The following is a 288358-nucleotide window of genomic DNA, read 5'->3' on the forward strand; positions in this document are numbered from 1 at the left end:
CTCTGTAAGACAGGAGATAAAGTTCAAAAATGAACAGTTTAATATTAGCTTAAATTACATCCCTGTGACATTTATTATCTAATTGGAGGTTGGTACATCTTAATCACCATTATCATTTTATCCCCCTAACCCCTCCCTTCTGGCAATCACCCTTTTGTTCTCTGTATCTATGGGTCTGTTTTCATTGTTTTGTTTATTCCTTTGTTTTGTTTTTTAGATTCCATATAAAAGTGAAATCATGCAGCATTTGTCCTTTTCTGTTTGATTTATTTCACTTAGCATAATACCCTCTACATCCATCTATATGTTGTCACAAATAGGAAGATTTTATTTTTATATGGCTGAGTAATATTTCATTGTATATATATATACCACATTTTCTTTATTAATTTGTCTATAGATGGACACTTTGCTTCCATATTATGGCTTTTGTAAATAATGCTGCAGTGAGCTTTGGAGTGCATATTGAATTAGTGTGTTTTTTTTTCTTCTGGTAAATATCAATAAGTGCAATTGTTGGATCACATGGTAGCTCTATTTTTAATCTTTTGAGGAACCTCTATTCTGTTTTCCATAGTAGCTGTACCAATTTACATACCTCCACAACAGTGCACAGGGTTCCCTTTTCTCCACATACTTGCCAACACTTATTTCTTGTCTTTTTGATGGTAGCCATTCTGACAGGTATGAGGTAATATCTCATTGTGGTTTTGATTTGTATTTCCCTGATGAATAGTGATGTTGAGCATCTTTTCATGTGTCTGTTGGCCCTCTATATGTCTTTAGAAAAATGTCTATTAAGGTGCTCTGCCCATTTTTATTTATTTTTATTTTTTTAATAGATTTTATTTATTTATTTATTTATTTATTTATTTATTTATTTATTTATTTATTTATGGCCGTGTTGGGTCTTCGTTGCTGCGTGCGGGCTTTCTCTAGTTGCGGCGAGCAGGGGCTACTCTTCGTTGCGGTGTGCGGGCTTTTCATTGCAGTGGCTTCTCTTGTTGTGGAGCACGGGCTCTAGGCACACGGGCTCCAGTAGTTGCAGCACGCAGGCTCAGTAGTTGTGGCTCATGGGCTCTAGAGCACAGTCTCAGTAGTTGTGGCGCACGGGCTTAGTTGCTCCGCGGCATGTGGGATCTTCCCAGACCAGGGCTCGAACCCCTGTCCCCTGCATTGGCAGGCGGATGCTTAACCACTGCACCACCAGGGAAGTCCTGCCCATTTTTAAATTGAGTTATTTGGGTTTTTTTCTTTTTTTGATGTTGAGTTTATGGGGTTCTTTGTATATTCTGAATATTAACCCCTTTTCATAAGGTTTCTTAAGATGGAAACTTAGGTTATTGATTTTATATCTTCTTTTCTAGTACATGCATTTAATGTTACATTATTTGTTGTATAATGCTATATAAATTTTCCTCTAAGCACTGGTTTTATTGCAGCCCACAGATTTTGATGTTATATTTTCATTTTCATTCATTTCAAAATATTTTCAATTTCTCTTGAAACAGTAATTTGACCCAAGTTATTTCAAAGTGTGTTGTTTAATTTTCAAATATTTTAGGATTTTCCAGCTATCTTTCTATTTTTTATTTCAAGTTTAATTCCATTATGGTATGAGAACATATTTTGCATGACTCCCATTCTTTTAAATTCATTAAGGTGTATTTTATGACCACTTATATGGTCTACTTTAGCAAATGCCATTTGAGCTTGAGAAGAAGTCATTGGAGAAAATTAGATCAAGCTGATTGATAGTGTTGTTCAGGTCAATTATATCCTTAATGGTTTTATGCTTCCTTTGTCTATCGATTACTAAAAGAAGAGAGTTGAAGTCTCTAGCTACAATAGTTGTCTGTCTATTGTTCCTTTCAGGTCTATCATTTGTTTCTTCACGTATTTGGATGCTTTGTTGGTAAGTACACATATGTTTAGGATTGTTATATCTTCTTGGAGAATCAATCCCCTTATTATTATGTAATGCCCCTCATTATCCCTGATAATCTTCCTTGTCCTGAGGTCCATTGTCTCTGAAATTAATATAGCTACTCTGGTTTTCTTTTAATTAGTGTTAAAAATGTTATACTTTCTCCTTCCTTTAATTTTAACTTTTCTGAGTCTTTATATTTACAATGGGTTTCCTATAGACAAAATATGGTTTTATTCTCTCTGTCAATCTGTCTCTTAATCGGTGCATCTAGACCATTATCATTTAAATGATCATTGATATAGTTGGACTAATATCTCCCATATATGCAACTTTTTAATATTTCTTGTACTTATTCTTTGTTTCCATTTCCCCCCTTTTTTTCCTGCTTTCTATGGCTTTCATTGAGCATTTTATATAATTTGAATTTTGTCTCCTCTCTTAGCATATCAACTATACTAATATAAAATTGTTTAATGGTTCCTTTAGAGCTTGAAATAAACATTTTAAATTAATCCAAGTCACTGTCAAGTAACACTGTACCACTTCATGTGTAACACAGGTTTCTTAGAGAGTATTCCCCATCCCTCTGTCCTTTCCTTATAACATTTCTGTCACTCATTTCGCTTATCCATATGCCATAAGCACCCAATACATTGTTATTATTCTTAACAGTTATATTTTATATCTATTAAAATAAGAAAATTAAAATATTTTATTTTTATTCATTTGTTCCTTCTCCAACCTTCTTCCTTATTTATGTAGATCTGAGTTTTCTGACTTACATCATTTCCTTTCTCTCCAATTCACTTCTTTTAATATTTCCTTCGGGACGGGTCTGCTGGGGATGAATTCTCTAAGTTTGTGTGTGTGTGTCTATGCACAAGAGGGAGATAAACAGTCTTAATATCCTTTTGAAGGACATTCTTCTGAAGGGTAATTTCACTGGGCGTAGAATTCTAGGTGCTTTTTTTTCTTTCAATACTTTAAATATCTCACTCTGCTCTTCTTGTTTGCATAATTTCTGATGTGAAGTCCACTGTAATTCTTATTTTTTTTTCCTCTGTAGGTAAGGTGTTTCCCTTCCCTCCCTTTGACTTCTTCACAGATTTTTGTCTTTGTCTTTGGTCTTCTGTAGTGTGAATATGATATGTCCAGGTGTAGTTTTTATGAGTTTGTTTGATTTGCATTTATCCCGTGTTATTCTCTGAGCTCCCTGGATCTGTAGTTTGGTGTTTGCTACTAATTTTGGAAACATTTTGTCCATTATTACTTAATATTTCTCCTGCTCCATATTCTCTTTCTTTTTGTTCTGGCAATCCTAATACATATATGTTACTTTTTGAAATGTCCCAAGTTCATGGAGTTCCTATTCTTTTTTTTAAAAAAATCTTTTTACCCTTTGCATTCCATTTTGGGAAGTTTCTATTGGTCTACCTTCAAACTCACTGAATCCTGCCTCAGCTGTGTCTATATGGATGAGACGTTTAAAGGCATTCTCCATTTCTGTTGCAGTGTTTTTAATACTTAGCATTTCCTTTTCATACTTTCTTAGAGTTTCCACCTGCCTGCTTACATTAGCTATCTATCCTTGGATATTGTCTTCTTTTTTCAATTGAAGCACTTATATAATTCACAGTTATTTTAAATTCTTTTTTTAATAATTCCAAAATTTGTGTCATGTCCAAGTCTGGTACTGATGCTTGCTTTGTCTCTTCAGATATTTTTTTTCCTGCCTTTTGGTATGCTTTGTAGTTTTTTGTTGAATGCCAGTGATGCTGTATTGGTGAATAAGTATTGAGGGAAATAGGCTTTTATTGTGAGGATTTATGCGAATCTGAATAGGAGTTGGGCCTAATTAATGTTTGCCGTAGCTGTTGGTGCCAGTGGCTTCATATTCTTCTGGGGTCCTGATTTTTGTCCCTCTTCCTCATTGTGGGCTTCCCTCAGTACTCCCTCCTCAGGGTAGGTCTGCATCTTGCAGCTCTGTCAGCTGTATTACACTGTCATTTTCCTGGAATCCAGTGTGTGGGGCAGAAGACCAATACTGTCATCTTATGATTCAATCTCAGTCTTTTAGTGTGCCTGAAACTCTGGGCTAAAACACTGACTGGTATTTCCACAGTAACTGTTTAGCTTCCCTCCACCCTCTAGGATAGGCAGGAAGGCGAGAGTGATCTGGGTCAGGCAGCATTCCCTTCTGCTGCCTGGGATAAGGCTCTGGGTAAAATTTTTCCCCTTGAAAAGTAGGCCTTTGTTATGGAGAATCCTCTGGACATATTACACAATGATTACACATATCTCCTCCTCCAGCCAGAATCACAAGGTTAGAGAATTTGCATGTGCACTAGGAAAAACCAGGGGGGTGTTCCTGGAGCTAAAACCTGTGAAGGTATGGGGGTCGTCCAAGACCACAGCCCCCATAGGCTTTTCCCTCTCATGCTAGCCCACACTCAGCCTCCAGCAATTCATCAAAATGATTGTTTAAGTGTCGCTACCAGTTTATGGCTCCAACAGTTTCTGCTCCAGGTAAGCAGATCTCATCTGTGACTCTCTGAATTTGCTTGTCTCTACAGATTTCAGGGTAACAAGTTTCCTTATAATCTTAGGTCTCTGATGAGTCCAAGAAAAGTCACGGATTTTCTGCTTCTTCTTCCTTTTCTTGCAGGCACAGGAATGACAGTTTACAAGTTCTTTGCACATTGGAGTTTAAACATTGGAATTCTGTAACCTGAAGACTTTTATCGTGGTGTTCATCAAGTTTCTTTTTATGAGATAGCATCTTCTATATGAGTTCATCACATACAGACGGATTTTATGGAGGAAAACTAATTACATAGGGTCTTCTAATTTATGTTTATCAAACAAACACACAGTGTACACTCTAATACTGTTGAGCATTTTTCTTTCATAAAGCTAACTATCTTTTTATACAGTACTGCAGCCTTTGGTTTTAGGAGGCTTGCTGTTTCAACTCTCCATGGATACATAAATACTTAACAACTATGTTTATGGTTCCACCTGCATTTTGCAAATGCTCTCTGAATATCTAGTTGACCTAAGTTGGGATCAGCTAGTGGGTGAAAGATAGAAATATCCAACCCCCTATGGACAGTCACCATCTGGAGAATTATCAGTGATAATCACTATAGACTTAAATGTGTCATCTTGATAAAGTCTTTGCCATATGAATGCTACTCTGAACCACATTAATGAAGAGCTACAAGATGGCTACTCATAGACACCAAGTAACTTCTGCTTTACAACCAAGAAGAGAATACTTCAAGAAGAGAGTATTCCAGAGAGAAGGGTCTGTAAGAAACATGGGTGCCATTTGTTTACTGCTGGGGCAGGAGATACAGTCTTAGTTATGAGGGAAGCAATTTGAGATTAGAAGGCAGCTGTATTTTCGAGCTGTGCATGGTGTTCTGGTTTGTAGGTCCCGTGAAAATATTCTCTTGACCACCAGATCTTTTGCACACAGTGCTTGTAGACATGCTCCAGAAAATGGTTCATAACATGTATTTCAAACAAAGAAATGAAAAGATCTGTGTCACCAGTTTAATTCATGCTTGGCATACATTTTCTAGTTGACCTGTGGCACCCTTCATCTTGATGACTTCAATACAGTGCTCTCTGCACTTGACTCTCCCGGCCCAACAGCTTATCTGGCCACAGTGCAAGCCTGTCTCTGCCCACTCCCCTACCCACCATTCCATCCAATATGAATTATTTTTAACTAAGAAAGTTATTAAGAAGAATGGCCCAAATCAAGAGAGGCGCATATTGAATTCATCAACAGATACATGGCAGGATGCTGTAATTAAGGCTTCACTTGGAGCCTAAACTCTGTGTTGTAATCTTGAAATCAATATCAGTTCTACCGTCCATTTTCTAGTCTGAAATAATAATAGTTATAAATATCAATATACTGTGAACTCTAAAGTGCTATGCAAACCCAAGATATTATCTCCTTCCAGTGCTATAATACTTAAAAATTAAAAAAGAGTTCTTTTTCCTCAAATGTTTTAATTAGAAAAAAATATTTTTCCTAATGTAAGGGCAGCAAGAAGGATTTTAATGAATTTAAACCATGAAATATAGCCACTACTTTGTAATTTTTGTTCTCATGGAGTGCGGTCAGCAGACTCTAAGGTGGCCCCCCTCATCATGCTCCTGGTATTCATGCCTTGTCTGATACCCTCCCCTCCAGTGTAGGTGGGACTTATGAATTGCTTCTAACCAACAGAATATGCCAAAGGTGACATGATGTACTAGATTATGTGTATATATTACAAAAGATTGTAACTCATCTTGCTAAGAGACTCTTTCTTTTGCGGGATTTGAAGATGCAAGCTGCCATGTTGTGAGCTGCCATGTGGAGAACAGCATGTGGCAAGGAGCTGAGGGTAGGCTCCAGCTCAGAGCAAGCAGGAAACTGAGGTCCTCAGTCTGGCAAACTGAAAGGAACTGAATTCTGCCAATAACACTGTGAGTTAGGAAGCTGATTCCTCCCCAGTTGAGCCTCCGATGGCCATCACTTGGCCAACACCTTGATTGCAACTTTGAAAGACCCTGAAGCAGAGGACTCAGCTAAACTGTGCCCAGACTCCTGACCCAGAAAAACCGTGAGGAAATACATGTGTGCTGTTTTAAGCCACTAAGTTTATAGTATCACTGTTAAGCAGCAATAGATAACTAATACACTGAGTTTTACCATGTTCTTTTTAAAGACTGAACATAACTCCTGTAATTGATTTTATTCATTTGCTCTAAATGAGCACTCCTGTTGAATTTTGCCACATGAATAGGAAAAATAGCTAACATTTATTGAACTCTTCCTTGCACTTAGTACTTTACAGACATTATCTCATTGATTCTATTTTCAATATTTTCCAGCATGGAAGATACAGCTCTCTATCATCATTCATTAAATCAATCAGTCAATCTGAAAATCACAATGTACCTCCAGGACAGATAGAAAAGAAAGCACTTAATTCTAAGAGATATCTGGTGGGCTGTAAGGATTAGAATTCACTGAGAACAAAACTGAACTATTAATAATACAGAACGTTGCAAACAAGCAAAATTATCGCAACCTTTGCCAAAATTATTAAAGAAATAAACAATTGGCAATGAATTGGTATGGCATTTAGATCATCTTATTCAATCTTCTTAATAGTATCAATTTAATGTCTTGAGTTATGAAATTATATGATAAATGCAATCATCAAAAAGGGCTGAAAAAGAGAGACAAATTTACCATTTGCAAGCAGTAGTCTTCAATGAGGCAGTAATCATAATGCACCTTTCAACAGGCAAAGATGAAACACAAGTTATCAAAGCAAAGATGCTTATTTCAAATCATAGTATTTTTTTAAAAGAAAATTCTTTAAAAAAGAAAAAATAACATGTCACAGACCCACTGGGGATCAGAAAGAGTTTGGACTATCGCCTTAACATGATTGATGTAAACTTCTTACTACCAATCTCCTGACTCAAAAGCAACAAAACATTTTTTATAAAATATGGTTCAAATTCAATATATAGACTCCCCAAAAAACCTAGTGATAGGACTACAGAGTAGTATTTTGGCTGCAGTATAGTAATTCAGGACGTATGTGGTTTTACCAAAAGTATTAACATGACAGTGGAATTTCTTTAAATGTATTTTTTAAAATTTGGAGCCAACAAAACTTTTAGATTTTCTGAAATATTTGTCTTTGTGTTACTATGACTACTTATATAGGCTCTGTTTCAACTTTATATGGGTTATTGTTTTCTTTGAACTAAATTTTTGAACAAATTGTTCTGTCTGAGTCTACTCCATTGAACTTATTCAAATTCATTTAAAAATAAACACACTATTAGTATTGTCTTTCACACAACCATATTATAATATTTGACTTTACCCATAAATATTTCAATATATTTATTTTATATTATTTTTATTTTTTGTTCCAAGGTTTTTAGAAATTTATGATAATTCTTGAAATTCTATACATATAACAATGCAACTGTTTTGAAATGAATAAAACTGTTTCTTTTCCATGAAAATTAAAATTATATTTTCAATTTTCCCTCAGTATAGGTATGATTAACAGTATTTAACTTTTATCTAGAACTTTTTCTAATTAAATTGAGGTATGTCTCTTGCTCTGATAGATGATGATCAACTTACAGTTACCATGTGAGCTGATTTCTCTCATTTTACAAATGGAGAAGTCAATTGTGGAATGCTGAAATGACTTACAGTTGACCCTGTAGAGAGGAAGAAGCAGAGTCAGTAGGATTGGATCCAGTGATTGTCAGATTCTAAAACTGATCTTTCTTTAAGAGCAAAAATTAAGAGTCTTAACCACAATAATATCCTATCTATGATTGTCTGTTTTATTTTAGCTGAACATTGTTTTGTAAATATTAAACTGTCACTTTTGTTTGTTCTTTCAGAAACCTCTCCTTGGTATAACAATACAAAGTATTTGAACTGAAAAGTAGTTCATTTTTCTATGCTTTGCTTGCTTCTTTTGTGTTTACTATTACCTTGAGTCTTGTTATAAGTTCATGAGTAGGCTGGAAAGGAAGGGGTTAATATGTCTGCCACTCTGAAATTACTACCCACAACCGAAATCACAGCTTAGTTTCTCTCAAAACACATGTTTGCCATTTTTAATCACAGACTCAGTGATTAAGAATGGAATGAAAAAGAGACATGACCAAGGAGCAATTCAAATAAACAAAGATTAAGATGTTGTGATATGTTTATAAAGACTAGAGACATCTGGAATATTCCAACTAAATAGTACAGATAATGCACTCTTTCTTTTAATAAGGGCTTTGAGTACCATAAAATATCAAAATGCTTAAGTACTACTGAGATCCTCTGTTATTTTTCCTTTGTCTTCTAGTATATGCCAAGTCCTGAGATTTTTCTTTATTCCAATTATATAGTGCGCACTACTTCTGACTCATTTTAGATTTTAATCTTCTTTAATTAAGGAGACTCTATATTGTGTTCAAACAGTACCATGTTAATCAACTCTCCATCAATTATGCTTGTCATATGTGTCTATTCACTTAGAACACTCTCTATCCAAAAGGAAGATATGTGATGTTAAAGAGGAGGCAAACATTCTGATTCTAACCATAGAATTTCTCCTTTACTTGAAAGAGAAATGAAAGTGGAATAATTTTTATCACTTGTGATTGTACCAGTCAACATCCAGTTGCAGGAACTGTTAGGCAGTCCAGCTGTTTCAAGAAGAACATTTAGGGATTTAGGTGCTTTCAGAATTGTTGGGGGCATGGTGATAGAAACAGAAAAGCCCCACTGTGGGCACTGTGACTTCTGCCACAATCAGCAAGGTAGAAAAACAGGAGGTCACCATTGGAATAATTAACTTCACCAACACACCATAGTAGCTGCGATTCAGGGGTTAGGAATTTGTGGCAACAGCAAATGATACAATTGTTGGTTCTCTACACACATAGACTGGACACTTGCACACCACTGTGGAACTGCATCCACGACTGTGCTGGCTGGCAGAGAAAGGGCTAAAGTAAAATGAAGACGGCCTCTGCCCTTGTTTGCCTAACAAATTCCAAGTGCTTGCATTCAAATAGAGGATCATTGCATGAAGAACCATGGATGAGAGGGTGTCTGAAGAAAAGCCTCTAGAAATGCACACTAGAGGTAGGCTGGAAGGTTTGAATGGAAGGTGAATGTCAAGCCACAACATTCACCATAGTGTTTTGATTTTCTTTTTTTTTTAAATGTCTCATGTTTTTTACTCTTTTCAGTACCTTCTTCTGAGCCCCCTGGAAAAATCTGTGAGTACCATCATTTACCACATTTTAGAAAACAATGTTTTAGACTGTAGAGTTCAAAACACTTATTACTGCTTTTTAAAATTATATATATTTAAAAAATTTTAGGCATCCTATCTGGGATGAAATTGAGCAGACTTCTGTTGAATACTTTCTGAATTTCAGACATGATGCTAGATTCAGAGAAAAGAAAATTATTTATCTGTCCTGCTCTGGTGGCATTATGCCAATTGATACAACATAATTAGGACAAAGAAGTAGAAGGAAGAGCAGAAAGAGGAAACTAGAATTAAAGTTTTATAAATAGTCGCTGGATAAAGGAAAGAAATACAAATTTAAAACAAAGGTAGGTGTTTATAAAGGAGAACAAATTGATTAACATTAGCAGCAACAACCAAAAAAAATAGATCTGAGACCCCAATTGATTAAATCGACAACAAACATGAATAATTTCTTTTAAAAAAAGGAAAATAAATAGCTAATATGTGAAAAATATAATAGAAATACATGTTGAAAGAAGACACCTTTTTAATCCCCCGTAAATAGACCAGGATTTAAGACATGTTATATTCAAATGTATTTGTTTCTTTGTTTTGCTGGGAGGAGAACTCTGATATACTTTGGTTTCAATTATAAATTGATACATTATTTATGGAAGGTGACTTGGCAATAAGTAATAAAGGTCCTTAACAGTTTAAATTCTTTTAAAAATTTCTGCAATTTGACTAAACATGGCAGAAGCTGTGTCTGTTTTATTCACTATTGTCTTCCCTCTGTAGCTTTTAAAGCACCTGACACAGTTACTTTTTAATAAATTTTATTTGGAGGAGTGAGGGATAATTATCAAAGCATGCATTTAATAGCAAAATAAGCTGGAAAAACCCTAAAGGTCAACATTGAAGGAACAATTAATAATTTTTGGCCTATTCATATTACAAATAGTATCCATCCAATAAAACAATATTTACCAAAAATTATTACAATGGCAAGGAAATGCTCATTAGGCAATAACACAAAATAAAGGTATCTTATAGTAGTCTATATTTCATCATCTCAAATAAAGTTAAAATAGAAAAAAGATAAAATGTTAGCTGTGGGTCAAGATTATTTGTTTTCGACTCCCTTTTGCAAGAGCACCGGATCACAACTAACTGCTGAACAATCATCGACAGGAAGACACTGGAACTCACCAAAAAAGATACCTCACATCCAAAGACAAAGGAGAAGCCACAATGAGACGGTAGGAGGGGCACAATCAAAAGAAAATCAAATCCCATAACTGCTGGGTGGGTGACTCACAAACTGGAGAACACTTATACCACAGAAGTCCACCCACTGGAGTGAAGGTTCTGAGCCCCACATCAGGCTTCCCAACCTGGGAGTCTGGCAACGGGAGGAGAAATTCCTAGAGAATCAGACTTTGAAGACTAGTGGAATTTGATTGCAAGACTTCAACAGGACTGGGGGAAACAGAGACTCCACTCTTTGAGGGCACACACAAAGTGGTGTGTGCATCAGGACCCAGGGGAAGGAGCAGTGACCCCATAGGACACTGAACCAGACCTACCTGCCAGTGTTGGAGGGTCTCCTGCAGAGGCAGGGGGTGGCTGTGGCTCACTGTGAGGACAAAGACATTGGCAGCAGAAGTTCTGGGAAGTACTCCTAGGCATGAGCGCTCCCAGAGTCTGCCATTAGCCCTACCAAAGAGCCAGGGTAGGCTCCAGTGTTGGGTCGCCTCAGGCCAAACAACCAACAGGGAGGGAATCCAGCCACACCCATCAGCAGACAAGCAGATTAAAGTTTTACTGAGCTCTGCCCACCAGAGCAACAGTCAGCTTTACCCACCACCAGTCCCTCCCATCAGGAAACTTGCACAAGCCTCTTAGATAGCCTCATCCACCAGAGGGCAGACAGCAGAAGCAAGAAGAACTATAATCCTGTAGCCTGTGGAACAAAAGCCACATTCACAGAGAGACAATATGAAAAGGCAGAGGGCTATGTACCAGATGAAGGAACAAGATAAAACTCCAGAAAAACAACTAAATGAAGTGGAGACAGGAAACCTTCCAGAAAAAGAATTCACAATAATGATAGTGAAGATGATCCAGGACCTTGGAAAAAGAATGGAAGCAAAGATCGAGAAGAGGCAAGAAATGTTTAACAAAGACCTAGAAGAATTAAAGAGCAAACACCTAGAAGAATTAAAGAACAAACAAAGAGATGAACAATACAATAACTGAAATGAAAAATACACTAGAAGGAATCAATAGCAGAAAAACTGAGGCAGAAGAACGGATAAGTGACCTGTAAGACAGAGTGGTGGAATTCCCTGCCATAGAACAGAATAAAGAAAAAAGAATGAAAAGAAATGAAGACAGCTTAAGAGACCTATGGGACAACATTAAATGCAACAACATTCACATTATAGGGGTCCCAGAGGGAGAAAAGAGAGAGGAAGGACTCGAGAAAATATTTGAAGAGATTATAGTCGAAAAATTCCCTAACATGGGAAAGGAAATAGCCACCCAAGGCCAGGAAGCACAGAGTCCCAGGCAGGATAAACCCAAGGAGAAACACGCCGAGACACATAGTAATCAAATTAACAAAAATTAAAGACAATGAAAAATTATTGAAAGTACCAAGGGAAAAATGACAAATAATATACAAGGGAGCTCCCATAAGGTTAACAACTGATTTCTAAGCAGAAACTGTACAAGCCAGCAGGGAGTGGCATGATATACTTAAAGTGATGAAAGAGAAGAACCTACAACCAAGATTACTCTACCCGGCAAGGATCTCATTCAGATTCGAGGGAGAAATCAAAAGCTTTACAGACAAGCAAAAGCTAAGAGAATTCAGCACCACCAAAACAGCTCTACAACAAATGTTAAAAGAACTTCTCTAAGTGGGAAACATAAGAGAAGAAAATGACCTACAAAAACAAACATATAACAATTAAGAAAATGGTAAAAGGAAAATACATATCTATAATTACCTTAAACACAAGTGGATTAAATGTTCCAACCAAAAGACACAGGCTCACTGAATGGATACAATAACAAGACCCATATATATGCTGTCTACAAGAGACCCACTTCAGACCTAGGGTCACATACAGACTGAAAGTGAGGGTATGGAAAAAGATATCCCATGCAAATGGAAATCAAAAGAAAGCTGGAGTAGCAATTTTCATATCAGACAAAATAGACCTTAAAACAAAGAATGTTACAAAGACAAGGAAGGACACTACATAACAATCAAGGGATCAATCCAAGAAGAAGATATAACAATTATAAATATATATGCACCCAACATAGGAGCACCTCAATACATAAGGCAACTGTTAACAGCTATAAAAGAGGAAATCGACAGTAACACAATAATAGTGGGGGACTTTAACACCTCACTTGCACCAATGGACAGATCATCCAAACAGAAAATTAATAAGGAAACACAAGTTTTAAATGACACAATAGACTAGATAGATTTAATTGATATTCATAGGACATTCCATCCAAAAACAACAGATTACACTTTCTTCTCAAGTGCGCATGGAACATTCTCCAGGATAGATCACATCTTGGGTCACAATCAAGCCTCAGTAAATTTAAGAAAATTGAAATCATATCAAGCATCTTTTCCGACCACAATACTATGAGATCAGAAATAAATTACAGGGAAAAAACTGTAAAAAACACAAACGCATGGAGACTAAAGAATACATTACTAAATATCCAAGGGATCACTGAAGAAATCAAAGAGGAACTCAAAAAATACCTAGAGACAAATGACAATGAAATCACGATGATCCAAAACCTATGGGATGCAGCAAAAGCGGTTCTAAGAGGGAAGTTTATAGCAATACAAGCCTACTTCAAGAAACAAGAAAAATCTCAAATAAACAATCTAACCTTACATCTAAAGGAACTAGAGAAAGAAGAACAAACAATGCCCAAAGTTAGCAGAAGGAAATAAATCATAAAGATCAAAGCAGAAATAAATGAAATAGAAACTAAGAAAACAATAGCAAAGATCAATAAAACTAAAAGCTGGTTCTTTGAGAAGATAAACAAAATTGATAAACCATTAGCCAGACTCATCAAGAAAAAAAGGGAGAGAACTCAAATCAATAAAGTTAGAAATGAAAAAGGAGAAGTTACAACAGACACCACAGAAATACAAAGCATCATAAGAGACTACTACAAGCAACTCTATGCCAATAAAATGGAGAACCTGGAAGAAATTTTCAAGAAATTCTTTGAAAGTTATAACTTTCCAAGACTGAACCAGGAAGAAATAGAAAATATGAACAGACCAATCACAAGTAATGAAATTGAAACTGTGATTAAAAATCTTTCAACAAACAAAAGTCCAGGAACAGATAGCATCACAGGTGAATTCTATCAAACATTTAGAGAAGAGTTAACACCCATCCTTCTCAAACTCTTCCAAAAAATTGCAGAGGAAGGAACACTCCCAAATTCATTCTATGAGGCCACCATCACCCTGATACCAAAACCATACAAAGATATTACAAAAAAAGAAAATTACAGACCAATATCACTGATGAATATAGATGCAAAAATCCTCAGCAAAACAGTAGCGAACAGAATCCAACAACACATTAAAAGGATCATACACCATGACCAAGTGGGATTTATCCCAGGGATGCAAGGATTCTTCAATATATGCAAATGAATCAATGTGATACACCATATTAACAAATTGAAGAATAAAAACCATATGATCATCTCAATAGATGCAGAAAAAGCTTTTGACAAAATTCAACACTGATTTATGATAAAAACTCTCCAGAAAGTTGGCATAGAGGGAACTTACCTCAACAAAATAAAGGCCACATATGACAGACCCACAGCAAATATCATTCTCAATGGTGAAATACTGAAAGCCTTTCCTCTAAAATCAGGAACAAGACAAGGTTGTCCACTCTCGCCACTATTATTCAACATAGTTTTGGAAGTCCTAGCCATGGCAATCAGAGAAAAAGAAATAAAAGGAATAAAAATTGGAAAAGAAGAAGTAAAACTGTCACTGTTTGTGGATGACATGATACTGTACATAGAGAATCCTAAAGATGCCACCAGAAAATTACTAGAGCTAATCAATGAATTTGGTAAAGTTGCAGGATACAAAATTAATGCACAGAAATCTCTTGCATTCCTATACACTAATGGTGAAAAATCTGAAAGAGAAATTAAGGAAAAATTCCCATTTACCATTGCAACAAAAAGAATAAAATACCTAGGAATAAACCTACCTAGGGAGACAAAAGACCTGTATGCAGAAAACTATAAGACACTGATGAAAGAAATTAAAAATAATACCAACAGATGGAGAGATATACCATGTTCTTGGATGGGAAGAATCAACATTGTGAAAATGAGTATACTACCCAAAGCAATCTACAGATTCAATGCAATCCCTATCAAATTACCAATGGCATTTTTTACGGAGCTAGAACAAATCATCTTAAAATTTGTATGGAGACACAAAAGACCCCAAATAGCCAAAGCAGTCTTGAGGGAAAAAAATGGAGCTGGAGGAATCAGACTCCCTGACTTCAGACTATACTACAAAGCTACAGTAATCAAACAATATGGTACCGGCACAAAAACAGAAATATAGATCAATGGAACCGGATAGAAAGCCCAGAGATAAACCCATGAACCTATGGTCAACTAATCTATGATAAAGTAGGCAAGGACATACAATGGAGAAAAGACAGCCTCTTCAATAAGTGGTGCTGGGAAAACTGGACAGCTATCTGTAAAAGAATGAAATGAGAACACTCCCTAACACCATACACAAAAATAAACTCCAAATGGATTAGAGACCTAAATGTAAGCCTGGACACTATAAAATTATTGGAGGAAAACATAGGAAGAACACTCTTTGACATAAATCACAGCAAGATCTTTTTTGATCCACCTCCTAGAGTAATGGAAATAAAAACGAAAATAAACAAATGGGACCTAATGAAACTTAAAAGCTTTTGCAAAGCAAAGGAAACTACAAACAAGACGAAAAGACAACCCTCAGAATGGGAGAAAATGTTTGCAAATGAATCAACACACAAAGTATTAACCTCTAAAATATATAAACAGCTCATGCAGCTCAATATTAAAAAAACAAACAACCCAATCCAAAAATGGGCAGAAGACCTAAATAGACATTTCTCCAAAGAACACATACAGATGGCCAAGAAGCACATGAAAATCTGTTCAACATCACTAATTATTAGAGAAATGCAAATCAAAACTACAGTAAGGTATCACTTCACACCAGTTAGAATGGGCATCATCAGAAAATCTACAAACAAAAAATTCTGGATAGGGTGTGGAGAAAAGAGAACTCTCTTGCACTGTTGGTGGGAATGTAAATTGATACAGCCACTATGGAGAAGAGTATGGAGGTTCCTTAAAAAACTAAAAATAGAATTACCATATGACCCAACAATCCCACTACTGAGCATATACCCAGAGAAAACCACATTTCAAAAAGACACATGCACCCCAATGTTCATTGTAGCACTATTTACAATAGCCAGGTCATGGAAGCAACCTAAATGTCCATCATCGGATGAATGGATAAAGAAGATGTGGTACATATATACAATGGAATATTACTCAGCCATAAAAAGGAATGAAATTGGGTCATTTGTAGAGACGTGGATGGATCTAGAGACTGTCATACAGAGTGAAATAAGTCAGAAAGAGAAAAACAAATATCATATATTAACGCATATATGTGGAACCTAGAAAAATGGTACAGATGAACCAGTTTGCAGGGTAGAAATAGAGACACAGATGTAGAGAACAAACGTATGGACACCATGGGGGGAAAGTGGCAGTGGGGTGGTGGTGGTGTGATGAATTGGGAGATTGAGATTGACATATATACACCAATATGTATAAAGTGGATAACTAATAAGAACCTACTGTATAAAAATATAAATTAAATAAAATTCAAAAATGCAAAAAAAAAATTATTTGTTTTCTTAGAATCAACTCTTCTGGCAGGACTCTTCTAATTCTCCATACACCCATTGTTGATGGAAGTTACAGTTCAAATTGTTCTGTATTTTCAAATGTTTTCACATGTTAAAAGTCTAGTAAACCTAGAGTGAATATCATATCATTTCACTTATCTCTTCTCCATGACAAATATATATATATTAGAGGTACCTATTTTCTTAATTCTCTTTATATTCTAGCATGAAATTCAACATCAGAGTCATTTTAATATTAATGCAGCCATTAACTATTACCCATATTAATATATTTTTGTTTGAGATAAATTGTATACCTATACCTAATAAAGATTAAAATATAACCAACCTATGATATGCATATTTCAACAAAAGAGTAGCTTGTCACAAACAGTTGTTGGACCGAGCAGTTTCTCCAAATTATGGTAGGTAATTACTAGTTTGTGGCAAATGCCACAGTATTCAGAAACTTACTCTCACATTTAGTGTAAGCAATTTCCATTCCAGTGGGTTTGCTCACATATTCACATGTAGTATATTATGAAGGATTTTAAAGCTAACCCTTCATTTTGTTTCTCCCATAAGTGTGATGTTAAAAAATATGATTTTAGTTTCCATGATGTAGTTTCAGATTTATTTACATACACTGGTGGTTCCACAATCTTTGGAAATTGAACACTGGCCAGAAAAAGATGGGCAAACATATATATTGTATAATTATATATATATATATATATAAATTATAAAAAGGGGATATGGAAAATGGAAGGAGAAAGCTAAGCACCAAGTAATAAGGGCCAGAAAATTTTTATAGAGACTAGAAAAGATAAGTGTTTAGAAAAAAATACTTTTTGCCTCTACTGTATGTTGCCTTGAGGCTATTATTGCCTGCTTCACTGCAGAAACTGGCAGCAGTAGCCAAGACATCAGTGTTCACATGAAATAAGTGCATTCTGAAGAGTTGCCCTTAGGTATTGAATATTCCATCTTACTCTCTAAAAATCCCTAAGACCATGGATTACAATTTAGGGAGATTGTCACTTCCCAATCATACTATACCTCAAAGTTTAAAATTTAAGATTACAAAAGGTCAGATGGTAAAAAGAAAAGAAATGCACTGTTTGTAAAACAGACAGAAATTTTGAATCATATTCAAAATACTGACTCTATATACGTGTACATATATATGTAAAAAAAAAGATTACAAATGGGAATGATCAGCAATGGTCATCTGGTGGAGTTTTCAGCACAAGGCTTATCTCCTATGCTCTAAAACAGTGGTCAGCAAATGACAGCCTGCAGGCCAAATTGGGCCTGGTTCCTGTTTTTGTAAATAAATTTTTATTGGAACGCAGCCATACCCAACAATTTCTGTAATATCTATAGCTGCTGTCACATTATAAGGGGAAGTTTAAATGGTATGACAGAGACTGTCTGATTTTCAAAACCTAAAATATTTACTATCTTCTCTTTCACAGAAAAAATTTGTCAACCCCTACCTTAAACTCACATGCTGAGATCTGGCCTTTGATTCCTCCTCAGCACAGATAGACAATTAATGGATAGACAGTAATTGTCAATATAAAACAAGAATTAAATTTCATTTAAAAATGAGTGAAGTACAAATATTTGGTCAGTACGAAAAATTTTGAGTTGCTATAAAGAGAACAAAAGATTAAACAGTGGTAGATTGGATATACCTGAAGACCGAATTAGTGAGTTGGGACATCAGATTGAGGAATTTTCCCAGAAAACAGCAAGAAAAGCTAAAGAGACCTGACTTACGGATAAGTACCAAATAATAAGATTTCCCAAAGGAGAAAAAACAAATGAAAAAAGGAAACTATTTGAAGAAATAAGGAAGATAGACTTCCTATTCTGGTAATATGCCAGGCTATTATTTGCCACTAAAAATGACTAAAATTACTAAATTTTAAAATATTTTCTTAAAAGATCAAAAAGCTGACATGATATGAGAGTTAGGAATTACCATATCTAGTCTAGATGAGAACCCGTAGAGGTAAGCTCAACATTGAAATAGTTTTTGCCTTAAGGACATTTGCCAAACTTCACAAATATGAGCTTTGACTTTTAAGGTGTGGTAAAGTGTGAGAGCTAAGAGAAAAAGCCCAGGCTTCTCTTAAGGTGTGGAGTTTAATAGGAAATTTTTCTTATTAAAGCTGGAGCTCCTAAATCATAAGTCCTAAGTTAACTAGTCCTAAGATAACTAGTTATCTATGCAGATATACCTAGTCACCCTGCCTTCTCCAAAATATTGAAAATAATACTGCCTTGACAATCATTAGACTGAGGTGTGGAGAAGGGGGAAACCATCCCTAAGAAGTTGAAGCCCCAAGGCAGCACTCAAAATCACATTACTGAGGAGGTACAGAAAAAAACCCTCAAGTTGTAAATTCACCATATTTAATTATTCTAAGATTCAACTTTTTTTTGGTCCTATTTTAATATTTAGCAGTTAGGATGTGTATTATATCTGCTAAAGGCCTGGCAGCAATTGTGACTTAATTATCATTGACTATACAGCAAACATGCAGTGTTAGAAGGTTAGAAAAAAATCACAGACAAAATGGAACACTTTTTCAATAAATGCTATACCACTTTGAGCTGGATTTTCAATGTGAAAAAGATCTAAGATTGCCTTGTTCAATTTATTTTGCTTATAGTTTCCTTCTCATACATATAGAAGAATGACATGACAACAATCTAAATGAGGGTAAAACTGTCTTTAAATAAAACTCCAAAGTGATGAGAAAGCATTTTTTATGGTTTACTTGGCAGTGTTACCTTGTGATTCATAAAGTGTTATTGCTCTTTTGCTGTTGCCATCTTAGCTTCAATGAAAACAGTAGTTGTTGCAGACAAATAGTAACCCACAAGAACCTAATGGAAGCATACTCAGCTCTTATTTACAAGAGCACACCAACCCCAAGCCTCAAGGAATAGCATAAATAATTTACCAATTAAAATGACCAGTTCAGGGACTTCCCTGGTGGCAAAGTGGTTAAGAATCCACCTGCCAAAGCAGGGGACATGGGTTCAGTCTCTAGTCTGGGAAGATCCCACATGTTGCGGAGCAACTAAGCCTGTGCACCACAACAATTGAGCCTGCACTCTAGAGCCTGCGAGCCACAACTACTGACCCTGTATGCCACAACTACTGAAGCCCGCATGCCTAGATCCCGTGTTCCGCAACAGGAGAAGCCACCACAATGAGAAGCCCGCACACTGCAACGAAGAGTAGCCCCCACTCGCTGCAACTAGAGAAAGCCCACGCACAGCAATGAAGACCCAATGCAGCCAAAAATAAATAAATAAATAAATTTATTTTTTTTAAAAAGGCCAGTTCCTATTCAAACGTAAATACTCACACAAGGAAACAATTTACTATGACCTAAAACTAGCAATAAAAATGGAAAGCATAAACATGATTAAATATGTCTGATACTGGAATCTTCAGATACCTATCTAAATAACATCTAAAACTATGTTTAACATGCTCAAAGGAATGAAAAACAAGCTTGAAAATATCTGAAAGGGATAGCTAACTTCAAAACACATCAAGATGTTAAGGTATAAGAATTCAGTAATTAAACTTATAATTAAATAGATGAATTTAAAAGTAGGTTAGACACAGCTAAAGACAGAATTAGTGAACTGGAAGACAAGTCAGAAAAAAGTATTCAAAATTAAGCATAGAGAAAAGAAAAGAGAAGATATTAAACTGATAATTGAGATATACAAGATATCGTGAGAAGTCCTAATATGTGTCTAAGTAAAGTTCCAGAAGGAAGAGCAAGGAGAAGGAAACCAGGAGTAATATCTGCAAATACAAATATAAAGGCTGAACATTTTTCAGAAATAATGAAAGAATGATTTGCATCATGAAGACTTCAGTTTCCAGGCATGATTACAAAAACATTTCACACCTACACATATACCAAAGCAAAACTGCAAAACATCAAAAATACAGAGGCATTTCAGGAAGAATCAGTGAAAAGTGACAGATTACCTTGAGCAAGAGATTAAAAAGAAATAATTAGATTGACAGCAAAATGAAAGTCAAACTTCTATATAATTAAATTGTGCTGATAAATATAGTGCTGATTCTGAATCATGTGAATTAAACTATCAATGTATAGTATTAGAAATACCCTTATTTATTTCCTTTAAATACCTTTTTTCATATTTGCACTAGAATGGCATATGACAAAAAATTTATATCTAAACGACTCATTAATTTTGAATTTATAGTTTTATTCTTAAAGAAAAAATATTTCAAGAATGGGGCACTATAAAGTGTTTCTACCAACAGCTTCCATTCCAAAGGAAATTCAGAAAAACATATTTCGGGCAGAATGCAAGAGATCCAGGATAGAATGTTTGTGATAGAGGAAAGATCAAAACACAACAAACTGTGTTAAATACATTATTGCCTTTTTAAAAATAAAAATGTTATGCAAGATTAAAATTTAAATAAAGAATTAAAAAGCAACACCAAATTAAGAGGTAAATTGAGAAGTAAATGAATGTATTTAAAAATGTACATTTAATACATTTAAAATGTATTGTTCAAGAAGTGTCCTTTTTCCTTAAGGCACTGAACTATTTAAGACTTTGAGAAGAATATTTTTGCAATTTCTTGAAGTAAAATGAAAATAGCCAAAACAGAGCATATATCACCCAAAGTAGTAGCAGAAAGTGAAAGAAATATCTAATTAATTAAAAACAGGTAAGAAGCACAGAAATAAACAAAAAGATAAAACTGGAGAAAAATAGCAACACACAAAGTTAGATAGGAGATTTAAACAGGAATGTGAGTAGTTATACTAAATGTAAATAGACTAAACGCTCCAGTTAAGAAGCAATGATGATAAAAAAAAAAAAAATCAGTGAATGCATTTTCAAATATAATGTTGTGTCAAAAAGACTTTTAAAACATTAGGGTACAGAGAATACAAGGTGAAAGGATAGGGAAAAAATCTGTCATGATAGTACCAAAGAATGCTGGTTACCTGTACTTGTATCAGACAAAAATAGACTTTAAGGAAAATATATTATTTGGGATAAAGAGAGTCACATCTTAATTAGAAAAGGTTTAATTCATGATGAATATATAAAATTATATATATGTACTTATAAATATATAAACATAAAATGAGGAATAAATAAAATATAAAATATATATAGTAAAATGCCTTAATATGCAAAACAAGAATAGCTACATAACTATAAGGAGATTTAAATTTGCAATCATAATGCAGATTTAACATGCCTCCATGCTTCTTTTAGTATCAATACAGGAAGCCAACAGAAAATCAGTAATGATATATAAGATCTGAATAGCATAATTAACAAACAGCTTAATGGATGTGGACAGAACACTGAACCCATGAACTGCACAGTTCACATTCTTTTCTGAGTGTAATCAACTTATTTGAAGACTTGTTACAAGATGAGATCACCAAGAGGCAGAGTTTAGAGAATGGACGGTGGCAGTTTGTCCCATGAGCCCTGAGGTACTACATAGTAAAATATCTGAGACTGAAAAGATGAGGCAGGATGGCATCCTGGAAGGGAAATGAATAAAGTTAATCAAGGAGAAGGAAGTGATCAACTGAGACCTTGATACGAAAAATTTCGGAGGATCGCTTTGGGTAAAACTGATTGGAGTGGGTTAAGATAAGAAGAGAGGACAGAAACTGGAGACTTTTTTTTTTTTATCACAGATACTTTGTTTTGTTCTGTTTTTTGATATTTAACACTTTTTGTTGTTGTTGTTTTGAATTTGTGTTAAAAATGACTGTGGTACACCGGCATGCTGAATTCTTAGACATGCATAGTTACTGTTTCATCTGGGATGTGTTCAGCAACCTTGCAATTAAAAAATGTTTCCAGTTAACCTTTAAGAAGGAGGAGATGCAGAAGAATGAGAAGCAGAAGTAAGTGGAAACCACTTACAAATTAAAACTGAGCACTTTTCATTGCTATCATATATTCCTTCACATGAGTATTCTGTGCCGTTTGAATGATAGAATTCTTTGAAGAAATGCCACCAGATGGCAGGCACCTTCCCTTTGTATCACAGACACTTTGAATATAACAATGAAGAAAATAGTAACAAAGGGAAGGTGGTGAAAGGCAGCAGGATTGCTGAAGGAGAGGGCTCTTTATTACTCAACACATATTTAGAAATGTACTTATATATTAAATACAATCTTGTGCTACAGAGGAAACCATAAAATAAGTTACTAAATATTTAAAGTTAAATAAAAATGAGATGATTACACGTAGCATTTTGTAATTAATATTTTGTGGAGTAAGGCTCATACAATACTTTGAGGGAAATTTATAGCTTTAAATATATTTATCAGGAAATAAGAAAGTCTAAAATACTGAGTTAAACATTTAGCAAAAGAGGTTGAAAAGCAACAGAGCCAGATATAAGATTAAGAGAAATAACATAAATAAGGACAAAAATCCTATCCACCTGTGTCAATGATACCAAGAGCCAATGATAAGAACCAGTGTTAAACCCATCCCAAATCATGTTAAATTCACATTGGTAATCACAAATATGAAATTTAGCCAATCTGCAAAAACTACAGTCTACTAATTTCAATTCCACACTCAAAAGTTAACCAATATCTAACCCTTCCTACTTCTGAAAATTTGCCATTTCTGAACTCCATGCTTCCCGATCCTAGGATCAGTCTTCTTGCTCAGAAACACTGTATCCCACAAACACAACTCTCTCTTGTTTAGCAAACAATCAGCTCTTCATTTCAGATATGGAATGGAGGCCTCTTCTATTCCCCACTACATATCCTTAAACTATTCATTTCCTTTTGAGGACAATTACAAGGATGTTCATTGCAGACAAATCTTTGATGTCAGGGAGTTAGAGGCAACCTTGATGCCTATAACCATGTAAATAGACAGGTTAAGAGTTGTGAATACATGCCTTACAGTAAAAGGCAAAAGTCAGAAACAATAATTTAGAGGAACATATAACAACATGTGTAAACCTTAAAAATAGCGCTTGGTAGAAAGATAAAAAAGAGGATGAGACACATACACAATATAACCCAAACCATTTATCTCAATTAAAAATACAGGACAACTAAATAATACATATTTTGCAAAAGCATGGAACCAAAAAGTACATATTCCATTTATTAGAATGTTTGTCTCTGGGAGTCCTGTAAGAGGACTGAAGAATGATAAGGAGAAAAGAGTAAAGCAGAATAAGGTAAGGTGAGCAAAGTATAATAAAGAGTAAAGTGAGGGACGGGAGGGGAAGGATGGGAGAGGAAGGGAGAGGAGGGGAGTGGAGGGAAGGGAAGGCAGGAATTGGAAGGGAAGGGAAAAGAGAAGAAGGAGAGGAGAGGGGAAGAAGGAAGAGAGGGAAAGGAAGGGGAAGAGAAGAACAGGGAGAGAAGGGAGAAGAAAGGAAGAAGGGAGAAAGGAAGGAAGAGGAAGGGAGGGAAGGGGAGAAGAGAGGAATGGAAAGGAAGAAGCAGCGGGGAGAATCCTTTTCTGGGACAATGTTGCTGATGTGATATGAATTGTAGAGTATGATTAACCTAAGCTTCTTTACCTAGGGTCTAAAACATGAAAGTAATTTCAGACATTTAATGAAGTAATGATGGTAATTGTGTACAGACCAGGATAACAAATTATTACAAAAACTGTTTGTTTTAATGTATGCTCTAAACTTCAGATGAGTTGTGTTCTCTAGTTTCTTTCATGCTTGGACATAAAAAAATACAATTTTCCCCTACAGTTTACTAAAATTGATGAATATCTTCTCTCTTAGAAGCATATAATTTTATGTTTATTGGAAGTTTTCACTAAATAACCCTTTTCTTAAAAGAATTAAGCTTTTGGTGGAAGAGCAAAAATAAACTTTGCCTTTTCACACGTATAATTACAATGTGTCTTTGATTTGATTTGATTTTGTTGGGGGCATCCTTACTTTTTATCATACATTATATTACTAGAATTTCTGAAATCCAAGGGAGAAAAATTAAATATAATAAAAGCTTTATTCTTTGTCTTTTATTAAAACCATTCTCTATATTATACCTTAAATTATGTACCTATGTGTACATAGATTGTAATTTTATGTGTAGGTTTTATCTATAAACGAATGTGTTACTTTAATGCAGTTATCATGGAAAGTTTTCATTTATTTGAATAACCATGCCATTGTCTAAATCATTTTTGATAGTCTTCATTCAGAATGTTCAAAAAATTATTTTATGTACTGAATATATGTACATTTTTTATATTATTTAACTTTGTCATATCTTGTTTTTTTACTTAAGAATATATATTACACTTCCTATTCCACAAAATGAATGATTTTTACCCATTTCCCCAATATTAAATTCACTCATAAGTGATGCAAATTTAATACTATTGAGACTAAATATGAAGATGATCCCACAGGCTTTCCAAACAAACAAGAAAACAGAAAAAAGTACCTGATCCCCTACAAGTATCTAAATGTTTTCTTTCTACTCTTTCCTACCTGAATGACTGAACTGTGACACATTAGTAAACAATATCATACAAGTAAGAAAACCCTCTTAAAATCACACATCATAGCCATGGTTTGTAAAAATTTCTGCTTTCACTTTAGTTAATCAACAAATCTTTGTGTGTTAAATTACATCAAAATAAAGACTGTAATTTATTGGCAGAGATATGAGTGTTGAGAAAATGCTTTAAAATATCTCTCTTAAAAGAATAGCTTCCAATGCTTTCACAAGTTTTCAAGGCCTAAAAATACAAAAATGGTGAAATTTAACTTTCTTGTCTGTTTCCAATTCACCCATTATATGTACCGTATATATCAGTATCTACAGTAGAGGGAAATGCAGAAGTAAATATTCTAACCTAAACAAAGGAATTGGTGATAGAGATTTTACCATTCATGTTTCCATATATCAGTTTTGGGCTACAGGCTGTCTGGATCAGAGGACTTGAATTTGCTCTCTGCCTTATTGCTTAAAAAAAGTTTTTTTTTTTTTTTAACCGTAAGTAAAGAAAGGCACTAGGAGATTCCTAAAGATCTTTTTTCTTTGCTACTATCCCTAGGCAAGAAGGAGGAATTAGCCTTGTAACCAGATCCTTCTAGTCTCTGCATTTAATTTTAAGCAAGAAACCAGACTGCTAAAAATGTAAGACGGACAGAGAACAGCAGAGGGCAGTATTTACTCATGGCTGAATCATCTCCGAACTCAGAAGTTTTAAATTTGGAGGGGTCACTGTGGCTGAAACGTATGACACATGCCCTATATTTGCATTACTTGGTTTAAATTCTTATTTTCGAAACGGTTGTCCTTAAAGGGGAAATAATACTGACCTGATTCCTAGTCCTTTTTTTTTTTTTCCTTTGAAGAATACCACAAAAATTAGCTACAGTAATCTGAGTGACTTGCGTGGCACGTGGGTAATTTTAAAATTTAAATTTCATTCTATTTATTTCTATTTCCTCGTATCTGTCTTTTCTCCAGATAAAAACCAAACCAAAGCAAAAAGAAACAAACCTTCATCAGTATTCCTTTGGCTTTAAAATGTCTAGGGGGAAATACTCCAACGGAGATCAAAATTCCAAACTTTGCAATAGGAAGAGACCTCCATCTTTCCAAAGGGCTACCATTGTTATTGTTGAAACTCTAAGGTTTGGCTACTGGCACCTGGGATCCATTTGGGAAAGGAAAAAACAGAGTTCCCCTGGCTTTTCCTATAGGAAATCCAAAGTGCGGTCGGTACCGAGGCCTTGGTGCCCCTACTCACCTGGAAGTGGAGACAGGCTTAGGGTTAGATCTGGACTGCAATTAGCTCGCTCTGTAGACAGAGGAGGAATGGGGAAGATTTGGTTTGGATGCTGCCGGATCATACTGTAGAGCAACTCCCTCCTCTCCCATCGAAAGAGAAGGGGCAGGAAACAGTTAAAGCAAATCTGCGCTCTGCATTCCCAGACAGGCTTTGCTTAATCCTTCTTCCCGCTCTAATAGACCTTCACCCCCTGCCTTTCTTTTATTTCCCTCGACCCCCCCCCCGTTACCCCTGAGTTATTACTAGCATAACAACCTAACGGTCTTCCCCCAGAACCCATCACTAAAGTTATTTATCTGCAAACCTGACCCCACCCCCATCTATTCGGCGGCAGCTTTTTGCTGTTATTGCTCAGATGCCGGCCAAGATGTGACCAAAAAGAAAAAAAAAGGGGGGGGGACCTCACCCCACCCCCTTCTCAGCGCCTCCTACTCGCCGAGCTCCCACACCCGACAGCCTACAGTCCTCCGGGAGGCTGGAGTGATTAGCATCCCGAGAAGCCAGTCGGAGGCGGAAGAAGTCGGAGAGCGCTCGCGGTAGGAGTGCCAGGCGGGGCTGCTTTAGCTCCGGCCCAATGGGGCTGGGGCGAGGGAGGGGCAGTAGGTGACAGCACGGGGAGCTAGGGGGAGTCCGGGCAAACTAAAGTGCGGGGATCAATGAGTGGCGAGCAAAGTTTCTGAGTCCTGCTCCAGCTCGCGGTCTTCCCTCCCCCTCTGTTTGTGTTTCGACAACGCGGTGTGTGTGTGTGTGTGTGTGTGTGTGTGTGCGCGCGCGCGTGTGCGCGTGTGTGCGCGCGCGCGTGCGGCGGGGAAGGGGCGGGGAGAGTGTGAGGGAGCAGCCGGAGGTTGAGAGGGGCTCGCGGAGCTCCAGCTCCACAGCGGTACAACCTTCAGCCCGGGCAGGCGAGAGGGAGAGCGCTGACAGCCGCCGTCCCGAGCTGCCGCGGGCGCCGCCAGAGCCCAGCGCCGACTTCCCCGCCTCCACCGCCAACGGTGAAGGAGAAAGAGGGACCCACCACCCCCCCGCCCCAAACAAAAAGCCTTGTGGATTACAAAGTGAAACTGACACGGGACAATAAAAGCAAAGGGCACGAGGTCAGGGGCGAGGCGCACTAGAGTGGGCTTCTGACTGGGGCCGCCGGAGAAGGAGCCCCCTGGCATGGTGAGGGGAGGGGACTCGGGGACAGCGCGCTGCTCCTGCCCGACCCCGGCGAGGCCGAGAAGAAAGCGGGACCTGCGCTCGATTTGGATGTACAAATAATGGGTCGGCAGGCGTCCCGGCAGAGGTAAAAAAAAAAAAAAAAAAAAAAAAAATGCTGAGGAGCGCTGGATTTTGCCTGTGCCCGACTAAGGGCTCGAAGCCGCAGCAGGGGCGGCGGCGGCTCCTGCTGGAGGAGAAGGGACGGAGCTGAGCGCTCCCGGGTACCGGAACCCTAGCGCCAAAGCGAGCGCTTGGAACGCAGTTTGCTAGCTGCCCGCGCTCAGACGCCGCCGCCTGGGCCTCAGCGGCCACTTCTGCAGCCCTGTTGGAGGGGCTTTGCAACCTTGTTCTTGAGGAGAGGGGACTCGAGGAAATCCCTCGTCTCCAGCTTTTGGGAAAGCAATTTGATAATCTCCAGGTTCCCCATCGCCCCCTCCCCAGTGCGCAGTTGTTCTTTCCACACACCGCTACGGACGTTTGTCCTTCCCTCTTCAGTTTCTTCGCCTTGGGTAAGTTCTAAAGTTTCTGAAGACAATTGTTTGCAATGATTCCTCATATACCTTAAATACAGGCAACCTCTCCCAACTCACATCCACCCAGCCGAAAACGCTCAGGCTTTCTGGATTCGAAAGCAAAGTGAAGGGGGAAAATATAGGAGGTTTGAGAAACTTTTCTGGGGACTCGTCAACAAACAGGAGTGCCCCGAGGAATGCCCTGCCGCTTTTTCCTTTTTCCTCATCTCTCCCGCGCTACGCGTCCAAATGGCTACCTGGAGCCTTTTGCTGATGCGACTTGCTTCTGCTGGACTGGAGGTTCTTTGAAATAGCAGAGCTCTCAGACAGATACATCGGCTGCATGTTTGCTGGTGCCTACTTGATCCCTGTCATTATCACTCTTTTTTGCCTCACCTCTTCCTTCTCTTTATCACACCGTTCCAGGGAGCCAGGACCATGGACTTGGCAGCAGACAGGGCTTCTGGCCGCCCGTGGCTCCCGCTGCCCACTTTATCATTATTTCAGCTCCTTCGCGTCTTTTGGCTGCTGTCACTGCTACCGCGGCCGGCCCGGGTCAGCGGGGCCGAGCAGCGCCAGGTGTTTCAGGTGCTGGAGGAGCAACCTCCCGGCACGCTGGTGGGTACCATCCAGACGCGCCCAGGCTTCACCTACCGACTCAGCGAAAGCCACGCCCTGTTTGCCATAAACAGTAGCACCGGGGCCCTGTACACCACTGCCACCATCGACCGCGAGAGCCTACCCAGCGACGTGATCAACCTGGTGGTTCTTTCCAGCTCACCCACCTACCCCACCGAAGTGCGAGTGTTGGTGCGGGACCTCAATGACAACGCCCCGGTCTTCCCTGAACCCTCGATTGTGGTCACTTTCAAGGAGGACAGTAGCAGCGGGCGGCAAGTCATCTTGGATACGGCCACCGACTCAGACATCGGCTCCAATGGTGTGGACCACCGGTCCTATCGCATCATCCAGGGCAACGAGGCGGGTCGCTTCCGCCTGGACATCACCCTGAACCCGAGTGGCGAGGGCGCGTTCCTGCATCTGGTGTCCAAGGGCGGACTGGACCGCGAGGTCACGCCGCAGTACCAACTACTGGTGGAAGTGGAGGACAAGGGAGAGCCGAAGCGGCGGGGCTACCTTCAGGTAAACGTAACTGTGCAGGACATTAATGACAACCCCCCAGTTTTTGGTAGTTCCCACTACCAGGCGGGGGTGCCTGAGGACGCGGCGGTGGGCTCCAGCGTCCTCCAGGTGGCGGCAGCGGACGCGGACGAGGGCACCAACGCGGATATCCGCTACCGGCTGCAGGACGAGGGGACCCCCTTCCAAATGGACCCCGAAACTGGGCTTATCACGGTGCGGGAGCCCCTGGACTTCGAGGCCCGGCGCCAGTACTCGCTTACCGTGCAGGCTCTGGACCGAGGCGTGCCTTCCCTCACCGGGCGCGCCGAGGCGCTGATTCAGCTGCTGGACGTCAACGACAACGACCCGGTGGTGAAATTCCGCTACTTCCCTGCCACCTCACGCTACGCCTCGGTAGATGAGAACGCTCAGGTGGGCACTGTGGTGGCTCTGCTCACCGTGACGGACGCAGACTCCCCCGCGGCCAACGGGAACATCTCCGTGCAGATCCTTGGGGGCAACGAGCAGCGCCACTTCGAGGTGCAGAGCAGCAAAGTGCCGAACCTGAGCCTCATCAAAGTAGCCAGCGCCCTGGACCGGGAGCGCATCCCTTCTTACAACCTAACGGTTTCTGTCTCTGATAACTACGGGGCGCCCCCTGGCGCGGCGGTTCAGGCGCGCTCTTCTGTGGCGAGCTTGGTGATTTTCGTCAATGACATCAATGACCACCCTCCCGTCTTTGCCCAACAAGTGTACCGAGTGAACCTGAGCGAGGAGGCGCCCCCGGGAAGCTACGTGAGTGGAGTGTCTGCCACTGACGGCGACTCTGGTCTCAATGCTAATCTGCGTTACAGCATTGTCTCTGGGAATGGACTCGGTTGGTTCCACATCAGTGAACACAGCGGCCTGGTGACCACTGGGCTTGCTGGGGGCTTGGACCGTGAACTCGCTTCCCAGATTGTGCTGAATATCAGTGCTCGGGACCAGGGGGTTCACCCCAAGGTTTCCTATGCCCAGCTTGAAGTCACCCTCCTGGATGTGAATGATGAAAAGCCAGTATTTACCCAGCTGGAAGGATATGATGTGTCCGTGGTTGAGAATGCCCCAACAGGGACTGAACTACTGGTGCTTGGGGCAACTGATGGGGACCTGGGTGACAATGGGACAGTGCGTTTCTCCCTACAAGAGTCTGAGACTGACCAGAGGTCCTTCCGCCTGCATCCTGTGTCGGGGAAGTTGAGTACTATCTCCTCCTTGGACAGGGAGGTGCAAGCTTTCTACTCCCTGTTGGTTCTGGCCACAGATCTGGGCTCCCCTCCCCAGTCATCAGTGGCTCGAATAAATGTGAGCCTCCTGGATATTAATGACAACAGCCCTGTGTTCTACCCAGTCCAGTACTTTGCTCATATTCAGGAGAATGAGCCTGGAGGTAGCTACATCACCACAGTGTCTGCCACTGACCCAGACTTGGGTCTCAATGGAACTGTCAAATATAGTATATCAGCTGGGGACAGGTCTCGGTTTCAGGTCAATGCTCAGAGTGGGGTTATTTCTACAAGAATGGCCCTAGACAGAGAAGAAAAAACTGCTTACCAGTTGCAAATAGTGGCTACTGATGGTGGCAATTTACAATCTCCAAACCAGGCAATAGTAACCATCACTGTATTGGACACTCAAGACAACCCACCTGTATTCAGCCAGGCTGCCTACAGCTTCGTGGTCTTTGAGAATGTGGCTCTGGGATATCATGTGGGTAGTGTGTCTGCATCCACCATGGATCTCAATTCCAACATCAGTTATCTCATTACTACTGGGGATCAGAAAGGTATGTTTGCTATCAACCAGGTCACTGGGCAGCTTACCACAGCAAGTGTGATTGACAGAGAAGAGCAATCCTTTTATCAGCTGAAAGTAGTAGCCAGTGGGGGCACAGTGACTGGAGACACGATGGTTAACATCACAGTTAAGGATTTAAATGACAACTCTCCCCATTTCCTTCAGGCAGTAGAGAGTGTGAATGTGGTAGAGAATTGGCAGGCAGGTCACAGCATTTTCCAAGCCAAAGCTGTGGACCCTGATGAAGGTGTCAATGGCATGGTACTCTATAGCCTGAAGCAAAACCCCAAGAACCTCTTTACTATCAATGAAAGGAATGGTAATATTAGTCTGCTAGGACCCCTGGATGTTCACGCTGGTTCCTACCAGATAGAGATCTTGGCATCTGACGTGGGTGTTCCCCAGCTCTCCTCTAGTTTCATCTTAACAGTTTATGTCCATGATGTAAATGACAACGCACCAGTGTTTGACCAGCTTTCTTATGAGGTCACCCTTTCTGAGTCAGAACCTGTGAATTCTCGATTCTTTAAAGTGCAAGCTTTTGATAAGGATTCAGGAGCAAATGGTGAAATTGCATACAGCATTGCTGAAGGCAACACGGGGGATGCTTTTGGCATATTCCCAGATGGTCAATTGTATATAAAAAGTGAACTGGACCGTGAACTTCAAGACAGATATGTTTTACTGGTTGTTGCTTCTGACAGAGCAGTGGAACCCCTTAGTGCTACTGTGAATGTTACTGTAGTTTTAGAAGATGTAAATGATAACAGACCTCTTTTTAACAGTACCAATTACACATTTTACTTTGAAGAAGAACAGAGAGCTGGGTCGTTTGTGGGCAAAGTAAATGCTATAGATAAAGACTTTGGGCCAAATGGAGAAGTAAGGTATTCTTTTGAAATGGTGCAGCCAGATTTTGAGCTGCATGCAATTAGTGGGGAAATTACAAATACTCATCAGTTTGACAGGGAGTCTCTTATGAGGCGGAGAGGTACTGCAGTGTTTAGCTTTACAGTCACTGCAACAGATCAGGGGCTCCCTCAGCCTCTCAAGGATCAGGCCACAGTACATGTTTACATGAAGGACATAAACGATAATGCTCCCAAATTTTTAAAAGACTTTTACCAAGCGACAATATCAGAGTCAGCAGCCAACCTGACACAAGTTTTAAGAGTATCTGCCTCAGATGTTGATGAAGGTAATAATGGACTTATTCATTATTCTGTAATAAAAGGAAATGAAGAAAGGCAGTTTGCTATAGACAGTACCTCTGGTCAGGTGACACTTATTGGCAAATTAGACTACGAAGCAACACCTGCCTATTCCCTTGTCATTCAAGCAGTGGATTCAGGGGCAGTTTCCCTCAATTCGACTTGTACCTTAAATATTGATATTTTAGATGAAAATGACAATACCCCTTCTTTCCCTAAATCAACACTATTTGTTGATGTTTTGGAAAACATGAGAATTGGTGAACTCGTGTCCTCTGTTACTGCAACTGATTCAGATTCAGGTGACAATGCTGACTTACACTACAGTATTACTGGGACTAACAATCATGGAACTTTCAGCATTAGCCCAAACACTGGGAGTATTTTTCTTGCCAAAAAATTGGACTTTGAGACACAGTCTTTGTACAAATTAAATATAACAGCAAAAGACCAAGGAAGGCCTCCTCGTTCATCTACAATGTCAGTGGTTATACATGTGAGAGACTTTAATGACAATCCTCCTAGCTTCCCTCCTGGGGATATTTTCAAGTCTATTGTTGAGAACATTCCCATTGGAACGTCTGTCATTTCAGTGACTGCACATGACCCTGATGCAGACATTAATGGGCAACTCTGCTATACGATCATCCAACAGATGCCAAGGGGCAACCACTTTGGCATAGATGAAGTCAAAGGCACTATCTATACAAATGCTGAAATAGATCGGGAATTTGCTAATCTCTTTGAGTTAACTGTAAAAGCCAATGATCAAGCTGTGCCCATTGAAACTAGAAGGTATGCTTTGAAAAATGTGACCATTTTGGTTACAGACCTCAATGACAATGTTCCAATGTTTATATCACAAAATGCCCTGGCTGCCGACCCTTCAGCTGTGATTGGTTCTGTTCTGACAACAATTATGGCTGCCGACCCAGATGAAGGGTCGAATGGAGAGGTGGAGTATGAGATCATCAATGGGGACACAGACACCTTCATTGTGGATCGTTATAGTGGAGACTTGAGAGTGGCTTCAGCGCTGGTGCCTTCTCAGCTGATCTATAACCTCATAGTTTCAGCAACAGACCTTGGCCCTGAAAGGAGGAAATCAACCACTGAATTGACCGTCATTCTTCAGGGCCTTGATGGACCTGTTTTTACACAACCCAAATATATAACTATTTTGAAGGAAGGAGAACCCATTGGCACCAATGTGATATCAATAGAAGCAGCTAGCCCTAGAGGATCTGAAGCCCCAGTGGAGTATTATATTGTTTCAGTCCGTTGTGAAGAAAAAACTGTGGGACGTCTCTTTACTATTGGACGACAAACTGGCATAATTCAGACTGCAGCCATTCTGGACCGCGAACAAGGAGCCTGTCTTTACCTGGTGGATGTTTATGCCATAGAAAAATCAACTGCTTTTCCCAGAACACAGAGAGCAGAGGTAATGATTTTGTCATCCCTTATGATTATTTGTTGATGTGTTTTTTAGGAAGATCGTTCTCTTTATATTTACTTTCTAGAGTAATTTACTGTTGATTGTTCATTTTACTGACAGGAGCATATAAAAATGTTCTGTCACACAGACTAACAAGAATTACATGCAATTTAGCTTTAATCCTGATCAAAACCAAACAATGAACAGTTTTTACCTTATATTTCATCTCACACCATCATATGTTTAAGGCTAATGAGAACTCTTTAGCCATTTCAGAAGTGCAAAAAAAAAAAAAATTCGTTTATCTAAGTTACATCACCATGCTAAACTAAACACCTCACAGTAAGGAAGTCTACCAGAGAATGAGCAATTTCAGACTTAAGAAATCCTTATTCCAAAATGAATAACTTTGGTAGAAATCAGCATTATAGCATGGCTTTCAAGGGGGAGTGGCTGTGGACTGACAGTTTACATCAGGACGGTATTAACTTTCACATCCTCAGCAGTCTTGGCAGTTTCTTTATAGACAGTGACTAATTTCAATGTGCTGGGCCAAGTTTGGGGAGATTCCTGATTTCATCTGCCTTCACAGTTTAGGCACTATCTTCTGATTTAGAGTAATCCTCTCTCTTCCCTCTTGAACTAAAGCATGTAATGTGCTGTGAATGATCAGAGATTAGAAGCTGTTTCTTGAGACAAAACTGTGTTGTTCAATGCCATGGTATAGGTACAAGTTGTTCTGTCTGCTGATGGGCGAGAAGCTAGTGTTTCAAAGCATAAGCCAACAGATTTCAAGCTTGGCCTTTCCCGGGGTATATTTTTGGCTGTTACTACCTCAGTGTTTCATTGATTTGCTTTTTAGTTGAACTACTTCCAATGTTGTTTTGATAATCAACTAGAAATGACATAGCTATACTCTGGAAAGCTCGTTTGCCATTTCCTAAGTTCTCTCTCCTCACTCTCTTCAAAGAGATTCTGGTGTCACTCATCCAGAAACACAAAATATCAAATGTAGTTTGTGATACTCAGCAGTAACCCAGACACGACATGCTGGTGAAACTGAGGCTCATGTGTTTGTTTTCTTGCTTTCTTTTCTTTTTTTACAGAGGTGAGGGGTTTTCTTCATTTAAAATGTTCATTTATTATTATTATCTTTCTGAATCCCCTGTGATTTTTTTTTTCATGTTAGCTAGCTATGTCTATTCTATGGATGGAACAGTATATTCATGGCCTAGAGGATATTAGAGATATAATTCGAGATATAATTCTTAATAGAGAGATAATTCTTAGAGATAAAATTTTAAGTGGAATTCAGTTTTATCTTATACACATAGCCCTGAAGAAACTTCTAACCCATATGTCCTCTTTTACCTAATTAGTTTTTTAAAGATCTTAACATAGGTCTTACTTATTGAGCTATTTGGTTTAACTCAGGCTATGATTTACATGTAATTTTATTTTGATTTGGGGTTATTCCTCCCCTAAACCCACTCCCTGGCTCTACCTTCCTTCTCTGGAATTATTTCTTAGATGAAGAGATTTAAGTAGCTATTAAAGACAGGCAATTAAGTCATTCTAGACTTTAAATCTGTTAAACTGTAAAACAAATTATGTTATTGGTTGTTTGGTTCAATGCATTACATTTGCTCTGCAATGAGAATAAATGTCCATTGTTTTCATTAGAAGATTTATTTAGTCTTATTATTTATCCATGAGATATGCAAAGATTAGCCTAGCTTAAATTTATTAAATAGTGCTCTTTCTGCATTAGGCACGAGGACTAAAATATAATGATTATAAACCATTTTGTTAGTAATAGGGGATCATATGTCTGTTACCTTTTTTAACCTCCAATAGCACCAATATGAAAAGTTATTCATATTTACTGTAGCCTATTTAAAAAATCTGGAGAGAATTCATCATGATGATATTTTTATGAGAAAAAAATTGTTTGTCAGGGTACCTTCTGTGAACTGAAGTGCTGAAATTGTAAACCAAGTTTGAGTTCCCAAGCTCCAACCACTCCTAAAATTAAAAGCAAATGTGTTTCTCCAAAGAATATTGAAAGCAGTAGTTGGGAGCTAGAATTTCATATTATTATTGGTTGTATCTTTCAAGTGTATACAATAAAGTTTTTTCCTTCTACTCAAACAGTTAATTTACCGTGATTCTGCAAAAAGAAGCTGTAAATTACCTCTGGTTGTCAGAGGTGATTTTTCAGTTGTTTGTTTCTAAGTGTAAACTTTGCTCCAGTGCATTTTTTAACAATTTATTCATGTACACTGAGAGGAGTCTGGGTTGCTTACTCAGGTTTCTGGCTAGAGTCATGGCTGACCACGTTCCATGGGCAAGCAGAGGGTCAGTGGGTAAAAGAGAAATGATTTAATCTGCATTCTTTTTCAAGCTCTGACACTTGTGTGTGTGTGTTTGTGGGAAGGGGGCGGTGCTGGGGACTTGGCTCTGATACTTCTCATTCCAGAGCTGTGTCCAGTTGTATACCTTCACTGCCCCTACCTGTCATAGCTTAAACTTCGGCATGGATGAGAGTGTCTTTGAAGGATGGCTTTTGTGTTGCAGACACAAGGTTTATTATCCTTTTATTTTATATCTTTGTATTCTAAGAAGAGTCTTGATTATGTTAGAATAGCTCATATACATTTTGTACCACTTTTTTAGGTTCAACCAAAAAATTGGAGATGTAGCACATCCATAAGCGTTTCTCTTTTAATATGTGTTTTATGGGAACATGCAACTTTGGGACTGGGTTGGACTTCTTGAAGGTCGAAGGCTTTGTCTCATTGGTCTTTATTTCTTTTATTTTTATTTTTTACATCTTTATTGGAGTATAATTGCTTTACAATGTTGTGTTAGTTCCTGCTGTACAACAAAGTGAATCAGCTATGTGTATACATATATCCCCATATCCCCTCCCTCTTGAACCTCCCTCCCACCCTCCCTATCCCACCTCATTGGTCTTTATTATCTCCTAGTATAATATCTCCTTGATAATAATATCTCCTAGAGCCTGGTGTATAGTAGGTGCTCAGTACATGTTTGCTGAATGAGATGGTAGAAGAACTAAGACTGGTGTGTGCATTCTTGTGCTTCAGCAATAATCAGCAGAGAGAAGCCGGGAGAATAAAGGAGGTTAGTAAATTTGATCTCGGTCATTATTTGAACTAAGGACATAAAGACATAACCAATTATGTCTGTTCTACAAATGAACTGAGAATTGTCAGAAGACTCAAAGAGGAAAGAGGAATTTAGGTGGGTGGTCTCACATGGAACTTAGGGTTTAAATGGAGAGAAATACTGTATATGCTTCTAGGTTGCAGTTCTCCAATTTGTTGGTTGCAGGACCCCAAAGAGCTTTTGCTTAGGTGTGTCTTATCTATTAATATTTATATTTTGAACATTAAAACTGAGAAAATTTAAAAATGTTTATTAATTTCTTTAAAATCACATTAACCATATAACATATTTTTATTTTATTTTATTAAAAGAACTTAATTTTGCCAAACATAAAAAATAATGAAAAGAGACATTATTTTACATTTTAATAAATCCCTTTAATATCTGGCCTAAGAGAAGACAGCTAGATTCTCAAATCTTCTTATTCCATCTATTGCAATATGTTCTATTGGTTAAAGTATATGAAAATAATCCATTCTCACTCAGATAGACAAAGCTGGATAAGGGAAAGATATTTTGATATCCTTTTCAGATAATTGATGATTTTCTTTTGATACTACACCAGAATTCCACAACTGGCTGTTTCTTAAAACTTACTTGCAATTAGGAATCTGAAACCCTACCAGTGAACTTTTCATACTTTGTTGCATGAAAATACTGATCTATCTTGCATTCTGAATGGAAATTTTACCTATGTGTGACTTAGAAATATCAGGCATTGATCATTTGGAAAATATTGGTTATAACTGATAAGGATCTTATCAAAAGAGTCGTTAAATATATTGACTCACAACCTCATGGTGATGGTTCGAAGTTTTCCAAATTTGAATTTTCACTGGAAAGCTCAAATTTTATCATTTGTAACATATATTGTTAGCTGTTGTCCTGATGTATTAGGCTCCCTTTGTTCATTTTCAAACTAACAAACAAAAAATGTCTGTCACATACCAAATCTAAAAAAAGCGTAGTTTCTCTGTCAGTTGTTCTTTCAAGTAAAAATTGTATTCTGTAAATAGAGCACCTATTTCAGCCTTTAACTCAATCCATCACACACATGCTTTTCTTTGAGACTACTTACAGTGGTACAGATTAATGGTTTTTTATGCACGTTTCACTATTTGTCACCCAAATATTGAAAAGACATCAGGATTTAATGGTCTAGATTTAATAATATTAATCATTTTACTGTTTCTTCAAGGAGAGTTCTTCAGTTTTTAAGTGAAACTGGCATTTTATTTTTACTGTGACTAGTAAGTGAAGAATATAATTAGAGCTGAATACTTTGGAACTGCTGCTTTGCTTTGTGCTAAGGCACCAGCAGTTTTACCTGCCCTTTGCTTTTGCACCTCTAGTGTAAATGTCAACATAGTGAAAAGGCAAACAATGTTTTGTATAATTATGAACACAGTTCTTATTTTCCAGGCATCTTTAATGGGTCTCTGGTATGCCTAGGGCCCCATGTTCCACAGTGGGAGAACCATTGGCCTAGGCACTGAGATTTTTGCAATTCAGTAAAAAAAACAACAAAAAAAGCAACTAGAAATATTCTATTAAAAGTGTGTTTAGAATGTTAAGTGAACAAATTATGATTGCATTTAGATTAGAAATGAGTTTTAACAATTGATAATAAATTTATTTTTAGAGTGAAACCATCAAGAGTTCCAGGAGAAATGATGGAGACATTTGTAATATCAATACTGAATATCAAGTTTAGAAATGATTTTCTTCCAAAGGGTTTAGAAGAAGAGTTAGTGCACCTTATATTAAATGTCTGTATATCTTGTGTGTCATTCCTCACAGGCAAAATATAAGCAACAGAACTGAATATTTAATAATAATGATAATAATAATAATTATTATAAAATTTATTGCATATCACTATGTTCAGTCATTGACCTGAGTGCTAAGTGCTTCTTTAGGGATTTTTATCGTTTGAGCCTCACAACATTAGTCATATCACTCCCACTTCGTAGTTGTGGAAACAGTCTCAGAAAAGTTAAGTGATTTGCTTAAGTTCAGATTGATAGAAAGAAAAATCACAACCAGACTTGCAAAATCCATTATTTGTGTTCATAGCTACTGTCCTATAAAGACAGGGCAATCTGTGGCCTTCATTAAGAGAGGGGCTTTTTTACTCCATAGATAAAAGTATAGATGTATACTTTTGATAATCTTGTTTTCACACCCTTATTGGTGTTAAAAACTCTTTGAAAAGTGGTATTATGTATTGTCTGAACCAAGAGAAGCATGATTTTTGCCGCCTCAATCAAGGCCATCAGCAGATGCTGTACATTCCTATGGGTCAGTTACTGGTAGCAGCAAGGATTCCAAGTTGAGGACCTGTGGAGGTGTTTTTGGAGCAGGGAAGAAGGGTGAGAATATGAGAGAGGGGCACTGGAGACAAAGGAAGGGCACACGTATATGCAGTGACTTTCCTAATTTACAGTACTGTACAGGTTGGGAAGAGTTGCTGTACTTTATGAAGGTGGAGAATCCATTTTTGGATTTTTCAGATGATAAATCTTACTCTCCTAAGGAATAATGATGAAATTGTGTGGGTGGAGTGTGAAGATTATATTAAAAGGAGGAAAACATTTTCTTACTTCCTCGACTTTTGACTTCCACAGTGTTTTGTTTTTTTTTAAACAATCTATGATTACTTTCTGATTCTATTTTTTCCCTGTTGGTATGTGTTTAAATTTATTAAATTTATTAAACTGTGACTTAAAAGCCTCTATACGTTTTCAAGACATGTACAAATGTGTATCACAGACAGGAATATTGATGGGCAATTAAGCTCATGCTGCATATTTTCATATATGGCTTCAGGATGCTTGATTTGGTCTCTCTCTTTTGTTGATATATTTCCATAGATATAGTTTATTTTCTGACAGAGTTATTGTTTATTTCTTTTTTTGCCTTTATTAAAACCCAAATTATTTTAATTCTTTATTGTTCCATTAGATTTTGAGGCAGCTACTCTAGGAATAGTTTTGAAAAGATGTTGATGTACTTCATATTTTGTGGAATCAATTTTTCATTGCACTGTCTACAGCTTGCACTTTGGCATCATTACAATGAAAAACTGCCAAAGAACCTCATTAGCTGTGAGGGACTGTTGAGTTAGTGACTATAAAGGATTCCACAGGCCCTGAGGTATGTCCTCTCTTCCAAGAATTAATATAGCTAAGGTTCAGCTCTTGATGAATACCCATGAAATTAGTATTCAGAAGAAGGAGCTTGGGAGTGGAAATTGAAGAAGAGTAACTGGCAAGTGACATGGCCAAAATGAATTAAAGTGTTTCTTAAAGTCTCCTAGATATGGAATATGGTAAATATATTCTAATGCTTTCAGGCTTTAAGTAGTCTGTGACAACAGCAGCCAATTTTAGTAGTACAATAAATAAGGAGGAGAGAGTATGAAGAAGGCAGAGAAGTGAAAATTTTTAAAAATTCTGTTAGACAAATATCATTTATAAAATATATACATGTAATATATATATATATATATATATATATATATATATATATATATAATACCATGTACTAACATGTATGCAACCATTGTACAGAGATTACTGGATTTTCCCTGGTGTTAAAATCCTGAGACAAAATGGGACAATAAAGTCATGAAGATGACAGAATCTAACTGGAAGATAATTTACATGTGGCAGTCAAGAATTGACTATAGGGGTGCAGTTTCCAGACATGTATGCATATTTAGGAAACAATTAGGGAATGAAAACCAAGTTTTAAGGTATTGAGGAAATGTTGAGAGACATTTATAAACCCTGTTTGACAACTGGCAGCTGGGAGCCAATGGCATTGTTATGGATGATTTGTTTAGGATTATTGACATTTTTCTGAAATGTTTTATCATGTATAGATTCTAACATATATAAAGTGTTTACATTATGTCAGACACTGGTGAGCACTGGGCATTGTCTTGCCTTCACCATAATCCACGACATCTCACCTTTTGACAAATGAGGATACCGAGGCTAATGGAGGTCAAGTTTATGGAGCTGGTTTATGGTGGAATCGAATTTGAACCCAGCAGTCTGACTTGAGTATGTATGTTTAATCCCAACACAACATATTATAAGAATGGTTGATACTTTCTATACTCTCATAGGCATACAAGTTTTACTGTGTAAAAAGTTGTTTTCATATTTTTATATTTCTTCATACTGGTGACTGAAGAAATATAGGGTAAAGTGAAGTTTAGTTAATGACCCAATAGTAGGATTACTTTAGGTCCCTATTAATCTTTATTTAGGTTAGGCTTGAATAAATGGGCCTATAATGTCAGTTCTTCATTTTATTTTTCGATGTGCAGTGAGAATATATTTCCATTCTTCCAGTTACTGCCTCATTTACTTTCTTCCCTTTTCAGCAAAATTTTTGGAAGAGTTGCCTATACCTGTCTTCTTTCTTCTCATTATCTCTTAAATCCACCCCCATCAGGCTTGGCTTCTGCCACTCTAGTAAAATTGCTCTTACCAAAGCCACCATGATAGCCACATGTTTACGTCCATTGGGCAGGTCTCAGTGCCCATTGTATATATACTTCTAAGTAATCAAACTCTCAGGATTTTTATTCTGTTTCTTGGACCAGTTCCTTTTCAGCCTCCTTCACCAGCTTCTCTCCATGCCCTCAAATTTTAACTGTTGGAATATCCCTAGAATCAGTTCTTGAAAAACTCTTCCTTTTTAATCTACACTTATTCCCTTGAAGATCTCAATCAAGCACATGATTTTAAATAACGTATGAACAGATGAGTCCAAAATTTTGTCTCCACCCTGTATATCTCTCCTGAATTCCATATTCATATAACCAACAACTTACTCATTACATTTGATTAGTGTCTTAATAGATATTTAAAATTAACATTTCCAAATTTGAGCTCTTGATATCTTCCCCAATAAAAACCGACTCAACAACCCTCAGCCATCTCCTTTTCAATTGATGGCAACCCCAATCTTCTAACTGCTCGGGTCAAAAAACTTGGTGTTCTTTGACTTCTCACTTTCACACCCTATGTGCAATCTGTCAGTTAATCTTAGCTCTCTCTTAAAAATATATCTAGGACTTCCCTGGTGGCGCAGTGGTTGGGAATCTGTCTGCCAATGCAGGGGCACGGGTTCGAGCCCTGGTCCGGGAGGATCCCACGTGCCGCAGAGCAACTGAGCCCGTGCGCCACAACTACTGAGCCTGCGCTCTAGAGCCCGCGAGCAACAACTGCTGAGCCCGCGAGCCACAGCTACCGAGGCCCGTGCGCCTGCAGCCCATGCCCCACAGCAGGAGAGGCCACCGCAATGAGAGGCCCACCCACCGCAGCGAAGAGTGGCCCCTGCTCTCTGCAACTAGAGATGGCCCGCGCACAGCAACAAAGACCCAATGCAGCCAAACAAAAACAACAACAACAACAAATATATATATATATATATATATATATCCAGAAACTGATCTTTTCTCATCACTTATACTGTTACTCCCTTTGTCTAAGACGCCATCATCCTTCCCTTGGATTATTGAAGACAGACATCTTCTTACTGATCTCCATCGTTCTTTCCCACTCTTCTCTTTCCTTGCTCATCTTCTTTACTCATACTGGCTTCTTGCGAGTCCCAGAACTTGCTAGGAATACACCTGCCTCAAAGCTCTTGCTCCTGGCTCCTCATCCTGCATAGAATGCTCTTTCCTCCAGGGCATCTACTTGGATAATTTCCTCCCACGCTTCAAGGATTTGCTCATATCTCACATTCTAAGTGAGAACTAACCTTCCTTTACTGACTTATTACTGTAGCTCCCCACCCCCTCATCCTGCCTGATCTCCATTTCTCTATTATAGTGTTTCATATTCCTCCCCCGTAGAATTGATCAGCCTCCTTCACCAGCTTCTTCTCATCTCCCGAAATGCTAAATACTGGGATGCCCCTGGAATCAATTCTTGAAAATTTTCTCTTTCTAATCTACTCTATACCACTGAGGTGAGGAGCCCAACCAATCTCATTACTTTGAATAATATATATACACTGTACAGGTATAAGTGCATGTGTGATATAATTTGCTGATCTGTAATTTTGATTATGTTTTATCTGTCTTCCTCCTGCTAGAATGAAGTTCCACAAGGGCAGGTGTATTTATCTGCTATGTTCACTGATGTACCTCAAGAGCCTAGAACATTAGTTGGAACATAGTAGGCACAAAGTGAATTTTTGTTGGATGAATGAATGAATAAATGAATGAATAACTAATGAATGGATGAATTGATTTCCCTGCTTCTGTCCTTCATCTCTTTGATTTAGTCTAGCAGGTGGAGTGATCCTTTAAAATGTAGGTCAGATCATTTCACTCCTTTGCTCGAAACCCAAAGCTTTCCATTTCACTCGTAGTAAGAGCCAGATCCTTACAGAGAGCCCCAAGGCCCTATGTGGCCTGCTCTCATCAGTCAGTCATTTCCTGACTTCTCTTCTTCTTGGCTCTCCCTCCCTAAGCTCGCTCAGCAGCTTCACTGTGGGCTGTGGCCCAGCCTCGGGTGCTCCTGCCTCACAGCCTTGGGCTGCCTGGGCTCTCAGCCTGGACTGCTGGCTTTGTGCTTCTCTCACATCTTTTCTCAAAGTCACCCTGCAAAGTTCTCATTCCCTCAACCTTCCTTCTTCTCTTTTCTTCTTTTTGTTTCTTCTTAGTCCTTATCATCACCCAACATAACACATATGTTACTTCTTTATTTTGTTTATGGTATGTCTTCCCTCTAAAATATATGTTCCACCAGAGAAAGGTTTTCATCTGTTTATTATTGCTGTATTCCCATCACCTTCAATAGGGCTGGATCAATGCAGATGCTCAGTAAATCTTTGATAAAGTAAGGAATTACTGTTGAACATGCTGCAAATATGCTGCTTAAGGGCCAGAAGCTCAGTCAGTGATGCGTGCTGAAGGAAAGGAGTCATTTTTCATATCTCAAGCCAAGCCATGGAGCTTCTTCTGAAATTAGTGAAGCTAGCTAATTGGCCAGGACTGATTTTCCTGGGTAGAATGACCGTGGCTGCGTGACTTGACTGGCTAAGAGCCTGTAACTCAATATCCAGAAATCTGTATTGTCTAAAGTACAGTGAGATCACTAATGCTTATTTTATAGACATTTTGGTAAAGTAGAACATTTTAGAGTATATATAACAATGTATGCTACTCTATTACCATGTCTTCTCATTTCCTTAGAACTTATCAAATTTTGCTTTAGAGAGCAAATCTTAACTTACTGTAAACCATATTTTTCTTTCTGCAAAAAAGCAGGATAACAATATTCTACTTTGGATATTGATACGTTTGAGTACTGTCATTCCTTTTTCAAATTTACACCGTTGCTCAATATTTTACATCAATAGTATTAGTAAACTTGATTAATAAAACTCAGCAAATAAAATATTGTTTAACATTTCATTCTGACTGAAGTTTATGTGAAATAGTGCATGCTTTTGATTTGGAAGAAGCTTGTTTCAAACGTTTTCATGGTTACTCTCTGAATTTCATTTTTATCATCTGTAAAATGGAAATGATTACCTGTTTGATGGCTTCTTGTGAGGGTGGTAAAAAAAGGTGCTCACTAAAGTTTGTTAGTTTCCTTCCTTTTTTTCCAAAATGCAGATATGCACAGAACTATTAACATTTAAAAAAATGCTTTCTATTTCCAAAGTGTTTTAGAACTCTATCACTCCTTTTTATTATTATTTTTTTAAATTTCCCTAACAAGTCTGTACAGAGGCATATCAGGTGTTTTTTGCTTCATTTTAAGGAAAAGACACAGAGAATTTCATGATTTGCATGTGATCACAAATCTAGAGTAACATGTAGGTTTTTTCTGACTTTGGTCCACATGCTTGGCACTAAACCACACTGCCCGTCTGTGGTTAAATTGATGCTATTTACCCATCCATCATTTTATTATTGTTGACATAATTAAATAATAGTTATAGTCTCTTAAGGGAATTAATTTACTAATCCAGAAACTTCGTTGAGAGGCTTAGTTGCTTATGAAACAAGCAAATTAAAATAGATTATTCAGTGTCTGTTTCATTTTAAAGCCTTCTCTCTCATTTAGATGAGAAATGTGCATCTCTCAATTGTCAGATATTGACTACCATGAAATCATGTGTGTTTATCTGAGAACCTAATTTGAAAAAAAATTTTTTGTCAATTACTTAATGCAATTCTATTAATTGAAGTCAAATTGGCTGGTCCCATCAAATATAGGTAAAACTATCTTTTCTTCAAAACTACTTTGTTTTTTACAAAACATATAAATTCTGGTAACTTCTTAAGTGAGAATTTTCTAATTCATAATTAAAATATTTCCCTGAAAAGAAAAATGTTTTATTACTTTCTGAAATTGTTCAAAAAAAGCAAATACCCAAAGAAAATGTGCTTCCCTTCTGCTTGACATAGTGTTCTATAGATGTAACTTTGTTTTTTAGTCAAGATATTTACTCTCTCTTTCTCTCTCTCTCTCTCTCTCTCTCTCTCTATATATATATATATATATATGCGTGTGTACATATATATATGAAGCCACTCCATGCTACAGTGAGTTTGAAGCAGGTTACAAAAGTATATATACAATGAAAGGAAGATAAAATCGTTAACTTAACCTCTAGGAAGTAAAAATAAGTGTAGCTAAAAAGTAATCCTGGAATATGTAAGATTAGCATACAGAAATGTATGACTTAGGTAGTCCACTAAGTTTAATTTTCTAAATGCCAAATCAAACAGAGAAATAAGATCAGGTAGATAAGTCATGGTGTCCTAGACTAAACAAGCACATACATAAGACAGTTAACAAAAGAAATATAGATTTTCTAAACCTTAAGGACCTAAGAGGAATTTATCTTACAGATGCTCAAAAGAGATCTATTTTTAAGTGATGATTTTCTCAATGGTACTTTTACTAGTACAATGACAGATTTTCAATATCTCCTATTGTGATGTCTTTTATTTATTTATTTTTCCCCCCAGTTCTCTTTTTTTTTTTTAACATCTTTATTGGAGTATAATTGCTTTACAAGGGTGTGTTCGTTTCTGCTTTATAACAAAGTGAATCAGTTATACATATACATATGTCCCCACATCTCTTCCCTCTTGCATCTCCCTCCCTCCCACCCTCCCTATCCCACCCCTCTAGGTGGTCACAAAGCACCGAGCTGATCTCCCTGTGCTATGTGGCTGCTTCCTACTAACTATCTGTTTTACGTTTGGTAGTGTATATATGTCCATGCCACTCTCTCACTTTGTCCCAGCTTACCCTTCCCCCTCCCTGTGTCCTCAAGTCCATTCTCTAGTAGGTCTGCATCTTTATTCCCGTCTTGCCCCTAGGTTCTTCTGACCTTTTTTTTTTTCTTTTTTCTTTTTCTTTTTCTTTTTTTTAGATTCTATATATATGTGTTAGCATACGGTATATGTTTTTCTCTTTCTAAGTTACTTCACTCTGTATGACAGTCTCTAGGTCCATCCACCTCACTACAAATAACTCATTTTCATTCCTTTTTATGGCTGAGTAATATTCCATTGTATATATGTGCCACATCTTCTTTATCCATTCATCTGTCGATGGACACTTAGGTTGCTTCCATGTCCTGGCTATTGTAAATAGAGCTGCAGTGAACATTTTGGTACATGCCTCTTTTTGAATTATGGTTTTCTCAGGGTATATGCCCAGAAGTGGGATTGCTGGGTCATGTGGTAGTGCTATTTTTCATTTTTTAAGGAACCTCCATACTGTTCTCCATAGTGACTGTATCAATTTACATTCCCACCAACAGTGCAAGAGGGTTCCCTTTTCTCCACACCCTCTCCAGCATTTATTGTTTGTAGATTCTTTGATGATGGCCATTCTGACCCGTGTGAGATGATATCTCACTGTAGTTTTGATTTGCATTTCTCTAATGATTAATGATGTTGAGCATTCTTTCATGTGTTTGTTGGCAATCTGTATATCTTCTTTGGAGAAATGTCTGTTTAGGTCTTCTGCCCATTTTTGGATTGGGTTGTTTGTTTTTTTGATATTGAGCTGCATGAGTTGCTTGTATGTTTTGGAGATTAATTGTGATGTCTTTTAGAATGTACTTATGACAAATTGTAAACCTGTGATTCTAACAAATAATTTATTTATGGATCAAAAGAGATTCCCCCGTTGGTAAAGTGTTCTTGTTTGGCTTTATTTCACGTAGTGGATTAATATTTTATAATCACATGATGAACATTCCTACTGAGGTTTTCACATTAGCGTATCTCAGCACATCACAGGGGTAACCTAGGGGTTTCGGTAAGATTACAGCTTAATCCTTTGGTAAGATTTTAGCTTTACTTGTATTTTTTTAAAAGTTCATTTAAAGCAATTGGTTAAAATAGTTGGCCCACATCAAGCAAGCTGTGTCTTAGATTGTGGCCATTTCTTAGAAACATAATTGAGTTACTAAATTCTGCTTGAATTAATTATATTGCTTTATTGTAGCATTTTTTCCTCACCGGTAGCTGTATGGCAGTCCTTTAATTGCTACAAAAAGTTGACTCAGTCTCTTTTTTTAAGATGGTAACTTCAATTCTCCAATAAAAAGATTAAAATATTAATTCATGTATATGACTAAATGGGACAGAACTGCCTGTGTTGCAACTACAGCTTAGTATTTTATTACTTTGCATAATAAAATAGGTAAAGTTATTTATTTATCCATTGAGGTTGTCATTAATTACAAGTAAGTAATGAATCCTTAGTATTTCACGTCCACAGCCTGGCAGATTTAGAACATACTTGACCCCAGACTTGCTGGAAAATGAAGGAAGTGGGAGTGAAAATTTTCTTTATAGGACACGATGCTTTGGGATAGGAGGGACCACATAAGCTTGCCAAAACTTTGGGTCAAACTGAGCACAGATGGCCATAGTTGATAGAGGTGTCTATTATTGTATTTTCTTCTAGGCACTTTTCTGCCTGTGTGTCAGTGTGTTTATACTTAAATGAAGAATTTTTGTTGCTTGGCAACCAAGAGAATACATTTTTGCTAAGGAAAAAGAAATTGGTAGTTTTAGATACTGGATAGCGGAGTGTAGGGAGGTGTTGCTTTGAGCAGTATTAACATTAAGCAAAGGCAATTTTCCAGGAGAAAGGTGTTTGTTATATATGTCTAAAATTAAATAATTCACATTGTACATTTACTTCTTAGCTTGTCTCTACCTTCTACCTCAAATACTATTTGAAAAAATAATGGCCTAAGTAAATGCATTATGTTAGTTAATCTAACTTCTTATAGTGCACAGGGTAAACATTTGATGAAGTGAAACTAATTGAAATTTTACTCTCTGACTTTATTTTTTTCTAAAATTAATTATTTTAAATCCTCAATTAAAAGATTTAATATGTACTTCAATTTCTGAAGGAGTTCTATGTTATTCTTAATATTGAGTGTAGTTGTGCACTGCATGATTAAATACTGAGATAAACATAAATTTGAAAGTTAGACTAATTTTATTCAAATCCTGGCTTTACCCTTTCATGCTGTGTGACCTTGAAGCAGAAGTTAAACTTCTCTGAGCTACAGCGCCTTCATCTGTTAAAGGGAGAGAATTCTAACCATTTATCTTAACCACTGATCATAGCAGTGCATATTTTCCTAAAAGTCTGTTTGGTTTACTTTTATTGAGGCTGCATTCAGTTATTTACTCCTTGTGTGGTCAAGAAGGCAATGATTAAAAAGAAAAAAAATGTAAACAGCTACTGGGCATGTAAATAGCTACTGTTCATGTAGGAACTGTGATGACATTTCTAATGATACCATGTAGATGGGAAACAAAACCAAACTTACAAATTACATTTCCTAATTTTAGGGAAATTACTCAGGAAGCACATTGAAAAATACTTCTTTGGTTATTTTCTTATTCTACTATATCAGGTAGAAAAATAACTTTTAAATGATGGTGACTAGTAAGCTGAAAGACATAACTCAGAAAAGAAAGGTTATTACCTAAGATAAGGAAATGGGTGTAGTGTTTAAATTGTTTATTTGCATATAATTTAATTTAAGTAAATTTCAGGATTCTTCTTTTAATTTTAATATAATGTACAACCAGATAAGCATCATTCCAGTTTATGGACTGTGTTCTTTTAAAAGTATCAAATTTTGAAGTCATTTTAAAACACAGGCAGCCTACCTGGGGAAAACAATTAAAATAAAAACTTTGTTGAAAGACAGCCTGTTAGAAATTGGACTTCAGAGACAGCTCTAAAACACCTTTATTTCAATTTAATACCATATTTGAAACATCTAGAAGAGACAATTTTAAATATTCCAACAGTGCATTGTAAGCACTGCAACTTTACAAGTTCTATTTCTAAGAAAAATTATGTTGAAAACTGTTCATTTTACGTGTGCTTTTCTGAATAAGGAGTCTCTCTGTTTTAAAAGAGGAAGTGAAACATGGTACTGCTCTCTTAATGTGTTTGTTCTGATGTCAAGGCACTTTTATTGGAACAATTTTAAGCGTACTCTGATTACGAAGGCAAATAAATTTAAGCAGACCTGGAGTGATAGGAAGATTCCAGTTTTTGTTGATTTCCAACTTGTGTCATACACTGTATCATATGCTTTGCAAATATATCATTTACTCCTCTTGAAAATTCTTTGAGGCACATAACAGTATCTCCATTTCACAGATGGAGTATCAAGGACCACGACAATTTGAGTAAATTGTTTTGTGGTACAGCTGGATTTGAGTTCATTTGGTTTCAAAGCTTTTATTCTTTCCACCACACTCTACGGCTCTTTAATTATTACAAATCGTTGTCTGTTAATGTAATAGAAAGAATGGGATTAAAAGAAAAAAAACCCATAAATATAAAAGAAAGCATTGGTTTGAATCCTGACCTATATCATAACCAGATCTTACTTTTTTGTTTGGAATATTTATATACTGAATATTCACTTTTTAAAAACTGAACAATACAATCAAATAATATTTTTTAAAGAGTTAATAATCTTGCTTCAAAGATCATTACTTGCTTCAAAGATTAACCATGAATCTCATTAAAAGGCAAGACATGCTGAGGAATCACAGAAAATTTCTGTTTGCTAATGGTTGAACTTATGATTAACTGAATTAAATTAGATGTTGACTATCTTTGCTATACCTAAACCGATCTCTTAATTAAATACTTAAAAATGAATGAATCCATTTTTGCTTTTAATAATGGCTCTAGAAGAAAGAAAAAATAAGATAATTAATGTCAATTTAGTAACTGATAATTAATATGGATTTAGTCATGGAAGAAGGAGTAATATGGAACCTGCAGTTATAAATACATTTATATATTATAAAACACCTATGTACATATAACCAGGTATATTTATATGCGGGTTGCATTGAAGATTAGTGCTATTTCATGTGTAAAGTTTTCCTTATAAGAGCAGGTGAACAGGAAAAGACTGTTGAATTCAAATTTAGGAAACAGTGGGAAGAGCAAGGACTTTTGGTATAGACACAGTAGTACAATTCATGATCTTAGGGGAGCTGTTTAATACACTAGTGTGTCAGCTACCTCCTTGTGAAGTCTGTTTCACAGAGCTGTTTTGAGAAATAAAATAAGCGTACCCAGGATGTTCACCCCAAATAAGTATTAGTTCACTTCCTTCTCACCTTTTTTCATTTGCATAGATGCTAATTTTGTCTTTAATCAGGCAAGATAGCAAGGTTACAGCAATGAGAGATGCATAAACGACACCTCAGTTTTTCATACCTGCTTTTAAATGAGACCAAGTTTGAGAGCTTTCTTGCAGTGTTTCTCAGTGGAGAATTCAAGAAACTTAGGATTTCCAGTTTTCTTCTGAGGTGGTAGATGGACACAGAAACAGAAGAGTTGTTAATCTTTTTCCTGGCCATTTGCCCAGATGTATATGTTCACCTTGCTAAAGTCTTGTTTCTACACATTGTCACATAGGCAATAATCAAGGACTTCTAAATTAGAAGGGATAAGTACTAGGACTTTGTTCTTATGTTTTATTGTGAACAATTTATTTGCCTTTATATTGATTCCCATCCTTAACGTTCATCCCAGTATTCAATATGCCAGACAGGGTGTTTCGTACTGGAGATTCAAATTTGCGTTTTACAGATCTGTGGCTTCGAGGGACAAACAGTCCAACAGGAAAACAAACATCACATAAACCATTATCAGAAAATGTAGAAGATTGCTATGATGAAATTAAGTTTTACCAATTGATTATAGTAACTTGTTTCACACAATTGAGATGATTTATCTTACTTAAGAATTCAAAAAAAAAAAAGAATTCAGTTATTGTACTTCATAAGGGGTTGTCTGCATGTTTTAAATTATTTGAAGTGCAATCATTTTCTTGGTCTACAGTCGGAGAAGACAGTTGTAAAACAATACTTATTTTTCATATTTTCCTGTTTTTAAAATATTTGATATGAGATATCATTGTGTAACTAAATAGAGTTTGACTTACAATATATCCATCTTGGGCCTCATCCCAGAGATACTCTAGTATCTAAGATACTCTTAGATAGTTTGAGGCTGCCACTCAGTCCTACCGTGCCTTTCCTCCTTTCCTGCTAGGACAGTGGTCCATTCTGGGCTGTCTCTCTGCCCTTAGGAGCTACCTTTGCCCTTAGATGCCTCTATGCATGCTTACATTTGACGAACGTGTGTATCTTGGTCAGGAACTATATTTATTCATCTGTCTTCAACATTATTCCTTATCTCTGATAATGGTTATTAAACAATAACAGCATGGTTATTAAATAATAATTATTGAACAACAATGGCAACCACCCCTAAAACAATACAAACTATTTATTAAGAAAAGATGGCTATCTGTGCTTTTTAATTCAGATCTCAAAATAATGCTGTGAAATAAATGCTGTTACTGCCATTTTACAGATGAGAAAACTCAGGCCTAGGGAAAGATAAATTTACTTCCTTTGGGTCATACAGTTAGCAAGGCATAGAGCCAGGACTGAAGCCCAGGCACTAACTCCAAAACTCATCCCTACCAATAGCACATTCTGACAAAGTTTCTGACAAAGATATCAGTATGGGAAATTTAAATAAGTAATTCTTGTTTTCACTGTGCATGGTATATTATTTGTATAATTTTTTATGTGTATAGCATAGATGGCTTTTAAGATCACTTTAAGTCTCTTTTGGAATGAATCATAAATTAAAAAATAGATTGAATGTGGAAGCAGAATTTTAATCAAATGAATCTGTAAAAACATTCTTTAAAATATCACTAACTCATACAAAATATGAGAATGTATGAAAACATTTTCTTCAACATATTTTTTCAAAGGCTTTTATTGTTTCTGTTTTGTATATCCAATGAGCAAAATTCAAACTTTTGAAAATATTCCATTTTCATATGGTGATATGTTTTAGTTTGATTAGTTCTCAAAACAATGCATGTGAGGATTCCTTACATGGATGCTTATTTAAAATGCAGATTATTTTTCAGAAGATTCAAGGAACATCCTTGAATCATGTCATTTTAACAAGTTGCACAGGTGATTCTGATGCAAATGGCCCCCTGACCTTGTTGTAAGAAACCTTTCTTCTTTAATTGGTTAGGATTTTTATGAGATTAATTATACTTTTGCAAATTTGGAAACTTCTATGAAGTAATAGTGGTGGTGGTAATAGTAGTAAGCTCAACACAGGGAGCCCCAGTAGATAATTACCTTTTCCCCTTTGATAGCGACTCAAAAATACCAGAACACTTTGGCTTTAGTTGACGACAAATATCTGCGGCAACTAATGAAATACTAAAATGTAAATTGAATAAATAAAAATGTACACCGTCCTAGTTATTAATTAAGCTCGTGTAAATGTGTTATAAATAGCTATGTAGCATTCAGAATCCCCTCCCTGCCTTCTCAGAAATTACCTTACACAAGATAGCTTTTATTTATTTACTTTATTTAATTTATACATTTATTATACACTTTGAAAGAAGATGAGAGTAATAGATTTTTGTTGGTATAAGCCAAACTTTCAGAGATTAAATCTTCTTATGGAAAGCAATATTTCCCAGAGAGATACAGGAAAAAAGAACAATATGAAAGAACTAAGTAGTGTTCCAAGTACAAGGGGATGGCTCTATGAGTCAACCCTGGGAGAGTATATTTAAAAGGACCTGAAATAAGGACATTTTGCTTTGAACAGAATCTATGGGGTGTTTTTAAAAATAGATGAGGTGGCCTGAGACAGTAGGTATATGGCAATTTATGCTAATATTAAAGATTTACATTTAATAACAAATAATATATTATGTACTTTACTGACTTATTTAAGAAAGACCTCTTAGTTTTCATATTATGGTTCTATAACTGTGGAATTACTATTAGCATAGAGGCCCAAGTATTTATTTCTGAAGTCTTCTGAGACACTGAAACGCAAGGTATAGTAATATCCACTTATGAGAAAATTGATTAATAATTAATAAAACTTTAACAACATTTTAGGATCCCTCATTTGCTCAGTTATATTTTCTAACTTTTGACAGTATACTGCACAGTGTCTTTTAATTCATGCATATTTTCCCTTATCCAAAAAGCATTTACATTTACAAATAAGAGTATTTTTACCTGCCCACTCAAAATACAATCAATAACATTCTAGATGTAAAAGAGTAAGAGGACACTTGAAAAAAAACTGCAATTCAGCATAATTGAAACATGTGCCTAGCCATCTGGAGCACTTCTGCATAAAATAAAGACATTTGGCATTCTAAATAAAGGATTTTGAATTAAGCCAGAAATCTTTTGTGTCTTCCAAAGACATTGATTTATTGAGACTATGTGTGGCTTTCCCTCATATCCAAAAGATTAATGATTTCCTAAATGTTCTTTCATTCCTTCTTTCTATAAAATGAATACATACAGTTAAGCAAAATGACATCTTTGAGGTTGTATGCACAAAGGTGACAGAAATATTGCAAAGTGTTTTGTTTCAACAATTTATCAACGGATACAAAATATAAATTTTCCCAAAGTAAAAAAAAATGAGCTTGGCATTATTGAATGTTGATTGAATGAATGAATGAGTAAATATATGATTATCTTCATATTGCATAATATTGTAAGTGATTTTTATGAAACACATTAAAGATACTGTAAAATAAGTCAAATTTTGAGCTAAAAATTTCTAAAATATCAGCATGCGGTGATTGGTGTTGATAAACTTAAGGCATCAGACAGATCTGGTCTTACCAATATGAAGTAGTTTACTTCTATAAAGGAATTTTTAAGAGTAAAATATTTATTAAGTTCAAATAATTCTAAATCTTATAGTTCAAGTGATTAAAATACCTTTTATATTATGAAATTGAAGTTGCTATAGTTTTTATTATAATAGCTCTTGGTATTTTGATTTTTGAAAATTTAAAATTTTTATTGAGATTACATAACTGATGTTATTCATTTATTATTTACAGTCCAAATTAGAACTGAGCTGCTTCTTCAGTGACCTATATTAATGTAAAATGTTTATGTGGAGTGGTCACCAACGAGATAGATTTTTGTTATTTCTTGTCTAGGAAATATGCAAATCTCCATAGTTAAATTATATAGTTTTATGTAACTACATATACATAGGGTTGGGCAAAAGGATTAAGCCAAGAAAAACAGGAAAAAAAAAATTTAGGACCATAACAAAAACCTGAAAACCTACTTGAAAGTGAATGAATTTTATCAATTCTTTCTTGGCTGATCAGAGCTCCCTTTCACTGACTGATGTTTATATATTCTGAATAAAAAGTAGAACGACCATATTATTATATTAAATCAGGGTTTTTAAACAGAGAAATGTTTTATCTGTGTGCAGTTCTTTTAAATAAGTATTCTGAAGTAAATAAATCAATACTGTATGATTTTGAAACTGCACAATGGGTTGTAATTAATGATACAGGCCAATATTAGTTGTATGACTGTTTTATTTATTAGATGACAAAATTTCTGCCAGACTTTAACATAAGTTAAGTAGAACATACATAAGCTTTAGGTAATCCATCATTTTGCAGTTTTCAGTCCCATCTAGTGGATTCTTTGTAAAGAAATGCGTGGTTTTTATAATCGGACCTCCATATTTTCCTGTGTAAGCTGACACATGTCATTAAATTCTCTGTGTCTACTCTTCTGCATACTGAGAATATACTCTCCTTTGTCAGTGCAGACATTTTCAGAAACAAATCAGTGTTTTATCCCAGTTGTGTTGAACTATCTTTACTGGTTTAAAGACAATGATGAATGAAGCACCTTCAGTTCATGGGCCTGGTTACTTTCCAGCTGCCAGGGCTGGAGACCCCCCTGCTTCACCTCTAGAATGTGACCATCTACTTACTGTTCTATTTTGACCCCTAAATCAGTCAAGAATTTTCATCTCATTTACAATTCCAATTGTTTTTAAAAAATGGATGAAACTTTAATTTTATTTCTTGATATTGTTTTAATAGCAGTTCTTCATAGTTTTATCTCAGACTTTTGAACTGATTTTTAAAAGTCTGGGTTTGAGTATTGACTATCTAATATGTGAAGAACTTCACTGCTCAAGAAAGTAAATTGAAAATAAATATTGGCCTTGATCTGACAGAAAATTTGAGAAGCCACACTATAGGAAAAAAGAAGTGTAGCGAAAATTGTGTGAGTAGACAGAATAAATGAGTTAACCATATTATTAAGCAGGTTAATTTGAAAGGGCTTCCTGAAGAGAAGTTTGATCTTGGACTTAACATGGATTGCTAAACATAAATGTGCAGGGAGGAAACACCAGGAATTTTCCAAGGACGAATTGAACCCAGGGCTGTGTAAAATGAGGACCAAGAACAGTTAACTGAGCTGGTCACAGGACCATATGGTGTCATAATGGAGGAACTGATACAGGTTTGGTTTGTGATGTGAGTTAGGCAAAGTGAGCTGGAGGAGTGCATTAGGACCGAGAGATTTTCTTGCTAAGTTAAGCAATTTATACTTTTTAAAGTTGGAGGAATTTCTCATAACTTAGTTACTACAGTGCAGAAAGTTTCTGATGAACGTTGAACAGTTCTATAAATTTTGCCAGAGCATATCCAAGACATATCGTATGTGGACTTTTAAAAAGATTATTTGCTTTATAAATTTATTATTTTAATGTATTTTACCCTTCCTGTGATGAGTGAAATTCTCAATCACCTTGAAAAATTCAGAAGCAAATTTATTAGGTAAATTATTTCATTTTTGTTGTAACTGAACAAGTAGCATGTGCATAGCAAGAGTAGGAGGCCTGGTACCAATTTAATTTACTTTTCCTTGTGAACTTACTCAAGTGGAGATGCTCCATTAAAACCAGAGGTTTCATGCTGGAAACTTCAAGAGCATACCCCAAACACCAGTCTTCAGTTCAGGAATACCTAATTGTTGCTGTTGTTTCTTTGCGTGCTCTAGCTGATGGACATTACTTACCTTTCCTGTTTGGAAGATTCCTTCTCATCATTCACTGTTTAGGTCAAGAACACCTCTATGAAAAAAAAAAAATTCTTAGTTGCCCTCCAGGTAGAATTAATTATTCCCTTCTCCTAAATTCCTTAACATTTTAGTCACGCTACACCTGTAATGCTTACCATATTGATTTACAATGACTAGCATTCCCAACTGCCTCCCTTTCCAGATTATGACGTCTCTGTGCCTGGTCCATTCCTCACCCATCCCTGGATCTTCATGTCTATAGTGGTACCTAACACATGGCCATGATCCATAAATGCTGAGAGAATGAATTCATGGAAGTGAGTTGTATGAATAACTGGCTTTAGTTTTCTTGGTACTGTGGTAGCTATTATTTTCAGATTATTTCCCTTTTACTTTGACAGGTACATTTGTAATTTGGTCATATGTAAATTGTTAATAGAAAAAAAAAAGACTCTCCTTTATTTAAAGTCCTACAGTAGCTGACCCTTTCTTTTACACAGTATAAGTGATCAACAAGTGTTTGTGAAATTGGTGAACTAGGTGAATGTCCAGGTGCCCCAGGAAGAGAGAGTGAATGGAGTAAGTCATTGTCCTGCTTAATCACCTCAATGTATTTTTTCCACTGGAGTAGGACTCTGAAAAGAATCTCTGTAAAAGAAAAATATTGGGCAGTGAAGGTGCTGCTAAGTTTGACCCTTCTGCGTTTTTGATTTGAAGGCTGTATATTTGACATGACACAGTACACTTCCAGTTTCTTCCCTGTCAACCTTCTGCTTAAGGCCAAAGAGAAATATCTAAGAACCTCTTAGGAACCATTGGAAAAGAAAGGGAAAAGTGATGACAATGATACATATTGTTTCCCTTTTAGTAAATTCTTTTCCTTTAATTTTTTTCTGGTCCTTTTGATGTTGTTATTATAACCATTTAAATATAGCTAATATTAGAGATAAACTTTGATGCCACCAAAAGAAAAATTATATATCACTTCTTTTTTTCTTCACTTTCCTATTTGTAGGAGAAAGCCTAGCTTTTAAAAAATTTCTTTTCTCTCAAGCCAATAGCTAGGGTGTAGACTTTTGGTAGCATTCCTGAATATTATTCTAGCATGCATTGTTAATGGACTTTGATTTGCATTTGCATGTTGGAATTTCTTTGTGGCTTATAATTAAATTAGAATGCACTTAGAGTTTCAAAGTGTTGTAGTTTACATAACTTACATTATTAGCTACAAATGAAGTTCCAGATTTATTCTTGAAATGAAGTCTTACTGACAGCTATATTTTAACTAAATCTATACATAGAGTGCGTTAAAAGTTAACCAGGCAGATTTTCCCAGCTGCCCAGACAAGGGGCACAGTACTCAGTGTCACCGTTCAGCTGAGCTGTCGTTATCTGTATGAAATCAATCTTTTGGAGAAGGCGATGAAGGTTTTTTTCTTGTTTAATTTGCTTTCAACCAGACCTTCTTTTTTTTTAATTTTAAGAAATGCTCTTGGTAGGTCATTAGACTTTGAGAGTTATTCACTTTTAGGCCAAACACTAAAACCTTCCGTCTTTTAACTCTGATTAGTGGCACTTTAATAAAGTCATTTGAAGTTCAGTGAGCTGAATTTTCCAACTTTTCTGATGTTTCTATGGTCACAGAAAAGCAACCTGTATTGAAGCTTGTATACAATCTTTTAAATGCAAATCTTGGAAAACTGTGCATAATCTTGTATATCTGACTTCAACGGTGACTGCAAAATGTGAGGGATTAAAATAAAAGTGATTGCAGTGTTTTCCTCCTTTATTTTTCAAGCTGGGGTACAGTAAGTGGTGGGAAATAGAGAGGTTGTCACTTGACTAAACTTAGGTCTTTGTGGATATAAAGTTTGTAGGTAAAACTTTTATGGCTATACTTTTTTTCTTGACAAACCAGTAGGACAAAACCTTATTTCTTTCCCACATGATTAGATAATAAGGATAATGCAAAACTATTGAATGAAAAATCTCTTAGAGCTAGAGCCTTGAATTATTTTTTTAGAAAAAATAAAGGAAAAGTATGTCCAATTGGCTATAATTAAATCATGCACGGTGAACTCACTTTGGAGGAATTAATGCATTTTGTATTGGATTGTGGACTTGAGTGAACATTTACAACACGTGAGAATGGAAAGGATGAAAAATTATGGTTGTCTTTTGGTTCACAAGAAGCCAAGGAGGCAGGTCATTGACTTGATTTTCATGGGAAGACTGATTCTTGCCAGCTCGCATATTCAGGGCCTGAACAACCTGGTATTGACAGCCGCAGTTTGGGAGGGGAACATGCAGCAAGCATTGTGCCATGGTTTGTTGAGGAAAAACAAGGGAAGATTTAAAACAAAGCTGTGAATAGGAACAGTAGTCCTTGTGTCCTGAAGCTGACTGATTTTCCTCTGTAGTGCTTCATGAAAGTGTTACCCTTTTCTCTAAATAAGGTCTATACTGTGCTAAGAGAAATACTTAAGTTATAATTCAGTGACTCTCAGGAAGTGGAAGCACTTACACTCTTTGAAGGAAATAAGATGGGAGAAATTAATCGCAAATGCTATAAAAAAGCATGAGCCTGAGAGGTAGGCTCAGGGCTAGTCAAGGAATATATAAAAATACTAATACGCAGAGATTAATTTTTCCAAACCAAAAGAATTTGTAGCCTTGCATATTTTTGGGGGGATTTCTAAATCTTGACATTAACAAATGTGAATATTTGTATTATATATTCAACTGTACAGGAAATATGGCTCAGCATTTAGTTATTGCCTTAGTGAATTTTAACAGGCATTTTTTTCTTTTACACCAACTTAATCTATGGATATTTTCTATGAATTAATTTTATGGGAACTCAACAGAAATGTTATTATGTAGGTGGGATCTACTACCAACAATATCAATATATTCACTAGGGACTTAATCCATGTTTGTGTTTAATAAGTGAGAACATCAATAAATTATGACAAGGTAATGGAGAAAGTAGTGGCTAACAGTGAACATAGAAATTTGTTGCATTTTTAATGAGTAATAAAGTATGTTGTGCAATGATGAAAATGAATATTTATTTAGAATGAAGCAATCTTCCGAAAACTGATAGAAGAACAAAGGTGTTCTTTGAATTGATATCTTGTGAGAATAACTGATAAGAAATGCTTTACTTTTGGTTCCTATAACTTCAATTAATGAACATCAAGTATAGATATATATTACCAACTTTATATAATATATAGTTTATACCCTATACATACATAATATACAATGTATATTCTCTCTCTATATATATATTTCAATCATATGACTTATTTAATACAGAGAGATATAGACATATAGATGGGATGACCTACCAATTAATGGTACTAATTAAAAGTGATACAGCAAAAGGTAAAAGAAGAAAGATAAGAAATGCCAGTTTAGCAACGTTTGCACATTTGCAATATCTAGGGTACATGCTTCGGAAACGTGGGGGGATTCTTTCTGTCCTCATTTGTCCTCTCATCACTGTATCCCCTGCAGAGTCCAATGCCTGACAGCTAGAGGGCAATCAATAATGATATATTGAGGAAGTGCATAAAGAGCACAGGATTAGAGCGGGAGAAAATTCAATAATGTGAAAATTATATTCTTAGCCTAGATTGCACACTGGAAGGGCTGTATTTTTATCGTGTAATTATGTAAAGTACTAATTCTGGAGAATATGTGTATATGATCTAAGTAAATATTCAAACTTGGAACCATATAGAGCTGTCTACATGGATAATCTCAGCCAAAATGACATTGATAATACTATATTTTACTTGTGATTGAAGGCATTTTTTTCCCCTAAAAGAGTGTGCTGTTTATTTGAAAACTGAGGATAATTTACCTTAAAATTATCACATCCAAGAGAAAACTGCATTTGTATTTTATGAAGTTAAAGAATATGAGAGAATCTGGGAGTTCTATATAGATAATTCTCTGATCTGAAAATAGTTATTTTCCAAAATTCCAGCTAAATTCAGGAAGAAGATTAGAAACTAAATATATCATCATATAAGTAATAATGAATCTGTGCATTAGGAATACTGTATATAGTTTTGGTTGCTATAATTGAGAAAGATACAATGATACTGAAAAAGGGACATAAATTATCTAAGTGGGTTTAGAAAAGTATAATAAAAATATAAAAATTAGGGCTCTTAAGTCTAGGGAAGAAAATAAAAGGCATTTTTGTTGAAATTTATAAAATGATGTAAAGTATTGCTGAAACTGGCATTTGTTAAGAATTTCCCAATATATTAAAGATAATGGCTAACACTTGTAGCTTGAAAGAGTTGTATTGAGGAAAAGTAATATAATACACAGTATTCTATTATATATACTATATTAACATGTGTTATAGATTGAATTATACCAATATCATGAGATGAAATGGGTTGAAAGTATTGTATACGTTTAAAAGAGGTTTAAATTAGTTTGTGAACGGCTTTCACACTCTTTCACAAATGGCCCAGTGCTCCCATAACCAGAGGTAGAATATTGGGTCTAGTCCACTGAAGATCTGATATGCTAGGTTAACGTCATACTTAGAGAGGTTTATGGGGACTTAAGCAGGCAAATGACACAAATAGAATTATATATGTAATATATGCAATGGCTCGATTTAATATATATGCCCACTTTTAAACTTTTAAATATACCAGCAGTGCATTTTGGAATATAATAATAAATTCATTTAGAATATTGTCATTTAGTTTGACATTCATATGTCACATAAGCTGGGTTCAAATCATATGAAGATGTACGAAGGATCATTTCAGAAATAAAATAACAACGTTAATTTTTACAAAGGCGAAGGACAATGAAAACTGATTAAAATCCACCTTAATTCAATTCAGAGTGCTTTCACAGGACCCTAAGCTCAATGTGAAATTTCAGGCGTGTGTATTGAATTTACAATTACTGACTACATTGCATTTATTTTGCAAGTATGGTCAAGTTTTCATGTGTGAATCCATTAATTTCAATTAAATTTGGATTTAGTAAATTTCTGGTTGTTTGGCACTTCATAAAAATTCACATTTCACATAATAAGTGAATAATTTCCATTATGAGCTCTTTTGGATAGGACAGCTTTTTTGAAAGAACACAAAGGAATTGTAAATTTCGACTCCCACAGTTCACACACTTTAGAACCAGTTGAATGCCTAAGTAACGTGGTTGTGTTTATCTTTGGTCACACTCAGTGTTTTCTTTCTTCCTCCTCAACAAGATGGGATAATTGAAGCTTTTTCTGTATTTGGGCCATGTAAATTCAAAAAAACCTGAGAAAACTATAGATTTTGAGTTGGCCCTATAATCTCTTTAATTTTATCTTTATTTTCCAAGTACAAAAATCAAAACTTCATCCTACTTTATTTAGATGATCTTCCCAAGTTCTGTTCCTTAATGCTGCTTAAAAAAAAAATATATATATATATATATATACACATATATATATATGTATATATATATATATATATATGTATATATATATATATATATATATCAGTTCAATGACTTAGTTTCTTGTGTACAACGGAAAGAATCCAGTTTGGTCTTTGTAAGCAGTTCAAGAGTAGGAAGGAAGTATGTGTTGTATAGCCAGTGTTTTGAGTTGGTAGTTTTTGCTTTTGTTTACTGTGTTTCTCATTCAGTCTGAATGTCCCTATCTGTAACAGCTTTGGAGAAGCACCTTTGTCCCCAGAGCTGGCCTCCAGGAAGGCTTGGATCCTTACAAGTTTGGAGAAATGGGTACTGGCTGTCATCCATAGGAAAACAGAACAAGTTTACAGAGCTCCTGCTGACTTCCTTGAAAGTTCTCTCTCCTCATGCACTGCAGTAAGCCATTTAATGTTACTAGGGACAGACACTAAGCAGAGCTTTCTGAGGTATCTATTCATCCTTCCCAGCTAGGCAGTCCATTAAACTTGAAGAAGAATGCCTGTCCCTTAAGGCAGGGTGGTTCATCATGTTTCCCTCTCTGACCATTTGGAATGAAAAGACCCTTAAATGATTATTGGTATTAGCATTAGTGTTTTCGTATTAGGGCATAGGGATGGTGACTGAGGTTTCTCAGTGGAAGATTCCTTACTCCAGGCCTTGCATCACATGGTAGCCAACCACAGCCAATACTCAGTGGATTTGCATATGGTCATGTGATGTGGTTGATTGGTCAGATGGTACCAATTCCAGTTTTAAATTCTGTTTTACATCATTTTTATTTAATTAACTTAAACTCAAAGGCAATGAATCATAAATTTCTAATTTTAAGATTAAAATATTTATGAAATACGCTTGGTGCCATCAATTTGGAATTTCAATGTACAGATGAAACACAGGAACTGTTGCTGATACAGTGACTACTTTCGAAGGCTTCATAACTTTCATTTCCTGTTGATTTTGGTCCATGTGCTTTTTTTTTTTTTTTTTCACATTTAGTTTGGCAACTTTTAGTTCTAGCAGTATTGGTCGTAAATAAATGAGCAAAACAGTATTTTACATCTTTGAGAAACCATGAATAATGTGATTCATTTTCTTTTGTTATCTTCTACTGTCTTGACTATTTTTTCTAGTCGTGTTATTTGTATCAGCCAGTCTGCAATATGATGAATCTTCACACTTCACTTTTTTATCAGAAAAACTTCAATTTTATTGTGTGTACAAGAGCTCTTGTTCGTGCCACAGCTTTTTAGCCGTTTCAGGTGACAACTTGATTGTGCTAATATATAGACCTGAACTGCATGTAAAGTTAGCAAGTGCATAATGAGTGAAGGGGCAGAATTTTGTTATGATTTTTCAACACTGGTCAGTGAACATCAGAAATATTCATTCAAATTTCCTTTTGATCATGACTGATAACTAAATTTTTGTATTCACAATTCTCCCTACCATGAGATATTATTCTTCATTCTGAGAAAGATGGGCTCTTCAGAATTCTTTGGACTTCCTCCACTTCCTACAGAATTCTAGACTCTTCCCAACTCAGGATAAACTTGTTTTTGAAGGATACCTCACTTTGGACACTGGATTTTGTGCAACAATTCAAACCATTTCAGAAAGATAGATTCTACCTGTTCAAACATTTTATATTGAAATTTCAACAAACAGTAGCTATATTAAGCTTTTAACTTTATTATAGTGTAACTCTTATTTTCTCTAACAAAGCCTTTTAATAAAGGAATTTAGATTGTTGCAGAAAGTTGTTACTTTAATTTTCAGGATTTGTGTAACGTATAGAATAGTTATGATGATGATTCATACATTGAAGTGCTGCTCTTAAATATAGTATAATTCTAACTGATTATATGAAGGGAAATTAAAATATTCTGGAAGCATTTTTGATTGCCTAATGCAGTGATTTCCAAACTAGAGCTGAAGAAGCCTCATGGGCCGGGCAGAACTTTGTCACCAACATTTCTCTTGCTCTTCATTATTTCAACCAGAGTAGCTCCAAGTTTAACTGTTTCAAATGTTTTCTTCCACCTACCATTTATTTTTAATATTGCAATTCATTTTTCATGACCAAAAAAAGTCTGAACAGAATAGGTAATCACTAAGTGTTTGGTTTGAAAATGTAGCAACACAGAGATTGCCAGCAGATTTGGGAAATACATCTCCTCTGCTTGACTGTTCCTCTTAAATAAAGCATTCTCTTTCAGTTGTTGCGTTTTATGTCTATCTGTCAGTATTTTCAAGTATTCCATTTGTTACAGTAAGGACATTTTTAAAGTGGGATTTTGAGGTCCCTGATTTCAAAGAGTGGCTTTTCAGATCACTTCCCCGTATAGGTAACTAATGACAGGGGTGCTTTCTTCTGTGAGCACTGCCAGTCTTCTCCTTTGCATGTTCAACATGTATAAATCGCCCTCCTGTGAAACAAAACTGGGGCTCTCTTATGCTTCTCCAATACACTGCCACCTTGACACTAAAGGAAAAAAAGCTAGCATCAACTATATAGGCCATAAGCCTATAATAAGTTCTATAAGATGCAATGGTGGTATTAGAAAAATGATTTATTTCTGTATTTCCCTGTCCCCAGCAGAGTGCTTTGCACATAATGGGCCTTTGATGAATGTATTTTTAATTCATAATTAGCCCTCTTCTGTATGGTAATGTTAAAATATGATTCCACTCTAATTTGAAGATGTTTCAAATCCTTCTAAAATTTTAGAAGGGTGCAAAATTGAGAAGGATGCAAAAGGTGCATTCTTAATGACTAATAAATGTTTTAAATGATGCGAATCAGACCTCATTTTTCAAGAAATGTTCAGTTCTATAGAAAGGTTGGCATTCAGTTAGAATGACTTATTTATTCAAGCAGTTTTACAATAATTTGAAAATGAAAACCAACCAGTATTTAGTGATGATAGTCTACAGAAGTTTCACCAAAACATTATTTCATCACAAACAAAGAAACTATTCATTGCCTGTTAGGCATCATCTCAACATCTGCCCGCTATTGACTTGTCCATTTATATTGTTTGAGAATATGATGTCAATTAAAAATTTCATTGTTTTCTTTTTAGTTTAAAATTGTATTTTGCCCCATTGGAATTGGCCCAGAAATGAGATAAATATGTTTTAAAGTAATCCTTTTCATAATATGTTTACTGTCCTTTGTCAATCTGTTAGTTGATCAAGGACTTGATATTATCTTCAAAAACAGAAATTAATATGTCTTTAGAATACAGCAGTGCTGTAACACAGCTTATGGTTACATAGATTTGGGAGGACCATGAGTCAAATTATATATATCACTAAATAAGAAGTCTCAGGGATGGTAATGTGTTATAAAGGCCGCCTGTTGTTTCTGTTATATGAGTTACACACACACATCTTTACTTATAAATGAACACTTGATACATTTCATTCTTTAGAGCAAAATATTTAATGACTGAAAAACTCCAAATGAAGGCTAAGTAAAATATGCTTTGGTTGAACTGGTGTTTGAGAATTTGCAAAGCCATCATGTTCGAATTGATCCAAAGGTCTCAGAAATGTTATATAATCAGTCATCCTTTCTTCAGACTGAATTCAATTTTAATTATCATAGTCAGATAGATATCTATGCTGTTACTCAACAAATCTTTCCAAAGTGTAATTCATAAGGTGAAAAACTAAATACTGAAAATATGCTTTTTAAAAAAAAAAGGCATGTCTGTGTTTCAAAGACAAAGATAGGAAATTAGTTGCATCTTACAATACTTTAGAAAAATCCTATAAATCACTATAACTAAAGTGGTTTTCAAAGATTTTGCACCATATTTTCACAGAGTTTAAATGAGCAAATAAATCATCATTTTCTGTAATCAGCTGGTGTTAAAATTAACAGAAAATTTTAATTTATAAGGGATTTTTATTTAATGAACACTTCTGTTTGTAACCCTCAACATATATTTTATTTGCTTTTAGATATAGTTTTTGGTTTAAATGCAGAAAGGAATAACCAAGATACTTTGGGGTTATACGTAGACAGACTTAACTTTCAAAATCCTACACATAGACTCTTTTTATTGTGGTTATCTATAAATTAATTGTGATTATTTCTTTGCTGACGGAATACTGAGCAAATTCTCACTCTTTTTTCTTCTCCAATGTGCAGTAATAGCATATGCCAAATAAGAAAAGAGAGTCTCAGGCCAATTTAAAGAGTGATGGAATTTACCATTCTTAGTCCTAAGAAGCCAGTTCAGGGAGAGAAATGAAACCACAGTCTGGAGGGTCAAAGGCTGTAGCTGGGAAATTAGTGTCATCTCAAATCCAACAGGAAAATGCAAATCAAAGAACAAAAGAAAGATTGGTAGATGGGAGAATAGTGAACAAGCCATTCAGGGTTTAATGAAAATAACTTATTGGAACAATTGGGTAAGAGGGAAAATAAATTTAAAGTTTAGTTTTTAACTTGATCAGGGTCCTGGATCAAACTTGGTATCCTAAAGGAACTGGTCAAAGCAGTATTCTTACAGTGGTTTCTGAGACTTTCTGAATTCTTGGATTCAAGAACTGGGGAGAAAATCATAATAGTTTAGCTTCAATGTACATTGACATCATGGCAGCCTTTCCTATGATCCACATATTTTTCCATTCAGATATGCATGTAAAGAAATTTCGTATAACCTCTACTTATTAATAATGTGGATACTTCACTTTTTCCAAATGATTTCCTGCATATCATCAACAATTTATATTTTTTATCCCATTAAGTTATAGAGGACCTTCATATGATAAGAAAGTTAAAGACCTTTTTAAAGAAATATTGATTTCCAAGCAAATGATTTATAAATGCATTTATTAATTCCCTCTAATCCTAAAACATACTTCTTTACAGTAAAGTTAAATAGCTTCTGAAGTATCTATTAGAGTTGGCTAGCTATAACAGAATACTTGGAAGGTACTGTCAGCCTGCATATATTTTAATTGACAGCCTCCATATATTTTAATATAACAAAAATAAAAATTCCTTTGATCCATCTTTTTACAAGATACATTCCATATCTGACTCCAAATGCATTTGGGTAAATTAAAACAAAAATTTGATCCTGGTGTGGTGATGGTATGATGGGAAAATTATTATAGATATGTTTTGAATCTCAGCTTTTTACCAGCTCTACGCTCTTGGTCAAGTTACTTAATTTTGTGAACAATTTTCTTATCTGTGAAATGAGGAAGACACCTACATTTAGGGTTTTATAAGGATTAAAGGATTTAATTTATGTATTACACATATAACAATGCCCTTTACGTTATATGTTAAAATATTTTACAGCTTTATCTCACTTGTTTCTGGTGATGTGGAGATGGTGTGGTTCAATCTTTTTTTCCTCCACAATCAATGGACTCAAGTGCATTGGGATGCATGGTGCTTTCCTTTGTAAGAGAGAGAAAAATATGTGATAATGATGGTGATGATGATGAAAGCGATTTCCAGGATTTTTTAAATACAGATCATCTTGCTACAGGGCCATTGACAATTTGCCTAACACAGATATATAGAAGCACAAATAGTCTCTTCCTACCCCCAAATATATTTGCGTTAGAGGATTTTCTCTATCACAGCTGCATCCCTTGATTGACATAATAATATCCTGTGGGTAGCAGCCCTGCTGTTTGGATCATGTTTTGTTTTCTGTCAGCAGTGTATCACAAGTATTTTCCTCAGTGGGCTAAACAGACCCCGAGTGGGAGGCTGATAAAAGCAGCCTCGTCCTCATGCATCACTTTGAGTGATTTCAAAGAGAAAAGAAGCAGCTGTGACAGTGTTCACACGAGCCACTCAGGGTGGTCTTATCTTTGTAGTCTAACAATAATAGTACACCCTGGTTTGCATTCCTCAGCTTGAGAAGAGCAAAGTCGCCTAAGAGTCATACATTTTTATTCCTTGACATGTCTTAAAATTGGATCTGTGATAAAGGAACTGACATCTTTACCTCCCTGGGTAATTTGTCTTCAAAGTAAATGCAGAGAAGTGATGTTTATGAATTTATTGCACGTCTGAATCAATATTTATTTTAAACAGATACTTGAACTAATATGTAACAGATTGGTATGTACACACACAATCTGAAGGGTTTTGTTTCATTTGATTCATTAAAGGGATATGAAAAGAAGTCTTCTACCTATGTAGAAGATCATTATAGTAATAATATTCTGCTCTAAAATTGTAGATCTATATTTTTTTTGCCATTTTCTAGATCACGAGCCATGTTTACATATTTGGAAAGGTCCTATGTGAGAATTATTTTTAAAAGTGACTGTATAATACAAGTGATAAGACCAGATAGTAAAGTAAGATATAGTTGAGTTAGAGAATATTTAATAAATTTAGCCTAATAACACACATACAAATGAAAGCCATTCACCAAAGATAGATGGTGGGACATTGCATTCAATCTTTAATAGTTCCATTTTGAACATTCATGAATCTAGAAATATGAAAATTAGGTCTCCTGAGGGTGTGGCTATGTTTTTGCATTTCTTCTATTATGTCTTCTCACCCTAACCACTCACCCCCACAGCAACATCTCCCATTGGCCACTGTTATACAAAGCGCATGGCACTAATGATGAATGACTAAAATAAAAAGTAAATACACCATATGATGTGCTATATAAAACGCAGTTTAAGGCCATATTCAAATAAATGTAATAATTGATCATCAGTGTGCTCAAGTGTAAAAGTTGCTGTTTTTGAGCACCTGTAAACAAAAAGAGACATTAAAACGTCTCAGGTGTGACAGGTGATCGTAGAGCAAAACACTAAATTTGCTTCTAGTGAATAAGTATGTCTGAATAAGATGTTCTTGATTCCAGTTTTTATGAATTTAGGCAGATGTACAATCTTTTGCTCTATAATAAAAATAGTCAGTTGCTCACTGAAATTGATACAGATTCCTATAGAGCAAAAAAGACCTATAAAACAAGATCTGGGATAGATATATATTTTAACTCAGACAATTTTGGACCTTTAAGTAATAATAACCAAACCAAGGAATCAAATGGAATTTTAATAGAAATTATTTTACCAATATGCCCACTGGCATTTAACTAAGTGAAATATATCAAACATTCCAGCTGTATTTGATCACATTAGGTTTTCACACAAAGACATAGGAGGTGTTATTTTACTGCTCATTCTGGTGGATTTTACTCCTCTCACTGAAGAAAAGCAAAATATTTTATCTCCTTGTTGCAGCTCAGATCTGAAGTGTAACAGCTAAAGCATAAATTGTTGGACACGGCTGGCATGTGCTCTGTGGGTATGTTTGAATCAAGGGAGTTTACAAAGGGCTCAGACCTTCCTCCTAGGGGGCTGTCATTTACCACAGATGCTCTTGTTCATTGTGGGGCATAGCCTCAGAAAACCTCTCAACATTGTTTGTCAAATCCTACAGACTAATGAACTAGGCCATATATCCCTTCCCCTTCACTTATGAAGGGAATAGCTAACTGCTTCGTAGAGCTGTAAGATTATTTCCTTTTGCCCTTTGGTATTAGTTTCTTTTGTAGTTATTTAAGCTTTAAATACATAAATCCAACTAGAGTTCTTTTAAGTGAGCCAGCAAGGGGGAAAAAGCCCCACTATTATTATGAGTGTGTAGTTAGGAAAAAGTAAATGGAATTTCTGTTGACTGACATTAGCCATGTTGTTTTCTTTAGAATAATTGTGTTTAATTTTACATCTTTATTTTGAAATAATTTGGACTTGTTATTATAAAGAAATCACCTGTTATGTTGTGAGATATATGATTTTCTGTTACCATTTACATCCACATATTCTGTCTTTTGTGAGGATTTGGTGTGGGCTATGGATTTAGGAGCCAAAAATTACAAAAAGGAAGTCAACTCAAAGTGGAAAGTAAGGCCATGTACATCGCCCTTTGTTTAGAACCCACATTCTAGGTATTATAAATCATACAAACTTGTTCACTATACAAAACGTGATTATTTTACCATTGTTTTATTTAGAAGGTAGTTAATTGTGCATGAGTAATAATCACCATTGTTGATTGGTCTATATTACGTTTATGATCAAACAGAAGTTAAATGTTCAACAAATAATAGAAGGAGCGGCACAAACATCTATACATACAGCATTTACCAAGTTCTGCTCCCACATGTTGACACATACTAGCACATTTAATGCCCCCAACAGTCCTGTGAGGTAGGTACCACTATTCTCTCCATTTTCCTGATGAGAAAACCATCATAGACAGGTGGAGGTAACTCACCCAAGGTTGTTAAGGCCAAATGAAAATTCTTCTTACTGTAGTGACTTAGGTTATTTGTTAAATATCCTTGATTTTAGGGATATTATTGTTTTCCTAATAAGTTAGTTATCTGTATTAAAACGCTAAACTGGCAATACATGCTGAAGACCAATATATCCCCCAAATATACTGCATTCATACATCTTTGCTAAACGGGATATTTTAAGACAATACACTGTTTATTTTTCAATGCAAATAATTTATTTCACTGTGGCTTGTCATATTATTCCTCAGTGAATCAACTAATGAGTAGTGTAAGATTTATCAGTCCTGAAAATATAATTATTTATGAGATCATTATTTATAATTCTATTGTTGTCTAATTTTCCTTTTAAATCAAAAATATGTGCCTTTTTGTTGGTATAAGCATAGTAATGCAAAAGGAAATAGAGGCTTCAAAGGAAAAACTGAAATAGTGGAGAGTAATTGTCAGAAGAAAATAATAATTGCATATAAGTTAATATTGAAACATAACTGTGATATTAGCATACAGGGAATGAAAGCCATTATGTTTTACCTAGTTTTGTGTATTATTTTATTTTCTCATCTGTTTATGTTTTTTTTTTTACTCATAGGCCCTAGCCTGAATCTCTGCGGAGAAATAATCCAAAGTTTGTGCTTCTTAACCTTACTGTGGAAACACTATGTATTGACTCTCCCCTGGAATCCACTCACCTGTGTATTCCTAGATGGATTTTTCCCTTGGAACACAATAACCTAAATTTGAGTGTCTTAAAGCTCTCTCTTTCTCTCCCTCTTGCCATGGGCTTTCCCTCAGTTTCGCCACTCCAATTCAACTTATCTTTTATTCTTTTCTAGGAACCCTCTGACATTCACAAAGCTCTCCTATTCCTTTACAATGTTTCCCCTGTACGAATTAGCAGTATCAGCACTTCTTTCACCCTGGGAATTGGGTAATTCCCAGGGGGTAATTGGGTAATTCCCAGGTGGTAATTCAAACCACCTCCTTCCCTCTTTCCTAAGCAGTTAAGAGACATGGAGTCACCATGTCTGGTTTCATATCCCACTTTCAAAATGTATTGGCTTTGTGACCTTGGCAAGTTAACTAACTTCATTAAGCTTCCATCTTTTCATCCTGAAGACAGGGATCACAACATTTCCCTCCTAGGCTTGTAAGGAGGATAAAATTATGTAATGAATGCAAGGTGGTGCATAGATTCACATGTTAGCCGCTATCATTATTGCTCCCACAGTACAACCCCTCTGTTAAGTTGTTATTTCTAAAATAATTACCTAATTCAGGAACTATTTAATCAAGTCTATTATGTCCAAGGACCTGAGTAAACAGGTACTGCCCTCAAGGAGCTCACAGTCTGGTAGGAGAGGCTGACCAGCTCAGGGATAATTATAATGCACCTATACTTTTTCCACTGAACTGCAGTACATGCACACTCAATTGTAGTCATACCCCTGAATATACTTACAAAACTCAACATACCTTTAGAGGCGGAGGATGGATCACAGATATGATGTGGGAGGCATAGCCATCTTTATTTCATTAAAATTTGAACTTACTAAAGATGAGGAACAGGTAAAGTATGGTTTTGCTTAATTCTGGGGTAAATATTTGTGGATATAAATATAATAATGTGTATTACTTCAAATACTTTTCCTTACATTCAGTATCAAATTGCTAGTTACTGTGAGGCTAAATATTGCATTTTTTCCCTTTGGGGCCAAGTTCAAATCAATTAGCTGAAATGAATATGCATTAGATCTCAACTCTCTCACAGAGGTACTGGGTTAGATGTTGGAGGGAATTCAAAGATAATGAAGAAAAAAGTGTCTCTGTTCTTTGGGGTTTCAGTCAATTATTAGCTAAGCATATAAAGCAGTTATACATATGAAGCAGGTCAGTATAACATGTACAATGAATGAAGTATAACAAGGTGCAGTGGGAATAAAGGGAATGAGATCCATCAAATTGTGGTAATCTGGAAGGCTTTGTGAGGGAGATGGCATTTGACAGAGTAAACAAAGGATGATGCATTTTCAATAGTTAGTGATGGAGTAGGGACCTGCATGCCCAAGAGAGGTTTGGAAAATCTAGTCATTGTCTTTGTTTTAAACCTAGGATGGTGTGCAGGCACTGATGCTGAGAGGTGATCTAACAAATGCTCATTCAAAACCTGCCACCTCGAACAAGGGACCATGTTAGAGGATATAAAAAGACATTAATTTTGCCTTAAGAGGGAGGACAGACAAATAAACAATTGATTTTAAAGCTGTGATACTTACAACCTTTGGGAAATTGTAAGCCACAAAGCCACACAGAGAAGGGGTTATTCACTTCGTTGGTAGAACAGGATCTGACAAGGATGACTCTGTCTAACCTGGATTTTGTGATAAGAATAGGGAAATAAAGTAGGGGAGATGTTGTGGGAAGCAAGAACATCCACACAGACGAGTGATCATTTTCTTCCTTTTAATTGTTGCTGGTTGCCCGTCCTTCTCCGCCATACATCAGTCATGAGCTCAATTCATTTATCCTCATATGCACATCCCAGACTCACTGGGATGAACTTCAGTTACCCATGAATCACAGGGACTCCCACAAGAAATGGGAGAAAAGGACTGTTGGGTTCAAACCAGACTTCGATTGCGAGGGTAAAATGTTGCCCTGTTTATTTTGAGTTTTACATTCTATTTTATTCCTCACTAAGCATGGGTGAACTTTGCAGTTTTCTAACATTCAGTTGCTGGCAAAGTCCTGTCTTTCACTGGAAGCTCTTGGTTGTTGCCCCTCACTGGATTCATGACCTGCAGACAATACCATTTACATTACTTTCCAGTGTTATTCCATAATATTACCCCCTCTATTACCAAGGTTACTGATTAAGAGTGTGTATATGTGTGTGTTTGTGTGAGTATGCACACGTATGCATTTTCCCCCTTTCTCAACTCTGTAGGGAAATGCAGTCTCTATATTTCCTTTCAAGAAGACAAGAGTCAAACTCTTTGAAGGCAAGCATTGGATTCTTTCCAGCGTACTAGTCTGAGAACCTCAGGTATATATTGAAAGATATTAGTTGAAAGAGTAAGTAGAGATATCATTATGACAAAAGTAAGGAATATTTTATGAAGTTTGGTGAAGAGAAATGATTCCTCTCTTTTGATAAGAAGTAAAAAAGTGATAAAGTTTTCCAAAATATGAAAGTGAAGAATCTGTAAGCAGAACCCTTCAGTTTATGAGCATATGTGGACATGAATAGACTTACTATTTGATCTTTATTACATGGTTGAATACAATGTGAATTTATCAGTAAAATATCCAAAATTACTATTGATAGAAGATAATTTATTGAACTACATATTCTTTGAACAGAAAACTCTGTCAAGTGAAAGAAGAATAAATACAGCAAAACTTCTATTAAATATATAATATTCTAAGCCTGTGTGAATGGATCTAGCTATTACGACCAAGTCAAAAGAGAAGATAATTTTTTTCTAGCTTAACATTAATTGGATGGTTTATATAAAGGTTGTAAACCTCTTAGCACTCATTAGAAAAAATGCTTCAATTAAACAAAAATAAATTTCTCCTTCAGTTAAAAATAAATAAGACCAATTATCAAACTAAATTTCACAGTAATAGAAATGCTGGACAATGCAAACCGTATATATATATATATATATATATATATATATATATATATATACACACATACATACATACATTTAGATAGACAGGAATAAATGAATACTTTTAAAGAAATTTAATTTACATATATTAGTTATATCTTGGCTGCACTAAAGCAATATATTAATAAAATTGGATACTTATAATTATACATACCTTAGTTTGAAAGAATAAAATAGAAGCACCCATGTAAGTACTTTTGCAATATTCATATTCAAGTATAATTTCTTCTAATTTGTTCCTTGTTTTAGAGTGGTGTCCTGGGAACGGGGTCTGTCAGTTTTAGGGTTATCCTATTACTTTACCCAGTTAAATTGAGACTTGCTTTTTCTTTGGTTACTTCTCTGAATGTTTTCATTTATATTCTCTCTCTCTTTCCCTTTCTCCCCTAACCTCCCTCTTGCTACAAATGAAATGGAGGTTTTCTCAAAGACTTTTCCTTGGACTTCCCCTCCTCTCTCTCTACAGTGTCTCCTTAGCAGTCTCATAGTGTCAGCTGTCACATTTATGCTGGTCACTATTTACCTCTCTCTCTTTATTTCAAGAGCATCATATTCTGAATATTTGCTGGATTTCTACCTGGAAATTTAGCCACCAATCCACTTCAAATTCACTCTGCTCATTGAGAAAAATAGTTATTAATAAGGTAGTTTAATAAATTATGATGAGTGTGTGATAGAAAAACAGGGCACTTTAAGAAACTGTTGGAAGGGAACTGAAACGACTATGGATCACTGAAAGAGTCACCATGGAAGTGATACTTACACTGTAGCTTGAAGGATCACTTGAAATTAATTAGGCCAAGTTCAGTGGTTAGGAGGCAGTGTTCCAAGCAAAAGGAATACCATGCATAAATGATCTGAGAGAGTACCACTCTGAGTAACCGAAAAAAGAGAAGTTTATTGAACTGACAGAGCTGAAAGGAAAGACGTGAGAGATGACCCTGGGGAATTAGCCTGGGTATGAGTGTAAAGAACTCCAGAAGTCAGGTTAAATGTTTGATATTTTTCATGCCGAAAGGAGAAGCCATTGAAGAGTTTTCATCCAGTTATTGATTTGATCATATCTGTGTTTCATAAAAAGTCTTCTACCTGAATGGATGTAAAGACAGCAGTTAGAGGTCAGGGGCGCTGTGGTCTTAGTAGTTCAGCATAGAGAACATGGAGCCGTGGACTAGGAGGTGACAGAGATGTTGGAGATCGGGCATTGGTTTGAGATGCGTTGACGTGGTGGTACTGGTGTTTCTCGGTGATGAATTGGATGTGAATGTGGAGGATGGTGGCAGGATGTTGGGAGTGGCAAGATGCTGGCTAGGTTTCTGCCGTGAACAGCTAAGTGGTGAATTAGGGAACATGGGAGGAGGGGCAGTACCTGGAAGGTGATGAATGCAAAAGTGAGGTTACTCTGAGACACCCAGTGGAAATATCAGTTAGGTGGATATTTGCATCTGGAACGCAACAGAACAGTCTGGGTTAAAATTTAGATCTGGAGTTCAGTATTCATGAAAGTAGCCGATGACAGCAGATGTGTTATCCAAAGGAGAGTAGACTCTCTTTTGATATTAAACACCATCACTGCAAGTTCAAAACCTCAACTGTGTCCTGTAACTCCTCTTCCTCTTTCTTTCTTGCTTCCTATATGAAATCAATTGTCAAGTCATCAGTTTAGCTCTCCATTTTCTTTCTTGTTCATACCACCATTTCTATTTCTAATAGTCTAATTAGGTTATTTTTATTTCTCACCAGAACTATTACATATTTGAGGGTAGCAAGACTGGTTGCCAGATTAACAAACTAGTGCAGGAGAGTTAGGAGACTAGGCTAGGAGAGTTATGACCGTCCTTTGAACAAGGATATTAGCTGTGGGGAAGGAGGAAAAAGGATAGAGTTAATAAATATAGAATATGGCATGGAAGAATGGAAAATGAATGTTTGATTAAAACTAGTAGGGGAGACATTTGAAATGCCTCAACATGTATGTATACAAGAACTTTTTTCCCTTTCATTTTTAACATAGCAAATATGCATCAAGTGATATCAATTTATTTTACCACACTGCTCTACACAAGCCTTATCTAGCAATAACAATTCTTTCAGGTAAAATTGATTTGAAGCAATTTTTGACAGAGCTAGGAGTAAGTATTTACCAGACATTTTTTTCTAAACACTTTGCATATATTAAAGCATTTAATATTTATACAAATTCTATGAGATGCTTACTTATAGTACACATTTAACAGATGAGGAAATTGAGGAACAGCAAGATTATGGTGTTTCTATCCCAAGGTCATACAATTTGTAACTGTCAGAAATAGATTTAAACCCAGGTGTTCTGGTTCCAAAGTCTGTATTCTTATCCAACAGAATAAAAGATGTCATATGGTTAAAGAACCTGCTAATGTGCTAAGGAACAGTGGGGTATATAAAAAATGCGTAACTTAATATTTAATTATACATAGATATCTAATAGATATTTTAAATACCTATTGAAATACGCATAATATTTAAAAACTCAGAAACAGAGAGTAGAAAAGTGGTTTCCAGGGGCTGGAGTGTGGGGAGAATAAGGAGAGGTTGGTAAAATCATACAAACTCTCAGCTATAAGATGAATAAGCTCTGAGGATCTAATTTAAAACATGCTGACTATAGTTGATAACACTGTATTGTATAATTGAAATTTGCTAACAGAGTAAAACCTAAATGTTCTTATCAAAAACAAAAAGATAAACACGTGAGGTGATGGATGTATTAATTAACTACATGAGGGGAATCCTTTCACCATGTATACGTATCTCAAATCACCACAATTTATCCTTTAAATATCTTACAATTTTATGTCAATTATACCTCAGTAAAGCTGAAATTAAAAATATACTCAGCTTAAATATCAGGTTGGGAAAAAAAGAACATTCTGTAACTAGTTTTAAAACGTATATCATAGAAAATTAAGAAGTTATTTAGTTGTTCAAAGTGAGTAGAGTTCAATGGAAGATGGTTGAAATGAAAAAGGTTTCCTGTAGGGAAATTCAAGGGTGACCATTACCATTTATACCCAAACATTCACAGCATTCACCTTTCCTTAAGTAACACATAAGGAACACCTGCAAACAATATATACAGAAATGGGTTTGGAGACTTTTGCCAACAAATCTACCACAGTTTTAAACAGGAGAAAGGGTATCTGTGTGTGGAAATTCCACCCTGTCTCAGGTAGGTAGATATTATGAACAAAAGAGGAAAAGGCAATTTCCTATCTGATGGTGTAGAACTCTCTAAATCTTCCAGTGCAGTTTTTTCCCCCTTCTGTTTTAGGTTTCATAGGGCTTTCTGAATAGTCAATTTAGTATTTGTCACTAGTTTGGAAATTATTTTTCTGGAGCCAGTATGAAGTGTTAAGTATTTATAGACAGAAACTTTGGCAAAGACTATAAGAGAATCTTAAAATGGCCTTTCACTGTGGCAGAAGAGCTTGAACATATTCAAGTGCAAATCCTGATTTGTAGAAAGTGTAGGTTTGTGGAAATAAAGTATATGACTGAGAAAGTCGGCTTATCCAGTATGACTGACTGATCATTAAAAAACTTGTTTTTTATCTGAGTCGCTTGGAGGGAAGCTCCATAGCATTCGTAGTAAACAATTTATGCAGTTAAAATATGAAAAAGACAAAGAAAAGCAAACTAAAAAGACGTTTTAGAGTAGAATGGGAATTGAGCCAATGAGCCGACTGGTAGAGTCTTTGGAGGGAAGCCAGGAAGTCTGTGATATTTCTCTAGTTAGGATATATATATGTGGTATTGGCTAAAAAATGTTAACTCTTTCCATTGAATTTGAGACTCCTGATTCTGAAACTGAAAACTTGAGGCAAATTAAGATGTTTTTAAAAGTATGATTAAAAAAATACCACATGCACACATGACATTTGACAATGCCTTAGATCTCTCTAAAATGTCAAGATAGGAAAATATCCAAAAGCGCTTTTTTTTTTTTTTTTTTTTTTTTTGGAGAAAGAGAAACTTGGATTCTAGCCAAATGCCTGCTGAGGAATTCTTATGAGAATTTCTGGAAACTGTACTTTTTAAGGTAATCATATTCTCCATGCTTGCATAGCCCCAAATGTTCCTTGAGTGAATTTAAAGTCTCATCTATTTGTGCCTTTTTGTTGTACATCTTTTAGACTTCAGTGGTCAAGTTTCACTTTGGCGAAGGGATGAAAAAAAATATTGTGTTTGGCACTACACCATCTTAGAATACTTTAAGAATAAATATGCCAAGAGAGAATCATATTATGTAGCTTGAATTATATTTTTCACGTATGATATGTATGTCTTCTTATGTTAGATAAATCGATATCAGCCTTTTGCTTTTCCATTAAAATAAATGCACATCAAATATCTGATATACACATGCTATGGTTGGAGGACATAAGTGAGATATGATTTCAGGTAAATAACGTAAAATCAGCAGAACTCTTATCTAAACGTAATGTTTTAAATCTTATCAACATAGTTTTTTAAGGAATCGGGAACAACTATCTACAATGAAAAATGACCAAGAAGAAAAATGCCTAACTTTCCTGAAACAATTTGAGAGATTACTATCACCTGTATTAATTAATTCATTCTGTTGTATGATATAAATGGTGAAACTGTGGCCATACCATTGAGGGTCTTTTTTTAAAATTCTGATAAAATGTACATAACATAAAATTTATCTGTAACTGTTTTTAAGTGTACAGGTCTGTTACCATCATCCACCTCCAGAACTCGTTCATCTTCCCAAACTAAAACTCTGTATATGTTAAATCTTCACTCTCCATTTCTTCCAACTCCTAACTCCTGGCAACCACCTTTTTGTTTTCTGTCTCCGTGAATCTGACCACTTTAGGTAATTTATATAAGTAGAATCATACAATATATGTCTTTCTGTGGTTGACTTATTTCACTGAATGTAATGTCTTCAAGTTTCATCCATGTTGTGGAATGTGTCAGAACTTCCTTTTTAAAGCTGGATAATATTCTATTGTATGTATATATCACATTTTGTTTATCCATTCATCTATCGATGGACACTTGGATTGCTTTTATCTTTTGTTATTGTATGCATTGAGCTTTAATATTATGTGATCCTTAAAGAAGACAGGTATGGGGCAATAAAATCCATAGTAGTTTGGAAACAGAAAAGCTAGACTTAGTTATGCCTCAATTAGGTAAATTAGTTAATTTCTCTCTGACTTAGTTTTCTCATCTGTAAAATAGGGATACAATTGTATTTTATAGTATTATAGTCTTATTGTTATAGCTAATAATTGTTAAACTTTCATGTTTTTTTTAATGTATTCTGACAGAAACCGTATAAAGCAGGGACAGTTCCATTTCCCAGAGTTGTGAAATTGTGACATATGTGAGAAACTTCCTATTAAACTGTAAAGCACTAAACCATGCAATAGGCTATTCTACACAATGCCTGGCATACATAAAAATGCGAGATATACTATTGGAGAATAAAAACTGTTCTGTTTCATAGCCATAGGTGGCACACTTGGCAGGCATTGGAAAAAGGTGTGCCTTGATAAGAGATTATTGCATTTGGATTAATATAGATAATCACCATGACTAAAGAGTAAATTAAAGCAAAAACTACAAAGCATATATAGAGAAAATATTCAAAATGTTTATAATACTAAAATTGTGTAAGGTGAATCTTATTTCCCAATACAATCAAATTTTTAATGGTGACGGTGGGGCTAAGGGGGTTGGGGGGAGGGTGGGTATCATCTTTCTAATGTCACAATTTTATAGAAATCATTACAAGTCTCTTTATTAATCAGCAGTTGAAAAACCTACTGATATGTTTTTGAGTTGTTTTATAGGAACTTACATTTTTTTCTACATATCAAATATGTAACACAAATACTGGGTCATGTGATGCATATTCATTATATTAATAAATCTTTTTAAAAATACTGCACATGCCTTTTAAGAGACCTCCTTCCAAAAACCAACAGTGGAGAGTATGGAGAGCCATGAAATCTCCCAGGATAGCTGTTGTGAAGGATGGCAGGAGACTGAGGGCTAGAGCCTTGTGGGATGGGGTATACTTAGCAGAGTGCATCCAACTGAGAAACTGACTTGATTTCCTGCTGTCTGCTGTAAGTACCATAAGTAATAATACAGAAATAGTTGGCTCACAATTTCATTTATTCAGTGAATAATGAGAGAGCCTCTAGTATTTGCTAGACTTAGTCCCAGAGGCTGGGAACATAGAAGTGAATAAGATGAAAGATGTCTCTTCTGGGGGGAGGATCAATTGTGGGAGAGATGTAGGATGATTCTACAAATATATAAGTTGGATAATGATGGATAGTGACCTGTTTTATGAATAAAACTAAATATAGTGATGTACTGGAGAATGATGGAGGTATGTGGAGAATACCCTTTATATCAATATAAGGTCATTTAGAGAACTGCCTCCTGAGAACGGGGCATCATAAATGTCAATCATTCAACTAGTCTGCTCCATCAGGATGAGAATCATGTTCTCCTTGTTGGCTAGTACATCCAAAGTGCCTAGTACAGAGCCTGGTCCTTGGTAAACATACTATGATAATGCTCTATAAGTGTAAATTACTTTTTAAAAATATTTTAATAGATGTCATGTTACTTAATTTTTAGAATGACCTGAGGTAGTGTGCCAAGAATTATTAACTACATTTGGTGAGTTTGAGATACTTAGATCACACAACTAGTAAATGGCAGAACTGACCAAAAAAAATAAAAGGTACAGAAGGAGCTTTTCAAACAGTCCTCTTCGTAAATATATGTCACAATGATTCATGATTAATCGTGTTGTTAATATTGAGTATGGAATTTTTATGAGTGAAAATCACATTTATTTACATAATAATAGTGGACTGATTTCAAATCAGTTTTGATATGCTTGCACCCTTACAATAGTCCAATAAGAAAGACAGTATTATCATATTCATGATTATAGACATAGAAATAATAGTTGAGAAAAGTTGTCTTGATCAATATTACATACACTAGCAAGTGGAAAACCCATGCTTTTAATTTAAGGTCGAATAGGAGGAATCTTTGCTTTTATGGATTTCTTTATGTATTTAAAATATTTTTATTTTAAATTCTAAATCTAACACCTTTACTTTTTAAATAGTATATATTTTTCCCTTTTTTACCAAATGTTAGCTCTTCATTGTATTGAATTTAGAAAATACCGTAAAGAACAAAACAGAAATAACCACCATTAATAATCTGGTATGAGTAATTGAACTCCTTTAATCCTAAAAAAAATTACAAATGTGAAATGTGTTTTGAAATTTGTGTAAAAGCTAGAGTATTATTTGATTTAAATCTATTATTTAAGTTTAATTTAGTGAAGTAACAGTAATTTTATGAGTTATTCAAATCAGAATTATAGTGATGTGGTCTCACATATATGAAGTAAGTCAACATGAGGAATATTTTGCTTATAGTTTCCTTTATTTATCCTGATTTTATCTTAATTGTGCTAACTAACAAAGGCATGTTTTATCTAAAAAGAGATCTGGATAAGGGTCAGATCTCTAAAAAATGTTGACGTTTGTTACTGTGAACCTAAAATATGTTCCTTCTAATAAGTGAAGCTTTATTTCTTTAACTAGAATCTACATTTCTGTGTGTGTGTATTGAATGTTTGTGTTCTGTTGATTACAAACAACACTTCAGCAGTGCACTATTCAATACTAGTACTAACATCCCTTTTCTTAATGAGCACTAAATGTGTGCCAGACACTATTCTATGTGCTCTACACCCTTTATCTCATTTAATCATCACAACAACCCACTGAATGTGGTACTTTTATTATCTCAAAGTTACTGATGAAGAAACAGGGGCACATGCAGGTTAAATAATTTTCTAAGTTCATATAGATAAAAATGACAAATCCAGGATTTAAACCCACTAATAGCATGCTTGTCTACCTTTAGAAATAAGTTGTAGGCAAGGAACAACCCATGTTTAATATCTAATTTTAAATAGCCTCTAGATGAAGATAACAAATGTATTAGAAAATAATGGGAATTATATGCATTCTATTTCAGGCTATTTTTCCACTTTAAATAAATTAAGATAAATGGCATATTTGTTAAAGTGTGAAATGTTAGGAAAAAATCTCAGTTCTAGTCATAGATCTCTACTAACCCTGAAATTAGGGATACCACTTTAACTCTTTGACCTGGAATTCTTTATTCAAAAGAATCAAAGGAGATGATTTCTAAAGTGTTTTCCAATTCTAAAATTCTATTAAACCACCTTCTATGTTATCATTTGATTGTCTGTGAGTCAGTGAATGTAGTCATGGCTTCAACCTTCTCCACATGTTTCTCTTGCATCCTTACTTGTAAAGTGAAACTGAGTGTAATGAAAGAATGATAAACCTAGTCACACAAGCCCCTATTTTCAAAACTATGAAGCATCAGTGTAATTTAACAAGCTTGATAGTATTCCATGACACATAATTATAACTATTCTTTAGAAAAACTCAGAAAGGAAGATGCTGTCTATAAACAGCCGTCTTTGTTGGCTTCAGTACAAATAAATTATATAAAATAGGCATCACTTCCTTATTCTGTAGATTTACTGATTTCAAAGGCCTCTTACCTACTTTTTAAGAACTTTAGCAAGATAAAATTCACTTTTCATAAAGTTCATCCCTTTAAGGGGTAAATTCCCTGGTTTTTAGTACATTCACAGAACTGTCCAAATTGGCCCGTATTTTCTCTCTTTGCTTGTTGAAGAGCATCTATCCCCACAAAGTGTTCGGTAGTGGCATTCTACCAGTACTTGCTGAATAAACCACTTCATGGATATAAGGGTATACCAGAGGGAGCCAGATAATCCTAGCTAAATGCAGATGAAATAGCTTGTAAAAACACAAGGAGTAATTAAGTATTCAGATATAGATTCCCAGAGGCATGCAAATAGATGATTAAAATAACATGTTTATTTGTAATTTTAGCACCTAGAGAAACAGTGTGGGCTTGTAAGCATCAGATAAGTTGCCAAGTATGACATTTGTCTCATATATTTGGAATCACTTTATGTGGGGCTTAAATTCATAGACACATCTTAACATCTTCAGAGCAAAATGAATTAACACTCAAGAGTAGTTTTTTTTTTAAATAGATTGTCACTTGAGAAAGGGCAACATCATAACATTTAGTGGCAAAAGTTGAAATTTTTCTATGGGCCCTAGTGATTTAACAGCTCATAAAACCAACAAAAAGAAAGTTTGATCCTTATTTTAGGTTCCTTCTTGTTGATTCTAAGTTGAAAGCATAGCAAGAACGTTTTCACTGGCAGTCTCCTTTATCTTAAAATTTAATGGTACAACATATTTGTCAAAAGCAGCTAAATTATTTCTCATGTGTACACTTGGTTGAGGCAGTTATTACTATAGAAAAGACAAAAAAAAAAATGAGATTTTATTCCCTATCTTGTTTCACCCGCAGCTCCAATGAGCATTTGCCTGAGTGTTCCTCTTCATTTCACTGAATGATTATTCTTTATGTTTACTCAGTCCTTGGTCACCCGCTTGGGTGCCCTAATGTGTGGGTTCCCTGGAGTTTGGGCCTGGAACTGTGTATTATGAAAATTCTGTCTGGTGATTCTAATTTGTAAACCTCGTTAGAAACCACTGCATTGAAAGTAAGTAAGCTCTTTTTTATCTCTGCCCTGGGTTCAGTAGTTTTCATTATCCAGTAGATGTCTTTGTAACTTACCTCAAGAGATTTTCCTGACTTTTGATGCCGTCCACAAAAGCATTTTAAGGAACTACTTAATCACTATTTTTAACTGATTCTAAGATTTTATTAAAAAACATTTTAATGTGTGATAATTACTAGTAAGTTTTTCATTTTAATAAGAAATTACTAAGATTTATAGTCACTGGCACTATGTGATGACTATGTTGATAGTCACCATCATTATATGATGACTTTATGTTTGTCTGACATTCTGCAAAACTTCATTATTTTTGCATTTGGAAGCTTCATGTTATATGTGAAGAAGCTGAGCCTTAGAAAAGGTGACAGGTGCCTGGATAATAGCATCAAGATTAAAACCGAGGAATGTAGAGGTAACTTTGCTAAATCTCACCCTGCTGATTAACAGAGACCTTATTTTCAGCAAAACAACATATACAATTATTGCTATTAATTTGAATTTTATTGAGTATACATTTAATTTGAAAATTTTTATTGGTTTCTGATTTGTAAATACATTTACAAAGTTTTTACCAAGTTTATACTTTTACGTATTTAAGAATGTACTGTTTCCACTCCAGATTATGCTATTCTTCCTACGCTTATGTTTTCTTGCCTTACACTTCATGTTATTTCTGAAAGTAGACCCCAAATAAGCTAATTTTGGTTTCACTAAGATTTTCTTAAATATAAACCACTAGTAAGTCTTAAATATATTATTTTATGACTATTAACTAATACATACTTGAGTGGTTATTTATTCTTTTGTTACATATGTTCTGAGTAATCATGCACATTTTATTTTATTTTATTTTTTTGAGCTGGTTTCCTTTTTTTAAAATTTCTATTGGAGTATAGTTGCTTTACAGTGTTGTGTTAGTTTCTACTGTCCAGCAAAGTGAATCAGCTATATGTATATATATATCCCCTCTTTTTTGGATTTCCTTCCCATTTAGGTCACCACAGAGCACTGAGTAGAGTTCGCTGTGCTATACAGTAGGTTCTCATTAGTTATCTATTTTATACATAGTATCAATAAGTGTATATTTGTCAATCCCAATCCCCCAATTTATCCCACCTCCCCCCTTGGTATCCATGCATTAATTCTCTATTTCTTCTTTGTGAATAAGATTGTCTATACCAATTTTTTCAGATTCCACATGTATGCATTAATATACGATATTTGTTTTTCTCTTTCTGACTTACTGCACTCTGTATGACAGTCTCGAGGTCCATCCATGTCTCTACAAATGACCCAATTTTGTCCTCTTTATGGCTAAGTAATATTCCATTGTATATATGTACCACATCTTCTTTATCCATTCCTCTGTTGATGGGCATTTAGGTTGCCATTGTTACAAAAAGAATAAAATACCTAGTAATAAACCTACCTAAGGAGGCAAAAGACCAGTACACAGAAAACTATAAGACACTGATGAAAGAAATCAAAGATGACACAAACAGATGGAGAGATATACTATGTTCTTGGATTGAAAGAATCAATATTGTGAAAATGACTATACTACCGAAAGCAATCTACAGATTCAATGCAATCCCTATCAAATTACCAACGGCATTTTTCACAGAACTAGAACAAAAAATTTTACAATTTGTATGGAAACACAGAAGACATTGAATAGCAAAAGCAATCTTGAGGAAAAAAAACAAAAACAAAAACAAAACAGAGCTGGAGGAATCAGGCTCCCTGACTTCAGACTATACTACAGGGCTACAGTAATCAAGACAGTATGGTACTGGCACAAAAACAGAAATATAGATCCTGCACATTTTAAAAGACAAGTTATTAATCAAATTAAACTTTTAAATTTTAGATTTTTATAGGTAACATTTGCTTTTCCTGAGCACTGAACTTCTAAGAATTAAAATATACTCTAATTATGAATAAACAGATTAAAAAATGTTGGCAAAGCCTTGCAAACCAAGGCAAAATTAGAACATTTTAGTTGATTTTAATATTACCTTAGCAAATAGAAATAAGAAGTTAGATGTTTTAAAAATATTCATTAAAAGTAGAGAAAACCTTGTTCATTTATTCGCACAACTATTGTCTCTAGTAGGCAATCAAGTATGAATTATAATTTGTGGTTTCCTTTAATGAACAGTTTGCTCAAGCAGAAAACCTGAAAGAATATTACACACAGGGTTGTGACAGCTTATTGAGACCTAGAGCATAAGACATGAGCACTCCTCTCCTCAAACACTTACAATTTAAAAAAATTCATAGATGTGAGAATAGCCATTGCCAGACAAAAAGTATACCTACTCTGTTCCACACTTACAGATATATTTCTGGTTGCATATATTGTATTGAATTGGATATAAAGACCAATGAATTTAGGAATATAATCTTTAAAACCTAAGCTGTTTGCAGCAAAATGTCGTTGTAAGAGCCCAAGATAAAGGATAACTTTAAGAATGTCATTAGGTCGATGAGGTCAGGAAAGATGGTTTTGATCATTGTTACACATCTACCACTTAAAATAGCACATAGTAAGCCTTAAGTAAATATTTATTGGATAAATTAATGAAAAACAACTACAGAAGTATAGTTGTTGCTCAGAAAGGTAATACATGACACATCAGTCATTTTTAATATAAAAATAAGCTGTAATTTAATATTATTTCTTGAGATGGGTATTGGGTCAGAAACTTTTTTTCCTTATCACTGATGAGTCATAAAACTAATTTGAAAATCACAGAGAATCTCAAATTAGGTCCCTGAATAGACAATTATTAATTGTGAAGTATCTTCTTTTAAGGAGGTAATATTTGTGTTACAGATTCTTGGCTCCAGGAATTTTATACATATCTTCTAATCTTTGGTTTTGCAAATTTATTTTTTCATGTGACTAAAAAAATATTTATCATTATTCCTGCTCACCAAATATTGCAGTGCAATTTTTCAAATAGATATGAGCATATCCTTTAAATTTAACAACATTCAAAACACTATGCAATAAAATAAGAGAAAAAAGTTCATGCTCAGTGTTCACCATTGTAATATAACTTAGATTACTTTCTCAGTTGCTACTATGAAAACTTTAAACGTAGGAAGTAAACTGCACTGAGAAGATTAAGTTTTCCTAAAGGTGGTTTCATTGGCAATGTGGTAACTGGGAACTATGTTCTCTATTGTAGAATGTTTATGAAAACTGCTTGGTTAGCAATTTCATTGGTTTTACTGAAAGCTCATGATGTACAAAAAAAAAAAAAAAAGATGTGCTTTGTGAATAAGAACTGTATCCACACAAGGATCAACAGAAAAACCCTTGATTAAATGAAGTGTGGAAAATGGTTACAAGCTCATTCCAATATCTTTGAGTTTGCAGTTACTTGGAAGCATAAAGTTTGTCGTGCCTTAGTTTTGACACGGAATATACTTTTTTAAAAAAGTGAGAACAAATTTTATTTTATTGCCATGATTAAAAACATGTCAAAGAGAATGAAAAATGTTAACATATTAAATCAACTTTTAAAAAGTGAATTAATAGATTGTAGAGCTCTAAAACAAACACATCGATATTTTCTAGTAAATAAATTTTATGTATTTAATCTTTCTCTTCACTGAATTTTGAATTTAATTCATACTTGTTATATTTTAAAGAAGGAAATTTCCAACTTGTATTTCCTATGCTTTTATGGAGTTTATTCTTAGGGAAATTAGGTGGGTGAAGGTGGTTTTCTACTACAAAGACACAAATTGAAAGAGGTAAACTTAGCTGTTGTAAATACTATTACTACATTCAAATAACAATATTAACTTGCAAGGGTCTTTTTTTGTCACAATCAATAGTCTAATTTGAGGGTTTTGTTTTTTTTTTAGAAAATACTTTACAAAGAAAGACTATGCAGTGTAATGGACAAATGTTTTTGGTAAAGGGGAATTTTATATGAAAATTTGCACAATGATTTTTCATATATATACATAGAATATTAAAAATTGTCAATAAAAACATGACAATGCTTAATCACACTTTAGTATTAATAAAAAAGTTAATAAAGACTATTAAAACTGTAATTTATTCTCTTATTAAAAAGTATTCTCTGATTAACTGAAAAAACACTCATAGGCTCTAATATCTAAATACAATCACTAGAGGAAAGGGATAGATTTCCTGTAACATTTATTAACATAAGCAGACTGTGAGAATTCTATTAGTCTAGACAGGAGAACTGCAATGTTTCTTTTGTTTTTCTTATTAATTTTGACAGACTTGAAGTGCTTGCAATTCTGCACTACCAGGTTTCCATGAATCCCCTACTCTGATATAGTTTAATTTTTGCATACTTACCATGGGTTTAAAAAATGCTTTAAAATGGTTTTTAAAAAGTTACTTAAATATGAGTGCAGAAAAAACTAATTAGTAATGGAAGATTACATGAAACATTTTTCTTTTGTTTTGGTTTTAGTGAAAAGAATATGCCTTTGAAAAATAAAATCAAAGCATCTATTGATGTCATCCTACTCATGGTTATAGAGTCATAAATTGAGAAAGAGTGAGAGTATATTTGGACAAAATAATCAAACCATGTTATTTCATGGAGATGATTACTTGTAGTCAGTAAGTATTTATGATTGGCATATCTTTTTCATTACTCTTGAGTCTAATCTCTTAAAGTATAGAGATGTTTTATTATATTTTGCTCATTTTTTTCTCTTTTCGAGAGAGTACACTTCTGTAGCAGTTCAATGATTTCTTTAAAGTGAAATACTTTTTAAAAAAATGTATTAATCTTCTTATGATACTGTTATCACACTAACAAATTTGGTACTTTGGCTTTGACAATGAGAAATAGAAGACAACCTTCCACACTGAAATATCTTTTTAAAGAAAATGTATTTTACCATTTATTTCTTTATTTTTTACATTTAAAAATATTCTTTCCTATTAATTAGTTTTTACTTTGATAAACATCAGGGAATCATTCTTAGGACTTTCGCTACTCAATGTAATTGTTACAGTTGATGGTTCACCCCAGCTGGTGTCCTCTGCTCTTAATTTTGCATATAAAATACCATTCTCTTCATTTTTATGTATATAACTACAAGATGTTCTACTGCAATAAGCATACTGGCTTTTAAATCATAGAATAAATGTAAATTAAGTGCCTACTGTACGCTAAACACTATGCCAGAAACTAAATGTTCCATGTTCCACTGAAGCTTAGTAGAGAAACTGTCCTTCTTAATTCATTGAAATAGGCTTTCTAAATATAATTAAGCACAGTGCATTGCAAAAAATTTATGCTTTGACAGTGAATTCAAAGTTTTCAGAAGATATATTTTATATTTTAGATTAAAGTTATATTCACTCCCGATTATTGATGAGCTAATGCTGTTTCATATGAATAGAAATTGTTACATTTTTTTTTTGTTTTTTTTTTGAAATTGTTACATTTTTGAAGTTAAAAAACCACAAAACTATAAATGGGACTTCAATTTTACAGTGTGAAATAGTTGTTTAAAATATATAAAGAAATACAAGCAGTATAAACTAATAACCAACTAAAATAAGATAGAATAGCTATAAGTCAAAACATGATGTCTTTGGTATTGAGTAATAGAAATTTCTTTAAAGGTGAAAGCTAATGTGCAAAGGTGAAATGGGGCAGAGGGATCATTTTGGCATTGTAGCAATTCCATAAGAAAAGTCTAGCCAGGCCTCATGTGGGTACTAGAAAACCACTAAAGGCGGGACCGCTTATTCATAGGAGCTGCATTGTAGTTGTGCCATTATTATTTTCTTGTAGTGTTTCCTATTTTTTTCATAAATTTCACTCTTAAGAAAGACGATTTCATTGACTCAACCCAGTCATAATTTGTTCCTCTTGGGTCAAGTATTCCCACCCTCTTGCTCTAATTTTTGGATTGTGGGAGGGGCGGGGGAGCTTGATCAAAACTTGATCATATCTTGTTTTGCATTGTCCTTCTAAAGGGGCATGGTGTGTTAAGAATGGGAAGTTATACAGGGTAGGAAGATGTTAGTAAGTTCATAGCATTAAAAATTACCTCATAGTAAGGTATACTATGGTATCAGTAAGGTATACTACAGCTATCAGTATACATTAACTTTTTTTTTCTTCTTTTTGCCCCTCATTTTAAACAGAACAGTAACCCATTATTTAAAACATAATAATTAACATATTCAATAAATGAATCCATTTTTTTTGCCTTAACGTATCTGTCAGCTATTGCCACAATAATGTTGCATAATAAAGAGCCACACAATCTCAAAGCCCTACAGCAATACACATTTATTCTCATGCATCTTTGTGTAGGCAGTTGGGTTGATCTAGGCTGGGCTCAACTGGAAAGCTCTGCTTCAGGCTACAAGTCTCTCCGTGTCAATGTCTTCTCTATTCAATGTCTGTTGTCTGGTACTAGTGAACGAGCAGGGACATAGTATTCTAGTAACCATGGCAGATGTACAAGAAAGCAAATACATTTCAAATCTGCACTTGGGTCATATTTGTAAATATCCCATTGACTGAAACAGTATCATGGATGAGCCCAAAGTCAAGAGGCAGAGAAACTCCACCTAAAGGTGGGAGAGACTGTGAAGTTGCTTATAGGGATGGGTGAAGAATTGGGATCAATAATTCAATCTACCACAGCTTGTATCTTTAATATAAATCAAACTGCTTTTCTATTTTTCAGCAGTCTTAATAGAAGCCTTTTCTTTTAAAAAAATCCAGGATCTATTAAGTCAAAAAAAAAAGTGAAGAAAAATTTGGTGGAATATTTTAATTTGTTTTTCTTATACTACATTTTCCTTTTGATGTGTGTTTACCACATTCAGATGAACAACTGTTGAAAAGTGTACTCCAGGATGCTTTTGCAGGGTGTTTGTTTTGAAGACTAGTATAAAAATTTCCATAAAGTTTCATATGCAACCACAGATATTTTAACTTGATACTTTATTCTGCATTTACTTTTAGGCGTCCTTAAGAATCTGTTAAAATGCAGAAATTATGCGGTATTGATTTCAGGAAAAGTTGAAGTGGTTACACATGATTGCCTTTGCCTTAAAAGAAATCCTTATTTGGTTCTAATTTGAACAATATTGAAAGCACAACAAAACTAGCTTTTTATTATGTCACCACACATTTGGTGAGTTATGGAAAGCATTTTATGTCAGGAATGGAGTTAACTGTGTCTTGTCCGCACTTCTAGCCATTCTTGTCATTTCTGGCTACTGTCCAAGCCTGCCTGTGACTCATACATACTTCTTTCCTGGTAAGAAATGCATTGAAATCCCGGGAACATATGCTGCTGACTGCTAGAAGAGTTTTAGTGGTGAGAGATTAATGTAATTGCTTTTGTTTGAGAAATATAATTGGTCACAGTTACATACATGTAGCTTATATGTGAAATATGTTCTATTTTAAAACTCATGACAGTCATTTTTATTTTGCTTTTAAAAATGATGCTGAAAGGAATCTAAAATGTATATGCTTCCTTCTTTCCTCTTATTCCAGAATAGTTGGAAGGGAAAAAAGTACAAACTTATGTGAAATAAATGCACAGATATCTAAATATACACAAAACTTAATTTAAATTTCAGGTGTAAAGTTTGAAATGACAAAGTATTTGTTAGCCTAAAATTCCAAAAAGAGTATTCTAATTCCCAAATTAAATGTTGCTTCCTCAAATATTATCATTATTTCATGTTTCTCTTATTAAAGTGTTTTCTCTTCAAAAATATAGTAAAATAATGTTTAGTATATAAGGTAATATTTTAGTGCTAAATTTCTGTGAAATACATGATTTTTCTATTTTTTCTTGTCATTCTGAAGAAACACTGTACCTAAATGCAAAGATTTCCTTTCTGATGATCCCTGAAGCTTCAGTAAAGCTGGCGCCTGCAACAGACCTGTGTTCTCAAGAATTTCTAGTTCATGTATACATGCAGTAGTGGTGCTATTAATTTTCTCTAATAGGTCACATCTAACCCCTACTGGTCTTCCATTGTATGGGATCATAGGTCATTTTTCCATAGTTTGATTTCCCCCATTTTCTTCAAGATTTCAGTTTCAAAAGTTCAGAAATACCATCAAGATGAGACAGTACACTATGATTACAGCTACCACAGACTCTTGTGTATAAGGGTGGTTATACATCATAAATAAATAAATACCTCAAAGCATTGTTCACAGACTATGATTGGACCTTCCATACCTATGCAGTCCAAACAAGACATTCCTGACATTTAGGGACTTTTAGATGTAAACTGTTCTTTGCTAGGGCTCTCTCATAACTAAAGTATGAGTCACTTGCAAACCATAATAGATTTTGGCTCTGCAACATGATGAAGTGTTCTGGATGTAGTGAAACACTTCACCCAGACTTATGGCAGCAGAATTCCCAGTGGTCACCCAAAATAGGGAAAGAAATGAAGAACAAAATTAAAGGAAATATGCAAACCCTGGCACCATCCCTTCATGGAAATACAGCTCTTTATTCTTGTTGTTAAGAGATGGAAGTACTTGGAGTTTAAACCCATAAATGACAGTACAAGTAGGTGTTGAATTTTCTTGTTCCTAATGACTGAACTTAACCTCATACTTGAAATTTTAAAAAGGGGTAAGATATATGCCCTACCAAATGAAATTATTTGGTTAGTTCTTCTACCAAAAGGCTAATATAGAATGTCAAACTTTCTGCAGAAATGTAATTAGACCTTCTGCTATGTATTCTCAATATATATAGGCTTTGACATAAATTTACTAAATAAAGCCTTGTTATTGGAAGCCAACATAGCGTGCAAAATGTGTCAATCCCACTGAATTGGGTGAATCACATAGTATTTGGCTTCATTTGAAGAGAGGGAATGGGAAGTTATTGCCAAACATTTAAAATATAAATTTGATTATTTACTTGAGCCATGGTTTCGATATTTCTATCTTGATGTCTTTGTTTAATGAACGTTGCTCTTGATTCCCAAGTTTAATGTCAAGTCATAGAATGTTTCTTTGCACACACCACCCTGATGTCCCCCAGCACGAAGCCTCTCACTGAATTGCAGGCAGACTCATACTTCACACACAGCCTCATCTCAGACAGGAAAGGTGGAGTTTTCCTTTTCAGAGCCAAAGGAAGTGACAGCTCAGGCTTGATAGTTGTACTGATCCTGGTGTGGATTTCAGTTTGGTTACTTTGCTTTCAGCTTCAACTTCTCACTTGAACCTCCATACAGAAAATTAAATGCTAGATTTCAGCATTTTGTTTCACGCTGATGAAATAAAAATTGTTTTGAGTGTAAGATTAGACTTTATCCTCACTGAATTTCAGTAGCACCTACACAGTATAAACTAGGGCATCGTTTAGCAAAGTGTTATTGGAGTGACATCATAATGACCCATTAAGGGTAATGCACATTTGAATGACCTCAGTTATTTTTTCAGGTTTATTCATGACTTTTGTGGCATTTAGTGTAGTTGTTTCTGAAGCAGTGATGGGCATTTCATAGTATCTTATATTCCAATCTCCCAACTGGGAGATTTCCTGAATTGTTATTGTATATGTTTATACACAAGATGTTTTTCCTGAAGCTCTTTTAAATCATTCTTCTGAGTATAAAGTTATTGAATTATCATCAGATATAATGTTATATCATAAAAATTATACATGATGGCATCATGGACACACAAGAACTAGGAAATCAATGGAATTGGATTGGTTCTAAATATTATTGTAATATAGGGCAAATTTGATGAATACATTCCTTATATACCAGTAACATATCTAATTTATTAAATTTGCTGAACATGTGACTTAATAAAAATGTAAAAATAACCTGGGTTTTCTTTTAAAACAAATATCTCTGGAGAGAAAGTTACATGCTAGAGATGGATAAGTTGTGAAAATGCAAAAATGAGCAAGATAATTTTTGCCCTCAAAATTCTAGAAGTTACAAATTTGAGCAGTATAAATGATCTGTTAACCTTTGCAGCGACCAATTTCTATGATATATAAATGTGTTAAAGAAATCAGAGCAAAACATACTTCCCTTGAAATAAATATTTTTGGGCAGAATTATTAATTAAAAAGGTGTGTTTAAATACAATCTGGTGGCATTATCACAATATCTTTGGAGGTAATACATGTGAACCCTAAGCATTATTTTTGGTGCAATGATTTGTCACAATTTATGTGGCAATAGTAGTATTTGAGAAACTTGGAGTGTCAATTTCACAAAAATAAAAAGGCAGTAATGTAAATAATTACGTCTGGCACTAAAAAAAGCAACTAATCAAGCACTATTTGCTGTGATATGTCTTCTTTTACTGTTTTATAGTTTATATACTTTATGTCTTTCCCACCAACCATTTAGACTTTAGTCATTTCTGAAAATGAATATTACTGCATCTTTTGAGAAAAAGAAATAGCTTCTTTGTAGACATTTTAAAAGCAGTAACTTTTACTGATACCTACAGAGAATTTAGCTATTGTTTCTTTACTTGTAATGTATATCCACCACCTTTTTGCTGAAGGTTTAATAGTCTTCCAGTGACATCGATAAGGCAAACCTTCACAGATTATTTTCCCTTAATGTAAATATATATAAAGGAATTTAAAAATGAGCAAGAATGTGGATAAAATAGTATTTGTAGGGTAGATAATCAAACATTAATTTCTTCAAACATTATTTTCCCGTACACATCAAATGCATATTTCGTTTGAATGATCTCTGTCTTCGTGCAAAGATTAGAGACAGTGGTCTAAGGCGTATTATGCTGCTTGCTCCCTAGCGTGATTCTTTCCACAGATCTCTGCAAAAATCAGTGGACTAGAGTTAAGAGGCTGACAATAGTTTTTCTTAGATAAATCACTTGACATTTCAATGCCTTGCTTTTGATTAGGAGATGAACTTGATGAAATCTAAGATTCCTTCTAAGAATTTTAATATTTCTTCTTGCAAATGAATGGATTTCTAAACCTTTGTTGTATTATAAATTCTGCAATCTTACAAAAGAAAAAAGAAAGATTATTTTTCAGAACATGTTATGTAGGTTGCAGGAAGATTGTGAATTAAAAATATGTTTTGGGGCATTTTTCATCCTGATTCACTAAGAACCACTTTATTTAGCTTGCAGAGAGATTGTGTATTTAAGAATATGTTTTTAATTGTGGTTGAGATAGTGACCACAATGCAATTATCAGTTCATTAACTAGAGAATGAGCTCATAATGGACCTTGATATTTTAGTCAATTCCTTAGCCTTGAATATAGTGTATTACTTCTGTAATATCAACTTAATTTAGTGAAATACCATATTTTATATTTACACATATGTAATGATTTGATAATTGCTATTGCTAACTAGCAATTGCTCATTTATTATGTAGCTGTATTCTGATTTATTGACTTAAAAAATTAAAAGTAAATCCCCAAGATATAACATCATTCCTGATGCAGTGCAGAATAAAACTATAAATTGCATATAACAGGAAACAAATTTTAAAGAGAAAAGCATTGTACTCATTTCATAGCAACTATTTGCACAGTAAGAGTTTTAGTTTTTAAATATCCATTTGGCTATTCAGCAAGTGGCATATCAAGGATTCTATTCCTTCAGCATAAATAAGTTTGGTGACAATATTTAAAGCCATATTTTTAATTAACTTCTACCTTTACAAAACTACCAAAAGACAGACCAATTTTTAATGAATTGATCATTAGCTCCTTAATCTCGGTCATGTTTTTGTCTTTAAATATCATCATTTACCAAGGTTTCACTGCCTAGGGATCAGATGCCTCATCTTAGAAAGTCATTATTCTGAGGGTACCTAAATGGTAATGGAGTGATGGCCGTAGCCAATACCTATGGTTCAGCCGTTAGCTGTAGCTGATGTTTTTGCTATGAATAAGTCAACCAAAAAGCTACCAACTGCCTTTGTAATTGTAGCAGGTGAAACCACATATGTTCCTTAAGGGTCAAGTATCTAAGCACAAAGGTCAACATTTGATAGGCAGGCATAAAATATGCAAGTACCTTATCTTAATGGTGTAATGTTTCTTTCATCTTTGAGGGTCAATTTTCACCAACTTACAGAATTGACACCTTAAAATGTCCCCAGACTTAAGTTATGGAAGCTACTGGCAGTTTGTATTTGTTTTGTTTTCATTTAAAATACAGCCACTTGTGAAGGGAAGCTTCTGAGTTCAAAATGTGATATTTTTCGGACTTTCCTGGTGGTCTAGCGGTTAAGACTCTGCGCTTCCAATGCAGAGGTCATGGATTTGATCCCTGGTCGGGGAACTAAGATCCCACATGTGCACAGCTTGGCCTAAAAAATAAAAAAAATATTTTAAAATGTGATAGTTTTTACAAAATAATATTTAAATGCAATTATTTTGCTTATTTCAGGTCCAAACAAATATAAAAATAGATGTAAAACACTAAAGGGGCAATTCTGGCACTAAAAGCTTAGCTATGCTGTAGTTTTTGGTATGTCTTTTAAAAGAATGGAATGTATTTATCAACATATACATTTTTTAGTTTAGGAATTATATTTTAGACAGTTTTTAAATCGCAGAATTTTAAAATAAACCACTAATAGCCATTATCTGTATTATTTAAAGTTATCTAATTTGTACAGAAAGAAAGGACTCTTTAAAAATTATAATGTCTTAATACTTATTTCCAGATATCTTCTCTAAACTTTTAATGTTTGACTCCTGTGTTTTATATGATAATATTTCAAAACAAATCATACCAAATCTTAGTCCAAAGAGGGGGTAGTAATGGAATAAGACTCTCAGGTTGGTGGCAGATCCAAGAGAGTGAGCCAAGTGCATGTTAGGATCTGGAGTCATCAAGAGAGATGGTAACTGCCAAGGACAAGATGCAGGGCAGTTCAAAGAATTATCCATGGTGTGGGGGACTAACTTCTTGGAATCAAGATGTCATCAATGTGTTTTCCTGAAGGTAGTTGTAAATGTTTCTATTTGTACATATTTCCATGATCAAACTTCATTTCTTCCCCGCAAGGGATGGTGGCCTTATTTTCATCTGTATTTTTAATGACTAACATATACCCTTTATGTGATAGATCCTAAAATATTACATGAATAAATATTGGAATCAGTGACCACCTCACAGGCAAACAGGGTCCATGATCTTGGAATTCTTGGTAGTAGAAACATGGCAGACCGAATCAGAAGTGAAGGGATTGCAGGATGACACCTACTTACGCCAATGAGTTCAAATATCCTCTCCTAGGTAATTCGTACCCCAGGCAATTGAGGGAATCTAGAGGAGTCATGCTGAACGCTTTTCAGGAATACTTGAGGAAGTGTGAAGTGGAGAAGAGAGACTGGACAGTTAGAGAAAATATCCAGATTTTTCTTTAAAAAGGAATATAAAGTTTCAACTTTTTGATTGGCAAGCTGAACTGATTTGGAAAAAGCATAGTCTGGCTTATTAAATGGATGCCCTATTGTATCCTTAACCAAAAATATAACCTTTGCATATATCAGATCCAACGATGAGATGTTCTAGATCTGTGTCTATAACTGGTTGATTCTAGATACATTCAGAAATGTTTAGTTTTGAACTCATTAATATTTAACTAAATTTATTCTTGCTAATAAAAAAGGAGATACTTTTCTGTACCTGAAGTGATGGAGTTGGCCAAAATTTCATAGAGAACACATGATCACAGACTTTTAGAGCTGTATCTAGGGATCACCTAGTTCATTTTAATTTTTTAATTCTGACAAAGATTTATAGGCTGACCCAAGATTATATGGCTAGTTAGTTCATATGTAAGTGTTCCAAATTCCAGACAGGAATAATATGCACATTTGTAAAAATATATTTATATAGCTGTGACATACTTTTCAGATATGATTCATTATGTTTATTGAACACACACACAAGCGAGGGAGGTATGTGTGGAGACAGAGAAAGACAGGTTTGCGTTGTAGTGAAGAAAACTTACTGACTTACTAGCTCTTAAACTATGTACCTTTGGTTAACTCATTTCTCTAATGGAAGATAATAGTACCTGCCTCATAGGGCTCTTTTGAGGATTTTATATGTATATATGTGTGTGTGTGGATGCATGTGTATATGTGTGTACACATACATATAACTTAAAACAGTTTGGCATGTGCATGTTAGTTATAACTATTAAAATATAGAAGGGTCTTGTTCAATTCATGCACTCATAATGAAGACTCTTTCTATTATACCCAACATGCTTCTAGTGTGTGGTACAGGTCGTGATGTATCTTTGATGTCATGTTTAATTGGTGCCAATCTGGATTCTCTTTACCCTCAATTTAGTGTTCTTCCTCCCCCCCACAGACATGCACATATACTTACATAAACACACACTCATATATGCATATTCTGTCACATATGCAGTCTCTCTCTTGTTCTGAGGAACACCTAGTTCTGTCCTGGTAGTTTGAAAACCAAGATCTACTTTTTATTGAATGCTTCCTTCTGTGCTAGGCATTTTGCCGGCATCATCAAGGTTTAGTCTTCATAAAATGGTCCAAGATAAATGTTATTATCCTAATTTTAAGATAAGGAGACAGAGGCTCAGAGAAATTAAGTGCTCCAGTTTCCCCAGTTAATAAGTTGCAGAGACAGAATCTGAACTCTGGTCTTTCTAATTCGAAAACTCATATTGTTTACAACCTTGCAAGGAAGTTGGAAATGCTCCTTATAGACTGCAGTTTTAGCCATTGTGGATCTTTTCTAAAGGAAGTGGTGTAGAGAATGATGTCAGCCAAAAAAGAAGTGGCAGATTTCTAACTACTGAGGCTGTCTTAACCATTTCCTAGACTAATTTGAGCCACTAGCTATGATCAAAACTGTCCTGTTAAATGGTGGAACTATAATAATTATTTAGTACTGAATTTTGTATATTGTTTTCTGGGTTTTTCTTTTTTATCAATTGCTCATCTGTTTACTTGCCTAGCTTTCCTGTATTTCCCACTCATTCCTTGCCAGAGAATAATGACAGTCCTACCTATTACTTCTCCCTCCACCCAAGCCCACCCTCCTCTCTTCCTGGAAAAGAAGAAACCAGAATTCTTTTGTTCTCTCCTAGTATTCATACTCATCACTCTTGGATCTGATGGAATTTTTACAGTATAACTATAAAAGATGACATTTCATCCTAGGAGAAAAATGTCCTGGTTATATCTGAGCTAAATGGATGGATGGATTTTTCTCCATGACTTGATTTTGTGACCCAACTGGGGAAACTTTCAGTTTTATTAGCAGCTGTCTCCCCTTTTCTTATCAGATATTCAGCTTTTAGCACCTAGCTCGAAAGAGAAAACACATGGTTTAAAGTTATTATTTAAACTTCACAAATTGTTATTTCTAAACAATTTTTCTTAGGTAGGGAAACAAATAACTCTGACAAGGATCTTTCAAACAAAGCTGTTAATATTTGCAATTTATATGAATGCTACATCTGAATGGAATGATTGTTTAGCTTTAGTCACATTAAGAAGTGTTGAAAGGAGTGGAAATAGAAAGAAAAGATGTGTGTAGTTTTCTTCCCCCAAAGATTGAGAGTTGACTTTAAAGGGAAAAATGCTGAGTGTTTCTTAAAACAAAATGTGAACTTCTTTATTTCCTTTGGACATTAGTTGCCAATATGTAAACATTTCAGGAAGAAATTTTATACAACCTCATCTGTGTGTCAGGCAACATTTAATGGTTGAAAGACAGACAGTCCTAAGTCTGAACAATTCTTCACTGGTGCACAAATCTGGGGATTAAAATGACAGTTGATCGTGGACCTATTCTATTATAAACTCCAAGTTGATCATTTAAAATCAGTTACGATCAACAAGTCAAATGATCTTTATTTGCCTTTTATATTTTCCTATAAATATTTCACAACTTTCTCTAGGGTATTTTCTGTTTTTGATGTCATATATGAAGGTTCTGATTCCTTTTGGAAGGACTATTTGAATAGACTCTCGGTATACAATTTAATTGGTATCTTGCAGACATACTCAATATTCATACATTGTTTCTTTCTCTCCTTGTAGGTAGAAATAACACTTCAGGATATCAATGACAATCCACCAGTGTTCCCAACCGACATGCTGGATCTCACAGTGGAGGAGAACACTGGAGATGGCTCTAAGATTATGCAACTAACAGCCATGGATGCTGACGAGGTAGTTCAGACACTCTCTCTGAATTTTTGAAACCTAGTATTCCAGTGATCTAACAAATTTCTATTGTATGTTGACAACATTTGTTTCCTAATAACTAAGGTTAAGCGTTGTGTGCTCTTTTCCAAAGAAATTAAGTAATTCTTGAAATGTGATATAGGAATGTTAAAATAAAGACTGTCTAGTCGTAATTTTCCTTTGATCAGCAGTTAACAGCTCAGTTCATTGCTGGCTACATTTTGGATTTCTATCCTATAGCATATATAGCTAAGAATTTATTTTTTATTTGTAATTGAAAAAAGCAAATTATTTAAAATTAAAAAAAAATTAAGGCTACCTTGCAACTTTTCATTTAATTTGCATATATACATATATGCAAATATAAATATATATAATTTAATTATAGCCTTATATATTTTAAGGAAATTATCTAGGTAGCTAATGAGTTTTCAATTCCATTAATAAACAGAAATTTCTTTCCTAGTGGTAAATTGAAATTTGGGGGCACAATCTAGATTTCTATCTTCTGTATTTATATTTTAAGTTAGCTAATGCTCCAAATGGCATGACAGCTTATATAATTTGTAATTTACATTTTTCCCATTAAAAAAATAGTATCACTTGTTTTCTCCTTCTTGCTAGGTAAAGGGTTTAATTAATGTTCTAGAGTTTTGGAAAGAGGAATAATGTTCCCCTACACTAGTATACCCTTTCCCTTTAAGCTAAGCCCCAAACAGGTCAGATAATTTAATATCCTTACCCTCAATTAAAATCCAGAAGTATCTGAAAACTTGATTTTTGGCTTATTTCTTTGACTTTAAAAAGGTAAATAATTCAATAGCAGACTAATTTTTAACAGCCAGTACAGAAATGTAATGACTTAGTCATTTATACATTTTGCCAAATTTCCTTTTCCTAAGGAAAAGGAAACAAAATAAAGCAAGGGCATTTAGGTAATTGTAGTTTTCTACTGAAAAAGATTTGGTGTTTCAAGTTTAGTACCTCCTCCTCAATTTTATATAGAGAAAAGTTTATTCCCAACTCCAGCTACCATTAAGAGTTGTGTGCAGAATATTTCTATTATTATTGATAGATATGAAATATCATCAACTATAATTTCGTAAATACTGCATTTCCTTAAAGCTCATCATTGATAATATATATTGGGATAGCTCAATTCATAAAATTTCATTATCTCTTATTTAGCAAAATAGCTAAAAAACAACAACAAAAAGGAAGCTCATGCAATTGCTATAAGCCTACGCAATCACTACATCAAATAATTGTAATTGTAACAACTGCTCTGTTAGCTATACTCTCTGTAGAAACAGAACGAATAAACCTCATTTATTTCAAGTGATTTATCCAAGGCAGGAAGCAATAATATGTTAATTATAATATATATATATATTCTGATGGGATACACTAGTCTCTTAAGAACTGATTGTTTGAAAGAGATGCCAACATTCAACCCTTTTAATACTATTATGTTGATACTGTTAAAATTTTATTTTCCTCTCTACTTTTTCTTTTCAAGATATGACAAAGAAGGGTTAATGCAAATGCAATGCTGCCTGCATGTTTTTTTTTTTCTCTCTTTAACTTTTCTGTGTGTGTGTATGCCCGCACACACTTGCATTGCCTTCAAGTTCATCTTTTGAGATGTGTTTATATTTATGATGAAATTTGAAGAAGGCTGGGAAAGTCCTATGTCTCTAGGTATTTACACCAACACGGTTTTAGTGTACTTTGTTTTATTTCTATTGAGCTTTGTTTTTCAAGTTAAAAAAAATGTAAGTAACCATGCTGGTGTTATCCTTAGGTGTTCCAGGTTTTTTTTTTTTTTTTTAATTACTAAATGTAAGGTGATGATAGCTAGGATATGCAAGAAGTGCATTTGAGGTGAGAAAGAGTGGGGAGTTAAAGGGACAGAAAGGGGTAAAGTTATAAAGCAGGAATAGCTAGGGAAAAGAAAGGAGAATTGTTTGCAATTCAGGGGGCTGTAGGGATGTTGACAATTTGTGCAGGATGTGACTGCCCCTGAAGACATAAAAATCACCACTGAGTATTTTGTAATAGGACCTGTGTGCGGGGGCAAGGAGCAGGGAGGTGGAAGGAGGAAAAGGCAGCAGAGGATGGGAGGAAGTAGTTTCACCTGCAACTTTAAAGAAAAGAAGGGGAGGAGACCTTCAAGATGGCAGAGGAGGAAGAGGTGGAGATCACCTTCCTCCCCACAGATACATCAGAAATACATCTACACGTGGAACTGCTCCTACAGAACACCCACTGAACTCTGGCAGAAGATGTCAGACCTCCCAAAAGGCAAGAAACTCCCCACCTACCTGGGTAGGTCAAAAGAAAAAAAGAAAAAACAGAGACAAAGACTAGGGAAGGGACCTGCACCAGTGGGAGGGAGCCATGAAGGAGGAAAGGTTTCCACGCACTAGGAAGCCCCTTCGTGGGCGGAGACTGCGGGTGGCGGAGGGTGGAAGCTTCCGAGCCACGGAGGAGAGCGCAGCCACAGGGGTGCGGAGGGCAAAGCGGAGAGGTTCCCGCACAGAGGATCAGTGCCGACCAGCACTCACCAGCCCGAGAGGCTTATCTGCTCCCCCGCCGGGGCGGGCAGGGCTGGGAGCTGAGGCTCGGGCTTCGGTCGGACCGCAGGGAGGGGACTGGGGTTGCGGCGTGAACACAGCCTGAAGGGGGCTAGTGCGCCACGGCTAGCCGGGAGGGAGTCCGGGAAAAAGTCTGGAGCTGCCAAAGACGCAAGAGAGTTTTTCTTGCCTCTTTGTTTCCTGGTGCGCGAGGAGAGGTGATTAAGAGCGCCTCTTAAAGGAGCTCCAGAGACAGGCGCGATCCGGGGTTATCAGCGTGGACCCCAGAGACGGGCATGAGACACTAAGGCTGCTGCTGCCGCCACCAAGGAGCCTGTGTGCGAGCACAGGTCATTCTCCACACCGCCCCTCCCGGGAGCCTGTGCAGCCCGCCACTGCCAGGGTCCTGTGATCCAGGGACAACTTCCCCCGGAGAACACACAGCGCGCCTCAGGCTGGTGCAGCATCATGCCAGCTAGCCCCGCATCCGTACCCCTCCCTCCCCCCGGCCTGAATGAGCCAGAGCACCCGAATCAGCTGCTCCTTTAACCCCGTCCTATCTGAGTGAAGAACAGACGCCCTCAGGTGACCTACACGCAGAGGCGGGGCCAAATCCAAAGCTGAGCCCTAGGAGCTGTGGGAACAAAGAAGAGAAAGGGAAATCTCTCCCAGCAGCCTCAGGAGCAGCAAATTAAATCTTCACAATCAACTTGATGTACCCTGCATCTGTGGAATACCTGAATAGACAAGGAATCCTCCCAAAATTTAGGCGGTGGACTTTGGGAGCAACGATATATATATATATTTTTCCTTTTTCTCTTTTTGTGAGTGTGTATGTGTATGCTTCTTTGTGTAATTTTGACTGTATAGCTTTGCTTTTACCATTTGCCCTAGGGTTCTTCTGTCTGTCCATTTCTTTGTTGTTGTTGCTTTTTTTTTTTAGTATAGTTTTTAGCACTTGTTATCATTGGTGGATTTTTTTGCTTTGGTTGCTCTCCTCTTTCTTTCTTTGTTTTTTTATTATTATTATTTTTAATAATTATTTTTTATTTTTTATTTTAATAACTTTTTTATTTTATTTCATTTTTTCTTTCTTTCTTTCTTTTTTTCTCCCTTTTCTTCTGAGCCATGTGACTGACAGGGTCTTGTTGCTCTGGCTGGGTGTCAGGACTGTGCCTCTGAAGTGGGAGAGCCGAGTTCAGGACATTGGTCCACCAGAGACCTCCCAGCTCCATGTAATATCAAATGGTGAAAGCTCTCCCAGAGATTATAGGAAAATAATAAGACACTGATGAAAGAAATTAAACATGATACAAACAGGTAGAGAGATATACCGTGTTCTTGGACTGGAAGAATCAACATTGTGAAAATGACTATACTACCCAAAGCAATCTACAGATTCAATGCAATCCCTAACAAACTAGCACTGGTATTTTTAACAGAACTAGAACAAAAAATTTCACAGTTTGTATGGAAACACAAAAGACTCCAAATAGCCAAAGCAATCTTGAGAAAGAAAAATGGAGCTGGAGGAATCCGGCTCCCTGACTTCAGACTATATGACAAAGCTACAGTAATCAAGACAGTATGGTACTGGCACAAAAACAGAAATATAGATCAATGGAACAGGATAGAAAGCCCAGAGATAAACCCACGCACATATGGTCACCTTATCTTTGATAAAGGAGGCAAGAATATACAATGGAGAAGAGACAGCCTCTTCAATAAGTGGTGCTGGGAAAACTGGACAGCTACATGTAAAAGAATGAAATTAGAACACTTCCTAACACCATACACAAAAATAAACTCAAAATGGATTAAAGACCTAAATGTAATGCCAGACACTATAAAACTCTTAGAGGAAAACATAGGCAGAGCACTCTATGACATAAATCACAGCAAGATCCTTTTTGACCCACCTCCTAGAGAAATGGAAATAAAAACAAAAACAAACAAATGGGAACTAATGAAACTTAAAAGCTTTTGTACTGCAAAGGAAACCATAAACAAGACGAAAAGACAACCCTCAGAATGGGAGGAAATATTTGCAAATGAAGCAAGTGACAAACGATTAATCTCCAAAATTTACAAGCAGCTCATGCAGCTCAATATCCGAAAAACAAACAACCCAATCCAAAAATGGGCAGAAGACCTAAATAGACATTTCTCCATAGAAGATATACAGATTGCCAACAAACACATGAAAGGATGCTCGACATCACTAATCATTAGAGAAATGCAAATCAAAACTACAATGAGGTATCACCTCACACCAGTCAGAATGGCCATCATCAAAAAATCTACAAACAATAAATGCTGGAGAGGGTGTGGAGGAAAGGGAACCCTTTTGCACTGTTGGCGGGAATGTAAATTGATACAGCCACTATGGAGAAGTGTATGGAGCTTCCTTAAAAAACTAAAAATAGAACTACCATACAACCCAGCAATGCCACTACTGGGCATATTCCCTGAGAAAACCATAATTGAAAAAGAGTCATGTACCACAATGTTCACTGCAGTGCTATTTACAATAGCCAGGACATGGAAGCAACCTAAATGTCCATCGACAGATGAATGGATAAAGAAGATGTGGCACATATATACAATGGAATATTACTCAGCCATAAAAGGAAATGAAATTGAGTTATTTGTAGTGAGGTGGATGGACCTAGAGACTGTCATACAGAGTGAAGTAAGTCAGAAAGAGAAAAACATATACCGTATGCTAACACATATATATGGAATCTAAAAAAATAAAAAAATGGTTATGAAGAACCTAGGGGCAGGACAGGAATAAATACGCAGATGTAGAGAATGGACTTGAGGACACGGGGAGGGGAAGGGTAATCTGGGATGAAGTGAGAGAGTGGCACGGACTTATATATACTACCAAATGTAAAATAGCTAGTGGGAAGCAGCCGCATAGCACAGGGAGATCAGCTCAGTGCTTTGTGACCACCTAGAGGGGTGGGATAGGGAGGGTGGGAGGGAGACGCAAGAGGGAGGAGATATGGGGATATATGTATATGTATAGCTGATTCACTATTTTATAAAGCAGAACTAACACACTATTGTAAAGCAATTGTACTCCAATAAAGATGTTAAAAAAAAAAAGAAAAAGAAAAGGAGGACATTTTTGGAAAACTGCATTTGGACTCTTATGTTTAAAAGATTAAGCTCCTGAGGTTGTTTTCCTTCTTGGATATGTTTTCTCTTAAATTTTTTAGTAGCATTTTAATGACTACTGACTATTTCCAATACTGGCTTTAGAAACCAATTTCTTTGGCTGTATGCCATGCATAACAGATACCTAGGCTTCCTATGGCATTCAGAATTATTGGCTGTTTCCTTTTTTGAGTGGTTTATAATAAATTAATATTAATGCTTTTAGGTAAACCTTCTATCTTCTTCTCTATTGTCAGCTCCTTACCTCTTAGTTAAATTTGAAAATATGTGTGTATATATATATATATATATATATATATATATATATGTTTGAAATGTTTTCTCTCTTACCAAATCATGGCTCTGTTTTCTTTCTTCATCTAGTTTTGAGTGGGAATCAATATTGAAAGCAAGGAGTTGCTTTTACTTTGTGGCCAGCATTAAATTGTCACACAACTATCCAGTAGATTGATTTTGCAAGATTAATAGAATTCTTTAAAATGCTAAGATTATGTAGGTAATCAGCAAATTATGTCCATATATTCTTTAGTTTATACACTTGTCCTTAATTACTAAATTGAACATAAAAATATTAGTATGTTAGAGAAACGAGTTGGTCACTGAAGAGTAATGCCTGGGTAAAGGAATCAGTTTTAGAAAGCAATATATACACGTTGAACGTAATTTAAATATCTTTTGAAACATGTGTTGAATCAAGATACACATCTCTCAGAAGCATGTGACATTGTCAGTCTCTTGTTTCCTTCAATAAACAGAATTATTATGCTTGTAATTGGCCAGGATACTCAAGCATTGTTCCATGGTACCATACGTGTTTTTGAAAATACTACTTAAGTTCATAAAATGCATTTGCAATTTATAGCTATTTACTTTTAGAATTCCTTCCACTTACTTTTGTCTCTGTGATTCCTCAGGAGAGTGGAATATTTTTAAACAGCATTATTTCCACTGGGCTACAGCTGAAATACGATATTTGTTTCTTGTAGCATTGCTGATACTGCATATTTGGAATATTAAATAAATAGACTTTTCAAAAGACCTAATTAAATCATTACTCTTGGCTACGCATTTTCAGACATTCACTAGAACTACTAATGCACCACATCAGCTGATTTTGAAAGTGAAAAAGATGGTTTATCGACATAGTCTGATGCCTTTGCTTCTGTTCAGAAGAATTATCATAAGTTTAGGAGTATTAATTATTATAGTAATTTTACAGACAGGACATTTCTAAATTTCAAACCATTTGTACAATAGCTTGAAATATGTTTTTGTATCTTGGCTTTCCCCTAGTTTCCAAATTCCATTTTAATAGGTCAGAATTGAGTGTAGTTGTTTTTCCCTGGACTGTTTTACCAGAATAATCGAATTCCTTGTGAAATAGAACAAATGGTACAGAACGTGGTCAGATTAGAAGTCTAAAATTCTTATTGAGTGTTTTTGTTAAACCATACAGTTACAATAAATATGTTAGATACTCTATGTACACCTGAATATACAAGATAAATGTGCATAGTATGTTAAACCCAGCTGTTCCATTACTAAATTAAAGTGTTCTTTGAGGTATTCACGTTACTAAATTTTAAGGTTGGCTTAGGGAATGCAGTACAAATATAGCAAATGTCACTAAACGTAAATTTTGAAAGAGTATTTTTGCCTTCGACTGTTAGAAATCATCCCCTTATATGTTTGGTCATGAAGATAAAATATATTTAATCTGTGATGGAAAAGATGTATGGAAACTTCAGCTGCTGAAATTTCCCAGCATGTCAGCTTTATAGTCTAAACACCCTAAATTTATATTCTTCCTAATATCTTCTGGAGAATTCTTAGCCTGTATATTTTAATAAATACCTTGCTATAGCTTAATATGGTAAAAAAAAAAGTATATTTGCTTTTTGTGAGTATATTTAAATCAAAAAGCAATTTTTGAAGTTAACAATTACAACACTACTTATACCTCAGTGTCAAGACTCAATATTACATATTAACAGGAAATCAGAAAATATTTTCCTTGGGATATATAGCAACTCTAATCAAATTTTTACTTAAATTATTTATTTGCAAACAACTCAGTCATCAAATACATTTAACTGGTTGTATTTCTTTTATAAGAAAATAATTAAAATAGGACTAAAAGTAACAATTAGCATTGTCATACACTTAAAGCTTCTCAAGGATTGTTCTAGGTCCTTTACACGTATAAGCACCTTTAATCCTCAGAGCAGCCCTATGTGGCAGGTATTATTACCAACCCGATTGTCCAGGTAAGGAAACACAGGCTTAAAGAGGTTAGGTAGTGGCCCAATGACACATAATTAATAAGTAGTAGAGCAAATATTCAAGCCCAAAACTATGACCCCAGAGCATCAGATCTCAACCAGTACAGTGTATAATATTTAACTCAATATTTCAATTATAATATACATATAAGTAAACATATCTAAATCAAACTGCTCATAATTGAAACAATATATAGGTAAGTTTATAAGAGATTTTTAAATACTGTAACGTTAGCATACCCCATCATCAAATCCAGATGGGTGCTTAATTTCTTTTTATTAATTTTTATTTGAGTACAGTTGCTTTACAATGTTGTGTTAGTTTCTGCTGTACAGCAAAGTGAATCAGCTATACATATACATATACCCCCTCTTTTTTTGGATTTCCTTCCCAGTTATGTTACCACAGAGCACTGAGTTCCCTGAGCTATACAGTAGATTCTCATTAGAAAAATATGGAACACTTCACGAATTTGTGTGTCATCCTTGCGCAGAGGCCATGCTAATCTCCTCTGTATCGTTCCAATTTTAGTATATGTGCTGCCGAAGTGAGCACTGGGTGCTTTAATTTTAATTTGTTTTAATTTCTTTATTTTTGACTCTGCTAAAATCTGTTCTTTCTTGAAACCTTCCCTTTAACCTCTGTGGCAGGCTGTCCTCTGGGTCTCCTAGGTCCCTCCCCCTCTTCCTCCCTTAGTCCCTGCCCCTTTTTCCCACTCTCTAAATGTAGTATTCAATCTTTATGCTGCTGTTCCTTTCTTGATCTATTCTAATTTAAATCCTCAACAAATCTTGTGGCCTCAGCTCTGACCTACATATATCGACCTTCAGATAGTTTTATGAAACCCCTTTTCAAATCTCTGACCACACAACCATTTCTATGGTTATGACCATTGCCACATAACCATTTCTATGAAACTATCCTTCAATCGCTTAACATACTATACATAAAACTATAAAATTTCACTGCATACTTTCTCCTGTGTCAAAGCAGATCCTATCCTGAGATGTCTTCAGCAAGAGTATTCTCCTAATTCACAGCCAAAGTAATTTGAAATTAAAGTTTTTTCCTTCTGTTTCACTTTTACACCCATTGCCTAGAGTTGTTAAAAGAAAGAAATGAGACTGAGTGAAGTAAGTCAGACACAGAAAAACAAATATCATATGATATTTTTTATATTTGGAAACTAAAAAAAGGGTACAAATGAATTTACTTACAGTACAGAAGTAGAGTCACAGATGTAGAAAACAAACTTATGGTTACCAGGGGATAAGGGCAGGGGGGAGGGATAAACTGGGAGTTTGGGATTGACATATACACATTACTATACATAAAATAGATAACTAATAAGAACCTACTGTATAGCACAGGGAACTCTACTCAATATTCTGCAATGGCCTATATGAGAAAATAATCTAAAAAAAGAGTGGAGATATATATATATATATATAACTGATTCACTTTACTGTACACCTGAAACTAACACAACATTGTAAATCAACTGCAATTAAAAAATAAAGAAAGAAATGAGAATATAGGGGAATGTTGAACAAATGAGAGATATTGTTACTGTTACCTCTATATCCAGTAACCTATCAGATCTTACTAATTTGTCCTGTGTATTATGTTTGGTACATAATAATTGAGAGTCTCATTTCTAGAGCAAGATAGCCAGGGTTCATATTTCTTTTTCTCAGTTTCTTTATCTTCAAAATTGGGGTAATAATAGTACGTACCCAACTGGATTACCTTTAAGTACCTAAACAATTAGTGCCCATGAAGTGATGTGCTCAGAGCAGTGCTTAGCACTTAATAAACACTTAATAAATGTTCTATTTTTCTCAACTTTTCCATTCCTTCTGCCAAATTCCTAGTTCATACCTCAGATTTTGAGTGCTACAGCTCTAAGATCTGAGAGAAAACAAGAATGGATCCCTGCTTTCATTTTACAGAACAGGGACTTGGAACCAGAAAATAATACAGATTGTATAGAGTTTCATCTTGAGGAAATAAAGCCCCAGTCTCTTGGGGCCAAACCTTACTCACTGTCTCCCTTCTCTGGCCTCTCCTCATTCTAGTCCGTCCTACACTATCGAGAGCCTTAAAAGATTGTTTTCAATTAAAACAAGATTAGTGGTTTCTTGGCCATACAATTCAATGTGTGTTACAACTGAGATTCTCCAATGTATACCCATAATCTAATACTTTAGCTTGATTTTTCTTCTTTTATTTTAGATTTAAACTCTCCACACTACCTAATTGGTCAAAATAATCCCTGTCTTTGGTTCTTACACTGCTTATTGCACGCCTCCATTTAGTGCTCGATTTGTTTAATTACCTTTTCATGAGCTCAGGGTCAGGCAGACTAGGGTTTGAAATCCACGCTCACACTTACAGCGTGACTCTGCATAAGTTAAATAGCATCTCGGAACCCCGTGTCTTCATTTGAGAAATAGTATCTCACGGAGCTGTGAACTGAAGCGAGATAATGCATACTTAGTGCTGTCACCAGGCCTGACACAGAGCAAGCCTTTAGCAAACCTCTGGTTATGTGGTTAATAGTATTAGCATCATTTGTATTTTCCATCTGTATATTTTAAGAATTAAAAAACATATAAATACTGAAGGTTGAGAATTGTTGTGTTATTTAATGGAGTGAATGGTATATATAAATACTGAGGGTTGAGATTCATTGTGTTATATAAATACTGAAATATACATATAAATACTGAAGGTTGAGATTTGTTGTTATTTAATGGAGTGAATGGTGAAAGACTATGTAATATACTACTCTGGCTTGTTACCTTTTGAAATCTTACAGTATCATGTGAAATTAAGCCCCAAAGCTTCACTTTGTCAAATACATATTCAGCACAAGGAGTGGTACTCTTACTGTTCTATTTCTAGCAGTTCAGATACTCATCTTTTTTTCCTAGGGTGCAAATGCTCTTGTCACATACACAATCATTAGTGGAGCCGATGACAGTTTCCGAATTGACCCTGAATCTGGAGATCTGATAGCTACCAAGAGGTTGGACAGGGAACGCCGTTCCAAATATTCCTTGCTGGTTCGTGCAGATGATGGTCTTCAGTCCTCAGATATGAGAATAAATATCACTGTCAGCGATGTGAACGACCACACACCCAAGTTCTCCAGGCCTGTGTACTCTTTTGACATCCCAGAAGACACTACCCCAGGTAGGTGGCACGCCCGTAAGTGTATTGGCAAGGATCACCTTTGACTGCAATTATGGACTATGTTTTGGCTACTCTTAAATTGTGACTAGTTTTTACCATATGCTACTAGGTATAAATGCTGGATTTTGAAATATTTTAATTAACCATCTTCACTACAATTCCCAAACAAATTTCTAGACTTTTGAGAGCAAATGAAGTTAGCCAATCATCTGATTACTAATTACAGATATTTCTGTTTCTGAAAGTATTTGTGACATGCATTGTGGATTTTTCTGGCAACCATAGTTTTGATAGCATTTTTCCACTTTAAAAATGTCTGATGTTCACTTTGTTATAAAGCAGAAACTAACACACCATTGTAAAGCAAGCATAGTCCAATAAAGATTAAAAAAAAAAAGTCTGATGTGATTATGTTGCTGTGCATAGAAAGAGCAAAGAAAAGCACATGAAAACCTGTCAATACTGGTTCTAATACTTACTAGGTGTGTGAACCAGGGCAGTGTATTCATTTCTCTTAGCTTCAGTTCCTTCTTTTGTATATGGAAACAACAATTCCTGTTAGAATTAGGGTAAAACATATATGAGTTTGCTAACATGGGGTTTGAGGATTAGCAGATGCTCAATAAATGTTAGTAGAATAGGAATCCTGAATTCCCACCTGGTCTATTTGAACATATTATGCTGTGACTGTTGAGTTTGTGTACCCAAAATCCATGTAATTGGTGTGGGTATGCTTCCTTCCCACTGTTGGAAATTCTTATCTAAAAGTGAAATTGTGCTCTGAATTACATTTAGAATGAGTTTGGAATAAGGCATATGTTTTAGAAACTCATTTGACAGAGGACTGAAACATTTATAGAAGCCTGCTTCTCACTAGTCCCCAAGATGAGTTATGCATGTCCTTCATGTAATTCCCATTACATTTCTTTCTCGCCTTAATTCTAGCAATGGTCATGATACTGACCAGGGTTCATGGCCTTCCACAGTCAATAGAAATTGACTAGAGGCCAGATAAGAAATTCAGGCAAGGCTTTATTGGGGCCCCTGCCCCCGCAGGAAGGAGCAAAAACAAGTAACAGGTTCCCTTGCTCGCTCCCTGAGGGGGGGCAAGCTGGTTCCTTATGTGGGGTCAGGGTAGGGGTGTGCCCAGGGGTCGGGCCAGAGGGGTGGCTTAGGTGTTCTGCCCACCCGTTTGTGGTGCTGAGTGCAGGGGGCATGCGCAGTACCCTGCTTTTGCTCCGACACCCAGTTTTTGTTCCTGGCTCTTCAGAAGTAGCAGTTGGTTTTTTTGGTCTTCTTTTTATCTCTTGGTCCAGAATTTGTCCCAACTGGGCATGCACACAGTTATTTTTAGTCCCATATAGTTTCTCTGTATTTGTTTTGCTTGAGGAGAGGTGTGTGCAGGTGTAAGCACTGCAGCACTGCAGCAAAGGGCCCCAGGTCCCAGCCTGTCTCGGTCATATGAGCTGTCAAGTGGTATCCCCTCGGCATAAGTTTGTGTTATTGCTTGGCATCCCCAGTTCCTGACACTAGCAATGGGCCCCAGTATATGCTCATTGAATTCATCAATATGTTTATGAATTGGTAGTGCCAGGTAGAAAAATAATGTCCAAAGTAGTGTTCATTCCCCAGAACATTTACATTGCAACGTAAGATCTACTGGATATCTAATATGCTCTACATTTTGATACTATTTGGGAATGTTGGTATCGGTGTTAATGTAGAAATCTACAGAATGTTGTGTTCATTATATTTTCATAGTAATTCTCTAGTTAAAATACTTTACTGTAGAAATAAAGTTTTTGATATCATAAGTATTCTCTTAGCAATACCCTGTCCCATTAATTTTAGACTCTTATTTTTCTGATAGGTTCTTTGGTAGCAGCTATTTTAGCTACAGATGATGACTCTGGTGTGAATGGAGAAATTACGTATATTGTAAATGAAGACGATGAAGATGGCACATTTTTCCTGAATCCAGTTACTGGAGTCTTTAATTTGACTCGAATATTAGATTATGAAGCACAGCAATATTATATTCTCACTGTTCGAGCTGAAGATGGTGGGGGACAATTTACTACCATTAGGGTTTATTTCAATATACTAGATGTAAATGATAATCCACCCATTTTCAGCTTGGATTCATACAGCACATCTTTAATGGAGAATCTACCTCTAGGATCTACTGTTCTTGTGTTTAATGTTACTGACGCAGATGATGGTATGTACTTTATTTTATATACTTAAACTTTATTAAAAAATATCATCAGCTTTAGCTCGTATTTCTTTACTGTGTGCAGCTGTCACAAAATCGCATTTTGTAAGTAGAGGTCCAAAGTTGAGGAATAGATTATAATTTAACTATAGAGGATGAAAAGATTAAGTATTTTGTTAGTTAATTTCTTATTTATAACAGTTACACAGCATGCCTTGTTATCATCTTATAAGCTTTTTAAACTTTATCTTTCTTTTTTTCTCCCTAACTGTATGACACTTTTTCAGGTTAGCAATGTAGAAGTCATAAAACAGCTTTTTGGTAGGTTTATGTCAGATAAATAACTACTTGCTTACATATATTCTTTTAACATGAAAAGGATAAAATATGGATGCAAAAGGAAAACCAAAGTCTCAAAAAATACTTAAGAATGCATGATTAGTTTTATATTTCTGACTGAAAACTCCTCAGAGTATTTTAGCAAGCTTTCATGCTTTGTCTCAAAGGACAGGTTCAGATCTCTTTAATTTATGCTATATAATCCAGTTGAGATTTTACATTAAGTCTAGACTTTACGATGTTTGATTTTTGCTTGATTTTTATTTATTTATTTGAAAAACTTTATTTTAAAATAGGACTCCCTTGGTCTTTCTTCTAAGACTAACTTGTATATACAAATATCAGATAATATAGGCTCAGAGATAACATTGTATAGATTATCAGTCTTTAACTAAACTGTTTGGAAAGTTAATACCTTGTTTTCCTTTCCACTGGATGCAGCTAAACGTTCAATCAGTTGAGAAAACAAGGGACATTATTTTAAGAGGAAATGGGTCTCTAGCCCAAGGATATGCCTCGTGACATAGGCATATCAACCTTAATTTAGAATTTCCTGGTTCTTGCTGACTTAAATGATTTATGTAATCTCAGAGTACCATTCTATCTCAACATTCTGCTCTATACTTAGTTTCCTTTCAGGAGTGTCCAGAATTGCCACTTAGAAAGATATGAGAGGCAAAGAGCACGGTATTTTAATACATGAAAATGCTTTCTTTAGAATTCATTAAGTACATTTTGAAGTTTTCCCCTCTTATTTAAGCACAGTTAATATTGGACACATAAATATACTTAAAATAGAAGTGCCTATAATGTTAGTTCTAGAAATTGCTAATAATATTAATAACAATAACCGACAATTGTCAAATACAGGTCGTCCCTTGGTATCTGCAGGGGATTGGTTCCAGGACCCCTACTGGTACCAAGATCCAAGATGCTCAAATCCTTTATGTAAAATGGTGTAGTATTTGCATATAATCTATGCACATCCTCCCATATAGATTACTAGATTAGTTATAATACCTAATACAATATAAATGCTATGTAAATAGTTGCCAGTGCATGGAAAATTCAAGTTTTGCTTTTTGGAAATTTTTGGAATCTTTCTTTCCCAAAAGTTTTGATCCATGGTGGTTGAATCTGTGGATGGGGAACCAACCAGCAAATATGATGGGCCACCTGTCCTTAGTATGTACCCAGTCCTGGCCTAAGAACATTGCTCAGTCTATTTCATGTACATCAGCCCAGCTCTGTAATTGTCTACCATTAGGCTTTATACACAACTGAGGTTAATCTTTATTTTGGATGTTGATTTCTCTATTATTATTGATATAAACTTAATTAATTTACCTGGTCTCTGGATATGAACTTTTTTTATTGGTTCCAACTTTTCTGTAGTGAAGAATTATCTGCCAGGTTTCATTGTGACTTATTTATTATGTATTAGAGAGAGTCCATTGTATCATAGGATTATGTGCAGCTCTAAAGTAAATTTCATTTATCCTCACACCTTGATTGTAGGGAACTGGGAAAATAGCAAATAAGACACTTTTTTTGTGAAAGCTGCTGGAATAATCCATGCAAGTATATGCACAGAAATGTGTTAACCATTGACTTCAAGTTACTTTTTATGGATTTTTTTTTTGCCTTTAATTGTGTTAGGTAAAAGTTTCAAGCTACATTTTTCCATTGTTTTAGTTTAGAATACTTTTATCAGTGTAATTTCCTGTACTTTGACCTAAAATATAGGACACAGTTTCTAATCTCTCTGAATTACAAGGATCATGATAAGACTGTACAAGGGTAACCTTCTTTGTTTAAAACTGCCAACTCAGTTATACTAAATAGTTCTCAACATATTTTACAAACAATATTATTTAGACTTTTCTAATTAGCAAATTCATTTTAATCTCTGATCAAGAGTTTTCAGATGAGAGAATATTGTCATCTTAAATGAAGACATTTTATATGGAAATAAATTTAACATTTTCTGTTACTTATATCTAAATTCTCTAAAAATAAAGCAAATATTTTATATCTAAAAATAAAGCAAATATTTTACTGTGTTCACAAGATAAGTAGCACATGTATTAATCTCAAGGCTTTGATGCATACAGTTAAGAAAGTATTATATTGAGGCAAAGTATTATAAAATGGAAGTTTCATGGAAATATTCTGGCTTTGATAATTATTACATTATCCTAGAAATAAATTCATAAACTCTTCAAAATATTGGGGAGTTGTAGAGTCATAAAGCAATTGTAATTATTGCTGAATAAATTTACTGATATATGCTTGGTACACAATGCAGATCATTTGACCTGTAAATGGGTTTCATATTCCAGGGACCTGATGACCTTGTTGGAACTGCTTCATAAAAGTGAATGCTATTTGCAAGAGTTCCATGTGTTATAGCTGTATGAAAAGTTGACAAATACTAATTCATCATAGAAATAATTAGACAATATTTATGGATTGTGAATAAATATACACATTTCATAGCAGAGCGACATACCTATAGTTATATGCTATATTTCCTGGAACTAAATTATTCTTAAGATTGAAATAAAAATCAACCAAAAAAAAAACAAAAAACCCTAACACAACCACACACACACAATAAAGCTGCCAGAAAGAAAGAAATAGTCATGTAAATAAACTGCTTTCAGAACATTGAACACAAATGGTTAGAAATATGAACTTTTCTAAGCTTAAAAATCTGGTGCTATGAAAGCCCACTAAATTCAAGTCCCAACACATATGAATAAATTATAGAATGCTAAAATAATATATTTAGTGATTCATGATTGGGATATTTGATGCAAGGAGCAGAGAGAGAAGAATGGCCTGAGCTCTCTATTTTTCAGGATAGTACAAAAGTTCAGGGAGAATTTTGAGTTTCAGTATGTCTACATGTATTTTCTAGATGTAGAGCACATGCCCAGAGTCGCTTAGACTTGACAGGAATGAAAAGTCCTTTTCTTTACAGTAAAGTCCATATATATGGCTTCCATGGCCTGTAATTGCAACCATAAGGTCTCAGTTCCTGAGATGACAGCTGTTTCTTAGATGATGCTGCAATATTTTGTGCAAAACTAGTTGTATTTCTATGTTTATTTTTTCAAAGATAATGATTGTTATCGTCAGTTCATTTTTAATGTTATCACCTGATACATTTGTCATTATAAATTTGAATATAGAACCAAATTTTTCTTTTTTCATAATTCTAAAGTTTAATATTTAGTACTTCCACCATCCACCTACTCCACTAAATGTTTTCCCTAAAAAGGAGGCTGTCCTGCTGTTTACAAGGCTATAAAATCTTGATATCATGTTCTCTTTTTGCCTCTGCAAGTTAATTGTTTACTCCAGGAAGTAGCATACACAGTGGACCAAGGGTGTTCAGATCCTTGATTTAATTACTTGCATTCCAGTTGATTTATGTAGAAATGTTAGGCCATCACTTTGTAGCCATCTGTAATTTTGTAAGTATTTTAAATTTCTTTTGGTCTTGGGCATGAAAGGTTTTATATGCTTACAGGGAACTATATCTCTGCTTGTTGGTATTATTTTTATCCAGATGTCTTCATAACTTTTTTCTCAATAATAATTGTGTATGAATTTGTGCCTCAAAGAATAGGAATTAAATATTTACTGATGGAGTTAGCCATAGGAAATGCAAAAAATTTCCTTAGAGAGTAATTCTATTTAAAAATATATTAAATATATACATATATAATATATATGGGTGTATATATCTTTAAAATCAAATTACTTTCTAAGTAATATATACATATATTGCACCAGTTGATGAAACTTTTTTTCTTTACATCAGTTGATAGAACTTTTCTTCCCCCCAAACCTGTGGAATTTTAAGTCAAAGAGTTGAAGTAGGCTGTTGAACTTGTTCTATCCAGATCTTAAAATTCTCTTTATCTCCTGCTGGTGAATTGAGTTGTGGCCTCCATTAGCTTTATTTATTCATATTTTTCCTGATCCTCAGAGTCCTAAGTATTTTGAACTTTATAGCCTCTGCTTTGTTCTCTTGTGAATAGTCTTAAATAAACTACAAAGATTAAAAGCCACAACTCTTAATGAGGAGAAAAATCCTACCTTTTCAAAGATCTACTCAATCCTTGTTTATCCTAGAAATTTTTGTGAATAAGCCAGTTCCCGAAAGTTATCTCCATAAATATTTTTCTCTGCATCAACATATTGACAAAAGACAATAGATAAGAGACTATTAAATCACAGGAAAACAGTAAGTCTAGCATTTTTTAAAAAAAAGAACAAGCAGACTTTACCTGGTAGAAAAAAAATCCTGCTACTCAACTAAACTTACCTTTATAACGATTGTAATGAGTTTAAAGAAAAGGCGAAAGCAAACTCAAATATTCGCAGAATCTTGAGAAAGAGTATTTTTCAAGAAATAAAAGAGGAAAAAGGCGATCAAATTGTTCTAGAAGACTTTTGGCAAAGAGTGGACATCATTTCTGACACCTGAATAGTTAAAATTAACTTCAGAAATATAGGAGCTGTTTGTAAGCAGTTTATGTAACTCAACAGATTTTCCCTAGCAGAAGATCCCAGAGTACAGTATCTTTATTAAGGATGAATTATCTAGATATACAATATGTTTCTTAGAAATTCTTATCCTCTGGTTGCCCAACAGCTTTATGATAAAATATAAAAGTACACATGACATTGTGCACCAGTGAAGAAAATGCTATTCTGGGGCAGAAAATATGATTTTTCTTTCTGTTTGCACTGCTTATCTGTTGTTTACCTTTAAATTATTTACTAAACTAATAGGTTGATCCATTCTTCATTTCATCTTTGTTAGAAGAATCTCTGCAATCATTTTATGAAATGAGGATTTATATATAATTATTTTTTACTTTTTATTTTATATGGGACTATAGTTGATTAACAATGTTGTGTTAGTTTCAGGTGTACAGAAAAGTGATTCAGTTATACATATACATGTATCTATTCGTTTTCAAATTCTTTTCCCATTTAGGTTGTTACATAATATTGAGCAGAGTTCCCTGTGCTATACAGCAGGTCCTTGACACATGTTCCTGGGAAAAATAGATAAAATATTATCTAAAAATAGCCCAAAAATAGTGTGAACCTTTATATTTGGAGACTTTTACTGCTAATATTTCTTTCAAAAATTACTTTTAAAACACTGTACATATACATAATAAAATTTGAAAGAGAATTATTTTCTCAAAGGCCATTAGCCAGATGCTTAATAGGAATTAAAAAGTATTTACTGGTTCTGACAAGAAATGTAAAAGTAGACTTAAAGCATCCATGACTAATGCCATACATCAGAAAATTTTATTACCCTTCTCTGAAAATTGGTGTCGGCCTCAATAAATTACTAAAGTGATAAATGTTTGGCTAGTAGTATAGTGTGGCACTGTTAATGTTGAACTCTCAGGAATTATGTGACAGAAATAAGTAAATGCATAGAAAAATATCCGCCCTCTGGAATATTTTTTTCCTCTTTATTTTTGTAATTTAGCATTTCAACACCATGGTAAATAGCCCACAGTGTATAGATCATTTGCTCACCAGATTGTAAACATCTTTTCAGATCAGACGTTGACAAGAAAAGGATTATGGGTTATGTATTACTTATAAAGAAAATTAACTGTGGCTAAATCATCTGTAAGGTGTGTGTGGAGGCATCATATATCAAATGTGCAGTTTCATATCATAAAAATTTTGGTGCAGTTTAGTTTGCAATCAGCACATATTTCAGAAAATTTAATTTTTCCCTTCCATTTCAGGCATCAACTCCCAGTTGGCTTACAGCATTGCTTCTGGTGATAGCCTTGGGCAGTTTACAGTTGACAAGAATGGGATACTGAAAGTCCAGAAAGCTTTGGATCGGGAAAGTCAGTCCTTCTACAATCTGGTCGTTCAAGTGCACGACCTGCCACAGCTTCCAGCCTCCAGATTCACAAGCACTGCTCAAGTCTCCATTATTTTGTTGGATGTAAATGATAACCCACCAACATTTCTTTCCCCTAAATTGACATACATTCCAGAAAACACACCTATTGATACCATTGTTTTCAAAGCGCAAGCAACTGACCCAGACAGTGGCCCAAATAGCTATATTGAGTACACCCTACTGAACCCTTCGGGAAACAAGTTCAGTATTGGGACCATTGATGGAGAAGTGAGACTCACTGGAGAACTGGATCGAGAAGAGGTTTCTAATTATACTCTAACAGTGGTGGCTACAGACAAAGGTCAACCATCTCTCTCTTCATCTACAGAGGTTGTAGTTATGGTACTTGACATCAACGATAATAACCCTGTTTTTGCACAGGCCATGTATAAAGTGGAGATTGATGAAAATACACTTACTGGAACGGATATAATACAAGTATCTGCAGCAGATGGAGATGGAGGTACAAATGGACAGGTCCGCTACGGCATTATTGATGGTAATGCCAATCAGGAATTTCGGATCGACTCAGTCACAGGTGCAATCACTGTGGCTAAGCCCTTGGATAGAGAGAAGACCCCTACTTACTTTTTAACTGTTCAGGCAACAGATCGGGGCAGCACCCCCAGAACCGATACCTCCACTGTCAGCGTTGTTCTACTGGATATTAATGATTTTGTTCCCATATTTGAGCTATCTCCCTATTCTGTAAATGTCCCTGAGAATTTGGGGACACTACCCAGAACAATTCTTCAGGTCAGTATATTTAAATAAAACAAATATTGTGTTCATTATAAGACTCTCTTTTAATTATAATGTACATGCTTCCCCCACTCTCTTCCTCTTTCTCATCCAAAAATGCTTACTTGCAGGTATAGCAAATCTTGAAAAGGACAGTTTTATGAAAATTATACCTAAGGACTTGTTGATTTCCTTGTAGATTAAATATTGCATTTCAGTTATATTCTTTTGTGTTTACTCATGTTGCACATATTTATGCATTTGTGTATTTTTTAATTTTGTTTCACTATAACAGTAATATCTGCACATGGTAAGAAAATAAAATGATGTAAAAGTATGAAAACTGTTACAAATGTTGTTCTCCCTTCCCTCTTTACAAATCCAACTACTTGGATGAAACTGCTGTTAAAATTTTTTGTGAAGCCTTCCAAAAATGCAATGTATGGCTTTTATGCCTAGTTTTGCACAAATAATGCATAGTACTCTGTACCATTTTAATTTTTTGCTTGAAACTTACAAACATGTCTTTGAAACCTTTTAATATTGGAACATATGGCTCTACCTCATTATTTTTAATGATACACTTTATTTCATGATATACATTTTGTTAGTTTTACTCTCATTCATGGTGTGTATTATTCTCTCCTATAGGTCGTGGCAAGAGATGACGATCAAGGTTCTAACAGCAAACTCTCATATGTTCTATTTGGTGGTAATGAAGACAATGCTTTTACTCTCTCATCTAGTGGAGAACTTCGAGTGACACAGAGTTTGGACCGTGAAACAAAGGAGCATTTTGTCTTGTTGATCACAGCTACAGATTCAGGTAAGTCTGTAATAATCTTGTTCAACTGTGAAGAATTTCTTCATAATATAAATAAATGGAAGTATTTTTGTCTATCATTAATTTAAATCTTTGTTGAAATTTACTAATACTTGGAACTCCAGTTGTATTTACATCATTTATAGAACATATATCACTTTATGAAATTTATATGTAAGTGGTAAGAGCTTAAGCACATTACAAGCAAAGCTCTATTCCTGTAAAACAAAATGTGTCCTTGCCTGGAAGGATGCCCCAGTACCTCTGGGGGGTGACTTGATGCTTTACCACTTGAGCTGCGGGGCATTGCAAATATTGGGTTGGCCAAAAAATTCTTTTAGGTTTTTGCAGAACAAAACCCAAACGAACTTTTTGGCCAACCCAATACTTTAGCTTTGAAAACATCCAAATTGTTCTAACTGGTCATGCAGATAAGAGAGTGGGTCCAGAGTTTTACTTCATTAGTCCTTTAGGTTCTGCAAAATTGTAAGTAGCCATAATAAGCATTTGATGAAACCTCACAGAGCTCCAAAAAGAGCAGTGAGAGCCCCGGGTTCTCATTGAGATAGCAGCGTAATGGACTACCATGGAGAGAAAGAGAAGCAGTATACGTTAGCTTTCAGCGTTTGGAAATAGTCATTACATAAAATTGTATAGCAAGTAGCATAAAATACAATCTATTAAAAAAGGAACATTACTGTTTACTGCTACATTATTTTGCATATATTGACTCTATTCATTAGTGTTGATCACTTCTAATTAAAAACTGAAACAACTAAAAGTTTGTTAAAGAACCATTATGCCTTGAAGAAAATAGGTATTGCTTAAATATTTTTTGAATGAATGAATGAATGAATGAATCATTGATCTACAAAAGTATCAGGGAATTATGAAACATTGTCTTTATGTAACACTCATTTATAAAAATTGTCACAACTTAGTATTTTAAGTGTTGAGGAATTTAGTAATGTTGACATATTTTAAAATTTTGTTGGAATTGTTTGAAGCCAAGGCAGATTTTGTTTGAAGCTCAAAGGACTGATGTTTTTTGTATATGTATATTCATGTAAATATGTGGCTCCTGCTATAGAAGAACAATTCTGAATTTTCAGATGAGCTGTTTTTACTGTGGTTGAAACGTTTTTGATGAATATAATATATCAATTTTTTTTATATATAACCAGTTTCGAAGTATACAATTTCATGTTACCACTTCTCATTAAAAAAGGAGATTTTAAGATTGAGTAATAATAAATTTATGTTAAGTATTCAAACGATAGTGCCATTGCTTATTAATCAAGGTGGCTCTGTCTATATATTATTTGCCATTTGCTTTTGGAAGTGTAATCATCTGAGACTATTATTTTATGAAAGAAAGAACTATTCTCTATATTTTTTAATGGGTGTGAATGACCATGTTACATTTCATGCAAACTATAAAATCCCAGAGAATGATGAACAGAATGTAGTGTGGTAACCACATAAAACTTAAACAAGTTGATCTGAAACATGTTTCATTATATGTGTAGGCAGTGCTTCTTGGTCAGTAGGTAAGCATTTTCATGTGAAAAATGCAGTCACTGCCACATTGCTCAAATCAATCCAGTATTCAAGAGTCACCTGGAGGGAAGAGAGGATGAAATGGAGTAGAAACTGGTAGAGGGTCAGATATTTAGAACCAAGGTTTTATTACGAAAACACCCCAGTCTCAGCTCTCCTCTCCAGTTCCTGGATGTGTGCAGTCAATTCTAGGCACGCACAATAACAGCCTTTGTGGAGGTCAAGTGGGGGAGGAGAAACCAGAACCAGGAATCTGGTCGCTAAGGCATCAGTCACTATAAAACTTGTTGCACAAGATGGTGTGTCACAAGTAGGTCACCCCAGGGTGAGGAGCAGATTGTGATTGTGAGAATGCAGTGCGGGGCAGGGCACAACCCACAGAAGTTCCCCATCAGAGGATTTGTACTTTGGAACATTCTAAAGTCAAAAGCCATGGTAGAGAAAGAATGTAATCATCTAGACAAGAGTGCCTGTTTTCAATCAAATCATTCTGAGAATTTAAAAATCTTTTTGTGTGCCTACAAAGCCAAGGGGGGATATTGTGAAGGGGAAGGGAATGCTTGTTTTTTTTGACATTTGGCAATCTGAGTCTTGCAGTTTGTCAGGTTTTACAGATATTAGCCCATTTCTATACATTACTTTTCTTTATTGTCTCAAAGACTTTGGCGCTTTTATTTCCACCCTACTTACAGTAAACCCCAGCTCACAGTGGTTAAATAATTTGCCCAGGATTACACCTCCAAGAAGTAGAAGAGCAGGATTCAGACCATAACATATCTGACTTCCAAGTTTAGTGTATATGAAGGTTTTAGTGTGGAGGTAAAGTAAATTTTGAAAAATATATTCATTTTCAAAATTATTTTATTTGCAAATTAAACCCAATACTATTCTATATAATATAATATAATGATAAAAGCTTTGAATATGAATTGATCTTGATTTGAATTCTGGTTCTGTCATAATTTTCTCCATGATTCAGGCAAAAAGTATCATCTCTCTCAATCTCAGTATCTTTCTCAGTAACATGGGGATAATAGTAATTACAAAATATTTTATTACAAGGTTTAATTGATACAACATATGTTAAATTGCTAAATATGCCTACCACATCACATATATAATGATTCAAAAAAGAATTGTGATCCATGCACTTTAAACATTTTAAAATTCTTAGAAATATTTGCCCTGTTCTTTATTACATAAGTATTCTTATTAGAAAATATGTGAATTGGTGTTAAAAAGCATTTTTAAAAATTGCAGTTCATATTTTTACATTTTATACATTACTACATTAAAAACTTTTATTGTGGTATCAGAGTTTTTTGCAAACTTCCAAAGAATATATTGCTTAGTAAGTGAGTGCTTAACCATTTAAAAACTGTAGTTCAGCCAAATTATGGTTAAGGAAGCCTTTGTGGGCTAGCCAGCAAGCTTAACCACCACTTATAATGCCGTTTCTCCATCAATATGACAGAACAAAAGGGACATTTCATTAGGAAAAAAAGAAAGAATGAAAGAAAAAGAAGGAAGGGAGGGAGGGAGGAAGAAAGAGAAAGAAAACTTGAAATGACAGAGTTAAAATTATTCTCTTCTAATACTCATAGGTGAGTCAGCCTGTTGGGAGGAACTTTCGCAAGTAGGAGGTTCAATAGAGCCTTGGTCTAAGTGAGCAGACTGCGCAAGAACCAAGTCCTGGTTCCAGGGAGCTGAACTGTGTGCATTCCTGATGCCATCAGTCTTGATGCTGGGGAAAATTGGGGATCTAGAATTCTTAATATAAGGACAAATAATGCAAGTGCAACTCTAATTTCTATGAAGGACCGTTGCCATTAAATGAAACATGTGAAGACCAAGTGTGTGTATATTCTACCCAATATTGAGATAGGAGAGTTAGTTATAGAGAGTGAAAATTCATATCATCAGTAAAATGAAAGTATCTGGAAGTTTGTCATTTAGGCTAATTAGCATGGTGGGAGACATAAATGAGATTCAGGGACACTGGTGCCTTGGTCACAGTATTTTGGCAGTCTTGGAAATTAGAGAATTGCTTGAATTTTGCCCCAAAGCACAGATTTTTATGAATGCTTTTTTGGGGGTTGCCTTGAAATGGACTGGTGTCTATGAGGCCACGGGAGTGTAAGTATTCAATTAGGTGTCTGAAGGTCATTTCATACAGATCACATGTAAAGCAATCAGAAATTGTGAAGTAAGTTGACTAGATGCTTTTAAGATTATTAAAACTCATATGTGACCATAATTTTATAGTCAATTCCTTTGTATACTTTTGGTATCATCGATATCCACTAGTATGGAAGAATGTGAGAGTTTCAGATATCGGGCTTCAGAATCTGCAGTTTAATCCTATACTCCAGGAATGAAGTCTCTAACACAGGATTTAGAATACTTATTCACTGCTATGATTTAAAAGTCAAATTGGTAGATGACATGAGAAAATTCAGAAAAATATGGCAGCTTTTAGGTCCCAGATGCGAAGTTATTCTCAAATTTGCAGTGTTCTAAGAACCAGGGAAATATCAGTGTTCTAAAGAAGGAAAAAAAATTGACAGTTTTATTCCTTAGCTCACAAATCACTTTTGCTTTGCTCTTTTAAAATTCTTACCCGATGGCAGCCCAAAGATGGGTCAACTTTGGCAATATGGCAGCGATTGAAGCAGCAGCTTACTTTTATCAGCAGATCTCTAAATCTTTGAATATTTTTGGAGAAAATACTAGCATTCCACTATCATCATATTTTTATTTACTGACTGCATGGCTATAGAGTAGGACATCTGGAAACTCTCTGACTACTCCTGTCTACTGCTTAAAATGAGCTGCACCCACACTATCCTATGTGCGTCGGACAGACTGTTACAATGTTAAGTGACAATACCAGGACAGAGTATAATAATTCTACCTCATTTTTTTCCTATAGGATTTACTTACTAAAGATTAACTTAATGACTACAACTCAAAGATGATATTTTGTTTGGTGATATTTTGTTTAACTGGTGTAATGAAAAGTATGGATATTCTGCCTTCAGTCTGTATTACTCATTGCTACTTCTTCTAGAAATGTGTACCAAGTAGAAACTCCTAGGAGGTTGAGGCTTCACCTAGGTGTAGTCATGCAGGACCTGCAGAGAGCCCAGCTCTCCGTGGTTCCTTCTAAGAGGGGAGCTGGCCCTAAAGCAGTTAATGTCCTTAACATGGTTTGGCATTCTGTTCCCAAGGACCCTTCCTTACAAAAGTTTTCCTTACCATTTTCTCATAAGTGCGATAAAAAAAAGAATATGTTTTAAATATGGTAAGTAGCAGGGAATTATCAGGGAACCCAGAGCAGTATACTTTCAAAAATTAATCCTAAGAATTAATTACAAAATGGAAGTATATCCTAAAGGTAAATACATAACTTTATAGTTAAAAAGAGGCTCAAATCCCACCTCCGCCACTTTCTAGGTACATGACCTTGAAGAAGTTACCATTGTGTTCATGTCTATAGAATGGAGACAGTAATTCCTATGTGAAAAACATATCGGCAGGAATAAATACGGAAATGACTTATTTTAGCTATTAATATTAGTAAACATACTTGCTGGACATCTTAATCTTCGTAAGGCCAAGTAAAATTTGTTGACTTCTGTCCACCCTAATCTCCGTAAATTATTCTCTGTCCCTGATTTCACAGTTGCTAAAGGCAAACCTTGTTATCATTCTTCATTCCTCTTTCTCTGTACTCCACATTCAACAGGTCCATTGACAAGTAGACTCTGCCTCAAAAAATGTCCTGAATTTATCCACTTTTCTTCATTTCCACTACCACCACTTTAGTCTAAGCCAGGGCTAATGTGAGAGCTTCCTAACTGCCTTTCTCCCCACAGTACCTTCTCCAACAAGCAACTAATGAACCTTAAAACCATAACTTAAATCGTCACACCCTGTTGCTTACTTAAAAACCCTTCAGTGATTTCCAAGAAGAAAAACTATATTTCTTACCATTGACCACATGGCATTAAATGACCTGACCTCTGTCCACCTATCTGACCCCTTCTGTCACCAACCCCTGGCTGCCTTTATCATGTGCCACCATTGGCCATTGTCACCTCCCGACTCAGTGTTCAGTATCTTCATGTTGGTTTGGCTGAAATTGGCCAATGCAGGAGTATTTACACCACAGAAGTCAGCAAACTTACGAATCAGGTGACTTGCTTCTGGAGAGCAGTTGCTAAACACTTATTGCAAATTGCCAGTGCCAGGTAACCTGGCCCCTTTATAAATGCTAACCTTTTCCTGCCCTTGGCCCTTTGCATTTGCACTTGTTTTCCATTCATGTCTTGGTCATTTTGTCATTACCTCTAGGTAAAATGTCAACTTCTCAGAAAGGACTTATCTGACTACCAATCGATGGTCCCACTTCCCATCTCTCCAGTGTCTCTATCACTTTAGCTTGTTGTGATTTCTTCTTAACACTAGTTACTATCTGAAATTATATGCGCATATAAAATATAATGTATCTGAGTATGTATAGTTTGTTTACCCCATCAGTAGCTGCCATCCTTCCAGTAGCATGTAAGCTTCCTAAGTCTTGTTCAAAACTGAATTCCCAGAAACACTCCGAACAGAACCTGTAACATAGCACTTGCTTGATAACATTTATTGAATGAATGAATGATCTAATGAGTGAAAAGTGATGATAATTAGTTATCAATTAATCACCATCCTGTTATTTTAATATGTAACTATTAATTCATATTTATTTACCATACTTATATTTATTTTATTATTATGTATTTAATTGCTTGCAGATTTTTCAAAGGACCTACCAAAAGGAAAAGTGCCAATATTTTTTAACTCACGGCTGAAATTCCAGAAGTTTTTGCTACATTGGTTGTGGTCATTCAAATTGACCCCTGCTTTGAAAAGCAGTGCAAGTGTTTTAAGGCTGTGTGGTGTTTAGTGTGATGTGATAAATTGCAGTCATATGTAAGGACCCACTGAAGCATTTTATGGCTTTAATTCACTTTCAAATGCTTAAAATACTGCTTGAGCTATATTCTCATGACTCTCCCCTGAACCTTCTGGCTCTTATTCAATTCTGTTATCTTGTAGATGTTTCTAGGTAGGTCTTATCTCTACTTTGTGCTGTGCTGCCTACCTTTTCTTAATCTGGTTCACTAACTCAAAATCTGCATAAACAGACACTGTGCTGTTGAAAAGTTTCAGCATTTGGCGATTCTCTTATATCTGGGCTTCCCAAAGCAAAAAAGTGTGAGCCTTCCATATCTCCTAAATACCCAACACCTTTTTAGCTACAAAAAAATATATCCTATATGTGGTATTTGGCTTCACATAGCTTAATACTAAAGGCCTATGATTCTTCACATTAATGTAATAAGAAAACTTTTGCTTGTTTTGAGTTTTGTTATGAAGATTTTGGTATTTAGACAAGCTATTCTAACAGATATGTATCTATATATGTAATTTTCCAGGTCTCTTAGAATTTTTTTTAACCTTCGATGATCTTCTGCCCTCACCAGTAAATTCAGAGTCTGTGAGCCATTAAAATCTGCTAGTACTCTTGCAAGGAACTGAATTATATACAAGAAAACCGTAAAACAAAATGATGTGACAATAAGGGGTTATTGCAGTTGTAACACAGTGTGTAATATGGAAGGATTTTAAAATAGAGCTAGAAATGAAAAAATTCTAAGCTAGAAAAATCTGACTTAAAATGATAATTTCATAGCCAGTAGACTTCTTGGAGATGAGCCAGTCCATTTCCTTTATTTTTGAGAAACAGAACTGAGGCCTGCGATAATTCAGCAGTTTGCCAGAGCTTTGCACACCCAGAGAGTGGCAGAGTCGGGCGCAATATCCAGGACTTCTGCCTTTCCACCGAGTTCCTGCTCACTTATACTGTATCCAAAAAATCAGGATCTTATGACTGTCTGCAAAACGTAGATTTCCAAAAACGTGATTTTAAGAAAGCTTTTCTTCTTTGCATCTTCTATGCTATTCATTGTACTCTAATGCACAAAACGTTCTACTGTTATTTTTCTTTTTGCAAGTACATAAATAAATGTTTCAAAATATTTTAAGTGAAGTCAAATCAATTGGAATCAGTAATTTCAATAGTGATTGTTTGGAAATGAGCTTCAATTTAGGCACTGTTCAAATTAAATTGCTAAGTAGGAGAAGATATAAAAAATTCATTAGACTTTACGGGTAGAAGATGATAATATTGCCAAATAGCCCTGCCAATTGTCATTTTGTATGTATTAAAACCAAACTATGATGGTAATTTAATAGACCTTATGAGTGAATTATGATTAGAGTCAATGAGACACATATGCTTCTATGGGCTGTACTGATGTGTAAAAAGCATCTTGACAGTGTTTTGTCAGAAAATATTTATGGAGAAGTCTCTCCCAGGTATTCTTCTAGGAACTGCAGATACAGTGGTGGAAAAAATGACAGTCTCTGTCTTCACAGAAGTTACATTCTAGTCAGAAAGATAGACAAAATATAATATGTAGGCCTAGAGTTATATGAGGTGCTATGAAGTTAAATGAAGCAGGTTAAGTGGTAGCAAAATAGGAATTGGAGGTATTATTTTTGATAGCACAGTCAGGACAGTGAAAGGTGAAGAACTGGGTAAACTTGCAGATGAAACAGCCCGGAGGCAGAGATCAAGTTGGCTATATCTAAAGAGCAAGAGGGCGTAGATGGCTGCGTCAGAGTAAAAGAGAGGAAGAGTCTTGGAAGATGAGGTAGGCAGAGGCTGGATCATCTAAACTTTTTAGGCCAGGGTAAGGAGCTTTAATTTTATTCAGAGTGAGGCCAAGTCTCATTAAAGCTTTGGACAGGGGAGCAACAGAGGATTTTGGAGAGATCTGGCTTTGTGGAGAAGAGATCTGGTTTTGTGGCAGTGGTGAAGACAGCAGTGGGAATAGAGATGGTGATTTAAAGGCCATGACAGCAGTCCCTGAGAGTGTTTGAAATTAGAGACAGTGTGGAGGTGGTGTGAATGAGCTAAATATTTTATCCCTTTTGAAGGTTGAGCCAATAGGACTTGATGATGGAACTGGAGGTACAGGAAGTTAGGAAAAGAGACAAATCAAGCATGAGTCCTAGAATATTGGCCAGAGAAATTTGGGGATGCAAAAACAAAAGTTTTTTTTTTTTTATTCCTCCGCGCCACGCGGCGTGTGGGATCTTAGTTCCCTGACAACCAGGGATGGGACCCACGTCCTCTGCATTGGAAACACAGAGTCTTAACCACTGGGCCACCAGGGAAGTCCCACGAAAGATTTTTAGGGTGGATTATCCTTAATTATTTTTTGGATATATTGTATTTTAGACATTATGAGATCTCCAGTGGAGATGTCAGGTAGATAGATATAAAAGTTTAGTTCCCAGAAAAGACGTTTGAGTAGAGATACAACTTGGGCAGTCAAACTTTAGAGGATATTCATTCTGTGCATGCTGAGTGCTTGTATATACCAGAGTTTGTACTATAGTATCTCATTTAATCTGATAACTGCCTTGTAAATTGGATTCCAATATTAGGGATTAAAAGTAAAACAAAAACAAAACTGAGTATTAGAGAAGGTAAGCAACTTGATTTAGGTCTGCAGCTGTTAATCAGTGGAAATAGGATTTGAAGCCATTAAACCTGATCAAGGAGACCATTTTTGAACCATTACTCAGTTTCCCACAGATTAGCTCATCTACCATATTATGTTTTATGTAAAACATGTTTAAAGAGTTTATTCTCTTTGGGTTAAATATTATTTTTATATTAAAAAGAGCACTGGTTTTTGCAGCAAAGGAAAAAAAAAGGAAAGAAACAACTTTTGGCTCTCTGCCAATAAGACAGCAAGTAAAATAAGACTATTCATGAATTCAAAATCAAAGGATTGCTGTTCTCATCAGATTAGGAAATGCATATCCAAGGGTTTTATAGAGTGCAAAGCAAATGTTAAATATTATACTAAGAATATAGAGTATGTACAATATACACATACATGCACATACAATAAGTCAGTTGGGCTGTATGTGTATTTGCATTTAATTTGTGGGTGGGTGATTAATCTGTGTACCAATTAAATACATTACCTTTATTTATCTGTTCTCAGTCTAATATACTAAAGGAATATAGAGATATTCTGGTTATAGATGTGGCCAAAAAGTCTGGTAATGAACTGTCTATGTGTTAGCATAATTAATAGGTCTGAGGGGAAAAGTTCAGTTATTAACATTCCTAATTAAGGGCATTTATCATCGGACTGAAAGAGGGAATAAACTTCATTCTTATGCAGGGATTGGAAATTACTTTTTGATGGAGGGGATACATGATGCTTTTGCAAAAGTTAATCCTAAAATCTAAAAGGGCTAATCTATGCTTTATTTTCTTGGTTAGGATATGATGACATTTAAATTAATACTATCTGTCACATTGTTCAGCTGAGAGTGCTGCAGCATTGCAAATGTCTCTATAATCAAAAGAGAGGTCAGAAATGTGGCATATCATATTTTAGATATGAAGAGAGTTGTTTTATAACTGTTCCAGGAAGATTGCATTTTGTCAGTGTTATTTGTGGGAAGATGTTGAAGAAGAGCTTGCCTTGTCTGTTATGAAGAACATTTTTAATAATGAAAATTGCTTGAGAACTTTCCAAAAGGCACCAATGATTTCATAAATCAGATTGTGCTAGCGTAATCTTCAATTACCAGAAATCAGTTGCATTTCACTTAATTATACATTTGAGATGAAGGAAGTTTTGGTTATTTCCATTTTGTTTCCAAGGTTGATAACTGGTTATTGTTTTACTTCCTCTTATTTCTAGTAAGTTTTTGTATAAAATCTGTTAGCAACTAAGTATTATCATAAATCATTTATTTAAATAATTTTCTTTAAATCAGCTACTCTTTAGTAGGAACAGTTCTTCCTACATAGAATTTCACTTGTATATTCATAAGATAAAAATACAAAAAGAAAGATGATCTAACTTCCAAAACTCCACTAAACAAGATCTAGAATTGCCATCATGTTACATAGAATTAAAATTTGATAATTTCAGTCTACTTTTCATTTACTCAATTTAAGCTATAAATCTGAGTAGACAAAGGAAACCCAAGTTTGAAATGGAAACAAACAATTTGAAATATTAAAGAGAATGTTTATATTACCTAAAGGATAAATATTAAATATAATAGAAAATAATGTCAGCTTATTATTATTATAATAGAAAATAATGTCAGCTTATTATTATTATTATGAGGAAATTTTTTCTTTTCAAAAATCTTCTAAATTTCATCTTGTTAAAATGTGATCTTATTTTGTGGCCTATTTTGATAATTATTCCATAAATATATTAATTTGATATTTTCAGTAGGCAAGTAGGCAGGAAGCAGGTTGTATTTCAAATTTGGTGGTAGCCTCTTGTATTTCAGAGTTTCAACATGTGTTGAGAGGTTTTTTTAAAAAATGTTCTCCAAAAAGTAACTCCTCATGACATGCTTTCTGTGGGGGATAAAATATTTAGTTTCCATTACATTTTATTACTTTATAAACTCTTTGTATAAATAGATCTTTATTGGAGTATAATTGTTTCACAATACTGTGTTAGTTTCTGTTGTACTACAAAGTGAATCAGCCATATGCAGACACATGTCCCCATATCTCCTCCCTCTTGCATCTCCCTCCCACCCTCCCTATCCCTCCCCTCTAGGTCGTCACAAAGCACCGAGCTGATCTCCCTGTGCTATGCTGCTGCTTTCCACTAGCTATCGATTTTACATTTGGTAGTGTATATATGTCCATGCTACTATCATTTTGCCCCAGCTTACCCCTCCCACCCCGTGTCCTCAAGTCCATTCTCTATGTCTACATCTTTATTCCTGCCCTGCCACTAGGTTCCTCAGTACCATTTTTCGTTTTTTTTTTTCTTAGATTCCATATATATGTGTTAGCATACGGTATTTGTTTTTCTCTTTCTAACTTACTTCACTCTGTATGACAGACTCTAGGTCCATCCACCTCACTACAAATGACTCAATTTCGTTCCTTTTTATGGCTGAGTAATATTCCATTGTATATATGTGCCACATCTTCTTTATCCATTCATCTGTCGATGGACACTTAGGTTGCTTCCATGTCCTGGCTATTGTAAATAGAGCTGCAATGAACATTGTGGTATATGACTCTTTTTGAATTATGGTTTTCTCAGGGTATATGCCCAAATTTATATATTCATATAACATAAAATTTACCTTTTTTACTATTTTTAAATGTACAGTTCAGCGGCATTAAGTACATTCACATTGTGGGCCACTTTTCAGTCTCATTTTCATAACATTAATAAGTTCTTTCTTTAGTTTTACTTGTCACCTCTATTTAGTATAGGACTTTATATTAAGGAAATACAGTGTTTTTGATAAAGATTCCTGAGAAATGATTAAAAATAAAATGTTACGTTATGTGTATATACCTAATTTATATAAACATATCTACAAAACTAATTAGTGGTAATATATTATAAAATGAAATTTTTAAGATAAAAGCTGATGGTCATATTTAAAATGTTACATACTTACTTGCTTCATGTATTTTCTGGATTCAAATCTAACCATATAATTTAATGTTAATATTGAATGGCTGCTTTCAATACATTTTCAGGGGACGGCTTACTTAATGTGAGAAATATGCATTTACTGCCTGGGTAAAAAAAGAAGCTAATACTTTATTACAACAAAAAAACACCCACTCGGGACCCTTTCACCAAATGTTTGATGTCAAGAACAAATCGGCTTTGTTGCAAAGCAACATATTTCAGTTAAGCAAAAATACTGTTTCGGCTGAATAGTTGTTCAAGTTTCAAGAAAGTATGTTTAATTTATAGGGGCTAACAAAAAATGTAAAACGTCTGCAGTTTGAACTTTAATTAGATGGTTAGGCTCATTCATTACACGTATTAAAGATGTATTTTCTGATAGAGCATTTGCCTGAAACATTTTTCTTTTTAAAATCTTTTTTTTTTTAACATCTTTATTGGAGTATGATTGCTTTACAATGATGTGTTAGTTTCTTCTTTAAAACAAAGTGAATCAGCTATACATATACATATACATATATCCCCATATCTCCTCCCTCTTGCGTCTCCCTGCCACCCTCCCTATCCCACCGCTCTAGGTGGTCAAAAAGCACGGAGCTGATCTCCCTGTGCTATGCAGCAGCTTCCCGCTAGCTATCTATTTAACATTTGGTAGTATATATAAGTCCATGCCACTCTCTCACTTCGTCCCAGCTTACCCTTCCCACTCTCCATGTCCTCAAGTCCATTCTCTACATCTGTGGCTTTATTCCTGTCCTGCCCCTAAGTTCTTCAACCATCTTTCTTTCTATCTTTTTTTTTTTTAGATTCCATATATATGTGTTAGCATATGATATATGTTTTTCTCTTTCTGACTTACTTCACTCTGTATGACAGTCTCTAGGTCCATCCACCTCACTACAAATAAATCAATTTCATTTCTTTTTATGCCTGAGTAATATTCCATTGTATATATGTGCCACATCTTCTTTATCCATTCATCTGTCGATGGACACTTAGGTTGCTTCCATGTCCTGGGTATTGTAAATAGCGCTGCAGTGAACATTGTGGTACATGACTCTTTTTGAATTATGGTGTTCTCAGGGTATATGCCTAGTAGTGGCATTGCTGGGTTGTATGGTAGTTCTATTTTTAGTTTTTTAAGGAACCTCCATACACTTCTCCATAGTGGCTGTATCAATTTACATTCCCGCCAACAATGCAAGAGGGTTCCTTTTCCTCCACACCCTCTCCAGCATTTATTGTTTGTAGATTTTTTGATGATGGCCATTCTGACTGGTGTGAGGTGATACCTCATTGTAGTTTTGACTTGCATTTCTCTAATGATTAGTGATGTCGAGCATCCTTTCATGTGTTTGTTGGCAATCTGTATATCTTCTATGGAGAAATGTCTATTTAGGTCTTCGGCCCATTTTTGGATTGGGTTGTTTGTTTTTCAGATATTGAGCTGCATGAGCTGCTTGTAAATTTTGGAGATTAATCCTTTGTCACTTGCTTCATTTGCAAATATTTCCTCCCATTCTGAGGGTTGTCTTTTCATCTTGTTTATGGTTTCCTTTGCTGTACAAAAGCTTTTAAGTTTCATTAGTTCCCATTTGTTTGTTTTTGTTTTTATTTCCATTTCTCTAGGAGGTGGGTCAAAAAGGATCTTGCTGTGATTTATGTCATAGAGTGTTCTGCCTATGTTTTCCTCTAAGAGTTTTATAGTGTCTGGCATTATATTTAGGTCTTTAATCCATTTTGAGTTTATTTTTGTGTATGGTGTTAGGAAGTGTTCTAATTTCATTCTTTTACATACAGCTGTCCAGTTTTCCCAACACCACTTATTGAAGAGGCTGTCTCTTCTCCATTGTATATTCTTGCCTCCTTTATCAAAGATAAGGTGACCATATGTGCGTGGGTTTATCTCTGGGCTTTCTATCCTGTTCCATTGATCTATATTTCTGTTTTTGTGCCAGTACCATACTGTCTTGATTACTGTCGCTTTGTAGTATAGTCTGAAGTCTGGGAGCCAGATTCCTCCAGCTCTGTTTTTCTTTCTCAAGATTGCTTTGGCTATTCGGGGTCTTTTGTGTTTCCATACAAATTGTGAAATTTTTTGTTCTAGTTCTGTGAAAAATGCCATTGGTAGTTTGATAGGGATTGCACTGAATCTGTAGATTGCTTTGGGTAGTATAGTCATTTTCACAATGTTGATTCTTCCAATCCAAGAACATGGTATATCTCTCCATCTCTTTGTATGATCTTTAATTTCTTTCATCAGTGTCTTATAGTTTTCTGCGTACAGCTCTTTTATCTCCTTAGGTAGGTTTATTCCTAGATATTTTATTCTTTTTCTTTCAATGGTAAATGGGAGTGTTTCCTTAATTTCTCCTTCAGAGTTTTCATCATTAGTTTATAGGAAAGCAAGAGATTTCTGTGCATTAATTTTGTATCCTGCTACTTTACCAAATTCGTTGATTAGTTCTAGTAGTTTTCTGGTAGCATCTTTAGGATTCTCTATGTATGATATCATGTCTTCTGCAAACAGCGACAGCTTTACTACTTCTTCTCCGATTTGGATTCCTTTTTTTCCCTTTTTCTCTGATAACTATGGCTAGAACTTCCAAAGCTATGTTGAATAATACTGGTGAGAGTGGACAACCTTGTCTTGTTCCTGACCTTAGTGGAAATGGTTTCATTTTTTCACCGTTGAGAATGATGTTGGCCTGGGTTTGTCATATATGGCCTTTATTATGTTGAAGTAAGTTCCCTCCATGTCTACTTTCTGGAGAGTTTTTATCATAAATGGGTATTGAATTTTTTCAAAAGCTTTTCCTGCATCTATTGAGATGATCATATGCTTTTTATCCTTCAATTGGTTAATATGGTTTATCACACTGATTGATTTGCATATATTGAAGAATCGTTGCATTCCTGGGATAAACCCCACTTGATCATGCTGTATGATCCATTTAATGTGCTGTTGGATTCCGTTTGCTAGTATTTTGTTGAGGATTTTTGCATCTATGTTCATCAATGATATTGGCCTGTAGTTTTCTTTCTTTGTGACATCTTTGTCTGGTTTTGGTATGATGTTGATGGTGGCCTCGTAGATGAGTTTGGGAGTGTTCCTCCCTCTGCTATATTTTGGAAAAGTTTGAGAAGGAGAGGTATTAGCTCTTCTCTAAATGTTTGATAGAATTTGCCTGTGAAGCCAGCCGGTCCTGGGCTTTTGTTTGTCAAAATATTTTTAATCACAGTCTCAATTTCAGTGCTTGTGATTCATCTGTTTATATTTTCTATTTCTTCCTGGTTCAGTCTCAGAAGGTTGTGCTTTTCTAAGAATTTGTCCATTTCTTCCAGGTTGTCCATTTTATTGGCATGTAGTTGCTTGTAGTAATCTCTCATGATCCTTTATTTCTGCAGTGTCAGTTGTTACTTCTCCTTTTTTATTTCTAATTCTATTGATTTGAATCTTCTTCCTGTTTTTCTTGATGAGTCTGGCTAATGGTTTATCAATTTTGTTTATCTTCTCAAAGACCAGCTTTTAGTTTTATTGATCTTTGCTTTTGTTTCCTTCATTTCTTTTTCATTTATTTGTGATCTGATTTTTATGATTTCATTCCTTCTGCTAACTATGGGTTTTTTGTTCTTCTTTCTCTATTTGCTCTAAGTGTAAGGTTAGGTTGTTTATTTGAGATGTTTCTTGTTTCTTGAGGTAGGATTGTATTGCTATAAACTTCCCTCTTAGAACTGCTTTTGCTGCATTCCATAGGTCTTGGGTTGTCGTGTTTTCATTGTCATTTGTTTCTAGGTATTATTTGATTTCCTCTTTGATTTCTTCAGTGATCTCTGGGTTATTAAGTAGTGTATTGTTTAGCCTCCATGTGTTTGTATTTTTTAAAGATTTTTTCCTGTAATTATTATCTAGTCTCATAGCATTGTGGTTAGAAAAGATACTTGATATAATTTCAATTTTCTTAAATTTACCAAGGCTTGATTTGTGACCCAAGATATGATCTATCCTGGAGATTGTTCCATGAGCACTTGAGAAGAAAGTGTATTCTGTTGTTTTTGGATGGAATGCCCTATAAATATCAAGTCCATCTTGTTTAATGTATCATTTAAAGCTTGTGTTTCCTTATTTATTTTCATTTTGGATGATCTGTCCATTGCTTAAAGTGGGGTGTTAAAGTCCCCTATTATGATTGTGTTACTGTCAATTTCCCCTTTTATGGCTGTTAACATTTGCCTTATGTAGTGAGATGCTCCTATGTTAGGTGCATAAATGTTGACAAATGTTGTGTCTTCTTCTTGGATTGATCCCTTGATCATTATGTAGTGTCCTTCTTTGCCTCTTGTAATAGTCTTTATTTTAAAGTGTATTTTGTCTGATATGAGAATTGCTACTCCAGCTTTCTTTTGATTTCCATTCACATGGAATATCTTTTTCCATCCCCTCACTTTCAGTCTGTATGTGTCCCTAGGTCTGAAGTGGGTCTCTTGTAGACAGCATATATGTGGGTCTTGTTTTTGGATCCATTCAGCCAGTCTATGTCTCTTGGTTGGAACATTTAATCCATTTACATTGAAGGTAATTATCGATATGTATGTTCCTATTACAATTTTCTTAATTGTTTTGGGTTTGTTATTGTAGGTCATTTCCTTGTCTTTTGTTTCCTGCCTAGAGAAGTTCCTTTAGCATTTGTTGTAAAGCTGGTTTGGTGGTACTGAATTCTCTTAGCTTTTGCTTGTCTGTAAATGTTTTAATTTCTCCATCGAATCTGAATGAGATCCTTGCTGGGTAGAGTAATTTTGGTTGTAGGTTTTTCCCTTTCATCACTTTAAATATGTCCTGCCACTCCTTTCTGGCTTGTAGAGTTTCTGCTGAAAGATCAGCTGTTAACCTTATGGGGATTCCCTTGTGTATTATTTGTTGCTTTTCCCTCACTGCTTTTAATATTTTTCTTTGTATTTTATTTTTGATAGTTTGATTAATATGTGTCTTCGTGTGTTTCTCCTTGGATTTATCCTGTATGGGACTCTACATTTCCTGGACTTGATTGACTATTTCTTTTCCCATATTAGGGAAATTTTCAACTATAATCTCTTCAAATATTTTCTCAGTCCGTTTATTTTTCTCTTTTTCTTCCAGGACCTCTATAATTCGAATGTTGGTGCATTTAATGTTGGCCCAGATGTCTCTGAGACTGTCCTCAATTCTTTTCATTCTTTTTTCTTTATTCTTCTCTGCAGTAGTTATTTACACTATTTTATCTTCTGGGTCACTTATCCATTCTTCTGCCTCAGTTATTCTGGTATTGATTGCTTCTGGAAAATTTTTAATTTCATTTATTGTGTTGTTCATCATTGTTGGTTTGCTCTTTAGTTCTTCTAGGTCCTTGTTAAACATTTCTTGTATTTTCCCCATTCTGTTTCCAAGATTTTGGATCATCTTTACTATCATTATTCTGAATTCTTTTTTTTTTTTAAAGATTTATTGATTGATTGATTGATTGATTGCTATGTTGGGTCTTCGTTTCCGTGCTAGGGCTTTTTCCAGTTGCGGCAAGTGGTGGCCACTCCTCATCGCGGTGCGCGGGCCTCTCACTATCGTGGCCTCTCTTGTTGTGGAGCACAGGCTCAGTAGTTGTGGATCACGGGCCCAGTCGCCCCGTGGCATGTGGGATCCTCCCAGACCAGGGCTCGAACCCGTGTCCCCTGCATTAGCAGGCAGACTCTCAACCACTGCACCACCAGGGAAACCCTATTCTGAATTCTTTTTCAAGTAGACTGCCTATTTCCTCTTTATTTGTTTGGTCTGGTGGGTTTTTACCTTGATACTTCATCTGCTATGTGTTTCTCTGTCTTCTCATTTTGCTTAACTTGCCGTGTTTGGGGTCTCCTTTTCGCAGGCTGGAGGTTTGTAATTCCTGTTGTTTTTGGTGTCTGTCCCCAGTGGCTAAGGTTGGTTCAGTGGGTTGTGTAGGCTTCCTGGTGCCGGGGTCTAGTGCCTGTGTTCTGGTGGATGAGGCTGGATCTTGTCTTTCTGGTGGGCAGGACTGCGTCTGGTGGTGTGTTCTGGAGTGTCTGTGACCTTATTATAATTTTAGGCAGCCTCTCTGCTAATGGGTGGGGTTGTGTTCCTGTCCTGCTAGTTGTTTGGCATAGGGTGTCCAGCACTGTAGCTTGCTGGTCTTTGAGTGGAGCTGGGTCTCGTTAAGATTGAGAGCTCTGGGACAGCTTTCGCTGTTTGATATTATGTGGAGCCTGGAGGCCTCTGGTGAACCAATGCCCTGAAGTTGGCTCTCCCACCTCAGAGGCACAGGCCTAACACCTGGCTGGAGTACCATGACTCTGTCAGCCACATGGCTCACAAGAAAAGGGAGAGAGAGAGAGACAGAGAGAGAGAAAGAGAGAGAGAGAGGGAGAGAGGGAGGGAGAGAGAGAGAGAGAGAGAGAAAGGAAGGAAGGAAGGAAGGAAGGAAGTAAAATAAAATAAAATAAAGTTTTTGAAATAAAAAATAATTATTAAAAATTAAAAAATTAAAAAGTAATAAAGAAAAAGAAAAAGAAAGAAAGAAAGAAAGAAGAGAGTAACCAAGCCAAAACAGAAATCTACCAATGATAGCAAGCGCTAAAAACTATACACACAAACAAAAAAAGAACAAAAAACAAAAATGGACAGACAGAACCGTAGGAGAAATGTTAAAAACAAAGCTATATGACAAAATCACAGAAAGAGGCATACACATACACATTCACAAAAAGAGAAAAAGGAAAAAAATATATATATCTATATATATATAAAAAAAAAAGGAGGAAGAGAGCCACCAAATCAATAAACAAATTGACCAATGATAATAAGCTCTAAATACTAAACGAAGATAAACATAAAACCAGAAACCAGTCAGTTGCATACAGCAAACCCCAAGTCTACAGCTGCTCCCAAAATCCACTGCCTCTATTTTGGGATGATTTGTTGTCTCTTCAGGTATTCCAGAGATGCAGGGTACATCAAGTTGATTGTGAGATTTAATCCACTGCCCCTGAGGCTGATGGGAGAGATTTCCCTTTCTCTTCTTTGTTTGCACAGCTCCTGGGGTTCAACTTTGGATTTGGCCCCGCCTCTGCATGTAGGTCGCCAGAGGGCATCTCTTCGCCGCCCAGACAGGACAGAGTTAAAGTAGCAGCTGATTAGGGAGCTCTGGCTCACTCAGGCCGGGGAGAGGGAGGGGTACGGAATGCGGGGTGAGCCTGCGGCCGCAGAGGCTGGTGTGACATTGCAACAGCCTGAGCCACGCTGTTTGTTCTCCTGGGGAAGTTGTCCCTGGATCACGGGACCCTGGCAGTGGTGGGCTCCATAAGTTCCTGGGAGGGGAAGTGTAGATAGTGACCTGTGCTTGCACACAGGCTTCTCTGTGGCTGCAGCAGCAGCCTTAGCATCTCATGCCCATCTCTGGGGTCCACGCTGATAACTGCAGCTCATGCCCGTCTCTGGAGCTCGTTTAGGTGGTGCTCTGAATCCGGTCTCCTCGCCCACCCCAAAACAATGGTCTCTTGCCTCCTAGGCAGTTCCAGACTTTTTCCTGGACGCCCTCCCATCTAGCTATGTTGCACTAGCCCCCTTCAAGCTGTGTTCATGCAGCCAACCCCAGTCCTCTCCCTGGGATCTGACCTCTGAAGCCCAAGCCTCAGCTCCCAGCCCCCGCCCACCCCGGCGGGTGAGCAGACAAGCCTCTCAGGCTGGTGAGTGCTGGTGGGCACTGATCCTCTGTGCGGGAATCTCTCCGCTTTGCCCTCCGCACCCCTGTTGCTGCACTCTCCTCCGTGGCTCCGAAGCTTCCCCCCCACCACCCCCGTCTCTGCCAGTGAAGGGGCTTCCTAGTGTGTGGAGACTTTTCCTCCTTCACAGCTCCCTCCCACAGGTGCAGGTCCTGCCCCTATTCTTTTGTCTCTGTTTTTTCTTTTTTCTTTTGCCCTCCCCAGATACATGGGGAGTTTCTTGCCTTTTGGGAAGTCTGAGGTCTTCTGCCAGCGTTCAGTAGGTGTTCTGTAGGAGTTGTTCCACATGTCGATGTATTTCTGATGTATTTGTGGGGAGGAAGGTGATCTCCACATCTGACTCCTCCTCCATCTTGAAGGTCTCCTCTTTTGAAAATCTTATTTTAAGTTTCCTTGAAATTTATTTTGATATGTTTGACCTTTTTAGGCCACTAGTGTTAAAAGGCAATACCAGTTTAATCATTTCTCAAACAAGAGTATAAAATATGATTCAGACAAACCTTGGAACTTCCCAATTATAAGGGACTATCAGAAGATTAAGCTGTGAATAGTCTGTGTGTGTGTGTGTGTGTGTGTGTGTGTGTATGTGTTTGTGTGTGAGATATGTTTTTGCAAATTTTATAAAATGCTTTTCAGAATCATATGTATTTTTTTCTATTTGCTCTAAAAATTTCAGAAGGTTCCTATCAATTTACATATATTTATTTTATTTTTATATGTGTATATACATATATACATATTTATACAGATTATGATGTATACAATACATATAATTTTTACAAAATGAAATTTGAGGTTCATTTTATCATCTGACCTCTAATTGTATTTCAAATATCCACTGTACCCTCCTAATATCTACAATTATAAATTTCTGAGATCTTGTCCTTTTATTTCATTTGTATCTTCAACCCCTTTCACTGGCTCACTGTCTTCTACCAGCAGCCTGTGTCATTTCATCCTACCTCTTCTTTCTGTTTGCATCTGGTTCTCATAAATCAATTCCAGATGAAATCAAGTAATCTTGCCCTAGTACGCCACTACCTATATAAGTCATCCTTATCAGATCTATCCAAGCTAAACATTGGCCCCTGGTATTCTGATTCTTCTCATGGGATTCAGGATTAATTGGGACCCTCTGTTATAAGTAGTAGACTATCTCCAAAACTTTGACCTTTGTCGACAGTCTTGTTCTCTGACCCTGGCTGTAGGCTAAAACCTATATTCCCAGATGTATATTTCTAGAAGTGTTCAGCTTTTTGAACTTTCAGCCATGTAGTCACTAGATCAGATTTCCATATATCGAGTCAAAGGAGAAGTTAATAAACATTGAGGACAAGGTCTATTGGTATGCATTATGGTTTTATATAAAGATGAATTAAACAATTATTTCTGCTCTCAATTAATTTGTAACTTAATAGAGAATATGGCAGAAGTACATTGATAATAATAATAATATAGAGTAAAAATATGCAATAAGAGTGACATACTTTTATCTGAGCCTAATGAACTGAGAAAAGATATTTTTTTTAAAAGTTCAAAATTGATTGCCTTCTGCCACTATGGCTGAATGTAAATAAGTTGCTCAAATTCTTTGGGTCTAAAGTTCTTTATTTAAAAAATTAAATTGTAATACTTACTTCATGAATCTGTATATTAAATGAGTAATACATATATAAGATACTCATACATATTATCTGTTATCAAATAAGTGTTCAATAATAGGCATCTATAAATATATATGTGTATATGTATTTGCACATATGTTTTTCAATTTATATATAAATATGTGGGCTAAGTTTACACAGAATAATTAAGACTTGAGTTTTTGACATACTAATATTGAGGCTCTGGAACCAGCAGAAAGCTCTGGACCAAAGATAAAGTAATAGTGAACATCATGCAGCACTTCACACGGGCTATAACCACAAAGATGTTGGGAAACAAGAACATAAGTTCCAGGACCACTTTTTCACATAGTTAAGAGGAAGGGTTCAAAAACAAGCAAACAAACACAGAAAAGCAACAAGAACAACAACAAAAACAAGACTTCATCATTCCATTAGGAAATGAGGAAGCACTAAAATCTGTGTGGGCCAAGGACTAGGGAACTTGTGTCCTTCATCCGAGAAGAGTGTGTAGAGATGAGGCTTACTCACTTGAAATCCAGGGGCATTGCTGCTTTTTTGTCCCTTGATTTCATCTCCCTGCCTAAAGCTGAGAGGGAGGACCTTGTGGAGCTCCTGCTATAGTGGACAAGTCTGAGGCTGGAGTGAGGTGTGCGGTGGAAAGCCCCACCCCCAAGAATAAATGAAAAATATTGGAGGCAGAGTTCGGAGTAAGTTAAATCTCAGTAAAAGACTTAGAAATGTAGAACGTTGTCTTTGTGAAGTTTCCTTGTAAAACTTTGAAAAGTAAATAAGACCTTCGTGCACATCCCCTGGGGCAACAAGAAAGTGAGGCCGCTGTAGAGATTGTGCTTCACTCTATCAATTCTTGAAGAAAATAGGAAGAGAAGAACCCCAAGTGCTTTGAAAGTGGGCTGAAAGAGAAAAGGGGACTCTGGGCATGGTTCTTGGCTTAAGAAGATGTCCCATGTGGATATGGGATTACCTATGGGGCCATTTCTCAAGCCAGGGCCATCTGTTGTCGCTGGTGCGCTTTTAAGATCTTGTGAAAAAATTATTCTCTGGTATGGAGACCGTGAGATTGAACTTGCTGAATATTTTCCTGGGTAAACAATGTTTTGTTCTTTTTGCTTACTAATTCAGAAAACACATCAACAACAATATTTATGTAGTTTATAGACAAGGAAAGAAATCACATGTTCCTGACCAAATGAGTTAGTCATCATTTTATGAGGTTTTCCATATGTGTGTCATCAGACACTTTAGAATACCAAAGATGAAACCTTTGTTTGGCAGTACTGTGTTATTTCTTAACAAGTTTAAGCACTGTTGATTAGACAGCATATCAGACATATTCAGGTCTTCTTTAAACTCTCACTGTAAATTTTTAGATTTTGCATTTTTAAACTTTCAATTCAACGTCTGCCACAAAGCTGTGAAAGTTTTGAAAGCTAAGTATCTCATATACTTATAACTACAAAAAAATCATTAAAAGAAAAGAATGATTCAAAATCTTTTCCTGAATAATATTATCATAGGATTGACTTGAAAGTTTTGTGGAGGAACAAAAATCCTGAGAACTATGACACAGAAATCTGTAGGATTAAAAATGGACCTTTTAAAGGTCAATATTCCATTTTTTTTTTTTTTGTTTCTAAAACAAGTACAACAACAAAGAGTACTATAGAATATGTTTTAACTATGTACCAGGCACTATCTTAAGCATGTTACATTCCCCTCAACTCCTCTTTTGAGGTAGGTTCTATTTTCATTATTCCCATTTTGCATGTAAGGAGACAGATTTAGTGAGTGGAGTACAATGTCAATAAAAGAGATAAAAGAGCCCTTTACGTCCTCTGGGGCATTGATTTAGTTATCCCCTCTCTCAATTCATCAGATGTACAGCCTCCTTCCCATGATATACCCTTCTGTCCACACAAAAGCACAGATATCCTCTAGTTAATTTTTTTAATGCAACCAGTGGGAGAAATACTAACATCATTCACATCATTAACTTCCATTTCATCAAAATGTATGTAATTAAACACGTTCAAGAGCTTTAGGCCAAACATTGGCCAAAAATAATACCGCAGAAAAATTGATTTTGGTTTTAACACGTGCTATGAAAAATTCAGAATTCGTGACCAGACTGATGTCTCCAAATGCTCCACAAACAACCTCGACAATAGCTAGGGTCCCTCACAGATGGACCTTTTTCTCTAGCTTGTGCCTCGTGCTGGGGATCGGCTTGTCCAGAGTCCCAGAGCATCTCACTGAGCAGTACCTGTCCAGCTGCTAACACCTTATGGCTTTTTGCCAGTGGTCAGCAGCTCCGCATTCAAGTCAAATCCCAGCTCCATTCCTCACTAAGTCTGTGGCCCTAAAATAGTTGCTCAGCCTTTCTCTCAGTTTACTTATATATAAAATGGAGATAACAGTTTTACTAACTTATGAAGATTAGACAATGCAAGTAAACTTCTTCAACCAGTACTTGAATACATAAAGACTCAGTAAATATTTGCAATTATCATTATTAATATGTTGAGTGAGATTTTAAAAGTATTATTTTAATGTGCTTCTTCAGTGTTTATAATACTTCCAGATCTATTCTGGGTGTGAAATGTTTGTGACATCAGCCTACCATTGTTTAAGTGACTAGTAAAAAGGCAATTACAGTATTTTAATATTTGTAGTCGATTATACAAAAAAAGCAAAAAGTGAGAACTAGTTTTCTTTCCTTTAATGTAAAATCAAACACCTAAAAAGTAGGATTTCTGCAGTCATGAATTTAAAAATATGTTAATGTAAATGGAATGCTTAATATAAATTACATCACGGAGAAGGATATATATGGCAACAAAGATCAACTTGCAGCCTAAATTTAATTGCATAGGTTTCCGGGAGGTATCATGCCTCATTACACTGCCCAGTTCAAGTTGTCTTACACATTTTTTATCTAACGTAGAATTTGAGCTTCCTTACATAGAGCACAAAAATACCAGATCACCAAAACCACTGCATTCCGTAATTTTCTAGTCTGTTGATTTTGGTTCCTATACATTTGAGCATAAAAGCTGATTGGTATTATGCCATCAGTAATAATAATCTAATAGGAAAAAGTTTGAAAAGTAGTAAGAAAATACTAACAAATCACAAGAATATTATTACAAAAAAATAATATTGGAAGGCTGTGAATCTCAACACCATTCTGATACTAAAGAGTTACTCCATAAGCATTTTACAGAGAAACAAATGAGCGAGTGAATGAATGGCTTTATTAACAAAATGTTGAGTACTAGAAATAAGTAGAATTTAAACTTCGTTTAACAGGAGATAATTTTATGGGAGAAAGAATAGTATCTTAAACAGAAAGTGAGAGTATCCAGGGCTTTATTTTATTTTACATAAATACAGTTAAACAGACTTTCATTATTTCTATTTAGGGAAATTAAAGTTTGAAAACTGATTTTGAAAGCACAACTAAGGGTAGATGATTTGCCATTTACCTGTGGGACCACCCACAGAGTCTAACCAAATATGTCATCTGACCTTCACCACAAAGAGTCTGCTAACCTTGTGTAGTACAGACCGTGTACTCCAAGATTTTGTTAAATGCTGGCTTTTCACTATATGCTGATAACAGAACTGGAACAGGAAATAAAAATGAATTGTTTCACATTTACCTTAAATATTCAATACATGCAACAAAAATGATTTCAAGTCAGCTCATTGGCATAGTGTTATTTCCAGCAAGTGGAAGATTAGAGTTTTGATGTTAACTTGAAGCTTTCTTCTTTAAGTTTTCTGCAAACAAATATTGTTTAGTACAGAAAAGGGGATTTAAAGGCCTCAGAAGCCCAGTTGGATTTTGTTGACAATAGCATTGAGAGTCACATCTAGGAATACAGTTTTTAACTCCGCCTTGTCAGCTGGCCAGCTATTCCAGGCCCAGGGGTATTCTCCAAATCTGGCTTGAGGTATTTTACTGTAAGTGCCTGTTTTGTGGCATTTAAATGATATTGTTGTGTTCTGCATTGCTGAATCAGCACCCTTAAAATAGAATAAGAGGTTGACGTATTCCTTTTGTGCAGCATCACTAGGAAAGAGTTGGAATACTATTCCCTAAATAAAAATATTTTTTTCTTGTAACAACACTGAAAATCACTCAATCACTTGCCTATGTGTTCCCAAATTTCACTTTGGGATGTTTTCTAAGTTCTCTTCCATAGTTCTGTCTACAGCTAATTGTTAAGTTTGCTATTATTTTTGTTATTTATGAACATTAAGACTTGATTTTCTTTTCCTTCTAGGATCCCCTGCCCTGACCGGAACTGGAACTATCAATGTCATAGTGGATGACGTCAATGACAATGTCCCCACTTTTGCCAGTAAAATGTATTTCACAACAATTCCTGAAGATGCCCCAACTGGGACAGATGTTTTATTGGTAAATGCCTCAGATGCTGATGCTTCAACAAATGCAGTAATCAGGTCAGTACATTTTCCTTTGTAAATTTTAATTATTTTTCTCATTAAACATTCGTCTTTGGACTAAATGCATACAATGCTTCATTTTGCTGAAATTCTGTAGCATTAACTCATAGCCCAATTGTGGTTGCTGAATAACCAACTATGCCTAAAATGAGGATTAAAACAATAATGATTTTATGTATTGTTCTAAAATTTTGTCTTATTAACTTTATTTATATTTTTATTGTATCTCATTATTTTGTAGTTGAGGAATTAGGGCATGGGTCAGTAGGAGATTCTTCTGCTTCTTGTGGTTGACTAGTGTCACTTATGGTATTTACCTGGTGACTGTGTCCTAGAGGGTCCAAGATGGCTTCACGCGCATGCCTGGTGTCTTGGCAGGGATGGCTGGAACTTTAGTCTCAGTTGGGCCCCTTCTCTGATCTTGTGGTCTCAGAGCTTCTCAGTGTGGTTCTTCAGCAGGGTAGTTGGACTTCTTTATATGGTAGAAGAACCTCTGGGTTACAAGGACCTCAGGTGAAAGCTGCTAATGCTCTTACAGGCCAGGCCTTGAAACGGCGTAGAATCACTTCCATAATACTTTCTTTGTCAAAGCAGCCATGGCCAGCCAAGAGTCCCCGGGCTAAAACCCATCGGTGAAAAGTCTTCAAATGACTGTGCCTTCATATAGTCAGATATAATAAAAATCCATGCCATTTTTATCTTGCAAAAAACTATTATGTTCACTTTAAATTGACAGACAATTATTACAATTTAAATGAAAAATATTTTCAGAGAATAGTAAGTTGTTATGCCAACCTAAATCTTATTTACTCTGGCTTGATATGTTTTTAATGGAATATATATTTTGGATGTTAATCACTCCTTGCTATTCATGGAATCCTGGAGAAAATCCACTTTTTCCTCTGGTTAACAGAGCTTTTATGTATTAATTTTTATATTGACTATTTAAGTATTACATATTTAAGTCATTTACCTAACTACTGATGGACTCTCTAAAAGCACAACCTTTTATGTGTGATGTTAATTTTCCCATATGGTCTAACATGATCTTTTACACAGCAGCTACCCAAAAAATATTTATTTATATTCTTCTTTCTACCAGTTTGATCAAATTATGCATTTTAATGGATGGTATACTTATTTTGAGTTAAACACTTTACATAACTTTTAATATTTTCCCTTCTAGTAAACCAACCTGCATTAATTACTAGCTTATCTAGTTTATATCTTTGTTTCCCAGACACCCATTCCAGAATTTAGCTCTTATAGAAATATATTCCTTTTTTTCCCCCAACTGACCAAATCTCCATTCAAAACCTCACTTTTAATTCTTTTATGTCATAACATTGGAGAAAGTCACAAAACTGTATCAACAGGGTTGACATTCAAAGGCAAATCCCTTTCTCTGTGCTCTTAATCCCATCCCATTCGATTTCCCTCAAATCATTAATTCAGCAGTTACTACATTTTGCTCTGGATCTTCAAGTAATCCTTCTTTCCTTGATCATATCTTTATCCCTATAGAAATGCTCAGAATATCTGGTATTGACTTCTGGTTCCTTTATTTACTTACATGACTTAGGAAAGTCATTTTAGTGTCTCTAAGGCTCAGTGTATCCATCAGTAAAAGTGGAGATAAGAATTGCTACTTTCGAAATTTGTGAGAATTAAATATATATTGACCAATTACTAGGTGCCAAGTATCATATATGGAATCAGTTAATATGTGCAAATGTCTCTAACACATTATTGGGACATGAAAGTCGCTAAATTTATACTAGTTTTTTTTTTCTTTTCATCATTCTAATATCTATTTTATTCCTAATATATTCTTCCTTGAAAAATGTCTACAACATAATAGTGACTTGGCACCTAAATAAATGCATTAAATGAATGATTCTAGTATTCTTTACAACTGCTGCTTTTCCTCACATTTTTCACACCACATTTTTGAGAGGGTGGGTTACTGCCTCAGAGTTTTCTCTGGCCATTTATTCTTGAAAATCTCTCAGTCTTTCTCCTCCATTGCTTTACCAAAAAAGACTATTCGAAGATTCTACTGAAATTTATCAAGTCCAGTGATTTCTGAGTCTTTATTTTCCTTTGCCTTTTGCAATATTTGCACCACAGGTCAGCCTTTCTTATTGGCATTTTTTTTCTCCTCAGTGTCTGTGTAAATGTTATTTCTTATTTCTCATCCTGTGTCTCTGACCACACCTTCTAATTTGCCTTCTGTGTCCCCTCTTTCTCTCTCTCCAAAGAAATTTGGACATTCCCCACAGCATTTTTTCTCAGTCCTTTTCTTTCCTTTCTTTATTTTCCCACACGTGTGTGTATGTGTGTGTGTGTGTGAGAGAGAGAGAGAGAGAGAGAGAGAAAGAGCAAAAGAGAGAGAGAGTAGAGAATCATCCATTTCCATGGCTGCAGCCATGAGAAAACTTACCCAGAAAACTAGACAGAAAACCTCTAAACCTGTTGTACCAACTCTGACTCCATCCTGGAGATTCCCACCCGTCTTTAAAACTCTCTAGGAGGCACTTCTACGTAGAGGTTCTGTTGTCATAAGGACAACGTATCAGAAGCTCCTAACCTTTTCTGTTTCTCCTCTTGGTGTACTGCTCTCTTTTAATGATGTTGCTTTGCTTTCTTCATCCTCCCATCTTGATGGCTAACAATCATCCTCTCCCCCTACGCTCATTCAGTGGACAAGTTTTCATGTTTCTTCTTTCCTAATGCCTCTGGCACTCATTCTTTTCTGTGCATCCCTCCTGCCAAGATCCTAGTTCAGTCCATAATTACATCATGCCTGGACCTATTATAATAAAAATTAACTTACTTTCCTGACTCTGGTTTCTAATCCTTCCAATCTATATACTACACGATCCTGTATAATCTTGGAGCCCTTACGATGTCCCAGATACTTTGTTAAGTTCTGAGGAGTTAAGCACTTCAGTTCTAATAAGAACACTTTAATATAGAAGGTAATTTTGCAATATTACAATGATAGTACCTTGGAACAAGTATAGTTTAAACACAGAATGTGTGGAAAGAACAGCATACTCAGTGATACCTGAGGAAATAAGTATAAGCTTCAAGTAATTGATGAATTTTGGAAAGACAGAGGAGTTGCTTATGGACAAACAAGAGATGAAAGGCATTCTAGGCAAAGACAGTAACAGGTGCAAAGCCAAAGCTATGCAAAAACAGCATCAGAAAAACAAAGCTGTTCAGTATGGTTGGTGTGAGTTAGGAATGGACCTTGTATACCATAGGAGAAAATTCACATTTCTTTCTGTGTCTAGTGGGAGAAACAACTGAAATGTGTTAAGGTGGGCAATAACATGATTAGTTTACGTTTTATGATGATTCCTCTCTCACTGTTGTAGAAAGTGATTTGGATAAAGCAAAGCCTGTGTCGGTAAATGAAGGGAAAATGGCAGTAACATGAAACAGCTAGCTCAGTGGCTCAGCTTTAACAATGATACTCCCCCCTCCTCAAAATCTTTCAACTTCCAGTTTGCCTAGGGCATAACGCCCAGTCTGCATATTCCAGCCCCTCCGTAAACAGCCCCAGCATCTTTCCAAGCTTATCCTGTACAAATGTATAGCCAAACTTTCAGCCTCACTGGATCACTTTCTGCTCCTGGGAAAAGGACCTGTGCTTTTCCAAGCACTATGGCTCTGTTCAAATCCTTCTATATCCTAGACCAGGGTTCTGCAAACAGCAGCCTGCAAGCCAAATTCGGCCCAGTGCCTAGTTTTGTAAATAAAGTGTTCCTGGAAAATAGCCATGCCCATTCATGTACGTATTGTCTGCAGCTGCTTTTGCATTAAAACAGCAAGTTGAGTGTTGCAACAGAGATCTGATGGCCTAAAGAGCTGAAAATATTTACTAACTGGTCCTTTACAGAAAAAAAATTTGTTGACTCCTAGCCTAAAATACCTTCATTCTCCCTTTACAATACTATTGTAAGGTGGGTAATCTCTTTAAGACTTAGCCTAAATTTACATTTCTCTAAGAAAGGCTTTTCTATCAAAAGTGATCTCTTTGTCTTCTGAATTCCCAAAACAATGCTTCTGAGCAATTTTGTAGCACTTAAGCATAACGCCTGGTTTTGTATTTACTTTTCCATGTGTCTTTCTTCCATCTAGGGTATAAGCTTGAGCACAGAATTTTTTTACCTACTTATCCATGTCTCTATTAGTTCATCCATTTACCTAAAGATGGATTATAAGAGATTATATATAATAGATTATTATAATTATGTACGTATATATACTGTTATGTGTGTAAACCTAAACTTTGAATTCTTGTCACATACTAATTATGATGCCAAGTGCTTTTCAAAAGAAATTACATTTGATGCTCAAAACTACCAAATGAAGGGAATACATATATGTATAATACTTCATAGATAGAGAAGACTTAGAAAGGCTAAGAAACTTTATGAATTTAAGTCCTTGAATGAGATCAAAATTCATGTCCAAGGGAACTGTGTTCCAAAGTCCAGTTTCTAAACTATTACTAAATCACTGTATTCTAGCAGCCCACAGTGCAGTGGCTTATGACTGTAGCAAATCTCAGGAAGAGGTAAAAAAGTTTCAAAAAATCAAATGGGGATATTTCATCTTTACAAATGCAACAACAGTTGATTTAGATTTTAGATAATAATGATCAGTTTATGCCAATAATTTGAAACAGTAATTTCTTGAGTCAGAAAAATAATTAACACCTTGTTGATTTGCATTGAACTAAATCATTGTAAACTGATTCTACATCAAACCTGAGCAAGAGTCCCTTTTGGCCTTAGCAAGAGCTACAGTGTGCCTTGTCTCACCCACATCCCCTCAGGCTGTGTCTCACCTTCCATCTACTGTAGGATAATGGAAAAAGTGCATGCTGAAGTCATAAAGATAGAAGTTCAGTCTCCATGTACCATTTATAGATTGCATGTTCCTCTGTGCAACTAGATTAGCCTCCCTTAGATTCAGATTCCTCATCGATAAAAAATGTAGTACAAAACCAAACTGTTAAGATTGTTCTGAGGCTTAAATGAAAGCATATATAAAATGCCTTGTAGTCTGCTGGGTACACACTAAGAACACGGTAAGATGCTGCAAAGTTGTAAAGAACAGTGTAGGTGTTTAGCTGTTAAGAATGTAGCACAAGACTTGATCTAAGTTCATAACCTTAAAAGAAATTAATGTGGACCAGAGAAGCAGGAGAGAGATGTATGAAAGGATGAGAAGTGAAACAAGATTCAAGTAATACAAGTGGGGAAAACCTGGGCATGTGATCTCAGCAGTCCATCCATTTATATTGTCCCCTATGTTTCTTTTATTTCTTTCTTTTTGTAACTTACAAGAATAAATTTGATTGAAACTGGTATTATAGATATTGTGAGATATTAAAGAATATCTCATATTTAAAATACACTATTGATACACTTTTATTCTTTAATTTTAAAAAATAATAAATATATTACCTACTTTTAAACAGACAATCTTATGTGCAATAGCATAAAATAAAGAATAAGAATTTATAGTACAAAGTTCCTCTATGGATTATTTAGTTCAACCTGGGCCAGAACTCACATCATTTGCCTTTCAACACATTGTTCATTCTAATATACCATGGTCTTCTCACATACAAAGCATCCAAATCAAATTTACATGCATTTTGCATCCTTCTTATTTTTATTTGTGAATGCTTAAGGGAACAAATATTTGAGTGAACCTTGGCCTTTGCTGTCATAAAGCTGTAAGAAAGCTTGTGGCACTATGAAGCACTTGTTCCAACCCCTATTAACTTATTTGGTCATTTCTACACCTACCGATAGAAGCAAAGTTTCCCAAAGTAAAATCACATAATTCTCATAATCCAGGTGTCTACAGACTTTGTCCAAAAGGTAAGGCAATATGATTATTTCATGAGTCCTGAATTTCTAACTTTGAGAAATCATTTAGAAACCTTTGATATTTTTATTTTGATAAAGAGAATAGATATCTTCTACTCTGTAAGCGTAGTAATCACACTTTGTAAAGAGTCATTTCTGGTCTAGGAAATATAGTCAGTGCTTTTCTCACTCCTGATCGTGGCATGTGGGTGTGTCAAAGGGTGTTCAAATCTGAGTGATACCAAGTACTTTATCAATACTAAAATCGTTTCTCAACCAAATTCCTTCTCTATTCTTTTTCTATTTAGCTTTCATTTTATAGAACCTCTATTTTTTTAAAAAAATAGCTCCCAATTGTTCATTATGTCTCTAAAAAGGATGAAGATGCTGAAATGTTTGTTTTAACCAATGAACTTCATAGGAGAAATGTGCACTGGCTGCAATGCAAGGTTTTTTCCTGCTGTTTCTATTAGGCACTTGCTGTTGCTATGTTTTTATGGACACAAACCATAGAAACACCAGTTAGTTCCAACAAGGGCATTTCTTTGTTGGCATAAAGGAGAAAACTTTGAAAGATGTCTATTATCTCACTACCCTCCAACTTAAAAAATTATGGACCACAGCCAGCTTCTGAACCTTCAAGCTTAGCTACTTCTTTCCTAGCTGACCTCTCAGGAATATATACAGACAGCTTTTTTCTTCAGAAAGAAGAGAGAAGCTATTCTCAGTGGAAACTCCTCCCCACTAACCAATCTGGTTAGCGTCAAAATATCCATGAAGATGTCATACCTCTCCTTACAACAAGAAAGCAAAGCAGCATGGCCATATGAGGAATAGCAAATGAGAGAATTAGTAACTAGGAATGTCTCTGTATAAATAATCAGTTCTTGAGTTGTTCTGGATAGTCAATATGTGTCAGATACAGTGTTTGGTCTTTAAAGACAAAGATCTTCCACTGACCTTTCTGGTATATTATGGCGCACTGCAGAAAAAATAATTTTTAGATTCATTTAACAGATGTTCATTTGTGATCCTGGCCACTGACCACAATATTAGAGCAAGGCCCTGATTTATGCTCTCAGGCTGGTTTATTTAAAACACGATAGTCTTCTGGGTATATTCTGGGGACTTGCATGATTTAAGAAACCCACAAACCTTGTGAGGACCTGCTTGAGGTCATGGGATATCTCACAATAAAGACTGTTAATGTGATGTTCACATAAAATTTGAACTCGCCATATCCTTTCGTTGTTGTGTGATCTTACTTGTAATGCTTTTCTTGACATTTCTGCCTCGGTCATTAAATTATAGTAAATAGATGTTGCAGCATTAAAACTGGAAGAAATATGCCCATGTCTGCTCTCTGCTTTAGTTATAGGATCATTGGTGGAAATTCTCAGTTCACCATCAACCCATCCACAGGACAAATCATCACCAGTGCGTTGCTAGACAGGGAAACAAAAGAGAATTACACTTTAGTGGTCGTTGCCAGTGATGCTGGATCCCCGGAGCCTCTTTCCAGTTCCACCAGTGTGCTTGTCACGGTGACTGACGTCAATGACAACCCACCAAGGTTTCAGCATCACCCATATGTCACACACATCCCGTCGCCTACTCTTCCAGGTAACCAAACCAACTGCAAGGTCTCATAGATAAAAAAAAACTATACATTGGACACTTCCTATAATTACATTGCTGTTATTTTTACATGTATATTTCTGATATAGCCAAAGTTGGCAAATCCTCTAAAATTCAACTCTTGCCTAAATCCATGGAAGGAACATCGAATCTTGCAAATTAATTCTTTCTTCCCAGACCAATTGTATTTAAGGTTTTATAACTGCCACACCTTTCCTAGTGCTGTTTCTTAATTTTACTTGAATATTGTTAAAGATTAGAATAGATCTCACCTTGTAGTCAAGGAGGGTTCTGTCCTGAGATGTAATTTGTGTGTTCCTTGATTGCAGGGACATTATCTCTTTTTCCATGCCATATCCGAGCACCTGAAACATTATCTGGGAAGTAACAGGCCTTCAACTGTATTTCTTAGTAGAAAATAAATATTTTATTCAATGCTTCATAGATAAGTTTTCAAAAGGTTTAATGAAAGAATCCTTCTAGTTAATTATTACTGTAAATATTTTACTCTAGTTTTGATGAGTGAAGTTTTACTTCTGTTAGTATGAGTATGAAGCCATTAATGAACCACTTTCGTATTGACAATATATATTTATCTTTCTGCATCTCTTTTAACTTTAGTTTGGTTTTGTTTGTTTCTTTGCAAGGAATGGCCTACTCTCTTAGGCACTACACAAATCATCTGCCATTGGTAATTTTTGAAATGAATTTTGAAACAGGAAAATATACAAATAAAGGCCATAATTAATTTTCCTTGCTTTAAGATATTTTCAATTAGAAAAACAAAAAAACGGATGCAGGATTTCTCCTCTAGTGATCTTTGAGCTTTTATTCACTTGAGAAGGTCTAATTGATACCAATTGCAAGTATAAAATCCATAAATTATTGTGCCAAATTTCTATCAAAAGGAAATGTCAATAGTGAAGTCATAAATCCCTGATGATGGCCTTCAGCTGAAATGATGCTGGCAGGCATGATTCTAATCACACCCAATGTGTGGTGATGCAATATAACATCTCCTGTACAAAGTGAGTAAGGCTTAAGCATTTTTTTCCTCATTAGACATATTATAATTAATCAGAATCACTGGCCTTTTTTAAATTAGAGACTTTTCACTTGTGTCACAAACTCTTCTGTTACGGGTAGCAGTGCAGGTTTGGGAAAGGTTTCTGAATAAGTTTATCGAAAACATGTCCTTACAGCAGCTTTTCAGCGTATCTCCTCTACAATCTGTCCAACTGGCCCTCATCCCAAGCATTGACTTTTGGAATCCAAATTGAGTCCATTCTCCCTCAGTTCTTATTTCTTACTACTTTATAATTGTTTATGTATGTGTGTGTGTATGTGTGTGTGTGTACTTTATAATTGTTCATATATGTGTGTGTGTGTAACTTATAATTGTTCATATACATGTGTGTGTGTAATTTATAACTGTTATACATATAATGTATGCACACATACATATATACACTTCATCTCCGTATGAGAATGGTTCACAGATAAAAGAATTTTCCTATAAAACAGTGGGTATAAGGAATCAACAGTAATTTTTTAAACATATTATTTTTGTTGACATGATTACATAAAAGGTAATTCAACAATATTTTAAGACATAATAGAGCAATTATTTTTTTCCCCCATGGGGCATAAACATAGTTCTTAGCAGAGCTCCTGTATTATTGTGTTTGTTGGAAGTTCTGTTGTGTACAGATTTTTCTCCTAGGAACTATAATTTGGAAGGATTAGCTGTTGCTCTTCCCTGTGCTTCTAGCAGAGGCACACTGAAAATTATTAAATTCAATAGACTGTATGGGTTTTAGGTAGATAATGGCAGGTCAGTTCCTGAAGACTACTGTTAGATTTGACTGGGGAACTTCAGAGACAATATAAGAGGTACTGTTCTCCCCTAGTAATCATGGGGAAATAAAGTTATGTCAGGTAGCAATATAGTGCTTTATATGTAGTTTTTTGTTTTTGTTTTTTTTTTTTAATTTATGGCTGTGTTGGGTCTTCGTTTCTGTGCGAGGGCTTTCTCTAGTTGCGGCAAGCGGGGGCCACTCTTCATCGCGGTGCGCGGGCCTCTCATCATCGCGGCCTCTCTTGTTGTGGAGCACAGGCTCCAGACGCGCAGGCTCAGCAATTGTGGCTCACGGGCCCAGCTGCTCCGTGGCATGTGGGATCTTCCCAGACCAGGGCTCGAACCCGTGTCCCCTGCATTGGCAGGCAGATTCTCAACCACTGCGCCACTGGGGAAGCCCTATATGTAGTTTTAATATAGTGTTTTAACTTACTATCAAATGTTTTATTGGGGTTCCATGAGATTATAACTGCACACTCCCTCTTTTATAGGTTCCTTCGTCTTTGCGGTTACTGTCACAGATGCTGATTTTGGACCCAATTCTGAACTACATTATTCTCTTTCGGGTAGAAACTCTGAAAAATTTCACATTGACCCACTGAGAGGAGCTATTATGGCAGCCGGACCACTAAATGACACTTCAGAAGTGACGTTTTCTGTACATGTAAAAGACGGTGGCTCATTCCCAAAGACAGATTCTACAACAGTGACTGTTCGATTTGTGAACAAAGCAGATTTCCCTAAAGTCAGAGCCAAAGAACAAACTTTCGTGTTTCCTGAAAACCAACCAGTAGGCACTCTTGTCACTACCATAACGGGGTCCTCCTTGAGAGGAGAACCTTTGTCCTATTATATTGCAAGTGGGAATCTTGGCAACACATTTCAGACTGATCAGTTATCAGGGCAGGTGTCCATTAGTCAACCTCTGGATTTTGAAAAGATACAAAAATATGTTGTATGGATAGAAGCCAGAGATGGAGGTTTCCCTCCTTTCTCCTCTTATGAGAAACTTGACGTAACAGTATTAGATGTCAATGATAATTCCCCAGTTTTTAAGGAAGATCCATTTGTATCTGAAATATTGGAAAACCTTTCTCCTCGAAAAATACTTACTGTTTCTGCAGTGGACAAGGATAGTGGACCCAATGGACAGTTAGACTATGAAATTGTTAATGGCAACAGAGAACATAGTTTCAGTATCAATCATGCTACTGGTGAAATTAGAAGCATTCGACCTTTAGACCGGGAAAAAATATCTCAGTATGTGCTTACCATAAAGTCCTCAGACAAAGGCTCCCCTTCTCAGAGTACCTCAGTAAAAGTCATCATTAACATTTTAGATGAAAATGATAATGCCCCTAGGTTTTCGCAAATATTCAGTGCCCACGTTCCTGAAAATTCCCCATTAGGGTACACAGTTACACGTGTCACAACATCTGATGAAGATATTGGTGTAAATGCAATTAGTAGATACTCTATAATGGACACAAGTCTTCCATTTACGATTAATCCCAGCACTGGGGATATCGTAATTAGTAGACCTTTAAATAGAGAAGACACAGACCGTTACAGAATCCGAGTTTCTGCCCACGATTCTGGATGGACTGTAAGTACAGATGTCACGATATTTGTGACAGATGTCAATGACAATGCTCCAAGATTTAGCAGACCATCCTATTACTTAGATTTTCCTGAACTTACTGAAATTGGCTCCAGAGTGACTCAGGTATCTGCAACAGACCCTGATGAGGGATCAAACGGACAAGTGTTCTATTTTATAAAATCTCAGTCAGAGTACTTCAGGATTAATGCCACCACAGGAGAGATTTTCAATAAACAGGTCTTAATATACCAAAACGTCAGTGGCTTCAGTAACGTGAACATCAACAGACATAGTTTTATAGTGACATCTTCAGATCGAGGTAATCCTGCATTACTTAGTGAGACGACAGTTACCATCAACACGGTGGACAGTAATGACAACGCACCACGATTTCTTAAACCTGCATATTTTACTCCAGTCACCAAACATGTTAAAATTGGTACAAAGTTAATCAAAGTTACTGCAGTAGATGAGAAAGATTTTGGATTGAATTCTGAAGTGGAGTATTTCATTTCGAATGAACATCATTTGGGAAAATTTAAGTTAGACAATAATACGGGGTGGATTTCAGTAGCAGCTCCCCTGATATCTGACTTGAATCAAAACTTTTTGATCACTGTCACTGCGAAGGATAAGGGAAACCCTCCACTTTCATCCCAAGCCACTGTTCACATAATTGTCACCGAGGAAAACTACCACACACCTGAATTCTCTCAAAGCCACATGAGTGCAACCATCCCTGAAAGCCATAGTATTGGGGCCGTTGTCAGAACCGTTTCTGCAAGAGATAGAGACACGGCTATGAATGGCTTGATTAAGTACAGTATTTCCTCAGGAAATGAAGAAGGCATCTTTGCAATCAATTCCTCCACAGGTGTATTAACACTAGCCAAAGCTCTTGATTATGAGCTATGCCAGAAACACGAAATGACTATTAGTGCTACAGATGGAGGCTGGGTTGCAAGGACTGGTTACTGCAGTGTGACTATAGATGTGATTGACGTGAATGACAATTCTCCAGTGTTCCTCCCTGATGAATATTTCCCCGCTGTTTTGGAAAATGCCCCCAGTGGGACAACAGTTATCCACCTAAATGCAACGGATGCCGACTCTGGAACCAATGCTGTGACTGCGTATACTGTACAGTCATCTGACAGTGACCTCTTTGTCATTGACCCCAACACAGGGGTCATCACCACTCAAGGCTTCTTGGATTTTGAAACCAAGCAGAGCTACCACCTTACTGTGAAAGCTTTCAATGTCCCCGATGAAGAAAGGTGCAGTTTTGCCACTGTTAATATACAGTTAAAAGGGACAAATGAATATGTGCCTCGTTTTGTTTCCAAACTTTACTATTTTGAAATCTCAGAAGCAGCTCCTGAAGGTACTATTGTTGGAGAAGTGTTTGCCAGTGACCGTGATTTGGGCACTGATGGGGAAGTGCATTATTTGATTTTTGGTGACAGTAGAAAGAAGGGTTTCCAGATCAACAAGAAGACTGGACAAATTTATGTTTCTGGACTTCTTGATAGGGAAAAAGAAGAAAGGGTATCTTTGAAGGTACTGGCCAAGAATTTTGGCAGCATTAGGGGTGCAGACATCGATGAGGTCACTGTAAATGTCACTGTGCTTGATGCCAATGACCCACCCGTTTTTAGTCTAAACATCTACAGTGTTCAGATCAGTGAAGGGGTCCCAACGGGAACTCATGTGACCTTTGTCAGTGCCTTCGACTCAGACTCTGTTCCCAGCTGGAGTAGGTTTTCCTATTTTATTGGATCAGGGAATGAAAATGGTGCCTTTTCCATTAATCCACAGACAGGACAGATCACCGTTACTGCAGAATTAGATCGAGAAACCCTACCCATTTATAATCTCACGGTTTTAGCTGTGGATTCAGGGACCCCCTCAGCTACAGGAAGTGCCTCCTTATTAGTCACCCTGGAAGATATAAATGATAACGGGCCTATGCTGACCATCAGTGAGGGAGAAGTTATGGAAAACAAACGCCCAGGAACTCTGGTGATGACCCTTCAGTCCACGGATCCTGACCTCCCTCCAAATCAAGGCCCCTTTACCTATTACTTGCTGAGCACGGGTCCTGCCACCAGCTATTTTAGTCTGAACACTGCTGGAGTTCTGAGCACGACTAGAGAGATTGACAGAGAGCAAATTGCAGACTTCTATCTGTCTGTGGTCACTAGGGACTCCGGTGTTCCTCAGATGTCTTCCACAGGAACCGTGCATATCACAGTGATAGACCAAAATGACAACCCTTCACAGTCTCGGACGGTGGAGATATTTGTTAATTATTATGGCAACTTGTTTCCTGGTGGGATTTTAGGCTCCGTGAAGCCACAGGATCCCGATGTGTTAGACACCTTCCACTGCTCCCTGACTTCGGGAGTTACGAGCCTCTTCAGTATTCCAAGGGGCACTTGCAATCTGAGTTCCCAGCCAAGGTCCACAGATGGCACGTTCGATCTGACTGTCCTCAGCAACGATGGCGTCCACAGCACGGTCACGAGCAATATCCGAGTTTTCTTCACTGGATTTTCCAACACGACAGTGGATAACAGCATCCTGCTGCGTCTCAGCGTACCAAGTGTAAAGGACTTCTTGACGAACCACTACCTTCATTTCTTACGCATTGCCAGTTCACAGCTGACTGGCCTCGGGACCGCTGTGCAACTGTATGGGGCCTATGAAGGGAACAATAGAACATTTCTTTTGGCAGCTGTGAAGCGAAGCCATAATCAGTATGTGAATCCCAGTGGTGTAGCCACCTTCTTTGAAAGCATCAAAGAGATCCTCTTCCGGCAGAGTGGAGTGAAGGTAGAATCTGTAGATCACGACTCCTGTGCTCCCGGCCCATGTCAGAACGGAGGCAGCTGTGTAAGGAGACTGGCCGTGAGCTTCGAATTAAAGAGCCATGAGAGCCTACCGGTCATCGTCGTGGCAAATGAACCTTTGCAGCCTTTCTTATGCAAGTGTCTGCCAGGCTATGCTGGCAGCTGGTGTGAAATAGACATAGACGAATGCCTTCCGTCCCCTTGCCACAATGGTGGGACCTGTCACAATTTAGTGGGAGGATTTTCATGCAGCTGCCCAGATGGCTTCACTGGCAGGGCCTGTGAGAGAGATATCAACGAGTGCCTGCCTAGTCCCTGCAAGAACAGTGCCGTCTGCCAGAACTTTCCAGGAGGCTTCAACTGTGTTTGCAAAACTGGATACACAGGTATGACAATGTTTGGCTTTTTTTTCCCACCAAGACTTTAGCCATATCTAGTATAATAGAAAGTCATGAACTTTGTCATTTTCAAATGATTTTCCCTGAAGAATAGGCAGAATCACAGCAAATGCTTTAAGCATTTACTATTGGCCAGACACTGTTCTAAGCACTTTATCTGTATTTATTTCACTTACTTCTCACAAGAAACTTACGAGGTAGGGATAATGATTTTCCAGGTTTTACAGAGGAGGAAGATGATATAGAGAGAAGTTGAGTTGGTTTTCTAAGGTGACTCAGTTGATTTGTTGTAGAGTCGGGATGTGAGCTTACACAGTTCATTCCAGAGGTTAAGTTCTTGTCTTGGACAAGAGCAAAAAGAGCATCTTAGCTTCAAAAAAGTGTTCTAAAGTTAAAGGACATGGTATAGTTAAAATATAAGACCTGGACTCTTTTATGTTCTAAATATAGTTCTCAATTATTGTTGTTGGTTCCTTCATTTTATCATGATCATTTTTATGATTGTTTATCATAATTATCATTAGGATTATTGAAATTTGACCCACACTGTGAGGAGAATGAAGCAAGAGCTGTGATTTAGATTGAGATTAAAATGCCTTGTTATGTGTAGTAGTCGCTTAGAAAACATCATAGGCCTATTTCTAAGGTAACTGAGCCACAATGTACCTTGACATTTTAGAAACATATTGAGCAAATTTGTTTGACTAGTCTTTGGCATCCTAATAGGACATGATGTATGTTTATAAATATATCTCTGTTTCTATCCCTATCTATCTATCTATCACCTATTTATTTATTAGCTGATCTGTAGTTAGTACACCTTCAAATGTGTATAAATTTATGCTGTTGATAAGTTTGAGGAGAGACAATTTCTCTGCTGTAATTTGCACAGTATACATTTTTAGAGCATATACATTACATTGGGTTGCCCTGTAGTGTTTATGAACACAATTTAAAGTGTAGTGAAATAGGTAAAACCAGGATATATTTTTAAAGATGTGGTAGATGTTTTGCAGAATACTATTTTAAAAGAAGTTTTTCAGAAAATGTATTTGGATATCATATTTTAAAATGATGCCCATCATGTGTATACTTATAGTTTTATATTTGGAGAATTGAATTGCTTGGTGATGATATAAAGCAAGTTTGAATAAGCCAAAGCAGATCTCATAACCTTTGCCTTCTACAAAATAATGTCCTTGAAATGTAAAGAAAAAAGGGGCAGCAAACATATGAATGAAAGAATCAAGGGATTTGACAGAACTTGATTTAGCTATAGCTTTTGAGAAGTCATCTTAGCTTGATGACCTTCAACTCCCCCATCTGTACAATGCGAATAATCATACTTACTTATCTTTTAGGGTTGTTATAATGAATAAAAATAATGTTTTTAAAACACGTAGCACAGAGCCCAGCTTTCAATAAGTAGCAATGCTGATTAGTAGCGTTAGTAGTAGTGTTAGTATAATGGTAGATGTAGAAGTATGCCATAGGATTTCTATAAAGACAAGCCTCAGTGGCACAAGGTAAGTCTGAGTCTTACCAGAGTTGTACTTGTAGGATCATGAATAACAGGCTTACATACATGTTATGAGTTCAGGGTTTCTAGAGAACCTTCCTCACTCTTTCACACCCTTCTCCCCCCACCCCCAACGCCCCCCCCATTACTTCCTCTGTTGGGAATTCAACAATAAAGATTACTTATTTGTCCCATTTTAGTATAATACACTGATTCACACTTAGAGTGAGTTTACGCTTAGTTCTGGAATGAAGAAAGTGTGACTGCTTTGGGTAGTAGATGGGGAAGAGGGAAAGTGTGTTAGCAAAGCACCCTATGCTGATCTCAGCATAAATGTTACTGCATGAAGGGACACAGAACTAGCCCTTTCACTTCACTTCTCTGTAGTTTGTTTCTTTATTTGTTTCATTTTATTTAAACATACACCGCATCCTTTTCTAAATGTAGTTGTTGAAACTTTTAAGCATACTCTTCTTTCATCATGAAATATTAATAACATTTATCGGGTGACTATTTAAAACACTGCTTAAAGCTCCTTGCATCACAGACATTGTTATTCACTTATTTATTCAGTTCTTCTCACAGCTCTATTAGATGAATATTTTTATCATTCCCATTTAAAAACAAAACAATTTGGATCTGAGAGGGATTGGAGATGAAATAACTTGCCTCCAGCATGACACAGAAAGTGATCTGAGTTTTGACTCTAAGCTTTACTCTGCTCTTTATATGCCTGTCATGTCTCATCACACTTTGATCTGCACTTGCTAGAGAGTATTGCTAGTGGGCCTGTGATATCTTCTAAGAATTTTTTTCCATGATTCTACTTAAACCGCACAAAAAGCCTATGAGACAGGTATTGGAATGCTCAAACTGGATAAGAGTGAAGGTCAGGAAAATTCACCCATAACCTCAGCAATAAAGACACTGCAGGTATTTCCTGCAGTGCTGCAGTGAGTGATTCCCAGGAGAACAGTCCCTGCTTTGCTTTCACCCTTCAGATATCACTCAACTCTCACCCACTGGCAGAAGCTAAACCTGAGTCCTGCTGGGAGGGAGTCTGGAAAAGTGATAGTTTTCCAACTTGCAGTCCCTGCAATACAGAAGGATGGAATGGAGCTGAGCGTCAGCAGAGAATATCTGACGTAGAAAGATCCTCCTATTGCTTCTATTTTATGTTGTAGGAAGCTGAGCCTACACTCTGGTGACTCTAGGCCCAGAGCTGCCAAAAACGAGATCATAACCTCTTTCTCTAAGGAACATCATTTGAAGTAATGTATTAATTTTACATGCGGTCCCTCCTCAGAGCTCACTTTACTCCCTGTTTGCATAATTGGAGGTAATCCAATTGATCAGGAATGATATAAGCAAACATAATTGAATGCTTCATATAAATCTTACATTTTTAAATTAATGTTATTCTTTGTTTCCAAACTCTATATGCAAAGTCCATCCAGTAAAACTAGAAGATAATTAAAGTCTGATAGTTTTATTTCTTTGTTTTGTTTTGCAGAAAACAGTATATGAAAAACCATGCTGACAAATTGTTAACCCACACACTAAATTAGGAATGCATTGTTTAAATGTCTGTAAATGTTTAATGTTCTTTGGAAAGGTAATCCCTCAAGTATCATTTTGAGTTACTTTTTTCCAGCTAGTCTTTACCAGGTAACCTGACTCAGGAGGATGGAGCTAATGCACCAAAACATCTTAAAGAACCAATCAGAGCTAATAAGTCATAAGACAAAATTCATAGTTAAGCACAAGTGTGCCTCACAGAATGAATTTTTAAATATTCATTCTGGCTAGATTTTACTTCTGTTAACATTAAATATTAGTGCCTTAGTGAAGCCTTCTTCAAAGTCTGTATGTATTGTATTCAGATATTTTTGGATCATCAGAATTATTTCAAAGCACCTATATTTTATACTCTATTTACTATTGTGGACTTTCACTGCATTTTTTTCCAGTGATTTTTAAAGTCGGTGGCATTACAAATTGGAGCTGTGAGAGTATATAAACTTTCTGATTAAAATAATTCTCAGCCGCTGCCCCCCCATCACACACACACACACACACATGCACACGCACACACACTACTGAATATTTCATGTGAAGCTAGAGATTGTGCTAAAGATTAGATGAGTGTTTATGAATTGATGCAAGTTGAGAGGCTTTATCCTAAGAATACCCCACAGAGAGTGGTTAAATATTAGCTCAACAAGGAATCTTTGTGGAGAACATCCTGTAAGGATGCAAGCAGATAAATGAAAATTATGGAATGATTACAACAAAAAGATATGAAGAGATATAGTTATTATCATATTGCTACCATATTCCTGATATATTTATTTTTTTAAGTTTATTTTCAAGTTTGTGGCTATAGGGTCACATAATAAATATGGAATAAGAATATTTTTTATTTAATGACTTTAGAGAAAACTAATTTGTTTGTATAACTTGTATTTTGGGTGGGTTTTTCTTTGTTACTAGAAAAATAACCAAAAAGAGATTGAGAAAGAAAATACTGAGACTTCATTTTCCGTTATAATCCCTTCATGTTTCACTGTTAAGAACATTTTCCTATAATTTAATTTTATATTAATAGCACTAAATGAAGCTTTGATTAGCTATATGTAGAGTATATTAGAAAAGATGAATAAATTTTGATATAGTTTAGAACATGTGAAAAATTAATGTCTAGATTTTCACAAAGTTTAATAGTATAAGAAATTGCATCAACTGTCGACGTGCCCCAGTAAACTGAAAGAAAATATCTTCCATATTATTCGTGCCTCAGAAGTTCAGGGAACCCTGGAGGAAAACATCAGCCTAATAACTACAAATCTAATATTTCTTTTCCTATACAAATGAAAATTCCTTGCGTTTAATAGAACACTAATTAGAAAGCACAATTATATAGTCAGTAACCACACAGCATCTGTCTTCCTGCTCCCAGGTTTTCTGTTTGCAGTACACCCTGCATTAACTCCTTCAGAGTAATGAATGGTGTTATAAAGGGCAGCAGGTATATGGAACATATTTCTAAATCCTGGTCTCTCATAACAGAATTAGTTCATAGCACCTTTAACCTTGCCTGTTCACTTTCACACATCTGGATGCATTTTAGGTGTGCTATTTGTAGTAACGCCAGGAGTGTATTCCCACAAGGAGAAGTTTTCCTGTGCTCTCTAGTAAGTCCCAGTATTTCAGGGGAGGATGAGATTTGTCCATTCATCACTTTTATGTCACTTGACAGTATAAAAAGGCCCGTAAAGTTATTTACAGGTTGTGCATAGTAATTTTACCAAGAAACTTGGCAAACATTTGCTTCCACGAAGATGGGAGTTGTAACTAAGAGTCATTCTTTTAAAATCTCAGCAGTCATATATTAATGTTGTCAATGATCATGTGACCAGGAAACCAAAGAATATAAACAAATTTTATTTCCAAGAGTGGAATTACACAGTTTGCCTCAAATGATACATTAACTTATTGAAGCATTAATAACAGGTTCTAGTAGCTTAAAACTTCATATTTCTGTGGAAAATAAGCGTGTATTTGTAAGCTTATCGTAGCTATTATGTGTATCGTTATATATAATCATTTGTAGTCTCATTGAGATCGTATTTGTGTGTGTTTTAAAATACGAAGGTAAGACCGTTTTTTTTTTTTTTTCTTTTTGGTTTTATTACTAGCAACCCTTATTTAAGCATGATATTTTTGCTTTGTTTCCATGTGAAAAACCATAATGCTAATTGATCAGGATATTTAGATGAGCTATCTTCATAGTGGCCTTTCATTTACATAGCATGCAAAAAACAGCTACTTTCTATTAAAATAATAAAAAAGCCTATAAGCATAAACATTCAGAATATATAGCGTGTATGTATTATGGAATTATATTTGCTAATAAAATAATCAATTTAGATATCAAATGAACTTTGTTAGTTCCACATGGTCTTCCTTCTCCTCTGTATAAAAACACAAGAGATTCAAAAGTATTACTTGTAGTGATCTAACATATATATGATCTAAGATATTAAATTGAAGCCTACACAAACTATGGGATATCAGAAATCATCATATCCCCATAGGGTGGCTGAATTTAACTGGCAAGAATAAATTTAGCACAATTATACCTAACTTAACATTAAAATGTGCTATTGCAATGAGTGAAACTTGAATATATATCCTTGTCGAAAAGATTATAGATGATCACATCAGATTCGATTTATGTTCAACACTTCATCACACCTTCTGCCCCAGAACATGAAGACACATGCTAAATTTCTCCTGTAAGTTTAAACTGTAATCTTGAAAAGTCTGGATTTACCTTGGCCTCCTATTATGCATTCACTTTCATCTTCAACAATTCCCATTCTCCATGTGCTAGGAGCTTACACTTCCAAAAGCACATCTCTTTCTATCTGTAATAAATAATGTATATCAACACCATTAACTGATGAATGTCAAAGCAATGAGATCACTTTATTCCTCTAAACAGCTGCTCTGACAGTTAACATATCTTAATAGAAAAAGGCTCCTTGAGTTCAGGAGACATAAATGCCTTTCTCTGTGCAAGCCCTATCAGCATACTTCCAAGCCTCAAGGCACTGACAAATATTGTTAATTGACTTGCAGTATTAATTAAGTTAATGATGCAAAATTTTGTTTCACGGTGCTCCAACACATCAGATTGTTTGTAGCAGAAGCATGTTAGAGTAATTCAAACTGCTGCATTCTCTGATAATCATTATACCATTAACATAGATGTTAATGCAGAACAATACAGAATTTGTTGCTGACTTCTAACTGGGTAATAGAGCATAAACTTTCCAAACCCTAGAAATACGCATTTAAAGGCTTTTTGATTCTAAGTAAAATTATGACATCTTTCCCTCACATGTAAGAAAAAATGTTCTTTTAATAATAACTTAAATTGCAACATTGAGTTTTCAAACTGTATCTTGGAATCTAGTACGGCAACCTCTTTGAAATTTACTAATTGTAAAATAAAAATATTACTCAACAAATGGAGTACTCAAACTAAAATTTTGAATGGTAAATAATTTACATACTCTAACAACAACAAATAAGACTATTTTACCCAAACTCAACAATAAATTCAGTTGCGTAACCCCTAGAAAATTCATTTCTTAAATTTTTGACAAATATGAAGATAAAACTCAGGCTTAAAATAGAATGTCAAATGAAAGATTGAATTTTCTTTATCCTTAAAAGACGTTCTTTCTCAAACTAATATTTTCTCAGTTTGTAGCTGCTTCTATTTATGTAGTCAGTGTATGTTTTAACACATGAGTAAGTCGTATTTATTTTTGGATTTCTTTCCACCTCTTGCTTTGGACTAACTGAAATAGCTCATAGTTTGTATTTGAATTAAATTCAGATGTCTGTGTTAAAATCTTATCTTGTAAGGGGTAAATAAAATAACCATTTTATATAATTATTTTTAAAAAACCCTAAATTTCTTTGTTGTTATTGCTGTAGAAACCAAGACTCAAGGTGGTCTTTTCCAACGAGATTCAAAAAAGTAGAGAGTGGAGATTTACAGGATCAATGATTTGGGTTTTTATAGTCATACATTGTTCTTGGAGAGCACATATGTCCAAAAAGTTGAGTAAGTGTACATGACCACACCCGCTAAACTGACTAGCCTTTGTTCCCCATTTCCAGTCCTCAAGAAGTGAAGTTTGTGATTTTGTAACCTACATATATGTGTTCACAACATGAAGGTTATACTGACCATACCTGTAAAGAATATTAGTCTATATCCTTAATGCATGCTACTTTTAACACAACTCTAAAAGAAATTTTCAAAAAAAGAAAGGAAAAGAAGAAAATAAAACCTTACTTAGTACAACGGCACATGTGAAAATTATGCATAATCTTACAGCGGAAAAAATGGAAGGACTGGGATGTGACTTTCCTGATACTAGGTAAATAATCAATAGTATAGTCAATAGGTCTTATTTCATTCTCTATTGAGCGGTATCAGTATTGTATTAAGGGGAAAAAAGTACACTTCTCTAGAACAATCTGTCACAAATCCAGTTAGAAAACACCAGAGAAGAGAGCTCTCTATGACACAGCATCTCTCTGGTGTGATAGTTTGTATGGGCTTAGAATAAATTTGTCCTGCCTGTTTCTCCAGTATGACTCATTGCTAAAGTACTTAAAACTTAATTTCTGTGCTTCTAGATTGTTAACTTGTTTATTTTCATTATTTCCCCTTAGAATAGAAAGGTATTCTGAAATTGTACTGTTTTGCCTTGTAAGGAGATTCCCAATTTTATTTATAAAGGAAAAAATTTTGTGTTTATGACCCTATGATGTAGAGAATCATGTTCAGTTAGCAGTGTCATGAGATCTGACTCACACTTATAATTTCAAACAAACCAGCAAGAGTGGCTACAAAATCAAGCCACAAAAGCAGAACTAAATTAAACAAAAACTTTGACTGTGTTTCAAGCATAATTATTATGATGAAATGGGTTATCTATGCACAACATTGTCTAGTTGTGCAGATAAAACTTACGCCCTTTCATGAGACATTGAAAAAAAGCATTAGTGCACTCATGCTGGGAAGTAGGTAATAGCTTTACAGAAATAAACTCTCCCTCCTGTCAATGAATGGAACTTAAGAACTCTAAGAAATGTCTTAATTTCTCAGGAAATTAAGAAATATCATTATTTCCTCAAATTAGAAAACTAAAAACTATTCTAACAAATATGTTAAATTATTACAATATTTATTATAGAACAGTGATATTAGAACAAAGTTACATTTGCATAAAAACCACAGAACATCACAACGATAACAAAACACAGATGGGACTGGCCTTATACCCTAAGTTTTGCCTACTAAGTGATTAATTATTCAATTATAGCTGTCTGAAACCTGGATATGGGAACAGAGTTACAATGGCCTGTACCATAGTTTTATAATTTCTTAGGCAAGAGATTACCCTCCAAAGGCTTCTTCTCCGCCATCTGTGAAATATGTTTCCTGTTGTGTGGATCAATTTCCCCCACTAAAGTGGAGACACCATGTAAAGACACTTGTCTGCTTTTTAACTGTTAGACCTTCATCTTCTAGCATGCCTGGCCCATAATAGGCACTCAGTCAATATTAACAGATTCAATTAGCAAGATGATGTATGAGAAGTCTTTATACACTGAAATATAGGCAGGGTAGGTATTATTGGTTTAGAAGAAAGACAGAGCATACATAATCTATAGTCAAGAATAAATTTTCATAAGTATTTGAAAATGTGTTTGACGTGTCTTTTTGTTTCTTATTCTACTTTACAACAGGTAAGTCAAAGTTAAGGAATATTTCTTGAGAGTGAAAGGATTGTAATCTGGCAATAAGCTAAATGAGATTCATTATTACCTTTGAGAAATCTGAGTTAAGGAAATCTCGATGGTGAAAATTATACTGCAGAAGTTTCCACTCTCCAGTTATAATACATGAAAAAATTGGCATCGACAAGAGAAAATAAATTCAGTGAAAACATTTAAATATGTTCACCATTTGTGATTTCCCTGAAAACAGTAGTTCCTTCCAAGATGATTATGTAAATTATTTCCTAAATATTATAATGCACATCTTTACAATAGGACAACTGAACAAGACTTTGAACTCGGATATAATATTCCTATGTCCTCATGTCAAGTAAAATGTTCTTGTATTTCTTTTCTCCAAAGATAGGCTCTCTCAGGATAGACTATTACATATGGTCATGCAGTAATGGTGTTAATATATTTATGTAAGGATTTTTTTAATGAGTTTGATGCTTTTCAGGGAAAATGTGTGAATCTCCAGTCAATTACTGTGAATGCAACCCCTGCTTTAATGGTGGTTCCTGTCAAAGTGGTGTGGAGTCATACTACTGCCATTGTCCATTTGGTGAGTAAAACTTAGCGGTTGATATAAAATATCAATCTATTTTGGTGCACAGTTTAGCAATTTTGTTTTATTGTATCTTGGAGTGACTAAGAAAATGTTAGTCATTTTACACAAGAGATTTTAGCAAAATAAAATCTCAAAGGCTTAATATTTTCTAAGTTAATTATAGAAATTCCATTGAATATATTGTTTTGATCATTACTAGAAAATAATCAACCAAAGATAATTAAATTTGATGTTGTCTCCTCAGGACATTTCCTCTCAAAAACTTGTGTATGCCTTTTTTTAGCCTAGAACCTATCAAATGAAAAATCCTTTAAGAGCTGTTTGACATCACTTTCTACTAAAATCTTTAAGACTAGTCAAAGCGTTTTTGTTTTGTTTTGCTTTGCTTTTGCTTCTTTACTTTTGTTTTTTTGCATTAATTCAACCACTTCAGTTAGAAGGATTTGGTAACTTGACATGCAGTTTTCATATAGGCTTTGTAGATAGTGTCAAAATTAAAATAATCAAAATTCAGAATGATGTGTTCTGTTAAGGAAGAAAATTGTTAAAAGAATTTTTTCATATGCATGCATATTTATTCATCATAGTGGAATGAATTAAAAGATTCCTTCCAGGTCTCACCCAAATGTTACCCTACACTGGGACAGCCAAGAACTATGAGAACAGCTTTGCAGGAAGCTTTTATTTTAACTTGGTTTGTTTCATAGGTTGGTGATTATTCCATTTATTTAAAAGCTGCTTTACTCCACCATATAGTATTCATCTCCAGAGGCCCTGCAGTAGTTAGAGACTCTGTCATTCTCCATAAGCAAGAGAGGAGAAGGATTTTTTTCTAGTCTTTCCTTGAATATATTTATTACAGTGCTACATGGACCTGAAAAGTGAATCTCAATGTATAGTAGAGAATAGAACTTAAAAAGAATTTCAGGTTTCTAGTAACCAGTAAATGTAACATTAATTCATTTTCAAGTAATTCTATGACTATCTAGTTTTGTTTTTCTAAAGCACAATATCAAAAGAATGATAAAGAAAAACAGAATGTAAAAATATCTAATTGTGAGCCTTGTATTTTAGCAATGGTTCTGAGGCCCAGAAATTGAGGGCTTTGTCTACAGTCAAACAGAGAAAACAAAACAAAACAACCCCAAAATGATATATTGACTAAAACACAATTTTATTTTCAGTCCAGGATGATATTCACAGTACCTCTCTTTTTTAAAACTTCTTCAGATTCTCACCAACAATACCCTCGAAGCAGTAAAAGGTAGATCAAGGTCGAAATAACCACAATGTTAGATCTCCTAAAACGTCTTTCTTTCAATTATCTCTGTTTTTTTTAACTTTTTATTTTATATTGGAGTATAGTTGATTAACAATGTGGTGTTAGTTTCAGGTGTACAGCAAAGTGATTCAGTTATACATATACATGTATCTACTCTTTTTTCAAATTCCTTTCCCATTTAGGTTGTTACATTATATTGAGCAGAGTTCCCTGTGCTATACAGTAGGTCCTTGGTTATCCATTTTAAATAAAGGGTGCTGCTTTCGACCGATAACCACAATCAAGTTTCATGGTTTTAACTTGTGTTTTGGAAGGAAAGATAAGGGGATTGGAGTGGAAAGTGGAAAAATTATTTTCAAGTGAATGAACCAAAAGTTTTTACATTTTTAGAGATTCTTTTGCATTCCATTTGTACATATGAGGATTTAAGATAGATAATTGATAACAAATAAGAGCAAATTGTTGCAGCATTGTAGGTGATACAACAGTGATTGCCTGTTGGATGGAAGTGTTTTGGTGTCCAAATAAACCTTCTCCTCACCATACCAGAGATCCTCAGGGGTGGGGGACTAGCACAATAACATAAATTAAAATAGAGACAGATCACATGTAGCCGGCGGAGCGCATTTACCCCCCTATTCTTTCCAGTGGCAAAGGCAAAAAAACATTATTTAAACTTAGACATTGTTAGTTGGGAACAGAAGCCTTAAAAAGAAAACAAAACAGAACAAAAAACCTTGAAACAATACAGATATGAGAAAAGAGAGATAGAATTAAAAGGAAAAAGTATTGTCCTTTACAAATTGAATGTGGGTGAAACATACAAAAAAATGGCAGATGGAATGCCTCAGGCAAATAGCTGGAGGTAGTTACACATGCATCCTATAACAGAACATCTTAGCTATAATTCTGAAGTTGGAAAAACTTTTACACCATTTCCCTTCTCATCAGTGAAAGATTTGCTGTTTTGGACTAATTTTTTTTTTAATTTTTAGATATTTTTCAGCTTATGTTTTATAAAAAACATAAAGTGCTTAAGACTTTATAAAGAAGAACCTATATAGCTATAACTTTATATATATGTATAACTTCATACACACACACAAAATATTTCTTATTAAAGTAATTTAAATAATTTCTTTTAACCTTTATGTAGATTTATTTCATGGCATTCTATTTGGAAGACAGTTTTGAAATCCTCATTAAAATTTTTTCAAAGACAAAAATTTATATTTCTCTAGAAACAATAACAAAAACCCTTAGAAAGATAATATATTCTATAAAAATATTATCATTTTTGAAAGTACAGTGTCAATTTAAATAAAATGTAGAACATATTTCCAGTATATACTTTCTACATATAGTTATATTCAAATTTTAAATATATTTTCATAGATTTATTAAAATTTAATCATAAGAGACCTGAGGGAACACACAGTAAAACTTTCTCTCTAATAATGTGTTTCATTTGTATGCTTTATTTTTCCTTTCTATTTAACTTTGATTACTCTTTCTGCATATATAAATAATATATATAATAAAATATGTTTAATATAAACTTGAAAATTTATTATATATAAATATAAGTTTTATATAAAATATAAATACTATATGATAGATATATTTATGATATATAAACATATGCTGTATATAATATATATGATATATAATACATATAATTCCTATAATTTCTTTATCTTTTTGTTAACTTTATTTAATGATTAAAAAGAAATCATATAGATTTCCTACTCATTTATAATGAATATTATCTAAGACTTTACAGAAAAAGGAAAGATAAATGACACAAGGAAATTCTAGGCCATTTTAATTTAAAGAACATTTGGATATAAAATGTGGTGTAGTCAAAACAACTAGACAATCAGTAGATCTGGCCTCAAATTTTGGCTCTGTCTCCCATGGTTCTATGACATTGGACAAGTTTTAAGTATTCTGTAAAATGATGACATTGGTTTCTTCTAGCAGAACAATTCCCTGCATCTAAATTTAATGCATTTACATGAGATGTACAGCCAAAATGAAGGAATGAAACCTTTGCAAGTTAATAAGAATTATGATGTGTTGGCATGGGTTAATTTTCTGATTATTTGCTACAGCCTACTAATATTTGTGGGAAAAGAATTTTGGCATAGAATTGTAACATCAGTAAAACTCACTTTTCAAGTTTGAAAAAGAACCAGCACAAACAAGTGGGAATGCTAGATTTCAGAAAAACAGAAAGCAGTTTCAAAGTAGCTGCTGTAAATCATACCCAAAGAGGGTATAAAACAAGAAAGAGATGAAAACTTAAGACAGTTATTTTCTTCGCTAAAGGCAGTATATTCCTTTCCTTAATTTTGTGACTTAAAAATACCACAAGCACAGGGACTGATTTTTTTAGGTCAAAACAAAATTTACCATCCTTAATTGAATTAAAATTGTTTTCAGGAATTGTTTATTATGAAGGAAATAACTTGGTTGAAAATTACAGCATATTAAACTTCGAAAAGATTGACAAACTCACGTTGAAAGCTTTCCAGAAAAGAAACCTCTTAAGACCTACTCCATTCTACTAATTCTAATTTTTTAAAATGAGGCATAGTTAGGTATGTTTCCATATTGGCCAAAGAAAAATAATTACACCAGTTTATCATTTCTTATATGCTTTAGAGATCATCACTTTTTTTTCTATTTCAAATAAATTTAGACAGTATTCTTTGGAGAGTAATAAAAAGTTGTTTAAAACGTGACATTATTGTAACTTAAAAATATTTTAATCAAAGTCATTTAATAAAACTTTACTTGAACGTGATGTGTCAGTTTGTCAATTTTCTCATTTACAGGTGTCTTTGGAAAACACTGCGAGCTGAACAGTTATGGATTTGAGGAGTTATCATACATGGAATTTCCCAGCTTGGACCCCAATAACAACTATATTTATGTCAAATTTGCAACTATTAAAAGTCATGCTTTATTGCTTTACAACTATGACAACCAGACAGGGGACCGGGCTGAGTTTTTGGCCCTTGAAATTGCTGAAGAAAGACTAAGGTTCTCTTATAACTTAGGCAGTGGTACCTATAAACTCACCACCATGAAGAAGGTGTCAGATGGACATTTTCATACTGTGATTGCCCGGAGGGCAGGAATGGTAAGATATTCATTCCACATTAAAACTTGTTTTATTGAATATCCAGTCAATCAGGCTGGAAACTTGAAAAGTTAAAGCATGAATTGTGGTGCAAATTGAGCTCAGTTATATGTATTCATTATTTGTCCAATTTTGTTATGAACTACAGCAGCAAATGGGTAACATTCTTCTTTTGCTCATGACAGCGTTGTTTGTCTCAAAAACAACTCACCTCAAAAACAAAAAGGGAACAAAGGAAAGAAAATACCCTAGTGCAAAAACATTCCATTTTATACATTTCTTATATTGAACACATTTTTTTTTTTTTTTTAATTTTATTTATTTATTTATTTATTTATGGCTGTGTTGGGTCTTCGTTTCTTTGCGAGGGCTTTCTCTCTAGTTGTGGCAAGTGCAGGCCACTCTTCATCGCGGTGCGCGGGCCTCTCACTATCGCGGCCTCTCTTGTTGAGGAGCACAGGCTCCAGACACGCAGGCTCAGTAATTGTGGCTCACGGGCCCAGTTGCTCCGCGGCATGTGGGATCTTCCCAGACCAGGGCTCGAACCCGTGTCCCCTGCATTGGCAGGCAGACTCTCAACCACTGCGCCACCAGGGAAGCCCTTGAACACATTTTTAAGGTTGTGTCAGAACAGTATTTAAAATGGCTCCGTTGCTTTTCTAAGTATCCTTGACCAAATTGAAGAAACGACTTGAAAACAAACAGGGAAAACTTTTCTACAAATAAATTACTGGTAAAAGATGATACTTAACACAGATTTCCATATAGTAGGTAATAATCCTTATTATACCAGCACTTCAGTATACTGTCATCTGTGAGGTCTATGACATGAAATTGTGTTAGGATGAAATATTGGTTTTTGACTATTAAAGTATTCTCAAAATTATAACTCAGTAATATCCAAGATTTCCATATTATATTCCATTTCATTATATGGCTCTCATAACAAGCAGGGTACATATTTAGCACTTGTGTTCATTAAACAAGTATTTTTCTTTATAAAGGGAAATGCGTCATATCTTTTCCAAGTTAATGTTTGAAAACATTTGACACAGAATAATAGAATGGAAGGATTTATTTATTTATTCATTTTTTTATTCCAACTCTCTCTCCATAGTTCCCCCCGTCTTCAACAACAATCAAAGATTTTGGAAAAAGTAATTTGTAACACAAACTATTTTTAAATATTTTTGGATTTTAACGCTGACCTTTTAAAACCATAACTGCTCTTTAAAATTTTTATTTCACCCTAAAAATGGAATAGAATGGTTAAAGTATTAAACCAACTATTAAAAGAAAAATTAGCCAAAAGAACAAAATAAATACTCTGAAATTTTTTTAAATGAAGAAACTGGGATCTAAATGATTATAATTTTACCTCTTGGCTCTATGACAAGCTAGAAAAATATGAAAAATATGGTAATTATATAGTTCTGAGATGGATGAAATGAATCATATGAGAGAAGTATTTTTGCCACTAAACTTCAGGAATACTTTTTATTGTTGTACTACATGTAAGCAACTTGCAGAAACGATATTGAAAATGTTTTTACCATGTTTTTGCTAGCTTTTTTTGTGATCCATAATTAACTTTAAAAGCAAAATTTTGTGCGCTCTATAATTACCAACTTCATAAAGCTATAAGACAGAAGCTACCTTATAACATTAATTTTTTTTCTGACAAATATGAATAACAAGTTGTCTTTATCAAAGGACAAAATTCTCCATTTGCTTCCAGGAATACTATAAATCTATGTTGAATTGGCATCAGATACAATGGCTTTTCTCTCCTCCACTCTAATTTATTACATTAAAGAAGATCTAAACAGCTTTAAAATACAGAACTATTTGCAATTATGGAAAAAAAGAGAATAGTGATTAACCCTAAAGTGACCAAATGATTTTGTCAGCATGGTCAAGGTTAGCTGTTCAGATATTTCATCAGGTACATTCACCACATCCATTGTATTGCTTTCAGAACCCTACTAGATTATTAGATGTATGCTATTTGAATATAATGAGAGGTGAGAAAACAGAAAAAGGAGTACAAATTTATGAATTATTTTAATTCTATATTGTCTTCCATTTCCTTCTGAACTTGGTGTTAATATCTGTAGCTATAACTTTTTTCTAATACGTTTAATTAATAAAGTGTTTATAAAATTACCCCAACATTTTGAAAATGAGAATGAAACAAAAATAAAATTTAGTAACAATAATTATAATTAAGATCATTTAGATTCTAAAAATAATCTATTTAAAAAATCTATTGAAAAGCACTCATTGGAGGTCTGATTTGATAGTAATTCAGATGGCTTTGTTAATTGGACAGAAAATCAAAATGTGAAGATAATATCTCCACATTTTTAGCATTATCACAAATAGTAATATAAATTATATCTAAAATTGCATACATTTTGTATGAAAAGGTGCTTAATAAATTTAATAGAGGTATAACAAATACATCTTGGAAATAATTTTTCAGATTAGTAATAGGTAACTACACTCAGTTCTGCCTGAGATTTTTTACACCAACATAATATGAAACCAGTGTGCTTAGAGGACGATCTCTAGGAGAATAGGGATTTAGAAAATTCCAGTGTCCCTGATTATTGATGTACCCAGTCATATTGAATCTGACTAAATTAGGACAAACGTGGAGTCTGGTGTATATATGTAGATTGGTGCTTATGTTAGCCATAATGATTTTCTAATACTGAAAGGGAAACCTAATGGGGTTGGTAGATACCACTCACCGCAACCCTCCAAGCATACGTAAGGTAACCATATTGCTAAGATGTTGTCAATGGGCTCTTATATAGAATAGAGGATTTTGCGTGGTGACCTCTAAGGTCCCCTTAAACTTCATGAACATTTGATTTTATCAAAGAAGGGCTTGGGAGCAAGAGGGAGAACAGAGAAAGAGGCACCATGAAATATGCCCAAAGGGAAAGAGAAAGAAGTTATTTCAGTTCATTTGTAATATGTCACCATAGTCATGAGGTTTTGAATAATCCTAAATGTGGAAAAAATGCCCTTGTCATTATTACTTCAGTCAGAGGAAAAATCTCTCCCTATTTCAGAAAACATCCAAAATAAGGCCCTACTGGATTTTGAATCTGTTGTTTTCTATGGTTCAAAAGGATTTTTTTGGAAACTGGCAAAATCATTAACTTCTCAGCTTTGAATCATTGCATAGACAGGATAAAAATATCTCAATTTACAGTGGTAGTGGTAGAAAAATTCAACAGTAAAAGAAGGTACATTTAACTCTGAAGATTAAATTGAATGAGCTATTATTCAAATAAAACTTTCCCTCAGGTATTTTTTCCTTTGAGTTGTATCACTAAGCTTTTAGAAAATAAGAAAAAATATATTAAGTATTAACATTCATGAAAATATGATACCATTATGCAAGGTTTTTTCCCTAATTAAAGCATTCATAAATATCCATGTGATACTCTCTAGCTTGTAATAACTTTAAGGATCTCTAGAATGGATGGATAGCTTACATAGTATACATAAAGATGTGTTAACATTTTGTTTTAGAAGTAAATTGAAAGGAATTGTGCTTAAATTAATAGTCAACATAAACATACACTGTATTATGGAAACCTAATACCTCTTTTGAGATTGAATGTCCCTCAATTTTATAGATCACTGGAAAAAATTAACTCCTGAAAGAGTTAACTAAATAGGACATGAAAGTCTTGATATAGAATTGGAAGGTAAATGTTCCCTAAAAATGTTAGTATTTATTATAATTTCTTTGAGAAGGTGGTAAAAAAAAATTACATGGCTTATGAGAGTTTGTGGTATGGAGTTTATAATCAGTTAGAATAATTAACTTATAGAAATATTTTTAAATAGTTTAGACACTAATATTTGAGGCACAGTAAGTATAAATTGGCCCTATTTATTATTTCTGAAATGTGAGATATTTAAGATATACTTTTACAAATCCTAAATATATACTTTTATGGACAATCCCTTAAAGTCATATGCAATGTCAATAAAAAGGTGATATTAAGGAAACCAATCATTTCCATACATAATGAAAGAAGATAGAAAACCTGATACTTTTGCATTTAAGTCAAAGGTAATGTTAACTTGCTTAACTGCCCTGTGCTGTGTTTCCTACATTTGCTTTGCTTTCATTAAAATTAACATCAAATGACAATTATTCTCTCTCTTCTTTTTTTGTTGTTACTGAAGAAACTTTATTCCCAGAACAAGTGTGAAAATGTCTTTTTATTGGTACTAAAAGGGAATTTTAAGGCTGTAATACCAGCTCTTTATTCCTTAAAGGGAAGCAGTTACTATAATGATGTACTTGGAGCCACGCGGCTAGTTAGCACCTTCCCTCTTCATTGGGGAACCATGAAATCTATTATGTTCCCGCAGGAAGGCAGTTTTCAATGAGAAATTGCTACATTTGTAAAGAACATATTGACCATGATGAAAAGATTTTATCCACATCTACACGATGATGACAAAATTGGACATGACTAAAAGGTTTGGGCAGCCCAATTCTCAGGAACAAAACCTAGAAACAAATGTCATGATACCCATAAAAATGCCTTGATGTGTCACAGGACACCAATCTAAGCCTTTAATTCACATTCCAGTGCAGATGGCCTCAAAGGTGTTTTGGGTCAGAGGTTTTTAATTTTTTTTTTTTTTTTTTTTTTTTTTTTTTTAGCAGAACAGCCCTTTTCTCAAAATTTTACATGGAACCCAAATATGTAAACAAAAAACATATATTGCTGGGCCAGTCTAGGTTGAAAATCATAGGATGGCAGTTCTACCCAGCAGTGGCCCCTGAGCTTCTGAAAGAATTTTCCAGGCACCATGAGATCTCATGAGCCCCACTCCCCTGCCCATAAACTCTGATACTAAATTGGAGAAGATCAGGAAAAATGAAGGAGGGGGTATGGCAATAGAAGAGACTGTGCAATTATCCCCCAAAGACTGATCACACTCTAAAGGGACTTCACAATTACTGGATCCTACCAAGTTCTAAACCACATTAGACTTAATAGCGTTAATTTTTTTCCTTCAACCTGGTAAGTGGGAAGACAATTGTCCTCAAGACAATTATTCTTATAAATGCTTTCATAGTATTTATTTTTCTGCTGTACAAGTGGACAAAGTTGGATTAGTCTTGTCCTGTGGTATTCAAGTAAATTTAGGTAGAACCTTTGATTTTCTGCATTAGGAGAAACCCTTAGTCCTTCTGTGTTTCTGGATTCGGGGTTAGGCCTCTTCCTATGAATTACTGGCCGTGTTCTGAAATACCACATTCTGAATATCAACTTTATAATCTCACCAATTAAGATATCCAAAGTTTTGCGGAATTTCACTGCAGTTTGGGAAACAAAGGGGGGGGCATAATTACAGCCTTGTAGAGCATAGAGTAACTTGGTTATGCAACAGCCATGGTCTTAAACTGGACCACAGCCATCCCCAATGGCCATTGCCCAATATAGAGAGCCCTGACTTCATCATATTCTTGGTCCTGGTGACCCTGACTTGATGACTTTGTTTATTGATCAAATGGAGTGTTAATCTGTCCTACTAAACAGAAGGCTTTTGTCTCAGGGGAATATGCACCCCTTAGGATACAAAAATAATTACTGTTAGTTGTGGTTTAAATATTATTGGTGAGTTTCTACTGTATAGCAATATATAATAATGCATTCAGGTTATACATAAATATGCTGTAATATGCCATTTATAAACAATGATTCTTATAAATGAAAAGAGAATCTAATCAACTTGTTTAAATTATCTCAAACTTTATCTTTTATACAAGTATTATGATCTTCATAGTTTGCAGTAACAGTATTTATATTATACTTCCAAAATCTTTTTGTGAATATGACTGAAATATTATTGGAAATAGACTTTTGAAAATTAGGAATCTAATTTTTTTTTATTTGTTGGAATAGTTGGATAGTTGGATAAACATTTTTCTTAAGATTGTAATCCCAGGAAGCTGTCCCAGACTTAATGTATGATATCCTAAGAGACATTAATAACATTTTTATTCTTTCATCTATAAAACAAAGGGGCTGGAGATTTTTAAAAGTACCCTCCCACTTCTTACATGCAATAATTTCACAATTTTAGCTTTAGATATATCAAAGAAATATGTACCCCTAATTTGAGCATGTATTATAATTATATAATATTATAATATACTATATCAAAAATGTATTTCAACTTTAAAATCATGTCCATATAGAAACAAGTCCTGGGTAGTGTTGGCTGAAAAGGACAACAGGGTCAGTAGAATCCAAACTGAACATTTCTTTCTTTTGCTTTATAGGCAGCTTCCTTAACTGTGGACTCTTGTTCTGAGAACCAAGAACCAGGGTACTGTACTGTCAGTAATGTGGCAGTTTCAGATGACTGGTAAGTAAAATTTTTAGTTTGATCTTTATTATTACTTGACATTCAAAATGAAATTATACCTTAACAATCATTTTATTATGCTCAGTATTATATAAAAGTTTAAGATATTTTGTCTTCTCCGAAGGTATTTTCATACTGTAAAATAAACAGTTAATAATTAGTCTACAAAATGTGTAAAAAGGGTGTAAAAATGAAGTGGTACAGATGAGGATAAAGTTAGAGAAAGGGAAGATGAACATAGCCTATCCTCTTTGAGAAGCTTCATGAAATAGTTGCACGTGACCTGGGTCCTGCAAGAAGGTTAGGATAAGGATCCCACCTCTTTTAAATGTATTTTCTGAAAGTTGTATGTGACAATGATTGGCAGATATTCTTCAATAGCACCTGAAGGTGAAATACATTACCTCACCTAAAACATAAGTGATTTTGTTAGAAATAGTAACAAACAGAGAAAAAGAAATAGTGACACCTCATTCATTTGCTTTAATCAACTTATTGGCATTCCTTATCATCTCTGTAGTGAAGGAAAAATGTAATCTGACATTAATATTAGAGTTGTCACTTGTACTGCATTTTATTTTCTTTCCGATAGTATGCTCCTTCTCTAAGACTCAACATTGTTATGTACATCTCATGTGACTAACTGAACATATTATTTCCATTAGTTTTGTTATTTTTCATACGCTGAAAATCTAACAATCCTGTAGGTATCTATTTAGAGGGCATGCATCCATAGGTAATGTTTCCCATTCAAATATACCATGCTTTAATACATGCCAGAAAAAGTTATAGTCACCTCTTCTGTTATTTATTTGTTTGTTTGTTTATTATTTTTTTGGCTGCATTAGGTCTTAGTTGAGGCACGCGGGATCTTTCGTTGTGGCGAGCAGACTCTTCGCTGTGGCGCACAGGCTTCTCTCTAGTTGTGGCAAGCGGGCTCCAGAGCACGTGGGCTCTGTAGTTTGTAGCACGCGGGCTCTGTAGTTGAGGCGCGCGTGGGCTCAGTAGTTGTGGCACGGGGCTTACTTGCCCTGCGGCATGAGGGATCTTAGTTCCCCGACCCGGGATTGAACCCATGTCCCCTGCACTGGAAGGTGGATTCTTTACCACTGGACCACCAGTGAAGTCCCTAGTCACCTCTTCTTAAGCTAAACATTGTACTGAAATCTATTTCATTGGTATTAATACACGTATCTTTCCTTTCTTATGCAGGACTCTTGACGTTCAGCCAAATCGAGTCACAGTTGGAGGTATCAGATTGCTAGAACCAATCCTTCAGAGGAGAGGACACGTAGAAAGCCACGATTTTGTCGGGTGTATAATGGAGTTTGCCGTCAATGGAAGGCCTCTGGAACCAAGCCAAGCTCTGGCAGCGCAAGGCATCCTAGATCAGTATGGCAACCTTATTTCTCACCATTTTAAAGAAAGACACCAAAAGTGTATGATGATTGAGCATCAAAAGATGAAATTCTTGTGCCCAAAGCCCTAAAAATACCAAATGTATTATTTTGAATTTTAATTTTTTACTTATAGCTGTGATATTTGGGAAAAAACAAATGGATGTGTGCATATATGTATGTATATACCTTTTACCTTACATAGTTGTGAAGAATATATGAGTTAAGTAAGTAAATCACATAGAAAGGAACCTGGCACATAGTAATATATAAGTGTTAGCAATAATATGTACAAAAACTATTTGAAATTAAATAGTTTTACATATAAATGTACGTATTCCCTTGGCCTGGCCCTAGGCTCAACTAAACGGACACAGCAGATCCTTGCTCTTGAGGGGTTCATAGTCTCTTTAAATCCCTGATTGTTAGCCTCTAGTGCAGCCATAATTATTGCCTGGCAATATATTATATTCCCCTAGTTTAGTCACTTTTCACTTCCTCAGTAACTATTTCATGCCTGTTCTTTCCATAAACCTCAAACATCATCTCCTGAATCCTTTTCCCAGCTAATGAATTTGCTTCCTAACTTGCTCAGAAAATTGGGGCAATCGAAACAAAACTCCCCAAAGCTCATTCCTCCACATCTGCCCATGCAGCCTAGAGTCTACCCTGTATCCTATCATTGAATGAACTGTTCTTCTTCCCACGAAGACCAACCCCTTTTTATGTGATATACTCCATCCCCCCAAACCTTCTTAAAACAGTACTCCAGCTTTCTAAAGTGTTTCTTTTCTCATTTCAGTTCAGGCTGCTATTTCTCTCCCCCCCCCCCTTTTATTTTAAACTTGGTTAATCCCATTTTCACATTGTTCTGTCTTTGTCAAGTGATCAATAACCACTGTGTTGCTAAAATCAATGGTCAAGTCTCATCTTATTTGAACTTCAGCAACATTGAGAACAACGTTATTAGTTTGTCCACCAGCACACGGCACGCCCCCGGTTTTCTACTCCGATTCTTCTTCTCATCTCCTTAACCTCTTCTCTTTTGTATCTATATTCATTTTTTAAGTCATTTTTTATAGTCCTTGCTTTTAAGTACTATCGCTAAAGCTGATGACTTTGAAATGTTTATCTTAAACTTGACCTCTCCTCTGAACTTTAGACCCTCATATCCAACAGCATACGGAATATCCTGCGTGTACTTCTAACAAGTATTTCAAACTTAAGTTTGAAACTGAACTTGTGGCCTTCCTTCCTGACTTCTCCCAAACCCACTCCTTCCAGATTTTCCCATCTCATGTAATAATAACTCAGTCTACCCACCTGGTCAGCCACAATTTGTAGACCACCTTTGACTCCTTTCTTTCTGACAAACCACATTCAATCCACCAACAAACAGAAGTCATGTCAATCTGCTATATTTAAAATAGATAACCAACAAGGACCTATTGTAGCACAGGGAACTCTGCTCAATACTCTGTAATAACCTAAACGGGAAATGAATTTGAAAAAGAATAGATACATGTATATGTATAACTGAATCACTTTGCTGTACACTTGAAACTAACACAACATTGTTAATCAACTATACTCTAATATAAAATAAAAATTTTTTTAAAAGAAAAAATAAATAAAATAAAAACAGAGGTCAGTTCTTACCCTGACTTATAAGGCTGACCTCCCTCTTGTCAACCAAATGGACCAGGAACTGTAAAGAGGCATAAAGGCAGTTTATTTGGGGTCTTAGAATTGCAACTCAGGGATCACAGATTCCAGGAGAAACCAAAGTAATGTCCCACCAGAAGAAAATGGGCAGGGGTTTTTTATAGGGAAAAGAGGGAAATTAATGCAGAATTTGGGCTGGAGGGTAAAATTATTCTATACATGTGATTGGGTTATGGAGCACACCTCATTTGTTACTGGGGAAAGGTATGTTTTCCTTAGTCCAGAAAAAGTCCAGTTCTCAGCATTATTCTTTCCTTTTTGCAACTTAGCAACTATTCAGTGGTTTTAATTTAGAGTGTTCAGCAGACATCCAGCATGGGTGGCAAACGTGGAGGTCCTTAGGTCATGTCCCAGCCATTTCTTTTATTTATTTATTTATTTATTTTTGGCTGCATTGAGTCTTCATTGCTGCACGTGGGCTTTCTCTAGTTGAGGCGAGCAGGGGCTACTCTTCATTGTGGTGCGTGGACTTCTCATTGCGGTGGCTTCTCTTGTTGCGGAGCATAGGCTCTAGGTGTGTGGGCTTCAGTAGTTGTGGCTTGTGGGCTCTAGAGCGCAGGCTCAGTAGTTGTGGTGCATGGGCTTAGTTGCTCTGCGGCATGTGGGATCTTCCCGGACCAGGGCTCGAACCCATGTCCCCTGCATTGGCAGGCAGATTCTTAACCACTGCGCCACCAGGGAAGCCCAAGTCCCAGCCATTTCTGAGATAGTTCTTTCCACACCATTTACTTCCTCACCATTATCTACCTACTCTTCTCCTTGTTCATGCTGTTCTGACAATATTGGCCACTTGATGTTCCTCAAACATGCGAAGGACACTTTCACTTCAGGACTTCCTCACTCGGCTCTTTCCTCTCCCTGGAATGATCTTCTATCAGATATACTTTGCTCTCTCTCCCTTTGTTTAGGACTTTACGAAAACAGATCCTTCCTTCACTGCCTAACCTAGAGATCCAGCAATCCCCTCAAAACTCCCAATCCTCTTTCTCTGCCTTAATTTTCCCATAGAACTTCCTTCTTTCTAACATACTACACAATTATCTAATTTTTTTGTTTTTTGTCTGTGTCCCCCACAAGGAAAAAGAAATATTCCATGAACACATGGATTTTTTTTCATCACTTTATCTCCATGCTTAGAACTGCGCTTGGCAGGTAGTAGCCATTCAATAAACATTAGGTGCATGAGTTGTCTGGTGGAGGAGATGGGTATTCAGATAAACATGTGACCCCAAGAGCACGTGAACCAAAGTGTTTATTTGACCAAGAGGCTCAATTAAGAATTAATTTAAAAAAGGGGGACTTCCCTGGTGGCGCAGTGGATAAGACTCTGTGCTCCCAATGCAGGGGCCCAGGTTCGATCCCTGGTCGGGGAACTAGATCCCACATGCATGCCGCAACTAAGAGTTCACATGCCACAACTAAGGAGCCCACAAGCTGCAACTAAGGAGCCCACGTGCTGCAACTAAGGAGCCAGCAAGCCGCAACTAAGACCCGACACAACCAAATAAATAAAAATAAATATTAAAAAAAAAAAAAAAAGGAATGATCACCCCTTTTCTTTATTGTGTAAGTTGTTATTTTGTTTAATCTTCTCCATTATGAATGAGACAGGGCATGTGTTACAGGACACCTTGTTAGATTAGATGCTCCAAATATAGTTGTAACCTGAGTTTCAAAGATTTGAGTTCATGAAAACTAAGCAGGTTCATAAAAGTTTATATCTAATTTTAACAAATTTCTCCCACCCGATTTTGTGCTTTATGCGTCTTCATTCTGTTTATTTTAGGTGCCCTAGACTAGAAGGTGCCTGTACTCACAGTCCCTGCCAACACGGTGGCACGTGTACGGATTACTGGTCGTGGCAGCAGTGCCACTGCAGAGAAGGACTGACTGGGAAATACTGTGAAAAATGTATGCAAGCTGTTTCATCTTCCACCAGAAATTATAATAACCATTAAAATATAAATATATGCACCTAAATATGTAATTGAAGTAAAAGAATTATGTTTTGATTCTAAATATTGAAAAGATTAAATGGGCAATACTTGGTAAAACACAGTGACATTTTTTAATTCATGTTTTCACCTGAGAAAGAGTGAAATCCTTTTAGAATTATTTACTAAATATGTCCTTCATTTCCATTTTATAAATGTATCACTTAGTTATTTTTGTTTTACCTATTGGAATGCTAGACAATTTACAAGGTCAGGGGCTATATTCAGCCTTTGGCTTAATATTATCTGCATTTAGGGGATATCTCTCTGGTGAATATGTTGTATTTGGTTGAAAAGTATAATACTAAATCACTAAACACTGAGTTCAAAACATGCAATGGCAATAAAATCTGTTATAGTTCAAGGTGATACTTAAATTTTAAATTGCAATTATTGGAATTGGCTTCGAATATTACTTTTTAAATTCTTTTATTAGTTATTTGTTTCTAAAGCCTAATTTTATTAAGACATTAATGATGTTCAAGCCATCATTAGAGCATGGCATTCTCTAATTTCAAGTTGTATATCCCATTAACTAGCCCTAATGGAGTCTCTTTTATAAAAATTGCTTTATTCTCAGATAAGTGGTTACTGCTTAAATCATTGCACTTATCTGATCACTTTTTAAGTAGTCATTTGATTCTATTATAATATGAGAATGAATAGAAATTTATGATTAAATTACATATATACTATAATCGAAAAGATCTTAGTAGCAGAGTATAATTGTGTTTATTTAGGATAAAATCAAAACATGGGAAAAGTACATTGTCACATGATATTTTTTAAAGTAATGAGTATTTAGTAGGTAGGAGCCCAACTATATTTGGAAAATAAAATGTCACCCACTTGAGCAATGCCTGCAGTTTTATTTTTTAGTTGAGATATAATTCACATACTACAAAGTTTACCTTCTTAAAATGTACCATGCATTGCTGAAGCCCTTTTGAGCTCATTTTCTTTATGTCCTTTCTTTAGCTGTATTAGCTATAACACACACTTTTATACTTCAGAAGTGTGAACATTTTATCAGATTATGAAAAAGTATAATTACATATGATGTTTATACATGATGACAAATTAAATTCGACGTGATTATTACTACTAATAAAGTTACTTACAAATGTGAATGTTTGTACAATTCTTTGTTCAAATTTTCCATGTTAGAGGCTTTAAAGATTATAAATCATTACAACTGTGAAAACATATATGGATTGATTAATTTTAGAAACACAGTGAAACTTATAATCAAATTCTTCAACTGTATATTTTTAACATGTGGCTATCTCTCGAGGTATTCATAATGTATGTAGCATGTATCAAATATTTTAATGAGTATTTTCCAAATGAATAATTATCATAAAATGTTTTCTATTTCATGGTTCCAAAATGGATTTAAGCATTTGAAATCAACTTACACAATAATTCACAAGTGGGAATTATTTTTTCAGAGGAGGATATAGGGACACTAATTCCAAAATCTTAATATTTTCATTGTTCTTTTTTTATAATTTTTTTGTCACCAAAGAAACTCTTTAAGAAATGCCTATTGGATGCGTTCATGTTTCCCTTTCTTCATTGGCTTTCAGCTATTACTCCTGACACGGCCTTATCATTAGAAGGCAAAGGGCGCTTGGACTACCACATGAGTCAGAATGAGAAGCGAGAGTATTTGTTGAGACAGAGCATCCGAGGCGCCATGTTGGAACCTTTTGGTGTGAACAGCCTGGAAGTAAAATTCAGGACAAGAAGCGAGAATGGCATTTTAATCCATATCCAAGAAAGCAGCAATTACACTACTGTGAAGGTAAGATAAAAGCTAATGGTGACTTCATTTGATTAGACCGCCTGCTGTGTCATGGTTTAAATCACTTCTCCCATAATTTCTATCCTTTTCTTCACAACCCATTAGAGTTCCGACTGAGGCTGGGCACTATTCCAATATCATCTATCTTAACTATTCCTCAGGCATTGGCCAGAGTAACAAAGAACTGAATGGTCTGGTTTCTAAACACTTTTGTTTAGAGTAGAGAGCACTGCTGTGTAGGCCAGCAAAGAAAGAATTTGTTGCAATCTATTTTGCCAGATAAAAATTTATATTGTTTTTACCCTACTTTTAAACAAAGTGAAACAAAAAGATAATATGTCTTTGAAATGGAAAAATGTGTTTTCCCAAGAATTATTCCAAACACTGTTATGTATATATTAATTGGAATGACTAGAATAAAAATTTTTTTGAAATTTTCTGGCTTTATTCTGGGACATATATTCAATTCACTATCCAGGTAAATCCTGTAAAGTTAAATACCTTTGGAATTTATAGTAAGTAAAATTTCAGTTAACTCCCCCAAATAATTTCTAAATAAATATTTTTGAAACATTATATTTCATGATTGATTTATCATTAGGCTTTTACACATTTTTTTTCTCAGCTATAAATAAGATGCTAAACTGGTGAATAATTTCATTACATATGCATTTCCTGTCAGCTCTTAGCTTTCTTAATTTCTAAAATGATTATTCTGCTTTCTTTCCCACAAGTAAGACTTCATCTTTCAGACCATCATTTTTTTTAGTTTAGTTATATCAACTGCTTTTTTATTAATATCATTCAGTCTATTATAAATCTGCTGGTAATTTTTATATGAATTTTAGTTAATTCTTAAGAAAACAAATCCAGATTTCCTGAATTATTTTCACTTATAACTCAATATTTTGAAAATTACTGAAAGCTTAGTTCATAAAGAAAAGAGCAATATGCATAGAAAATTACTAGGTTTAATTCACATAAAATACTAAAAATAAAAACAGACATTCACCTTTGAACTTCAGCTTCTTTATTCTCAAAATTTCTCTCTGTCCATGCCAACTCAGTTGGTATGTGGCCTGTACAGAGCTTTAAATAGTATAAAAAACAATCTTTTTAAAATTCTCATAATCGCCATAGTCCAGCCATTCTCAGCTGGGGGTGATTTTACCACCCCTCCACAGGGGATATTTGGCAAAGCCTGGGAACATTTTTATTGTCCTGGTTGTTGGGAATGAGAAGGGTACTGCTGCCAACATCTAGTGGGTAGAAGTCAAATATGCTGCTAAACGCCCTTCAATGCACACCACAACACCCCACAAGAAAGAACCATCCAGTCTGAAATGTCAGTGCTGAGGTTGAGAAGCTCTGCCCTAATCCAGTTGCAGAATATCTTCAGGTTATAATTTTACCTCCATTGTTGAAACAAAGAGCCCAGATCCAGAATTAATAGAGTAACTGCTGCAAAACGAAAACACCTAAGTCACTGTATAACGTCATTATTCGGTGTTTATGGTTTTCATTGAAAACTGTATTGGAAGTAAAGAAAGTAAGGAAAGAAGTAGATCACCATATTCTACCAGAAACATTTTTTATATGCATTGAGAGGCTTTGACATTGAGGTCTGTGCATTATCTGTTAGGCTGCTTCCAAGTCCTCGTGCCATTTAAATGACATATGAAATATTTCTGTATGTTATCTCTTTAAACCAAGAGATACAAAAACAATGTGCTTGAAGAAATTGGAGACAGAATATTTTTCTTCCTCAAGGAAGAAGCTGAATGTCGACATCCGTTTTTGTCACCATAAAATCTTGCATTTCCAACAGGACAGCAGCATGCAACTTCTCCAGATTTCGTTGCATTGGTAGCAAGCACTTAGAAAGAGATTTCTTTTTCCTTGAAGGGAAAATGAGTAAAAATAATGACTAATGCAGACCAAAATGCACATTTCTTTTGTATGAGAATTTTGAAAGGCGGTTTTTCAGAGATTCAGGGGTTTGGCAGGTGGAGTAAATACATTAAAAAGAAACAGTGATTAAGAAGAACTGAATAGACAGGAAGAGAGTGACTTTTGTAAGTAAGCAAGTTACTTGGATGACAGGAATCCGATCTGCTTATCCAGGCGAGGAAGCAAGTTAGAATGGACTGTTACTTATCAGTTAGCTTATCAGTGACCAAGGCCCCTGGTTTTCTTCTGTCTTTCTTTTGGCTCAGTTTCTGACAGTTGCTTTTTCTCCCTCTCTCTCTTTTTTCCCCTTCTTTTCTTTCTTTCTTTTTTTTTAAATTCAGATAAAAAAAGAAACTAAGGAGAGAAAATTTCAGAGAGGAAAACAAAAGAAAAGCATTCTTATGTATAACAGCTTTTTTTTTTTTTTTTGTATAACAGCTTTTGAACTGTATTTAAAGTGTTTCACAAATCTCTCTTCTTTCATGGCATATTGGGTATCTCCATATTTGGAAATGTGATAATGCCAGATGATGGGCTTTGTTTCTACTCCAAGTCAATTCTGGTTTTTGGTGTATTGTTTGTTTGTTTTTCTTTTGAAGTGAGGCCAGGTATGCCGTACAGAGTTAGGATGATTCCGAGCCCTATAGAGTCAAAAATAAATAAATGAGCAAATCAATCTATGAATAAATAAAACCAAGCAAAAAATGAGCATGACGTTTCAAAAGTTAGGGTGGGTAGAAGAGTTAGGTGGAGTATTATTGGGGAGAAGGAGAACATGAAGAATGTTGTAATGGAAACATATATTCTTATTCATCCTACTCCATGGTATGTTCCAAGGACCTTTTCATCAGAAATTGGTCGAATGAAAGGATGACATGGTGTGATCAATTAGGAGAGAAACACAAAGCTTGTGGAAGGCTCTTCTCAAGGCTCCTTTCCAAAGAAGACTCTGGCTATAACCAAAGAGGAGTTGCTGTTTTCACTGTCTGTTTCATGAGACATTGCCCATTCGATGAAATGTTATTGTCATTTAACCACAATTTTCTTTTTTTTTTCCCCCTGGGTTCAGTACTGGAATATATTACTATCTGGAGAAACTGCTTTAATAAAATATTACATTATGAATAACTTATGTAAATGTGTTAGGCATATTTTCCATAAAGTAAAAATGAACTCATTTTTAATTCTACCAGATGTGTTTGTTGCATGTAGAAAAAGCATTTGATCTGAGTGACAAAATAAACGGATCCATCCTTTCATTCCCGTCATTTGATACGCAGTGCCACTTTATCCGCCGGCCGAGGCACCAGCTCTGTCTGGCAGTAGTGATGGGATTATGCTCTTTTCATCCTGCCTTATAAATTATTTCATTTTCTAAGTGTCTACTTAGAAAACTGCAAACTTGGGAGCTGGAAACTGGAGTTAGAGCATCCTGTTACCCGATGTTCTACTGGGCAAAGTAAAAGAAACCAAATATCCCTTAGATAAATTTTAAAAGACAGCCAAAATAAAGACTTGTCCAGATGCCTCATTATTAAGAACTCACCCTTTATTCATCATCGTGGTCATCTTAATAAATAATAAGCATGATTTTTTACGATAAAATTCCAGTGTGTAATAGATGACAGGTAAAACAATTTCTTTATGTCTTCACTTTTCCAACTGTGCTTCATTTATAGTTAATCATTGATTTCTCTTTTTGGATATAGTTTTACAATTTTTTGATAGCTATGGGCCACTTATTAAACCATTTTTTTAAACTTGCAATTGCCATTAAAATATAAGTACTCATAAAAAGGTGTGATTTACCTATCTTAAAATTAGTATTCACCCTATTATTTATCTCAGTTGCGTTCTGGAGAATAACTCTATACATCTTGAAAAATTAGTTATAAATATAAGAATATCTTGAAAACTATTGAACCTATTAAATGTGAAGGTATATGTTACCTAAAATTGTAAAGGCATACTCTAGCACAACCAGACTCCTCAACTGTTCTCTCTGCTTTATATTGATCAATGTTTTAAGGTTTCTTGACACTTTTATTTTTATTCAAGCATATCATAGTTTAATTGTACACTATTTTTAATATGTTTCACAGATTAAGAATGGCAAAGTACATTTTACGTCAGATGCAGGAATTGCTGGGAAAGTGGAGAGAAATATTCCTGAAGTCTACGTCGCTGACGGCCACTGGCATACTTTTCTAATTGGAAAAAATGGAACAACCACAGTATTGTCCATCGACAGAATTTATAACAGAGATATCATTCACCCTACTCAGGATTTTGGTGGCCTCGATGTGCTCACTATATCCCTTGGCGGAATTCCTCCTAATCAAGCTCATCGAGATACTCAAACAGGTAAAGGCTTGTGTTGAGTAGAGACACAAAAGAAAGGTAAAATTGTTCCTCTAAAAGTAGTTGGATATCTGATAATGTCCATTATGAATATTCTAAGACTATCATAACTATCTTTAGAAAGTTGGTAATAAATTATTGGTCGTCACTTTCTTTAGGCATTTTCTACCAAGTTCATAACTCAGCCCAGGGTGTTTTGATCCTTTCCTTGTGTACCAAATATTTATTTATACATTCATTCATTTACTCATCCGTTTGTTCATTCACACAATACTTATAGAGCCCTGTAGGTACTTGGCATGAACTACAATGGTGGACTCTTTCCATAGAATACATGGTCCTGTAAGGAAGACAAACATCAATCAAATCATTACACAAGTAACTATATTATTTTAACCTATGGTAAATGATGTGAGAAAGAATATAGAATTCTAAGAGATTGCCAAAAACGTGGAGAAGGGGAAACTTCTCTGGAAATTGACATTTGTACTTAAATCTGAACTATGAAGATGAGGATGGGAAAATATGAAAGTTAATTTATATTGATGGGAACTAAAGGGAAAGAAGTAGATTATGTCAGGATCACAGAACCCAGAATATTGGGGACTGATGTCACAGATGAAGTTGGAGAATGAAAGTTCTCCTAGACTATGTGGCAATTTTTATCTCATTCTTGGAACAATGGGAAGTTACTGAAAAATTAATCACAGAAGTATCAAAATCAGATATACAGTGACATTAAAGATCTTTCAGGCTACACCATGGAAAATACATTGGAGAAGGACAAGAGGGGACTTGCACAAATTAGCTGAGAAGATATTGCAGTGATCTACGCAAGGTATTGTGTGAGCTTGGACTAGTTTGGTGGCACAGGAGTTTAAAAGTAGTGGATAGGGAAGAATATTTTAGGAATGAAAATGAGCCAGAGTGTTGATGCCTTTGGTAAAATTCAGGAAGGTTTCTGACATTCCAACTAATGGATAGTGCCACTAAGAGAGGAAACTGCGGAAGGGTGCAAAAAAAAAAAAAAAATCTATGGGGAACATCAAGATTTTGTTTGGAGCTTTCTGAGTTTGGAGCACCTTTGAGAAAGACCTTTGGGTAGATGGGTTAGAAATCAGGAGTAGACCAGGTGGAAATACTTATTTAGGAGTTATGAGTATCGAGCAGGTAACTGAAGTACTGGGCATGGATAGGATAAGCAAATATGAGGGTGTAGAGTAAAAAGAAAGCCCAGGGCCTCACCTTGAGTAATTCTAAGAGCCAATGGTTGTTTAGAGGAGAATGAGACAGAAAGGGGACTAAGCCATAGAAAGAAAACCAGGAGAGGAGGAACAAAAGTAGATGTCCCAGGAGCTCATGGAAAAAGAGTGTATCAGGGATGGAAATGGCACTAGGGTGGAATGATGCACCAAATAAGAGGAAAATTGAAAAATGTGTTGCAGAGTAAAGGAGGCAAAGCATAAAAGTTAAAGCCTAGGTAATAATTAGTTCTTATATATTTAGCCTGTTTTAGAATATGGATGCTAATTCATTTGGATGTTGTAAGAAAATAAGCCAATGTAAATTATGCCCTTTTGTTAGTGTCAAGATATATTCTTGGGCTTTGTGACTGGAGCATTAGCAATATTAGCACACAAATATTAGTGTAACAAAGTCTTTCTCAACTTTTTAAAAAATCATCGCCCCCCTAAGGAGCTGTGTTAGATCTTCTTTTCCAACCCCTGCCATCACTACCGCATATAATGTTAATTGAATGAGTATACTCCATTTTTTTTTTATTGAAGTATAATTAACTTAGAATGTTCTATTAGTTTCAGGTATACAGCAAAGTGATTCAGTTATACATATATATGTATATATATATATATATATATACACACACAGATATGCACATACAGATTCTTTTCCCTTATAGGTTATTACAAAATATTGAGTAGAGTTCCCTGTGCTATACAGTAGGTCCTTGTTGGTTATCTATTTTATGCATAGTAGTGTTTATATGTTAATCCCAACCTCCTGATTTATCCATATCCCCGCCCCCCATGCCCCGCCACAAGTATACTCTATATCTGCCCTTTGGAGGCCCACAAGTCATGGTCATAGCTAAGATTTTTCTTTTGCTCCTTAAGAAGCTATGTTCAACTCCCCCCTTGGGAGCCGTATCACCTCCATTGAGAGTACAAGATCTAATGCTTGAAGCTATTGGCCTATTTTGGTTCTTTTTAAGTAGTTTTAAAATAAAATTTATTTTTATGTATGTAATTCTTGGTACATAGACTATAAAAATAAAACCAACAGATAATTAAAGGAGGGATAAAACGAAGACGCAGCCTGTTAGAGCCCTTCATGAATGTTCACCACGTTTTGTTATGGAAATCTTACTCATCTGGCTAACTTCTGTTGTAAGATGCACAGATTTATTGCCTTCGAACGGGGTGATGGCGCTGGGACTGTGGTGTCTAAACTCTCGTGATGTGATTGCGAAGCTTCTCTTGGGCAGATTTGTGCAGCCTGTTAAGCCTTTAGTTTTCACTAAAACGCCTTACTGCTCCTTCTCGCCCCGGCAGGGTTTGATGGCTGCATCGCTTCTGTGCTGTACGGCGGAGAAAGTCTTCCTTTCAGCGGGAAGCACAGCTTGGCCTCCATTTCGAAGACGGATCCCTCAGTGAAGATGGGCTGTCGTGGCCCGAACATTTGTGCCAGTAACCCCTGCTGGGGGGATCTGCTGTGCATCAATCAGTGGTACGCATACAAGTGCGTCCCCCCCGGGGACTGCGCCTCCCACCCGTGCCAGAACGGGGGCAGCTGTGAGCCAGGCCTGCACTCCGGCTTCACCTGTAGCTGCCCGGAGTCACACACAGGCAGGACCTGTGAGACGGTGGTGGCCTGTCTCGGTGTCTTCTGTCCTCCGGGGAGGGTGTGCAAGGCTGGAAGTCCCGGAGGGCACGTCTGTGTTCTGAGTCAGGGCCCCGAGGAGATCTCCCTGCCCCTGTGGGCCGTGCCTGCCATCGTGGGCAGCTGTGCCACCGTCCTGGCCCTCCTGGTCCTGAGCTTGATCCTGTGTAACCAGTGCCGGGGGAAGAAGGCCAAAAATCCCAAAGAGGAGAAGAAACCGAAGGAGAAGAAGAAAAAGGGAAGTGAGAACGTTGCTTTTGACGATCCAGACAACATCCCCCCCTACGGGGAGGACATGACCGTGAGGAAACAGCCTGAAGGGAACCCGAAGCCTGATATCATTGAAAGGGAGAACCCCTACCTCATCTACGATGAGACCGATCTCCCCCACAACTCAGAAACCATCCCCAGTGCCCCTTTGGCTTCACCGGAGCAAGAGATCGAGCATTACGACATCGACAACGCCAGCAGCATCGCCCCTTCGGACGCAGACATCATCCAACACTACAAGCAGTTCCGCAGCCACACCCCGAAATTCTCCATCCAGCGGCACAGTCCGCTAGGCTTCGCCAGGCAGTCCCCCATGCCCTTAGGAGCCAGCAGCTTGACTTACCAGCCTTCCTACAGTCAAGGTTTAAGATCCAGCTCCCTGAGCCACTCGGCTTGCCCAACTCCCAACCCTCTGTCTCGACACAGCCCCGCCCCTTTCTCCAAGTCCTCCACTTTCTACAGGAACAGCCCGGCCAGGGAACTGCACCTTCCGATAAGGGATGGAAATACTTTGGAAATGCACGGCGATGTGTGCCAACCCGGCATTTTCAACTACGCCGCGAGGCTGGGAAGGAGAAGCAAGAGTCCTCAGGCCATGGCATCTCATGGCTCTAGACCGGGGAGTCGCCTGAAGCAGCCAATTGGGCAGATTCCTCTGGAATCTTCTCCACCAGTAGGACTCTCCATTGAGGAGGTGGAGAGGCTAAACACCCCTCGCCCTAGAAACCCAAGTATCTGCAGTGCAGATCACGGGAGGTCTTCTTCAGAAGAGGACTGCAGAAGGCCACTGTCCAGAACGAGGAACCCAGCGGATGGCATTCCGGCTCCAGAATCTTCCTCTGATAGTGACTCTCATGAGTCTTTCACTTGCTCAGAAATGGAATATGACAGGGAAAAACCAATGGTATATACTTCCAGGATGCCCAAATTATCTCAAGTCAATGAATCTGATGCAGATGATGAAGATAATTACGGAGCCAGACTGAAGCCTAGAAGATACCACGGCCGCAGGGCTGAGGGGGGACCTGTGGGCACACAGGCAGCAGCGCCCGGGGTTGCTGACAACACACTGCCCTTGAAGCTTGGGCAGCAAGCAGGGAATTTCAACTGGGACAACCTTTTGAACTGGGGCCCGGGCTTTGGCCATTATGTAGATGTGTTTAAAGATTTGGCATCTCTCCCAGAAAAAGCAGCAGCAAATGAAGAAGGCAAAGGTGGGACAACTAAGCCAGCCCCCAAAGATGGGGAAGCAGAACAGTATGTGTGACCTTTGTGTGCTGGCATTATAAAAATATAAAAAACAAGAAACACTCAAACCATTGTAAGGTTGCCGAATAGGGTGGGTCACATTTGCAAAACAGGCCAGTATGAACTGGTGTTAGAGGAAAACTTAAAAATAATAACCACAATGCTGCTGAAACAGACTCAAAACAACTCTTTAATTTAAATATGTTTGGTTGAATTTCTTTTCCTGCATGCATTGTATTTTGTAACTAGTCATGTGGCATGCAGCGTTTGGAAAGGTTTTTCTTATTTACCAATGTTTGATTTGTGACTTTTAAAATTAATACCGTTGCCATTGCCGAAATGAACTTGTGCTTTCACAGTGGGGTATGTGTATTGTTTCCATTGTATTATTATTGTCATGTTTTGCATTGCAAGATCCTTGAGGTTTAACCCATCTTTGTAAAGTGTAGAAAGAGCCCTCCTATCCTTGAATGAACGACTAAGTATTAACACTTTTCAGAATTATGGATTCCGCATTCGATGTTGCTCGGAAATGTCTGAATATTTGAATATGTTTGTCATGACAGTGGGTACTAAAATTAAGTCATTTTGTTCAGCACTTTAGAACTTTCTTACAAAGTTTTGTTAAAAATTCCGAATCTTTTCTGTAAACAATTTTGGTCTTCTGACTTTCATGAGGCTTCCACTTGGAACAAAATGTTGTCCCCAGAACTCTGCCGCTCTCCTGCTGTGGAATGATGTCCTAGCAGCACTTCTCAGAGACACTTTTAAAAGTTATTTATTGAAAAATGTTCTATGCTTTTAAAATTTTAAAGAATCAACCTAAAGAAAGCCTATGATTGGACTTAGTTTTCAGCCATTTAACATTTACCCAAAGTACCCAGTTTTTATAATTTATATAAAGTCAAATTTCAACACTTCTTAACTTTGTGTCATTTTGTAGACCCTTTTTTTAATACTGTGTAAAAACTTTTTTTTACACCGAAGCTGTGTTTTTGATACTGATATTTTCCTATGCTGAATGGTTTTCTTACTTTCAGGGAAGGTAAGAAAATACCTTTTTTACATTTGTTACTTATGTAACGTTCATATTTTTCACAGTTTGATATTTGTAACATACTGTATGCTTTCTACTTTTAAATGCCAACGATAGAATTAAAATATTTATTTAAAATACTTTGTATTCATAGTGTACTATTAATTTTTCATTTTCCCATACTCTTTCCATGCCCAATTGAGGAAAGTCTTTACTTGTCAATAGGGTATGACAAATTGAATGATAAATGGGCAGCATCATTTTCTTTTAAAAAACATGAGTATGGATAATTGCCAGAACAGATATTTTAAGGTCGCGTTAGTGCATTCCCACCTGTCAGGGTTCTTGGACTTCCCTAGAGCATAATGAGTCTAGACTAGGTTGGACCTTAGGAGACTAACTTTGTTATGAGCCTGGTTTAAGCATTCTGGCAAAAATGCTTGGAAGTTCCCCCTAGATATGTTCACTTAAGGCCAGCTTTGGGCCAGGATTATAATAATAGGAGTAGAAATGAATTAAAGCTAATTATGAGAAAATGTCTGGGTCTCATTTTCTCCAAGGATGCAGCCCCAAATTTTCCATATCCAGTCGTGGGTAGGAAGAATGACAGCGAAAGCTCTGTAACACATACCTGTGTTTAATTTATTGATCACTCTGCTGCATAAATTCTAAACAAATTGTACAGACTATCTTAGCCAAGACAAACCCCTGTTTTCACATAGTCACCCAAGAGTGAAACAATCCAGGAGAAGAGACGAGCCCAGAAGAAATCCAGTGGTGTATAAATAGTTACATCTGAAATAACAGGACTTCTGCAAATTATGTCACAACCTCAGCACTTTTTGTAATTAAATATCTGCCCCACACCTAATATTTGCTGAGAATATTATCCTCTACCACTAGTTGCCCCATAATGAATAGAGGTTTTAACCGTATGTAAAAGTTCTCAGTACATAAAATATGAAAAAGCTTTTAGTGAATAAAATATTTTAAATTAGTAACAACAGATTGAGATCTGTGGCAGAATTATTGATAGAAAATAAAATGTGGGTATAATCTAAATTATAGTATTCATATAACACAATTTAGGGACTGAGTGTAAGCTACTAATCTAATTTGGGTTTTTTTTTTGATCACCTGCAAAAACCAACATATTTTAGTATTTCCCTATGAATTTTAGGATTATGAATCTATGCACCAAATATGGGAACATGTTGATAGCTTTGCATAACTCAAAACAGGATACATTTTTCTTTCTGAGAAACTCTGAAGCATCTCAATGTCCTCAAGAATATAAACTCTATAATTGAGAACAGAGCTAAAAGTAAAATGATAGACATGATTATAGCTAAGGGTTAAGGAGAAGGAATCTGATGCCAGGATTCTGTATTCTAATTCTCTAGGAATTCTTTGTGAGATAGAGAATTACTATTCCCTTGATTAATCAATCCCAGTTTCGGCATAAGATAGAATTTTTATTGGAAAATTTCTAGCCTTTGGTTCTTCTTTAAATCTTTTCCATTGAAGCAAGAACAATACTTATATAGCAAAACAAATCAGAAATGTATGCAATGAAATTTTCACTCAAAATGGAAATTAATCCTTACCGAAACAGTGACATGACATAACATTACTGTAGTGGAATGGGGATTGAAGACAAACTGACAAGGTAACAATCCCCACAAATTAATTGCTAGTGGTGACCTGCAGTTTCGCACATAAAATCATGCCTTCAGAATTTTAATCCAGCCCTTGCAAGGGTATATTGGCTTGCCTGGAATACAGTCACTCTTGGGGGCTCTTCCTGCATGTCTGTTGTGGAGGAAACGTTACTTTCCTTCAGGTACACATAGAAAATACCTTAGTGGGCATGTTGCCAGGAAAAGCAGCTTGTAATCACTCAGCCACAAGATCTGTGGGCTTAGATTGGTGACACGGCACAGGACTCCAATCACTCAGCTCTTAAGGAGCCCATTGCTGTTGCTTTAAAGGCCATTTCCAAAATTTTCTAAGAAGTTAGCTGATTTCATTGACCACTTGTTCAGATATGTTAAAATCATTTGAGGAAAACAGAGCATCAGAAGGGAGTGGAGCACAGCTTCTGCCTCACATGTTGCCCTTAAAATGTTTACCCACCCAAAGGGTGATGAGAATGATAACTGACTTAAACTATTGAAAGCTATGTTCTTTATATTTTATTTATAAGAAAAAAATAAAATATATCACCCTGTGACTTCATTACTTCCCGACAACACATCTAAGAAATCACTATTTTCATGCAAATACATTTTTATTCACTTGAATTCAACATTATGATAAAATTAATGTGTAAAAGGTGAAAGTGATTTTAAACTTTTGAATCAATAATTCAGCAATGCACTTTTCCTTTTCTCATTATTTTATGTCATAGATTCAATTTTAAAAGGACTAACATTCTAAGATGACTACATTTACATTTCCCTTAGGAAAAATAAACCTAGAAATGAAATGTATTTTGGGATATATTTATTAGAGCTTTCAGTGTGAAATAAAATATTAAAGTCTGTGATTAATCTAGTATATATTCCTTAAAGGTATTTTGAGTGAAATGTCACATTATTAGTAATTTATATGGTTACCATTACTGAGCCAGCCAGCAGTTTTAATGGTTTATCAGTCCAAGAGTTATAGATCAGTATTATACAGGATTCAGTACTTTCATTTATTGTTAATGAGGCAAAAGGCACTAGGTTCTAATAAATTTTGGTGCATACAATTTTCATGCATACAGATAAATATCAGTGATTCAATTCTAACATAACCTATGCATCTATGATAATCATTGCAAACAAATATATTCTAGACCAAAGTCCATGAAGTACAACATTCTCCATCAACAGAGAAATAAACTGAGATATAAAGAAGTTCAATGTCCTAGGTAAATCCATTTAATCACAAACAATATTAAATGTTCTTTACATGTCAGGCACTCTTCTAGATCATGGGATAAAACAGCGAAGAAAATAGACAAAGACCTTCCTCAAAGGAACTTACATTTTGGTAGAGGAGCTAGACAAGCCATCAATAAGTAACAAATACAGTAATAACTATGCAGTGCAATATCTAGTGGAGACAAATGCTTGCAAGCCAACTAAAGCAGTGTAAGGGCTAAATGTTGACTTGGGAGTGTGCCTGCTACTTTATTTTATTTATTTATTTGGCCACGCAGCACACAGCACGGCTTGTGGGACCTTAGTTCCCCGACCAGGGATTGAACCCAGGCCCTCAGCAGTGAAAGCACCGACTCTTAACCACTGAACCACCAGGGAATTCCTGCATTCTATTTTAGATGGGTTGGTCAGGGAGGGCCTCTCTGGGTAGGCGACATTTGAGTAAAGCGCTGAATGAGGCAGGAAAACAAGCCACGGACACGCTTGGGTGATACTGTTGCAGGCAGAGGCGGTGGCATGGGGAATCCCCAAGTAGGAGAACATTCCATGTTAGAGGAACAGCCAAAGAGACAGGGAGGCCAGATCATTGTCAATACACCAGCAAAGACTGCACCCCAGAAACCTGCGGGTCGAATGGATGTGAGGATAAGGAGTAAGAATGGTAATTCAGAACAGGCCTAGAAACAGAATGATTGTTGAAGCAAACCTTCATTTATGCATATTCTCTTGCCAAATAAGTGCATCTCCAAATGCAAAGGATACCCTGAGAACGTGGATATGCGCTCACTCTGCATTGATGTCTAAGATCCCGAAGACAAAAGGAGAGATGTTTTTAACTGAGGTGAATGTCTGCGCTAACACTGATTGATTCATGCGACCCTCCATGACCAATCCAAACCTGTACGTGTATTAATAGGAAGCATATTAAGATATATAATAGTAAAGCAGTCTGTTTCCTTACTGCTGAGGCATTGATATATCCAAAGTATGTAATTCCTACCTTTTAGAAGGTTGCATAAATTTTAATTTTAAAAATTAACTTCTATTTTTATGAAGTAGATCATTTGCGAGGAAAATTTTTCAAGTGGAATGAGATAGATTAATATTGGTAGGAAATGGCGGCAAACGAGATATCTCTAAGACATGACGATAAATCTATGCCTAAATTTAAGGCAACTAAAGCGTGTCCAAATGTCTTATAATGAGTCTTTGTTTGTAATGAGTGTAGTTAACCTCCATCTTTGCATCACTAATAAACCTTTTTCAAAGTATGTTAGAATTTTAATAAGGATCCAAGTTGAGTGTGGTGAACTAGGATCAAGATATAAAGACAGGGGCTTCCCTGGTGGCACAGCGGTTAAGAATCCGCCTGCCAATGCAGGGAACACAGGTTTGAGCCCTGGTCCGGGAAGATCCCACATGCCGCAGAGCAACTATGCCCATGCGCCACAACTACTAAGCCTGCGCTCTAGAGCACACGAGCCACAACTATTGAGCCTACGTGCCACAACTACTGAAGCCTGCGTGCCTAGAGTCCGTGCTCTGCAACAAGAGAAGCCACCACAATGAGAAGCACGCTCAGTGCAACGAAAAGTAGCCCCCACTCGCTGCAACTAGAGAAAGCCCGCGTGCAGCAGCGAAGACCCAACACAGCCAAAAATAAAAAAAAAATAATAATTAAATAAATAATTAATTTAAAAAATAGATATAAAGACATACTTTAGGCATTTACCAGGAAAACTCTTGGAAGTCTTTTTTTTATTTATGTACATATGACATACGTACAATGTATACATGTCAGACCCATAATTATGTTAGAATTCACATAGACAATTCTCACAAATGTGTAACTGACATCATATAGGTAACTTAAGGACTCTTTGTATCTCTTAAAAGAATATGTTGAATGGATGGACAGACTCATCAAATCCTCATATATCATGTGATATGTTCAAGGTAGAAATACTGAAAATATTTGTGAGAGAGTCTCCATATCTGAAGATATATAATTAAAATGAAAAGACCCCAGAATGTTTAAAAGCACACTGCATAAAGGCAGAAAATTTCCAGGTGACCCATTTGGATACTTCCAATTTTATTAGTTTATGAATCAATTTGCCAAAGACCCAAATCAGTTTGCAAAGTACAAAGTGCAGTCATCATGGTATTCTGGCAGAAAGTTGGGATCTTAATCTGTGTACCATTCTAGCCCAAATAAAATAACCACCAATGTACAAAGTTCTTTGGCAATGTCAATGAGTTCCCCGTTTCCAATTAAAACCATATTGTATGTGGTACAGATGTTGATCAAAATAAGATTCTGTTTTGCCAGAGCTGACTGCTCACTTAAGTCATCCTTTCCTTACTGTATTCACACAGTCTTAGGCCAGAATGCTGCAGAGGATAGAGTTATTAGTACTTGTCGAAAAGTAAGACATCTAGGGAATTATCGCTTCAGAAAAACAGTATGATTAAGACAATAAGTGCAGCATAACCTGCTCCAAAAATGTGTTAATTCTTTTACAGCTATGAGTCTGTAGAAAGAGACGTTGTACCGAATGAGGGGTAATGCTCATCAGAAAGTCAGATCGTGAGATGGACTCTTTATGGGAAACTGATAAATATGTGAAATGGCTTCGGATAAATAGAAAATGAAAAGATGGCTGCCCTCTTTTGCTTTGGGAGAACTGTCATCATGAAACTTGATTTGATGATCTCTACTAACAGGAAACCATTCATGTCTTTAACATGTTTCTTCTAACTGATGCAAAAAGCTTATGATAGCACGAGCTGCACACACTGATTCATGGATCTGGAGAGTGAATCAAAACCAGAATTTTTTTTTTCTTTTAAGTTTTATGGATAGTGATTATAGAATAGTGTTTCCTGAAAGAGGATGGCTTGGGCTGTCAGCATTGTAAGATAGAAAAAGTACATTCGCATTTGAAATTGTCTTAATTTATGCAGCTTCAGATCAAGAACAGAATGAGACCAAGAAATGTTCAAGAGATTTTGAAGTGGCAAAGTCAATTATCTATAATTTATAGGTAGCTTTCTATCCACATTAAAGCACAATTCCTGGCCATTCTGCATTTAATGGGCCTTTCTAAAGAGATACTTGTGGGACATTGAATTAAAGTTGAACTATTCCTTATAAATTAGTCTGTAAGTGAATCTTGGTTATGCATGCTTTTTAAAATTTGCTCAGCCTTGTCTGCCAAGTGCTGGGAAGAACTTGGTGAATAAAGATGACTTTTGCCTTCAAGAGGCTTGTGATTTTTGGTGACTAGACTCTTCCTTTCCCAACATACTTTAAAATTTGCATAGCTCTGTTTTCGGAGAATTATTGCAATATTTCCAAAGACATTTCTATTTGTACTCATGTGTGCTCCACATGCATTCTTTTGGACAACTGATGTAATCAATAACTCCCTAAACTTTGGTAATCTACTGCATTTCTAAAGTAACAAAATAGTAGGTTAGTGAGTTTTAAAGAACACAAGTTCTTGAAGTAAGGCAATTGTCTAATTTTCAGCAGTTCCTTCATAGTCTAATTATGTAAGACTTAGTTAAAATTCCTGGCATTTGAGAGCTTTTGCCCTGAACTAACTATTATCAGCTTTGTCTTATCCTTTACTAATTATTTTGAAACTGGTTCATTTGGTTTCAAGATTATACTTTTTCACAGAATTTGGTGTCATCCATCCCCAGCAAAAAAAATATGTTATCCAGATTCATCATGGTTTGCTGAGTTTGTGAGAAATAAAGCTGAAGTATAATTTGGGTAAAATTACTGAATAATTACCTCTGACAAGTTGTCTAGCTATCTCAAAGTTCCATTTGCCTTCCAATTCCAATGATTTTAATTTTCCATTTTAATTTCTCTGGACTCCATTCAAATTGTTATAGGATCCATTTGTGGCTGTGTTCTGTGGAAAGGAAACATTCAAAACTGTGAAGAAAAAAAGAATAACCAAATGGTTCATGCTTTTTTCTGACATTTTTGTTTTTCCAACCATATATTTTTCTAATTATTCATGAGAAACTGAATAAAATACCTCTATGTATCCTGTTTTGTTTTGTTTTTTTTTCTTTTTCTAAATTTCCCCTGGAGTATTCAATATAATTTCATATTACATTTTAAGTCTTTCATTTAAGCAGATTACATATGTCCTAAAAGGTACTGCATGAAATAACTGGCAAAAAATAGTTTTATAGACTCAGTAATCATCATGAGATAACTTGAAAAATATAAGCTACTATCGTCAGAGTATAAATGATACTATCACCATTAATGTCACAAAACAAAAGAAACATATCTTTATACACTGAATTCTACTCTGAATGCATTTTAGATAACAATTCATTGCTGCTTTTTTTTATAGTATTAATCAGAAAACTTAGTTTTACTTTATGATTCTACCAACCTTAGTTATATTTTGTTTAATAAGTACTAGTAAAGGCCAATAACAAAGTAAAATACTGTAATAGTTTAACAGTAGCACTCTGTAACAAAGACAATATCAGAATAATGAATGGGGCAACCTGATGTAGAAAAACATTTTGCCTATAGTATCAAACACTGCAAAAAATTTTTGAAGTGTTTAAAATATTGTCTCTCATAGTAAAGTCTTTTAATTCTGGGGATAATTGAGAATTTTGGAACAATTTCAGAGATAAGTACAAGAATATTAATTTCTGGTTTCATTAAGCTAAGGTGACCTCTTTAATATTTCCCCTAATATTAAAATTGGTTTTAAAACATCAGCATACAGACAAGATTAGTTAATAAAGGAAGTGAAAGATAGCAATAAATCTAACAGTTGAGATACACTTTCTTGTGACTACACTCTTTGATACAGACACATGTTCACACACAGCTTAACAAATAAAATTGTGACCTTTTTTAAGTCAAAGCTTCTTGAGTGTTTTTGCCAATTTGATACTGTTGAGACTTGAGGAAATAGTCTAACTTTCTCAAACAAGGATTTAAAAAGAATGAATTTGCAGCCAATATACTGAGTGTTCTCTTAATTCTAAAAGGATGTTATGTGGTTAGTAAGTTACAGACAGGGGTGGTTCAGAGCGATTACTGAAGTTAAGGTTTAGAACAGGCGCCTGTCAGGTGAAGAGCAGGACCGAGCATCTCACACAGATGGAAGGGAATGAACAAAGTCATCACAGTGCGAGGAGTTGCTGTGTTCCAGGACTTGAGAAGGGCCAGGGTGTTGCCATGTGGTGAGGGAAGTCTCAAAACAAGGAGTGAGGAGAAGCAGCCTTCAAATCACACAGATCCTGGGGTGATGCATTTGCATCTTATTCTAAACTCTCTTAAAGGTTCCCCACAAAACAGTCCAGTTAATCTCATCTATATCTTTGGTTGCTCAAAGTAACTTTTTCTTATTTTAATCTTAGATGCTACATATAAGATTTTGATAGCAGAGACTTCTGCCATTTGGCTTACAAAAAATGGGACAAGCAGGCAATACACGAATCCAAGTTACCTATGTATATTTTTTGGAAGAATGAGCACTAAGAACCCTTACGGCGAGTATCTTTCTTCCACACACTGAATATTTACTAATCGCTTCATTTGTGTAAGCTACAACACCATCAGTCTAAATCAAGGCTGATTACCCAGCACTTGATTTCTATTACAAAATCTGTAAGACACATGAAATGAAAATGTATCTCTAAATTATAGTTAATTCTTAATTTGCCTTTGTAATTTAGTTTTTTTAAATAAAAATGTATTAAAGAATTAATGACAAAACATAATAATAAGCATAAACAGTAAAACAACGAACATAGAATTACCAAGAACCCAATCCCTATATAACACTGTGTACATTCTTACTGTTAAACATGGTCTTATCCAGTGTGATTTAGTTTTGTCAATAGTTGAAATAAATCTCTTCTCAGTAATCGCCCTAGGTGTACCCATGTGATAGTTTAAAAAATAATAACTTTCGCACACAATTTACCTTAAGATGTTTCTTTGATAAGCAATTGAGAGCCACGGCTCTTTAAGCCTGTCCTGCTACAATCATTACCATCATCATCTGTGACCCTGCCTTTTGCATTCAGTGTCATTAGGGATTCTGCAGTGTCAAGTGGTGAACTAATGCCTTCCTGCTTCAAACCAGGCCGGCTTGTCAGCTCTTTTTATTTCTCTGAAGTCTATGGCTAAGCCAGTGTTTGATGCTTGCCCTCACCGCTGGCAGCCAACCCATTTCATCCCATCTTATGACAGCTGTCTAGGCCTTACTGTCATCCATTCTCTACACAATTCGAATGCAATGAAATTATGTCATGGTAAACAAATTTCACTCTTTATAATCGTGCTACATAATTAAATCGTCATGGACTACAAAAGAATCCCCCTTTCATTTTTATTTAAGACTCCAGTGAATTTCCTTCCTTTGGAATCAGGAACCTATTAGAATCATGGTAAGCTCCGTCTAAAAGTTTGGAGAATAATGATCACTATCCTATCAGGGTTTTTTGTTTGTTTGTTTTTTATTTTTGTTTTGTATTTACTGTACGTTGTGCTGATCATAGTGGAGCATGTAAGAATGGTATAAAATAATGTCTAAGTCCTAGGGACAACGTGGTTTATTGATAAGACATACTTATGTCAAAAATTACAAAAATCCCACAATATTTAGCAATAGGATTTTCCTTTGACAGTAGAGATATTCTTCCCAATTTTATTTACAAATACTGAGTATCAAAGAGGGTAAATGACCTCTAATCTCCACAAGGTTGATAAGGGTCAGAGCTAGAATCTGAACTGGATTTGAACTAGATTTCAAAGTTCCTTCTTTTTCCACTACTACCTAATACTTGTACATGTCTTTTCAGCTTTTAAAGAGTTTTCAAATGAGTTATCTCATTTGAACATTATATCACACTTGTGGGGTTGATCAGACAAAATTAATGATCACATTTTACTGAGAGGAAAACAGAGACTTAAAGAGACTTGCTCAAAGTCACAGTTAATAACTGACAAAGTTAATGCTTATCTCGAAATAGACATTAGCCCCCTCTGGAGTATTTTTTCCCAGTATATTCTGATAAAATGTGGAGAGAGTGAAACACTGGCATGATATCTTTGATATTAAACTGCAACCATTTGAGAAACATTGAGCCAGGAATGATCATACTAGAAATAACGGTGTTGGAGTGTGAATCTGGCAATAGTGAATATTATTGGAAATTAGGAACTAATATTAAAGAATCTATAAAGAAAATATGACATCAAAAAGCTAAAAATACAAAGCCATGTATAGAGAAGATCACCAGAACATGCTAAGCACCTATGCACATTATTCTATTCTATTCTATTCTATTCTATTTAATTAATTGATTTTACTTAAGTCTCACAACTACCATACGAAGTAGTAATTTCATTCTCTAATTTACATACAAGGAAATAGAGGGTTAGGGCTTTGTTCAAAGTTATATAACTGATGAAGAGTAGAACTGGAATTCTTTTTTAGATTCTTTTCAATTATAGGTTATTACAAGGCATTGAGCATAGTTCCCTGTGCTATGCAGTAGGTTCTTTGGGATTAAAATATGCATACTACTATGTATAAAATAGATAACCAACAATGACCTATTGCCTGCATTTCTTAACATGGTGTGTCTTTGTCCTGTTTTCCACAACAGGGCTTATAATACAATTGAACATTCCTCCTATTTCTCTTTACTTAAGATGTTGATCCTGAACCAATGTGCTTTGCCATTACTTCCTCTTTGCTATTTCTCTATGTGCATAATGAGGGTGATAATAATACCTACTCATAAGATGGTCTGAGATTAAATGGATTAATTTATGTAAAGTGATTAAACCTTAAAGTGACCCACATGTAATCAGAACTCCATTAGCATTGAGAAGGATGAAACTGATCATCTTTCTCCAAACTGCTAGTGAGCACCTACAATGATTGTAATCCTGAAGTTGGAGTTTCTGTCGTCAAACTAGTACAGTCTGATCTGGCCTCTAGTCAAACGAGTAGAAAAGATAACAAACTCATTTAATATTCCTGGTATAAAAGTATAAGCTCTTTACTGCACAGAAGAGGCAAACAAATTTGAAAGATCTTTATGATATTATTATGAGCCTTCAAGTCAGTTCATACAGAAGATTCTAAGTGGACAAGCTTAGGGGTTTGTATCTAGAATACAGTGTGAGTGACTGTGAGATATCGCTAAGTCAAGACAGGCAAACCTTGTTTTGTTGAGCTTCTCTCTCTGTTGTGCTTTGCAGATATTGCTTTTTTTTTTTTTTTTTTTTTTAACAAATTGAAGGTTTGTAGCAACCCTGAGCTGAGCAAGTCTTATCAGCACCATTTTCCAACATCATTTGCTCACTTCATATCTCGGTGTCACATTTTGGTAATTCTCACAATATTTCAAGCTGTTTCATTATTATTTTATTTGTTATGGTGATCTGTGATCACTGATGTTTGATTTTACTATTGCAAAAAGATTATGACTAACTGACAGCTCAGATAATGGTTAGCATTTTTTACCAACAAAGCATTTTTAAATTAAGGTATGTGCACTGTTTTATCCGACATAATGCTACTGCACACTTAGACCACAGTATAGTATAAACGTAACTTTTATATGCACTGGGAAACCAAAAAATCTTGCAACTCACCTTATTGCTATGTTTGCTTTATTGCAGTGGGCTGGAACTAAACCTTCAATATCTCCAAGGTCTGCCTGACTTTACATTAGACCTGAGGCAATGAGTTCAAATTTTCCAATATTTCTTGTCAAAAAATGTATTCTTTTCAGAAAGCCATTATAGATGCATTGTTTCACCTTTCTAAATCTAAGGTTTCTCTTATACTGATAGGAAATTGTTTACCCTTATGGTTTGCAACCAGAAAAGTCATACTCCAGGCATAAATAGCAAGCCAGTTCAGTTAACAGAATCATTTCTAGAGCAGCCAATTTAGTATCTTTCTCAAGTAATTGAGTTAAAAATCATCACATGGTCCCTGGAAGACTCGTTGCTCTTGTGAAGGGGAACCATGTGTGTATAATATTATTGCTCATCAATTTTTATTGTGAAATAATAGAATACTTTAAAAAAGCTTCAAGTGAAATAAGTCAGACAGAGAAAGGCAAATACTCTATGATCTCACATGTGTGGAATCTAAAAATACTGAATGCATAGAAACAAAGAACAGATTGGTGGTGGCCAGAGACAGGGGTGGGAGGACGGGGGAAATAAGTGAAGGCGGTCAAAAGGTACAAACTTCCAGTTTCAAGATAAGTTCTGGGAAGGTAATGTACAGCATGGTGACTAGAGTTAACAATACTGTGTTGCATATTTGAAAGTTGCTAAGAGAGTAGATAGTAAAAGTTCTCATCATAAGAAGAAAATGTGTTACTATGTAAGATGATATGTATTACTCAACTTTTTGTGGTAATCATTTCACTATATATATATATAATGAGATATCTATATCAAATATATATATATTTGATATATATATCATACATGCATATCAAATTATTATGTTGTACACCTTAGACTAAAACAATGTTATATGTCAGTTCTATTTAAATATAACTGGAAAAAATAATATAATGCCTACAAAACCTACAAATGAATCTTCTCTGAAATATAAAGCCCCAAATGGTTTACAGGCCCTTTTCTAGATAATAAAAAAACTGTAAAAGAATCAATTACTCATGAATGTATAAATGCTTCACCTTTTCCTTAAGATATTTGACGTGGATGTAGCCATCACTCAAAAATTTAGTTTTTAATTTAACCTTTAAAATCTAAGAATGCTGATTTTTTAAAATGCTGCTATAAGAATACATGATAACAAGGTAGCGGCAGTCTCAAGACAAAAAAGTTTCCTTGAAGTTATTTATAATAATTAGGTAAATAACAAGACCTTAGAGAAGTTAATTTTAATTTCCCAAAATGGTTTTCCTCTTATGACATTCCAGATTTTACAATCAAGTACTAAAAAATAAAAATGTGATGAACAAAGAAAAGGAACATTTTCAGGCATATCACAAAAAGAAAAATTAATAAGGATTAAACATTTTTCACATGTTGTTTAAAAGTGCATATTTTGATTTTGTTCTCACTTAAGTAATGCTAAATTATAGTATGAAGCCCACCAGAGTAACTACTCTTCAAAAGCCATATTATCTGTAATTACTGGCATTAAATACTAAATTAGCATTAGCTGACTGCTATTGTATATAAATTAATTATTTTTTTCTGTTTCTCTGAGTTCTATGAATTACATTGTATAATCTCCTTTCTCTCAAGGGACAAAGGGTGTTACAGTGAAAATAACTGTGGCCTAGAAACAAACAAATAAACAAAGCTTTTATTTATTATAGAGCATACTTATTTAGGGAACTGTATTGTTATAAAATCCTGAGTTTCCTTGTGCCCAATATCTGCAAATTGAAAATGTCATCGAATACTAATTTCAGTAGAAACTGAGGTTTCTAAATACAAAGCAGCATTTACCTTCCATGAATTCTTATAACGCTATTAAAATGTTGTGCCGGAATTCTCATTTCTTTTGCCCTTATTTGATTACCTGTGTACTCAGTGTTTCATTTATTTTGTTCTTATTTCCTCCTGAGCATGGTTTAGTCAATTAATGTTTCACAGTAATTACAACTACACCTGAGAAGCCCACTATGGGGAAGAAAGAAAACAGTTGGTTCAAATGATATTTGAAACACAGTATATAAAACACATGAACAAAAATGCCACAGCTTCTGTTGCTGAAGCTGCTCTCTTGGGTGTAGGTGACAGTAGAAGGAGACTTGGGAAGCTGGAGAATTGGGAGGGCTACTCCTTTCACACTTCTTATTGGACCCCTTTTGCACCCAACACAGCCTCTTATGAGTCCGGGCTATGGAGCAAACCCTTGGCTTGATGTCTGCTCTCATCTCACATCTTTCTTTAAAAATCTCTTTGCCACTCTACCAAGTTGCTCAAGTTTTCTGAATGATAGTGTCTTTAATCCTCCGAATGACTGAGAGGCTTAATTAAACAGAATATATTAAAACACAAATGTACACTGTAAAGCAAAATACAAATATATTTAGAGTTGCCTCACAGATACCATACTTTCAACACACCATTCTTGCATGTGTGGATACTAGTAGGTCTAGTAGGTCTGTGTCTTTATTCCCGTCTTGCCACTAGGTTCTTCATGACCTTTTTTTTTTTTTTTTACCTTAGATTCCATATATATGTGTTAGCATACTGTATTTGTTTTTCTCTTTCTGACTTATTTTCTTCTAAATCTTTCTAAAGACTAGATAAATCATTTCTCAAGGGAAAAGAGAAAAATTTAAAATATCTAATTAGAATTTGCTTCAAAGTAATAAATTATACTTTCCTATTTTGATTTTTGTGTGTGTAAGGAAGAGTCTAATATAGAAAATGTACAATATAATTCTTACTGAATTCTGCCTTTCATGACATAATATGTGGTCCATACGTACAAGAGGGAGAAGATATTTTGAGATGTAGTTACTGTATTTTTTTATTTTTGTTCTGACTAAAGAATATAGATGATTAGGGTATAGTGTCCTCAGACAAGAAATAAAGCAGGTGGAGATAGGATAGAAGATTTACTGGGGTATTAAAGTAGCTTTGTTGTACATGATGTGATATTAATTAAGACACTAATAAATGTTCTTCTTTTTCTTGTGAGTTTAAAGACTCAGAAAACGTTGCTCTCAGGCATTGGGAATGAGCTCTTGGGGTCATGCTCTGACTTTAACAACAGCCAATTGCCAATCCCACATCTTTGGCTTAAAGCTAGTCTTGATTGCTTTGGGTGATGAATCGGTAGACTCTATGAATGACTTCATAGTTGGAGCAGTATCTTTCTGCTCTGACATTGCTTTGGTATTTAGTAAACTGTGAGCTGTTCTTAAAATATTGCCAATGATTCTAAAGAAGCCCAGTGCTAGGATTAGAATATGGGTTTAATGTAAAGATTTTTTATCACAATTTCTTCATTTACAGTAACGGGAGAGCCAGATCATTGACCCTATTTCCAAAACGTTTTACCCCCTGGTACAGGATACATAAATTTATTTGTGTATTTATCCATGCATTAAGCCATGTTACTGATTAAATTTCAGAATAGGAAGTGAACTGATTCTGATTGCAATCTTTTCATATAGCCATATAAATCTGATATAGATCATTATAACTACAAGCAGAATAGTCTAATGAAAATACCTACCCTTTTATGGAAGATACTTGTGTGATAATATCAGGTTCTTCTCCATTTTAGCCAGACTTGGAAACATGTAAATAAATGGCAGCATATTTTATAATCAGCTATAATATTTCCTCATTTTTCTGTCATGTCTACTCAAAGTCTTTCTTTCAGAATCAAGAACTTAGTTTCAGGACTGGTGAAAAGTGTTATAAGTTTATTTTAGAAAAAATAATTATAAGACAGATTGTGTTATCATCCAAATTTCTGTTGCATCTTCTTGCAGGGACGATCCCTGCAGGAAAACTTTCTCATCTTACTGACATCAGGCTGGGTCATGTGAGCTCCCTTTGCCGATTAAATGTGAACGGAAGTAATGACACTTCTCAGCAAACGTTTTAAAGTAGCCCCTAGATCCACCATCATTCCTTTCTTTCTGCCATGAGAACAGCTCATTCGAGATAGAGGATGCACCTTCCACCAGGTATTAGAATGGTGAATATATGAAGCAGAGCTGCAATGAGCATTCACGAGAGTGAGGAGAAAAACAAACAAACAAAAACAACCTTTCTTTGTTGTAAGCCATTGAGATGGGGTGATTTGTTACTGTAGCACAGTGTACTGAAAACTGACAGATACAGACAAGCTCATGAAACAAAGACTTGAATAGTTCTGAACTTCAAGTTTAATAATGTAAGATATTCTTAGAACTAATTGCAATGAGGATATTATGTGGTATAGAAGTTGCAGAATAACCCTTTATACTCTTTTATTGCTTATATCAGATTATTATTATGAAATATCTTGGCATATAGGTAATGTAAATATATTGATAGAAAGTCATATTTCTACTTTTACCTCCCAATAGATGAGAGCAAGTGAGAATTAATTTGTCTGCATTTTTCAGAGGTACACAGCCATCTGTTGATTGAATTATTAATACTCCCAATGAATCCGTGTGTTGTTGTCACTTTTCCTTTGATGACAATTAAGAAGCACCAGTTTGTAGATTCTCTTCCTTCCTGTAATATAAGTTTAATTTATTCTCTATCATTAACAATTGTATTGCAGAGGAACATATTAAAATATTCAACAGAGGGTAATTAGCCTTCTGTGTTGTATATGCAGTAATAATGCTTGAAACTACTTTGAAATTTAGTAAGTAAACTCAGGCTAGAGCAAAACAAACTTGTCTTAACAGTTAATTCAGACAAACCAAGAGACTTACAGTCCCCTATAGACATTTTGTTTTCTCCTCTCATATCGCTCAGTTTTCTAATTAATAACAGAATCAAAATTATGGAATTTTCTTTTGCTGAGATAGAAATTTCCCCAGTGGCTCTCAGTGGAGGGCAGAACAATCAGCAATGTTCCAGAAAATCTGATAACAGATATTGCCGTTTTAATAAAACAGAATTTAAAATTGCTAATTAATGTTGTTACTTAAAAGTCAGGGACATTACGGTATCAAAACTAAAAGTCTCAGAACAAAACTTCTCCAAAAGAGTAACTTCAAAATATTTTGATTAACTAGTCTCTGCCTTCTTTTTATAAAAGAGGATACATGGAGCAAAAGACACAATCCTGTTGCCAGCTGATCTTTTTACCCCCTCATCTAGCGGCAAATTAACCTTCTGACTATTTTATTTCCAAGGCACAAATATAATCTGTCAGCTGAAGTTGTATAGCTTGGCAGCAAACTAGATAAATTTTAAATGCATAATTGTACATTTGTTATAATCTTTGAAGGTTTTGGATTCTAGTATCTTACACTCAGCTGGACTTCCTGTAGAGAGATGAAAACTTTCTTCCTCCAAACAATTTACAAAGGCCAAAGGTTTCTAAGGAAAAAGAAAATAAAGCTAAAGAAAACCTGATATTTTGCACAACACTGGTGGAGCATAGAAAAAAAGTTTAGAACAGAACTGAAAATCCATTAAATGATTTGTGTCCCAGTGGATAACTACGGCTAGTCTTGAACGCTCAACAGATTTTTCCATTACAGTTGTTTTGGAATGAGTATTTTATCTTTTTTTTTTTTAAATTAATTAATCTATTTATTTTTGGCTGTGTTGGGCCTTCGTTTCTGTGCGAGGGCTCTCCCTAGTTGTGGCAAGCGGGGGCCACTCTTCATCGCGGTGCGCGGGCCTCTCACTGTCGCGGCCCCTCTTTTTGTGGAGCACAGGCTCCAGACGCGCAGGCTCAGTAATTGTGGCTCACGACGGGCCTAGTTGCTCCGCGGCATGTGGAATCTTCCCAGACAAGGGCTCGAACCCGTGTCCCCTGCATTAGCAGGCAGATTCTCAACCACTGCGCCACCAGGGAAGCCCAGTATTTTATCTTAATAGTAAAATAGTTCTCTGTGTTCCTGTGACTCTCATTAAGCTACTCAAAGAAAACACTTGTTCACTGTCCTTTATCCTCCTTAGGTAGAAAAGTCTGGATTTAAGTTTTTTGTTGTTTGTTTGTTTATATTGTTTTGTTTTATAGTCATTTTCCATGATCAAGAAGTCATCATAAGTCCCTGTGAACTCTTAATAGAATTTTTAAAAAGATTATAGTATCTTGTTTTTAGATGGGGGAATTTCTGGGAAAATATTATTATTATTATTATTTTTAAATTATTAGCACCTTTAATTATTATTTATTTATTTATTTATTTATTTGGCTGTGTTGGGTCTTCGTTTCTGTGCGAGGGCTTTCTCTAGTTGCGGCAAGCGGGGGCCACTCTTCATTGCGGTGCGCGGGCCTCTCACTATCGTGGCCTCTCTTGTTGCGGAGCACAGGCTCCAGACGCGCAGGCTCAGTAGTTGCGGCTCACGGGCCTAGTTGCTCCGCGGCATGTGGGATCTTCCCAGACCAGGGCTCGAACCCGTGTCCCCTGCATTAGCAGGCAGATTCTCAACCACTGCGCCACCAGAGAAGCCCGAAAATATTATTTTTGTAAGACTAGATCAAGCAAAAAGAGGATCTGAGATTTTATGATTTCATGAGCTTTCATAAACAATCCTGAAGAAAGCTATTCCTAACTTTTAGTTCATTAATAAGAAATAGTATAGTGTGACTTTAATAAATGTAAAAGATTTTAAAGCTAGCAAAAAATGAACAGTATTTTTGTGAAATTTTAATATAAAAGCATTGCTTTCAAAAAAAGAAATATTTTTCATACTTCATGGTGAAAGAAAAAAGTCTTAACGCTTTTAAACCTGGCATAAGTATTACTCATCAAATAAAATAATGTGGCTTCACTATGTTCATACTTTGCTTGAAAATATATTTAACTATTAAAATTGTTTCTTTGCACAAAGAAAGTATTGTTCACATTTTTAAAATAACCAAATTAATCTATAAAATCATAGTTTAAAAAACAACAGCAAATGAAAATTATATGAGAAGATATTTAATAAAAAATAGTCAAGATCCAAAAGTTTGTCTCTTCCTAATGTATTGCATAAAAAAGAACAGCGTATACATTTTCATATAGGGACTTATACTTGGATATGTTAAAATATAGTTTGTAAAATAAGAGCAGCTCAAATTCATCACCTTCTGATAGTGATAGTATAGGTTAGCAACGTTTCTAGAAAGAATTTTGTATAAAAACATAATAGAGGGCTTCCCTGGTGGTGCAGTGGTTGAGAATCTGCCTGCCAATGCAGGGGACACGGGTTCGAGCCCTGGTCTGGGAAGATCCCACATGCCGTGGAGCAACTAGGCCCGTGAGCCACAGTTACTGAGCCTGCACGTCTGGAGCCTGTGCTCTGCAACAAGAGAGGCCGCGATAATGAGAGGCCCGCGCACCGTGATGAAGAGTGGCCCCCACTTGCCACAACTAGAGAAAGCCCTTGCACAGAAACGAAGACTCAACACAGCCATAAATTAATTAATTAATTAATTAATTTAAAAAAAAACCATAATAGAGAAGGCCAATATGTTGTCTGATGGAACTAACTGAACAACAGGAGTTTATTTTATTGGATATAATGTGATTGTAAGAGGAGGTACAAGAGAAGATCCTGGCACAAGTTGGTCAGTTGGTCCTAAAACAATGGGGATTAATTTGCAGCGTTTCTGAAAAACATGAAGTAATTTCTCCTTGTAATATTTTCCCTCCTCAAGGGGATATTTGATAGAATAGTGACCAGTCAAGTCCTCTGAGAGGTCAGCAGTTAGTGATATCATGGTTAGTAGTAGAGGTGGGTTGCTTGTGTTTGTAGTACGGTAAGTCCCCTACACATGAACCTCCAAGTTGCAAACTTCCAAAGATGCGAACGTGTGTTCGCATGCCCAGTCACGTAAGTTCACGTGTCTGGCGTACATTGTCATACACGTGCGTCCTCTACAAGTGGTTGTACTTCTGTGTACTTTCTGTACTGTGTTTTTTATGTATTATCTACGTGAAAAGTATTATAAACCTATTACAGTACAGTACTACATAGCCGATTGTGTTAGTTGGGTCCCTAGGCTAACTTTGTTGGACTTAAGAACAAATTGGACTAAAGAAAGTGTTCTCGGAACAGAACTCGTTCATATGTAGGGGACTTACTCTAATCAGGAGCTCAGTTATCACTTTTGAAGAAAGATGAGTGATTCATATCCCATTGCTTTCATCACTTCCTTTCTATATGCTTTCAGTAAAGGGCCCTATGTATGGAACAGAGCGAGGGGAATAAAAGCTGAGAATGTTCCCAGTATACACCGGTTACTTAGTAGTTTCCTGCTTACCCTTTTCTAATGGATCCTGTGTGGAACAAGAAAAATCACACTCCTGAACCAGTTTCCGAGTGTATACATTTACCTTCTGACGTTCTATTTCAATCATTCATTTATCTAACACATTTCAGTTCAGCACCTTGTTTATGCAGGAGACAAGGATGAAGAAGAGAGAGAGGTTCTCCTTCATACATCTTAGAGTCCAGAGATGTTGCGAATCCCTGAGTCAAGGAAGGGTTTTGCATATGTGAGAAAATGAAAGAGGGCACTGTGTCTGCATTCATTTCCTATTGCTGCTATGAAAAATAACCACAAACGTAGGGGGTCTAAGATAACATAAGTTTATTATCATACATCTACAGAGGCCAGAAGTCCAAAATCAGTTTCCCTGGGCTAAAAATCAAGATGTCAGCAGGCCTGTGTTACTGCTAGAAGTTCTGAGGGTGAATTCATTTCCTTGCCTTTTCCAGCATCTAGTGGCCTAAGAATCCTTGGCTTGTGGCCCCTTCCTCCATCTGTAAAGCCAGCATCATGACATCATGACATCTTCACTTCACTTCTTCACTTGCACATCTTTTCCCTCTGACTTGATTCTCCTGCTTCCCTCTTATAAGGATATATGTGATTATATTGGACCCAACTGAATAATCCAGAATAATCTCCTATCTCAGGATCCTTAACTTGATCACATTTGTAGAATTCCTTTTGTATGTAAGGTAATGTACTCACTGGTTCCTGAGATTAGGATGTGGACATCTTTGGGGACCACTATTCAGCTTCCACAGTGACCAACGACCTGAGATTGAGGAGTGAACTGTGACACAAGCAGAGGTTGATGACTGAGGCAGGGATCAGGTTTTCTAAATTGTTTGGACTCCTGTATAAAGTTTGGATTTATTATTAATACCATGAGGAACCCTTGAAGTTTTTTTCTTTTTTTAATGAAGAAGTTTATATGGCCTAATTTATGTCACATGTTCTGAGAACAATGGATGGAAGTGAAGCAAGAGTAAACATAAATGCTTACTTGTTTTCTATATTTCCATATATTACTTTGGAAAATGAAATAAGTAACAATTAGGCTGGTATTTGTGAGGTAAAATACTTTATTTTACAATCTTAGTTCACTGTAAAAAGGACCATTGACTTTTAGCCTCTATACTAGAAAAGTTATTAACTGTGAAATTTGGGAAATTAAGGCCATACTACACATTAGATTTTACATGAGTTTAGAGTTCAGTGATAAACGCTCAGAAAATGCATGGGTTGCTGCACACAATTAATTGAAAAGAAAAAAAATAGTTCCAGCATTATGTAACTCAAACCAATTACTCTAAGACACCATAGTCACAGCAGTACTTCTCCACCATCATTTAAATTACCTCTGTAATTTGAATATTGTTCCAGTTCCACTACTTACTTGAATGCTCATAAAATTTTGAAATGGCCTCCGAATTCTTCTTCACTTGGCTTTGTGATGAAATATAGTCTTCCTACAGGTTGACAACCCCAAATATATAGGTCATTAATTTCTTCCTGGGATATATTTGGAAGGTACTTTGCCTGCAATTCAGGCATCCTATGACTCCTCGATATTGTTATCAAAGATTGTCAAATCCAGATCCTTAGCAATAGCACTGCTAGGCAGATCCTGTGTTGCAAACTTGATGTAGCTCCTGTCATTTCAAAGCTGCATGCTCTGCACAGCAGTAACAGTTCTCTCACCTCACAGTTCTGCCACTAGGTGATTTCTCCCAGGAAAAGCTGCGTTCACTTCTGGGGCACGGGTTCAGCTCTCATCTCTGTTGACTAATTTGAACCATATGAATGAAGGCTGATTGTTGACCTTTTCTTAAAAGAAAATAAAAATGTAGTGGTTTTAAAACAGCTTTATGCAACCGAAACTGTAAAAGACAAACAAAAACTGAAGAAAAGGCAGGGCCAGTACTACCAGAAAACTCAAATGTGGAGTATAGCTTCACGAGTGTCACATATCTGACCTCTAAAAATTCTTACTGAGCTCAGGGCTGGCTGTGCCCGCGTGTCTGATTAAACGCTGGAAGGAGCGTGGCAACGAAGTTCCTCTGCCCCTCTTGATGTGTCTGAAGCAGTAGAAACTTAGTCATGTGACGCACGTGACCTGGTTAATGTGGGCATTCGGTCCTGAGTGATTGTCCATCTACGTATTACATCTATGTCAGTAAATAGATACCTGCGAATCTAAATGATACCTAGAAATAATTATAATTACAAAAGGAAGGCTAGGCATAAACATGAGGAATTCCAGTGTGCCAGGACAACTTTCCTTTAATCAGCTTTTAAGGAAATCAGAACAACTAGTAAAGAAGCCAACTGGGACGCATTCTTTGACACTTTTAAATTTTCACAAATATTAAGCCCATTAATATAATTTCTTTTTACCTCTCAAAAAACTTTAAGGGAGGGAGACACAAGAGGGAAGAGATATGGGAACATATGTATATGTATAACTGATTCACTTTGTTATAAAGCAGAAATGAACACACCATTGTAAAGCAATTATACTCTGATAAAGATGTTAAAAAAAAATAAAGTATATGAGAGAAAAAAAAAAAAACTTTAAGGAGCTCTTGCAGAAAGAGGGATGGTGAGAATATTGCAGCTTCTCTTGGTCACCAGTCTTTACCTAGTGATTAAATAGTCTGGCTCCAGACCACCCAGCTCATTGTTTTTTTACCTACAGTGTGAAAGAAAAATCATCTTTGTGCCAACCTCACATCATATAAAGCCCTAACAATGTGTTGAGTGTGACTTAAGAGCCCATAATGCATTTTTCATGAAGGTAAGGAAAATCCATTAAAGAGATTAATTTGTGTTTGGAGAGCCTACCTCTCTACAGCCAAAAATATTTATTCTGTTAACGGTGGTTTGCTGATACCCTGTGATAGTACTGAGACCTAGTGATGGCATTGTTATCGTACCATTACATCTTCCACAGATGGATCATTTATAAATTATTTAAACAATTATTTCTCAAAGAGTACTAATGATTTTGTGCTAAGCTTTCTTTTTTATTTTTGGTGATTATTACAGTTAAAGGTTAAAAAAAAAAAGGCAATTCTAGGCCTAGTAATTTTTTCAGGAACATTCATGTTGAAGAAAGCTGCTCTTTTACACCCAGGTAATGTTTATTTGCTACCACTCTACCAGAACTTTCTGAAAAGAAAATTGTAATGTCTATAATACATTTTTAACTGATTAGCAACAACACAGATTTAGCCATTTTGATAATCTAGTTGAAGAAATACAATTAATAGGCTTGAGTTGAATTCTGTAGTTAAGCATTTTGAAATAATAAAATGCAACCTTTATGTTATAAATAATTGAAGTCACACAAACATTACAAGGAGGTATGGTCTGAAGGAAGGGAGCAGAGAGCACAGTTTTATCCTTACACTACCTCACAGCTCAATTATTTGTATCTTCAGTGATTCTCAATTTAGCTCCTTGGAATCACCCGAAGCACTCAGGAGATATACATGCCTGGGTCCTACCCTTACAGTTTCTGATCTAACTGGTCTGAAGTTAAGCCTGAGGATCAATTGTTGTCCAAGTTCTCCAGGTGATTCTAGTATCCAGCCAAAGTTGAGAACCATGAAGCTGGAGGAAGAATAAAAGATCGAAAAGTGGAATGCCCTTGCGAGAAATGGGCAAGAAGAATAGAAGGAAGCAAATTTTATTTTTCCCTCAAATATTTCCATTGAACAGTCTGCTTTTATATTTTCCACTTAGGACTCAGATTGTAACTGTGAAGCCTTCCCATTGAATTGTTAACCAGAAACGAAAGCCTCTGAGACATGAGGTCCTCATGCTGTGTAGCTGCTTTTGTCTGCAGATATAGCTGCTGCATATGGTGCATGGTGTCTACTGCACAGGGACGGACACCCAGTGGTGAAATCTGGCCTGTGTTCCTTCCCCTCTTCAGGCTACACCCTGATGTACTGAATAGAACTTTTCCTCCCCGAGGAAGGATGACCTTTTTCTAATTCATACAAAGTGTTGCACAGGATAGTGGCAGACCTGGAAGACATGGAAGATTCATGTTGGAGATTAGATTATTGGGTTAGCTAGGAGGCAGTGCCCTTCACCAACCTGTAGGCTGCCTCAGAGGGGAAGGAGCAGCCTCAAAGCAAAGAGCAGATCCAGCCTGGCCTTGGGCACCCATTCAGCGGCCATACTCTACTGGACCCCAGAGGCCAGAGTAGGAAAAGCAAGAACTGTGCAGTCATAGCAAGAAAAGAAAGGAGCTCGAGAAAACTCCCAGTCTTCTTAGGCAGCATAAGCCGAGCCTTAATTGTATGGGAATACCACTGTAATAATTATTCTCTGATATATGAGTAACAAATTTCATGTGTAAGGGATAGGTGTTGGGGATGGCTAATTTTGCTCTGAGTAAACTCATAAAGAAGAAAAGTGATCCTACAGGGTCTTGACAGAAAAGAGTAGGTTAGAACATAGAATACTGTAGGATTTATGGCAACACACACACAACAACAACAAAACACACACCCCACATGCAAAAACTACAGAACAAGCACACATTTATTTTATTAGACTTCCTGGATGGCCCAAGCAAGCTTACCAAGCAAGCTGTGTTTGAAACATAGAAAAGGGAGAGAGATAAGTCAGCAAAATAGTTAAGGATATGGGGCCTAGAGTCAGATTAAATAAAATTTTAATTCTGTAAGCCCTTGAGGAATTTACCTAACTTCTTATACCCTAGTTTTCCTCAATCCAGTAAAAAGGATGATAATGGTAACGTGTTGGCTGTTGTGAGGGTTAAATGAGATAACCCATATAAAAAGCTGAGCTCAGAGCTTGGCACATTATAAATGTTTAATAACAATTAGTTATTATGTTTTTAATTAATCAGTCACAATCTAAGTTTAACAAAAGAGTAAACACCTTGACATTAATTCTGTGCCAACATATTACAAAATGCTTCAGAACTGTGCTCATTACAAAGTAGTCTTCTTCACTGAGGGAGTTCTTCTTTTTTAAAATTATGCAGTTAAGTAAAATCATAAGCTTGGAGAGAGATAAGTTTCTAAAATATTGGCAGGGAGCCTGGAATTTTAAAAAATAATAATTCTTATCACCCTTTCAATCATCTGAGCCATTCCAATCACTGCCAAAACACTTCTTTGTTACCATAGAGACCCATAGAGATATTCATATATTAAATAACAAACATTGCTCAACAAGAATAGAAATTAGAATGAGACACTCCTGTTTAAGTTCCTGAATTAGATTTCTTTTTGCCAGAAAATGGGCATGAAGGAGATTGGAACATATGGAGGATTCTGCAAGTTTACTTACAGAGCAAATTTTGGTACTTGAAATACAGGATAGTCAGTACATTGAATAAGTAGGGCTCACTGATGTAATCAGAAATTATATTTTCTTCTATAATGATGCCCCCTACATAGCCATTCTCTATGAGGATAATTCTTGCCCACCTTTCTAAATACAGTGAAGAGAGTTTTCTGGATGTTCTCAGAATAAAATACATTTTGGTGACTTTAACCCCCCACTTCATAATATACTTTTATTATGTTAACATGTTTAGTACTGTAAATTTGTCAAAATTCTGTACTCCTTTCAAAGGAAAAATGTCCTGATCTCTACTAGCTTTGGGTGTGTTTGGCAGGGGGTGGGGTGGGTGTCTGAGACGCACGATAATTTTACTCTAAAGAAATCCTCCCAATTCCCAGCACTCCTGCCCTTTCCATTTTATCCTCTGTTATATTCTAGAAAGGTGACATTAAGAACCAAGACCCATAAAGGAGTTCACTCCTTTCCTTTGCGCATCACCCACAGGTGTTCTTGAACGTCTTTTTGGAATTTAGGAGAAGCTGGTGTTTAATGTTTTGAGGCCTTGGTTGAAATTCTTTCCTTCTGAATACTCTTTTGTGTAAACTGGTTTGCTGGAAGGTATATCTTCTTAGGTAGGACAAGGGCCAGCTATTTTAAGGCTTTTTTTTTTTTTTTTTTTCCCCAGTTCTTGAACTACTGTAGTGTTCAGTTTAGCCAGACTAGCTTTGTTTGTGTGTTTTCTAATTAGTAAAGTGCCATTTAATATAACACAGCCGTTCTTCACTCGGTGATGTTACCAGCAAACGTGAGATGTCACTAGGAAAATTAATACAGCTTCTCTAAATCACTGAGTGCTGTAGTATTTTAAATCTTCTACTTCCTCCCCCTCCTCCCTCTCTTTCTCCTTCTTTAACAAAAATAACAAGAACAACTAGTAACTTAAGACTTTCTGTATCTCAGGCAAAGTATCCAGGTACACATAGTATTCCTTGAAATTTGGCTAAGTATAATACTCAACAACATGAAATATATCCTTATAATGTATATCCAGAGAGTGAAACCCCAAAATCAAACATTAAACATTTTAGCCAATACTTCAGAAAACTGATTCCTCTGAAACCACTCCGTCAGCACTAGTATTTATCAGATTTTCTGAAAGAATTCTGGGCCAGTCTTGCAGAGTTGCCATGGGTAATTCTTATTATTTCAAAAAGAGTGGAAAGCATTTTGTTCTTGTAAGAATCCAGGAAAAGTTTTTGTTCAACTGAAAATATTCCATTCTTTCTTTACAAACTGCGACGGCAACCTCCCACCTGTCAGAATTATATATACACCAACAAGAGGATTTAATCATGTTCCCAAGCTTGTGTGGTGGGATCGGGCCCCTCCTCATCCCATGTACAATGTGGAGGGAAGTCCATATGCATGAGGAAGAGACTCATTAACTCTATGGCAAGTCTGTGGCTCAAAGTATCTATTTGAGGGAGGGTCAAAAAAGGTTATGTAACTCTCATTTTCATCAACATTTCCAAAACGTTAAAGTAAGCTTGTTTTCTTTTTAAAAGGACGGGGGTGGAAAGAAGTAGAGATAATTCCTCTAATAGTATCAAATACACTTAACAGACAGACATTTGGGAATAAAAAATGTTATGTGCAGATTTTCAAGGGCTTAAAGCTTTTCAAATAAATGTATGCACCATTAGCATTCACTCAGCTATAAAGGCTTTGATCCTCCTTTAAAAGAAGCTAGAGGAAAAAAGAAGGGAGGGAAAGAAAGGAGTGAGAAAGCGAAGCTGTCAGCAGTTTGAATGCTGCCAATTATTACACCACTTATAAAGAGCTAATTAAACACGATTGCTTCCAAAAAGAATCATCTTTACTCTTTTTGTGTTCTCTTTATATTTATACTGTAAAGAAACTTGATTATTGATAAGACCCACGTTGCAAGCTGAATGGGAATGTCTTTCTACAATAATGGAACCATTTCTTTAGTTTACTCGAGGCCAGTCTGTATGGTATTTCGGGTTTAGGAATTCTATTCTCATGACTTCAGCTTTAAGTTCAGTTTCAACAGTTTGCAAATAAAATGTAAGATTACTGGGTTTCTCTCTGTATCTCTAGTTCTCTCTGTGTATTCATACCAGGACTTAAATCTATTTATTAATATTTCTAGCAATTAATAATTATTGTCCAGCCATACACTCAAGGCCTACCCATCACTCTAAATAAATCCTTTCTTCTGTCTCATCTTCCCATTTTCAATTAGTCATCAAAGCTTATTTATAACTCCCTCCTAACTATCTCTACAGAGGTTTCCTTCCTCTCTGTGTCTACTTCCACTGTCTTTGTTAGGTCCTCATTCCCTTTCCCAGGTATTAGTGAAATTTGGTCTCAATTGCTGGTTCCCTCTTCATTTTTGAAGACTCTCCTTCAATAATTATTTTCACACTGAAATCTAAATAATCTTGCTTTTAAGACATTTCCAGTTAATACATGAAATAAAATAATACAGAAAAATGTTCAAAACAAAATTGTACAGCTTCATGAGTTGTATCACAAAGCCAACATCTGCAGAACCACCACTCAGGTCAAGAAATCAAACATGGCCAGAACCCAGAATTTTCCTCGTGACCTTAACCTCATAAACTCAGTGACTCTCCAAATATTTTGTTCTATATTCTATGGGCTTGTTTGTCTTTTTGCTTATTTCTAGGAATTCTTTACATATTATGCACATAAGCCCCTTTTTCATACACGTAACACACGACTTCTCCCTCTCCTTTGCTTGCCTTTTTATTCTCTTTATACTCTCTTTTAATAAACAGAAATTTAAGATTTTGAATCCAATTTATCAGTCTATTTCTTTATGGCAACTGCTTTTTGGGTCCTGTTTGAGATATCCTTCCTTACTCTGATAGCGTGAAGACATTCTTGTATAGTATATTTTAGAAAGTGTACTGTTTTTTTTAAATCACACTGATCTATAATTTACCGCAAATTGATTTTTGTGTATGGTGTGAAGTAGTGGTCAAATTTCTTCCACGTGGTTTTCGAATTGTGCTATCACCATTTATTGAAAAGTCCATCTTTTCCCCACTGCCGTGTATTGCCAAGTTTATTTTATGCCCTGTCCTTATATCTGTTTAATCTGTGCTTGGGCAATCTATTTTATATACTGTTGTATTATTTGTCTATTCTTATAGTACAATGTCTTAATTAGTATAACTTCATAATGAGTCAAAATCGATTGGAGTAAGTCCTTCCAATTAAAAAAATAAATGTTTTGTTGGTAATTTGCTATATATCATTTTAGATCAACTTATCAAGTATGATGCTTGTTAAATGTTGTTTTACCCTTTATCATAATAAGAAAGTTTCTGTGCATAATGTTTTATAATCTTTTTCTTTATCGTGAGAAGCTGTTGAATTTATCAAATGCTTTTCTGTATCTTTTGTTAATCACATAATTTTGTCTTCTGTTATATTAATGTGATGAATTTCACCAATTTTTTTCAAATATTAAAATAAGCTTATAATTATGAAGTAAACTCCAAATAGTAAAACAGTATTATCCTTTTAAAATATTTATTGGGTTTGATTTAATATGCTTGTTTAAAATGTTTGCATCCAATTAATGAAAAGATTGCTGTGTAAATGTTATTTTTTTATAATATTTTTCATGTTTTGGTATCAAAGCCTGACTTCATAAAAACAATGTGGCAAATGTTCTTTCTTCTATTTCTGGAAGAATTTCTGGGAAGATGACATTATTTATTTTTTAAGATTTTAGTAGCAATTGTGAGTGAAATCATCTAAGCACATGGTTTCCTTTGTGAAAAGTTAATGATGCTTACAAATACTTTCACTTTAATGGAAGTGCTCAGATTTTCACTTTTTACCTTGTCAATATTCATTAGTTTTGTTTTCAAATTGTTCAATTTCATCTAAATTTGCAAATTAACTTACATAAGATTATCCATATTATTATTATTATGTATTATATATAAGGTATATATCAATGATACAATAATATAATAACTAGTATGATAATATGCTATTATTTTTGTGTGGATGATTTGTAGTGTTCTCTCCCATTCATTACTGACATTATTATTTGTGCCTTTTGCTTTTATTCTACTAGTAATGTCTTAGGGGTTTAACATTTTTAAAGTCTTTTCTTGAAAACAACTTCACCTTTGTTGATTATTTAGTATATGATTGTTTTCTATTTCACTAACTCCTGTTCTTATTTTCATTATCTTCCTTCTTTTACATTTTTTTTAGATTCAAATTGCTGTTTGTTGTTAAATTTCTAATTGATTTTTAAGGTTTTTTTCTTTCCTAATACATTCATTTAAGGCAATAATTCTCTTTAAACATGACAAAGTATTAATATGTAGCATTTTATGTACTATTAATTATTATTTGTTTATGCATGATTTCCAATATTCAGTATGATTTCCTCTATGACTTCTGAGTTATTTAGGAATGTATTGTTTTCTTTAAGAACATACAATATTCTGTAGTTACCTTTTTCTATTGATTTCTTGCCTTATTATATTGTTGTCAGATTAAATTTTCTGTGTGATTTAAATTTTGATGTTTATTGAAACAAGCTTCAGACCTGGCATATGTTCATTGTTTTGTTTATGTTTTATGTGTGCTTGAAAATAATAAGCATATTGCACTTTGGGGGATTATGATTCTTTATATATTCATTAGTTCAAATTTGCAATCCTGTTGTTCCAATGTGCTATGTTTGTAATACTTATTTTTTTTTACTTTTTCAATCGGTTATGGATAGAAGTATCTCAAAATCAACCACTATTCTGAAATTGTGCATTCCCTTTTAATTATGCCAGACTTTACATGTTTTTAAGTCATATTTTTAGGTGCATACACATTTAAAATTTTTATATCTTTCTGCTGAATTTTTTTTAATATGAAGTGTCCCTCTTTATTTCTAGTTATGAGTTTTGCCTGTATATCTTTTTAATTTGTATTAAAATCAAAATTAATTAAATTTTGATTTGTATTGCTGTCTTTTTTAGTATTTTCATGGTATGTCTTTTTCCATTCTTTACCTGTAAGCCTTTCTGTTCATTTGATTTTTTTTCTTTTTTTCTTTTGTTTTTTTCACACACACACATTGTATTTTATTTTTGCAAGAGATAAACTGACACCAAGCATTGTAAATGGATGACCACAACAAAAGCAACAATGATTGCAATTAACAAACACGAAACATATGATTTTATATATATGACATAAAAAAATTGAACATAGTCGGGTTTTGTGTTTTATCCAGCCTAATCAACTCCCCATTTAATGGCAGCATTACTCCAATTTTTACATAATAATTGACATAAACTAAGATCATGTTGCTCAGTTTATGAAATCAAACTTGCCCATAATAGCCTTTAGAATAAAGTTCAAATGTATTACCATAGCATAAAACTTTATTAACAGACTCATTTATATATTGCTGATCTTATCCCCTTTATTTTCACCACCAGGGCAACATATGTCTGTTTGTCACTCCACATGACTCCAAATTCCAATTGTATCTTGAATATAAATATATGCATGTAAATATACATATACATTTCTCTCTCTATATATATATATTTCTGTGTCTTAATTCTATGCTGATAATATGCATATACATGAATTCATATTGTTCTGTACTATTTGAGATCAGAAATGGGTTAAAGTTTTCTGCAACATAAAAAGTCAATACAAATTAGAACTTCATAAATTTATACCAATAAGAAAATAAGAACAGCTATAAAAGATATTTGAAGCCAGAAAGCAAAGTGAAAAAATACAATAAGATTATGCCACTGGCCCTTCTGACATAGTTAACAAATGTATAGACATACATGCACATATATAGCTATGTATATAAGCATATAACTACAAAGAAAATTAAGGTATTTTATATCAATACTTAACATTTGGTCTTTTCTCACACATTAAAACTGCTTTTTTTTTTTTTTTTATTAGAACAAACACAACTAAAATTCAATTCCAGGATATATTTTTGGAGATAGAGATAACTAATTGTATGAAAAAGAAAAGATTTACTTATGCATTCCCATTTTATTTACATTATGTAGTGACAAACAGCCAGCGTGATGTGGGCAATGAGAAATAGTTCAAAGAATGTCTAATTATGATGCAGATTAATTAAATGGAGGGGGGATCTCCATTACTTTTTAATATGATAAGCCTCTGCTGAACAAATGGGACTATAGATTTTCTTTAAATAACAAAAACCAAACAATAAAAATAATCTTATCAGTAGCAATTACTGAGTGCTCATTCTTTGCCAAGCACTATTCCAGGTTCTTTACCAGCATAAACTCATTGCTCCTCTCAATGGCTCATAAGGTAAGTTATTATTATTATCTTCAATTACAAATTAAAAAAAATAAGTATTAGGTAACTTACCCAAGTTCACAAAGCTATTAGGTATCAGAGCTGGGGTTAGACTGAAGGCAGATTTGTTTTAAATGTTTCAAAGTCTGGGCTGTTAAAGATTATATTATATTGTGTCAAACAGTAAAAAGCGTTTGCATTTTATAATTCAGCGGTTCCTAAACTGAAGTCCTGGAGGCACTGGGACCTCAGTGGAAATAATATATATCTCTGAATAACTTTCATGTTTCTAACTAGTGTGATAATTACTCATATATTCTCCTGTGATAAAGTGTATCTGTTTAAATATTTCTATGTATGGAACTCTATTCTAGGGCCTGGTAATAAGACAGTGAAGAAAACAAAATTACTCCTCTCAAGGAGCTTACATTTTAGTAGAATAAGAGAGATGATACATAAGTAAATAAATATGAGACAGCATGGTGGATATATGATCAATAGCAAACAAATATAGTAGACAGTACTGGCTCTACCACTTTCCAAACGTGTTTTCTTGGGAAAATTACTTGAATTCTCTCACCTCTTTTACCTGTTCTGTAAAGTGTGGAGAATCATAGTATATAGCTCCCTGAGATGTTATGAAAACTGAATGAATATTTATAAAGATCTTAGAACTGTGCCTGGTGCGAAAATAAGCAGTACCAAAGTGTATGTTAAATATTTTTTTAAATTTATTTATTTATTTTTATATTTATTTTTGGCTGTGTTGGGTCTTCGTTTCTGTGCGAGGGCTTTCTCTAGTTGCGGCAAGCGGGGGCCACTCTTCATCGCGGTGCGCGGGCCTCTCAACTATCGCGGCCTCTCTTGTTGCGGAGCATAGGCTCCAGACGCGCAGGCTCAGTAATTGTGGCTCACGGGCCCAGTTGCTCCGCGGCATGTGGGATCTTCCCAGACCAGGGCTCGAACCCATTTCCCCTACATTGGCAGGCAGATTCTCAACCACTGCGCTACCGGGGAAGCCCAAATATTTTTTTTAAGGATGTTATTAAATGCTTTAAAATAAGAGAGAGTAAAGAAATTACATGTTAGGGTAATTAAGGAGGAAGGAACTTGGTATTTTAGGAAAAAATGATCAGGGAAGGTATCTCTAATAAAAGTTCCATGTGAATAGAGATCTGACAAAAAAAAATGCTGTATTTGGTGAAGAACATTCCAGGCTATGGAAATAGCAGACACAAAGGCCTTGGACTTGTGGTTGAAGGGTTGCTGAAGCAGGCTGGATTCAGAACGTCCACAGCCCAGGATGAAGGGAGAGAATGGTGCAGATGAGACCAGAGAAGATGTTACTGGCCAAATAAAAGAGACCATGGTAAAATCTGCTTTTAAGATAAGTGAGTTTATTGGCCATGGGAAGGTTTTGAGCAGTAGAAGTGACATAATTTGACTCACTCTGTATAATTTTCACACTAATTGCCACCAAGAGCTGACAGAATTGATTGTAGGAGGCAAGAACAGAAGGAAAACATTAGTCAGGAATTACTGCAGTAGTCCATGCGGAGGTGATGTGGGCCTGAACTAGCATATTACAGGAGGAGGGTGTGGGAGGGGATTGGATTCGAGCAGACTTTAGTGCTTTAAACTTCGATGCCTCAAACTGAACTCCTCATATGTCTCCCACTGAGCTGCCCTCCTAATTGCTGCCTTACTAATCTTCCCCATCCTGGAAAATGAGGACTCCATTCTTTCAATTGTTGAGTACAAACATCCTGAAATCATCCTTTTTTCTCCTCTTTCTCCAACACCTTGTTTCACACTCATTGAGGAATCACATCAGTCTACGTTTAAATCATCCCCTTCTCTCCCACTCTCCTGATACCTCTGTAGTCTAAGCTGCCATTACATTTTTGCCTACATCATTAAAATGACACTTCAATGGTTCTCCCTTCTTTCATCCTTAAATATTTTCTCAGTAGAATGGGCAGAGGGGGGGAGAGGGAGAGAGAGATTGACAACCCGTTTAGACACGTCAGATTTTTTTTTTTTTTTTAACATTTTACACTTTATTTATTTATTTTTGACTGTGTTGGGTCTTCGTTTCTGTGCGAGGGCTTTCTCTAGTTGCGGCGAGTGGGGGCCACTCTTCATCGCGGTGCGCGGGCCTCTCACTATCGCGGCCTCTCTTGCTGTGGAGCACAGGCTCCAGACGCGCAGGCTCAGTAGTTGTGGCTCACGGGCCTAGTTGCTCCGCGGCATGTGGGATCTTCCCAGACCAGGGCTCGAACCCGCGTCCCTGCATTGGCAGGCAGACTCCCAACCACTGCGCCACCAGGGAAGCCCTGACACATCAGATTTTATCAGTCAAAACCCTACATCAGCTTCTCCCCTCACTGGGAATGGAAGCCAAAGTCCTGCTCATGGACCCCGAGGCCCCACATGCTCTGCTCATCTCCCGTACCTGGTCTCCCCTCCCTCTCACTTTCACTAGTCTGGACTCGCTGTCTCTTGAACATTCTAGGTACATACCACCATCGTCTTTGGGATTTCTTTCTGCTCGGCTTAAAATATTCTATCCAAAGAAATTCATATGACTGGATCTCTCACATCGTTTAGGTCCTTACTCAGAACCATCTCCATGAAGCCTTCCCTGGCAAACCAATCTAAAGTTCCACACCTACACACACACACACTGTTTTCTCCCTTCTCTGCTTTCCTTCTCAGCATTTATCACTTATCATTACTTATTACAGTATGCATTTTGCTTAGTCATGTTGTTTATTGTCTGTATCCTGTGTGAAAATCTAGATTCCATCAGGCCAAAAAATTTGTTTGTTTTATTAACTGCTGTCTCCTCAGCATCTAAAACAGTGTCTGGCATATTCTAGATGTCTAATAAATATTTGTTAAATAACAAACAAGTTATTCACAGTGGATCCAACTTCCAAGAATAAAACCATACACCTTTTTTTTGTTTGTTTCTTTGCTTGGTTGTTTAATATATAGAGAGTGTGAGGATGTGAGGGTTGTGTGTGTGTGTGCATGTGGTTTGTGTGCCCAGACAATTGATATAATCATAATTCTTATTAAAATAAATATTCTGTTTTTCAGTTTGGGGGAGAGAAATGAGATTTTTTTTTAAAGTGTGCATGCATGTATCTATATGTATATACAACAGAAAAATAATTTAAGGAAGCCAACATTTATCGAATACTTATATGCCCCAAGTCTTTTTGCTGGGAGGTGACAGATATAAAAATTAATAAACTATGCTTCTGTACAGAAGTGATTCAGAATTTGTATTTCTTAAGATGCTATTTTGTGAACATTTCATGCATGCCAAGAATGAAGCTGTTTCAGTTACTTACATAATCTCATATTATATTCGCAACAGTGTCATGTACTTTGAAAAGCATAGGCTTGAGATGTACCTCTAGTTTTGTCTCTAGTTTTGTGAATTTGGACATAGTATCTACATTCCTAGATCTCATTTATCTCATTGAAAAACAAAACAGAGTTACTGAGCATATACAAAGTATTAATACATAGAATCTACTTAGCATAGTGGTTGTAAAATAAGAAGCTTTTAATTATATTAATCATTATTTTACATCTATTCTTTAAGTTTACAGTTAACAATCCTGCAAACTAAGTAGTTTCTGAAAACAACTATAATATGAATACATAACTAGAAGATGGTATTTACTGAAAACACACAAAGTTATGCAGTTTGGGCAATGATGTATGGAAACACCTCCACTGCTGGTGGTAATGGTATTTGTTACCATACCTCAGGATAAATTTGGCCACAGGTATCAAGAGACTTAAAACTGTGGAACATACATATGGGGGTCAGATAAAGGCTAAGAATGGAGAATTTGTTCAGAAAAAAAAATTCAAAATGAATTTTGTAACATAAAATAAACTGATTGGAGGAATAGTTTTAATTGTGATGAAAAGCTGTGGTCTTGATCCGCTAGATAATAGAGTAATTAAAAATTTTTTAAAGGTCTATTCTCCTAGGATTCTATAATCTGTATTAGAAAAAAGGGACACTGAAGGAACAAAGAGCCTGTTAAGAATTTATAGCAACTGTCCAAGTATTTAGTGAAATGGTATTGAGCTAAGGATAACAAAAATGTTTAAAGGAGAAAATTTTAAGAAATATTATAAAAGAAGAATTAACAAAAATTTGAGGTAAATTTTTTTTTACTTTTTAAATTTCAGTATCACTGAGCTTAAAACATTCAGCATCTTTAACTTTTCCCTATTTACAGAAACTTTGAGTCATCTTTAACTAGAAGGGATTAGAAAGATCAACGTTTTCTTAATTAAGGGCATATCATCAAAAGCCTAACAAAAACCCCATAGGTCTTTCAGAAAATTTCATTAATTCAATGTAAATTTGAAAAGTAAAAAATAGATAAAATAATTAAAAATTAATGCTATATGGAGTATTCAATTGAATCAAACCATTAATTTCATTTTGAGAAACTGAATTGAATTATTGAGTTCACTAATTTAATCCAGAAATGGTTTCCCTGTCATAAAGAAAGTATTCTCCCTTTTTTAATAGCATCAATATTTTGTATAAATTTGCATCCCTTAATATTATGTGTGTATAAAAATTTTATGATGTTCAAAATATTTTGAAATTTTACTTTTAATTAATGTTTGTTGCCAGTAGCAAGTAATTAAATGTAAAATGTACTTTTTTGGGGATACTGGTGATATTTTATTATGAATGGAAAAATTTAACAGAAACTTATAAGTTTTTTCACTACAGTTTTTCAGTTTAATCAAACACAGATGGTTTGTACGAAACTAAAATGTTTATCTTTTTTTTTTAGTGTTTATTAGAATCTAAACCAATTGCTTATCAGTTGAGAATCTTCCTTTAAGTATGCATTTGAATAATAAACTATTATAACATAATAGGGACAGATGGATGTTTACACCTAAACTGAATGATATATAATTTTCATGGTCATCGTTTTCCCTTTCAAAAGTCTATTTTGGCTTTTTTCCAGTTTCCATCTACTTTATTAGTCCTTCATGAATTGTCCAACATGACAGTTATTTGATTTAACCAATTCAAAGACATCCTACTGAGTGAGTAATCAAGGCCTGCTGATTCAACACTATACTGTGGGGAATAACCGTTTCAAACTATATTATTTCTCAGTGTATAATAAAGAACACTTGGATTTTAAGTTGAATAAAACCTGACAATTTTTCAACTGAAGATTCCAACTAGATAAATGTTTATCCACTTATGATTAAAAATCCAAGACCCTAACAATTTGCTTAGGAGACAAGTAAATATCCTGTGTTCATTTTATATTTTAAAATTTTATGCAACTTGATTTTTTTCAGAAAAAAAGAATTCTGGATACTCTATCAAACTGCTCTTAAACTCTGAAATAATACCAGTATTCAACAACTGTCTTCATAATTACATTGGTGGGTGTTTTAGTTTGTTATTTTCCTTTTGTTTTGTTATGTTTTGTTTTGTTTTGCTTGAGGTTCTGGGCAGTGTTCCACAGCTCTACACAGTTCTAGCAAGATGTAAAAGTTGAGATATTTCCAAAGCAACAACTGTATGCATATTAACTTTTTTGTTTGAAACCAAAAATGATAGAAATGATCTATATATGAATGTACAATCTTTCTGATCAAACCACGTTTCTTAAAAACATTTAAAGCACATCATAGAAATGTTCTTTTCTTTTGTATCAGTTGGTATCCAGCACATGGTATATAATTCCAGCCTTGAGTTCATTGCATTTATGATCCTCGTGCATCTTAAGCTGTCATTCAAGTCATTGCCCATAGGCTTCATTATCTTCATCAAGAGAAAGGGAATTTAAGAGTGTTATGGAAGGAGCTACAAGTCTTCCTTTTAGGGTCTGGCTCAGTCTGGAAACTGCTCTTCCAATAAAAAGAAATATTATATTAGGCCTCTTTCCAACACTTTAATAGGTTCAGAAAATAGAGAATAAAAGAATAGGTGGCACCACAAAGAATAATAAGGAATAATATTTCTAGATAATAATCAAAACATGCCTGGCATTTTGAGTACAAAGCTGTAATGAAATGCAATTAGTATTGAAATCTTAACACAAGAAATAACTATTTCTGATCTATATGACACAAGACTATCCTAACTAAAAGTTTCAACAGAATATAACCAAGAAAAGAAGTGAATTAAGAGTTAATGTGGACAGAGCAAATAATCTGTAGAACATTAAATTTAATAATTCCAGAAAGTGTATTTTGTCACTCTTTCTATCTGCTGTCCTTATAAAAGCATAATTTAAAAGAATCTTTTCATCATTGCTAATAAAAATACAATAATGGAACGTGAAATAGCAATTGTAGTCAAACTCATGTGGTAAGAAAAGACAGCCATATAATTATTACTCCTTATTGAAGAATTTTCACCTGATATTGGGTATTATTAAGTTTGCTTTCTCTAAAGATTGCCTCTTCTTATCTATCTGCAATGGAATGAAAGTATTCTTAGCATTAATTATTTAAAAATTTAAGGGGATTGTACCAATTTACATTTCCACCAACAGTGCAGGAGGGTTCCTTTTCTCCACACCCTCTCCAGCATTGATTGTTTGTAGATATTTTGATGATGGCCATTCTGACCAGTGTGAGGTGATACCTCATTGTAGTTTTGATTTGCATTTCTCTAATAATTAGCAATGTTCAGCATTTTTTCATGTGCTTTTTGGCCATCTGTATGTCTTCTTTGGGGAAATGTCTATTTACATCTTCTGCCCATTTTTTGATTTAGCTGTTTGTTTTTGTGATATTGAGCTGCATGAGCTGTTTGTATATTTTGGAGATTAATCCCTTGTCGTTCGCTTCATTTACAAATACTTTCTCCCATTCTGCCAACCACTGTGGAGAACAGTATGGAGTTTCCTTAAAAAACTAAAAATAGAAATATCATATGATCCAGCAACCCCACTCCTGGGCTTATATACAAAGAAAACCATAATTTGAAAAGATATATGCACACTACTGTTGATTGTAACACTATCTGCAATAGCCAAGATAGGGAAGCAACCTAAATTTCCATAGACAGAGGAATGGATAAAGAAAATGTGGTACATACATACAATGGAATATTACCCAGCCATAAAAAAGGATAAAATAATGCAATTTGCAGCAACATGGATGGACCTAGAGATTATCATACTAAGTGAAGTAAATCAGACAGAGAAAAACAAATATCATAAGTTATCACTTATATGTGGAATCTAAAAAAAAATGATACAAATGAACTTATTTATAAAACAGAAACAGACTCACAGACTTTGAGAACAAACTTATGGTTTCCAAAGGGGAAAGGTGTGGAGGAGGGATAAATTAGGAGTTTGGGATTAACATACACACACTACTATATATAAAATAAATAACCAACAAGGACCTACTGTATAGCACAGTGAACTCTACTCAATATTCTGTAATAACCTACATGGGAAAAGAATCTGAAAAAGAATGTATATATGTATATATATATATATATATATATATATATATATATATATATATAACTGAATCACTTTGCTGTACATCTGAAACTAACACAACATTGTAAATCAACTATACTCCAATATAAAATAAAAATTAAATTAAAAAAAACTTTTAAGGGGAAATGCACCTTTGGCATCATAGATTATATTGAAGCTTCCAAATCACTGTTATGTTCCAGATTTCCACCATTTTTGTTTTTTCTCTTGCCATAACATCCATAAATAGAGCATATCAGGCACATTGTTACCTTATCAGTGCATTTCAGGAAAGGAAATGTGTATATTTGTGAAGTTATTTTCAAAAACATGAATTTACTTGGCTGGAAGTTTATAACCCAGAATGGAGAGGGAATTGAAACGTAAGCAAAATGTTCTATTAGTTTTACAGAAAGAAGATTAAGTTCATTTAAAAATATCAGACTGTGGGATCTAAAAATAAAGTCTTGAAACATAAAGAGAAGAAGTAATAATTGACAGAATGATATATAGGACATTGAACTTAAAAACCTTGGTTCTGGGCATCATCTAAGTGTTTATCTAAAGAAAATTAGGTGACTACAAAGTTCTAAAGATATGCAAGATATCAACACATCAACAACTTGTGATTCATTCTTAACATTATGGAACACAATCCTTTTTAAAAATAATTATTTCCAACTATTCATCCTTTCTTTCTTTCATTAGGCGATAACATTAGAATTTACCGTTTTCATCTATAGTAAATTTCTTGAAGGCATATTTTCAAATATAGATGTAAAACAAACAAAACTAATAATGTAGAAATTCCACTTCATACCAAGTTTTCCACCAAATATAACTAGAAAATTTATCATCCAAAGCTAGATATATTCTAGGAATGTAGAACTGATTTAACATACAGGTATCTGGGTAAATAATTACATCAATAAAATTAAGGAGAAAAATCATAGGATTTTCCCAACAGATGCTAGGGAAACATCTGATCAAATTCAACATACATTCATTATTAAATAATTAGATAAATAAAGCTTTTGGTAAAACCAGAAATAAAAGAGAACTTCCCTAATATGATAAAGGAAAACTACATTAAAAGTCATACTCAAAGGTAATATACTGACATTTTTCTTATGAAGAATGGGTATGAGGTAAGGATATACTCTGTTATCTCTTTTATTTAACATTATATATTCTCTAGTCCATGAAAAAATGTAAGAATAAGAAATAAAAGCTTTAAGGGCTGCTTAAAGAAAGAATAAAGTTGCCATTATTTATAGATAATATGATTGAGTACATACAAATCTAAAAGGTCTACAGAAAATATTTTAATATAAATAAATGTTCTTATCACTGTTTCTGGATAAGAGACTAATATACAAAAAAAGCAATTTTATTTCCTTCTTGTTTTCTTTGTAACTATCCTTACAAACAATAATTTGAAAATAAAATTTTAAAGATGATAATCTATATAGGAGCATCATAAACAAATTAACTAGGAATAAATATAATAAAAGACGTACAAAATATCTACATAAAAATTTATTAAATATTACTGAGAGAAATTTTAAAAATAAAAATAAAGGGAAAAGTATATCATATTCATGGAATATGAAGACTCACTATCTTAAAGATGTCAGTTCTTCAGAAATTTTTGTGTAGATTCTATGCAATTCCGATAAAATTTCTGAAAGGTTTTATATGAATTCACAAATTAATTCTAATTTGCATATAGAAATTCAAAGAGTCAAAATTACAGAAGACCATTTTTAACTGCTAAACGGAAGAGCTTCCTCTACTGAGTATTACACTTCTCTGTAAGTCTACATGAATTATAACAGTGCAGCACTGGCGTGATGATAGATTAAGAGACCAATAAATCAGAATAAAGAGTCCAGAAACTGACCCATTCATAGTTGGATGCTTGAATTTTGACAAAAGTTGTACTGAAAAAGAGTGAGAAGAATTATCTTTTCATCAATTCTTCCAGAATGAAGTGTATAGATATAAGAATTAAATAAAAATTAGTCACATCCTTGACACTGTACTCAAAATCATTTCAGTTGAATTAAAGATATAAATGTAGATGGTGCAACAATAAGCTCCTAAAAATTAATAAAGGAGAATATTTTTATAAACTCTGAGTAGGGAAATATTTCTTAAACCAAATATAAAATGCATTAACATTAAATAAAAGATTGATAAAATGGATTACGTTAAAGATAAGGGATTCTGTACATCAAAAGATAGTATTTAAAAATAAAAATAGAATTAAAAATTGCAACATATATAACAACAACAACATCAACAAAACCTCATATAATCTACAAACCAACGAGAAAAACAGTAAATAATGGTCTTTGGACTTGAATAGGCACTTCACTAAAATTATTCACTTGAACAATTAATATAAGAAAAGGTGTTTGACTTCATTAATAATTAGGGAAATGTAACTAAGAACCGAAATAAGATACTATTATACACCTAGAAGAATATCGAAAATTAGAAAGTTTGCCTATGACCAAATTTTGTCACCATAGCCAGTGGGAGTGTAAGTTGGTACAACCACTTGGGAAATTATTTGACTGCATCTGTTTTATTTGGACATATATACATACCTTATAACCCATAGGGGAAGCATTACTTTTTTACTCCCAAATAAATGAATGTAAATATGTACATAAGACATGTATAAAAATATTGAGTGTTGAATTATATATTAAGAACACATTAAGACTTGAGAAGAAAAGAAAGAAAAATATGCTTCATAGGATAAAGTACAAGGAAATGAGTTTAGAGTCTTTAGTTTTGTATGCAAATAAAATACCCAACTAAACTCTCATAAGAAGGAGAGAATTTCAAAGTAGAATTAGTTATATCTACAAAAAGTGTCTAAAACTTAGAACTATAAAAGGATCAACTCTATCTCTCAGCACTTTACTATTTAATCTTTTCATGTGCCAAAGCATCTTTCACATCCAAGTGGAAAAATAATTAGGTATATATTCACATACACTTCATCTTTCACAATTCTGCATGCTTCTTTTAATATTATCTGCTTAAGAAAATATTGCTTTTTTGGTAGTCAAAATAGTAATATTTTATCCTTAACAGGTCAGCGTGTAATATTGTTTTCCTCAAATATAAAAATGTTGGAATGTAAAGAAACTTCTACAACTTTGTAAAGAGAAAATGCAAAGAGTTTTTTGAAACTGTTTTCTCTTATCCAACTTCAAGTTCATAGTGCTGACAAGATCTTCCTTCCTTGTTTTGGTCCCAAGAGTTAACTTGAAACAATACAGGATAACATTCAAACTGAAAGGTCTAAAACTCTAGCAGTCTACTTTCCTGCAAAACAAAGATAATCTGTATCCACATTCCAAGATACAGTCAAATAGTAAAGCATCATAAGGTACCAAAGAGATGAAACAAATTTTGTCTCTCATGTGAAGTTATTATCCTAACAATACTGATTTTTCTCCATATATATGCTATTCATGTATGGCTTTAAGGAAGACACGACATTTTGAACTAGTGTATGTTTCCTATTATGGAAACTTTAAGTACACATGCTGATGAATATTACTCTATGATAAAATATAAAATACACAATTTCCTTCAAGCTTGAAACTGTCTTTGTTTTCTATCTAAATTACACTGATCATTCTCAAAGTGTATGAAGAGAGACATAACTAGCTTTAAAGAAATTTATTCAGCCAGAGTTATAATAATAAGATGGAGATACTTTTTTTTCTGACAGTTAGTGTTAAAACCTTAATTTTAAAAAAATCCTAAACTGATAGCAGTATGGCTGAAATAACAATATAATTCCAGTATAATAATTTACCAGGTCTCTTGGTATGGTTTTAAATGTTTTGCAATTTTGGTGAAAATTTTTTAGAAGGGAGATAAAGTGAATTTATTTTCAAGTAAATTTCTCAGTACTTTTTTTTCATCTCTTTCACTTAATCTATCCAAAGTGATAATGTATAAATTTGTTTTAGACCTCATTTTATAAAGGAAACATCAAGGTAGTCCTTAAAAGTTTTTACTTATTTGAGCAAAAGAGATAGAATATAGTATCCAAAATTTTCCTTTTTAAACTTAATAGATTCTAAGGAATTTAAATGAAGACTGTAGCTAATTAATGTATTCATCTTCTATTCAACATAAAATATTCAGTATGTATCTGGCATTGGTAAGTACTAGAAGTATAGTTCCTTGATGTCAAGATGTTAACAGGTTTGCTATGATCTGAATGTTTGTGTCCCCCCACCCCCAAATTCATGTTGAAATCCTAACCTCCAAAGGCAATGGTGTTAGTAGGTGAGACTCCATCGTCAGGAGTGGGATTAGTGATCTTATAAAAGAGCTCTCACGGAGCTCCCTAGTCCCTTTTGCAATGTCAGTGTACGAGTTAAGCACTCATCTGAGCACGCTGGCATGCCCATCTTGGTCTTCCAGACTCCAGAACTGTGAGAAATAAATTTCTGTTGTTTATAAGCCAGCCAGTCGGTGGTACTTTGTTGCAGTAGCCTGAACAGACTAAAACAGTAATGAATAAGGAAATTCATGCAACTATTTTTAATGAGGTAAATTAAAATAATGATTTTAAAGTGTGTTGGGAACACAGAGAAAGAAGTACTGATTCCAATGAAGTAGAAGAGGTGATAAGAGTCTGCATGTGTGGGAGAATGGGTCTTCTAGAAGGGGGTGAGATTTCAATTGATCCTAAAAAATGAATGTTTTATGGGAAAAAATGATATTGAGCTATTCCAAGCAAGAATTAAACTTAGAGACATCATGGATTGGGTAGGTAATATGCCTCTGCTCCCATTCAGATGGTTAAAATCATATCATGGACATCCCTGTATCCCAAAAGATCTGCAAAATACAGCTCATGGCTGCACAACTACTTCTAGCAAAAATGACACACAATTTTGCAGAGTCTATGGAAATTGTTGGACAGCAATAAAAGAAGATAGTTCATTTTTCCATTTGTTTACTGCTGTGTTATATACCTCACAAACCACAGTGGCATAAAACTAGAATTTGTAATTATTTCTCATGGTACTGAGGTTTGACTAGGAGCAGACAGGTGGTTCTTACTTGGAGTCTCTCAAGGGATTACAGTCAATTAGTGGCTGGGGATGAAATCATCTGGAGGCTCAGCTGGGCTGAATATCCAAGACGAACTCAAGGCTGTCTACTGGGGTGCCTTTACTCAGTGTTTCTGTGTGGCTTCAGCTTCTCACAGCATGGTAATTGGGATCTAAAGGCAAGTCTTTAAAGGATAGGAAGTATATGCTGCTAGTGTCATAAGGACTGAGACAAAAATCTAGCACAGTCTCACTTCTGGCTTATTCTGTTGGTCAAAGTACTCAGAGAGTCCTCCTACAGTCAAAGGAAGAGGAAGTAAGCCCCATCTCTTGATGACAGAAATCTTAAAGAATGCTTGGCCGTCTTTAATTCACTATGGTTCTCTCTCTAGACACATGTTGATTATATTCTGGCATCCTTCCCCTAAAAATATACATTCACTCCATCCCAACATCCTTAAAGTTTCATTCTAATACAACATTATTAGCTCAAATTTCTGGATCTTATTACCTAAGTTAGATCCAGGTGTTATGATGTTCCTTCGGTATCATTTCATGAGTATGGTTCTTCTCACTCTAAAATTGTGTAAACTCAACTGATAAGTTTTCTACACCGTTTCTCCCCTTCTCACCAAAAAAACCTACTACACAGTGATAAGAACGAGACAGGAGAACCACAATAGGCATTCCTATTCAAAAAGGAAAAAAAAAAAAAAAATCCTTCGGCACGTAGCAGCCACTGTTTCACAGAAACTCTGAGATTCAGCCTGGAAAATGTCACCAGATCCTTGATTAGTTCTGAATCCTGCTTCCTGGGAATATTTTCTGTGGCTCTTAATTCTATCCTATTGGCTCTTGGTTTTGTCCTCTGAATTATCCTTCTTGGCACGTGTTTGCAACCACATGGTCTTCTATGCCTGTTTGGAAACTAGGGAGGCATAAGATCTCTTTTCATTTTGTACTTTCTCTGTCCCTTTTAGTCTAAGCTATTGTTGCTTCTGATGATATAATTCTCTTAAAAACATTACAGGTTTTCAATGAATATTATCAGGTCACTAGATTAGATAGATAGACCCTTTCAATCTTGTGAAAGACCCTGTGTAAGGTATCTGTGAGACAATGTCTTTAGGATTCTTAGAAGCTTTCTGTCTTAGAAGAGAAGATTAATAAAATAATCCCTTTGGCTTTTGACTAGCTGAAAGTGTGTTGCACTGCCACAGATCTTTCTGCGGTCTTAAAGAATCTTTCAGCTCCATGCTGGATTTGAGCTCCATGCTGGATTTTATCCTGATGCCATTTTTTTTTTTCTTTAAAAATGTTTTGCTGGAAGAGAATGTGGATAAGAAACAGATTGGTTTTCCAACCCAGGAAGACTTTGCTCCTTTATATTTCCTGTATACTATGCTCAAAAGTGAGCAGGTCCTTCTTTAGTTCATGTCTGCCTTTCATATTTTCTTATAGGAACTAAAAGAAGTGACTGGCACCTTTTACCTTCTGCTTGAAAATCTCCAGAGTGAGATCGGTAAGTTAATTAGGTACCCTTTTTATTTTCCACATTATTGCCAAATTTTCTGCTACACATTACGAAGGTATAATTTTCTCTAACTACCGACTGCAAATTCTTCTCTGTTCTCTCAGCCCTCACCAAAAATCTCATTGAGATGCCTCCAGATTTTATTAAGAATCTCCTCTAGGGCCATCCAACTTTGCTTACCATGTGGTCCGGAAGTCAGTGTTATTTCCAGATTCCAAATTCCATCTCTTGTTGCACAACAAATTACCTCCAAAATTAGACGCTTAAAACTCTAAGAATTTTATTTTATCTCATGATTTTGTGGGGCAGAAATTCAAGCAGGAATCATCTGGCCAAATCTTCTCCTCCATGTGGTATTGATTGAGGCCACTCAATAGTATCCAGCTTGTGGATGGGCCAGTCTAGAGGAATCAGAGCAGTTTCACTCACATGCCTCACGCTTTGTCAAAAAGGACGGGAAAGATAGGCTCAGCTTGGACTATTAACCATGTTATAATGTGTGGACCCCAAGAACGGTTGTCAAGATAGTCAGACTTCTTACATGGTGGATGAGGACTCCTGGAGGGAAAATTTCCAGAGGCAGACATGGAAGCTGCCAGTCTGTAAAGACCTGAGCCTGGACTCTGCCACGGTGTCATTTCATCATTTTTCACTGGTGAGGGTAGTCATAGAGCTTACCCCGATTAAAGGTGTGTGTGCATGTTTGTGTGTGTGTGTGTGTGTATATGTGTTGGGGGTGGAAGATTTTTAAAGGAATTAGCACCCCTCTTTAATTCATCATATATGTATTTGGAAAATGAGGCAGGAGAGATTGACACATGATATTAGGCTTTAAGGAAAGGCACCAATGTGGAAGGAGAAATTGATACATACGAATAAAAGCATAATTGATGGGACAAGGTCCTGGGGTGAAACCAGAGGAAATGAGATCTCTAGTACAGACGTTAGGATTAGTCTTGCAAAGAAGTAAGCTTGCTCTTTTCCTGGAGTCCAAAAAATATGGTAACTATGGCTAAAATATTAATAAATTTGAATTGGAATATGTGATGGCTGAAAAAGAATTCACTTCCTATTTCTTGGATCTTGTGAATGTTGCTTTATGTGACCAAAGAGACTCTTGGCAGATGTGACTAAGGATTTTGAGATGATGAGATTACCCTTGATTATCCAAGTGGGCACTAAACGCAATCAAATGTATCCTTATAAGAGGAGGATACAGGGTGATTTTACTATACCCAGAGGAGTAAACAATATGAAGACGGAACAGAGAGAGAGAGAGAGATTTGAAGATGCTGGCCTTGAAGATTGGAGCAATGAAGCCAGAAGTCAAGGAAGGCAGATGGACACCAGAAGCTGGAAGAGGCAAGGAAAGGATTCTCTCCTAGAGCTTTCAGAGGAAGTGCAACCCTGCCAACACCTTGATTTTGGTTCTCTGGCCTCCAGAACCCTGACAGGACAAAGTTATGTTGTCTTGAGACTCAAAGTTTTTGGTAATTTGTTAAAACAGTCACAAGCAACTGAGACAGAATGGATTAGAATTATACAATTATATTTAGGCATTCTCGTTTTTGAAATCCCTTAGGTAGAGTCCTGTATAGACTTTCATTTACAAATATTCAGAGACATCCTTAGAGTTTGGTTAGGAATGAAACAACGGCATGGAGCAAAAAGCCAGGCTTTGGAGTCAGAAATTGCTGGGTTCAGACCCTGACTCATTATTTATTCACCTAGTGACTGTAGACAAGTTAATTAGCCCTTCTAAATGTTAGGGCTATTTATTTATTTACTTTTTTGTGTGCCTTTTGACCCCCTTCACCAGTTTCTCCCACCCCCCCACCCCATCCTCCACCTCGGGCAACCACCAATCTGTTCTCTGTGTCTATGAGCTTGTTTTTGGTTTTGTTTTTAGATTTCACATGTAAAAGAGAGCATATGGTATTTGTCTTTCCCCGTTTGACTATTTCACTTACCATAATGACCTTGATGTCCATCCGTGTTGTGTTAAATGGCACGATTTCATTCTTCCTTACTGCTGAATAAAATTCCATTGTTATCCACTTATCTGCTGATGAACTCAGGTTGTTTCTATATCTTGGATTTTGTAAATGATGTTGCAATGAACATGGGGATATGGGAGTGCAAATGTCATTTTGAATTAGTGCTTTCATTTTTTGCTGATAAATACCCAGATGTGGAATTTGCTGAGTCATGTGGTAGTTTTAGTTTTAATTTTTTGAGGAACCTCCAAATTGTTTTGCATCTTGGTTGCACTAATTTACATTCCCACCAATAGTGCACAAGTGTTCCCTTTTCTCCACATCCTTGCCAACACTTGTTATTTCTTATCTTTTTGGTGATAGTCATTTTAACATGTATGAGGTGATATCTCCTTATGGTTTTTTTTTTTTAATTAATTAATTTATTTATGGCTGTGTTGGGTCTTCGCTTCTGTGCGAGGGCTTTCTCTAGCTGCGGCAAGTGGGGGCCAGTCTTCATCGCAGTGCACAGGCCTCTCACTACCGCAGCCTCTCTTGTTGCAGAGCACAGGCTCTAGATGCGCAGGCTCAGTAATTGTGGCTCACGGGCCTAGTTGCTCCGCGGCATGTGGGATCTTCCCAGACCAGGGCTCGAACCCGTGTCCCCTGCATTGGCAGGCAGATTCTCAACCACTGCGCCACCAGGGAAGCCCTCTCCTTATGGTTTTGATTTGCATTTCCCTAACAACTGATGATATTGAGCATCTTTTCATGTGCCTATTGGCCATCTGTATGTCTTCTTTGGAAAAACGTCTATTCAGATCTTCTGACCATTTTTTAATGGGATTGTTTGTGGGATTTTTGCTGTTGAGTTATGTGACTTCTTCATGTATTTTGGGTATTAACTCCTTATCAAACATATGATTTGCAATTATTTTTTCCCATTCAGTAGGTTGCCTTTTTATTTTGTGGATAATTTCCTTTGTTGTGCAGAAGCTTCTTAGTTTAATGTATTCCCACGTTTATTTTTGCTTTTGTTGCCTTTTATTTGGGTGTCAGATTCAAAAAATCGTGGCCAAGACCTATGCCAAGGAGGGTACCACCTCTGTTTTCATCTAGGAGATTTATGGTTTCAGGTCTTACGTTCAAGTCTTTAATCCATTCTGAGTTGTTTTTTGTGTATGGAGTGAGATAGCGATCCAGTTCTTTTGCAGGTGGCTGTCCAGTTTTCCCAACACCATTTATCAAAGAGATTATCTTTCCCCATTGTATGTTCTTGGTTCCTTTGTCATATATTAATTGACCATATATTATGCATGGGTTTATTTCTGGGCTCTCAATTCTGTGATTCTAGATAAATTAATTAATCTTTCTAAATTTTAGGTTTTTAATTGTAAAATGGGAAGAAAATAATACTTATTTTATAGTGTTACTGGGAAGATAAAAATACAATGTATAATATAGCAGCAAGTATAGTGGCAAAAATGTTTTTTAAAAAAACTGTGTGTGTGTGTGTGTGTGTGTGTGTGAGATTCGGGGGAGGGAAACATATAACCTAGAGGCAGTGTGAAGAACACCATGGTTGATTTGGGGCTTCGGAGTCAAGTTCTCTATGTTCAATTTCTGGGATTACTGCTTTGTGGATTAATAACATTGGACAAGTTATTGAACTTCCCTGTTCCTCAGTTTTATTCTCTAAAAAATGGTATTAATCATAAAACCTACTTCATGGAATTGTTTTGTTGATAAAGCGATGTATAATTATAATCCATTTATAAAATGCTTGGAACTTTGTACAAACTTAACTTATACACTGATAATTTACTACAGCATAAGGAAGTTCTAAATGTTGTTTAATAATTTTTTTTTTAATTTTATTTATTTATTTATTTATTTATTTTTGGCTGTGTTGGGTCTTCGTTTCTGTGCAAGGACTTCCTCTAGTTGTGGCAAGCGGGGGCCACTCTTTATCGCGGTGCGCGGGCCTCTCACTGTCGCGGCCTCTCTTGTTGCGGAGCACAGGCTCCAGACACGCAGGCTCAGTAATTGTGGCCCACGGGCCCAGTTGCTCCACGACATGTGGGATCTTCCCAGACCAGGGCTCGAACCCGTGTCCCCTGCGTTGGCAGGCAGATTCTCAACCACGGCGCCACCAGGGAAGCCCTGTTTAATAATTTTGAAGATTCTCTTTCTCCATTCCAGGATTTTAAATTTTAATTTGAATGATCCTATATCTATATGTTAATTCTATTTGTTCTGGCTCATATGCTAGTTTATGGGTATAGCTCAAGCCTGGGGATTTAATTTTATGAGCAAACTAAAGCAATTGATAGAGCTAATGTGGAACATTAATTCATTATTTTGACATTTTGTACAGTGCAAAAAGGTCTGCATCAAAATTTAAATTACTTCTGTGGATTCTGTGAGCTGAGAGGTAAGAAACCTATGCAAGGGTTAGGTTTTGTGGTTAATTCTTCTGAAATCTGTAGTATTAAATATAAAATTATCCTCATCATTAAGGATAATTGTTCTCATTTTATCTTCAGTCATATTCATTATGACTGAATGATCAGGAAACCTTTAAATAACATGTGGGTTTTCTTATATTTTTTTCTTTTAAACACCCAGTCAATAAATGGATATATTCTGATAATTTATCACAGCTATTAGCACATAATTTAAAATATCCATGTTACATCTGATATGTGTATATTTGTTCTTAATGAAAACAATGAAACTTCAAATGTTGAGAGTCATGAATTTGTAAAAAACACTACATCTGTGAAATTTCAGCCTCTGGTTTCCATACTTTCCTGCTCGCTGTGATCACTTATTTTTTTTGTTGAATTACGGTTGATTTACAATGTTATATTGGTTTCAGGTGTACAACATAGTGATCACTTTTATGCTTCTGAGCACTTGGTTACTCCACTCCGCTGGCGGAAGGGAATGCAAGCTAGTAAGAAACTTGGAGAAAATTATCTACATTAAACAGTAAATTTATACCTGTCATTTCAGGAAAAAGACAGAATGAGGGAAAGTTATATTTTAAAAAATAGCAGTGAAAGAAGAGTTAGCTTTGAAATTTTGGTAGTAACATAGATAAGTATAAATGAATAAGGCAGAGAGGGCAAAAATCCCTCATATAGACTTAGTCATTATAATTATTGCAGATTATTAATTAAGGTGGTTGGTGGAAGGCACAGTCCAGTCTTCTAAGCTATGGGGCCTCCCCCTGCCAGGGCGAGATGGAAGCAGTTTGTCAAAGGAGGAAACTGGGCTGCCAGAGCCACACAGGAAGCTGGAGCAGTGTGGGTGTGTTGGGGTATAATACACCTGCCCTTTCAAATATCCTGATAAAAGAAAGGACTAAATAAAAGACTTGCAAGCTTCAGGGATCTGATGATGAAGAGCAAAGGTAAAAAGCCAGAAATACAAGCCTTCTATTTCTTAGCCTTCGAGTTATAGTGAAGATAAGATTTGTTAAATAAATGCATAAAACAAAGTAAGCGTTAGTGTTCATCGCAAAGTGTAGCAAATCACTTAAGCATAATTCTCTGAAAGGGAGGAGAGAAATGGAACAGTACATAGTACACCACCAAAAGCTGGACCCTTAATTTGCCCACTTCTTTGGTTAGAAGACCAAAAAAGCACAGAGGGGTGCTTGGTTCCAACATTCTACTCTTCTAAATGCAAAATGCTAAATGCATTTTTAAAGAATAGGATTATGGGAGTGTGAAAATCTCACCCTCTGATTGAAAATGGAAATAAGTTAGTGTCACCAGCTTTGAAAAATATGACTGACTTCCTTCCCGAATTTCCCACTCTATAATCAGTGTGTTGTTCTAATGCATCATCTTTTCCAAGCAAAAGAAAGCCTCAGAAGTTGTGTGTGACCAGAAGAGATTAATCCGGCAGTTTATCAAGAGCTCATAATACCACTTAGTACTTTTCTCTCTTTTTTACTTTATTATTTTTCCTTTATGAAATGGTAAGTTTGTCTTTTAGTTAAAAGTTAATTCCAAGTTTGATACTTTTGAGATAAGAGAAGCAGAAACTCAATTTCAAGGACTTTACAATTCCATTTATTTCAGTTTTTTACATTGTGAGCAGCAATTGATTATTTTTCAGAGCAGAAATTTTATTTTACATCTTTATTTACATATTCAGAGACTTTATTCTTTCACTAAAAGATAATTCATAAGCACCTACTAGATGCCATGTACTCAGCTAGGCTTGGGAGTTGCAATAAGGCATACACATTTGTCTGTCTCACAGGTTCTATATTCTAGTGGGGGAGAGAGACAAACAAGTAAACAGATACATCAATGAAGTAGACAAGATTTTAATTACTGTTATGAAGGAGACCTTGTTAACTGTACAATTTAAAAGTAAGTTAGAAGGAAGAAACAAAAGATGATGAACCAGAGACAGTGTTTTATATTTTTAATGAACTTTATAAAGCTCGTTTAAGCAAGATGTTGAGGAAAGCTATTTCACAGATACCTTATTGGTAGACAGTTTTAGGAAATTTAAAGTCGTCATGCTTGTGTAATACTTGAGACTGATTGTAGATTAATATAGATATGTATTTTTAAGTCCACATAATGAAGTCCTAAAATATTGAAGAAGTTTGGGTTTCAGAGCATACAGGCCCTTCTGAATGTTTGGGAAACACATATTATTTCTATTGCCTTATAATGACTTTTCCCTCTGACAAATGAATTTGCTCTTTCAAAAGTCAAAAACAATCTTAGCTGAATTCTTCTAAGCGTTCATCTGCTCTCCATAACACTTGTCTTTTGTTTCTCTCTTAGACCCTGAAGCGGGGCATTGGTCAAGTTTTTATCTTTCCTTGTTTTGCTATCTAAATTATCTCCCTCATGGAACCATCTACTGCTATAGCTTTAAGCATTGCTAACATTTTAGTTTTCAAAAGTGAACCTAAAAGAATTATGTTCCCTCCAGAATCTGCTCTATCCTGACTCCATCTTTCCCACATCTCAGGCAAGAAAACTCAGAGTAAGGAAAGAAACCTCTCTTTGCTTACATGTTCCCACATCTAATTTACTGTCAGATATTACAAATTCCAGTGTTTCTCACATATATTACATCGTTTTATTGTGACAGTCAACAATCTCTTTAAGACAGATGATTACTTACTGCAAGAAATGCCTAACTAGTCTCTCTCCTACTTTGCCCCAATTTTAATTTATGTTATTCAAATCTTATAGATTAATCTTTTCTTAAGTGAACCTCATAGTTCTCTGTTCAAAATGCCCTAACATCTGGCCAATTTTATTGATTTAAACACAAACCCACTAGCCCTGACATTCAAGAAGCTTACAATTATTTTACAGTAAGGACTATGTAAGCATTTACTTACACTTTTTACTTATGTAATAATAGTAATTACTATTATTATTATTATTGCTATTAATAGCAGTAGTAGTATACACACTATACTCCCCTTTATTTGTAGTATTTGGGGGTTCAAACAACCCAACTGTAGCGTTCCAAATCTGCCTTCTACTTTTAATCAACCATCAAAGTACTGCATCAGTTTTCATTTAACTGCCTGATCATTTGTGTTGAAGTACGGGTAGTGTCCCTATAGCATCCTCTCCTCTCCTTCACACCTTCCTACTTTTTCCAATAGCCACTATAGATGTGTAGTTTTTAATATACACATACTGAGGCATTTTCTCTGAAGTCTTGAAAGTCCTGATCACAGTTTTAAAACTGCTTGTAACATTATGGTTCTCTCTCTTCTAGTGATATTACCCATTTAGATCACATACTTCTTACGGTTAAAGATTGTGTCTCATTTTTTTTGTATTATCTTAATGTAATGTAGAATAGCATGTTGTACACAATACACAGTTGATAAATATTATTTAATAATTAATAATTGTTATTAAATAATAATATTTAATAAATATTTAAAATATATAATTTGTTATATTGCCATCTTATTTTACAGCAATTTTGTTTGCTAGAAACATGCACTGACAAGTGAAAGGGCAGAGCATAGCTACAGAAATCACTCATTGGTCAAAATCTATAATTTCTTTACATTGATATGCATTTAAATATTTGGAAATGTCCCTTCTACAGATGTGCAGATTTTATGGAGGCCTCTTTCTTCCAGATTAGTTATAAAAATCTCAAATAAAACCAGATTCAGTATCCAAGTATGGGAGATATTTGAGGAATACATCTCAAGACAAGTTTTGTTTATTTCTATTCTTTGTTTCATACAGTTTAATTTTCCATCCATGAAAAATATTTTTTTACTCATAGTTTCACAGAACTTGGTTATATGTTATGTTTATAAAAATCTGTTTTAAAACTGTCTTTTGGGGGAGACCTTCAAGATGGTGTAGGAGTAAGACGTGGAGATCAACTTCCTCCCCACAAATACATCAGAAATACATCTACATGTGGAACAACTCCTACAGAACACCTACTGAACGCTGGCAGAAGACCTCAAACCTCCCAAAAGGCAAGAAACTCCCCACGTACATGGGTAGAGCAAAAGAAAAAAGAAAAAACAGAGACAAAGAATAGGGACGGGACCTGCACCAGTGGGAGGGATCTGTGAAGGAGGAAAGGTTTCCACACACTAGGAAGCCCCTTTGTGGGTGGAAACTGTGAGTGGCGGAGGGGGGAGCTTCGTGGCCGCGGAGGAGAGCGCAGCCACAGGGGTGCGGAGGGCAGAGCGGAGAGACTCCCGCACAGAGAATCGGTGCCGAGCAGCACTCACCAGCCCGAGAGGCTTGTCTGCTCACTCACCAGGACCGGGTGGGGGCTGGGAGCTGAGGCTCAGGCTTCGGTCGGATGGCAGGGAGAGGACTGGGGTTGGCTGCGTGAACACAGCCTGAAGGGGGCTAGTGCACTACGGCTAGCCAGGAGGGAGTCAGGGGAAAAGTCTGCAGCTGCCTAAGAGGCAAGAGACTTTTTCTTGCCCCTTTGTTTCCTGGTGTGCGAGGAGAGGGGATTCAGAGCGCAGCTTAAAGGAGCTCCAGAGACAGGCGTGAGCTGCGGCTGCCAGCGCGGACCCCAGAGACAGGCAGGAGACGCTAAGGCTGCTGCTGCCGCCACCAAGAAGCCTGTGTGCGAGCACAGGTCACTCTCCACACCGCCCCTCCCGGGAGCCTGTGCAGCCCGCCACTGCCAGGGTCCCGTGATCCAGGGACAACTTCCCCGGGAGAACGCACGGCACGCCTCAGGCTGGTGCAACGTCACGCCGGCCTCTGCCGCCGCAGGCTCGCCCCACATCTGTACGCCTCCCTCCCCCCGGCCTGAGTGAGCCAGAGCCTCCGAATCAGCTGCTCCTTTAACCCCATCGTGTCTGGGCGGGAAAAGACGCCCTCAGACAACCTACACAAAAAGGCGGGGCCAAATCCAAAGCTGAACCCCAGGAGCTGTGCAAACAAAGAAGAGAAAGGGAAATTTCTCCCAGCAGCCTCAGGAGCAGCGGATTAAATCTCCACAATCAACCTGATGTACCATGCATCTCTGGAATAACTGAATAGACAAGGAATCATCAATAAATTGAGGTGGTGGACTTTGGGAGGAACTGTAGACTTGGGTTTGCTTTCTGCATCTAATTTGTTTCTGGTTTTATGTTTATCTTAGTTTAGTATTTAGAGTTTTTTATCATTGGTAGATTTGTTTATTGATTTGGTTGCTGTCTTCCATTTTTTTTTATATCTAGGTATATATATATTTTTTCCTTTTTCTCTTTTTGTGAGTGTGTATGTGTATGCTTCTTTGTATAATTTTGTCTGTAAAGCTTTGCTTTTACCATTTGTCCTAGAGTTCTGTCTGCCTTTTTTTTTTTTTTTTAATATGGTTTTTAGTGCTTGTTATCATTGGTGGATTTGTTTTTTGGTTTGGTTGCTCTTTTCATTCTTTCTTTTTTCTTTCTTTCATAACTTTTTAATTTTTTAATTTTTAATTTTTATTTTAATAACTTTATTTCTTTATATTTTCTTTCTTTCTTTCTCTCTCTCTCTTTTTCTATCTCTCTCTTTCTTTCCTTCCTTCCTTCCTTCCTTCCTCCCTCCCTCCCTCCTTTCTTCCTTTCTTTCTTTCTTTCTTTCTTTCTTTCTTTTCTTTCTTTCTTTCTTTTTCTGCCTTCTTCTTCTGAGCTGGGTGGCTGACAGGGTCTTTGTGCTCCAGCCAGGTGTCAGGCCTGTGCCTCTGAGGTGGGATAGCCGAGTTCAGGGCATTGGTCCACCAGAGACCTCCCAGCTCCACATCATATCAAACAGAAAAAGCTCTCCCAGAGACCTCCATTTCAGCGTTAAGACACAGCTCCACTCAACGACCAGCAAGCTACAGTGATGGACACCCTATGCCACACAACTAGCAACATGTGAACACAACAACACCCATTAGAATCATAATAAGGTCACAGACACCACAAAACACAGCACCGGACTCAGTCTTGCCCATCACAGAGACAAGATCCAGCCTCATCCACCAGAACACAGGCACTAGTCTCCTCCACTAGGAAGCCTACACAACCCGCTGAAGCAACCTTAGCCACTGGGGGCCAACACCAAAAACAACGGGAACTACAAACCTGCAGCCTGCAAAAAGGAGACCCCAAACACAGTAAGTTAAGCAAAATGAGAAGACAGAGAAACACACAGCCGATGAAGGAGCAAGGTAAAAACCCACCAGACCAAACAAATGAAGAGGAAATAGGCAGTCTACCTGAAAAAGAATTCAGAGTAATGATAGTAAAGATGATCCAAAAACTTGGAAATAAAATGGATAAAATACAAGAAACGTTTACCAAGAACCTAGAAGAACTAAAGGGCAAACAGACAATGATGAACAACAAAATAAATGAAATTAAAAATTCTCTAGAAGGAATCAATAGCAGAATAAATGAGGCAGGAGAATGGATAAGTGACCTGGAAGATAAAATAGTGGAAATAATTAGTTCAGAGCAGAATAAAGAATAAAGAATGAAAAGAATTTAGGAGAGTCTCAGAGACCTCTGAGACAACATTAAATGCATCAACATTCGAATTAGAGGGGTCCCAGAAGAAGAAGAGAAAAAGAAAGGGACTGAGAAAATATTTAAAGAGATTGTAGTTGAAAACTTCCCTAATATAGGAAAGGAAATAGTCAATCAACTCCATGAAGTGAAGAGAGCCCATACACGATAAATCCAAGGAGAAACACGCCAAGACACATATTTATCAAACTATCAAAAATTAAATACACAGAAAAAATATTAAAAGCAGCAAGGGAAAAACAACAAATAACACACAAGGGAACCCCCATAAGGTTAACAGCTGATCTTTCAGCAGAAACTCTGCAAGCCAGAAGGGAGTGGCAGGACATATTTAAAGAGATGAAGGAGAAAAACCTACAACCAAGATTACTCTACCCAGCAAGGATCTCATTCAGATTTGATGGAGAAATTAAAATCTTTACAGACAAGCAAAAGCTGAGAGAGTTCAGCACCACCAAACCAGCTTTACAACAAATGCTAAAGGAACTTCTCTAGGCAAGAAACACAAGAGAAGGAAAACACCTACAATAACAAACCCAAAACATTTAAGAAAATGGGAATAGGAACATACATATCGATAATTACCTTAAATGTAAATGGATTAAATGCTCCCACCAAAGGACACAGACTGGCTGAATGGATACAAAAACAAGACCCATATATATGCTGTCTACAAGAGACACACTTCAGACTTAGGGACACATACAGACTGAAAGTGAGGGGATGGAAAAAGATATTCCATGCAAATGGAAATCAAAAGAAAGCTGGAGTAGCAATTCTCATATCAGGCAAAATAGACTTTAAAATAAAGACTATTACAAGAGACAAAGAAGGACACTACATAATGATCAAGGGATCGATCCAAGAAGAAGATATAACAATTGTAAATATTTATGCACCCAACATAGGAGCACCTCAATACATAAGGCAAATACTAACAGCCATAAAAGGGGAAATCGACAGTAACACAATCATAGTAGGGGACTTTAACACCCCACTTTCACCAATGGACAGATCATCCAAAATGAAAATAAATAAGGAAACACAAGCTTTAAATAATACATTAAACAAGATGGACTTAATTGATATTTGTAGGACATTCCACCCAAAAACAACAGAATACACATTTTTCTCAAGTGCTCATGGAACATTCTCCAGGATAGATCATATCTTGGGTCACAAATCAAGCCTTGGTAAATTTAAGAAAATTGAAATTGTATCAAATATCTTTTCCGACCACAACGCTATGAGACTAGATATCAATTACAGGAAAAGATCTGTAAAAAATACAAACACATGGAGGCTAAACAATACACTACTTAATAACCAAGTGATCACTGAAGAAATCAAAGGGGAAATCAAAAAGTACCTAGAAACAAATGACAATGGAGACACGATGACCCAAAACCTATGGGATGCAGCAAGAGCAGTTCTAAGAGGGAAGTTTATAGCAATACAATCCTACCTTAAGAAACAGGAAACATCTCAAATAAACAACCTAACCTTGCACCTAAAGCAATTACAGAAAGAAGAAAAAAAACCCAAAGTTAGCAGAAGGAAAGAAATCACAAAGATCAGATCAGAAATAAATGAAAAAGAAATGAAGGAAACAATAGCAAAGGTCAATAAAACTAAAAGCTGGTTCTTTGAGAAGATAAACAAAATTGATAAACCATTAGCCAGACTCATCGTGAAAAAAAGGGAGAAGACTCAAATCAATAGAATTAGAAATGAAAAAGGAGAAGTAACAACTGACACTGCAGAAATACAAAGGATCATGAGAGATTACTACAAGCAACTCTATGCCAATAAAATGGACAACCTGGAAGAAATGGACAAAATAATTTTATTGATATGCATAAATTAATTTGGAAAACACATTAAAAAATTAAAATTATTTAAAAAATAAATTTAAAAAATTAAAAACTGTCTTTTTTGCTAATGGTTTTCAAGAATAGAAATTTGTTGCATTTTTGTTTACATGGTGTGCAGAAAAAAATTACAATTCAATATCATATTATTTGTGAAATGAAATATAAATTTGAATAACAAAGAGTAATTAAGTGACCGTCAGGAGTATATGAAGGAAATTCGTTGTGGGGAAAACCGAGTCACATTTAAAACATGATTTTCTTGTGTAATATTTCACAGCAGATAATGCCTGATAAAGAATAATTTATTATTTTTACCTTAAATCTACCAGGATAAATCTGAAGATTGATGATCATACACCATTAGTTATAACAAAAAAAGCTGTAAAAACTAGTTTTCAGTTATTACAGAATGCAAATCTCAACATTCAAATTTAGAAAGTATAATTTTTGTGGTTTTCATTTTAAAATTGTATTTTATGTACCTTAGAGACTATTCTAAATGGGAACATTTAACCCTTTTTTAAAATGATTTTTTGTGAATCTTTTTTTTTTTTTTTTTTAGCCATGCCATGTGGCTTGCAGGATCCTATTTCCTGACCACAGGTTGGACCCGGGGCCATGGCAGTGAAAGCACCAAGCCCACTGGACTGCCAGGGAAGTCCCTGTGACTCTTTAACAGTCAAAAAGCCAATACTAGTTTTATGATACATATTTTGAATATTAGTGCTATTATTATTTTGAAACTTTATGGTTTCTATATACACAGAATTTTATTTCTTTGTGTTGCATGTAAATTAACCCCATATAACTTTTTCGTGACCTTATGCATTCTACAGTAGACCTCTGTTCCTCAGTTTCTTCCTCTATAATCTGTGAATGATATTACCTACCCCGCTGTATCATTGTGAGGAATAGACAAATTAGTACATGTAAAATTCTCAAAATGATTCTTGGGACAAAATTTCAACAAATATAAGCTGTTATTACAGATTCTAATGTGAACAGTAGAAAAAAATGTGTCTTCAAACATGCAAAGTGACATTTTGAATGTCTGTACTCTTTGCTGTGCAGAAAATATTGAGAAAGAAGTGCCCACATCTATTTAACTCATCCCAGAATCTCCTGGCCTAGCAGAGTATCTGACACAGAGAACTCCTAATGGCCATTCACTGAGTCAATGAATGATTTAAAGACCAAATTTGTTAGACTATGAGAAGACGGTGGGACTTAAGATGGAGTTCCCTCCTACTTGCTGTGAATCCATAGCCAAGTAGCCAATATTGTATATTGTTTGGTGTATAATTGTTATTATATTTAATTAAATTACTTTAAATTGAGGGTTAATGATTCGAGCAGCTTTCTATACTACGATTTAATCTTAAGACAATAAACAACCAAAAATGCAAACTCCATTTCACTGCAGTTTTTTCTTATGCAACTTGATGACAATCTAGAAGACATTTAAATAGTTAGATTCGACGGGTATTTTATATTTTTGTGAATATTTGTATTTTTATTATAAAATATGTGTGAAACGATAAAATGTTGTTTGTCATTTATTTAAAATATGCATTTTGATATATAAAGAATAAGAATTTTAATAAGCTTATGTCTAAGACTTTACATTCATTTTTATCCCCTTTTAAAATCTTTTCCTTTGCCTTATTGTATGACCAAGTATCTAACTTTTTATAAGATTATAAACTAAAAATAACACTTTTTATGAGCAAAGAGATATCGCTTACCTTATAATTACCAACTGTATGCTTCATTTATCATTTGTGATTATTAATTACTCTTTCAATGTTTGTTCTTTTTGTTGATATTAGCAATACATTGTTAAAACAAAATACTGTCTTTTAAAGAGCAATTCTTTATGTTGTTATACCTTCAAAATTAATGCATGTCTCATAAGCAAAATATTTACACATAATGTCTAAAACCAAGACAAGAACTTTCATTTTTAGTATCGTCCACATTATTGAAGCCTGTTATACAACATGACACAGTAAATGTGTGTTTGCAAAGTGAAGATCTGCCTAATATTTATGTCACATTATACAAGGTTATCTGATTGTGTAATGGAAAAACCCCGTCACAGCACATGACACCAGTGCTAGTTTCAAGCTGCTGTGAGAACCTAACTTCTGAATCTTCTGATTTTTGTAGGCTTCAACATCTCAGCCTAACGCTGATAGAACTTTGCTACATTTAGACTTACGTGCATGTGATCTGTTAATGGGAGTATGTGTGTATGAATATATAGGTGTGTGTTCGCATACACAGGAAGCCTCAAATACACACACAGGCAGCCCTGCACAGCCATGGAAATCCATGTGTAGATTATCACCAGTAATTGCAGGGAAGATAGTCTTGTAAGAGTCCTTGGATCCTAAAGGTAGGTATTAAAGCTAAAATAACATGAGTCAAAGAGAAGAATAGCCTCATATGCTGTTTTTACATATGGAACAGATTAACTTTAGTAAGTTGGCAACAAATGTATTCTTGCATTCAACTGTCAATCTACTAAATTTTTATTAGCTTCATTAGAACTTGGCTTCAATTAGGATCCTCTGAGGGGAACAGAGCCATAGGCTCCTAAAACTCAATTTTCTATCAAATATTTCAATATGTTCTGAAATTTAAACTAAAAACTGTACTTCATTGGTTGAATGTGCCCTTGAATTAGAAACGTAATTTGTGAATCAGAGCCACATGCTGCATTCTCCGTCCAGTAACCAGCAAAGTAGCAATAAAGCCTTACAAAATTATATTAAATAAAATTTCCTTAGGCAAATTTGTCATCATTTAAGTTCCTATTCCTAAATGCCAATATGAACATGGCCTGGTAGGGAAAAGAACTGTATTAGTATTTGGATTTTTATTTTAAATGATTTGCTTATAGAACTGAAAAGCAAAATCTGGGCTGTTGGTCTGAAAAACCAACTTTAAGCTACTTAAAGTTTAAATAACTTTAAGCTACTTTCTAAAGGAAATGGAATTTGAGTTAGAAAAAAGCGGACTAAAGACCAGGTTTTTCATAAAACCTTTGTTTACACAGTTTCAACAAACATTTCCTGAGATTCTATTGGGGGTAAGACTGCCCAAATGATGTCAGATCCAGGATAGTCTTCTATAAGAGAAAGGAAGAAGGGAGAGACAGTTCTGAGGGTTGACTGGCCAAAAAAAATGACTTACTCTGGAGACTATGAAGTTGTGATCCTAAAAATCACCAGAGCAATGGTTCTTAAATTTTGATGTGTCTTAGAACCACGTGGGAGACTTATACAAGTACAGAAGTCCTAGCCTTGTTCTCTTGAAGAAGCCTGTGCTTCTGTGTTCTTTATTGGCTCTCCAAACAATTTATGACACAACTTTGAAGAACCAGTGCATCTGAATGCCTGCACTGAGTAAAGAGGTGGAGCAGAGACACCAACACAAATCTAAGAAGCGATTTTATGTTTGAGCTGTCAACAATGCAGACAGCTCTTTTGATATGGTGGTCAGTGAAAATTCAGAGAGAAAGGGAATAATGTCAGGAAAAGTAGTCCCGTCAAATGGAGAATGATGGGAATGATGCCATGACCAAACAGTCCAGTCACAAATGGGTGTACAAGGCCAGGGAAGAGACGGTAAAGACGGAGAAGTATTCAAGAAAGAGAAGGATCCAAGGGCTAGAAGAGATGAGAGGTAATCGAATCCAGAACTCCACTGCAAAGACTAACTGGAGACAGAAGGCCATTTTTTCTCCCCTTGAGACAAAAAGGAGAAGATGAGTAAAGACAGCGAGATTGAGATGTTGGGGGAGATAAGGGGAATACGAGTGTGTCAGTTGTTAAGACACAATAGAAGCAAAGATGGTTGGTTTTACAAGAAGTTGCTTAGTGATACAGCAAGAAGACTTACAACATCAAAGTTTGAAGGATCCTATTCTATCACGTTAGTGAGAACATTTTATTAGGCATTTTATACCACATATAAATTTACTGAAATGAAAGACATACTAGATAAATATTAATTTTCTAGTTTGCAAAGGATTTAAGTTTGTACTTTTCATCCTGATTGTATTTTTGCAGTCATCATCTGAGATTGTTCTTCAGCTCATTAATTTGTATGAATGTCAGGTGCATAAACTTCATAAAATAAGCAAGAAAAGAGAGTATTGGTTAGAATTTTTATACTCTAATTAAATACACATAATGGGGATAACAGTTAAGAATAAAAATATACTTCCTTTTCTTCTTGATTGATATCTTCTCATGACCTTTGATTATCAAGGCTGATCTAAGCATTTTATTTGCTCAGAAAAGTAGAATGGTCTCACGTGGGAAGGGAGAAGGATGTCAATGATCAGCTTGGTGTCTCAAAATGACTTTCTAGAGTCCATAAAATGAAAAGAGTTTCCAGGTTTCATTGAAAAGATAATGGTGTTTTAATATTACTTGTATTCTATTTAGCATATCAAAAGCAGGGAAAGAATCCTACTACATGAGAGAGAACTCAGATTTTGATATGAAGGAATACACAAAAATCCAAATGTCCAGTCCAAGGGAATTATAGGGAGAAAAAGGGCACTGAAATGGAGGAAGGGCAGAGAGAGGATAAGTACGTGAACCACAGAATTGGACTCCTGTGTGGCTTCTCATTGGCAGTCTGCAGTCCTAGAGCTGAGACTGGGAAAGGTCGAGGAGTGAGTGAAAAGCAGGGTTTCCCATCTGGGACTCTTAGAGGAGTCTGCCTTGCAGGATTCTCTGTTTATTAACTGGTATAGGAAAATTTGAGTAAAATTGTTAGTTGACAAGGTTGAGCAGATGGAGAACATATGATTATTCCCTAACCTCCCCAACTCCAACCACTACATATACGCACACTCTTTTCTTGTTTTAATTTATTTATTTTATTTATTCAGTTTTGGCTGTGTTGGGTCTTCGTTGCCGCCTGTGGGCTTTCTCTAGTTGCGGCGAGCCGGGGTTACTCTTCATTACGGTACGCGGGCTTCTCATTGCGGTGGCTTCTCTTGTTGCGGAGCACGGGCTCTAGGCACGTGGGCTTCAGTAGTTGTGGCTCGCGGGCTTCAGTAGTTGTGGCACGTGGGCTTCAGTAGTTGTGGCTCCCAGGCTCTAGAGCGCAGGTTCAGTAGGTGTAGCGCACAGGCTTCGTTGCTCTGCGGCATGTGGGATCTTCCTGGACTACGGCTCGAACCTGTGTCCCCTGCATTGGCAGGCGGATTCATAACCACTGAGCCACCAGGGAAGCCCACACACTCTTGGGTGGTATGGAAATGTCAAAAGTCCACACATGTCTTGGAGTAATAGCTGACAGTGCTGGACTGGTGAGTCTACTAGGGAGGATAGAACATCTGGAGTGAAATGATACTGTAACGAAGGTACAAAGCAGCAAAGCTGAAGCACATCAAAACCTCAGGAACAGGAGGTAATTCCATCCAGAATCAAGATGCGGTAAAGTCAATAGGGGTAACTACTGAGTTCTAACCAATCTGGGAGTGGAGATAAATTCATTCATTAAATATTTATTGGCTACCCACTGCATAGCACTCATTGTTCTAAAAATTGGGACTATAGCAGTAAACAAATCAATCTTCTCCTAACCATGGAGCTTAGATTCTGGTGGTAGGAAACATAATTTTTGACACAAGCAACTGGGGAAGACTGTGATGTGAATATTTTTTTGAGAAGGTCTGCGTGGAGGTAGGGAAGTAAGAGTCCCAATGTATGTTTACTATTTTCTATCAGTAGCTACATATCCTTTGATGCCAATAAGAAGCAAAGCTAACAGGTGTACAGGGATATTTCTATGAAGTTCAAAGGAGTCAGAATATATATAAAAACATATTGTCAGGGACTTCGCTGGCAGTCCAGTGGTTAAGACTTCACATTCCAATGCAGGGGGTGCTGGTTTGATCCCTGGTTGGGGACCTAATATCCCACATGCCTCGCAGCCAAAAAACCAAAACATAAAATAGAAGCAATATTGTAACAAATTCAATAAAGACTTTAAAAATAGTCCACATCAAAAAAAAATCTTTAAAAAAAATTATATTGTCATAGATCTGAGGACCTAATTCTTCCTAGACACACAAGGTAAAGTAGACCTGTCCCCCAATCCATTCAGACACCATTTGAAAAAAGCACAGAGGAGAGGAAATTTAAAAGACTGAATACATATCCAAAAAAGCCAAGCTGTTTAAAGGTCTGAATAATTTATTGGAGTAGTCTGAATTTACCTTTAGAACCTCAGTAGGAACTTGAATTAAAACATTATATTACATCGTGCAAAAGAAAATTTAGCTTCTGTATTTCCTATCTCATCTTTCATGTTTCCACTTCAATGGATAGTGGGTAAAATAATTAATTTCTCCCTACTTATCCAATATTCTTATGTTATTTTAACTGCTTTGTGTTAATAAGTTAATTGAGCTACATGGCAAAAGCCAGCATTTTTATTTTGACTAGAAAAAAATATAAAAGGCCAATAAACCCTAATAGTACTTGCTGCCAGTGCATGAATTTATACAGATGATAATGACAAGACTGAGAATGAGTAGAGGAGGAAAAAGAGAAGTAGAAGAAATAAAATAGGATGGTAGTTTTCTGGGAATAAATTATTTTCATCTTTCATTGATACAAAAATATTTATCGATTGATATTTATTGAGAATGGACCATTTACCACTATAGTTCCAGAGGATCAAATATGGTGATGGATAACTTAGAGCAATTTCCTGCTTTCATGGCATTTAATATTTTGTCAGTGAGACAGATAATAAGTAACTATTAAATAAGTAGGCAGATAAAAAATTATAATGTCAGTGATAATTGTTCTGAGAATAGAGTTTAGTAAGGGGATAGAAACTATGGGGCAGGGTGCAAATTCTTTTAGATAAGGTAGTTAGAAAAGGCTTTTCTGATGTGGTGGCATTTGTGAAGAGATATCAAATATGAGACTTTATTACAGGCTCATGGCTTTATTTCTATTATTATTTATTTCTATCTATTATCAGATAGATAAATAGATGATAGAGATAGGTAGATAAAGATATTAGAAAAACTAGTTGAAGAAATTTGTTAGCCATAACTGTTCTTGTCTTTCAAAGTATTAGGCCATAGAAATGTGTGTCCTCAAAACTGTGACGTACATTTTTGTTTTGTGACAGACTTTCAGTTTCTAGTTCTATTTGCAAAGAGGTTGGAAGTCACTACGTGGTCCTAACAACTAGTAAAAAAATTTATTCAATTATGCATGCTTTTGTGTATATCATAGGTATAGTTATGTTTATATATATAAGTGAGATGAATGACAGCAATGATACCAGGGATGGGAGGGAGGAATAAGGATTACTTTCTTTTTTTTTTAAGATTTAATTTTTCTAATTAATTTATTTATTTTGGCTGCATTGTGTCTTTGCTGCTGCGCAGGCTTTCTCTACTTGTGGTAAGCGGGGGCCAGTCTTCGTCGGGCTTCTCCTTGGGTTGGCTTCTCTTGTTGCAGAGCATGGGCTCCAGGCATGCAGGCTTCAGTAGTTGCGGCCCACAGGCTCAGTGGTTGTGGCTCACGGGCTCTAGAGCACAGGCTCGGTAGGTCTGGCACACGGGCTTAGTTGCTCCACGGCACGTGGGATCTTCCAGGACCAGGGCTCGAACCCATGTTCCCTGCATTGGCAGGCGGATTCTTATCCACTGTGCCACCAGGGAAGTCCCAAGGATTGGCTTCATGTTATAAGGTACTCATAATCCCCGTGAAGTGGCATAGTGTTATTTAGAAGTGGATTTGGATTAGCTGTAAATGTGTATTGCTAACTCCAGGGCAACTACTAAAAATAAGTTTTTTTTTAAAGTAGAACTGATATTTTTTTGTGTGTCTTATACTATCTATTTTATTTTATTTTTTTTAGGACACTGCTGTCAATTAAAAGAGACTTAATAGTTGTAACAACCAATTGCAATGTGTGGAACTTGTTTGGATCTGATTCAAACAAACTAACTGTAAAAAGAATTTCTGAAACAATTGGGGAACTCTGAGTATGGACTGGGTATTATGTGACAAGAAGGCTGTGTTTGATAATTTTGTTAGTTGTGACGATGGTCCTGGGGTTATACAAGAGAATTTCCATATTTTAAAGTGATAAATACTAAACATATTAAGGGAGTGGAAAAAAACCCAAAAAAAACAAAAAAAAAAGAGAGGGGAGAATCCTTTGATAAATAGAGGTAAAGGAGTTTTAATGGTTTCTAATATCTGAATGAATAAACATATAATTTATCTAAAAAAAAAAGCACAATTGATATGCAAAGAAAATAGAAAAAAGGGAAACATGAAATTCTCATTTAAAACCATAAAAAGCAGATAAAGAGTGGAAGGCAAAAATAAAAAGTGGAACAAAGAACAAGGGCAACAAATAGAAAACAGTAATGAATATGATAGCCATTAATCAGATTATATCAATAACTGCTTTGAACATCAATGGTCTAAATGCACCAACTAAAAGGCAGAGATTGTCACAGTGGATCAAAAACAAGGCACAACTACATGTTGTCTACACAAAGCCCACTTTATATAGTAAGACATATAGATTAAAAGTAAATGGATAGAAATTGTTTGAGTGGAGTAAGTTTTGTCAATCTTTAAAAATCTTTCTTATATGAAGCCATAATATATTTTCCTGCTAACTGTTTTAATATCTGATCTATGAACTGACAAATAATCATAAAATTATATTTCTATAAAAAAAGTAAATGGATAGAGAAAAATATACCATGCCAACACTAATAAAAAGAAACCAAGAGTAGCCAGATTAATTGCAGAGAGAGCAGACTTCACTAAGGAAAGTTATAAGGGAGAAAGAAGAGCATTACATAGTGATAAAGGTGCAATTCACCAAGAAGGCATAATAATTCTTAATGTGTGTGTGCCTAACAACAGAGCATCAAACTACATGTGGCAAAAACTGATGGACTTGCAAGGAGAAATAGACAAATTCACTATCATAGTTGGAGACTTCAACACCACTCTCTCAGAAATGGACATACCTAGCAGGCAGAAAATCAGTAAGGATATAGCTGAACATAACATCACTATCAAGCAACTGGATAGAATTAACATCTATAGACTACTTCATCCAACAACAGGGAATTACACTTTTTTCTCAAGTTGACATGGAATATTTGCCAAGATAGACCACATTCTGGGACATAAAACGCACTCTAACAAATTGAAAGGAACAGAAATCAGACAATGTCTGCTCTCAGATCACAATGGAATTAAAGTAGAAATCAATGACAGAAAGATAACTGGAAAATCCCCAAATATGTGGAGAATAAGCAACACACTTCTAAATAACACATAGGTCAAAGAAGAAATCTCAAGAGAAATTTAAAAATATTTTGAACTAAATGAGAATGAAAATACTACTTATCAAAATCTGTGGAATGCAATGAAAGCAGTGCTTAGGAGGGAAATTTGTAGCACTGAATGCAGACACGGTAGTCCCCCCTTGTTTGTGAGGGATCTGTTCCTCTTGGATCCCCCAGTGGATGTGTGAAACTGTGTATAATACCAAACCCTATACATACTATAATTTTTCTATATACGCATGTCTATGACAAAAGTTAATTTATAATTTGGGCACAGTAAGAGATTAACAACAGCTATAATAATAAATAATATTATAATAATAAAATAGAACAATTATAACAATATACTGTGATAAAAGTTATGCAAATGTGGCCTCTCTTTCTCTCTCACTCTTAAAATATCTTATTGTACAAATTTAATGCTTTTTCCACTTTAACTAAGCACTTACCATGCACCGTGGTTGTAATTTTTGGGGTTTGAGGTGCAACAGCAATACTAGCACAAATTTCTTTCTCCTTCACAGTTTCATGGACAGAAGATCCGTTCTTACTGGAGATCATAGCAACTTCGCATATGATTTTTTTTTCCCTCTCCTAATTAAGTTGAGAACTTTCACCTTTTCACTTAAAGGAAGCACTTTATGGCTTCTCTTGGCATATATGAGTTGCTAGCATTATTACTCTTGCACTTTGGGGCCTTTAGAAAGTAAAACAAAGGTTACTTGAACACAAGCACTGTGATACCTGGACAGCTAAAAAGGCTACTAAATGACTAAGGGGTGGGATATGCTGGACAACGGGGTGATTCACATCCTGGGTGGGACGGAGCGGGGCAGCGTGGAAAAGTTCGAGATTTCTCCACACTACTCGGAATTTAAAATTTTTGAATTGTCTATTTCTGGAATTTCCCACTTAATATTTTCCAACCACTTAATATTTTCTGATCATTGTTGACATCAGGTAACTGAAACCATGGAAAGTGAAATTGAGGAGGGGAGGGGCTAGTATTAGAAAAGAAGAAAGGTCTAAAATTAATTATCTAAGTTTCCACCTTGGAAAACTGGGAACAGAAGAGTAAATTAAATCCAAACTAAGCAAATGAAAAGTAAGAATAATTAGAACAGAAATCAATGAAATTGAGAATAGGAAGTCATAGAGAAAATCAATGAAACCAGAAAGTGGTTCTTTGAAAACTCAATAAATCAATAAGCTGCTGGACAGGGTAACTAAGAAAAAAAGAACGAGGGCACAAATTACTAATATCAGAGTGAAAAATGGACACCACTACAGATCCTATGGGCATTAAAAGGATAAAAATGGAATACTATGAATAACTCTATGCCCACAAATTTGACAATGTAGATGAAATGGACTAATTCCTTGAAAGACACAATCTGCCTAATCTCACATCAGAAAAGAAAAAAAAAAAAGTCTGAATAGGCCTCTATCTATTAAAGAAATCAGATTGATAATTAATAACCTTCTAAAACAGAAAGCACCAAATTCAGATGAGTTCACTGGTGAATTCTACCAAATATTTAAGAAAAATGTATACCAGCTCACTACAATCTCTTTCAGAGGTTAAAAGCAGAGAGAATACTTCTTAATTCATTCTATGAGGCCAGTATTACCTTAATACCAAATCCAGACAAAGACATCACAAGACAACTACAGAACAATATTTCTCATGAACATGGATCCCAAAATGCTCAACAAAATATTAGTAAATCAAATCTAAAAATATAACATGACCAAGTGGAATTTATCCCAAGTATGCAAGGCTGTTTCAACATTCGAAAATCAATAAATGTAACTTATGACATCAACAGACTAAAAAAGAAAAATCACATGATTATACCAATAGATGCCAAGAAAGAATTTGACAAAATCCAACACCCCTGGACTTCCCTGGTGGCGCAGTCGTTAAGAATCTGCCTGCCAATGTGGGGGACATGGGTTCAAGCCCTGTTCCAGGAAGATCCCACATACCACGGAGCAACTAAACCCATGTGCCACAACTACTGAGCCTGTGCTCTAGAGCCCATGAGCCACAACTACTGAAGCCCGCGTGCCACAACTACTGAAGCCTGCATGCCTAGAGCCCATGATCTGCAACAAGAGAAGCCACTGCAATGAGAAGCCCACGCACCGCAAGGAAGAGTAGTCCCCATTCGCTGCAACTAGAGAAAGTCAGTGCACAGCAACGAAGACCCAACGCAGCCAAAAATAAAATTAATTAATTAAAAAAAAATCCAACACCCCTTCATGATAAAGATTCTCAATAAAATAGGAATTGGGGGAATCTTTCTCAACTTGATAAAGTCTATCTACAAAAGACCTACAGCTAACATCATACTTAGTGGTGAGAAACTCGAAACTTCCACACTAAGATCAGGTGCAAGGCAAGAATGTGTATCCTCACCACTCATTTTCAGCATAGTACTGAAGGATACATGTCATTATATATTTGTCCAAGCCCACAGATTGCACCGAGAGTAAGCCCTAAGGTAAACCATGGACTTTGGGTGATGATGATGTGTCAATGTAGGTTCATCTTTGGTAACGAATGTACCGTTCTGTTCTGGTGAGTGATGTTGATAATGGGGGAGACTACACATGTTCGGGGTAGGGGGCATATGGGAAATCTCTGTACCTTCCTCTAAATTTTGTTGCTCTAAAAAATCTTTTAAAAGAAACAAGCAAAAAAAAATGTCCTCAATGGCCATAACTGGAATAAAATCTTTTTATTAGTGATTTTTCCGAAATCAGTTTGTTTTTTCTTTGGTCATTGAGAGAAAGAATTTCTAAACCTTGTTCACAAACAGGACAAATGCCAGATGTTTGAATTCCAAACAGATAGATGTCATAAATTAATACAGTTTATTTTCATTTAAAATAACTTTGGATTATTACTCATTAATTTAAAACACTGAAATTATTTAATTCATAAAAGCTAGGTTTTATTCATGACCGTTTGTTTATAATTTAGTTTATCTAGGGCATGTTTGGGAAACACAATGACAATAATTGGTATAAGTAAGTGATTATACAGCTTATTGTCATAACTGTGATTCTGTTGATAAACAAAGCACTAATATCACACTGAGAGAACAGGTAATAATCAGGGTGGTCATGTAATTCACAGCATGGTCAACCTAGCTATAACCGTTTGAGTGTTTAGATTGAATAGATTAAAAGATCTGTAGTTGAAAAGCGTGTATATTTTGTGTCAGGTGTTAAGTTACTGTAATGTAAATCTTTCTCATTCTGAAAAAAAACATTGGAAATTCTTTAGAATATAAATTCTTGTGAATACATATATAAAATAAGAGTTATATGTCCTCATATAAGGTTGTCCTTGTCTCTAAAACCTTAGAAACATAATTTATCTCTTTGACAGTATTGTGGCTATTGATTATTTATAATTTCTATGCTTAATTGCCTATTATGTTTCAGAATTATCACTGAGTTCCAAAAAGCACACTTCTAGTTCTAAATCTCTAAAACTGTATTTATATTATGTAGAAATCTTTTTTTTTTTCTGGAACAGACATCTCAAAGAGTTTTAGCCTCTTTCACACCTTCTAAATGGCAAGATGGAGATTCAATAGATATGCTAGAACATAGCTTTAATGGTATAATCAGCAATCATTGTGTTTCTGGCTTATTAGAAAAGTAAGGCTGTTACAGATGGAATAAAAATTTTTCTTTATGAAACCAGATTGGGGAAAATGAAATTTGGCTGATAATCAGAACTAGTGGAAGAAGAGTTTTTATTAATTAGACCAGATGGAGATCATCAATAGCAATAATGTGGAAAAGAGTTAAGTTAAACTGATAGCTATTAATTAGCATTAACTAAATGCTTCTGAGATTAGAAACTTCTAAAAAGTTTACTTCTTGAAATAAACTTCCCTGACTTTGTTCTTAGATTTTTTTTTTTTCCTTTAGTGTAGTGATACTAGCCATCACAGTTTGCTCAAAGTATGTGGTAACCATGATGAAGTGATTCCTTCATTAAAAAAAATAAATTTAAAAATACTCATTAAACATGTACTGGGTGCCAGGTAACAACTAGGAACAATGTTAACTTAAATATATTGCAGGAGGTCAGGAACTTAGGTCACAGCAAATTTCAGGAGGCAGAGAATTCAGGATATTAAGAAGAAAATAAATAACATAAACATAAGTTATTTTTAATACATGACAAAACTATCTATATAAAATACACATATTATATATTAATTTGCCCAAGATATGGCTTGGTATACATAGCAAAAGTACCTGTACAAGTCTAATTTGTTGTTCAGTAAGTTTTAAGTCTCTTCCTTCCCTTTTTGCTCCCTTCCTTTTCTCTTTCTCTCTTTCTAATTTATTTTTCTGAAGGACATCAAGTGCCTGCAAAATGAAGGAAAATTTTCTTGAAGTCATTAGACTTACAGCCAGGGTTCTTTGAGAAACATAAGATAGCAAGTCTGGCAAGAAGGGTTTTATTTGCCTGAGAGCTACAGGTCACATGGGAGGAATTTGGATGGTAATTTTGGAAGGAATAAATCTAGTCCTCTGATACCAGGAATAAGTTAGGTAAGCCAAAGAGAAGAACTGATGGCTGTCACCTTAGTCCTGAGAAGATGTACCTGGATGTAACAGAGGGTTGAAAGAGATGCACTGGTTTCAGAGGAAGGCCTGGAGTAGTGAGGGACATCTAGCAATGCTGCACATATCAGTGCCACCTAGCAGAGGGGGCTGTAGAATAAAATAAGTATAATTATTTGGAGGTCAGGCCAGCCAAGCTTAGCTGGAAATCTTGGCCTAAAAAAAATGTTGCTGTCATTGGTGAAACCAACCATAGTGGCTTTGACTTCAGTAGTTAAGCAGAGCAAAGATTTGTAGGCTGTGTTGTGATAATGATTTTGTCCAGATTCATAACAGAAAAATCAGGGTTTTTAATAAACACACAGAGTTAAATAAATAATAAATTATAGACAAGTAAAATATTTTTGATACTCAGAATCAATAAATGATAAAGATTATCAATTAGGCAGTATTTAAAATTAAGTGGGGCAAATATACAAACAATTATAATAAACTCATGGGTAAAGAAAATCATGGAAAGAAGAAACAAAACAAAAGAGTAATTTCCTTCATTAAAGGGTTTTAACAAATCATTAGAGAAAGGTTTATAACCCATTCGAACAATAGACAAAGATATTAACAGCTGTTCAGAAAGTTGTCTGTTCACCCCTTGACTAAAAATTTTCAATTTAAAAGAATGAGATAGAAGATCGACTTCGAGCAAGACAGCGTGGGAAGCTCCACGGTGAAACTGGTAAAAATTATTTTAAAAACTCAACCATTTAAACCCCGTGGAAATGGCCCTGAAAAGGAAACAACAAATGAAGAAAATCCGTTTGGGAAAATTCAGTAAGAAGGGCAAGAGACTGTGCTATTTGAACCAGAGTGACCCTCTGCTTCCCCACTCCCAGCTCAGCAAGGCAGACACGCCACTCTTGATGACTGCAGCTAAAAGACACCAGGTTCCCCCTCCCTTGAGCTCCCAGTCAAAGGGCTTTTTCCCTGGGAGGAGCATGACTTCAGAATCTTTCCTGCTTCTCCAACTGAGCGGTGGATCTTCAGCAAATGGTTGAGAAGAGAAGGCACCCTTCATTTGTCCAGATCCTACTCATGAAATGAAGCCTCAACCTCAGGCACGGTGCACTGAGAATCCTGGGGTCCCCATGGCTGCTGCCCTGGCCCAAGTCTAATTTATTGGTCCCCAAGACCTATCAGAGTGTCTCACACATAGTTGGTGCTCAATAAATATTTGGTAGAAAGAAAGGATTTAGAGAAGAAGGAAAAACAGAGGCATAAAGAGAAGAGGCATACAGTGAACATTTGAGTAGCAACCAGAAAGTTTATAAGCCATATGTCAACATCAGTAGGATATTATATAGAGATGATGTTTGAATCCAATTTAAAATTTGTTCTGGAAGAAAGGGCCAACTGGATAGGAAACTACAGTTTATTTTTTCAACACTGTGACAGAATTGATGGTCTAGTGAGCCTTTAAAACACCACTTTCACAATAAAACTAGTTCTTGGCTTTTCTTTTATTGTATACAATTTTGATTTAGTGAGCTGAATTGTGCAGTTCTAAATTGAAAAGTTTATGAACAGAGCTATTCATTTTGGCATTTACATTCTCTTCTGGTAACAGGTGCTTTTATTTCATTTCAAAAGAACAGACATTTCCCTGTAAATCAATATTGCATTTCTTCTTTCTTCATTACAGTGTCAGCTTCTAGCTTTATTACATTCTGTTAGATTACACTCAGTACGGGTGCCGAACATATTTATAATATTGGCAGATCGGTTCACAGCATTTGTTTATTTTTTTTCCTTAATGAGACAAGTACAATGCATATTCTTTTCTAAAACTGACAGGAAAAGTAATTTTAAGTGACTTATCAAAGGGCTCACATCTTTAACAAGTTTTCAATTTTATCTAAGAGAAGCAGATTCTTCTTATATGCAACTTCTGCATTTACTTAACTCACTACATATCTTTGTAAAACTAATTTGCCATCTTTATGGAAAATGAGAGAGCTAGATTGGGTATGACATAGCTGGTTTAATTACTTCAGTCTATTCAAGATTAATTAAATCATGCTTAACATGTTGCAGTAGTAACTGTGAAGTTCTTGAAAAACGCCCTTACTCTTCAAAACATTAATACTGTGAGGTTGAATCAGAAGAAACCTTAATACCAAATGGTAGAACTGGGAAATAAAATTTCCAGCCTCATAAATTAGATAGTTGTGCACTTTTATTTCATAATAATGAAAATCTGAGATTTATAGATTGTAGTATGATGCATGTATGCCTCTGGGCTTTGGAGGGCACAGAGATACTTCATGTAACTTATTATACAGTATTGTTTTATCATTTCTAAATAATATTCTGTTTGGAAAATTCAGTTACTAAAAAAAATCCATATTTGACAAAACCACATTGTTGTAATATTTATAATGATGTGAACTAAAGAAGACTTTTGCAATGCAAGACATGCTATCTCCATCAGTGACTCTGCCTACCGCTCCCAATATCCTTCATAGTCTACCTAGAACATGATAGTAGTACTTGCAGGGCACATACGGTAAACTGACAAATCTGCTGCTGGAAGGGAAGGAAGCTGCTGGCTGCTGAGAGGAACCCTACTCAGCATGGGTGAGACCCTCTGCTCCCTAAGATATATGTTCTCAAATATAACTATGATTTTTTAAAAAAATAAATTTATTTATTTATTTTTGGCTGTGTTGGGTCTTCGTTTCTGTGTGAGGGCTTTCTCTAGTTGTGGCGAGCGGGGGCCACTCTTCATCGCGGTGCGCGGGCCTCTCACTATCGCGGCCTCTCTTGTTGCGGAGCACAGGCTCCAGACCCGCAGGCTCAGTAGTTGTGGCTCACGGGCCCAGCTACTCCGCGGCATGTGGGATCTTCCCAGACCAGGGCTCGAACCCGTGTCCCCTGCATTGGCAGGCAGACTCTTAACCACTGCGCCACCAGGGAAGCCCCAAATATAACTATGATTTTTAGGCAATTCTCCCAAAAGATTTATAGGCAAAGAGTATTTGTTACATATGTCAAATCAATACAGAATAAGTATACCTAATTTTCACAAGTCATTTGACTTCATTTAGAATTACTACCATTATGATGTCATTTCCTTGTTCTAGAATTCACAATCACTATCAAGTTCTTCTCGTAGTCATTACTATCCTTCCTTTTTACAATATAGTCTCTAGTATCCCTATATTCTGTGAACTCAAGAGAAGCATTTTGGTTTCTAATTATGTAAACTTTTGAAAAATGTACTGTTTCTTTTATTAGTATTTTCACACAACTCCCTGAAGCTGGCTTGATATAGACTTTGGGGTAATGGAACGGTAGGTAAAGGTTATTGTTTTCTTCTTCACAGAGTCATGATCATAATCTGTGCGGAATTGAGAAGATCTAGGTAGAGAGGGCCTGTTCTCTAGGGTCAAGGATGACTTAATTAAGAGAGCTGATTTAGAATCCTCTAAATATGGGAGCACAGACTATATAAATCCAGGCAAAGAAACACAGGGACAATGATTTAGGAGCAAGGGTCTCTGTTCTCTCAACAGGAGTTTGAGATCTTATTATCAAAATGGGGAATGAATAGTAGAGAGTTATGGCAGCCAAAATCAGTAGTCAATTCAAGAAGAAAGTAGGCTTTAAGGGCAGTCTAAATCTAAATAGTATGGAACTGAGCCTCAAGAAAAGGAATCTTAGTGGGTGATTCATGTCCCCAAATCAAAGCACCACCAGTATCAAGGATGACCCAATTCTGATGTGGAAGGCTAATGAATGACATTCCACATGTTAGGTTGTGACAGGCCCAAAGTTTGGTGACAGCATTGAGTGAATTAGTGGGTGAGTAAAAGCTTACTTGAAAATGTCAGGCAGATAGAGACCAGAGATTCACGTCGGGAATTACACAATTACCCAGTTTGTGATTTAGAGCAGTACAAGGGAGGCATGTTGACCTGGGTTGGCCTTTGAAACTCCACTGAAGAAAGGAAGGATTGGTAAGATTTTTGTTTCATTTGTTTCTCCCTGCAACCACTAGCTATTTAAAAACACCTTCCTGGTTATTGAATACAGAATATTTTGCATATTTGTACATGAGAAATCGATATCCCAAATTTTAACTTAAACTACTTAGAAAAAGAAAATAGGTTTTCTTACTTCCATGTATGGGGTATAAATAGTATATTAAATATCAACAGATAAAAATGTACAAAAAAGGAGTGTAAGTGATTTTCAAGTTCATGACCCATGGCATGTATCTATTACTATTTCTATTTGATCATCTACCTACCTATGGGTCAGCATTTCCAATCAAGAGAATCTCTATCCACCACTAAAATTTGCATGTTTTGACAGATTAAACAAAAGGAGTAGAGGACATGAAAAAGAAACTTACTAAGATTTTAGAGTATTTTTAAAACTTTTTAGAAAGAAGACTGATGATCAGTTTTAGACAATAAAATCATCATGCATATAAAATGCATTAAAAAAACATCCTCAATCTTTCATGCAGGGTACTTTTTTACTTAATAAATAACTCAAAATTAGTTAATTATTTAAAGCTTAGCATTGAAGAATTCAATCTCAAGAGAAATCACCCCAAAAGTTTCTAAGTATAAAAAAATTGCCTTTCATATTTAGCCCTAATGATTAGATTGTCTTAATAAGTTTTCACATTCTTCTCTCCATTTTCTTCTCCCTCTCTCTGTGTTTCTGTCTCCATTTGTCTCTCTGTCTCTCTCCACTATATTTATGTACCTGTATATATGAGTGCATGTTTGTGTGAGTTTGTGCATACATACATATGTACATACTGTTATCTCTCCTGGAACTGTACATTAAATAAAAATATAATTACTCTGTTACTCTAGTCAGTGTATTTACAATTTTACAGATTTCTGAGAAAAATATATGCAATTATATCCTATATCCTAAGATATATTCTTAGAGCAAAAATGATGGAAATTTAGCATATATAAAATTGTTTTTCCATCGCTTCACACATTATCATCATCTTAAAGCTAACGTACATTTTTAATTATTTTTATTCTAATAATAGATTCTTAATGAAATAACTGCCATAATGTGAATATTTTGTGAATAAGTTTTTTTTTTTTTAATAATCAGTTCACTCACATACATGTGGGGGTTTTGTCTGTGCATTTTGAAAAGCCTAGAAAAGTTTAATTTTTTCCTCAAATTGTTTTCACTTATATTTAGTTTTAATAATTTTATGTAGGAAAGGATGCAGCATGGCAACATAGTGTAAAAGGGGTATTAGTTTCTTCTGATTGCACTTGATAGGGTGGTGGCCTGAGAATAGATCAAGAATGCAATGGATGGCCAAGGACATTAAGGTTGGGGCCAAATCACAGAGTCACTGAGGACTGGAAAAATGTCAGGAACATTCATGTGATGTAACAGTTTCTCCTTCTGCCTTTCCCACACATATGTATACCTCCTGGAAGAGGAGTATTGACAATAACTTTTGAATAAGCAATCCTGTCTCTATTGGGTTTGGAACCAGTAGATCTTGGTGGATTCTAGAAATGTAGGACAAACTGAGAAAAACCAGAAAAAGGATGGGGGTGGAAGTGGAGAGGAGGCAACATGTACTGCAGATGTTGGCAGCTGGAAGGGAGGAGGCCGTGCTGCATAGACCACATGTGCATTGCACTGAAGATGGGCAGGTGGAGAATCATGTCCTATAATCAGGCAACTAGTGTAGGGACCCAGAAACAGCTAAGGAAAAGGAGGTGGAAAAACCAGGTGCCTAAGAGTTGGACATTCCTATTGAAAACACAAGCCCCAAGCAGGCTGGGCCAAACAGCAAGCCCAGGCTACCAGGAAGTATAAGGAGGGTTTTTGCCAGAGTGTCCCAGATACTCTGTCTGCCACTTACACAGTCCTTGCTTATTCTTTCTAGACTGCTCTAGAAATCCTCTAGACTGGACTGGGAAATCAGACACACCTGGCAACTTCCATTCCTCTCCAACTGTCCTAAACTCCTATCCTCTGAAAAATGTTGGGGACCTAAAAAAATGAAACCTGATGTACTCTACTCTAGCTGAGTTCTGATTTCCAAGATATAGGGTGACAGTAAAATGTTATTGATAATGGTGATGATGATGATGATAAATAAAATAAAAACAAGAGAAAATCTTAGTATTGCAAGACTACTTGAAGCTAAAATTGTACAACTTTTCACTCCATGTACTACATCCTTAGTGACAAGATTTGCCAGAACAAGTTTGAGGGAATGTGTTAGCTAAGCAACATACTATGGAAAATAATGTACTATGGGAATAACCTTAGTTTCTGAAGATTTCAATCAGGATGTGGCATCTACTTCAGTTAGAATTTATTGCTTTAGATTTCATTCTAGAGCATCGTAAAAGGATCATGTGGTTTTTGATATAAAGCAGAGATCACATATACAACAACCCTAAAGAGGTTATCAAGAGTCTGCCAAAATTTAACTCGTTTCACTTTAGCACAGATGAATTTTTTTATTTGGTTGAGGAGAAATCCATGTATGTATAGCCTCTATCCACCAGTTCTACATCTTTCTCCTCAGTTAGACAGAATAAGTCCAAATGATATCCTTTCAAATATTTTAAACTTTCTTCTTATCAAGACTACTATAGGATACTTTAATCCTTCATAACGGCCTACATACACACACACATATACACATATACATAGTTTTCTTCAAGCTACACAAGGCAGAGTCTCCAAACTGTTCATCGTCTTGTTCAATTGCCTTTAAACGTTCTCGAAGTCTCCAATATTCCACTAAACATATTTTTATGTTACCCAGAATGGAACACAATATGATCAGGAGACTATCACTTCTCTGAGCTTTACATAGCCATGTTATACTATTGTCATATCAAACTTATAGTCAACTAATCCTTTGTTTCTGTCCTCCATTCTTTCCTCTACATAAAAGGTTTTTCTCAGCCATACACAACATCTCTTTAGGGACTTGCCTGAATAACCTAGTGTAAACTTTACCTTATATCTCCTTATGACATTCTTGGTTCTTTTTACTATTTACCTTGTGGTTCAATCTCCTTCTATGACATCTTATAAATAAATGTTAGTTATAGTTTTGTTTTTTTTCCTTTAAGCTTGATTCTGTGTTTCTTTCCTGGCGTAACTGACTTGTTTGGCTGAAAAAAGAAACAACAAAACCTAAAGATGAGCTGGTTCTCTGGACTGTTTCAGCTTGACTGTTGTGCCCCCCAAATCATGGTAGAAGAGTTCTATTGGTAAGAACAGACTCCAGACTCTTTTAATTAAAATATTCCCATGCTGTACTGGCACATTTAAGGCTGTAATGTGCCTCTAGACTTAAGAACACAACATCACCCTATCAACCTGAAGTAGCCTTATGAGGAAATAAAACAAAAACAAGAACTAATTCTGATCAAGCCAGTAGACCCAAATACTAGTATAAAAATAATAAAATAGGGAGAAGAAATGCTATTTTGTACAACAAAATCCAGACAGCGAGACACTCTAAATGACAAATACATTTCAAGATAAAAAGATATTGGTAGCTTATCTATATATTAAAAGTTGAAAACCTTTACTTCATTTATTTTTAAATTAAAAATTTGAACAAAATTGAATGTTTGATGATGTCAAGAAATTATTGTTGGGCTTCCCTGGTGGCGCAGTGGTTGAGAACCTGCCTGCCAATGCAGGGGACACGGGTTCGAACCCTGGTCTGGGAGGATCCCACGTGCCGCGGAGCAGCTGGGCCCGTGAGCCACAATTACTGAGCCTGCGCGTCTGGAGCCTGTGCTCCGCAACAAGAGAGGCCACGATAGTGAGAGGTCCGCGCACCGCGATGAAGAGTGGCCCCCGCTTGCCGCAACTGGAGAAAGCCCTCGCACAGAAACGAAGACCCAACACAGCCATAAATAAATAAATAAATAAATAAATAAATAAATAAAAGAAATTATTGTTTTTAATCGTGGTAATGGCATGGTGGTTACATTTTTAAAAAAGAGATCTTGCCTTTTAGAGTTCATAATGAAATATTTACAGATGAAAAGATATAACTTCTGAGATTGGCTTCAAAATAATCCATGAAGGGAGAATTGTGTGGGTAGAAATGAAACAAGATTAGAAATGAACTGACAGTTGCTCAAGCTGATTGATGGTTATTTGGGAGTTCATTGTATTATTCTGTGTATTTTTTGTATATGTTGATGTTTACCACAAAAAATTTTACATATGTGAGATGTTTTCTAAAGCATCTTATTAGCTAAATGCTGATGTAAAAGTACACACACACACACACACACACACACACAAATATACATAAGGGATCATATAAGAATCTTTTTTTGTTTTTAATTTAGGGTTCCATTTCTATGTCTAGTGGGTTCAGGCAATATTGAGAAAAATTAACTTTGAAATTAAAATGCAATATGAAATGCAAAATGAAATAAATGCTAGAGAGTATAAAGTGTGAATTACTGTGCATGAGGTGCTTGTCTCTGACAAACTAATGGTATAATGAAAGAGGCAGATAAGCAAGTAACCGAAAAACAATGTGTTTAATGTTCTATTATATACAAATCAACTGAGCTGTGGAAACAAAGGAAAACTATGACTAAGTCTGCCTACTTAGATAGAAGAAATACTTGGAAGGAAAGGTAGACCAAGATGACAAAAAAGTAGGTTGATACTTGATTTTGAAAATTTCTAAATAATGTGCCAAAATTTTTGAAGTTAATCATGCAGGGGAGTCTTAGAGTTCTGTATTACACAAATTACCTTAAAAATAAAGAAAATAGTTAAAATATTCTGGTGATTTTATGGAGTATGACTAGGAAAGGGAAGGATGAAGACAAGAGGCTTGGTTGAAAAACTATTCTGAATACACACAGGCACACACACACACACAAAACATATATGTATTACTAGATCTCTCTCTCTTTTTTTCTTTTTGGTCTTGGCATAGTGCTCTACATAATAAGAGCTGCATAATTCATGTCTATCAAAAATTGTAAGGATAAGATAAACACTACTGTATTGAAAAACTTCTCTGTAATGGATTTGAAATTGAGAATCGTTCTACTTATGTGTTAGTGTAATCACAACTACTCAGATTTGACTAATATATGACTTGAATACTTTTCTTAGCCTTCTAAAAAAGTATATATATATATATATATATATATATATATATAAATACATAATATTTTGAAAGATTGGGCTTAATAATTTTGCCAAACAAATCTATACCTCTATTTTAGAACTAATAACAAGTTTCATTTTCTAAGAAAAATTCTCTTAAAGGAGAATGATTAGTAATTCATATTAGTTGATTACAGCCCCACCAGGAAAGATATTCCAAATTTCAGTGGGTTATGCATGATGGAAGTTTATTCTCTCTCATATAACAATTCAACGGTAGGCAGGCATCAGAGCTGGTAAGTGGCTCTGCCAGGGTCTTTACATGACCAAAGTGGGGGTTCAATATGGCTGTTCCAGTTCTGGCATCTCCAAGTTAGTGAAAAGAGGGTGAGAAACTTGGGGAGCGATGCCTAATTGTTTTAGAGCAAGACCTGGAAATAGTGTATGTTTTTAAACAAAACTCATGTTCTCTCTCTTCCTAAAATGTAAATTGTGCTTATCATGTACCAGATATTATATTAAGCCTTTATAAGACTTGACAGCTGAGAACATCCCATGATGAATCACATAGCAAGCTGGGAAATATAGCTTTTAGTTTGGCGACCATGTACACAACTAAAAGAAAGCCTATTACTGTGGAAGAAGGGGAGAACAAATATAAGGAATCTCTAAGAGTTTGCTATAAAGACTACAAAAAATTACATAAAAAAGAAGAAAAGAATACTGAAGTTGAAGAAATGCCTTAGTTAATCAAAGAAAGAAAATAGAGCACCCAATAGGCTGAACTGTATATCCCCCTTTAGCTGGAAACTATCACATGTGATGATAGTTTACCAAAGTTCTTCCTGTTCTTTTTAAATTTACTCCTGGAGTGTTTTATTTCATAAATAGAGTATTGTTTGGCTGACCTAAAAAAGGAGAAAAATAGATGGAAGACAAATAATTATTTTTCTCTATAATGCTCATTTTTTCTCCTTTAACAGAGAAGGAAAAATTTAAGATATTTAATTCTATTCCCTTAAAAAATACATGCATATTAATTGTTTAATTTCTTCTTCCAAATATTTTGATAGGACTGAAGTATAACAAAGCATGTATTTTTCTTATTCTAGAATTCAGTCAAATTCAGTGTCATGAATTACTGTGGAAACAGACCCTCAAGAAAACTGCTCACACGGTCTTGTCAAACTGTATAGTATAAAAGAAAATTACCTTGACCACAGTGAACATAAAGGTACATAAACTTTAAAATTTTTAAAAATCTTATAGTGTTTGCCGATAGTATACAGCATTTGAGACTGAATGTAAAACTCATTTTATTGACTATGCTTGTGGCTAGAAGCAGATAGACCAAGAGGAGGAAAGGAGAGCTATCAAATTGCAAATAACTGCCAGCCTTATGGCAGTGTCTGGTGAGAAGTTCTTTCTTAATCACCACCCCCTATCCTGACATTGAGTGTACAAATTGCTCAAAATATTCAACTACTTCTGCCTTTCAGTTAAATAGATATGAAACACATAGAAATGGAAATAAGACAGACTTTGAACTTTTGATACTTCATGTGAACTTCCATTTTAAATATACATTTCTCAGCTGTTATTTCTCACTTCAGTTTCAGAACAATATTTTTGACCTAACCTCCCTACTAGTTCTGTTATATGAAGCGAGTAAGTGTATTCTCCCCTGGGATCCTCGAAAAATGACTTAATTTGACAAAGAAATAATCTCTCTCTCTCTCCTTCTCTCTTGCTCTCTTTCTCTTTCTTTTTTCTTTTTTTTTTTTTTTTTTTGACCATAAGCCAATGTTAAACCTGAAAAATTATACTCTACCCTTATATCAGCAGACTTCCCAAAGCTAAATAACTAGAAAAGGCTTGCTAAATAAATTATTTAAGGATACTTTAAGATTCCTTTATGGTACTTTTAGCTGTCTAATTAGGCAGGTACAGTAAATCCTGCCGTATAATAACAACTAGCTATAATAATAGAGATGTCTATTGTTTGGCTCATAAAATTAAGAAAAAAACATAAGCTCTTTGTTGTTTTTAAAATGCAGCAAAAGCTGAATTTTTAACCTTATATAAATCTTAAATCAGTCTGACATCATTGCACAGAGTAAAATGCCAGTTTTCAGCTATAATATCTGCTTGCTTATGAAAGAAAACAAAAGCAAAAATAACAGAAATGTTTGGTGTCTGATTATTCTTTACATTTACTTTTTTCTGTTACCAATAATTTAATGACAAATGATTATTTGTTCTTAAATTAAAAGTGGAAAGAATAAATGTCTGGAAAAACTTCATTGTCATGAGGTTTCTGAATTTGTAGTTTTGTCAGTTCACAGTATTTCCACCTTGTGAATAAAATGGACCTACTTATTTTAGTTGATCTTTCTTCTTTTCAGCTTTCTAATCTATGAGAACATAATTGTCCAGTTGCAGAAAATAGATGTGTGTACAATAAATACTAGTAAAATTTCCAAATATTGTGATTAAGGCATTTTTACTTTCTATATTTAAATTTTTTCTTGGTTTCTCTTGTAAGAAACATGTCAAACAATTGTTTTATTCTTAATTGACAATATCTTTTTCTGGGAGGTCAAATTGGGTATAGGAAGTAATGATAGAGGAAAAAATGTTTTGCAGTTAGTCTATTTGCTGTTTATGTAGTATGACATTTGTTTTAATCTCTTCTTATATTATTTACACACATCTCACCTTTGGTTATTTTCCATTAGGATTCAAAAGCATCATATGGGGCTTCCCTGGTGGCACAGTGGTTGATAATCTGCCTGTTAATGCAGGGCACACGGGTTCGAGCCCTGGTCTGGGAAGATCCCACATGCCGCGGAGCAACTAGGCCCGTGAGCCACGATTACTGAGCCTGCGCGTCTGGAGCCTGTGCTCCGCAACGAGAGAGGCCACGACAGTGAGAGGGCCGCGCACCGCGATGAAGAGTGGCCCCCGCTTGCCACAACTAGAGAAAGCCCTCGCACAGAAACGAAGACCCAACACAGACAAAAATAAATAAATAAATTAGAAAATATTTATAAGGAAAAAAAAAGCATCATATGGGCAGCAAAGTCATAAGAACCTCAAACTCTAATCCAGTGATTTTTTGATCTTTTTTTTTTTTTTTTTGAGTGCCACAAATCCTTAGAGGTAATAAACTAAATATAACAGGTTGTGAATGACATTTTTAACAAAATAAAATCAAAAAGTTAAAAAAAAGTGCATCACATGTGGTAAAAGTAAATAGGGTTTCAGGAAACTTTGTTTGAGTTTGTATGTGTGTGTACTGGGTAAAATGTACTACTTTCTTTAAGGCATGGTCAAAGGCTTGACAAAACCAAACTAAGTGAAGTTCAGAGGCCCTTCAATACACTCAAGTTGCCTTCTGATCCTAGCTAGTCCCTCTCCAGCTCACCAAGGAAAGTTGAAAACCTCATACCTAAATCACTGCTTCTGGTAACTGGGCAAAAATAAAGACTACAATTTCCCCCCAGGAGAATAACAGACCCAGCTTCTAAACAGCCTGTTGCTGTAACTGTTGCAGGATTTCATACCTAAATTTTAAAGACATAATAAATAATCAACAGGCTTGGTTTCTTTTATGATTGAAAACCACAGTTTCTACTAACTTTCCCTCAAAATACCTATGAATAAAATGGAAAAGTCAGAAATGACATCAATATCAGAAATTGAGTCTATTAAATAAAGTAACGCTGGAATCTGGGAGAGTTCTCCATTAACTATAAAGCAGATGGAGTCAGACGTTTCAGAAAAAAATTGTCTTAGGTTTCAACGTAAAAGAAGGTAGAAATTCTCTTTATAATTTGCCCCTTTTTTAAAGGAACTTCAATTTTAACCAGAAAATTCGGCTTCCATTTTGGTTCTCTTTCTTACTGAGTCCTGACATTTTTAATAGTGGCATGTTTTTTTACACAAATTAGTATCACCTGCATTTTGTCAATGAGGAAACTGGGAAAGAATTAAGTAACATGGCTAAAGTCACATCGCTGTGAAGTAATGGAGACAAAATTTGACCCCAGCACTCTGACCCCTAGTCTGCTTGCCAAATCATCACAGTACACTGCCACTGAATATTACTCTAAAAATCATTTATTTTAGAACCTAAGGTAAGTATCAAGAAAAGTTTTAATATATTCAATAGATTTCAAGAATCCTATGAAATGTAATCTGTTGACTAAAACCAGTCTTTGAGGCTTCAGAAGAACAAGGGTTTTATATAAAATATCTTCAATAAACTAATAATTATGGCATTTCAAAAGTTGTAATGGGAGAATATGAGACAAAAAGTCAATAGGTTGAGATGAAAAAGGAAATTAATAAGCAAAAGAAGTATTCAAAAAACCCAAAACAGAAAATAGAATAAAATTATATACTGATGGATATAAAAGCAAGACTAATTGAGAAACCTGAAATACAGAAAAAATGTAAAGTAGATTAAACAATAAGATAGGATTTGATAGATTTGGAGGAAAAAGAATGGAGATATCTGATGTTCTTGAAAATATAGAAGCAAGGCAGCTTGAGACAGTAGAAGAAAATCTTTCCTTTGCTGACAAAAACCAATGTATCAACAAACAAGTTATGCCAGAATTCAAGAAAAGCTAAGACGTAGAGACCCTTAACAAGATAAATACGGCAAGATATTTTTCCCCAACAAGGAATAAGATTATCCAGGCGTATAAGCAGAAAAGAGCTCCATTGCAAATGAACAAGCTTTCAATGTGTACTTTTACTTTTCAACTTTAAATAACAAAGTGCAATCAACACACCTGCATCTAGATAATGTTGTGGTAAAAAAATGTGTGCACTCAAAATTTCATATCATGCATTTAATGCGTAAGTATGAATGCAAATACATGAATCCTTAGCTATGCAAAGTAAGAAAAGTGTCACATATGTATCTTTAAAAATTACTTTCTAAAAAATTTACTATTTCTTAAGAACTGCATTATCTCTTTAATCAGAAAAAAATTATACATAGATATAAATATAAACTATAGCTATTAAACCTAATATGAAATGACATGAAATATGTTTATTTTTTAAATCAGCATTTAATAATATGGATAATTTATGGATAATAATAATAATATAATAATACATAATATAATGATAATAATATGGATATGTCGATAAATTACATTTATATATAAAGTTTAAATTAGTATTCATTTAAATAATATTATATAAACACAACTACACTTTAAAAGAACACAGGAAGAGGTGCCCTAAAACACCAAGAGCATTTGTCTGTTGTAGTAAGTCTATGGATAATTTTTTTTTCTTTCTTTCTTCTTTTGGGTATTCTAAACATTCTGTTTGGGAATCATTTACTATTTCCAAGCATGAGGAATTAAAGCATATCGATAAATAGAAAGCCCTCCTTGCCCCACCCACCCTCCAGAAGGAGTAATGTGAGACAGCTGAACAACAGTCTTAGGTGCCTACTAACAATCCAAGAAGGCCAAACTTTGGAATCCTCACTCCCTTGTTTTTAATCTCAGTTAACAATTAGTCCTGAATTTCCCTGCAAGACTTCTTGGAAGAGAGCATAAAGAGCATAAAGAAGATGCAGCTATCCTTTCTTTGTATCTTTGTTTCTGTTTTTATTTTTTATGTTGTGCTCAGTTTCCCTGGTTTTATGTGCCTTAGGTTGCCTGGTCCAACAATCTTCTAACAACTAGGAACTTTTTAAAATATTCAGCCCAAGTGAGTTATCTAGTCCTGATGGTATTAGAAAATAGGCAAACTTGAAATCATATAACCTCAAGTTCCAAAAGTTGAATGATTGCACTTTCTTTGACCTTTAAGTATATTGTGACACACCTTTATGTTGCCTGAAAAATCCTCCTCTGACATGTGGCAGAAAGAGATTTAAATGACCTTTTTTAGCTAACGTTTCTCCTGGGCTTTGTTTACAATAATCCTAGTTTCAATAGAAAACAAATTACCTCATGTACAAGGCTTTTGGCCCAATTTTTTGATCCAGCCACCTATGTATAACTTTAGTAGATAAAAGGTGAGCAAGCCACAGTGATATCCAAAGAAATGAGAAAATTTCTGAGACACCAAACTTGTTAAATGTGTGTTAACTGGGGGGTGGGAAGGGGAGTAGATGAACAACTTCTAACAGGAACAAGAACATTTGTTTTGCTGTTGCTGTTTGGATGAAGGTTTATATCATTTCAATGGAAAAACTGGAAAAAAGTGTGAGATTATGTTGGTAGAAAGAAAGAGTAATATAGTACGAAGGGAGCTAAGAAAAATGTTTCCTTGCTAGAATCTTCCTCCATACTGGGCATTCTTAAATGACAATGACTGATTTGTGAGAACTGTGTACCTAGATACATAACTGAGGACCTGCTGGTTTGGGGTCCTGGAAATCTGGAATAGGAACAATGCTAAAGCTCTCTGGGATAATGAATGTGAATGAAGTTAATAGATGTTTTAAATACTTACTACAAGTGATCTCTTATCTCCACTGATAAACACAGAGCATACTTACATGTCACACACATATTTAGTGAATTATATCTTAAAATACTCATCTTTGTGCTTTTCTTTCCACACTCACCAGTCTTCCACACTGAATCAAGAACAATTAAGATTTATATAGCAGAAAAGGTATAAGAAAGAAAGAATCAAATGTTTTGAATATCAAAATAGTATCTTGAGAACTAAAAAGAATGCCTGAAACCACTAGTATCTCAGGTTTTAAAAAAATATTATTTAGTAATAATAATTTAGTGTTGACTATTTAGTAAATTATAACAGGAATAGATAGCCAGATTACCATGCTGTGCCCTTCGGCTATGAGGAAATAATAGAAGAAACCCTGGATAAATCTGTGCCATGAAATGAGACAAATAGTTGCGGAGGACCGTGTGGAGAGGAGGGAAGTCAGTATGAAGAGACTTCCAAGCTCCTCGTATAGCCAGCACTGGAAAGTTTCATGGTAAAGTATTTCAAGTATCTATTGTTTTATAACAAATCATCCCACAATTTAATGGATTAAAATAAGAAAAATGATTTGTTACCTCTCATTGTTTCTACAGGTCATCAATTTGGATAGGGTATCTCTGCTCTGTGATTTTTGGGGTCTTAATTGCAAGATTTGAAGTCTGGAAGCTGTCATCTTCTAAAGACATCTTCTAAAGACATCTTCACTCATGTCTTGCAGTCGATGCTCGCTATCAGCTCAGACCTTAGTTGGGGCTGTTAATAGGAGTACATACACATCGTCTCTCCATGTCATCTGGTATTCCTTACAACATGGTAGCTGGGCTTCATAGGTGAGTATCTTAAGAAAGAAAAAAAGAGAATGAGAGCACCAAGCAAAAGGTATTTTATTTATCCAAAATAACTGAAACCAGAATTTTGAAGAGATATTAGCACTCCCATGTTCATTACAGCACTACTTACAATAGCTAAGATGTGGAAACAATCTAAATGTCTATCAATGGATGAATGGTTAAAGAAAACGTGGTATATACATACAATGGAATATTGTACAGCGGTAAAAGAGAAGGGAATTCTACATATGTGATAACATGGGTAAACCTGGAGGTCATTACGCCAGGTGAAATAAGCCAGTCACAGAAGAACAAATTCCACTTTATAAGAGGTATCTAAAATAGTCAAATTCATAGAATCAAAAAGTGGTTGCCAGAGGTCAAGGGAAAGCGGGAATGGGGGGTAACTAGTCAACAGGCATAAAGTTTCAGTTAAGCAAGATGAGTTAGTCCTAGAGATGTGCTGTACATTAGTTAGCAATACTGCATTTTACACTTAAGAATTTGTTGAGGGTAGATCTCATGTCAAGAGTTCCAATAAAATAATTCTTTTAAAGAA

The 288358-nt window shown here is 35.5% G+C and overlaps 1 protein-coding gene, 1 non-coding gene and 1 pseudogene across 5 annotated transcripts; 1 reads left to right on the forward strand and 2 right to left on the reverse strand.

Moving 5' to 3' along the window:
* Nucleotides 1-4712: 4712 nt before the first annotated feature.
* On the reverse strand, nucleotides 4713-27790 carry LOC103015171 (AKT-interacting protein-like; annotated as a pseudogene).
* Nucleotides 27151-198819, forward strand: FAT4 (FAT atypical cadherin 4). 4 transcript variants are annotated; one of them, XM_057546733.1, is made up of 18 exons: nucleotides 27151-27166; nucleotides 28769-33955; nucleotides 99911-100042; nucleotides 111039-111300; nucleotides 113171-113521; nucleotides 119653-120575; nucleotides 121212-121386; nucleotides 147259-147439; nucleotides 154712-154962; nucleotides 157327-161676; nucleotides 171036-171140; nucleotides 175269-175576; nucleotides 181908-181993; nucleotides 183206-183385; nucleotides 186902-187026; nucleotides 188699-188916; nucleotides 192969-193230; nucleotides 195798-198819. In XM_057546733.1, the coding sequence occupies exons 2-18, from the start codon at nucleotides 28781-28783 to the stop codon at nucleotides 197660-197662; spliced, it is 14949 nt and encodes a 4982-aa protein (XP_057402716.1). In that variant the 5' UTR covers nucleotides 27151-27166; nucleotides 28769-28780; the 3' UTR covers nucleotides 197663-198819. The 4 variants fall into 4 exon arrangements, with proteins under 4 accessions (XP_057402716.1, XP_057402715.1, XP_057402717.1 ...); XM_057546732.1 differs by lacking the exon at nucleotides 27151-27166 and adding an exon at nucleotides 27322-28339; XM_057546734.1 differs by lacking the exons at nucleotides 27151-27166; nucleotides 113171-113521 and having other exon boundaries at nucleotides 27322-33955.
* LOC114236494 (U6 spliceosomal RNA) lies at nucleotides 108551-108657 on the reverse strand. Its single transcript, XR_003622438.2, has one exon. It is a non-coding gene; the product is annotated as a U6 spliceosomal RNA (small nuclear RNA).
* Nucleotides 198820-288358: the final 89539 nt, after the last annotated feature.

This window comes from Balaenoptera acutorostrata, chromosome 5 (assembly GCF_949987535.1).
Source record: "Balaenoptera acutorostrata chromosome 5, mBalAcu1.1, whole genome shotgun sequence".
Classification (NCBI taxonomy): Eukaryota; Metazoa; Chordata; class Mammalia; order Artiodactyla; family Balaenopteridae; genus Balaenoptera; species Balaenoptera acutorostrata.

What these genes read in the sequence shown, in the direction of transcription:
- FAT4 (XM_057546733.1), top strand. Translation starts at nt 28,781, where the DNA reads ATGGACTTGGCAGCAGACAGGGCTTCTGGCCGCCCGTGGCTCCCGCTG. An exon ending in TGGGAAATACTGTGAAAAAT is followed by an intron (nt 187,027 to 188,698) that starts GTATGCAAGCTG and finishes ATTGGCTTTCAG; the next exon opens with CTATTACTCCTGACACGGCC. An exon ending in GCAATTACACTACTGTGAAG is followed by an intron (nt 188,917 to 192,968) that starts GTAAGATAAAAG and finishes TATGTTTCACAG; the next exon opens with ATTAAGAATGGCAAAGTACA.